The sequence below is a fragment of the Denticeps clupeoides genome, chromosome 6 (assembly GCF_900700375.1).
Source record: "Denticeps clupeoides chromosome 6, fDenClu1.1, whole genome shotgun sequence".
NCBI classification, from domain to species: domain Eukaryota; kingdom Metazoa; phylum Chordata; class Actinopteri; order Clupeiformes; family Denticipitidae; genus Denticeps; species Denticeps clupeoides.
Genome location: NC_041712.1, coordinates 5911946 through 6175682, shown reverse-complemented (window position 1 = coordinate 6175682; position 263737 = coordinate 5911946). Strand labels below are relative to the sequence as shown.

General features: G+C 43.0%; 15 protein-coding genes and 1 non-coding gene across 36 annotated transcripts; 9 read left to right on the top strand and 7 right to left on the bottom strand.

Annotated features, from left to right (window-relative positions):
- Positions 1 to 33281: 33281 nt before the first annotated feature.
- Positions 33282 to 39662, top strand: LOC114792907 (beta-2 adrenergic receptor-like). 2 transcript variants are annotated; one of them, XM_028984430.1, is made up of 3 exons: positions 33282 to 33590; positions 34872 to 35246; positions 35529 to 39662. In XM_028984430.1, the coding sequence occupies exon 3, from the start codon at positions 35532 to 35534 to the stop codon at positions 36756 to 36758; it is 1227 nt and encodes a 408-aa protein (XP_028840263.1). In that variant the 5' UTR covers positions 33282 to 33590; positions 34872 to 35246; positions 35529 to 35531; the 3' UTR covers positions 36759 to 39662. The 2 variants fall into 2 exon arrangements, with proteins under 2 accessions (XP_028840263.1, XP_028840262.1); XM_028984429.1 differs by having other exon boundaries at positions 33282 to 35246.
- Positions 39663 to 41089: 1427 nt separating this feature from the next.
- On the bottom strand, positions 41090 to 41176 carry trnay-gua (transfer RNA tyrosine (anticodon GUA)). The gene is given in 2 exon segments: positions 41090 to 41125; positions 41140 to 41176. It is a non-coding gene; the product is annotated as a tRNA-Tyr (tRNA).
- Positions 41177 to 46008: 4832 nt separating this feature from the next.
- Positions 46009 to 116868, top strand: ablim3 (actin binding LIM protein family, member 3). Of its 11 annotated transcripts, none has more exons than XM_028984418.1 (23): positions 46010 to 46392; positions 57032 to 57148; positions 74441 to 74624; positions 83445 to 83560; positions 85333 to 85459; positions 86385 to 86478; positions 90111 to 90198; positions 91457 to 91515; positions 91772 to 91843; positions 92824 to 92979; positions 94563 to 94592; positions 95359 to 95485; positions 97292 to 97390; positions 98804 to 98854; positions 106784 to 106921; positions 107141 to 107205; positions 107600 to 107753; positions 113449 to 113478; positions 114226 to 114284; positions 114474 to 114534; positions 114642 to 114649; positions 115172 to 115252; positions 115327 to 116868. In XM_028984418.1, the coding sequence occupies exons 1-23, from the start codon at positions 46380 to 46382 to the stop codon at positions 115438 to 115440; spliced, it is 2043 nt and encodes a 680-aa protein (XP_028840251.1). In that variant the 5' UTR covers positions 46010 to 46379; the 3' UTR covers positions 115441 to 116868. The 11 variants fall into 11 exon arrangements, with proteins under 11 accessions (XP_028840258.1, XP_028840257.1, XP_028840256.1 ...); XM_028984420.1 differs by having other exon boundaries at positions 57029 to 57148; positions 106802 to 106921; XM_028984417.1 differs by having other exon boundaries at positions 57029 to 57148.
- Positions 116869 to 118266: 1398 nt separating this feature from the next.
- Positions 118267 to 136892, top strand: afap1l1b (actin filament associated protein 1-like 1b). The gene is given in 20 exon segments (XM_028983359.1): positions 118267 to 118371; positions 126846 to 126971; positions 127289 to 127372; positions 127652 to 127740; positions 128509 to 128620; positions 128924 to 129022; positions 129444 to 129655; positions 130529 to 130708; positions 131106 to 131198; positions 131293 to 131389; positions 131757 to 131912; positions 131992 to 132203; positions 132289 to 132352; positions 132355 to 132433; positions 132697 to 132769; positions 133567 to 133672; positions 133759 to 133926; positions 134699 to 134874; positions 135078 to 135200; positions 136015 to 136892. Coding segments are annotated over 20 exon segments (2298 nt in total). The 5' UTR covers positions 118267 to 118349; the 3' UTR covers positions 136042 to 136892.
- A 97-nt stretch (positions 136893 to 136989) lies between these two features.
- grpel2 (GrpE-like 2, mitochondrial) lies at positions 136990 to 140094 on the top strand. The gene is made up of 4 exons (XM_028983360.1): positions 136990 to 137211; positions 137786 to 137945; positions 138652 to 138733; positions 138815 to 140094. Exons 1-4 carry the CDS (start codon positions 137141 to 137143, stop codon positions 139144 to 139146), a joined length of 645 nt encoding a protein of 214 aa, XP_028839193.1. The 5' UTR covers positions 136990 to 137140; the 3' UTR covers positions 139147 to 140094.
- Positions 140095 to 140328: 234 nt separating this feature from the next.
- Positions 140329 to 141601, top strand: nhp2 (NHP2 ribonucleoprotein homolog (yeast)). The gene is made up of 4 exons (XM_028984379.1): positions 140329 to 140575; positions 140671 to 140740; positions 140811 to 140916; positions 140991 to 141601. Exons 1-4 carry the CDS (start codon positions 140422 to 140424, stop codon positions 141114 to 141116), a joined length of 456 nt encoding a protein of 151 aa, XP_028840212.1. The 5' UTR covers positions 140329 to 140421; the 3' UTR covers positions 141117 to 141601.
- Positions 141602 to 155117: 13516 nt separating this feature from the next.
- Positions 155118 to 156913, bottom strand: LOC114792810 (forkhead box protein I1-ema-like). The gene is made up of 2 exons (XM_028984263.1): positions 156174 to 156913; positions 155118 to 156090 (listed from the first exon to the last, which is right to left on the bottom strand). Exons 1-2 carry the CDS (start codon positions 156769 to 156771, stop codon positions 155528 to 155530), a joined length of 1161 nt encoding a protein of 386 aa, XP_028840096.1. The 5' UTR covers positions 156772 to 156913; the 3' UTR covers positions 155118 to 155527.
- A 951-nt stretch (positions 156914 to 157864) lies between these two features.
- On the bottom strand, positions 157865 to 164445 carry lcp2a (lymphocyte cytosolic protein 2a). The gene is made up of 20 exons (XM_028983780.1): positions 163871 to 164445; positions 163460 to 163528; positions 163167 to 163213; positions 162527 to 162592; positions 162415 to 162443; positions 162287 to 162330; positions 161955 to 162153; positions 161770 to 161861; positions 161094 to 161172; positions 160909 to 160991; positions 160754 to 160773; positions 160194 to 160298; positions 160023 to 160038; positions 159893 to 159902; positions 159696 to 159798; positions 159405 to 159460; positions 159251 to 159318; positions 158815 to 158889; positions 158548 to 158703; positions 157865 to 158222 (listed from the first exon to the last, which is right to left on the bottom strand). The coding sequence occupies exons 1-20, from the start codon at positions 163946 to 163948 to the stop codon at positions 158094 to 158096; spliced, it is 1524 nt and encodes a 507-aa protein (XP_028839613.1). The 5' UTR covers positions 163949 to 164445; the 3' UTR covers positions 157865 to 158093.
- Positions 164446 to 167559: 3114 nt separating this feature from the next.
- On the bottom strand, positions 167560 to 169655 carry zmat2 (zinc finger, matrin-type 2). The gene is made up of 6 exons (XM_028984104.1): positions 169512 to 169655; positions 169156 to 169246; positions 168721 to 168844; positions 168521 to 168594; positions 168081 to 168226; positions 167560 to 167958 (listed from the first exon to the last, which is right to left on the bottom strand). The coding sequence occupies exons 1-6, from the start codon at positions 169527 to 169529 to the stop codon at positions 167815 to 167817; spliced, it is 597 nt and encodes a 198-aa protein (XP_028839937.1). The 5' UTR covers positions 169530 to 169655; the 3' UTR covers positions 167560 to 167814.
- An 870-nt stretch (positions 169656 to 170525) lies between these two features.
- On the top strand, positions 170526 to 172744 carry slbp2 (stem-loop binding protein 2). 2 transcript variants are annotated; one of them, XM_028984434.1, is made up of 8 exons: positions 170526 to 170614; positions 170742 to 170858; positions 170952 to 171029; positions 171263 to 171346; positions 171430 to 171576; positions 171695 to 171862; positions 171944 to 172103; positions 172196 to 172744. In XM_028984434.1, the coding sequence occupies exons 1-8, from the start codon at positions 170568 to 170570 to the stop codon at positions 172376 to 172378; spliced, it is 984 nt and encodes a 327-aa protein (XP_028840267.1). In that variant the 5' UTR covers positions 170526 to 170567; the 3' UTR covers positions 172379 to 172744. The 2 variants fall into 2 exon arrangements, with proteins under 2 accessions (XP_028840267.1, XP_028840265.1); XM_028984432.1 differs by having other exon boundaries at positions 170949 to 171029.
- A 1737-nt stretch (positions 172745 to 174481) lies between these two features.
- fam53c (family with sequence similarity 53 member C) lies at positions 174482 to 180532 on the top strand. Of its 3 annotated transcripts, XM_028983790.1 has the most exons (6): positions 174482 to 175091; positions 176564 to 176856; positions 176945 to 177002; positions 177521 to 177697; positions 178103 to 178365; positions 179512 to 180532. In XM_028983790.1, the coding sequence occupies exons 2-6, from the start codon at positions 176782 to 176784 to the stop codon at positions 179788 to 179790; spliced, it is 852 nt and encodes a 283-aa protein (XP_028839623.1). In that variant the 5' UTR covers positions 174482 to 175091; positions 176564 to 176781; the 3' UTR covers positions 179791 to 180532. The 3 variants fall into 3 exon arrangements, with proteins under 3 accessions (XP_028839623.1, XP_028839621.1, XP_028839622.1); XM_028983788.1 differs by having other exon boundaries at positions 174483 to 175091; positions 177521 to 178365; XM_028983789.1 differs by lacking the exon at positions 174482 to 175091 and adding an exon at positions 175360 to 175644 and having other exon boundaries at positions 177521 to 178365.
- A 2144-nt stretch (positions 180533 to 182676) lies between these two features.
- On the top strand, positions 182677 to 193947 carry LOC114792971 (C-terminal-binding protein 1-like). 3 transcript variants are annotated; one of them, XM_028984528.1, is made up of 10 exons: positions 182677 to 182815; positions 183240 to 183379; positions 187200 to 187354; positions 187524 to 187668; positions 187996 to 188202; positions 188666 to 188880; positions 188977 to 189107; positions 189273 to 189400; positions 189989 to 190109; positions 190192 to 193947. In XM_028984528.1, exons 2-10 carry the CDS (start codon positions 183331 to 183333, stop codon positions 190361 to 190363), a joined length of 1323 nt encoding a protein of 440 aa, XP_028840361.1. In that variant the 5' UTR covers positions 182677 to 182815; positions 183240 to 183330; the 3' UTR covers positions 190364 to 193947. The 3 variants fall into 3 exon arrangements, with proteins under 3 accessions (XP_028840361.1, XP_028840364.1, XP_028840363.1); XM_028984530.1 differs by lacking the exon at positions 182677 to 182815 and adding an exon at positions 184554 to 184709 and having other exon boundaries at positions 183275 to 183379; XM_028984531.1 differs by lacking the exon at positions 183240 to 183379 and having other exon boundaries at positions 182688 to 182815.
- A 12939-nt stretch (positions 193948 to 206886) lies between these two features.
- Positions 206887 to 209837, top strand: LOC114792464 (early growth response protein 1-like). The gene is made up of 2 exons (XM_028983609.1): positions 206887 to 207451; positions 207909 to 209837. The coding sequence occupies exons 1-2, from the start codon at positions 207247 to 207249 to the stop codon at positions 209123 to 209125; spliced, it is 1422 nt and encodes a 473-aa protein (XP_028839442.1). The 5' UTR covers positions 206887 to 207246; the 3' UTR covers positions 209126 to 209837.
- An 18994-nt stretch (positions 209838 to 228831) lies between these two features.
- Positions 228832 to 232262, bottom strand: timd4 (T cell immunoglobulin and mucin domain containing 4). Its single transcript, XM_028984555.1, has 7 exons — positions 232102 to 232262; positions 231564 to 231902; positions 231313 to 231378; positions 230146 to 230222; positions 229958 to 230069; positions 229828 to 229861; positions 228832 to 229714 (listed from the first exon to the last, which is right to left on the bottom strand). The coding sequence occupies exons 1-7, from the start codon at positions 232145 to 232147 to the stop codon at positions 229630 to 229632; spliced, it is 759 nt and encodes a 252-aa protein (XP_028840388.1). The 5' UTR covers positions 232148 to 232262; the 3' UTR covers positions 228832 to 229629.
- A 285-nt stretch (positions 232263 to 232547) lies between these two features.
- havcr1 (hepatitis A virus cellular receptor 1) lies at positions 232548 to 235993 on the bottom strand. 4 transcript variants are annotated; one of them, XM_028984553.1, is made up of 7 exons: positions 235782 to 235993; positions 235369 to 235704; positions 235185 to 235277; positions 235062 to 235108; positions 234896 to 234986; positions 234770 to 234826; positions 232548 to 233240 (listed from the first exon to the last, which is right to left on the bottom strand). In XM_028984553.1, the coding sequence occupies exons 1-7, from the start codon at positions 235840 to 235842 to the stop codon at positions 233164 to 233166; spliced, it is 762 nt and encodes a 253-aa protein (XP_028840386.1). In that variant the 5' UTR covers positions 235843 to 235993; the 3' UTR covers positions 232548 to 233163. The 4 variants fall into 4 exon arrangements, with proteins under 4 accessions (XP_028840386.1, XP_028840387.1, XP_028840382.1 ...); XM_028984554.1 differs by having other exon boundaries at positions 232548 to 233237; XM_028984549.1 differs by having other exon boundaries at positions 234770 to 234806.
- A 214-nt stretch (positions 235994 to 236207) lies between these two features.
- Positions 236208 to 245230, bottom strand: havcr2 (hepatitis A virus cellular receptor 2). 2 transcript variants are annotated; one of them, XM_028984548.1, is made up of 9 exons: positions 245111 to 245230; positions 240365 to 240986; positions 239947 to 240288; positions 239720 to 239788; positions 239548 to 239619; positions 239353 to 239436; positions 239076 to 239137; positions 238954 to 238993; positions 236208 to 237158 (listed from the first exon to the last, which is right to left on the bottom strand). In XM_028984548.1, the coding sequence occupies exons 2-9, from the start codon at positions 240408 to 240410 to the stop codon at positions 237085 to 237087; spliced, it is 789 nt and encodes a 262-aa protein (XP_028840381.1). In that variant the 5' UTR covers positions 240411 to 240986; positions 245111 to 245230; the 3' UTR covers positions 236208 to 237084. The 2 variants fall into 2 exon arrangements, with proteins under 2 accessions (XP_028840381.1, XP_028840380.1); XM_028984547.1 differs by having other exon boundaries at positions 236214 to 237158; positions 238909 to 238993.
- Positions 245231 to 263737: the final 18507 nt, after the last annotated feature.

Sequence of the window (263737 nt, the reverse complement as noted above, 5' to 3'; positions counted from 1 at the left end):
TTATAGTGTAATGCATCACAAATAACAGTAAATAATTTTTACACTGGTATTGATACTGGTATGTTAACTCAATTTAGCAGAGATTTAGGAGCCTATATGATTCAGCTATATCCATAAAAAAATATGTACATTAATAGTACATTAAAACATGTAATATATATATACACCCATGTTTGGAACTACATAAACCATATCTCGTCCCTGTGTACTTCTAGCCTTTTGTAAGGGGTCAGTTTCTCGCCCTGGGACAGCTGCTGGCTGGATATTTTTGGTTCGTGGACTGCTGTCTACCCTGCAGTGACACTGACGTACGTTCAAATCTAATAAGTGCAGCTGTGAATGGTCCACAACTATCGATGGCAACCTGTGTCAAAGGGCTCCTTTGGTAAAAACTCTTTATCCTTTAATATATAGCTGATGGTTTGTTTGTGTGTTGGAATGGCCAGAAGTGTAGGTGTAGATGTGCGTAGTTTGTTTCATTGAGACACGTATCCAGCAAACTTTCGGAATGCTTCGTCTTCTTATTTCATTCCCTCCACTGGGATGCGCTGCATTAATTATGTCTCTTCCTGCACTTCCCGCCCTTGTGCCCCTTAAGAGCTATTGGTTTCCTGTCGGCTGAGGATGAGTGTTGGTGCTCAAGATGATATTTATACCTTCAATTGTCCCACCGGTCTCATGCTGGCTGCCCGGCTGATGTGTTGCAGAGAGAGCTTGGGCCAGAGGGACATTCCAGGCATTTTAGAGCACAGACCCCTCAAATGCTTCCTGGTGTTTCATTCTCAGCTTTTTACACACATTTACAATCATTCATTGTGCTTTGTTCACAAATGCCAGTATTGATCAGTGTATGCATGTGATTATCGTTATTGACGATATATCCTTATTGACGAGTTTTAAATTCAATAATAGGCAAACATTTACTGTCCAACGATGAGAAATATTGATTTTTGTATTTATCTAGGTATTTGTCATAATATAAATCTTCAACTGCCAAGGTGTATTGATTGACAATATGTTGAAGCTACAGGTGGATTCTTAACTTTTCCAATTTTATAAAATAAAGATGTCAAATAAGTTTATTATACAGTACTGTGCAAATATTTTAGGTCCATATACAGAACAATGAAAAAGAAGACCACTGTTTATCTAAGCTGCAAGCGTGCTGCACTCGCCGCTGAGCTCAGTTCAAAAAAAGTAGGCATGAAGTTCGAACGCAAGCCATAGAGTGTTTGGTCTGAAAGTGGCTGATGTATCCTGTAACCTGACCAATAACCCCGAACGCATCGTACATACAACAATGGCGCATAACACATTTGTGGTTGTGCTGCAGTGGCTGCAGAACCTCATAAAACAACTACAAGAAATCCTCTCTAATGAAAAGACAAGGCTGAAGACGTGTTCCGGCAGTTTAACCCACCACGGAGGAGAACTAGAAACAAGACGCGGGAGTTACAGTCCCACTTGCAGGTGTAAGACAGCGTTCAGGATGTTCTCTGCGTCTCCGTGTGGACGACAATATTCCAGATAATGTTGGTTGGTAAATGGATGGTGAAACAGGACACAAACATTTCTGTCACGGGCCAACAGACCACCTCCAGCCCACCAGAGGGAGCTGGATCAGCAGGGGAGACAGCGACCCGGAAGCGGAAGTGAGAGCTTCCAGGTGACCCCGAGGAGATGCTGCCCGCTCTTTATTGAATTTATTTCCCAGAGACGCTAGCCTTCTTTACCTACGCCTGGCTGATTGCACCTCGTGACCATGACCTTTGCCTGACCTTGACCTTGAGTTTGCCTGCCGCTTTGGCTAAGACGATATTCCATGTTACCCCACCTTCCTTCCACCCAAGTCGTCTTCCCGTCCAGCCCACGCTCCCAAACCGTCCTCAGGTCAGCTGTCTTACTGTTCTCCTCTGCCCCGGTCCATCCCCTCATCTCCCCTCACTGGTTCGGTTGAGGACCCGGTGGACTTGGGAACAGACCTTGTGGAGTTGGCGGACAACTTCAGATAACACTCCTGTGTGGATGCAGGTTTAAAAAAAAAAAAAAAAAAAAAAACAATTTAGAGACGGGGCCTAAATTATCCTATTTTTCTCTGAGCAGCAATACAATATTGTTCTCCATCTGTAGTCCTTTGCTTGTAGGAGAAGATTAATTAGTTTACCGACCTAATTATCACCAGCTTGTCGTTAACAGTTTTTATTCAACTTATTGTTACTTTCAACTTTTAATATTTTTTATTTTCTTTTGCATCAGGAAGGGCAACTGGTGAATCAAATACTTTGAAAGAAAATCTTGCACGCTTTACAGAGATTAATTCATTTTGATGTGTATACAATGAGAAACACATTCTTCACTTTTTGCAGTTAAACCTCTACATGCTCAGCAGATTCATATGAACTTTTCCCCACTTCTCTTAGCTTCAGCAGTTTGTGAGAGAGCTTCTTGAACAGTAAGGAGACCTTCAAGTAGCATCAGGTCTGTTTGTGATTCTACAATCTCACTTGTCTGCTGATCAATCTTACAACTCAGTGGCATTTAGCAACAAAAGCAACAGAGACCGGAAGCCAACCGTGTGTTTCCCAGTCGGAAACCTGGCGCAGGTGGTAAAGCTGAGACAAAAGCGTCCAAAAACAACAAAAACATTCAGCTCCACCTGGACATCCACACTGAAGAAATCCACTTTCTGATCACCACCATCATCATCTCACCTGTCGTCATCGAGTTACCCTGGCTGGTCTTCTACGAGCCCCATCTTTCCTGGTCATCGGACGTCGTGCTGGAGTGAGGAGTGCATTGTCCATTGTCTCCTGCCATGATCCTCTTGGATATCCAAGACAGCATCAGAACAACCGTGTCCCATTCTGGAAACAGTCCCTGCCTGCTACCATGACCTAGCCACCCAAGAAGCTGGAAACAGTGGCATTGTGGCCCCTACCCACTAAAACAACTGCAACAATTTCTTGGGCTGCGAATTTCTATCGTTGCTTCATCCGTGGCCACAGTAAAGTTGCATCTTCACTAACTGCTATCACCAAACCATCTGCACGCCCCTTTCAAATGACTCTGGATGCCTTAAAGTCCCTGTGCTGTCGCTTTACCACCACACCTGTTCTCCAACACCTGTACATCCCTGCGACTTGCCGATCAGATGGCCTCCATTGGGGTCACTCCTCTGCTCTATGGCCATTCCGGACGGCAACAGAACATCTCATTCATTCGCCAGGCATTCTGGTGGCCGGGCATTTGAAAAGGGATGTGCAGGCCTATGTGGAAGCCTGTCATCAACATCTGTGGGGTGTTCGGCTTACGCTGGCTCATGTTCACAGACTAATGCGGTGGAAACTTTCCTGCCCCTTGTGTGTGAGGTGGACCCAGACACTCCAACAGTCCCATCTTACACACCATAGAGGGAAGCGGACTTATGCCCGAGTTGTCATCTTCTTCTTTTCTCTTAGCGGGGCCTTAATCTCTAGGTCTGTGTTTCTGTCACAACATGGAGGAAGGAGCAGGCACAGGAGCAGGACATAGGTGAAATAGTCGGGTGTTTAATAAAAAAAACTTTGCACAATGGCCAGTAAAAGGACTAAAAAAGCAGTGGAACCACAGTCAAAGCATGCAGAAGCATGACTGGTTTTCAACTTTCCCAAATTCATATTTAAAATACTAACATTGGCCTACAAAGCCAACCTGGGAGTAGCACCTGCCTACCTCACAGCCCTTATTATATCTCGCACTGCACCTCGCACTGTCGACCCTCCAGTACTGCTCGCCTTCTTCCTCCACCGCTGAAGGTATGAGGAAGACACTCATCTAGACTCTTTTCTGTCTTGGCCCCTAGGTGGTGGAATGAACTTCCCCTCGAGGTCAGAACAGCACAGTCGCTGAGTACTTTCAAATGGCATCTTAAGACCTTTCTCTTTTTAGAGAATACTTAGACTAACTTGTAACTTTCTTATAACAACAACCACATATATTTCTTATATAGCCCATAATCACATACAGTATGTCTCAATGGGCTTTGATAGTCCCTACAGTTGACACCCCCACACTTGACCCTTCTACACACAATGAAAAACTCTAGGAGAGAGAAAAAAAGAATGGAAGAAATTATGATTTGTGCAAGAAGAGAAAAAGTTCTAGAGTTGTAGTGGTGGAAAAGTCCAAAGTGCAGTACAGTGGATCTCTCATAACAAATTCACAATTAGTTAGACACAAATAAAAAATTGACTGCTGTTAAAGAGAGTGTTGCCCAGATAAGCGTCAGTTTTTCAGTGCTGAGTGTCAGTAGCCTATGGGGCATTGGTGGCCTAGCGGTTAAGGAAGGGGCCCTGTAATCAGAAGGTTGCTGGTTCGAATCCTGATCTGCCAAGGTGCCACTGAGGTGCCACTGAGCAAAGCACCGTCCCCACACACTGCTCCCCGGGCGCCTGTCATGGCTGCCCACTGCTCACTCAGGGTGACGGGTTAAATGCAGAGGACAAATTTCACTGTGTGCACCATATGCTGTGCTGCTGTGTATCACAAATGACTATCACTTCACTTTTTTTTTTTTTTAAACATTTATAGCATGCAGCCTGAAAGCCTATACAGTTCATCTGTAAAGTATTCATAGTCACATTTTGATATGTTACAGTCTTATTCCAAAATGTATTAAATGTTTTTTTCCTCAGAATTCGACACACAACACCCCATAATGACAACACGAAAAAAGTTTACTTGAAGTTTTGGCAAATGTATTAACAATATTTTTTGTATGTATATAAGTATGTATATAAGGGTCAGTGGTGGCCTAGCAGTTAAGGAAGCGGCCCCGTAATCATAAAGTTGCCGGTTCGAATCCCAATCCACCAAGGTGCCACTGAGGTGCCACTGAGCAAAGCATCGTCCCCACACACTGCTCCCCGGGCGCCTGTCATGGCTGCCCACTGACTTACTTAAGTATTCACAGCCTTTACTCAATACTCTGTTGATGCACCTTTGGCAGCAAATGCAAAATAGTTTTGAATATGATGCCACAAGCATGGCACACCTATCCTTGGGCAGTTTGGCCCATTCCTATTTGCACCACTTCTCAAGCTCCATCAGGTTGGATGGGAAGTATCGGTGCACAGCCATTTTAAGATCTCTCCAGAGACGTTCAATTGGATTTAAGTCTAGGCTCTGACTTGGCTGTGGGCTTTGGGTCATTGTCCTGCTGAAAGATGAACCGAGTTCAGGAGTGCTCAGTGGCTGTTTTTCATGCAGGATGTCTCTGTATTTTGCTGGAGTCCTCTTTCCCTCTATCCTGTCTAGTCTCCCAGTTCCTGCAGCTGAAAAACATCCCCCACAGCATGATGCTGCCTCCACCATGCTTTACTGTCGGGATGGTATTGGCCTGGTCTTGAGTGGTGCCTGGTTTCCTGCAAAGTGATGCATACCTAAGACCAGAAAAAATGTTTTTTGGATACTTGGATACTTCTCTTTTTTATTGTAATGCTTGAATTGGACCAATTGTGCTTAAAAATGTTTCATGTGGTGGTCTGTACACAGCTTGTACATTTTAATTGTCCTGTTCACCATCTAAAAAAACCCTGTTTCGTGACATTGTGCATATGCATCCTCGCCATGTAAAGCCATTGTGACATAAACCGCCTAAAGGTTTAATAAAAACTAGTGCTGTATTGGATTTATGACCTTTTTTTTTTTTACATAATATAATTGAAAATAACAGTAATGATTACTGCGCTGCATCAATGCAGAATCATCCAAATCTGCATCACCATGCATCGATTATACGATTCATTTCAACACCCCTATTATATATAAACATTTATCATTTTTATACAAATATCCATATTGTGGAAGATTGTACTCTCTGCTAAATATCAAATATTGCTGTTTTGGAAGTATGGTGATATCCTTGTTATTGTCATTATCAGATTACGATACACTACCATGCACAAGCAAGTGGTTATGCTTCCTTTCTAATGCTTGATGCAGAGAGAAGTTGGAAAAATTGCTGAAAAGGTAAAGTGTTCAGGCCTACCAAGAACATTCAATGCCTGACTTTGAATGTTCCTGGACCAACTCAAGGTTCCCTGGATGCAGGATTCCAGCTCAGGGCTCCCTGGAGCAACTCAGGCTCTTGGGACAGGGACCGGGACACAATTGTAGTTAATGGGGCTTTAACATGTGACTTTGTGGTCACATTTTAACATGTAACTTTGTGGTTGTGGTATTGTTTTCTTGAAATGTACTTGTAGTCAAATAAACTGCAGTCGTTGAGTATATTCGCATGAAGACATGTTACATTAATTACTGTTGGCTGTGTAGTACTGAATAGAGAGTCCCATGTCTTCTTATTATTTTGACTGCTTAAAGTAATTTATGTTTCCTTGTGTGTAAAACTAGAATTGCTCTCAAAATGTCCAATGGAAAAACAAAAAAGTGAAAGACGTCAAGCAGCACCTATAAAAAGTGGAATGTTGGCCCCATGTCAGTAGTCACAGAGTGAAAAAAATTGCCTGATTTTCTTTCTCTATGGCAACCCAAGTCAACAAAGTATGGACTTCTCCCAGATCTTCCATTTGCTCTCTTAACTGGAATGTAGCAACAAATTCAAAAACAGAGACAATGGGAGCCTGACGTATGATGCTGCTTTAATTTTTGGAAACACCCATCAAACAGTACTTGTGTTGAACTGGAATCTTGCTTTCTTTTTCTATTTTCTTGCTGAAATGTGATGTCTGGTGCACCCTTGTGTGTGTGAAAGTACACTGCAAGTCAAAGATGCACAGCTAAAAAAGAAAGAAAAATGAGCTCTTTTGCGAACTGAGGAAGACAATGCTGGTTCCAGTTGTGGAGAATATCATATAAACATTATACATCAGATGAAATAATGATAGTGATCAAGTTCACTCTGTTTTTTTTTAACACTGACATTATGAGGTAATAAAAATAAAAATGTTTCAGCATATCACAGCAGTCATCGATTCTTTAGGTGATGGCCTGAGGAGTGGAATCAGCAATTGCTGGCACTGCTTGAAGCCCACCTCAATGATCCGTAACTCAGCAACAGGTTGGTGCTGGGCTCTGAAACAGCTGGTGGTTTTTATTGGGATCGGAGAGAAATTTTTCAAACCCAGTTGCCAGCTGCTTTGTTTTCTGACCTAGTGTCGACGATTCCTTAGCCAGAGGAATAATGTCAAGTGTTGATATTAACAGTTTCACCTCACAGTGGAATCTCATTTGTACAGCATGTAAACTGTTTTAAGTACAGATTTATTGTACCCAGAGTCATGTCTATACGCCTGGGACACAACACATCAGATTTGTTGAACAGTTCATTCAGCGGAGACAGTAAGATAAAGGAAGACAATGTACCCCTTGAGAGAATAAAAGACAAAAAGACGTATCAAAGGGAAACCTGAATTCAGCACAAGGTGGCAGTGTGCTGCTACAGAAAATTGTTCTTAACACTGTGACTCAACGCAAGTGCATTACGTGGTCTGTTTTCTTTCTGTCTTTGAATTCATTAACATTTATTGTGATATGTAAAACCAGTGAAATGACTTGTAGTTTTATTAGCTTCATTAGTTCAACATTTTAATTCTGCCCCATCATTTCTGATTCAGTTCGGTCCAGGCAAATCAGTGAACTATTAGTAGACTATACATTCCTGGAAGTGTGGACTTTATTATTAACTGGAAACAGGCATAACCACAGAAATGTTTTTAGGAAAATAATGGCACCCGAAGCATTTACTAATTGCAAAGGTAATGCAACTTCTGCTTTGATGTGCATGCATTATTTAGTAAATTTGAAATCTTCTATAAATTAATCTTGTATGCTGTATGATATGCAGAAAACGTATAGGTCCTACAGCTGAATAAAACGTTTGTGCAATATGGGAAACAAACACGTATTTCTGCGGCTGACTAAATTAATGTTCATTGTGATCTTGTTCTAAAGCTGAGCTCAGAACTGAGGTTCCACAGACTCTGATTTCAACATATCGTGAAACAATGTGCCAATCCAGCATCATGGCTGTATAAGTACATTTACAGCATTTATCAGACGCCCTTATCCAGAGCGACTTACAATCAGTAGTTACAGTGACAGTCCCCCCCTGGAGCAACTTAGGGTTAAGTGTCTTGCTCAGGGACACAATGGTAGTATGTGGGATTTGAACCTGGGTCTTCTGGTTCATAGGCGAGTGTGTTAACCACATTTTAAACTGACATGTTTTGACCCATCCTGCTCACTAGTGGAATATAAATGTTTGAGTAATCATATTAAAGGCACCCTAGTAATTAAAACACAAGCCAGGGTGAAAAAGAACACTTTGCAGGTACCTGAATGTTGGTCTTGTCTCATGATGACCCAGAGTTAATCCACACTGTGCATCATCTGACTGGCAATCGTTTTACTCATTTCATTGCCAGAGCGGTTCGTGTTCATCATTCTTGCATCTAGGAGGACAGGACAGCCCATGCAAGTGTGCAACCCACATTTAATGGGCCGACCATTGATTTGTCATTACCTCTGCAAAATGTGTCTTGGGTCTGAGCTCAGCACACTTCATATTGATTTTATATCAATACTGCCACGCAGGAAATTGGAGCAATTTGTGACTTACCATATAAAAAAAAAAACTAAACAGAACAACTACCACAAAAGAAGGAGATGCAAAAAACAGTGTAGCCCAAAAGTACATTTCTGAGTCTTTATAATGTGTCCTATATTCATTAAGAACATGATGTTGTTGCCGCCGAGGCATCGCATGAATGGAGGGCTACTGTTATCCCTGCTCATATAGCTTATAAAATTTTAATGCTTATCTTCTCTATAGATGATAATATAGTGAAATATCACCAGGTTATTTTAATCTGTAACAGAAAGTTAATGCTTAACCCCAATTATATGACTAATTTAAATGTTAAAGTCGAGATCTCTTTCATCATTCACTGCTGGGAAGCTGCTAAAGAAGAATGTCTTACAGTATCGTTCCATTTGATCCTATAGCAGTTTTTTTGTGGAATTTCTAGATATGGCTGTTTGATATTAGGTATTAATTATGTTTGTCTTTAATGTATACATCACTCTTCAACAGAATAGTTTATGTGATTGTATAAATATACTGTATGTTTAATAGAGTAAAACCTTAGGAGCTCTTAATTTAAAGCAATTTTTGCAATTTATGCAAAATCCAAGTAGCCTGTAGACTTTAGATTATTAATGTCTCTTAAAGAACAATATGGTGCAAGTTGTATGGACACTTAAAAAGCCAGATAAAAATAAGTAAATAAATAATCTGCCACGGCTGAAGATTCTTCCTTGGCCTGGAGCTGCCCGAACAGAGCTGAGGGTAAATTTGCTCCGCGGTGGACTCCATGGGTCCCAGATTGAATCCATTTCTTCTTTGCCACGCCTCTATTTCCCATGTGGCAGGGAAGGCCATTTTACCCCGATCACTCTGTTCAATCTTGATGGCAGCGATATGCTGTTCTCCTCCCAGCCTGCCATGCATTCATACAATTTCTATTACTTTCTCCACAGGATGCTGAGAACTGATAAAGGTTTACAGCATTCTAATAAGCATGGTTCTGCAAAGTGTCTACAAACCTTTTCTATAAGTGACAGCTGTCCTTGTCAGAAAAAAAGACAAGGGATTGCAAAGTAAATGAGAGCCAAAATAACAAGACTGGTTCACATCTGTAGGCGCATGTCTACATCAGACAAAAATGAACTATTTGTTCAGCAATATTCTACAATTAAAACAGAAATATAATAAAGGAATATATATCTGAGATGTTATCATCAGAATGTTATCATCCACTTATTTGCAGATATAAACCAAATAAAAGAATGAAACCTATCAGATAGGGGGTGTGGGTGCATATATTGTGCTTCTTTGATTTTGTATAAAAAAGTTTTTAAATTAAATTAGCACTATAGCTCTATACTTATATCTGTTTTATTAGATTTTTCTCAGAATGAAGAATTTATTTTCTATGTGCATGTTGTATATTTAGAAGTGCCTGATTCTTTTTTCACAGCTTTATTTCACATTTCACAGTAATAAAAATGTTGGTAGAAACAATGAGACCTTTGTGGATAACAATATTATATTGTTGGATTTATTCTTCATTTTCACATATTTGTGTGAATGCTCAAATAATTGATTTATTAATATGATAGACTGCATGTATTTGTATGTTTCTTTTCTCTATTTCTTCTATGCTAGAAGGGGGTCCAATCTTGACTGCAATAAAATGTTATTAATATATTAGTATACATTGCATATTTACATTTCATACATGATGAGATAATTATGAAATGAAGAACATTGGGCATGATGGACACACGTCTCTGTTTTTTTTTGTTAAACTGGAGACTTTATTATAGTAACCCTGTCATTTGGTCTGCAGATGTTGCAGTGGCAGTCTTTTGGTTGACTAAGATTATACGTATTTGGGTGTCAGTCAGAGCCAATTGGGAGCAAATCTGACACATGGAGTGGAGGCCTATGTTGGGAAAGCAATTTTTAACCATCACAGCACCATTGTTAATACCCTGTCGTATTTTGACTAATGTGAAAAAGTTCAAATTGCCATTAGAAACAATAATGTGCAAAATTAATTTAAAAAAAGTATTTTCACTTGGTTTCGTGATATTGTTGTAATCTGTTCAGAACCCTCTAGCTACCATTGTACACTACTGGAATTCAATATTTTGTATGCTCAGAGTGTTCCAAAAGTGTATATTTAAACTAAAACATGAACTTACATGAAGGGTTAAAATTCACCGGAATGACCATTGTAATGAACAGTGATTCTCGATGTAAGCAATTGCGTCAAGTGGTGCAAGAGGGGATTTTTAAAAATTATCCAATCAATGCATTATCATTTCTTCAGATCGTTCAGTGTTTGCTGCAGAGAATTTCAATATCTGAGAATGATGTGATCATAATTAAAAGCTCTATCAGCTCTATCATTTTATGTGACAAAATAACTATAACTATACTATTAGCTGTCAGCTATAGTATATAGCTATATTGGTTAAAATATTATTATGAATAATACTATTATGAATAGCTGCTTTATTGAGATAATTCCTGTTCTTCTTATTAAAGAAAATGAGCACTTAGTATTCCACTTCAATCTCGAAACCCAGGAGAAAAGGTGAAATAAGGGTTAAGGTACATTTGATGAGTTATAAGGCGCATTCGATGAGCGTTCCATAAAACACGGCATCAACTGAATATTCACACTCAAGCTTAGGCTTGGTCTCAATAGCTCACATTTTAATGAATGTCATGCCACGCAGCTTATGAAAGCCCCCATGAGGACGAAGTCGTGCCCTCCCTCAAGTACATACAAAGGATCTTTTATATAATATGAAAAGGAAGAATAATGAATTCAGAATCTCAAAAACCAAAAAATTATCATTTAACAATTAAACATAAAAAAATTAAAGCGTTTCATAACAGATCATTCTGAAAAAACAATACAAGTGTCATGAAGTTGACGTCCTGCTGTCAATGCTCAGGTGCTTTCCATCTTGCCTGTTCTATTCAGGACCAAATCTGTATCATCTCTGCTTTTGAAGGACCCACAGTCTGCTAGACACTCTCATCGTGTGGGAGCTGAAACATCTGAGATGGAAGGACCTGTCAGACGAAAAAAGAATCCTTGACTTTGTGGAAGACCCTTGGTCTGTTCTTTGTTTAGGCCTTCTCTGGCACTCTCCACATTTTCTTTACTGTGTGAGTGTGGAAGTGTTATCACAGACTTAATGTCTATATATAGTTTGACATAATGTTTCACTCCGTCAGAGTTGCCAGGGACAGCCAGTACAGTTCTCAGCACTCGTACACAGTTACTCTGTAAATTTTATTTTAAGTGAACGTACAATAAAGGATTTGTTGTAAAACTGATCTTTTAAAAGCCACGTTCCTGGTTTCCACTGAGTTCCTTCAGGATACAGTCATGATGCAAAAGGTGATATGTAATTTTCATCCTTATCACCATGTGCAATGGAAAGGAGCTTTTAATACACACTCAGGAATTCACCTCTACCCCACTTGCATTGTACTCGTCTAGGTTGTTCATGACTCCCTGCAAAAAAAATCTGTAACTTCAAGTCAAAATATAATGCAAAAACTGCACATAATAATTGATTAATACTCAGAAAACCTTACAACATGATGTCAACATAAACAAACAAAGTGTCACCTTTTGATACCACCAAACCACAATCCTATCGTCAATCACTGTACAGTCTGACAAGGGTGTGATGAGACTGAACTCATGAGACTGGAGTTGCATCTAGGTCAAGTGATCTAGAGTGATCCAATTCATGTTTCATCCACTTAATTGCACCATCGCATTGATACAGATGGGAGTATGTGAACCCATCCTTTGCCCCTTGAAATCACTTATTATCGGTTTTATGGCTGTTCGGGATAAGATTATTGTCTGAGTGCCATGCCACACCAGGTTACTACCTTGTTCCCTGCAGGAACGCCACAAATGTCTGTAATCAGTCCAACAAAAGCAATGCTGATAAGGATGACCCCCATATAAAATGGTGAGCTCTGTTTATACAGAGCATGGAACTGCTGCTGGGTACTCAGACCTTTTTAAATGCTCTCCAAACTGACCACTTGGTTTAGGGCTATTTGGTTGTGTGTCAAAGTTTGTCTATTATCAAGTAGAAAAAAATGTAAAACAAGCATAAATTTACATTTATGGCACTTGTCAGAGTACCATACATTATCCAGAGTGACTTATGATCAGTAGCTACAGGGACAATTCTCCTGGAGACACTCTTGCTCTGGGACACAATGGTAGTAAGTGGGGGTTGGACCTGTGACATTGTGGTCTTCTGGTTCCTAGGAGTTACTGTCTGACCTGTTAACCACTGGTTAAAAGCACTTCTTCTGTCTTTCAACCCTGATCCTTTCCCTGCTTACATTATCTGTGTCCGTTACCCATGTCATCTCTGTGTGAGTGTGTCTATATTCCCGGCATTCCCATCTATCTCCCTTATCCCAAAATGCTACCCTTATAAGTTGTGAGTGAGCATGTCTATATTCCCCACTCCCAACACACCCTTGTCTCAAAGTACTTACCCTTTATGTTTGTCCTTTTTTTGGTACATGTTCATTGTAGCTCCTGGTTCATTTGAGTTTGACATCTGTAATAAAATCCCTTGATTTGCATCTGCGCTAGGATCTCTGTCTGACTCTATATTGTTACCCACTAGGCATATTTGCATTTAGGGTATTTGGCAGACACCCACAGCTACTGACATAAGTTTATATCAGTGAATGCACCGTCTTACTGGTTCAATAGGGCCCAGGCTATGAATACCATGAGTTACCAGTTTGCCTGGCATACATGCCTTTGGACATTGGGAGGACACCAGAGAGCCCAGACACACACATCGCTGGCCTGCATTATTGTGTCTGATTACTATATACTACATATGAAGTAGTTGATTAGCTGAGTGAAAAACATGACAAAATATTGGTATTCTGATGTCCCTAAATCCAATGAATCTGTAGGGGTGACCTGTTGTTAATTTCTAATTTGTGTACAAAATCTATGCAATAGCCGTTCTTATACACAGGGTTATGTCTATAGTTCATGCTATATTTAGAGTAATTGATAGCAGATAACTGTCTGTATTACTGTGTACTGGAAATTTTGTGGTTATCAGAACATTTGCTTCAATTGGATTTGTTTGAAAGCTTCATTGTGTTTATGAAGAAGTCAGTGAATGTTTCCACAAGAGCAGAACCTGGATTTTCTCAAATTCTGCAAACAAACCTGTGATGCTGTTCCAGGTCACTCTTCTCGTAACAAGGATTCCTGCTGCTCTGGGACTTGATGGGTTTTCTGCTATGAATGGAATCTCATGCTGTGATACAGGGAAGAGTATAAGAGATGTTTAAACCATAATTTAGGTCCATCCTAACTGTGGCCCACTTCGCTGGATTGTGGTTTGGGGGTCTGGTCAGTGTCGTGTGTGTTCACATGGCTGCATTGGCCCAATAAAGTATTTGTAATGCTCACGTACTGCCTTCCATCCATCATGATTCTTATTATTCAGGTTAATGCCATTGTGATATTTACACACTGTAATATGGATATGTTGGAATATTTATATGTATATGTTGGAATATTTGTAATTTGACAGAAATGCAGATAGAGTTTTGTTGGTTGTTGACTTGTCTGTGCTGCTTGGAAAGGACATTAACTTGGTAAATGCTTCTTTGGGTTGTTCGAAGGGCAAGCTTTATTTATTATTTGTTTTTTCTTTTTCAATTACCCGGCCATATACTTGCCTGTCACTTTGTATACACAGATTTTGTGGATTAGATTCATCTGGTCAGGAAGCCGCCTTCAAAAGCTCTCCAGTACTTTTTACTCTACAATTCCCTGAGTAAAGGTGGTGTGGCTGGATGAATAGGGCTGTGCTGTTTACCTGTATATTTTCCTCAGAATTCACTTAACTTAATGATGTCTTTCATGTGCCATTGCTTTTTCTTCTTTTTTTTTTGCAATAAATTGCAGAGCTGCACTGTGATATTCTTCATTAAAATGGGGGTGGCAGTCAGAGGACAAGCTTCTTTTTTACTCTTCTACAAGTTGTACATTTTGTAACAGCTATACCTCATGTGCAAATAATATATTCCAATTGCTCAAGCTGCATAATTGGAAAAAACCTAAACCCTACAGCTCTGAAAATAATGACAAGACATCATTATTTCTCAAATGATGGGGTTGTGTCAGTGTAAAATATAAAATATAAAATTCCAATTTCCATCATTTTAAATATAATTATAATGAAAAAACATAAATATTGCAGTAATGAAAAATAACAAGTTAATCAGGTCAATTACTGATGTTAATTCATAATAACACTTTAACTTAGAAAGGGTTCAATGGTGAAAACAAGATGGTTAAAAGGAGGGCTCAGTCCACAACAACCCTTTTCTTTTTTTGATTGATCTGATTTGATTGATCTGATCCTCTAATCAGAAGCTCATCATGTTAAAAAATGGTGATGGTTTTGAAATTCAAATAATAATGGACTATCATTGATAGATAGATAGATAGATAGATAGATAGATAGATAGATAGATAGATAGATAGATAGATAGATAGATAGATAGATAGATAGATAGATAGATAGATAGATAGATAGATAGATAGATAGATAGATAGCACAATGTTGTGCTTTGAAGAGATGAGGGTTAGAATTCTGACATACGAACTGGAGGCACACAGCAGTCTGCTTTTTCTATGTCCGGAACACAATACCTGACACACCTCACATCAAAGGGATGAGATGGAGTGGAGCGCAAACAATCTCTCAAACAGGGTTTAAAGGTGAACTTTTTAGTGCAATCACACAAAAACACCAATGAATTCTGTTGGGCAATTCAGTCTGTTCCTGGCGGCATTCTTGACTCATTTCCTGTGCAACTCACATCACAGGCATCACACAGTCAAAGGCTATCACATTAACAAGGATGGCCTCGTGTGTTCCAAAAGGCATCCTGCCCACACAGCAGGATACGGGCAAATATTTCACGTGGGCTTTGTTTATAAAGGGAAAAAAATTACAAATAAAATGTGGGTCTCTGAATGCATCCTTGCAAAAGAGCAGAGCTATTTAACAAACCATTGAATTAAAAATCACAAGTGATGTAATGGTTGGAATTGACCCATCTTACCACGGTGTAAGCAGTAGTTTTTCCACGGTTGTATTTGTGAGTAGGCAGATTAACAGCCAGGGGCTGTATTTGTTCTAATGAAAAGTTCTTAGAAAAAGAAAATAGTTTCTCAAGGATACATTTGTTAATATTTTTTTATTGTGTGCAATAAATAATAGTGAATTGTTTCTACTATAGGAGAGACATTACAACTGGTTACTTCTTATTCTTAACACTACTTTAATAAATATAATGTCAATGCTTTAATATGCTGTTTTACACTGCTACAAAACAATGGCAAAATATGTATCTTTAATTGATCAAACCATCGTGTTAATATAAGAGACAGGCTTCTGCTGGAATCATTGAAACATGTTGACAGTTACATTTACATTTACATTTACATTTACATTTACATGTACATTTAAGGCATTAGTCAGACACCCTTAGAGAGACTTACAACGTGCTTGAGGATTGCATTAGGATGCTGAGGACTGCATTAGCACTTGGGTGTGTTCATAGTGCTCATACAACATGTTTGTTCTCATCTAATACTAAATCAATCAGATTACTGTTAAAAGGTGTTAGTGTTAGTCTATTAGAAAAGGTCGTCTGTATAACAAACAGAACAGAGGCAACAGTGGACTCTTTAGTTTAGTCTATTCATGGGTGTGTGTTTTGGACTCCACCCGAATGCTTGCTTAATCCTTCCAAACCACAAAATTTGAAGAAGAGGTGTAGAGCTGTTTCTGACCTCACTGCACACAGTCCACCCACTTCCACAGAGAAAAAAAAAGCTGCAGGGAACACAAAAGTGCAACCAGAGTCCTCTGTGGTGTGGCTGACCTCCACCTGTAAAGCTGAGAACCCCAGTCTGACTGGCTGCCCCCTGGATCTGGAAGCTTAGGTGGCACAGTGTGTGTGAGGTTAAAAGTATTATACGGATTACACAAAGTATTACACCCTTCTGTCCATCCCTGAATTAAGACAAAATGGACAAATGTCATGTGCTGTTTCTTTTATGTAAAACACACACAGACACACACATACACACATTCAACTACAGTTTAACGGCAGCCACATTTGAAGGGTTCAGATAGACAGAAATGTTCGATATAGAGAGTAAAGGAAAATAATTTCCAATGTCCTATGTTAACATTTGCTAGTATGATAGATTGTTTTTATACATTTATCATCATTCAAAAGAGAAACTGGAAAATGGATTTAAAATGAATTTTAGATCCCCAAACTGCTCCCACTAACTGGGGTGATTGGTTGTTCTAGCTTGGTTAAATTAAGGTGTTTTTGCTGCCATTTTGGGACCCACTGTTATTTGAGCTCAGATGAAAATTTCCTGCCATCTAATACCAAAACCAGTTTATGGTATCAGAGTAGATTGGATTTTTAATACAGTCAAATGAAAAAGACCAAGAGGTCATGCAGAAGAAAAAAAAAGTGTTTTTTATATTTCTATTACTTATGCACAGATGAATTACTAATACTTTAAAGTAGTTGCTTGGTCAAAATATTTCTCAATAATTTAAACAATTTTTTAATCACATGTAATGTATGTAGGTTTCGGATTCCAGTATTCTTCACTATTAACAATCAGTCCTCAAGCACCCCCACTGCTGACCTGTGGCCCCACAGCTTCTTTCACAAAAAAGCATCTCAGGATAATTTTCTTGCTTTTAGTCCAGCCTGACGCACAATGTCCAGCTTAACTGAACATTTTCTTTCTTCAAGAGAGGTTATTAACCTCCTGAAAGTGGAGAAACTATCCACTTTGGGAGAGAAGCAGAAAATGTCTCCTCCTCAACAACATCCTCTTGAACTTTTAAAGTCTAATATTAGCCACAGCAGAAAGATTCCTGAGTTTATAACAAGGTATATATACATATATACATACATACATACATACATTTATGGAGTCTATATCTTCATTTCTTTTATTTGTTCCATGTTAAAAACATCTTTAGTCTTGTTTTTATTTACTGGCACAATGTAATAATTGTTAAATGACAGCAATTCACTCAGGTCACTCAAGTTCACTGACGGAACAGTGGATTCATTGATGGGACTATAATACGTGACAAAATCTATGACTGGAATTTCAAAACACTCAGTATCTTTACATGGGAGAAAAGTATTGTGTTTGTAAAGCATTAAATTAAGTTGAGCTAATGCATGCATATATTCAACTGGACCCAAACCGATCAAGGGACCCAAACTAAGAATAAGATGAAGTCTACAGCACTTAAATACTATAAAACCTTTGAAATGTATGCCTATGAACCAGAAGACCCAGGTTCAAACACCACTTACTATCATTGTGTCCCTGAGCAAGACATTTAACCCTGAGTGTCTCCAGGGGGACTGTCCCTGTAACTACTGATTGCAAGTTGCTCTGGATAAGGGCGTTTGATAAATGCTGGAGATTATTGTCATGGCTGGGTGCAGCTGGATTCACAGCCTGCACTGGTCAGCCTGTCAGCAGGGCTCTAATCATGGACATGTGCCGCAGATTAGACGTACATGGTTAGGGCCCTGTTAAATGGAACACAAAGGCAGCAGACAGACACTGTTGCATTAATGTGAACATTTGGAGCCTTACCTTTGTGTTTCTTTTGTTCCTGTCAACCAACACATGCCTACTGGTATGTTTTTGTTTCCTTCATGTTTGCTTTCTCCCTTTTTTGGCCATCATGCCATCTTTGGTTGTTGTAATATAAATCCCTTTGCTGATCGGTGTAGATCAACAGTATTTACTTTACCTGAAACTAGAACATGCTTTTAGTTACAGTTAAGTAATTATAGTGAAGTTCACATATAATCATTATGACCCTGTATCTGAAAATGACTGAAATGGTTAAAGAAGGTTTTAAATGGCCAAATACCTGATCTCAACCCTATTTAAAAAAAAGCTATGCTTCAAAGCTGTGCTTGTGCAAGGAATTCAATTATTTTAAATTAATTCCACCAACTTTGTCCAACATCCAACAATGTCCAACATTGTTGCAATATAAAGTCATTTGCTGATAGGTGTAGACCAACAGCATTTACTTTACCTGAAACTAGAACATGCTTTTAGTTACAGTTAAGTAATTATAGTGAAGTTCACATGCTGGTGTTGCCATTGTAGAGTGGGGGTGGGGCCAACCCCAGAAGGCTGGGTGAGGGGGAGGGCCACAGTATTGGCAGCCATGGGCACGGTGAGAACAGGGGGAGCTGGTGTGGGATGAACCTGGAGGTTTTGCAGCTGTGTGGCCAATGCTGTGATGGCTTTTTTATCTCCAGGGTGTGCTGCTGTTGGAGCTGGGTCAGCTTTTGTTGCTGTAGCATGTGCTGCTGTGACTGCAGAGAGGCGAGGAGCTGACTAAATATTGATAATATTGATACCAAGTTGGCATTAATATTGGATCGATATTAGCACAATGGTATCAATATATTTTATTCTTCTATTTCTGTACCTGGTCCCAACTGAAAGTAAACATGCTGGTAGAAATACTGCTCCTCACACATCAACATGACTCAGTGACATCACAGACAGGGTGGTCCCAGCCTGCCTGCCTCCCAGCAGCTCAATACCCCCCACCCCCAGAAAATCTCATGGTGACTCAGGACACATTTTAGTGGTATTTCACATCCCTAGTGACCACGCCCCCCACAGGCATGATGGAGATGCGGAAACTGTGACATAAAACAATACAAATGCAGGACAAAGCGCTGTGGGAGAAACTTACGTACAAAAGGTTCTAATCACCCACACCAAATGAGAAGCAGGTGGGGGGTGACTGGAACCCATGCATTTCATGTGCTGCACCCTACTGGCCCAGGACTGCCTAGGCATCACATTAGGGGAGGGGTATATGTATTTATTTGAGTCTGTATGTATAATTTTGAACCAAAGTGTAGTTTAGAAACTCAAAAAAAAAACTTCTAGAAACTTCATTCCTTCCACCACAAAAAATGTACAGTTCAAAGAATTAAAGCCATGACCTCTGACATTCATGCCCATGACAGCCATTTGCAGGATTTTTCAAACAATGTCTAAACTGTGGTGTTAATGTATGAATAATTGTATTTTCATGAATAACTGCAATGACTCAAATGCAGAAGACATGACTTATAAACATTTATGTAAACTTCTGACCGCATCTAAACGTTTTTCTGCAAATAAAATTTAAGGATAATGTTATTGTAGCATATCTCACAAAACAAAGTGAACAGTCCCAGCTTTTATTAGTTGATGGCGGCTTGCTGAGGTTTTGGTTTTCCTTTAAAACAGATGTTGGCATTGTATTGAGCACAGTCATGAGAACCATCTGCTATCATCACACAGCACTAGTTAAATCACTGAGAAGAAAGACACTTATCCTTGTCTCGTCATACTGCTCACTTGCAGTCCTGTTTAGCTCTACAACTGGTTTAATTATTCATAGTTTAATTATTTAAATGATAACTTGTTCACCTACTCTTCATATCTATTACTAAGAGTTTAAAGCCTCTGGTTTGATATTTTGGATACCTGTAGATAATTCTAGGAAGAGCTCTCTTGTTTATTGATTGTTTCCATGATCATGACATTCAGCCGTCCATTCTTTAATGCTTCTCTAGTTGAAGTTTAGAGTCATGGGGACAGGGCATTATCTGATTTGTTGTAACAATTAATAACAGTTGTTATTAATTTCATCTGGATTTTACACTTGCCCGACCCAAGTGGGTGTATATGCTATGATCATTTACAGTGTATATGCTATGATCAATTAAAGGCAGTGTCTAATTGGTCTGGATCACCAACAAAAGTGGCTAAAGAAGCCTGTAATGCATATAACAGCTTCTCTGCCAACAAAGCAAGAGAACGGATGAAGAGAGTTTGATGATTTAATTTCTGAATTAATCGATCAACCAGTGGTTAAGTGAATTTGGATGGTTCAGTTGCAGGCTATGTCGAAATGTCAATACTACTGTAAAGGTACATGGTCACCCAAGGGCCTAATAAAGACAGTGTGGAAAGGGCAAAGATTGGAAGGAGAGTCCTGCAGAAATCACTTGAGAGCTGATGACGGCAACTCTGAATAAATTTATGAATAAATAAACTTATGATTATGTCTTTTTTTTTGTGCAAGGGTTTAATTTGTCATGTTGCAAACTAAACAGTCAAAACTATCCATTAAATGTTGTTTTTACAGAATGGCAGAACAGCCCATCTGGATGTAGAACTTTCTTTACAAAGCCTTTAGGGAGTAATTTTTTCCACAGTGTCTCCTCAAAAAACGTGCTTATCAAGCTAACAGTATTTCCCCGAACACCTAAAAAAAGATTTTTACATAGACGTAATCAAACTCAGAACACATCAACCGTTTGAACATATGCTTGCTTTGGGCATATGATCGGACATATGATCTGATGCCGCTAGGAGTTATCCTCCTCCTGGCCTGCTCTGTTAATGGCCCAGACATGGAATAAATGTTACTTTGTCCTCATACATCAGCAAAAGATCACTGTTGTGAACAGCTACATAATCTACCATTAGCACATTTCACAAAACCAAAGTATATTCAACTGACGGATTTAGTTAGATAAATAGATTTAGTACTTTTCGTATTTATTCAGCTTTTAGCCCATGTTTCAGATGCTTTCTTGTGTTGTAGCTGGTTAATCTGGTGGACCAGCTAGTTAAATCAATACTAAAACCATTTACCAGCATTATACCTTTTTCATCATTTCATTACATTTAAAGGTCTTTAAACATGTCCACATGGAGGGGCAGTGGTGGCCTAGTGATTCAGGAAGCGGATTAGTAACCGGTTGCAGGTTCAGATCCCAAACTGATCAAGGTAGCGTCCCCTTTCATGGCTGCCCTCTGCTCACTTAGGGTGATCGGATAAGAGCAGAAGACAGATTTCATTGCGTGCACCATGTGCTGTGCTGTGTATCACCAAAAATCACTTTCATTCTACACATTATAAACCAATGCAAGCATGTAAATTTTGATTAAAAATCAAAACATGTTATGTATACATGAAATATATATGGCTAATACCTATTAAGGAAGCAAATGTTTTGGTTTGCATGTCAGATAAGAATGTCAGTGGGCATTTTAAGGGACCCTCAAATGTTAATACCATGTTTTGTCCTTATACAGGGGCCATGAAGATCCATTTAAAGGGTTAAATGTGGAACAGACCCCTGTGCCTCGGTGGTAATCGAAACAGGAGAGAAGCCATTATGAGTAGTTATTTCCTACAGTCAGAAAGGCCTTTTTTTTCTGCTGTGCTGAGCAGCAGCCAAGGAGAAGCCATGCCAAGAGAAACCATATGCTCTGAAAAGAGAGGCTGCCAGCCTGCAACTGGTTGTGTATTGTAATTAAATGATGGATCTTTTCATTCAGAAGCACCATGCAGTTCATTGGTTCCATTATTGCCCTTCAGCTTTTGTAAAGTGGAAGTTCTTGGGGTGCATTTAGTTTTTTGGCGGGGTGTTTTTAATACTATTTTACATGAATTATCTTTGGCCATAGTGTTTTATTTGCATGCTAATGCTGTTAAACTGTAGTGTGATGAGTTTATAAAGTATCCAGTGGTAGAAAGGTGTTCTTTTATGCTAAGAGCTCTTTAAGTGCTAGTATTTTGAAATGGCAATTACAGGTTATGCATGATTTACCTCTATCATTGACTGATGCATGAAACAGCACAGCACAGCAAGTTGAGGTTAATTTGTGAATTGCTTGTTCTTACTGATTACAGATTATATTTTGATGTTCACACTACATGAATGTGAGCCTTTATTAGACATGTTTGTCCTAGTTCTAGTGTGTGATGTTCTGTCCTTAATGTATCTTAATGTTTTCCTATTTAAAGGAACGAACACCAATGTGCATCTTAGTTTGAGTTTAATTCTGAGCACTGTGTCTCGGTACACATTGGTACATCACATTCCTGTAGTTGAAACAGCTACAAAGTCTGACTAAACACATTTGAATGAAACTGTGTTGCCTTTATCTAAGGTATGTGGTGAGTGTGTGCATCTGTCAGTGAGAGTGAGTGTGTGTGTCTGGTCTTGTCACCCATACCACTCGTCACACATTTACTCTAATGGCACCTCCCTGAATGATTAACAAGAAAGGAGGAGAGGTTTTCCGGAGCCGTGCTGGGCATGTCACTTGCCACTATATATAGCATCACTGAAATTCTATAAGTGTCAGCGATAGTGGGCACGGTACGGGATGTGGAACTCTCTGTTCCCAGCGGTCTGTTTATGCACAGGCCGCAGGAAATGAGCTCGGCTGAAGACATGACACAAAGTGGACCAGTGAAAGATCTCTCTGATCTCTTGCCGTTCATTTAGGATGGACCCCCCTCCCCAAACACACACACACCCACACACACCCGGGATTCCCTCATGCACTTGTTTTTAGACACGGCCTGGAGTTGTGAAAGGCCCTGGTGAGAGGATATGGACGTTACTCAAATAAAGCCTGAGCTCACTCTCACGCTGCGCGGTGTAACCCAGGAAACGCGGCTGGCTGACAGCTCATGAACTGCGACTCGGAATTTAGGGCTACTTCAGTAAATGCATGCTCTAATATGCATGCTTCCAGTTTACTGGAACTAATAGGCTCCTGTGTGGAATTTATTTTTTTCATATGCGGACGCACATTTTTGTGCATCGCCACTGATGGCGTTATCTCAACCCTCTTCAGGTCTTGCAGACCTTATAATAAAACCTTACTGTCTATTTTGTAACCTGCAGCATCTATTTTCTTCTCCCTGGGATCGTTTTACCTGGCAGCATTTGAAATTCGGACTAGTCAGGACCCAGTGGAGCTGCAGCCTGTAAAAGGTCACTGGAGGAACGCCAGAATATTTTATGTAACGGATTAAATGGAAGCAAGGCTTTCAGGCTCGCTCGCAGTTCGGAATAGCAGCTGCATCGCGGTTGCATCCTGTGAGAGAGACACTGCAACATCTCCTTGTGTCTCCAAAGGTCCTGTGTGGTCAACTGAACCTCTTCATGCGGTACCCTTCATGCTCCTGTAGGGGGAGGCAGTGTGAGAGGCTTTATTATAGCGATATGTTGAGTCTGAGCCATCTCTGCTGAGCCTTACAGGCTTGCATAATTCAGCCTCATGTGAGCTTAGGTCGAGCGGGTGACAACAAAAGCACGGCAGCTGTCCAAACAGTCATAGGGAACCTCCTGTCCAGTACAGTTGTCCTGACGTTCCTGATCCAGCTCTTTATCATTATTATCAAGCTCTTCGCTGGATCAGGACATGGGCCACCACGAACCTGACTGGAATTGAGAGCCACTCGTCTGGATTAGCATGAAATGACAAAGAACCATTTAATGCTCATCCCCAACAGAAGCAGAGAGGACCATTAAAGCTTGCTTTCCCTCATTTGTGAAAGTGAAAACAGACCTGCAGTCAAATAGATATGGAAGAGGTTGCCATGGCGACCGCTGTTGTCAGAAGGACGTGTGTTTTGTTTTGTTACTCAGATGGCTGTGGTCTAAAGGGCTTTAAAAATGCAGAAATGGCATAGTACATGTGTACTAGATAAAGGCCTTGGGTTGAATTGTACCTTTCAGGAAGCTATTTTGAGGGAAGATATTAGTCATGAGTATTATATTGCCATTTTGTAACCTGAGAAAATAACATCATCGTCATCACTAGGCATCGTAAAACCAAATCTACCCTGCAGAAAACAAGTCCTTCAGTAACAATGGCTCTCTAATCAGGAAATGAACAGCAAACCCCCACATGGTCTTATTAGGGACCAGTGGGTTGCGTTTTGGTTACTGGTTTTCATGGCCTTCTGATGGGAATTAGTAGCATATTACAATTTTATAGCTGGTTTTATTGATGGCTGGACAAGATAATCATGCCAAAATTTTCAATTAGTCTTTTTTATCGTTAGCATGACCCTATTGTCTTATCTTCATGGTGTTGATTACATTACACTCCCTCATTGTATTCTATGTCCAAAATTACATTTTGTAGAATATTCATAGATAAATACCACTTTACATGTATGATCCATAACAGCAATGTTGATCTATGAAGTGGCCAGGTTCCGAGGAGTTTCAGAAATTGTTCATGGCACAGACCTCTATGATGAGTTTATGGTAAAGTTGCAGCATGAGGTAAGAAGCAGTAGGTACAATTGTACATCAAGAAGTGGCAGAACATCAGAGCTGAATCAAAGACAAAAATCAAGACAGGATTATATACATGGATACACAGGTGAACACAAATAGCAGTGCTACAAGAAGCCAACTGGGCATAGCCAGGCACCCAAGTTTTAAGACTGGAGCACCAAGCAGACATTTTTTATCCAGAGGTTAAACATGAATTAGTCTGCAGAACAACATCTTCGTTATGTTTGGAACAAGTATTCGGCCAACGCAGGCTTACAATTTCCTGTTAGGAGACTCTAGGCCTCAGTAAAGGATTTGTGGATGATGGAGGGGGTCGGGGCCAGACGGAGATGGTGTAAGCAGGCTCGCCGTCCTCCCCATTTGGCCACCCTGGTGGAGACTCGCGTAGGACTGTGTCAAGGCAATAAGATTCTTTCCGAGGCGCGCATCTTGCTACGAGGGGACATTGTGTATTGACAGGGCACATGGGTCTGACATAACTGCTGAAGCTATTCTTAATCCTGCCGTGCTGCCCAGGCTGACAGGTGGCAAAAAGTCCAGAGCTGGCTGGGCAGTGAGTGTGAGCGAGGCGTAAAGAGAAATACACTGGTGTGTTGACAGGCTGAACATGCAAACCCACAACATATTTGTCTGTTGCCTTTAATCCTGCTTTCCTTTTGGCAGAAGCGTTTTGAAAGGAAACCACACCTTAAAGCGGGGAAACACCAACATATACAGCACGCTAATATATCAACCATTGTGTTACACAGCGCTTCCTCTCGGCCAATGTTACCAGTCAACATTCAATAACATATTAGTAATGTAACAAAATATTTAAACTTCTAAGTCATGTACTTAGTCATCAGCAGATGGTTGATGTGGAATGGTCCTTACAGAAAAAGAAAGAAGAAGAAAAAAGAAGAAGAAAAAGAAGCACAGCACATGGTGCAAACAACGAAATGTGTCCTCTGAATTTAACCATCAGCTTTAGTGGGCAGTGATCAGCCATGAATGGTGCCTGGGGAAGAGTGTGTGGGGACGGTACCTTGCCCAAGGGGACCTCAGAGCCACCTTGGCAGTTCAGGATTTGAACCCGCAACCTTTCAGTTACAAGTCCACTTCCTTAACCAGTAGGCCAACTGTGGTTCAAAACTTTGTGGTTCAAATTGTGAAACTCAAATAAGCATCAATTAAATTGGTGAAAAATGTATACGGTTCAAAATGTGACTATACTGACCACTCATGAAATTCATCACGCACATTTGTCCCAAGCAAAAAAGAATAGAATAAAATTATCAAATGCGTATATATCTGCCATAAAACACAGAAATGTTGTGATCCAGTATACTGTGGTATTTGAATGCGCAGGCGTTTGGAGACCCTAGGAGAGGAGCAGGAAGATCAATAAAAATCTCACAAGGGTCATGAGGTGAGGTGTGTCTTGTCATTCAGGCCATTCATTCTGCCCACTACTGTAATTAACGTTTTATACATAAAAATATCATTAAAAAACATTATTAGATTAGCTGAAATATCCCATTAGGCAGACAACTGTCTGATGTTTGCTAAACAGATTTTGTTCAAATATTAAATACACATGTTTGCATTCTGGAATAGTGTGATTCAGTATGAGGTGTGAAGCAAATAAAAAGTCTTTGTCTTAGATTTACAACAGGGTTAATTGAGCGTCAGAATTAATCTAAGAAACAGTGACAGATTTAGGACAGATTGCACAAGATCTTGATATCGATTTTCTATTGGTCAAGAGCCTAAGAGTCAGAAACCCCCAACTCAATTACTATCCAGATTTAAAATATGTACCCACCCATGTACGCATTTCTGGAATAAATATCGATCCTTTGGAAGGTCACTGAACTGTGTGACCATCATCATTCCTGAAGTGCAGATAAAAGTCACTAAATGAATCACACGTCTTTGATAATGAGGACAGGACATGGAGTCCAAATAAAAAAGTAATTGTGACACAGCAAGCCGACCTGTGCTATCGTGTGCCGACGGCCGGCAGGTCAGACAGCTCAGGAATGTCATTAAGAGGCTGCTGACAAACCAGATTATTTTCCATCTTTTCAGTTTTCTAATAGTTTTTGAGCATTCAAATGCTAATCCCTTTGGGTTCATTTAAAAACAGTTGACCCCAAGAGCAACTGAGGTGATTATTTAAAACATAAAAACAAGTGTGGACTTCTAAAGGGCGCATTGTGATGCAACAGAGTGCAGGAAAAAAACAGAGCTGTGTTAGGCTTATTTACTGAACAAAGGTTGCATTTTTTGGGCTTCACCACAGACAAGCAGGGTTTGTGCTGTTACCAATTTCCACCACACCCTAATTATTTTTATAAGTGCTTGAATTTAAAAATGAAATAGTGTACAAAAAGTGTAGTGTAAAAATGAAATAGTGTACAAATCATGCATATAGTTCTATTCATTTTTTTACATTTAACATTAAAATATTATCTGTGGTTTTCTTACAACCAATCAAGAATGGACAAGATAAATGGGAGTAAATGCATCTATATAAGGGCATGATGTTATCTATGGTGGGACTGTACTGTACAGAGGGACTGTAAATATTATGTACCACAGAGTCATGGCAGCACTTGTCATGTGAACATTTGATGTCTGCCTTTATCTTTAATAGCGCAAGTTATATCTATAATATTCAGTAATCTAAATGTCTGATCCAGTAAAGCATTCCCTTTTGATCATAACATGTACTTAACATACACAAGCATTATCGGACTGTCGTAGTACAGACCAGCAACACCTCTTAAATTTAAGTCTATATGGTGTGTACTATGTATGATCTGTCTAGTGTGATCTTTGCCTATTTTGAACTTTAAACTGCTGGAAACTGAGAATTTCCCTCTGGGATGAATAATGTATTTATATATCAATCTATGCTAATCCTGAACAATTGTAAATGTGAGCTTTACACTCCTAATGATGTTTCACACCATGTGACATTTTTGCCTATGGCAAACCATAAACTACGGTATAAGATACTTGCATGTACAGAACAACAGCCGTGTAACTGGCATATACATAAAATAAATGTTTAAAAATAGTTCATTTATGAAATAAGAAACACACAAACAGGAAAGGAATTAAGGGAAACATCTGGGAATCTACCTGGAAGGCTTCACATGCTAATATTCTGATAGGAATCGATACAGATTAAAAACATTAAAGCTGCACTAAACACACAGACAGATGTCAGCCTAGTCCAGTACTTGTCCAGATAATGTTGGAATTTATGCTGATAGGTTTTTTCCCCTAAAGAACAAACATGCTTGTGCTGTAGAAGACCTTGCTTTAAGTTCAGCAAACATTGCATGTGTAGACAATGATGCAATGTGCTTTTGACGGTTTGCATGCATGGCAGCGAATACTTGACTCAATGCTAAGTGGGATCCAGTGCTTGTTCCCTGTTGACATTAACTTCACGTACACTAAGTGCTCTAATCCTCCACACATAACAAATTACAACTTGAGTTGAATGACATCCTGTGTTCTTCTAAGGCTTTAGTAGGATATTAAATCAGATTTAACATGGCCTTTACCTGCTGTCTTGCGTTCTTGTTATGTTAAAAAAAATCTGAATTGCTACAGGGCAGTTTCTAAAACACAAAATTAAGGGCCCTAGTTTTTAAAGTGTAATAAAATACAGTGCAATACTGTGGTTTGTAGCAGTCGCCAAAACATTTCACTGCATATCATACCATGTATGACTATGTATGTGACAAATAAAATTTGAATTTGAAATATGTATTAAAGTAGCATGGGGATGTTGGCTAGTGCCAAAAGGCGTTCTGAGGATTTACATAATTAAATCGTTTTTGGAGGTGTGTAATTTTTTAGTTTAACCAGAACATGATTTTTATATCTTGTTTCTTTTTTTATTTCAAATAAGAACTGGGTTCCTCAGTATTTAACAAGCATTTTCTCCTGAAACACCAAGTGCCAAAATGTGCAATTTGGCAACAACGATCTCAAGCTATTGTGTCTTCTGTCGTCTTCTGCTTTCAAAGTTTCAGATTAGAAATATTATCTTTGTTTTAATCATTTTTACACATCACATCCACAAAACCAAAGTTAGATCAGTGCTTTTACTAAAGAATTAGGATTGGCGAACTGCTGACTCTAACAAATGCCTTAAAAAATCTTATTATCGTGAGGACGGTTTCTGGCTAATCGTGGACTGGCAGAACCCCTCTTTGATTATTGCACGCACAGTATTTGTCTATAGTGTCCGATTTAGGATGACTCTATTCAGGCTAAAGTGTTTAGCGTAGCCCATCTGCATTAAATTGACCCTGACCAGGCTGCCAGGCAAGCGGCCTCATTAGTGGCTCCCTCTCAGTTGATGTCATGGTTGATATCACTGATCATGATTAATTGTGCTTTCGAAATTTTGATCGTATTGCTGGGTAATAAAAAAGGCTAAATCACCATGTGCTGTGATCCGGGTGCCACGAATTCCACAGTGGTGTAAAGCAGATGCTCAATTCCGAGTGGTAACGACCAGTCTACGCTGACGTGGTGTCGTTCCCTTTGTCCCTGTAGGGGGACTTTTTTTCCCCCTCCACACTCCCTGACCTCAGCAGGGCAGAGGAAGACAGATGTAGAGGGTCTGACCGTGACCTCGCTTTAAACTCGTCGCACATCCTGCCACGGTGCTGAGGGAGGGAGCTCTGCCCAGATCAGGTCAGACATTCCACTGTAACTGTGGAAACCGGGCGGGATCGTTTACCATGCTGCCGGTGGCCTGGGAATCTGGTGGCTGAGAAAATCCCTTTATCTCAATCAGCAACAGCATCCTCACCAGGGTTATATTTCTTACACTGAAGTATTATAAACACTTGGCTTTAATTTTACAGGGCTGGATCCCAGTTTAACTTTTTATTTTATAATTCTGTTGACTGGAAAGACACTTCAGGCATTATACCAAAGTGAACTGGATAACGACACTTTGATAACAAAGTAGTTAATACAGAATATTACAGCGGTATTACATTCAGGTTTACCCTAGTTATTTTTTATAAGGAAGACAAATATTGAATGTTATTTTTACATAAAAAGGCAGATCGCAAGTACTGTGATCACATCAGTAGTAGCCAACTCCTGAGGTACAAATAACAACAATATTTGAACAATTGGAACAAAGAAGGGGTTTGGGAGGGCAAGGCAAAACTCCACTGGTTTGTATCTGTCCAAAAATACTGGATAGTTACAATTACCTTATTGTTACAGGCTATGCAGCTGTTAGAACAGACTGTTTGGGGAGAAGGAGCGATTAGGGGAAAGCAAGAAGAAGCATGGCGGTGGTAGCTAGCCCACATGCTGCCACATTGTAAAGCAATTACCTCCCATATGTGTGAAGTGTGTGCATCCACGTCATTGATATTATTGGAAATAAAGGAAACCAATAAGCCTGAATGTTCCGGAAAAGGGGGAGGATCTCCCTGGGTTCCTTCGCGCTGCCTATCACCGCCAGAGTGTCTTTGCTCGTGGCATGATCATTTCTTATTCATGCAACTCATTTATCCCATCAGTCCGAAAATGCTGCTCATGCCCCTGTGCATTAAGAATTCATTCGAGTCAAAAAGGCGGGAGGACGTGAGTGATTGGGAGGTCGGGTTTCTTTCGGCCCTCTGGCTTATTTCTTACCCGGGCCTTTCCTGTTGAATTTCCATTTTGTGAACAGGGGCTGTCCTGCTGGGAATTCGAGAGCTGACGCAATCAGATACAATTCCAGGGGCACAAGAAAGTGCAGGAATGTAGTGCGCTACTGGTATTTTTGGCCGATTATGTTACATATTCTGTGGTTTAAAACCCATCCATTGATGTTCCATGTACAGTGTAAATTGGAATCATGCTATCGATTTGGCTAGCGCATTGGAAAAATTGACCCGCATTTCCACTGGCCCAGTACTGGACTTCTAGCATTACGCTGGCATTTCTCAGGTGTATGTAGTTCAACCCCACTGATCACTGTGGCTTGTTGGACTGTTGTGATTTAATTGGTGTCTGTAATTTAATGGCAAATGGCAACATGCACAAATACAACCAGTGGAGGATTCTGAAATGAAAGTGAAAGTAATTAATTGTCACCACCACCGTGAAATGTGACCTCTGCTTTTAAGCCATCCCCCGGGGAGCAGTGTGTAGGATTTCAGGTACCTTCGGGATTTGAACCCTCAACCTTTCGATTACCAGTCCGCTTCGATTACCGGTTCACTGCCCCAGCTGAGGGCCTGTCCTTAAATTATTTTTTCTCATCTGCTGTTGCACACATTTTGGGATCTATGAAAAAACACTTCTAAAAAATTGCACTCCTGTTGTGAAGTATTTTCATGACCACATGCAGGAATGTTACGAGCCAGCTGGTCCAGCCACCCCATTTTCCTGTTTTGTGTGATTCTTTTTATTTTTTGGAATTTCAGCTGAAACAAGCTGAATTGTGGTGTTATTAACCCCTATATTTCCATAATGGCAATTTTATGGGATGTTTTCCATAGGAACAGTGTTTATGTGCATATGTAATGTGATGCAGGTAAAGATAAATTATTGTTACTATTATTCAGCCCAAACATCATACAAGTTTTTATTAGCATCTGGAGGTAAATGCACATGCATACAAATTCTCACAAACTCACACAAATGTGCTGTGAGTAATGCTGACAGACAGGCTCTTTATCTTCCACACTGCATTATAAATCATACCTCACCTCTGGCTACCTGAACAGTGCAGCGCGTTTCCAATCACGCCTCTCCCTGTCGAGGGCAGCAAAATATCCCAACATTCAAGAGAGTTATTTTTCACATCCACAGGTGTACATGCAATATGCAATGAAATGTAACCCTGGTCACCTAGCGCATGTGTGAATTTGCAAATAATGTGTTTGTCACTAATATTCATAATTTAATTTAAAATATTACTTACATCGTACATGAGTTGATGAATGAATGAATATATACAGTATACAGAGTTAGTGCACAGTGTTGCCATGCAATGTACCAGTCCAGTAAAAAGATCCATTCTTCACAATATGCATTGGAATGGCAGATAATGCTGTTGTGATACTGAATACTTAAAATTTTGCTGATTTCCACCCTACTCCTACACATTATACAATAGTCTGTAACTCTTCCTCTTATGTCTGCAGAGTTTCATAATGTCACTAAGTTTGCCATATTTGTTCCTATTATGATGGTCTAATCCAATAAATATAGCACATTTGAGTAATAAACAAGCCTTTTCTTTTAATTTAAGAATTCATTACCAAATGTACTTTACTACAACCTGCAAAATTAAGCAGATTAAGGTGCAAATATTGGCTTTCAAACTGTCACAGTCCTGCAATCACATGCAGTGTAGCATGCCATGAAGTTGGGGGACAGTACGGTCTTCCTAACAATGTCAATCCATTCATTCTCTAAAGCCGCTTATCCAAGCCAGGAAAATGTGAAGCCGGACTGTATGCCAGCAACAACAAACCCAAGAGAGTGTGTGTCGCGCACACACACACACACACACACACACACACACACACTTAGAAACTTAGCACTTAGTAGGCATGCATACTCTTGGACAGGAGGAAACAGGAATATAAAAAGAAAACTGACATGAACAAGGAAACTGAGCTGCCATTTACTTCTGCCTGACTGGTATTTTATTACTGATGGACATGTTTGACATAACTGATCATTATTACTATGTTAATCTATTTTCATTAAGCAGAATACTGTTACAATAAATAATGATTTGCTTTAGTAATGTGCACATATACTGTACATCACCGTGCATTTTGTATTATGCTATCATCAAAGCATCATAAGCATTTCATGTACAATTTCTGCATTATTTCTGTAGAAAGGGACAATATCTTCCATGGCATTAGCACCCATGATAACATGGCCTGAATCTTCAATGCTTGTTTAATAAAAGTGATAAATAAATGTGAACATAGTGTGTGGGATGAGTTCCATTTGGAAGAACAGGGAAAGTTTGGAACTTTGGATCCTTCATAAATGGGTGCACCAAATTGCCCTATTACATAAATTGGCAGTTTTTTATATAAATGTAAATGTTCTATAACTTGTACCTGCAACAAATAAAAGGTGCCTTCATTTTCATTTGTTAAATGCAGCAGATTTATCATCCTGATTGGTTTGGAGCGCCCTAGGCTTTTATCTATAATTGACTGAAGTGCAGTTCTGACTACTTTCATTACTTTGTCACTTTTCCTCGACAACTCGCTATCTGCGCTGTCCAAATAAGCCATGAATGAGGTTTGAGCAAATGTCGCACTGCGCGTGACAAAGTAGGCAGCGGTCCAGTGGCACTGTTGCCAGGAGGGGGTGGGGGGGCTTCAGCCAATACAGGGGACTTCCTCACTGGCGATGAAGTTCCCATTGTTAATGACAGACTCTGCCTGTAGATTGTTACCACACAACATATAAGTTGCATGGTTTTAATGCACAATGCTTATGTAAATGAGTCTATCCAGTTGTGTTCGGATTGGTCCGTCTCCATGCTCTGCGGCTCAGATCTGGCATGTCTGTGTAAACACCCCCCAACTCTCTCTGCCCAGGAAGTGTGCCGCTTCCCCAGGAAGGCGTGGAGACTCATCCATGTCTCATCGCCAGCGAGGACCATGGACCACTGCGAGGTGAGTGGCGGGGTGTCGTCTATCCTGTGCTGGAAAGTCGTCAGCGGGTAAGTGTGTCGTTTCCTCTACCCGCTACAGGCTGCCTGGTGCTTTGAAACTTTTCATTCCCGGCTCTGGATATTGTCTCAGCCGGGCTGATGCAGGGGACAGACTGTTTGTCTTGCTGAGTGTGATGTGTCTCGTGGGGGAGATTCACGGACTTGGGCCACATACCAATCGCCAAATGTCAACTTTCATGTTCTCAGCTCGGGGACACAGAAATTGACCTGCTTTCCTGCCGCACGTTTGTCAAATATATTATCACTCTGCGATAGGGGATAGGGGACTTCAGACGCCAAAAAAGCAGATATAACAATAAAAATGTGTCAGCAGTACACAATCAGTAAGGTGCGAGTCCACCCACTTGGCTAGAAAGGATTCAGATCAGACCATATACAGAGCGACAAATGCAGATGAGGTGCATGCAAGCTTTTTACCTTTGTGTTCCAGCATTACGCAACATTCGCAGAACTGTGACACGCCGTTCACACACTAGCTGGCGTTCTGAAACCGGGCTCGCACGTAATGACTGAAAGCATATGGCCAGGGTGCTTTAGTTAATGATTTAACCTCCGAAGATCTCCAGCCAGCAGCCTCAGATGTGGCGTCTGCAACCCCCCCCCAAAAAAAAACCTTCATTTTTAAAACCCAGCAGACGGCAGCTCTTAGATGGCTCTTAACGTCCCATTTTCTGATTGCAGCTGAATGAATGATGTCAGTCCTCCCTATGTGCTGGACTCTCTCCGTTTCCAAGGCCTCTCTCCGAGTACGCAGTGCAGTCATGTGCACTTTTGCAACCAGAGCCCGCATCTCTGATAAGAATAGAGCAATTGTTTTACCGCTAGAAACGCAGCAGACAACTTCCCCTCCCCGGTCTGCAAGCGCGCTGCCATCTGATTGCAGAGAGGAAAGAGGCAGAGCAGAATTAGGAAGTATTGCGTGTATTTCTGTGCTGTGTCCAGCCAATGCAGGTCCTGTGTGCACAGGCAACAGGTAAAGAGCACAGAAGTGTGACTGCCTATATTCAGCTCATATATCTGTTTGTAATTATTCGAATGTCAAGGCAGCAGCCGCCACCACAGCAGCCGTTTAAATATCTGTCACCTTTGCAGATGTCACTTTTGCAGTATGCAAAAAAAAATGATGTTCTACTGGCCATGATGCTGCCACTGCCGGCACCGTTCTTGGTTATTTCGTGCATATTTTTACTTGAGTCACTTTGACCTGCCTGACTTCTCCTTTTTTACTTTCATTGAAACATGTTGCTTAATTCTGTTGTCTGGTTTTAGAGAAAAGAGTGAAACGAGAAGCAAAGACCTCTGTCTGTTACTGCTATCCAGTGTTGCAGTGTGCAGCACTGCTGATTGGCTCCAGAGGGGTGTGATGTCATCACATGCAGCTATAAGGGTTCTGACTAATAGCCTAGGAGGCACATTCAATCCAAGACCTCGTCTGCTGAGCGTCCGTGACAGAAAGGAGCGAAAGAGGAAGAGAAAGCGAGAAGTGAAATGAACCATGAAATGAAGACTTGGTGAAAGCTTGTCCCCTATGTCAACGGAAGAAGATATTTTTTGGGCTTTCAAAAGAAACACTTTTCTCTTTTTATGGGAGGAAGAAAGTCCAGAAAATCGTCCGGGGGACTGTGAAGCACTCTCCCTTTGCAAGTAAGTCCATTAATATCATTGCTGCAGCTGCTGAAGTAAACTCTATAAATATTCAAGACTAAGAGTAAAAATAAAGTTATTATATTTTATTGGTGAAACATAAAAGGGACGCACAAATGAGATTTCCATTACTCACTCAATTCCATCCAGATATTAAACGCAGTTTATTTAAACGTTAAATTATGGAATCTATTTAATAACATGAGAGAAATGAGAAATGCATGAGACTTTTTGTACAGTAAACACATCTTAATTTTCCTGTTTACTTGCTGCATGATGTAGACCATGGAGAGTGTGAGTCCGGCACAGCTTCTAAACAGATCTGCGGAGATAAACTCATCATCCTCACTGCCGTCGCCCCCCGACCCGGAGTACAGCGAGGCTGAGAAGGTGCTGCTGGGCATCCTGATGGCACTGCTGGTGGTGGGCATTGTGTTTGGCAACGTGCTGGTCATCACCGCCATCGTACGCTTCCAGAGGCTCCAGACGGTCACGAACTACTTTATCACATCTCTGGCTTGTGCCGACCTGGTGATGGGGGTGATGGTGGTGCCCTTTGGCGCCTGCTACATCCTCCTCAACACCTGGCACTTTGGCAACTTCCTGTGCATATTCTGGACTGCGGTGGACGTGCTGTGTGTGACCGCGAGCATTGAGACGCTGTGCGTCATCGCGCTGGACCGGTACATGGCGATTACCTCCCCGCTGCGGTACCCTTCCCTCCTGACCAAGCGCAAGGCCTGCCTGGTGGTGCTGACCGTGTGGGCGGTGGCTGCCCTCATCTCCTTCCTGCCCATCCACATGGAATGGTGGGTCTCGGATGAGGAAGAGGCGCAGCAATGTCTCAAGGATGTCTACTGCTGTGAGTTCAACACCAACGCACCCTACGCCGTGGCCTCCTCCATCGTCTCCTTCTACATACCCCTGGTTATCATGGCATTCGTCTACGGCCGGGTCTTCCAGGAGGCCACCAATCAGCTGAAGAAGATCGACCGCAGCGAGGGTCGCTTCCACGCCCAGAGCCAGTTGCAGGTCCGGGTTGGCGGAGAGTCCAAGAACTCCAGGAGGCCGAAGTTCTGTCTGAAGGAACACAAGGCTCTGAAGACCCTGGGCATCATCATGGGCACCTTTACGCTCTGCTGGCTGCCATTCTTTGTCCTCAATGTGGTGGTGGCAATCTGGAAGGTGGACAACATTAAGATGACCTTTCGGATACTAAACTGGATAGGTTACGCCAACTCGGCGTTTAACCCCCTCATCTACTGTCGGAGCCCCGAGTTCAGGTGCGCCTTCAAAGAGATTCTTTGTCTCAGAGAGGCATCTTACCCAACGCACAGGAACACTAATGGATACAAGTATGACGGACACCGAGGGCAGGTGAGAATGAGGACCAAGGGCCATAGCAGGTCATCGCCAGAGTGCGTAACGGTAGAGTTGGGCGCTGACGCGTTGTCTGGCAGCACAACTAACACCAATGGGAACTGCAACAAAGCCATGATGTCTGTCATTTGAGCATTAGAGGTTTTCAAGGATATTGGTATTTTTTTCTCTAATTTAACCTTCAGAACTTGGTAAGTTGTCGAACTACTAGATTTTTTAATGTTGATTGTACTAAATGCAGGTATTGTGGGTTTTTTGTTGTTGTTGTAATGGTAATGTGACTATTGAAGGCATTAGCAAATGCCAGAGATTCTATTCTTTTTGAAGGCCAATAGTCAATATGAAGATAGGAAGTGTGCAATTGTTCTAGAACGTTATACCTACCTCATGACCATGCATTCACCATCCACTCGGCCTCTGTGAATTCATTTTTGGAGTTTGTGTGCCGATGAAGTTATTAAGACAGGAACCGGCATAAAGGGTTTCTATGTTTCTATCTGCACCTTTGTCTTACAAATGCCTTTAAAAGACACACACACACATTCCAAGTAGATTTGGACTCCTCGCAGCGATTCAGGTCCCTCGTCTGCAGAAAAGAAATCCAACACTGACGAGAGGCAGCAGGTGCAAGTTGCCGCCTGCACTAAAACCAGCTGCACATTCTCAGAGGAAAAAAAAGATGGCCCGCTAAGCACTGATCAGACCTCCCCAACCCTTCAATCCTTGCCCCCTTTAACGTGTCCAGTGGGTCGTCATTTTTAAGGTTACTATCACGTGCCCAGCTCCGATACAGGGTGCAGCATTCATTTACGTATGTTCTGGGTTAGAGATTTCAGACGGTGGAGAAACTTTTTTCTTTCCAAACTTGCACAGAGGTAATGAAAAAGGGATTTTTCACATTTTATTATAACACTTAATGCTTTAATAAGTGGATAATCTAGGTGTCATCATCTAAGTTAAAAATCCAGGCTGAGGCTAAAAAAAAATCAATTTGTGATTGTTTGCATGAAGATAGTGTGTTTACAAAGAGACATGAACAAAATGTTCTAGAATGAGGAAATGCTAAACCTGAAATTGTTGAGAGGTTGCGGACCCAGCTCTGCTTATGCAAACCATCAATGGCATGGCACAAAAATGAAGCCTCTGGACACAGTGTGCACAAGGCTGCTGAGCACTTTTAGGGAGAATAGTGGGTGTATAGACAGTAGAATGAATATGAATATGAATATGAATATTCTGAATGAATATTTTGCCTGTTGCTGGAATATGTTTACTGGTTACCCGTTGTAATTGAATAAGCTGTGCACATGTGCGAGTGTGTGTGAATGTGCTGAACATTGTTGAAAAAGATCACATGTAAAACAGACTGGTCTTTGTGCTGAAACTGTGAACTTTTTTTTGTCGTTGTCTTTAAATATATATTTTTGTATGCATTTGGTGAAAATGATTGATGTATGCTCCATTAAACATCAAAGCCTTCTTTTCGTTGGTGAAACACTGGTACCGCACAGAATAATTTATATAATGGCCAGTGTCTGTGAGCATGCCTTTTTTTGTGCAGCTTCAACTAAAGAAGACTGTGTGTGAACCTTCCCTGGCGGAATACTGAGGATATGTTGTGAATATTTTGTGTTAATGTCTGTTCTTCAACATACTGTAAGAAATACAGTGCTATATTTCACATGCTCTTGTTTCCCCCTTCATTCCAAATGAATGTCTGTGAAACCTAAATGTTGGACAGAAAAACAAAACTTCCTCTGTTATCTGATGTAAAAAATGTAAATGTGCCGAGAACATGAAACATGGTTGTAAGAGTGATCTCCGCTCCGGCTGTTGGAGGCATATGTGCCCACTGCCTCCTGCAGGCGATGATGCAAATTGCACTCAAATTGTACCATATGGAGCATCACCACTAAAACTGTCCACCATTAAGGTCTTAATATTGCATAAACATGCAACCAGGTTCATTGCCATGGACTAGGGTGCCTGTGAAGAAAGATGCCATGGAAACAGCTGTTGCTATGTTGGGGACTGCCCACATGGACTAGGAAAGGGGCACTTTTCGCTGGATGTGGCCTTGTGTGACAGGGTTTAAGCAGTGTGTATGACAGGCTTGCTTGTAAAGTGCATGGTTAATACACCACCGAGTACAAAGAACCAGAAGAACCTCTTCAGATGCTCTTTGTGATCTCTGCTGTATAGGTCTTACTCACATTCGTCATTCATCTGCGGCGTCATGGTGCAGAAATGGTGCTTCTACTCTGCCAATAAGATGAACACATGTGTTTTATTATGGGTGTTTAATTAAATTTCAGCCTGGCTGTCATGGTACGACTTTTTTCTCCCTTCTCTTTCTTTCTTGTTCATTGCGTTCTTGTGCACACTGAGAAGGGGGCTTCAGCTGAGTTGTTCTTTTTTTGTGCAAACCTGCATCACAGCTGCTACATTTTCACCTAAAAACCCCATGAGATTTTAAAAGCCCCTTTCGCACAGAGGGGGATCGTTGTTTTTCAAAAATATGTGATTGTACATTCAGTGTAGATGGTGTTTATTTGATGTTCCTGATAGCCAACATGGAATCATTTTAATTTTTTCTGGCCTTGTTTGTCCTGGAGAGAAGTCTGCAGAAATTTGAGCACAAACATTTCTCGAAATACGTTTTGACTTGTCTCACGTCATTATTTTAAATATCCAATAGGAGGATAAAGGGACTATTTTTCATGGGATTGTAAGATCAGACAGTAGTCATGGGACCATGATTTCCTGCATGCTATTTGCCCCGAATCAGCCAAACCGGCATGACCTGATCCTCTGGGGCTGCTAATAAAACAAGCCAACTTGAACCCAGCCCATCAAAGTGCACAAGCGACCTTCTCCCACAGGCTGCTCAGTGGGTTTCCAGCGCTGGAGGCAGCGCGGCCCGGTGCCATGGGATCGACACACACAAACAGCAGAGACATCGGAGCAACCGAGGGCCCATCAGCAGCAGATGCCGATCCTAGAATGGCAGCGATCGGAGCCCATTGGGTGCTCTTTTCTTTATTAATGGCAGACAATTGTGCCTTTAGCTGCCTTGCAGCATGCTTGCCATCTGTTTAAACTGCTCTTGAGAAGCTTTAGGTTACCAAACACAAATGGGTGCTCTGATCTCTGATCGTCAGCTCCATGTTTACATGGTAACGGCCTGGGGTTGGATGGTGCATCTCATTTTGATGAGACATTCAGAGATTTTTTCCCTTTCTTGACACTCCACAGGACAGTTGTTCTGCTGGAAATGGGAGACGCATGGTGTGGCGAAGGTGCCTGGAAAGAGGGGCGAGGCAGGAGGGATCGGGGGTTATCACCGAGACTTCATTAGTGTGTGGGGTGCAGTGTGTACGTTTCCACACCCATTTTCATTTACGTGTGAAATGAATCATTCATGGGCTCAGCAGACTGCGTAGGAATTTTTTGCTGCCCTTTATATTTAAACTGCATTTTCATTTACATATAAAGGGCTCATAATCCAGCTGTGAGCGGAGCTTTCTAAACCTCCGTGAATATAAATAAATATATATTTATATTTACAATGCACTGCACTGGTGCTGTGAAAGATTAACGGAGGTTGGATCTTGGAGTTCCTGCACCAGGCGATCCTACATCAGGCGAAAATAAGTTTCGTTTAAGAAGAATGTTCCTGGCTAAGATGGACACCCTAGTCGGTGTCCAGTGTCTTAAGAGTCTTAGGAGCAGGATTAAAGTCTGGAGATTTTCTGGCAGGGCCATCTAAGCAGCCTCCAGTGGGAGTGATTCAACCCATCCACTCCCGAGGGCGTGGGTCAGTTTTCAAGAGAAATGTGGATTTTCATGCCAACAAAAAATAGTAAGTTGCATATTTTTGACCTTGTGTCATTGTATAATTTGAAATGTATGTAATCTTACCCTGGCATATAAACTACAGACTGGCATGGAGAGAAGATGTAGAGGAATCATTTACTTTTGACAGGCAGTACACCCTGATGGTGGAAATGATGGCTGCCCCATTCTAAACATCAACGCAACTCATACGCCCATATAAACCATGGGTCCAGCTTGTCTACATTGATCTGCCTGATCCATTGTTAATAACATGTAGATGATAGTTTAATGTAGATGAGAGCCTGGGGATTTTTCCTGGGGGAGGAAGTTATCAGTCATACACATCAGTCACTATCTGTAGTTATTTGTGAAGTGAAGTGATTGTCACATGTGATACACAGCAGCACAGCTGCACAGTGAAATTTGTCCTCTGCATTTATCTCATCACCCTGAGTGAGCAGTGGGCAGCCATGACCAGCGCCCGGGGAGCAGTGTGTGGGGACGGTGCTTTGCTCAGTGGCACCTCAGTGGCACCTTGGCAGATCGGGATTAGAACCGTCAACCTTCTGATTACGGGGCCGCTTCCTTAACCGCTAGGCCAACACTGCCCCTACATAGAAAATAAGTCCTTCGAGCCGGAATTGAACCAGCGACCTAAGGATTACAGGCAGTACAACTACAGTCCTCCGCTCTACCAGCTGAGTTATCGAAGGAACTGTTTGTGTTTGTATATAAATGAAAAGTCAGAGTCACATGTAGTGAAGCATAACCCTGCAGTTTGCCTTGTCAGCCTGCATTTGCCCCAGTGCAAATGAAACACTAAACACTTTGTTTTTTTTTTTAGATTTTGCTAATGTCACATTTTCTATTTCACCAATCAGAGTGCTTGAATTAAAGTACTAATAGTCTGTTTTTGGTGATGGACATGGTCCTGAAAAGTAATCTTTGTTGACAGCCCCACCTCCCAGGAGTGTGATGTGCAGGAGACAGGGGTAGCTTTAAATCTTCCAGATGAGGCTGTGGGGTGAGAGATGTCTGTCTCTAAGGACTCCTTAGAAAAACATCAGAAATAAAAGTATGTACATATCTTCAAGATTACTTACTCAAAACATAACTACTCATAATGTGGGTGTTCATAGCCTAGTGGGTTAGACACTCACCTATGACCCAGAAAACCACAAAGGTTTGAACCCCAATTACTACCACTGTCTCCCTGAGCAAGACACTTTACCCTGAGTGTCTCCAGGGGACTGTCCCTGTCACTACTGATTTTGAGTCTCTCTACATAAATGTTATAAAATGTAAATGTAACTTGCAAGCAGCCCTGCTTGTTTCTGTACGTCCAGGAGACATCATTAGTGAATACTTCCCATACACTATGTCCATAGCACAGTAAAAACTGGACCATATGTGGCACTATTGTCTCTTTTTCGGCTGCTCCCATTAGGGGTCGCCACAGCGGAGAACCCGCTCTGTTTAACCATGTTTGGGACAGGCACCACGAAATGCATGGTCACATTTGTCCCCAGTGGCTGGGTTATATGTGCCACTAAAATATATTAAGCAAAAGCTTTTCAGAGAATTGTTTGACACATGCTGCCAGATGCCCAATAAGTCGACCATCTTTTCATGACTTCCCAGAGATGCCTGAAGTGTAAGGAGTGGTCCAGAGCGCGGAAGCTACGTTGCTGGTAAACAACCACTAATGATGAGTGTGTCTAGTAAACAGAATGCTGATTGATGGCCCGCCATCTCAGGGTTGTCAGAAAATCTATACTTCCCGCATTAGCCTCCACTGACCATGACTGCAGTCATAACCACACTCTGGAGGATGGTAGCCATTGGTTACTGTCGTGTCATCGCTGAAGCGTTCCTTGGGGGGGTTGTTGTAGGGGTGTCTTAATGAATGAATGTCTTTTTGTCATTGATAATTATGATGTTAAATCAATATGCTCAGTGTGCAGACTGGAAAAGCACAATACAGATGTTTGTCCTTTGTGATCATCTGAATATCAAAGCAGGGAACATTTTTGGTACATGATATTCCCAAGTCTAATGCATTCTGGGCTACTATATAAGGTGGCAGTGCAGTGAGAGACGAACATTTTGCTTATCACTGTAATGCCACAGAGCTGTCTGAAGAGCTGAGAAAATTGAAGAAAATAGATGCGCTTGAGGAAAGGTAGTGTTTCAGGTGCTGCCCATGGGAACACAATGTTTTTCACTCAGTGTCCCTCTAATTAAGTGCAAAGAACATTGCAAGAGTGTAGCGGTGGCTTTACTACCCTCGGTGGCATGCTGATTCCTGAATGGCTTACAAAATTGTATATGAAAATAAAAACAAAAAGCCACATGTGCTGCACAGAGACTACGTACATAATGTTTAGCATAAATATTCAATTTATGGCTACTCCTAAAGCATGATGATCATATCAAAATGGGATTTATGTGATTTTTTTGGGTAATAACATTAGCCATACATACATCTTTTAAAGAGATATATAAATCCAGATTTATGTAACATGTCATCTTGTCAACAGCTTGTTAATTAATTTTTAACAGACCAATTTTTGATCATTTGTAAAATGTATTCATGTATTTTATGTATGATAATGCATATGTACATACATTTAATTTATATCCACCTGAAAAGCCAATGTCATCATGTGCCTGTATAATATTCTCATTCTGTATCTAGAGGAATTACTTGTTTGACATGCATAGCTTTTTGGAATACTTAATAAACAGTAACAATGAATGATTTGTGTCCATTGATTTTTACATTTGCTCTTATTTACATTATACAAAGCATATTCTCTTCATTCATATTGTGTTATCAGATTGCTATAACATTGCTGACACCAAGTGGAAGCATTGTGAGTTTTTTCTTGTTTCAAATGTTATTTCAAATATATGTGCCTTAATTATTTAATCTAAATTAGCTGCTCAACAAATAGTGGGTATCCTAATATAAATATTTATAGTAATACAATATGAAAAATATTGAACCTACCCATTTTTTTTCTCATCTAGCAGTTGTTTGCATGCATTTGGGTGTTTATGAACGGTCATTGCTGCGATTTATCGGTGTTGCTGTAATTTTTCTGCTATTTCGCAGCCAATGCGAACAGAACCGCCCGTCGGTGAGGCTCTGCCTGTCAGCGGACACTAGAGGTCGCTGTCATACCAGGATACAAACGAGTTAACGTGGATTCCTGTGGATTGTTCCCGTTCATTTCCAATCCCACTTATTAACACTGACTTTTTCAACATTGATTTTCACAGTCTAGCTGAATTTCTTGGGTTTACTGATGCTTAATGCCCCATGGCAAAATAAAATGTGTTATTAAAATGCTTCTAGTTCTAAAATTGTAGATTTTACTATGGGCTTTATTTTGGCAAGCAAAGGTCACTGACCGTGGGCTTACACCTTCTTCCACATCCAAATTTAATAAATACTTAAATACTAATAAATCACTTAATCAATGATCAGCTCTTTTTGAAGCTGAGCTCTTTGGCATTTAACTTTTTATCAATAGAGACACACATTGGGAAAGGCCATTACCAGCGTAAGTCTCAACCTTATGGTACAGTTTTGAAGGATACAATGGCTGTTATGAAATATTAATGATATGTTAAACTATGCAAAATTCAAAACCCGTCATTTCTGATGGGTATACGCTCTCTTTATTATGTTGTCATGCTGCATATAACCTGGTCCAATGATTAATTTCTACATTGTGCAGTCGTGGATGAGATTGACTTTAATTTGACATACTTTACATTACGGTGTCTGTTCTTTATCGATAAACCAACAGTAAGAGTAATCTATTTTTTTTTAACATTTACTGTTGCCTTGCCTGAATGCTGCTGTTATGTCATAGTTTATGTTGCACCTATGGTCCAGGAGGACAATATTTCATCTCACAGTGTATATGGGTGAGATGACAATAAAGCTTTGCTTACTTACTTACTTTTTTACTTACTCTTAGATCTGCCACCATTCATTCAGTAAACTCCAATAACTGCAATCTTGTCTGATGCTTGTGTTGAACACACACACCATTGTGTTCACCAGATCCAGCTCTCCTTGTCATTTATAGTTTTCTACAGCCATGTCCAAACATCCAGAATCAATTAGAAATGTAGATTTTAATGGTATACTTTATTCTGCAGACTAAAGGTTCAAACATACATTCATACACAACACAAAGTATTTGGCAGCCACCAAATTGTTCAAGTTGTCAGAACTCCACTGGGGGGAACTGGTCAATGACCTGAAGAGAGCTGGGACCACACTCCAAAAGTTACTATTAGAAACACACCAAGTAGTCATGGATTCAAATCCTGCAGCGCTCGAAAGCGCCCGCTGCTTAAGCCACCACATGTCCAGGCCTGTCTACAGTATAAATACCAGCTACAGTGCATGCAAATCGGGTGAAAGCCTACATGAAACATTTGACCTCTGTCATTGCCAACCAAGGTTACATTACATAAGTATTGAGGTGAACTTTTGCAATTGACCAGATACTTATTTTCTACACCATTATACGAATAAACTCTTTAAAATTCTTTTGATTTCCAGGATTTTGTCGAAGTTAATAGTTACAGACCTCTCTGATCTTTGGACATCTTGGGATAGCTTGCACAATTGCTGGCCGCAAAATAGGTTTTTGCTCCACTGTACAACACTTACATACCTATACATACAACACAAACATCAAATGTCTATCTAGCATAATTAAAAACATACAATTGTTTGGTCCAACAAGTCCAAAATATTGAGGAATAATTAGTCACTTTTCATAGGGTCAATTAGGAACCAAATATTTGTTCCGTTATACAAATTAACCTGCACATGTTTAATGTCCTACCGCACACCATAATTTGTCAGTGATTTGTCAGCAGTTGCTGCAGACCTGCACTATAAGATGGCCGAATAATTGGACTAATGCATCCTATGATCCCCCCACCACACATCAAGTCTGATACCCTTGTAAATGAATGGACGTGCACGTCTATTTATACGTCTATTAATAGACCCATATATGAATCATAAACGATTAAATAGGACTGGAGAAAGTATTTCACCCTGGTAACCTTTGTTTTCATGGTACAAATGTTTGGAAAACGCAAGCAGTCAAAGAAGCAGAATCAATGACTTGTTTCAAAAAGGATTTATGAACCCACCTTTTCCGCAGGGTTTTTATATACATTTTAAATGTCCATTGTTTTCAGATGCTCTGCGGTGCATGTTTTAAATTAGATGTTTTGTTCGACGTTTCATTATGAGTGGTTGGTGGTAGTAGCCTAGTGGGTAACAAACTCGCCTATGAACCAGAAGACCCGGGTTCAAATCCCACTTACTACCACTGTGTCCCTGAGCAGGACACTTAACCCTAAGTGTCTCCAGGGGGGATTGTCCCTGTAACTACTGACTGTAAGTCGCTCTGGATAAGGGCGTCTGGTAAATGCCGTAAATGTTTCATCGTCCGCCGCTGCAGTACCCGACCTCTCCACAGGGGGGAGCCCACGGCCGCCGTCCCCGCGCGAATCCCGCGCTACGCCGCCCGCCCGCGCCGCCCGCGCGTCCCGTCGCGAGGAATCGGCGACATCCGACACGCCGGCGCAGCGGCAGGCACCGCCGGAGAGCGCAGACGGCGTCGGCCCGCCGCTCCGGAGGCGGGATGCTGTAGGCTGAGCGGACGGATTGCGCGTCGGAAGGGGAGCGCCGCGCGGGGAACCACCCATCCCTCCATCCCGCTCATCACCTTGTCAGGGAGGAGGACATCCTACAAGTCCGGACGGACCGCGGCAGTTCGGAGTTTCTGCGAACAATGCGGCCCTGAGACGGAGACGATGGCGAACCTGGCCGCGGCGTAGCGACCCCCGTCTCACCGGAGCCCGCATTTCACCATGAGCGCCGGCGGTAAGGACGCGCTTCGCCGCCACTTTCCCTCGCTTCGCGGGTGCGTGACAGGATTTAGCATTTAGCTCAGGTGAGCGCCGCTGCCGCGCACCTGTCGGTACGTCCTTTGCGGCTTTGAAACACTCGCGGCGGGTCTTTTAAAAGCCACGAAGCTCGACGGAGAAGTAACACCCGGCGTGGCCACCGGGATTACAGTAATTACAGTAGAATTACGACGATGAGCATGTTGAGGAGTGCTGTGATGACGAGGTGTCGTTATTAATAATGATTAATAAGGAGAATGTGTTTTTGTGAATATATATGATGTTACAGTGCCGTCCAACACGCTAAACTGTCCCTAGTTTGTTCATTTGCAGCCTAAAGCCCTGCGTGTTGACCTTTTTATTCCGTCAGTGTCCCTATGTCCCCTCTTGTCATCTTGGCAGGTTTATATTTTGAGCAAATGGTGAAACCTGCACCTCCAAATCACTTTCACACGAAGCAGTGTTGTGGCCGGACAGCATGGGACGATGTCCCATCGCTCTGCGAGCGCTTCGGATGCAGGAGCGTAAATTTACTTTTACATTTACAGCGTTTACCAGACGCCCTTATCCAGAGCGACTTACAATCAGTAGTTACAGGGACAGTCCCCCCCTGGAGACACTCAGGGTTAAGTGTCTTGCTCAGGGACACGATGGTAGTAAGTGGGATTTGAACCTGGGTCTTCTGGTTCACAGGCAAGCCTGTTACCCGCTAGGCTACTACCACCCACGTGCATTTATGCCGACTGTGCGATCGACGTCACCGATACCGGCACGCTCATCTTTTACAGCGGTTATAACGTACTGAACTGGGGGGACAGATGTCGCACTACGTGCCATTTTCAGGGTTTCAGTGCTTCGCAGGCCGCAGTTCGGCCACGGCACAATCGTATTTTGTGTTACGATGAGTGGTCAGCAGACGTTGGGGTCAAAACCTTTCAGAAAAGTGGCTGTCAGCGCTGACCAGCGCTGGCACGTGCCTGAGCGCTTCACGTCTGAATAGTCCCATTGTCGGACGCGGTATGGCCTGGAATTCTTTTGTGGACCGTCAAGTGGACAGGGGGACGGTGGCGGGTCCCGCATCACGGTGACGACTGATAAATCCTCCCGCGTGGAGGAGGAAAGTAAAGGAACATGGCAGCTGCTGGACCCCAGGTACGTCTTTTTTAAACGCCGCTGCGCCACCCACGCCAACGGGCCGCGGGCAGAAGTCCAGATCGTTCCGGCAAAACCGCTGGACCTTAAACACCGCATCTGGCCTGGCTGCGGACCACCAGGATACATCGCTGGGGACATTTTGCGTCCCACCGTTCCCAGGAGGACAGAAGCGGATTTCGATATTCCTGGTCCATCTCAGACACGTTCCTTTCAACTCCATCAAGCGCTTCCTCCCACCGGTGCTAGAAAAAGATGCGCCTGATGGACCTGATTCCAGGAGACCCTCGGCCGCGGGGTTAAAGGTCATGGCCCCCGCGGTCCAAATGCTGGCCCCGCTGTTAATAATGAGGATTTTGCAGAACACGAGTGGTTGTGCTGCTGAACGTCGCGGCACGGCAGGTAGCGCGCGAGACACGAGAAGGTCTGTCGCTGTGGGGCTCTGACCCGGGCGCCCGCATCATCGCGCCTGTCAACACCACTGAGATTATGGAGCGACGCCGAGGTGTGTCAACACGGAGGATTTGGTGTGATGTGGTCTCCATGGCGCATTCATCGCAAATCAAGTTTCAACTTAAAGCTGGTTGTCCCCGCATTTTTACTGCTAATAAAGTCATTATGCATATATCACATTTAGTCCATTATGTTATTCATGTATATAAGTGCACAAGGGACCGCAGGCAATAACAGCAAGTTTTATGCTCTCAGTGGATATTCATTAATAAAGGAGTCACAACAGTAGGGATATTACTGAGCAGGCTGAATATTATCATGCCTTTTGTGTGATGAAAATTAGACTGAAGGGGGTGAGACAAGTCCATCATTATGATATTATGGAGGGACGTCTTTGAAGTACCATTCTAGAACATCACATGAAGCAGAAGAGAACTTGTTACAGACGCAGTAGTGTATCAGGTACATTCGGCAGAGAACACTGTGTTGGGGTCCAATCAGGGACACGTACCTACCGTCCCCTGTCAAGAAGTGTTGTCACGGTGCAGCGCTAATTCTGCCATGCATTTTTCTATTAAAAAGAATTAATCTATTTGATCAATACTCAGTCGAATAGAGGTCGGTGTTAAGGTAAAATTTTGAAATAGGATGGGCTTGCGCTATCTGGTTAGGATTCTAAATTTTAAAAATAAAATATTAGGGGTTTTGTGCATTAAGAGAACAATGCGCGGGTTATTTTCTTTAGATTTATCTGAAGTCCCATGGTAGGTCTGTTTAGAAGCATTTTTTGATACACGGTTTTCTTTCTGCGGTTTGTATCCGATGTGCAATACACCTTTATGACAAGCTGTGTTGTGTTGTGGGGTGGAGCTATTAACTGTAAGCACCAATGAGAAAAAGCCGTCCCCACGAGTAAGGGTGTATTGGACCGTGCAGGGCGGACCAAACGAGTACCGTTGCACCCCTAATAAATATCTACAAAACCTTTAACTATTGTATTTTTAATCGGTGGCATACAGAACCAATACTTCCAATTTCTGTTTATTTCAGGGTCATCTCCATCCCGCCCCTTGTCTTTTTTTATCCCGCTGCCCGTTCCTCACCCACTTAAAAAAGGTGAAGTAAGCAGCCGCGATAGACGAATTGCCACTTCCTGCTCCAGCCACTCAGAAGCCCAGGGAACTGTGTGAAGCGATTTTACCCACAGCCGGTGTGAAGTGACATCCTCTTCCGAATGGAACGAGGACGAGATTTCGGGAGATTTTTCTCTGCCACCTCCTCCTGTAGGTTTATTCACAAGATTGGTGCGCCATGATAAACTGTAGACACTGGGCTGCAAAGTGGAAATATGAAAGGCGGGTTTCTCGCAAATCAATTTGGACTTTTGCCGTCTTTGATTCCGACCCTGAAAAGAAGAGATTTTATATCTACCAGAAATGGCAAAATTTGGTGGGAATTAATTTTGTGAGTTGAGTTTAACAGGGTGCATTTTGTCATTCTCGGATTGCTGCACTTTTTGGCATCCAATCACATGTTCTGTTCTGTGAGGCGGTGCTGGAGATAAGCAGCGTCAGCGTTTATTCCCGCGGTCGTAGCGGTCACAGCGGACCATCCAGGCATGGAGCACCTGCAGCATGCCTGGTCCAGCACTCTGCTGTCGTTCTCACATTACTGGTTCCTCTGGTCTTCAGAGGATGAGGGCCACATCATACTGTCAAGCTGGACCCGGAACTGGGTGTCTGCTGTGTAATGGAATGAATTAAATTCTACTCAAGTAAAAGTAAAAGTACACATCTAATCTACTTGATTAAAAGTAAAAAACTACTTAATTTAAAATGTACTTTGAGAAAAAGTTACTTAGTTAGTAAAAAAAAACTTTTAATTGATTAAACTAAATAATTACACTTTTAGGCAGTATAATGTACAAACCACCCCATAAAACATTTTAAAGGTCCCCTGACATTAGTGGTTCCCTAATACTGTGTCCAGTCCCCCAGGATGCGCAGGTTCTGTGTCTGTAGCTTTATAAGCTAATGAGGAGGTAGGAGATGGGACGAGGAGGAGAGTGTCCAATAGAAGTTGTGTCCAAATGACGTCATCAACACCATTCACCAACCACAATGTTAAGCGCAAACATTATGTCGCCGTTTCTACAGAGAAAATAAAATGAGCCCACTGGTTCTGTAGAAGCTCACGTGGCAGAAGTAAAAAAAAAAAAAAAAACATTTTTTACAAGCAACTGCAGTGCGCCCCACATTTTCAAGCTATGATGGTCGGTGGAGCTGCTTTGTTTGGGGAGGGGTGCAAAATTCTCTGGGCAGACAAAGAATGAGAACATGAGACGACATAAGGGGACAAATTCCCGATCCGACCGTCTGAGATGCCACACTCTGAATGGCGAAGCAGAATGACCAGAGCACTTTTAGACCTATCACCATTTCTAGCCACTGCAGGACCATAGACAGGCAAAATGAAATTTTCATGTCAGGGGACCTTTAGGCACAGTTGGCCACAAAAGTGCCACATTTTCAGTTGTATTACATTACAAGCATTACAATAAAAAAGAATTAATATTAAATAATAAATAAATAAATAAAGCCAAAATCAGTATCCAAAACTGTGAAATGTTCTTTAATTACTTATGAACAAACAGTGCTTTATATTCAATAGCAAGCATAAATCATATCATTTGTCTTCACTGATATAAGAAATTAAATTAAGTGCCATGCCCCACTGAATACTACAGCATTAGATTTGATGTGGAAGTGATCACAGATTTGATGTGGAAGTTTTTAAAGCCGTCAGGTGGTTAAAGGGGGCAGGAATAGGTTAGTCTTATTAATAATTTTATTATTAGTGTTGTTGTTGTTATTAATTGCTCAGATTTGTGGAAGATTTGACAATGACAGGATCTCCCACTCAACATGAAACACGCACCATGGGCTGCAGCAGCCAGAAACACAAATTCCACTTTATTTGTTGGATTTGGTTATGCCATCTGTGTTTTCCGGATCGCGGAAATCATAGGGCCCTAAATATCTGGACTGTCTTCAAATTAGTGTCTCTAGTAAATTTTTTTAGGGGTCCACAGGATATTGACCACCATGTGGAAAAGAGACTCATTATGTATGCGCAACTTGATCTCTTTTTTCATCCACTTTATGCAGTGACTCTATAAAGTCAACATATGGGATTTATGTGCTGAGCCTTCATTGTGTTTGTGCGATGTGACACAGTCGTAACTGTCCATGCGGCAATGTTGCTTTTATTAGGTCGGCTGTAAAGTGAAGATCTTGAGCTCAGGGCTCTTGGCTTTGCTTGTAACGTGTAAATATCAGTCTACAGTAATATTACCTGTGCAGGTCTCTTGCGTGCACATGCTGTTGCGTAAGTGCTGTTGTCATGCTGCATTGGTGGGAGACTTGGTGCACGTGACACTATGGCTGCCTCCAGGCTCTCTTGGAGGATGTCCAAGCCTGGGCACGGGCCCTTAGAGCACGACGCATGAATGAATGGGTTGGATGGCTGGATATGTTCATTCTCAGCATGCAGGACAGGGCTTTTTTTTTTTCAATTTTGCAACAAAATACATAATGTTAACCGTTAATAATGTATCACGGTCTCCCAGTCAGGCTTCCATTCACTCTTGATGTTCTGTGATGTGTTTTAATGCAACCAGTGCTTGCATTGTCCAGGCGCTCTCAAATCACTCTGCACTGGATATACAAGAACAAAAAGGAAGGTCCTGAGCAGTAATGTGGGAGGACAATGGCAGTGTCTGTATTTTGAATAACAAATGAGAAAAAAAAAAGTCACCTGAGATCTGACGCTGGCTTTGTATATCTCTGAAGAACTGAACCAGGAGAGAAAGCAGGGGTACCACAGTCAATCCAGAACATCGCGGTTACAGGCTGCAAAAGTTTTCCCATCAAATCCCTTTCAACCTCCCCATTGGTTGCCTGACGTGACGTACTGCGGCTCTTGCAAAAGGCAAACCCTACCTAGCAACACCATTTAGGGTGCCAATCGCCTCCAGAATAAAGACGGCGCCGTGGCGGGGTGGTTGCCAGTTCCGGAGGGTGCACCCTGCATCCTGGCTCCAGCTCTGCACCCAGATGGTAGAGAGAGCTCTGCTCCAGCCAAGGAGGACTGTGAGCCACCTGGGATGTGTGTGTCATAGAGATGTGTGTGGCATGCTGGTGTATGTATATGTGCATTTTTATTACTGCACATATATACAATACTGTGTATTAGATTGAATAGAGGCTTTGCTTGTGTGTGTGTGTGTGTGTGTGTGTGTGTGTGTGTGTGTTTAATGAGCATATTTGGAAGAGAACACAGATATAGTTATATTGAACCTGCTGAGAAATAGAATATGACCACCCCAGCATATTGCCATTTTACGATTCTCATAACATTTAATACCATTATATTTGATCAATTCTTTAGCAGGAGGTTTCTAAAATAGCCTAAAGGCATATATTGGCAGGAGGGACAGCCTTCGTAAAGTTCTTGTTACTGTAATAACTTAATATTTGCAGTCCAATCATCTTTTTTTCTTCTTTATCTGGCCTTCATTTTTGCCGCAGTAACCTCTTGTGTGAGCTTTGCATGATTTACACATATGTGGCGTTTTAGTTACGTCCCTGCTGACCTTGATGTGACGTTGAGATGCAGGACTTTGCACGACCTCTGTCATCTAATTCTCACCCCATCACTGGCCGGGCAAAAGAACGTCTATAAATCCTCCGGCACGCTGGAATCCCTACTGATTACACCATCAGAGTGGAAGTGACAGGGACGCTTGACCGCTGGCCTGTGACATGCTGATGCAAGCGTGTTACTGGTTGCACACTTGGACTTCTAATGCTGTTGGTTGGTTAGTGTTGCTCTATCATAATGATGTATATATCGCTGTGATTTATTGATTTGGCTCCCTGGTATGGAGTTTGCTATTATTGAATACAAGCAATATGATTGAGGATGAGGATGGAGAGGATGAACATCTTAAGATTAAGGATATGATGTATCTCAGACCACAAACAGGAAGAGGTTAGATGTATATTTAGATTTAGCATTTAAAATTCTATGCAAATATTTTATTAACTGGAAGTCTTTCGAATGTAGAAACATCATAGGGTATAAATGTAAAGAGAACACCCAGGACATAATGGATAATAATTTTTATAATTTAAAGTGGTTGGGGGCAGCAATGGCCTAGCAGGCCTGCCAAGGTGCCACTGAGTAAAGCATCGTCCCCACACACTGCTCCCTGGGCGCCTGTCATGGCTGCCCACTGCCCTCTACGGTGATGGGTTAAAATCATAATCACTTCACTTTTTCACTTGTTGAGAATGGATAAGTATTTGCAAAGTAACTTTAGTGACATCTGTAGTGCATCTGTACCAGCAGCACATCAGCGCTAAACAGATGCTGCTGATCAGGTTTTGTGTGTCAGGTTTTTTTGTAGAAAACTGTATCTCACGTGGCTGGTGAAACAATCTGCTAGAAACACAATTAAAACAACCTTGTTTTAGGGAAAAGGATCTTTACGAATAAAACACAGCCTTGTGAGGGGGTTGTGTGAAATGTATAGTGTAAATCCTTATGTTGTGAACACTACCTAGAGTAACAGTACTCAGTACACTGCAAATAACAGCATTGTGTGGTTTATGAGGTTTAAGGTATGATGCAGGCAGAATAGATCATATTAATTCGTTCTTCAATAAGAAAACACAGAAGTTAAATAGCTTAAAAGTATTTAAGGGATGCATTGCAAAAAAATTCAACAATATCCAGATTCTCCAGCACATGACTTCCCAGAAACCTCAATGCTTTAAAAATGGTCTTTATAGAAGGCGTTTAAGACGTTTTCCCAATGTGGCTCTTATGCCGGTGCATTACAATCAGGTGTATAAGTAACTCCTGTCAGGGAGTGATTTACACCCCTCATGTTCTCAGTCAATATGTGCCAACACTAATAAACGTCAGCTTTCCTGCCCGGCTCTGACCAATAAGCCCTCTGCAGGCGCAGTGAGTCCGAAGCCTTGCAAAGAGGAGAGAAGACAAGTATTCCTCTGTATTAACAGCCTTACAAGGCCGCTGTGATGTGAAGCCTGGCGGCTACATGTTAGCGATCAGGCTGAGACACAAGCTAATGATGTTAATCAGGACCCATGCTGCCTGACTGTCGTCACGATAATTTACTGTAAATAACCTGGGCTGTGAATAAATGTCAGTGGCATCGCAGTACTTCACTCTATTGTTCCTTTTATGTCTGTTTTGATGTGTCCTCTGCGCCAATGTCTCGGACTAATGAATGCATTTTATTTTCATGAGGTCTTACACCCAGGGCTCTGCATGTACGCACATGCACACACACACGCACACACACACACATAAACATTCACAGTGCTCCTGAAGTACTTGAGCCAAACCTGTCAGCTCCAATCTGCACACATCGTCTCGGATGTTCATCTCCATGCCGACATAAAGATGACAGTAAAATTAGCTGCAGATCCTTGAATAATTGCTCTTATTACGTTTGTGGCTGTAGAAATTTTTTATATATGCACACCAGACACAATATCTTGTCTTTAGGACAATTTAACCAAATATAAAATTACCAAAAACAAATAATGGAGTAACACCTGATAATGTAATAGAATGCCTTCATCAATGAGGGTTTCATAATCTCTATACTAAATGTTCACATTAACAGGAGGTTATTAAGGTAACATTATTTTTGCAGAACCCAGAAATGTAATAATTTATTGCAGTAACAAACCAATGTTCATACAACATTTTTTTATTGTATTATTGGTGCATAGTTTATTTAATTAATACATTATAGTGTTCAGTCTCTGTAGTCTGGTTCAGTGTGCAAATCTGAGGCTTCCTGTGCTTTAAGAGACTTAAGAGCGCTCCTTGCAGAGGCTCAGGACCCTGTAATCCGGCCATGACCTCCCCCTCCGTTCGTCCCGCTTGACCCACAGAGCATCTCGCAGAGCATGTGGACAGGGTGTCTTAATCTCTGTCCCTTCTCCTCGCTGCGGAGTTCCCCCGGCGCTGAGCTCAGAGCCTTCCAGTCCCATGTTCTGTATCACTGTGACTGTATCACTGGTATGTGGCCGTGAGGTCATCATCGTTGCCGCAGCGTCAACCACACTTCGGTTCTGTTGGCCTTTGTTATGTGGGAGATGACTCCAGGGGACCTTTTGACACCCGCCGTCTCTTTCTTGACGTGCAACCCCCTCGATTTCCAGCATGAGTCTGTATTTGCAGAAGAATTGGCCAGGAGTTCCTGAAGGGACGTTCTGTTTAATGCAGCCTCGCCGAGGCGCAGAGAGGGCTCTCCATACTGAAGTGAGCCGGAATCCCACTTGAGCTCTGCAAAGTGGTGAGCTTTTAAGGGTCGTTAGTGACAAGTGACGGTTTGTCTTGGTCTCCTGGGATGCTCAGGCACTCATTCGCTTACCTGAAAGGTGTTTTAACTTGGGACACCTCTTCCCAGGAGAAGCTTTGGCCGATTTACATAAAATACATTATTTTATGTTATTATGTCGAGATTCCAACCTTCTAGCTCCTAGCACTTCGAGGGGCTTTCTCTGTTTTTCCAAACCACAAATATAAGCAGAACCCACCACAGAGGTGGGGACACATTCAGGAGAGATGAACTCTGCAGGACACTGATGTTTAATGTTACATGAGAGAATCGATTCATGAAAATCGATCACAGAACTGATCAAATGTCACCTGCCAAAGCCTGGAAGAGAGACGTGATCTACTGAGACAACTGAGAATCTCAGAAAGAACGTGGCAGTTCCATCTTCTACAGTTATCTAACCGAAGGGGACTCTCGAGTCCAACATCAGAAGTTGTGTTTACTGTACCCCTAAAAAAAAAAAACAGGGTTTTGTTGTTTCCTAAATGGGAAATCTTCAAGCTCAATATAGCTCCACCTTGATCCCTTAATTAGCTTTGTTGTGTTGCATTTGCTTGGATAATCCTTCCCTCCGGCTGTTGCGTCTCACTCGCTCAAATTTTTATGCCTTGTGTTCAATCAGGGAGCGTTATGACATAATAGACGTGGCTCCCGTTCTCGTCCCGCCAGCTTTGTTTGTGGGGAACAATGGTGCACGTGGTGCAAATGTGGTAGCCTCCTGCTGAATTGGATGAGAACGGACCGTCAGGTCCTGTACAAACCATGAAATCATATGTACGTTCAGAGAAAAAAATACTAATAAACCCGCCCGTGCTCTTTGGCTGTGATGGTGTCTGTTTTTGAGCTTTGTCACACGCCTGCATCATATGTTCTGGTGTCGTAGCATGGCCGGGCGGATTAATGCCACAGATGTTATCCATGCACCCAATAGGATTATGGGAGTTATTGTAATCAGCAGCGTGTCAACAGCCCGTCAGCCGGGCGCATTCGATGCGGCCTGCGCCGCATGTCCATGCTGCCGGGCGCCTTTTTATTGCTCAGGGGCCCTCGGGGCTGTTGGGGGCCTGCAGGTGTTGCGTGCGCAGCGCCACCTGTTACCATGGGCTAATGAGTGCATTGTCATCGTCGATTACAGTCGTGTCACATGGTCATCTCCATTGCATTGTGTGCGTTTTTTTTTTATCCGCAGCTGTCCGGACTGTGTTAGTCGGAGTGCATGAATAGCACGATGTGTTGCCTTGAGACTCTGTGGTTGGACGGCTGTAGGGCAGCGGGACTATGACTGAATTTACTGCTCATGGTTTGTTGACTTAAAGTCCTAGACTGGTTCCTGATCCGGGGGTCTCTGCTGAAAATGTGAAATTAAGTGTCATTAATAAATCAATAATAAAATGCATTTCCAATAGTGATAAAAATGAAATGTGAAACTGACATAATAATATAAAGGGAAAAAGAGACATCATAATTTTTTAATGACTGAATTTACGGGCCCATGAGTGCATTTATTGGATGATTGAAATGTGAATATTGTGATTTAGGGGGTAACTGTCTTCTCTTCCTCCAGCAGGTCCATACCCGCATGGCTCTTCATCCATCCACTGCCACCGCTGCCGGGAGGCCTGTAAGGGCGAGGTGGTGCGTGTGCAGAACGTCCACTTCCACGTCAAGTGCTTCACCTGCCAACGTAGGCACCTCTTCAGTACTTCCTGTCTTTTTAAATCGCATACTCTGCACAAGAAGCCACATTTTATAATTTCCGGCCTGTCTGCAGTGGATGTGATGAAAGTCTGTGACCCACAAGTCAAAACAGAGACATGTCAACTGGATGAACTCCAGAGCCTGGAGGCAAGGCTCAGTCAAGCTCCCCCAGCAGATATTTTCCTTCCATCCGCGTAAATGAGGGAATTTTTCCATCCAAGGCAGAGCGTGCGCATTAATGCAGGGTTTATGTCTCTGGTACCTGGAAATGGCCTTGTGCATTTAGCACCTAGATGGTTTGGCGTATAATAGGCCGCCTGGCCACTTACCCTCTTTTGTCTGCGTCTAAACCGCCAGGGCTCACGTGGCCTTGTTTATTATGCAAGCTGTTGCTGTGGTAACAATGTTAAGGGGCAACCTGCCTTGGATGGTGGTTACACTCAGCCAGCAGCAGCCAATAGGAGTGCTGTCCTCCAGGCCTGAAGTGCGGTAATAGGTGGGCTCTTTCTCGCCGTCTCCATCACCCCCCCCCCTCTTATATTTCTCTCATTACATCTCTATCTCAACTCACACTGTTCCTTCTTCTCAGCCCCTTCTGCCCCCAGCAGCCTGTGCTTTTTTCTTCACTGCACAGAGAATGAAATTGGGGAGAAGGAACTGTGTTTTCTGCTCAGCGCCTTGTATTCCCACACACAGTTTTTTTTGAGTTGTTAATGAAGCCAAATTCTACGTATTGAGATTGATGGGCTTTGCTTATTTCTGTTTTCTCCCAGAGGAGCTCAGCAGAGCTTATTAGTATTATGAGACGACTAGGGGTTGAGCAGAACTCGTTGGGAAAGGCAGAGCTGTAGAGTTTACAGTGGAGCACTGAGCGAGTGAGAAGGTCAAGACACACTGCTGACCTGCCCTGCTTGTTCTGCTGGGCCTTTTGGAACAGATTATGCACACACACACAAATGTGCGCACACACACACACACACACAAACATTCACACTTGAGCATCTCAGCATACCAACACCCAGAGGATTGTTTTAAGGCGGTCCTGAGTAGGGCCTGTGATATGGCAAAAAAATTGATCACGGTATACTTTCCCATATCGGCCTATTAGATTTTTTCAATCTATTTTTGTTCACAATTTTTTTTTTATATTGCCAGACTCAAACCAAAGACACTAAAAGACACTTTATTAACATATAAAACCATGACTATCACTGCCCACCTCAGCTCCACACATTCTCTCTCTCTTTTTCTCTCTCTCTCGCGATGCATGCTCTTGCTTTCAGGCTCTAGTTTCCGGAATATTCCATTCAATTTGCAGACATCAGGGAGCTGCTATCAATATGCAGGAGACTTGGGGGTTTTGGCGGCTGTGTGTCTCCAGCTAAAAGTAAAATGCCCAAAGCTGATAACCGAGATCGAGCTAAATTTTATTGCAATCATTGATTGAGATCCTATAATCGACAAGGCCAAGAGACTAAGTACGAGTACAGAATGTGTCACGTCCCTGTCTAGGGGTCAGGAGACGCGACATCAAACGAGGGGAATATGTGCAGTGGGAAGACACAAACACCAAACCCAAGTGAAATATTGTGCTTTTATTTACAGTGAGCGGTGAATAACAAACCAAACCTAAAGTGCTAAAGACAACAACAACCACAACACAATTCACAGGAGGACAACACACCCTGAAAGGAGAGACAAAACAACTACACAACAAAGCCACAACTAACCACACTAATCACTAACACACAACAAAAGGCTTATCCAACTACAATCCAAAACTAATACAATCCAAAACTCCAACCAACTCTCGCTTCCTCCTCCTCCGGCTCCACAACAATGAGCCTTGAATGGTGGCTGGAAGGGTCCTTAAGTAGTTCTCTGTCCTGTGCGCTGATTGGCTGCCAGTTGACGAGGGAATTGGTGGGTGGAGCTATAAATCCAAATCTCCTCCCCCAGCAGACAGCCTAAAAGAGAACACGCACAAAACAGAGCACCCCAAGCCATTCTACGGCCTAAAGTACGTAACAAATGCTCATTGACTCTTCAATAGTACTAGTACTGATCAATCATGAGAACTGCTACCTTGGTCACAAAAATGCTGAGATTTATTTATTTTTATTCATTTATTTTTGTTTGGACTCTTTAATTGTGCCAATATCTGAACACAAAATAATGAAATCTCACTGGGTTCCAAAGTAAAGTATAAGACTGTCAAGCCATGGAGAGATGAGAATTGTAATTGTAAGGGGAGGTTTAATAAACAAGAAAGAAAAGGGCACGATGGCCAGAACACAAAATACAAACTGAAATGAAAACATGCAGCATAACAGCGAGAACCAAAACACTCCCACACTTCCACAATGACCCTGTATGCTGCCCAGAGTCTAACATATCCAGGGTTCTAATCAGCACACTGAATGGGCAGCATCTGCGTATGATTAGAACCCATGCATGTGTTTGATTTGATGCTAGGAGCACCTAGGCATCGCAAAACACAAAAAATTACTTTTCAGAAAGGATTTGGCAGTGCTTTCATCTGTCAAATACTCGAGCCACACTTCCATAGAGTTAAAGTGCCACACAGCTGACATTTTACCTTTGGACAATTTTAGAAAGTTTAGAATGAACTAAACTTAGCTCAGATATAACTTCCCCTGGTACTTGTACCATATGTACAAAAGCACATGGGCCTGGTATCAGGCCAAAACTTTGTTATTATGTTTTTGTGAGCACATACACTAAGCTAATTATTCTTTTGTAAAATATTTATTATACATTTGCCTACACTACCTAAACGTAGTGTCAGTACCTAGACTGACACTAGACCTTCTCTGAGGACTTCTCCAATAGAACAGCAATATGTCCCTATTTCTCTAAATATCAGTTTTTCCTATATGTTTGAGGACATTTGTCTCCCACTAAGATATAAATACAACACATGCACACCTACACACACACGTGTGTTGGTTTCCCTGTGGGATGCAGGTGCGGCAGTCTGAGTCAGGGCTGTGCTGAAGGTGCCTGGGCTGATTCAGATGTGCTTGTCCTGTTCTTCTCATGTCCTTGGGCAGCCCCTTCCAAAAATACCTGCGCTGTGCAGCGTGAGCTGTCCCCCGTCACAGCCCGGCCTCCATGGCTTTCTCCTCCTCTCACACACTGGCTGAGGACATGTTCTTCATCAGGTTGACGTCATGGCAGCATTTGAGTCAATGGATCTCTGACTTTCTTTCTTCCTGCTCACATACGGACGCTCACGATTCAACATAAATCATGCCAGTGGTGGCCTAGTGGTTAAGGAATCCCGGTCGCCAAGGTGCCACTGAGCAAAGCACCATCCACACACACTGCTGCCTGGGCTCCTGTCATGGCTGCCCACTGCACACCAAGGTTGCTGGTTAAATGCAGAGGACACATTTTATTGTGTCACCGTGTGCTGTGCTGCAGTGTTTCACAATGACAATCACTTCACTTCTTTTAAAAGAATATTGCTGGGGCTTGGTACGGTTGTTTCTGTCATGATCATGCCGCTGGGGCACAGCGAGGTGGGGCCTGCGTCTCTGCCAAGACACTGATAAAAGAATTCCTGTCGGAGGGCTCCAGCCAGCCACGCGTGAAATCGATTTGCCCCTCCTAAACAAAAACGCCATTGATGAGTCACGTGGCAGCCCCAAACATGTGAGGCTCCCCATTATAGAGGAAACACTGGAGAGCCCACTAGAGTAGAACGAGTCGCCCCCCCCGAAGCGTTGCCCCCGACAACTGAGCGGACGCTCGGTGACAGGTAAACCCACTAAATAGTTCATTTCTTCTGATCTGAATCTCTTTAGAAAAAAAAGAGCTTGTAAACTTTCAGTAAAAGATCAAAGTGATGCTAAATAATGGATTGCATCTTTTCATTGGTGGCAAGAGTAAGAAAGAGAAGATTCTCTGGATTGTTTTTTTTTTTTTAAAGATTTTAGACCTTTGAGATTTTTCAAAATTAAGACATAAATAAAAACAGACCCAATAAAATATTTAACTGGTTACCTCAAAATAATTTCTAGTATGTGTTTTGAATTTTTGGGTATGAGATCTGAATTAGTCGAACCGCCAACATTTTCTAGTTGCGTGTGGGAGGGGGGCTTTTTCAGGTACACACATTAGCTAAATCAGGAATAGCCTAATGAGGGGGTAAAATATGTTCATACATTTTTTTAATCAAATGAAACAAAATTTAAATTTGTCAGTAATCCACCGGTTGCTATGCACTGCACAAATTGCAGTGCAAATGGAAATGACTCACAAATAGTTCACCAAAATATTGCAATTGACCCTAGTGGCTTACTGTAGTACAAGTAATATGATTCTCTTAACATTGACAAAGGCTAAAAATAAAATAATAATGTATTACTTAAGATAAAATACATATAATATTGTATTTTAGACGGGCATCTGGCCCTCACAGTGTCTGGCATGTTGACTTGGCATGTTGGAAAAATTGAATTTAATCAGACTAAAGAGTGCATGTGTTAAAACAGCTCCAGAGATAAAGCATGGAGGCTCATTTGTGTCCCATATTGTCTGTCTCACATGAGTTCAAGTTCAAGTGAGCTTTATTGTCATTTCAGCTACATACGTGTTAGACAGTAGACAGTGAAACAAAACAACGTTTCTCCGGAACCTGGTGCTACATGTGACATTTAAGCAAACATGAGAAAAACATGGCAGGCCCTCCAACTGCCTTTTTAATGCATTATAATGATTTTAGTTCCGCTGGAGCGGAATCATTCTGTTATAAAATCCCTATTAAATATTTTATGAGTTGGACCATTTCATGATGTAAGCCTGGCAGTCTCTGCTGCCTCTTGTCACGGCATTTAGCGTTTCAGTGTTTGTTCCCCATAGCATAGAAGCCGGCACAAAGAACCACACAGAGCATGGAAAAACAAGCCCAGCATTTTCAAACTATTTATGTAACAGTCAAGCATAAATTATTGTTATAACTATGATAACAATATAGCAATATAGGCAGCGTTTCACTTCAGCATAAGATAGTTATAGTTTTGCCTATAGACTTCACACAAAAAAAATAATCTGCTGGTCTCTTCACTGGAGTCTGCCAGTGGTCTGTGCGCTTGATTCTGTGTCTCGGAGAAAACAAACGGAAGCAGTGGCAGACGGTGGCATCGTACGACCGATACTGAAATATGTGGTTATAGTGGTATATTGGTGCTACAGTGGCCCGGTACCCTAACTAGGACAGCCTAACTAATGTGAATTTAACACTGTCTGTGCTTAACAGGGGGACTGTGTGATAAAGTGGACTTAAAAGAAGTGTCTGGGACTTTAACAGAAGGCCCGAGAAAACAGATGTGTTTTCAGTTTAGATTTCAACACTGAGACTGTGTCTGAGTCCTGAACACTGACCAACAAGCCGTTCCACAACTGCGAAGCTCTATAGGAGAAGGATTTGCTCCCAGCTGTGACCTTTACTTTAGGTACCAGTAGTGACCCCGCATGGCGGGTCGTAAATAACTAGGTTCTCACTCAGGTACTGCGGGGCGAGACCATTTACAGCTTTATAGGTCAAAAGTAGGATTTTGTACTCAGTGCAGTGATTGTAAGACTGGGGTGATGTGGTCAAATTTCCTAGTTCTAGTTTGAACTCTGGCTGCAGCATTCTGAACTAGCTGAACTAGCACCTACTAGAGCATCCAGACAGTAATGCATTGCAGTAATCTAACCTTGATGTAATAAAAGCATGGACCCACTTTTCTGCATTGTGCATTGAGATGATGTTTCTTATTCTTGCAATATTTCAAAGGTGAAAGAATGCTATCCTAGTGATATTATCTACATGTGAATCAAATGAGATACCTGCATCAATGAGGACACCTAGATCCTTTACTTCAGTACTTGGTGAGATAGAAAGTCTATCCAGTGTTATAATGTAGTCAGACAGCTTACTCCACTTTGAAAGATCAACACAATGCATGCCTGTTACAAAAACAAAGCCGTCTTTGATGATTGGAACTTCAGCAAATGTCCTCCAGGCTTTGGGCGAGCCCACTACATTCTCTGTGATAAAACAATGGGACTAAGATATCTGCAGATTTGGAGCTGCTGTAAAGTCCCACAAATTCACACCTCTTCAAATGTGAGCGCTGTGAGTAAGAGAGTCTGCAGGGCAGACTCCTTCACTGTCTGTACCTGGGGCATTGGGTAAAATCACAATCATGGGGCTTGTTTGGTAAATCAGTCCACCCAGGATTTCACAAATTGTTGGGTTGATTTTTGCTTTTTAAATGACAGATTCTCAATAAATTTGTCAAAATTTGCAATATATTTTGTGTTTTTTTTTCCCTTGGTAAAGCCCATCGAAGGTCTAAAAAGGCTTAGTAAGATACTAAATGAAAATGAGTGAGAATCACACATGTGGACTCAATTTTCTCATGTTTCACACAAATAGTTATTTTAATGACTTTACTTTATGAATTTGGCGGCTTCCTCCATCAATAGGCATCCAGGATTTCCATGACATGATGATTGTTTAGGCTACTCGAAATCCCAGACCATTCTAGAAAACCAGACAGACACAAATGGAAAAGAGCCTAGATTAAATTTTTTTATCTATTTATCTTGTTAGAACTCCATGCTTAGAGTGCAGTGCTGCCCGTAAAAATAATGCCCGTATCAAGAAAACACTTACTGCTGTCCCAGTGGTAGTTTGTGATTACTGTTTGATTTAATGATTGATTGAGAGGTATTTAATAGCTATACATTTTTAAACAATGTACATGATTCTCCATTCCTGTCCACTTTTGTATTTCAGGAAGTTTACAACACATGATGCAGTTCTTCTCAGACTGATCAATGAAAGTCATGAAATGTGTGATGTAGTTTCTTCAGCTGCACAAAGGGTCTGCTTTTCTAATTAGAATTTAGATTAGTTCTGACCTGTCCGTTCTGAACGGACCTTCTGAATACACCCGCTAGGCCACCACCACAGTGAACCAACCGATGAGCCGACAACTAAGGCTGGGTCTCCTGTTTTATTTTGTTCACTTGTTAAACTGGGAAGAAAGGAGGGTGGTTAAGTTGTTATCGTCTTTCTGTCTGTGGGATTATCCTGTGAGAGTCCCACTGGCTCCTTCCTGCCATAATGCCTGTGGACCCTGGGGTAATGGCTCTGAACCAGCTTTTAATTGCTATGTGCCCGCGTTCTCTCTTTCTCTCTTTTTCCTTTTCCAGCTCCCGTCCTTTTTTCCTTTCGAGGACTGGGAATTGCTCTGCACTACACTACAGGCAGATTTGCTGCACATCTTTGAGACTTCTGATAGTGACATGACAAGGTCTCAAGGCAATTTTACACTATTGCATGGAGTTCTGTCAGAAAAGCAACATTTTATTTCAAGAGCAGTGAGTTTCATAGAGAACATGTTAAAAAAAAAAGCTCAATCAAAAAAAAATTGGTAAAGTGCGAAATATATATTTTTAAATAAGTTCTATTGAAGAGCTGTGGAAACTGTGTTGTACCGATGTTTTCAAGTGATAATGAATCAGATGCACGATTTAATCAAATGAACAGATATGTGTTAGATATGGCTATTGGTAGGTAGCGATTGGTAGCAACCTGAGGGTGTGAGTTCGAATCCAGGATTCAGCTTTGTGTGTGTGTGTGTGTGTGTGCACAAGGTTTACATTGGAGAAACTCTAGAAACTAACATTCAGATTTTAAAAAGCACATCTGTCTGAATCTGTCTCAACTGTGCTGATTTAGCAGTTTTATGATATATATATATATTGATATATAGACTATAGTGATATAATTGGTTTGTAGTTGAGTTCCTGCAGTTACATTTATGTTCTAACTATTCCTGAAAAATCCAGAATAAGTAATTGATAGTTTGCTGTCACTAGTTGAATAGTGCTATTAGTCATACAGTGTTCATAATTGTGGTTATGTGGTGTTACAATATAAACTATGAGACAGGGGTTTCACCTGCGTTGTGCTGTGGGACCTATGTTGCCACAGGTATTCTGAAGCAATCCCAGTCTAAATTGTTCCAGCATGTTTCTCTGTCGCCTTTGTTGTTTTCCATGTTTTCTTTTCGTTTCCCTGCTGTGTGTATCAGCAGTTTCCTCTGCATGTGCAGCTGGATGGATGTGGACTGTTTGTTTGTGTAGCACGCCTTTTTTCACTTCCCCCTATTTTGTTCTGCGGGAGAGTGTTGGCGTTGCTCTCTGAGCTTGTGTTTTTACACATCACAACAAGAGACTGCTGAAATATTTCCGATTTCTCTGTTTAATGTTGGTTCTGTATTTGTGCAGTGCATACAGTTGTGGTCTTTTGCCTGTTGGTGTAGTCACTGTGTCACACATTCTGTCGGTGAAAACATGGGTGTGGACTGTGACTGGAAAAATATTGTGCAGTGTGCCACTCCCACACAGGGTGATGTAGGAGTCATTCAGCAGATGGATCTGTCCTCAGGTTCTCTGAAAATGTTTCATAGACTAAACAGAGACCATTGGGCACACTGTCATTAACAGACCATTTGGGTCCCAGACCTGGAGGGCTCTTGACTCTCAGCATTGTCTGACAGGTGGGAGGTGACCACTCCTGCTCGTCTCTCACGAGTGTCCCTATGTCAGCCTGATGGCGACCTCAGCAGGTGAGGGTCATAGTAACCCTCAGAAGAACACACAGAAGAAGTCTGCCCCTGTTTTGAGGACTAGTTTAGACATCTTGTTAGTCTGATTATGACCTGAGGAGTCACGCCCGGCTTGGTGAGGTACAAAGGGTAAAACAGACAAAATGAGAAAATTAGTGTGTGGTGGGGGGTTGCGCCTGGTAGGGGTTTAAAAAGGACAAAGAAGGTTGATTCTCCTGTTGCCATGGCAACCTCATATTTTCTTAACGCCAAGGCAGACTCAGACTCGGAGTAAAGGCTGCCCTTCACATTTGAAGATCTGTCCCCAGGACGGGTCAGAATAATCCGGATGTTTACGGATCAGCATGGCCCACACAACTGAGGATTAGGGCAACGTTGTCCCGTCTGTTTTCACTTTTCGCAGCGTGAGAGCATGGACTGAATTAAACTGTTACGTGCCTGATGAGACAAAAACGGCGACTAATTTTCTCCACCCACTCACTGGACACTTTTATGTCACCCCACTAATGTGATAAGCCTCTAATCTCAAGATCTCATTCTACTTAATGGAACACTCCTGTTTTAACCGCAAATGACTTTCCAGCCCTCTCTCTTGCAGGAGGGAGGGTTTCCGGCAAATGGGATGCTAATTTCAGAAGCCATCAGGCTGCTTTTCTCTCACTTTTTATGGCACATCCAAGAGGTCAATGGATCAGTGTCGTAGTCGTAATTCTTGTGACAGGTTATGGAGGACTCATGTCTGGGTCTGCTAAGTATGGACCTTCCCGGGAAACACACTCTGTGCTGGGGTCAGCAAGGGAAAAAAAGTTTGACTGAATGCAAGGACCCTGCACATGTTTACTAATGTCACAAGTATATCTTCAGGATTTGCAGAAGTAAAGAGATGGAAACAAGAAGTGATTGCTTGCTTTGGAGATACAAAACACCTTTTTGTTGATGTCTTATTACATCTGAAGCTACGTTTTTTTAATGAGATGGTTCAGTCGTATATCAGAACCTCTAGCTCATGGTCCTCAACTCAAAGGATTGAAAGGTTTTGGAAATTGTCCTCATTACTGGAATGTGAACACAATGGGGTCCACAGCATTTGGTGATTACAGCATTAGTGATACATTTGAACATCAAGCCTCATGCCCATAGCTTGGCCAGACGTAACTCATCCATGTACAACATTCATATAATTCAACCTGAAAAACACCCCACACAATGTGTCCCACCTTCCCTACATTGTGCAAAATTATCTGGAGCTCTGAGCTTTGTCCATGGATATCAGTGGTGATGGCTGGAGGTGGTGGTAATTTCAGCTTGTGAGTTGGACACAGGTACAGTTCTGTACATTTGGTATGTGCAGTACGGTTTACTTGGAGGGCAGTGGTGGCCCTCCAAGTGGTTAAGGAAACGGCCCTGTAAACAGAAGGTTGGCATTCTGACCATCCGAAGAAGGATTGAATCCTGACCTGTCATGGCTACCCACTGCGACCCATGGTGATGGTTAAATACAGAGGACACATTTCATTGTGTGCTGTGCATCACAATCACTTCACTTTCTTTTATTTTGCAAAAGAGATACAGTTGTGGTTGCTTTTTTTTTTCCAAAAGCAGACGGCATCATTTCTGGGTCAAAGCCCAGAGATCAAACTGTGGAGCATGCACAAAGCTAATATTCCATTTCTAAATGTTGGAGTGGCTTGTCTACCGGTTGATATCAAGAGTTATATCAGAATCACATGGATTTAGTCAGACTAACATGTTAGTCCATGAGATGTGCAACCTGAAAACCAACATGCTCATATCTTGGTGTCACTTTTTGATAGACACCATGTACACTTCCTGCTTTAGTCTTTTAGGTTAATTGCAAATTTTCCAATGGGGTTCATGCAAGCTTTATAACCAATCTGATGCACCGTGGCTAATTGACACGGGTGACCCGCATGACCCAAGAAAGCGCGACCTTGTTCGGCCGGGATGCAGTTGAGTAAGATCAGAGGGAGCATGGAATTCTCCTTGCTATGCCCGACACATACACACACTTACACCCAACTAGCGAAAATAGGCCCAGGCCCACAGGGAGTCACCACATCTTGACAAAATTAGTCATGGTGCTCACGCACCCAGTGGCATTTGTATCATTTATGGGGAGAAAGGTCGAGCTGGCATTTCTCCCACGGTGACAAGAAGGGAATAATGCAGCAGGCAGTGTGAGTACTGCGACAGCAGCGCTGCGGTCTGAGCTGACGTAGCAGAACTCAACTGCGTGCAACCACTACCCAAAACAGCAAAGTTCTCAATTACAGCCAGTCCAGGATGGAGCTCAGATCTTTACTTGCGTTGTCCCGCATATAATCCCCCAAATTACAGGGTTCTTTTGACCCTTTTTATGGTATATGTCTACCATAAGTGTCATTTACTGCTAGTGGAGGCTGTTTGCAGACCTCTTCTGATTTGATAATACTATGATTTCTCAGATTGAATCAGAGCTGGAAAAATCCTAAAGTTTTTACTCATTATGCACTGAAATCTGAACTTTTTTTTTTTTTGATGTACTTTATACATCAAAAGTTGGACACACTGTGGCGGTTTTGGAGATGGCATGAACTGACTCTGGCAGGGCATTCCAGCTCTGTGACTCGGGAATTTGTGAAGCCGTGCGAATATTGTATCCCTGAACCATGCCGACGTGACAGGACACTGAGATGGAGCCATTTTGAAGAATCTAATTCAGCATATTATTATTATTTTATGTATGTTTCATGAATCTGTTTTTTGTATCTTTTTACCTTCACGGCTGATTTGTTCACTACTGTCTTGATAAGAAAATGTTCAGCATAAACCTTTGACTGTTGGAAAACATCCCTGTTGTCAAACTTAAGACGAGTGTGAAATGCCGCCATCACAGCAAAAGCTCCCTTCTTTGGAGAGACTCAAAATGCAAAAGACTGATTTTGCAGCACAATGGTGTGTATTCATGTCTGACAATTTGATGGCTGTTAGTGCTGCTATTCTTGACATATCTTAATTCATATTTTGTCAGTCAGAGTGTGATGCCGCGAGCGCTGCTGCAGCATCACCGTGTCCCCATGCGGGGCCACAGGTCAGTAGCGGCAGTTGAATCTGTAATGGATGTGGTGGGCCCGCTGGAGAGGAGTTGTGCTGGACACTGGGACATCTTGGTAATATGTGACTATGCTACCCGCTATCCAGAGGCTTTCCCATTGCGTCGTGTGAAGTCGAGGCAGGTGACACAATTGTTTGATACAGCAGCTTTCCAGAGAGGCAGTGTCTCTGGAAATGATTACTGATCATGGTACTAATTTTACTTCCCAGTTAATAAAGCAGGCGTATTCCCTACTGGGGGTTCGGGGCATTCAGACCACGCCTAACCACCCACAGACAGATGGCCTGGTGGAGCGATTTAACCAGATCTTGAAGGCTATGCTGCGGAGGTTTGTGAGCAACATCAGAGCTGATTTGGACCAATGGCTTCCCTACCTTCTGTTTGCTTATTAGGGGCACCCCAAGCCTCCTCAGGCTTCTCACTGTCTGAGCTGTTGTACGGACGTCAGGTGAGGGGACCCTTGGACATGTTAAAGGCATAGCTGGGTTTAGCTCACGAACATCAACAGCGGGCCCAATCAAGCCAGAAGGCCAAAAGGAGTGGGTGGACCGAGATGAGTCCGCAAGGGGTCTATTGTGGGCTCGGACTGTGGAGGATGAGGAAGAGCTGCAGGAGCATTATTTTCCCACAAAAGAAGAGGGGCTGACTGTCCAGTCCATGGAGCATCTCGCTGCACGAGTAATCCCTGAGGGGTTGTTTCGTGACGTCCCGGGGCGTATGACCTTGTTCCAACATTACATTCAGCTGACAGCCCCAGGACCTGTCCGACTGACTCCCTGTAGCAGCTAAATCGATTCCCTCTCTGTTAGAAAGGGGTGTGATTGTGCCATCTCATAGCCAGTGGTGTAGCTTGGTGGTGTTGTGTGGACTTCTCCAAACTGAACTGGTAACTGCAAAAAAAAATTGAGAATAATGAATCAGCAGGAACAATTAAGAATTTGGGTTAATTAATATCAGTAAACCAATATGTTTTCAATCAATAATATATATTGATTGTCATTCTGTTAAGTTATGCCCATCAGTGCACTGCTTTTTTTTTTGGTTACATCCTTTTACCATTCTCACTTTCTCTTTCTCACTTCATCCTTACCTGCCTCCCATCCGCTCATTCATGCTGTAGCTCACGTGGTGCAGTGTGTTAAGCATTCGGTCTGAGCACTTACACTCTGCTCATAATGAAGCTCTATTGATCAGCTTGTACTTGTTTCTGCTGAACTGTGGCATTTGGAAACGGCTCCTGCTGGACTGAAGCTCTGGCAAAGAGCAGAGCAACATCTATCCTAACCAATCATAAAATACCATGCCCTTTTTGTGCACATGGTATGTTTGCTCGACATGTGGTAGTAGCCTTGTGGGTAAAACTATGAAACAGAAGACCCAGGTTCAAATCCCACTTGTGTCCCTGAGCAAGATACTGAACCCTAAGTTGCTCCAGGGGGGGACTGTCCCTGTAACTACTGATTGTAACTCGCTCTGGATAAGGGCGTCTCATAAATGCTGTAAATGTAAATGTAAATTTAAGACATGATAAAATAATGAATACAAAAAAAATGTGTGTGTTAGTTTGACAATGTTATGGGCATTCCATAAGCCGATTAAGAGCATGGCAAGTCTTCTGCTGAAGAGAAGGGCCTGTAAGTAGAGTGAGAACTCGAAACACATTTAATGTGGAGCTGCTTAAGGCCACACACAGATTGTCATTTACCTTTACAGTAGTTTCGATCATGTTTGAAGGACAGGTCGTAAGATGAAAACTTTGACATCAAGTTATAGTCAGACTATAGTTTGAGTCAAGTTATAGTCATTTGTTATTAATGCTTTAAAAAATATTTTCTTATCGTAATTGTTGTGCCAGTTTATTATATTTTAAAGTACTTATGATGTATTATAGCAGTGATTATAAGTAGGACTGCAACAACGCATTGAATAAATCGCTATAAATCGATTACTAAAAGAATCGGCGACGAATTTCATAATCGATTCTTTGTGTCACGCGACGCGGAGAGATTTCATTAGAAAAGGTGGTAGTTGCCTAGCGGGTAACACATTCGCCTAAGAACCAGAAGGCCCAGGTTCAAATCCCACTTACTACCATTGTGTCCCTGAGCAAGACACTTAACCCTAAATTGCTCCGGGGGGGGACTGTCCCTGTAACTACTGATTGTAAGTCGCTCTGGATAAGGGCGTCTGATAAATGCTGTAAATGTAAATGTAAATGAAAAAAAACTTTAGCTGAGCGCAGAGCGCAGCGAACACACTTGGTCTCAGCACCGCATAGGCAGTGAAACAAAGTTGACTTGATTTGACTTATCTAGCATGTTCATTCACTCAGTGAAAAGTCCGGCCAGCGGTCAGCGAGTCTTTACTTCCCAGATAGCAATTCCGACCGGACGCAGTACTGGGCTTACGAGCTTTCCTCACATCCTCGCCGAGCACACTGTTAATTAAAAGCTAATTGCGCTGCCGCCATTAACGAGGGGAGGATACCACAGTGGAGCAGAAGCTGGGCTCATGCCCTAAATCAGAAATTCCTTTCTGTCTGTTGGCTGTTGATAAATGCATAAACACCCTAACATCCTGCCAAAAAGCAGCCCCGTCTCTGATCCCGCACCAGCGGGGCCGCGGAGCGCTTGGCCACACTGTATTTACGGGGGCCGATGCATTATTCATGTGGGCCGATAAAGAGAGTAATCTGCAGGGCGCGTGGAAGTCGTTTTCTCTTTCCGCCCGATACTCCAGGACATGACCAGACCAGCGCAATATCGTACCTAAACCATGTGATCCATTTTCTGCAGCCAGCTGGTGTCTGGTGGTTTAAAACAAGCGCAAATCAGCGCAGTCTTAATTAAAAGTGCTCTCCTGTGGCCGGGCCAACAGCAACCCCTCCATCAGCACATTCGTTAAGTGTATTAGACTTCTTCAGGGTCCCAGGCAGTAATGGCCAGTGCGTGAAACTCTAATGAAGGCTAGAAGGAATGAATGTGGGTGGATGAGGCTGGCGTGGATGGTGACAGCATGTCCAGGTGACGACACCCCCCCCCCCGCGGACAGAAAGTCTCCCTGCCACTTAAGCTTTTACCTCCTTCATAAAGTGCAATCAATGCGACACAATTAGCTCTGGGCGCGGGCCGATGATGTCACGTGATGCGGGCGGTGGCCTTGTTCCGAAGATTTGTTAGCAGTAAGGGTTAAGAAGAGTGACGGTTTGTGGATGAAGGTGAGAGGCATCGATGCAATCTGTCAGTTAGAAACACACACACACACACACACACACACACACACAGGGGGTCCTGAGAAATCAATAGACACACACACTCTTAACATCGATATATTATACAGTCTATTTGCACAGACATTAACAACAGTTCTGCTGTGTGTGTGTGTGTGCTTCGTTTTAAGTCTGCAACACACCCCTGCGTGTCCCGTAGAACCCGGTCTGATGTAACATGTTCCCTGCGGAGCGCCAGGCACTGGCATGTTGCTGAGTGACCGGGGGGAGCGTAGCATGCTGCAGCGTGATGATGAGTGAGGCTGCACAGGGGATCAGGTTTCACACCCACAGGGCGGCACTCTGGGTCATCGTAGGTGGAGCAACACACTCCTGCATAAAACGCACTGTGGTGGCCAGACACACACCTGCAACACACACAGATGGTTGGCACTCTGGTGTTTGTGCCATTTTACACTATCACCTCAGTCACTTGTAATACACTACACCACAACACCATGACACAGGTCCACTGTCCACCCCACCCCCTTCTCTAAACCGCTAAAGTCAATTTAGACATATGTCCCTTTTTCGTATGCTTGTCGTGAATCACATGACCGCTGACTTTTAAGCTGAGCTATAAAAACAGGCACTTAATGTGGAGCATCTTTTCACATCCAAGTCCTGCTTTTTATCACAAATGCTTATGTGATAATGTGCAGCTTCCCATTTGTATTGTGATGTAAGATATAATCATAATTCGGAATATGCTAATTATTGCCTTGGGTTGTTCAAAGAAAGCAATTTAGGAGATTACTGAATTTTACTGGAATGAGAGTGAGAGTTTAATGTAAGTGAAAGTGAAGTGGTTATCATTGTGATACACTGCAGCACAGCACACGGTGCACACAACGAAATGTGTCCTCTGCTTTTAACCCTTAGTGAGCAGTGCGCAGCCATGACAGGTGCCCAGGGAGCAGTATGTGGGGATTGTGCTTTGCTCAGTGGCCAAAGTACAGCTGTGCTTGAAAGTGATACAATTTCCAGATCCATACATAGTCTGCAATAAAGAGGAACTCAATAATCCATGTATTGCAATGTATAGGCTTGATTTGAGCATAATTTTTTTTAAACATCGCTGTTGTCTGTTGTCTTAAACATCAAGACACCAATACTAGATAACAGTTTATCTATATTGATCGATGTGTCAACAAAGAGAATACACAACATGAACAAGTCATTAAATCATGATAAACTTTAAGTAGATGTCATGGCTGTGTTTATACAATGATAGTAAGAGAATTTCTGCTCATACTGTCTGGCATGGGACACACTCCTGTGTGGCAGCACGGAAGCTGCTTGTTACTGTGGGCAACGGGATGAAAGCATCTTCCGTTTGCTTGGATTGTAATGACTGGACTGTGGAGCAGTGTGAAAAGGTCATGAGGACAGATTAGTACAGATACCAGATATTCTCCTGTGGTTTCCACCCACAGTCGAAGACCTGATGGGAGTCTCAAAGTTGTCATTTAGTTTTAATTCACATTTGCCATCCATTACTGAAATCACTATCCATGCCAGGTGACTGTTGGACCCAGCAAAGGTCTCAGAGCTTCACACTCAGGTGATTGAGAGCTCCAGTCCATTTGTATAATTTAAAACTCATTCACTGAATGCGATTTCTGACTTGATTTATGTTGCCACCGAATGACAGAAACCTTTAGGAACATTGTGCAGGGCAGGAGGTGGAGAAGTGGGCCTGATTATTTACTGCAGAGAACTCATTTACACCCAGTAAGGAGGGATCTCCATCATATAGGAGATGGTCTCTGCTGCCACTCAGACCTGGTGGTACATCTTATATGACATTACACTGTTGCACATAAACACTTCTAACTTCGGGATTTATAGAAATAAACAGACAGACACAAAGAGGACGGCTGGCTAGTTAGCTGTGTCATAGTTAACTATCCCCTTTTGAGTGTCATTTTATGATGTTTTGTTAAATGACAGATATCTCACACATCCTGCTTCCTCATTCTGGACAATTTAAACCACATCCTGTCAAGGCTTCAGAAGAACAAATGTAATGCAGCATACATATTCTCCCTCCCTGCTCCATTTACCACTCTTTTCTTTGCTTGTATAAGAGCAATCTCTGCTGTAGAACCACACCCACTACCAACTGCTTTAATTCAAGCATTCTGATTAGCTATCTAATAAATACGGCCAACTTTGATATTACCATTTTATGCAGATGTAGATGTTTCAGGTCTTTGTGTTTTTTCTTTGTTTGTACAGTCTGTGGTTGCGACCTGGCCCGTTCCGGGTTCTTCCAGAAGAATGGCGAGTACATCTGCACGGAGGACTACCAGCGCCTGTACGGCACAAAGTGCGACAGCTGTGGGGACTTCATCACTGGGGAGGTGGTCTCGGCGCTGGGGAGGACCTACCATCCCAAATGCTTTGTCTGCAGCATGTGCAGGTACTGTGCCGCCCCGCGAGAATACGCTAAGCCATTCACCCACCACCCACTACAGAACAGCCAGTTAACCCACTGGTCTCCGTCCGAAACAGAATTCAGTTCAGTCCGAGTGCATCACATGACTGTGAATGCTTAGCACATAATCCACCTACTTAGGTGGTAACACAGTCCCTCCCTACAGTATATTTGGGTTTTATTACAGTCCAAGGTGTCAGAGCATGACACCACAGAGACGTCTGGCTCTTCCCTGAGGAAACGGAAAGCTGCGCAGAAGGTTGATTGAGTTTACTTAGGGAGCTGAGAAGGGGGAAAATGTCTCATGTTTCTATCTGTCTAAAAGAACTAGGGCACCTTGTTCACTCTTTGGCAGCTCAGGGTTGTATTAAATATTAAAATGACAGTTTTACTTGTTATACCACAGTTACTCGGCACAGATGTGCAAGAATCTCCCTCCTGTGGTCTCTTAAGTGCAATGCACACAGACACACAAACAGTCTTATCTGCCTACCATTACTCCTGTTTCCACTGTTGGTACTTGGGCAACTTCCCATGTGGCTGGAACAGGAACGCTCCTCTTAGCTTTTTGTGTCTCTGTTGTGATACAGAAAGCAGTAGAGTCACAATGTAACCTAATAACCTGATTTTGCAATTGTTTTCGCTGCTAGAAAGTGTAATGCCACTTCCTGTGATGCCCAGGTGCCCAGGGCAACGAATCACAGGAAGAGTCTCAGTGCCGCCAGCATGTTCTTGTTGTTTTCACCAACCATATTGAATTTTCCCTTATCTGTGGTTTGTGATGCAGTCTGGTTGAACTTTGTTCTTTTCTGTCATACTCAGAAGTAACTAACCTGGTGTAAATAGTAGAGCCAAGTGCATCTAAACTGAATTTCATATAATATGCTATATTCATTATGCATAACATTAAATATTTTAGTTTTACATTGATAATTTTAGCTCATATCGAATGAAAATTAGTTATCCAGTATTTCCGTAATTGGATTTCTAATTTACAACCATCAGTGGGTTATTTTTTTACCTAAATTACCAAGACATTCAAGTTTTTTCAGAAACTAGTACTTAATTCACCGTCCCCACACACTGCTGCCCACTGCTCACCAACCCTCGCCAAGGGTGATGGTTAAAAGCAGAGGACACATTTCATTGTGTGCACCGTGTGTAGTGCTGCAGTGTTTCACAATGACCCTTCACCCTTAAAATGGCCCCCAGGATTCAGTGTTTGATGATGGCGGCTTCTGCTTGTTGGGTGGGAATTTGGGCAGCCGATGTCTCCCTGTTTGTTACTGTGAAAGCCAGTTCAGGGGCCCTGTATTCAGATGGGACGCACATGTGGAGGAGGTTTCAGGATGGAAAAAGTCCTGTGTGGCACAGGCAACTCTGAGAGCTCGCCAGACATTTTTGGGGCTGCATTCTTGAGGGCAGAAGAAGATCGAAAGACCTGATTGGCCACAAAAATATTTCCAGTAGTCCGTCTGTGCCCGCACAAGCCATTCTCAGACTCGGAGGAGGATGGTCCTCATATTCCACCAGACCGTAAAGCTGGAGCTCGGCCAGGCTCAAGGGGAGGGAGATGCCTCAGTCTCTCCATGATATTGAATTTTTTCCACTCCATAAAGAGCGACTACCACACTGAATCATGTGATATATGCCCTGAGAGGAGGCACTGCCTATATATCCAGAAAAGGGGCAGAAGAAGATCTGTGGAACTTTGGAACTTTTAGCTCTGATTTTGGGACAGAACAGTTGGGAAATAAATGCGATGTCAAGCAGCTTGCTTGCGCTGTACTGGACTTATCATTTATATCATTTTATACACAATTCTTAACCCAGACAAAACAGTCTGGACGAGGCTTGGAGCATGCTGCTTCTGAGACTGTGTTGTTCTCTGCCTACGGTAGTTAAAGGCAGCAGGAATGCAGAGGAACTTGAAGGGAAAAAGGGCTTCTGATTGTGGCAGTCGGGTTTCTCGGGGCGCTGCAGTTCATTTATTTATTTTTATTGTGCCTTTTCTGGCATGGAAAACAAGACACTCCATTCGGGCCCTTCCCTGGATTAGTTCAAGATGTGCCAGAGTTCGGATTGATGCGTGGAGCTGGCGTATGGTTGCGCATTTCTCTCTCAATTGAATCAGTCTAAAGCACACACTCTCTCATTCACACACACACACACACACACACACACACACACACACACACACACATTTTTAAGAACGCCACACACAGCCTCCACCTGTCTCTCAGATGTGAGAAAGGCCGTGGTTGAAAAGAGGGAGTTGCTTCAGAGGGAAGTCCCAGCTGAGCGGCTATTTAAAGTTTGCCAGGGAGAAAGTGTTTTTTCTATATTTGTCATCTGACTGAGATGAATGGGGGGGATCACAGGGGTTGGATCATGGTGCAGTGCAGTGGGACGGACCAAGGCGTCCACAGAGCTGCACATAAGCGTTTGTGTCTCTGCACTGCTGCTCTCTCAAACTGCACATAAGCACGACCATCCCTTAGGCAATTAGGGAGGGGGAGGTACCTATGCACCGCTACAATTCCCGACAGTTTTAATGATTGTGTGAAAGTTCAGGCGGAATTTCAGGAGGAAGACCTAGTCTGTGTGAACGTAAATGCTGTGTGACATAGTGAGCATGTTGATCATGTGGGTGACAATTTACACCATCTGCATTTACATTTACAGCATTTATCAGACGCCCTTATCCAGAGCGACTTACAGTCAGTAGTTACAGGGACAGTCCCCCCTGGAGCAACTTAGGGTTAAGTGTCTTGCTCAAGGACACAATAGTAGTTAGTGGGGTTTGAACCTGGGTCTTCTGGGTCATAGGCAGGTGTGTTACCCACTAGGCTTCTACCACACCAGTCTGCCTAACGTTGAGTAGTTCCAGACCCTTGAAGGCATGATGTGGTATGTGGTGTATTGCAGTGTGGCAGGCTGCACTGTCCTGTTGAAGAGGGCACTGCCATCTGGGTTTCCATGAAGGGAAGCAATGGCTGGAAACCCTGTCCTGTACACATGTGGTCTAGTTTAATGCTCAGGGTGTAAACAGGCGGAATCTGTGTGAATCTAACTGCTGCGCAACAATATGAGTAGCAGCATACATTAAAATGCACCTTTCATAATACAGTCATGTCTCATTCATGAGCCAAATAGCTGCTTACATCCAAGCGTTTACAGAACAATGCATGAAAATTAAAGCATACCTCTGGCTCATAAATGTGCAATGACTGTATTTGGAATGAATTTTAAAGGTGCACTTAATCTAAATGATCAAACTATGAAACTTTTGCTTATTTTTGCGGTGTGCATCAATTATTCTTTCCATGCACATGCTCTGTGTATTGCATGCAAATATGCGTTTGTGCATATTTGTAAGCATTTTTGTGTGTTTGCATGATGATTATGTGCACGATTGTGAGATTATCTGTTCTTATATGTGTGTGTGTGAATTGTGTGAACATGTGAGGGGTGACTGTGTACAGTATATCTATAGCTTTCTGCATGTCCTTGCATGTGTGTGTGTGTACTTGAGAGTGAGACCATGCCTGTGTGTATCTGTGCACATGCTCTTTTGTGTGTGAGTGTGTGTTGAACCAGAGGCTGCAGTCTGTGGGCCCAGACCAACCTGCTGCCTGAGTGCTAATACTCCCGGAAGGGATTGGCTCGCTGGCCTGGGGGGAATATCCCTGGCTCGTGTTTTAAATTGGCCTATAAGAGCCTTTCCTCTCTTTCTTCCGCTGCTTGTCTTACACAACAACCGCCATAAATACCCTGCACTTCTGTTTTAATGGGCTTTCCTCTTCTTGGTGGATTTGAAAGCCCAGTTGTTGTTTGTCAGTTTTAAACGGCAACACGACTTTCTGCCTGAAATATGGGAACGCAAGCTGTCCCGCACAAGCTGTCCCGCACAAAATGTCCCAATAATAATTTACAGTCATTTTTATGTCCTTTACAACTCATTCACAAATAACTTCTTTTGCAAATGACCATGAAATTCTGTCCTGTGACTGGAGCCAATTTTTCGGGGGAGGACTGTCACCACCGTCACTGTTGGAGACCAGGTGCAGTTCTTTAGGGCCTCGGAATGTGCAAGTGGGGCAGGTCAGCTTCAGCGGCAGCTGGTCCTGGCAGAAGGGACCAGCTGAGAGGTCAGCCCTGCGTGACCCCACAGGCTGCGACCCGGCCGGAGCGCCATGTCTCCTGACACAGACGGCATGCACACTGTACTGTGCTGCCTGTTCCGCTGCCTACGTCTAAAATCTGAGATTCAAAGAATTGACCAACAATATTCTTTAACAATATTTGGTGCCCTATTAAAAAGCGCGAATGAAATTCAGTTTTATTATTACCAAAAAGGACATGAAATAACAGACTAGACGAAACGCTGCCACATTCCTGACTTAAAGCTGGAATGTTGATAACAATGGAATAGAATGTTCAAGAGTGTCAAGCATTAGACAAAATGTCACAGATTTCTTTGCAAAATGCAGAGGCCAAGATAACCGCATGGGCGTTCAGTAGCTCTTCCCCTGCTGGGTTGCTGCAGCGATATAATATGAGCGCAGACTTCACAAGGCTGCCGGACATGAGTCACATCGTGCTGCTGCCCTGGGAATGAGCAACCATCAGCTCCCAAGCTCAGATATCACTGCACAAGCCACTGTGTTGTGTGTGAGACTGTGAGTGTGGGCATGTGTGTGTTTACTATACAAAACATACTACTTTCAGTGATGAGCTAAGAATTTTAAACTTTTCTTGAGTTATGAAAAGCAGAATATTCAGTTGCAGTGCAGGAATACATGAATTACAGGATGACAGGAGCTGCTCTGGGATGTGTGGCTTTGGGAAAAGGTATCATGTCATTTGTGTTTATACTGAATCGGCTGTGTGGGATTTAAAAAAAATAAAAAACGTCTCTATGGGCACCATATAAGGAGGCAAAACCATGTGCAAGAAATCACATTTAAATCAGTAAAGCTTATGGACAGTGGTGGCCTAGCGTGTGGCAGTGGTGGCCCAGCGGGAAAGGAAACAGACCCATAATCTGAACTGCACCATCCCCACACACTGCTCCCTGGTCGCCTTTCAAAAAGGTTAAATGCAGAGGACACCTTTCGTTGTGTGCACTGTGTGCTGTACTACAGTGTTTCACAGTGACAATCACTTCACTTTCACTTTTTGTTGTTTTAGTCAATTGAAGTCAGTGTAAGGCATTATCACAGATGAAAAATGTCGTATTAATAATTCAGACACATGTAAATTATTATTACAACAAATCAAAAAAGGATTTAAACTTTGGTTTAAAAATAATGAAAGCAGATAAGTAAGACTGAGCGGTATAAACAATATAAATGGTATATGATATAAATTTAACCAATGGGAGAGATGAATATACCGGCCTACTGCAGAAATATTTGCTCCTCGAGAAAATGACGAAGTTGCGCCACCTGCACCAAACCACACCCATTTTGTATAATCAATCACACAGAGGCGGTTTTGATATGGGTGACAAGGTTGCCCAGAGTGGCATCATGGTGGGGGCGGCGATCAGTTTTCTATTCCTTGTAGGAGGAGGAGGTGGCAGGAGATTTTTTTGAGTGGCATCTAATAACCAGCTCACAAAGTAAAACTATGCTGAAGTTAGCTCCTTATTCGAATGGTCAGTTCCACCTTAAATGCTGTGCTGCAGGCTGCAATACCCTCACTGCGCCTGTAGGGGGTGATGATGTTGAATGCTGCGTGCGTGTCATATTGTCCAGGTGGGTGATGGTCAGATGCAGGGTGGTGGCGATGGCATTGTCCGTGGAGCATTTCTGACAAATTGCAGTGGGTCCCGGGTGGAGGGCAGCAGGGTCTTCATATGTTTCATGACCGGCTTCTTGAAGCACTTCATCATGATGGGTGCAACGGGACATTGAGTACTCCAGATTGGGTAGTCACTGCGGCACGGCACTGAAGAATTCTTCGTCACAGGCACGACGGTGGTGGCCTTTTGTTAAGTTGGAACTCAGTGAGATGTTGAAGATGTTGGTAAAGACACCTGCCAGCTGGTCTGGAGCATCTCCATGGATATCTGGAGCATCTTCCAGGGGTGGTGTCTGGTTCAGCAGCCTTTCATGAGCTAAATCCGAGTGTTCCTCACAGCACCTGATCACTGAGATTTCCTCGCAGTCACGTTGTTGGTGACGGCCTGGATCCCCTGGGACATGTGCCGCGTATCACCGGCACATGTATCATTATGCTTTGCTGCTCTAATGGCTCTAGACAGTTTAGTCTGGCCCAAAATATTTTTCATTGTAAAATTGACCTGGTAACTTTGTGCACATAGATTTATGATAAATGTGGACCATGTAAAATGATGAATTATGATGAATATTTCCATGTAAAAAATAGTATTGCCGCCTGCTGAGCAGTATTTAAGGTGGAACAGACTATTCGAATAAGGAGCATCTTTGTGTCATCTAAATTCTATCACATATGTGGAACATAAGAGCGAGGTCCTCGGTGTGCACGTTTACTGCTGCTGCTGCTGGGCTGATGTCTCACACCTATCGAAAGTGGAGGGAGGCGTGGTGCTTCCAAATAAAGCTCATTTCATTCATGATATTGTCAATCCAAGTTCATTATGTCACAATGAATATATTCTGGGTTGTGCAAAATTGCAGAAAAACAAACAAACAAACCGAATTGCGCACTAAACTGTCTATTACTTAACATTGGGGCGATTCTCAGAGTGGACAATGGGTGCTGATACTGGAGTGCAAAATTAACACCAATGTAAGATGTACAAGAAAAGGTAAAGGCCTGTATATGTTTACCTGGTTAAATTCAGCATTGTTTTGACAGCAGATTTTACATTAAAATGTGTTCATATAGAATTCTTAATATGTTATGTTATGTGTTTGGGGGGATGGCAGCTTCGCCCAGGCCACCAAACCGGCTAGGACTGCCCCTGCACTCGCATCATACAAATACCTTGTATTTCACTGGACTTATGGAGGTGACAGACAGTCCACTTTCAGTGGACATTTATGGCATATCGCACAGCCCTAAATGTAAGCATTTCTGCAACCACACTCCAACTCAAATGGCAATTGCACTACATCCTGATAAACAGATGCAACTGATACAGCCAGACATGTTTGAACTCACCAGTATCAGTGGGTTATTCCCGAATTTAAGATTCAGTGAAATGTAGCAACTGATGAAAGTGAAGTGATTGTCATTGTCAAGCAGTGGGCAGCCAGTGGCAATTTCCTTCGGTATTCGAACCGGCAACCTTCAGATTACACATCTGCTTTTTTAGCCGCTAGGCCACCACCACCCTGGTCATCGCAGTGCTGGGTGTAGGTGGTGATCCTTAGTTCCCTGTCAGTGTGACTCCGGACTAAATTCATCCACCTTTTCACCATGTGGTCCTCTGGGACATTTGAATAAGGACAGTGCGTGGTCCTGTAATTCCTGGCATCCAGGGAAAATACACATGCAGGATAAACGCATAGCTAACGTATCTAATGTAAGAACAGGTATGATACAGTTTTTTCCATCGTACTTTCTAATATTTATTAGATGTTTTTACACATAAAGGAGAAGATTGTTCTTAGAGTTAGTGGACTATTCTTTCCATTCTCTGTTTTTTTATAAAAGCAGGTTCTGTTGGACTCATGCAGCCATTAATTAAGAAGCTTGAGCTTTTAGCCATATTCGGGTTTGGATTGAAAGAAGTGCAAATTCAGCCCTTAGATGTTTGGTTTAATGAATATGTGGGGGGGCTCCATCCTTTTACTGGGAAGTGTGTATGCGTGCACGCATGTGTGTGCCATCAGTAATTATTATTAATGTGATAAGAATAGAGCTATAGCCTTTGATGCTGTCCCCTGTTCTCAGTCTCTTGTGTGTTCTTGTGCTCTAAGCACAATCTGATTGCACTTTCCTGCCCAAATTAAGCCTTAGAGCTCAAATCACTTTTGGATGCAGTTCTCCACAATCAAACCCAAATGAACACAACAATAAATAAATAAATAAACAATCTTTTTAATCTTCTCATTGGCTTCAGAGGGTAATTAGTCTCTGAGCTCATACTGCATTAGTCACGGCTATAAAGAAATTATTATTAGCAGTGAGTCAGATTTAGTCACATTTACAGCTTAATGTCATTATATAAAACGATAGCATTTATGCAATATTCTACACTTCACTGTTCAGCGTGAATGAATAATGCAGCAGTCATGTGAATTGTTGTAATTTGTGACACCCATGGAGGTACGAGTGCTGAAAATCTTGGCTAATAGCGCTGTGCTAATTGCTTTTTACTGTACTGTAGCGTCATGGTCTAAAGTCAGGTTATGTAGAGGTTATGATAAGATGCTTCTTCAGCCCCCAGTTGGTAAACCACTAGCAAGCCAGCTGAACTACATGGGCAACAATAAAGTCCATTTACATTTAAGGGATTTATCCGACGTCCTTATCTAGAGTGACCTAAAATTAGTAGTTACATGGACAGTCCCCTTGGAGACACTCAGTGTTAAGTGTCTTTCTCAGGGACACAATGGTAGTAAGTGGGGTTTGAACCTGTGATTTTGAGTCTTACCCACTAGGCTACTAACACCATCTCCATAGAAATGTCATATATTTGCATATTAATAGGACGCGCACTTACACATCTTATATTCTATTGCTCTACATAAAATACAACTGTGAGAACCAATGGTGCGGGTCTGAGTGCATGGCATCGTTTTCGTTTTTGCATCTGCGATCACATTATGTGTGCCTGAGAGTGTTTTCATTGTTTTTCTTCCACAGGAAGCCGTTCCCAATCGGAGACAGGGTGACCTTCTGCGGGAAGAAGTGTGTCTGTCAGCAGTGCTCTCACACCCTCGTCAGCACCAACGAGCCGGTGAAGATCCACGGCCCCAGCCGTAAGTGTTACTAGTGTTCGATCATTTTTTTCCCTAAATAATGTGTTTGAATAAAACAATGCAACATATCCTTCCATTTCTTATGTACGTGTATGATTCCCATGCTTCTAATATGTTCCCAGATAAAAAATGAGATTACATGCAGTTAAACTGCCCAGTCCAGACTGAATTTATGCCTGTCCTGAGGGAGAACACTCGGCCACTTTGTGCTCTCTCCAGATGGTGATAAGAGGCGGTCTGCTGTCCTGACTGTGAGCTTCGAAACAGAAAATATCTGTGAGGCTGCTTGCTAAACAGGTCCCTGTTGGCTTGTTCATCAGCTCAGCCCATATCTAAGGAGATGGTGGTTGAGAAAACGAGCCCGGCAGGAGCAGGGCTGGAGCCGTTTACACCGATCTGATCTTCCGGCAGCCACTGTTTAATTAGAGGCTGCTGCTTCCCCTCTAGCTGTAAGCTTGGTTGTTTACGGGCCCAGTGGTGGAATTGCTGCTGTTAAACTTCACCGTGGCTTTTTGATTAACCTGTGAATCCAGATGCTGCTTCACAAAACCAGATGCCCAGGCATATAGAGTCAAGCTGAGAGTGCTAAAAGACTGTAGTTTTTTTTACTATAAGGTGCAATTTTTTGCACTTTAATAGGAATTAATAGTAGGTAACTTAAGTCTAGCAATAGATCAGATAGATCTATGTTGGTCAGATAATGTCTACAGAGCACTGAGAATCGGCTAAATGTAAAAAAAACACCAGAACATACCAAAAAGCTTGAATAGATTAGTTTGTGTAAGAAAAATTCTGCTATTCAATTTATTTTCAATATGTAACACACAGGGGGGAAATGTGGTTTGTTCTTTTCTTGTTAATTTGCCATTTATTTTTACGTGTTGGTCTGTTGTTGTTTGTGTGAGCAGTTATGGTTTGGGTCTTTTGGGGTGGTAGTAGCCTAGTGGGTAAGACACTCGCCTATGAACCAGAAGACCCGGGTTCGAATCCCACTTACTACCATTGTGTCCCTGAGCAAGACACTTAACCCTAAGTTGCTCCAGGGAGACTGTCCCTGTAACTACTGATTGTAAGTCGCTCTGGATAAGGGCGTCTGATAAATGCTGTAAATGTAAATGTAAATGTAAATGTCTTTTGGGCCAGAGGAATGATCCTTTGGGTGACCCCCTGGTTTTTGAGAGTGGTTGTTCACGGTTGTTCACGGTTGTTCCTGGCTACCACAGCTACAACAACATGTTGATTCACTGTTGATATTTTGATCCATTTCCTTAACTTTGTCCTCAATTCACAGAAGTCCACAGTACACCAGTTAGACCTTAAATGATACATCATCTCCATAGGCCACATTTACTTGCCATAGTTACAGGTTAAGTAGGGTGCCTGGAACCAGGATTGGAGCTTCTGACTGCCCTGCCACTCCAGTGTAGACAGTCTCCTAAACGTGAACAAATAGGAGTGTGACCTTTTCCACAGCCGACACCACACAGAGCCATGATTCACACTGCATCCATAAATCCCAGCACTGGCCCACTTCACCTCTGTCAGACGCAATTACATGTCAGCGGGTCATTCATCTCGAACCCCCAAACACAAACCTGTTTTTGCCAGGTATTTATTTTTTTCTCGCAATAGCTTGGGTTAGAGTTTGCTTCTTGATTATTGCTCTTAATTTGTCTGAATCGTTGTTGGAGTGACATTTGTGTTAACATTTGTTGAAGGCTTTAATAGACGTATTTTTTAACGTGTTATTCTTGTTTCCCATCACCCTGCAGAATGTGCTGGATGTAAGGAAGATATTAAGCAGGGCCAGTCTCTGCTGGCTCTGGAGAAACAGTGGCATGTCAGCTGCTTCAAGTGTCAAACCTGTGGGATAGTGCTGACCGGGGAGTATATAAGCAAGTAGGTTCCGGCCTAGCTATTTGATTTTCTCAATCATCCATGCATATTTTATAAAGTCTTTATTTGGCACTTTACCTTGTGGTGCCTTCACACTTCATAGCAGAGCTTATGTTGTTTTATGGTTCAAACTGTACTTCATGACATATGTACACTCACACACTCACACACACACACAGTACAGGGCCAAAGGTTTGGACACACCTTCTCATTCAATGTGTTTTCTTTATTTTCATGAATATTTACGTTAGTAGATTCTCACTGAAGGCATCAAAACTATAAATGAACATGTGGAGTTATGTACTTAACAAAAAAGGTGAAATAACTGAAAACATGTTTTATATTCTAGTTTCTTTGCTCTGATTACTGCTTTGCACACTCTTGGCATTCTCTCGATGAGCTTCAAGAGGTCGTCACCTGAAATGGGTTTCCAGCAGTCTTGAAGGAGTTCCCCTTTTTTGTCTTGAAGGAGTTCCACTTTTTGTTCATTCATAGTTTTGATGCCTTCAGTGAGAATCTACCAATGTAAATGGTTATAAAATGAAGAAAACACATTGAATGAGAAGGTGTGTCCAAACTACACACACACACAAAACACATATCACACAAGGTTTAGAAATATTGTGTAGCAATATATTCATGATCAGACTTAAAGAGACATGAAATATAGTGTGATAGTCGCCTGGTGGGTTACACACTCACCTATGAACCAGAAGACCACAAAGTCACAGGTTCAAACCCCACTTATTACCATTGTGTCTCTGAGAAAGACCCTTAATCCTGAGTGTCTCCAGGGAGACTGTCCCTGTAACTACTGGTTGTAAGTCGCTCTGGGTAAGGGCGTCTGCTAAATGTTGTAAATGTAAATGTGAATGAGTTAGACTGCACTCGATATAACCAAATCAAACTTTATTTATTTCCTTGTCAGGGATGGGGTTCCATACTGCGAGTCAGACTACCACACCCAGTTTGGCATCAGGTGCGAGACCTGTCAGAGGTACATCAGTGGAAGAGTGCTAGAGGTGAGTGTCTGGTCCTGCTGGGGTGAGCATTGCGTTAATCACCTTACAATCAATTAACAGGGTCCTCCTCAAGCCACGGATTTGTTTTCAGCATAAGTCTGGACTGCAGCCCTGCCAGGTAGTTGTTTCCTGATGAGTGTCTTTTTTCAGTATTTTGATTTTTCTTCTGTAGAAGTTTTTTAATGCGCTTCTGTCTCTTTGGCATGTGAGGATTTTTTGCCAACTTTTTGGACAATGGAGATCTTTTAATGTTGAGCTTTTTGTTTCGATTTTCATGTGGGCAGCTTATGTAAAATGTATTTTTAGATGGCCTCTCTACATTCTTACTGCCTACCCAGAGGCACGTTGTTGCGCTGTTGTCTAAATTTTATTGTATTTTTGTTTGTTCTGATTCAATGCACTTTTATTGCAAACATTATGCTCATTCTTTTTTTCCTTTTCTGATGAGATGATATTACATTTTGTGTGAGCACAGCATTATCTTCTGTCCAACAGCAAAAAATGTCTAAAAACCCATTACACTGCATATTAAACACCACAAAGGTTACACACTCTTCCTGGGGGCAGTTCAATCACCATGCATGTTTTCTGTCCATGCCATTAATGATCAGGTAAAAAAAAATCAATTGAGCAATGAGTATATTCTCAAAGTGTGGCTTCAGGGCTCTAAAAATAGTGCTCGTTCTTAATGTGCTGTCATCATTGCTAAACATGAGATGCCCACTGACCGCTCTGGCACCAGACAGTACAGTAGTTCAGCTTGCCTGGGGAGTAGCAAAGATGTGCATTTGTCTGTGAAAGGAGTGAAGCCTGTATAATGTAATTCCCTGCTTGACTGTGGGGTTTTTTGTATGCACAGGTGCATATACACTGATCAGCCTTAACACTATCACCAATAACATTGACATGATCTAGTTAGCAGTGGATGAAATATGTTAGGCAGCTGATGTGTTGGAAACAGAAAAAGGGGGCATCTGTGGGATGTGCTTTAATAACGAGTCTGGTCTATCGAGGCACCACCTCATACAGGCCTTACATTTATGCCATTTATCAGATGCCCTTATCCAGAGTGACTTATAACCAATAGTTACAGGGAAAGTCTCCCTGGAGACACTCAGGGTTAAGTGTCTTGCTCAGGGACACAATGGTAGTAAGTGGGGTTTGTATTCATAAGGAAGATTGTTCTGATTGTTATGATTCTGCATACTTGATATTCTGATATTTAATAGCTTCAGGTTCAATCTCAATCTGATAAGCAATGAGTCTTGTTGGCTTGAGGTGGAGCTAGGGGTCTGTCTGAGGCACAGTCTCAGATGGAAGATCATTGCAGAGCAGGTCATGACTCTCAGGCAGCACAGAGATGAATGATCCAGTACAAAGATGCCAGACACGGCGGTCCAAATCCAGAAACAAAGAACACAGAATGGTCCATAGCAAATCCAATAACCAGAGTGACAGTCAAGATCGTTACTGTGAGCAATAATCCAAAACCAGTCCTCAGAAGGGTTTGGGTTTGGCAAAGACGGTAGCACAGAGAAACAAGAACAAGTGCTTGATTTGGATTTAAAGATGTTGTCCAATGACAGTTGGTATATTAGCCAAATAATCTAAGTAACTAAATAAAAAGGTACATTTTTACAAGTGGCGTGAGTGTATTTGTCTCCAGGCCTTTAACATACTTGGTATCTTACACAAAACATTTTGAAATAAATGAAGGTAAGTGGATGGTTCCTTCATGTCACATTAGTCTGTGTATATACTGTGGGTACAGAAAGTATTCAGACCACCTTAAATTTTCACTCTTTGTTATATTGCAGCCATTTGCTAAAATCATTTAAGTAAATTTTTCCCCATTAATGTACACACAGCACCCCTTATTGACAGAAATACACAGAATTGTTGACATTTTTGCAGATTTATTAACAAAGAAAAACTGAAATATCACATGGTCCTAAGTATTCGGACCCTTTTGCTCAGTATTTAGTTGAAGCATGATTCTTTTTGGGAAAGCTGCAACAAGGTTTCCACACCTGGATTTGGGGATCCTCTGCCATTCCTTCTTGCAGATCCTCTTCAGTTCTGGCAGGTTGGATGGTAACAGTAGTTGGACAGCCATTTTTAGGTCTCTCTAGAGATGCTCAATTGGGTTTAAATTAGGGCTCTGGCTGGGCCATTCAAGACCAGTCACAGAGATTTTGTGAAGCCTCTTCATTATTTTAGCTGTGTGCTTAGGGTCATTGTTTTTTGGAAGGTATTCCTTCTGCCCAGTCTGAGGTCCAAAGCACTCTGGAGAAGGTTTTAGTCAAGGATATCCCTGTACTTGGCCGCATTCACCTTTCCCTCGATTGCAACCAGTCGTCCTGTCCTTGCAGCTGCAACACCCCAATCTTATTTCCCACCATATTGGAGTCCTTCAGGTGGTGTTTAGCAAACTTTGACTGAGGAGAGACTTCTGTCGGACAACACTGCCATAAAACTCTGACTGGTGGAGGGCTGCAGTAATAGTTGACTTTTTACAACTTTCTGCCATCTCCCAACTTCTTCTCTGGACCTCAACCACGGTGATCTTTGGGTACCTCTTTATCCCTCTTACCAAGGCTCTTCTCCCCCGATAGCAAGTCGGCCAGCACTAGGAAGGGTTCTCGTCATCCCAAAAGTCTTCCATTTAACAATTATGGAGGATGATTTCACACACCCTGTGCTCTTAGGAACCGTCAGTGCAGCAGAATTTTTTTTGTAACCTTGGCCAGATCTGTGCTTTTTGTTGTGTGCTGTGTTTCACAATGACAATCACTTCACTTTCACTTGTAATGAGTGCTTTGGTTATTTGGTCGGATCTGGATGTCGTAGAGGCTAGAATCAGTACTGTCTAAAGGAAGGTATTTTCCAGCGGGGATAACTCAAACACCCACAAAACTTAACGAAAAGGGCACATAAAGCTAACAGGCTAACAACAAAGGGGTCTGTCACACAAAGCAACAAGACACACAAATGAGATCCCCAATGGAGCTCTTTGCAGATCTCCTTGCAGATCTCCGTGGACCCTGGGGACCTCCCAAAAGATTAAGAGCCTAGAAGACCCTGGGGACCCCCGAACACCATCCGGAGTCTCTTTATATAGGTGGAGGTGACCAATAGGCAGATGGTAGGTGGAGCTGGTAGGCTCCCACGAAGTAAAGAGACAGCACACAAAAGCACAGCCAGCCACACAGAACACGTGGGAGCGTACGTCCAGGGACGTAACACTGAACAAGTCCTGTGTGTCTGGCCATTGGTAGGTCATGACTTTGTTTGACTTTGTAGTTGAGCCTACAGCGGGTAGCAAGTCACGCATTTGAAATTTGTAGGTAGCTTCACCAATATTTTAATTTCCCACCCGCACTTCTCTCTTTGGGGCAGAAAGTCTTTGCAAGCGCAGCTGGTGTTCGTGGGGAATCGATTGAACTGACAAAATTACAGGCTCATGGTGTAATTGCTCTGAAAGAGCGGAGTCGGAACCAATGGCCAATTACCACAGACAAAAACGCTGTTCCTTGGGAATCATATTTTTCCAGGGCCTCTCATGTGGCCCTCATGTTTTCTTCGCTTGTTCCGCTCTATTTAAATGTTTTCCCCTTTTCTCTCTTCCTTAGGCAGGTGGGAAGCACTACCACCCCACCTGCGCCCGCTGTGCTCGATGTCACATGATGTTTGCTGAGGGGGAGGAGATGTACCTTACAGGTGGGTGGGGCTTAATCCAATAAATCTGACAGGCCGTCTTCCTCTTGCATCTCTTCCCTAGAGACTTTGGGCAACCATTTCCTGTCCATCTGCGGACCCGTGTGAATGAATCGCTCCCGTTTATCATCCATTATTTATGTAGTGCTGCTCCCTAATGCGTAGGAGTTGAAGGAGCTCCTTGAGTCCTGAGTTCACATCCTGGCTTTGCACAGATGTGCCGAGGAGACGAGCATGCGTCTCTGCAATGCTGCAGTAATTACGGCAGAACTTTAAAGGGCCGTCTCTTTGAAACTTTGGTCTAGGATAAACAGTTCCCCTCTTGTCACTGCTGATCAAAGTGATATTGTACATAATTTAAAGGGGTGCGGTTGAATGCGAACCCCTCTGAGAGGCTGTGCCTCCATTACCCAGAGTTCATCGCTGACAGTGTTGGACGTGTAGATGTAAAAGCTGTGCTTGCTGCAGACTTCTAGTCCTACTTTGTCAGGCTCAGGAGGAGCACAGGAAACTGAATGAACGATTGATCATTTCTGCACAGAAACAGAAGTGATCCCAGCATGAATCACAGTTGATCCCAGCGCAGTGTTTAAACAGTCACGTTTGACGTCTGAATGGTTCTCAGCAAATCCCAAATTTACTGACACATTACCAAGCAATTTTGGAGAAATATGGAGGGCCCTGTTTATATCCCTGGAGAATATTGATTGTAAAAATATGCTGAAGCAGCTCCCGGTGATACGATTAATATTAGCCATACATTATACAGCAGTCACGAAAACAAAATTGATTTGAATGGAGTCCAAATGCCATACACTACACAGCTAGTGTGGTGTGACACACGGCAATCCAGTGATGCAGTGGCTGTGTGTGTTTGTGTTTGGAGTCTTTTTCTTGTAACTCATAAGCGCCAGTGAGTTTTACATGTGCATACCAAACCGATCCACCACACACAGTTGCCTTTAGCACTACAGCAGCGTTCTTCATGTTGTGTTTTGAGGCACAGTTAATGTACTGTGTACCGTCTGGTGTGTGTGAGATTTATAATCCCCAGATCCTCTCTGTGATGTCTAATTCTCTTAGGCTCTCTGGAGGCGTTGATGCTCCAGATCTTTCATTTGATCAGGTGTTGCCCAATAGATGAACAGCAATGAAGCCTTTAATATGTAGCAGTACATATTAAAGTTGTGTCTTCGCAAAAGTACCTCAAATCCACAGCAGGCTGGAATGTTGAATGACTGTCTTCATCTGGATTCCACAGGTTCAGAGGTATGGCATCCCATGTGCAAGCAGGCAGCCCGGATGGAGAAGAAACTTAGAGTAAGTGCTCTAGTACCTCTAGATCTATCACAATGTGTCAGATTTATACTCACATCCATGGCTCGGGGGTAAAATTACATTCTCATAGCAGTAAATAAATTGAGGAGTTACGGCAGGTTTACACACTTTATTAAGCTTTTAGTTCAAGACAGCAGCCACTCTCAAAATCTTCTCTTTTGATGCTTGCTGCTGTACATGCAGGTTCAGCAATCTTAATGTCTACCTTTTGTGTGTTTGTTTATGTTTTCTACCCCAGTTCAGACGCACCTCAGAGGCTTCCATCTCCCCTCCTGGCTCCAGCATTGGTTCCCCAAGTCGGGTCATCTGTGTAAGTATCTCGACTTCAGTCTGTCTGTCTATATTCTTTCTATCAGACCTGGCAGGAAAACATTCATTCTCATAATTACTGTTCTTCATATGTGACTTTGTGTTTTTGGTGTTTTTTTTTTTTTTTTTTACTATTTTTCTCTTTAGATTTTGTTTAGACACCTGTAGAGATTTGAAGAGACATTTACCCAGACAGGTTTGGTCCTTTGTGAGACCCTTATTGCCCCTGCATTAGGCAAGTCTTAACCAAACATCATTAAAGGGTTCAGGCAGGCGGTTAAAGCGGCTTGTTTTGTTCAGTGGTTGCTCTGTCATGGCTCTGTGTGATGTGGTTGGTACTGTATATCTGCATCCCACTCTGCCCCACCTTCCTGTCATGTGTACTTATGCACGGTGTACCTGTCGTGAATGTGGAGGGGGTGGTATTGTTCCTGACTGTCTCATGGTTAATTGTTGTTTCCATAACCTCATATGACTCACAATGAGGCTGAGCGGCCGCCACACACCAAAGAATCTCTACGTTTCAATATGTGTGTATCGGTGTATGTGTTTTTGTATATGTCCTTCCAGTTCATCCATTTGTGTGTATGATAACCAGAGTAATTGATGGAGTAATCAGTTACTATTACAGTTACTATTAGTTACTATTTTATATATATATATATACACACACACACACACACACACACACACACACACACACACATCTTTTTTTCAATGTTTTCAGTAAATATGAAGGCCTGTATCCACATCATTTCAGATATCGATATTCACTGTGCATCATTTAGTTTGACTGTGTGTCTGTTTTAGTCTTTGCGTGTTTCTAGGACTGTGCTTCATTGTGTATTGTCTGTCCTGTTCAGGACACCAGTTTGAAGTCTGTGTTGTGTGGTGATCTCAGCTCCGTCTGGAGCTTGTTCTCCATCTCTCACCGCCGCTCCTCTCCCTGCTCTTTTGTCTTGTTCTGTGTCTTCTCTCCAGGCCAAAGTGGAAAGCGAGATCCTAAATTACAAAGATCTGGCCGCTCTGCCTAAGATTAAAGCTATTTATGATGTGCAGCGGCCCGATCTGATTCCTTATGAGTCCTATCACAGATACTCCTCTGATGACAGGCTAGAGCGCTACAGCTATGGGGAGGTACTGAGACGCTAGAGTTAACCTTTAACCCTGTGCATGTGCACTGTGTGTGTGTGTGTTCACGTGTGCATGAGTTGAATGTTTTAGGGGGACTAAATTTTTGTTTTCTTTTCTCTATTATTTAAAAAAAACATTACATAATAATTAATTCAGGAATGTCATCCTTTTTTATTTTTCCTTAAATCATTTGAGTTTATATTCAAAGTAATTGACATGTATGTCACACAATTAGCATATAGTCAAATGAATTCCATTATTAAACCTACTATTTTATCATTTGCTTACTGTCAAATTATCTAAATATATTATTATTATTATGCAAATAGTGGTATGCAAGTTTAGGTAACACTGCTGTGTTGTTTTACCCATGTCCTGCTTTGTAAGAATCAAATATATTATTTTTCAGGCCACTAGAGAGAGCCCACCAGGACTGTTGATTTTAGGCATTTGTATTTGTAGCATCACCTATCCTTTCCAAACAATGATTGTGAAGATGTCATAGTACAGTAAGCCGATTTGATGTAAGATCCTACTTCCCAGTTTTAAAATTGTAATCTTTAAAGACATCTAAGTGCACACATCAGTTTGCTCAAATGCAAAAATAATGTACGATAAGACAGTACATTTACAGACACAAGCAGAAGAATATAACAGGAGAGTACACCAAGAAGGGCTCAAGGCCAGGACTGAATATCTACAGAAAATACGTAAAGCTAAATTGGTTGAAGAGGTGGCCTGGGCCAGACATCAGGTGTCTTCTCCACCCTCTCAGCCTAAAAGGAAAAAAAAACACACACAGGCACACACACACACACACATACAGTGGTGGATGAAGTACACAAACAATTTACTTGAGTAAAAGTTGAGTTACCCAGGTTAAAATTTTAGTCCAGTGAAGGCCCTCCATTTTTATGTTGCAACTCAAGAATATGACCATTAATCTGCTCATAAATCACAATAACAAAAACGTTTGCAAGCCACTGTAATGTCAAGAAAATTGCACTGTCAGACCAATCATAGTGAAGTCCCCAGTATGTTGTTTTTGGAAGTGTGTCTGTGTGAGAGAGAGAGAGCTCCTGCCTGTACCATATCCCAGCTCCTAGCTTGTGGTTTTCCTCCGGTTTTCCTCATCTCCTCTGTCGCCACTTTAGCCCCTGACATTTTTTTGCCCACCCACATGCTTACGTCCAGAATCCATGTGCTGCCCCTGAGCTGCACCATCTTATTATTCAGCTTGGCTCTCTCTGACACAGCAGAACGATGCACAACGTGTCATGTAGGCCAGGAGCAGACATGGATTCTGCAAATCTTTTTATTTTGGCAGTAAATGGGCAAATTGTGTAGTAAAGCCGTAAGCATTTTAATGGTTCACTCATGAATCATTAAAAGTTACTGTCATGAATGAAATAAAGCAGCTGCTGTAAATAGTGCAAACAGCAAACTGTAAGCACTGCACACATCCACGCCGGGTCTCCACTGCTATGCACTAAATAAGTACAGATTAACAAGGCATGGAATGAGGGACCTGGGGATTGATTTTCACTCTGCTCTGTTAATGTTGTTCTTCCTTTATCTCCCGGCAGTCTCTGGGAACACTCTCTCCTTATTCTCAGGTAATTCTCTTCTGCCCCTTTTGGGGAGTCACATGGGCCGCACGGGACGGATTGACAGACATATATCTTGTCATTAAAGCGTGACTGTTGAAGGGAGTGTTTGTTTTGCGAATAGCGTAAATTGCTCAAACAGATTAGATGTTTGCTTGTCTGATTTGTGTTTATTGACAGTTGGAAGGCTTTAGATTTGCCTGATGCCTCATTATGTTTGATTTAGCCTTTTAAGACCTGCAATATCTATGGCTACTAACAGTAAATGACATTATATTTGAGTAAAGTTTATTGTCATTGTTATAGGTCTCAGAGCAGAGTACAATGGAATACGTTTAGTCATAATATGTAATGTAATATCAATGCATTTTAAAGCCAGTATCTTTCTTACCATGACTTACACACATAATAATATATTTATTAGGAATGCCAATGTCTTTACCACATCAGGCAAATATGATGAATAATGCATAGTTTTAAAGACTGTCATTCAGAAATAACTGCTGTTTGTTTAGGCACATGATATTTCATATTTTATTTAAAACAATTGATGACATCATGTATCACATAGTCACATGTGTGATAAAGTTAGGAAATGTGATGGAAATAACACACTATCACAGTAACAAGATTTTATTGAAATATTGCACATTCAGAAGATGCAAATGTTTTGCTATACAATTGTGTTTCAACTGTAATGACGTGCCTGCGAAGGGACGTCTTGGCACCATAGAATCAGTTTCAGACACATTCTCTCCGTCCTGGCCTCTGGCAGGATATCTACGACAGCATGGACATTCGTCACCGGCGCTCCTCCAGCCCCGGCTACATCGACTCGCCCACCTACAGACAGGGCATGTCCCCCACCGTGCCTCGCTCTCCTCAGCTCTACTACCGCTCTGGTGAGTCATTTGCGCGGGTCGTGTAAATTTGGCCCTAGTAACCTTGCTACTAGTTGCAGGTGTAGTGAACTGCTTGTGTAGAAGAAATACAAAATCTGATGTTTTGTTAACATTTCACAAGGAATGTAGCAATTAATATTTGTAGGTAAAGTTGCTCAGTCTAGAAGTGTGTCCACCATCTGCCATGCTCTTCAGTTGCGTTCCAGCTCCAGTAGAAGCAACATTTTTTTAATTGTTCTAAAATTGGAAACATATGAGTGTGCTCTGTTTTTTGTTTAGAACATTGTGTTTAGTGCACAGTTGGCAGTTTTATGTCATGTAACAAGTTATCAAACCTTGATTCACATCATATTCTCCTAAACTCCTAACTTATAGCTTATAACTAATTATGAATTGTTCATTGTTAATTTGACAGTTGCTGCAGACCTCATATCTTTTTGTAAAGCAATGAGATTACAGTTATATGGATATATTTTGACGATGCACAAAAAAAATACTGTCATAATAATCATGATATTCACATTCTCTTTTAGGTAAACTCCTAAATCTGATTGTGAAACTTGTTTGCACACTAACACTCACTCATACTCACTGGCCTACCCTCTGCAGAATTCTTTTTAATCCCATCAGAAAAATATGAAATCTGATGAAGGGGCAAAAAAATGTGTATGCTGCAATTGTGTGTCGACATTAGAACCGTCTTCTCCAGACCAGCTAAACCACATCATGACTGGTGATATATTGCTGGTCGGACTGGCAGGAATTCACAGCAGAGGTTCGGCCACTTTTCCATTCCCTCACTCCACGTGCCATCTACCCCCCTCCCTGGTGAACAGCGTCTAATAGCAGGGTTGCAGTAACCCTTTTTAGACCCTGCGCTGTCTCACCAAGGATTACTCTGAGCATTGGATGCAACTCCTCAGCTTTCATTGACTTTCTACAGCTTGAATAAGGGAGATTTTATGTATGTGGAGTCATTTAAGTATGGCGTCAATTTGCTAAATCACTAACACATACACTTATGCATTTAGTATGCCTGCGTTGTGCCTGATTTTGTTAGTTTTGTGTATGATTAGTAAGTAAAGAATGGCATGTTGTCATGTAGGGGTGTGCGATATATCGTATACATATCGTGTGCAAGCTGAAAAGATCTATTAAAAAAGCACGAGTTTTTAAATACTTGCATTCACTGTCTCATATAACAGAATAAACTAGATGGCGAGGGTGTCGCTGTGCATAGTCAGCGCGCAGCACAGTCTAGTTGTGCAGCTTGCTAAATATGAGCCAGCAGACAGCACCAGCACCATCAGATGGATTTTTTGTCATGTTGTGTGATCTCATTCAATAATTAAATGTTGCTAAATGTCAAAGCGATGAAAAATAGACAGACTCATGCTGGTGACGTTTAAACCACAAGTAAAATGCTGTGACCTGCACAGAACTGGGCTTAACCCACTGCACCAAGGACTGAATGAATTTATAATCATGATGGTTACATCACAATGTTGGCATTATATTTAAATTCCATTTTAACATTCTCTTATTTACTATAAAATGAAGGCAAAATACAGGAAAGATTCATTGCAACATTATGAGTAGTTATTTGTAGTTATCGATATTGTTGAAATCCCAGGAAAATATCGAAATGTTTTGCCAATATCACGCACCCCTGCTGTCATGATGCGCTGAGCATTCACTGGTCTGTCTGGCTGATGTGCACTGCAAGGCCTGAGCTTCGGGCTGGGGATGGGGGTTGCCGGACGAGCCTGCGCTCATGCTCTTTCATTGGTCTTGGGCTGACTGCAGGCACTGAGAGTGGCAGGAGCTCTCCCTATTACAGTCAGCTTGACGCCAGGTCGAACACACCCACCACGTGCCCAGCACCAAAGCATTTTCACCTGCCAGGTAGGCCTTTTCTCTTCATCCGCCACTCACCACTCCACCTCCTCCCTTCCGCAAGGCCCTGTGGCAACTGCAGCAAAGCCTTTGGATGAGACCATGTCAGCCAAACTCTGCGTGATGTCACTGCATCATTTCCACTATTCCACAAGAGTCATTCTGTTTCGGTTCACCTGGTCTTAACTCCACCACAACCAAATTAGTACCAGTTCCAACGCAATTTGCGCTAACATATTTATGGTATAAACATTTGAAAGCAGGTTAAAAAACTCAATGGTCAACGTTACTCAACACTTGAGTTCACTGTGTAAGAATCTTCCAGAGAAGTTTCAGGATCTCTTTGACTGGTGATGTTGAGGCTGAGTGAATTGATGTGGAATAACAGGTGTCACATCTCATGACCCTCTCATTCAAAAAATTTTGTGTGACCAGTATTTAAACCTCGTGTTCAATCTGGAGTCAGATTGGCTGAATATTCGGACGTGTATCGTAAAGTCAATATATATACAGAGTCCATTGACAGTTCATTTGTTTCCATCAAGTGTGTCAGGATGTACTGAAGTGCGCCATGGGGAATGTGTGCACCCACTCATTTGCAGCTCAGTGTATGCTGTGTTTGAGATGATTACGCACCTCAGAGAACATAAGAAAAGCGCTTTGCTTTGTGAGTCAATACTCAATCTCGGCTCAAATTCAGAGTAGGAAGTTTTGTGTTCTCCGGGGAGCTCCTCAGTTCTCAGGAGATGGAGTGGATTGCCTGACTGTGCTCCGTCTGTCTGACTGTCTCTCTGTCTGTGCTCGGGGGGTAAGTGTCCGAGTGTGGGGCTCCCATGGCACATCAAGGGTGGATGGCTGGAGACACTTGTTCACTTTTGTTAATCTTTCTGCTCCATTTCTTTCCTGACAACACTACCTCTCTTCCTTCTTTTTTTCTTTTTACCAACCTATGTCTCTCTCTCTCTCTCTCTCTCTCTCTCTCTCTCTCTCGCTCTCTCTTGTTCTCTCTCTCTTGTATGTATGTGTGCACACACACACACACACAGAACAACTAACTAAACAATGTTATAGCCACAATTAAACAATATAATAGTCATATATATACAATATATAGCAAATATATAATTGTATTGTTTATTATACATAATATTACTTTAACCTAATCTGCAGCTCATATTGTTTAAAAAGGTCTGTGGTAATGAACAAACGAATAATGGATATGGAATGGGGTTTTTTTAAGTGCCCTGGATATTGAAACTGACAAGGACCCTTTATGTAATTTTTAAAAACCCCCAAAATGTGGAATTTTTATATCTGGTACCATGTAGCTGTAGAGCTGAGTGGGTGTGCCGTGCCTCCTTGTGACCTTCCTGCTGCCTTTCCTCCACATTTCACCGCCTGTGTTTCTCTGTCTGTCCTCAGCTACAGGAGAGCCCAACATCTACAGGAAACCTCCCATCTATAAGAGACATGGTATACGTGTGTGGCTACTCGTCAGTGGAGAGTTCCTGTCTGTTTCTGTGTGCAGATAGATGCAGATGCTGTGCTTCTCGCTGCTTGTTTTGTCTCCACAAAATCCCCAGTTGAATTTGTTTGAGTTACCAAATCAAGACAAAATGTTAGGAGCCAGAAACTCTGTGTCTTCTTGAAAATTTACCTCCAGGAGGACTAAATTCTTACATTTCCGTATTACGAAGCATGAAATTATTAATGTTGCATTACACGAATCTCCATGCAGTTCTTAACTGTAACAGCAGACAGTAGATCAAAATCATCCGTCTTATTCCTGAATTCAGCTGGTGTGTTGGAGACAGCCTGCATGACAAGATGTTTATGTATTTATATTTAAAACATTAATTTAATTTTTTTGCCAGTTTTTGTCAGTATCTGGGGAAATGTGTACATTAGGAAGATTGCCCTGGATACACTGCATCTACACTACAACCAGTAGTGTCACAAATAAAATGAAATGCTCCATTCTACAATGTATATCAAATGACACAGTTTATACAGAGAAAATACTCTTTATGATCCAAAATTGTATAGCATTTGCATTGTCTTGTTAAGAAAGGTCCACACAACATTTTGCTTCCAAATTCCAAATCTAGGTTTTCTTTAGACATATCTAATATTAGATTATCTCACTATAGTTAACAAGTAATAGTTACCCATCTACCCATTAAAGGTCCCCTATTTTTTTATTTTATTTTATATTGGTCTTAGTTTCTCTGTCTAAAGTCTCTTTCTGATATTCAACCTTGGTGCTATAGAAGTGAGCAGGCATTTGCGGAAATTATGTCAACATCATTCAACCACCAACTACAATGTTTGGTGCAGACCTTTTTCCACTTGTTCTTCAGAGTCTCGCATGATGGAACTGTAAAAATACATTTGCTGTCATTTTTACACCCAATCACAGAGCAACTGCAATACTTCGCATGTTTGGAAGCCATGACAGTTGGTGGAGATAATGTTTTTGTCACATGATTCCATCATGTGACCGGGAGTAACACGGAAACGAGGTAACGTGACTCCTATATATTAGGCTGGAGAGCAGCTGCCAATTGCTCAGTCATTGAATGACGCACGCCATTCGACTCGGCTCCGAAAACCCGCTCCCAGTAAGACCGTACCTGTCCTCTCTGTTCTCCCGATACCCGAACTCCTTCCTGTCACCCTGTCCTGCCCTGTCTTGTGTCTTAATACGCGAACGACAACATCAGTGTGGTGTTGCGGCTCGCGCCGTCCCCGTTCGCAGATTAACGCGGAGGAACTTACCTGCCTCCCTGCGTCCCACCGCACTGAGGTCTCTCGTTTCCTCCTACACGTCTCTCTCGTTCTGGTCCCGGTTCGCGTGACAGAATGACTGAGCCCGAATTACGCGCTTCACAACTCGCTGCTTTGTGCGATCGGATAGCGCGGCAGGAGAATCTTTTTGGAAGTCTGTCGCAGGAGGTTCGCTTACTGCGGCAGCGCGTTCAGGAAGTGACCGCCGCGCACCGAGACCATGAAGCGGCGAGCGTGGCGCAGAGCCCTCGCCCCCCCGCGGTTCCCGAACCCAGTTTGCCGCTCCCGGAGCGCTGGAACGGGACCGAGGGGAGCGGCGAGGTGCTCCTCACCACTCTCTCGTTGATTTTCGAGCTACAGCCTAGCCGCTACCCCAGTGCCCGGTCCCGAATTGCCTTACTCCTAACCCGGCTCGGTGGTACCGCCGCAGAGTGGGCGGCTGCGCGAATTAGTTCCCCAAGTTCTGCGTCCCTCTCGTATGCCGAATTCGTGGAGGAATTAAAACTCACCTTCTGTCATCCGGACGGTGTGGAAGACGTCGCGTCACAGCTTTACCATCTGCGCCAGGGTTCCTCATCAGTCAGCCAGTTTACCGCCAGATTCCGGACCCTGGCTGCAAAGACTCCGCTGGGCGACCACGCCCTCCGGATGATGTACTATGAGGGACTGGCCCCACGAATTCGTGGTGAGATGGTCAGCCGGGAGATGCCAGCAACGTATGAGGCCCTCATACAACTCGCTATGCGGATTGATCGCCACCTGCTGGCACTCCCGAAAACTGCGGCCCCCACTCCGACCCTGCATCAGACCCCTCGACCTCCGATATCACCACCTCAGCCCACCGTCACTCCTCCAGAACATAGGGGGGAACCCATGCAGCTGGGACGGACAACCCTCACGCCTGAAGAGAAGCAACGGCGTTTTCGGGAGGGTTTGTGTGCATACTGCGCTTCCCCCTCACACATCCGCCTGACCTGCCCTAGTCGTCCGGGGAGACGGGACACCCAGCAGATCAGCACGGCGCGGCCATCTAGGCCCCTTCCTCCACATTTGGACGCCACCTGACGCAGCCCCGCTGATCGGAGGAGCCGCGACTCGCCGGGAGGACGCCGCCAGTTTCCTTGTCCCTGGCCTTCCATGGCTTCATTCAGCAGGGTCCCGACCCCTGCCACTCAGTCCCGTGTCTGGCGGCGTTGAAGGTGAGGAGCGGCCATTCAGCGGGGCGAGCCGGAGACTGACAGGGAGCGGCGGACGCATGCGGACGAGGTGCCGGTACCACACTGGCCCGAAGCCGTCTGCGCTGGACACCCGCCGCTCGTCCATCTGAAATACTGGACCATTCATTCATTCAGTCATTTATCACTCCTCCCTGTTCATCTTCTTTTCTCTCCTGGAATCGATTCCGTTCGATTCCTCCTGTCCACTCGAACCATTCAGACCGTGCGTGGACTATCGGGGACTCAATAAAATCACCATCAAAAATCGAACACCGTTACCCCTCACCAACACCGCCCTGGACGCCCTCTCGGGAGCCAAATACTTCACGAAGCTGGATCTCCGGTCTGCCTACAACCTGATTCGTATCCGGGAGGGCGACGAGTGGAAAACTGCCTTCATCACCCCCACTGGTCATTTTGAATCCCTCGTAATTCCATTCGGTCTATGCAACGCACCCGCCGTCTTCCAGCAGTTCATAAATGATACTCTCCAGGACATGCTGGGACGGTGGGTGTATGCCTACCTGGACGACGTACTTATTTACTCCCCCACTCTCGAATCCCATATTCAACACGTGAGGGCAGTACTAAAGAGATTGCTCGCCCACCGACTGTACTGTAAGCTGGAAAAATGCGCCTTCCACCAGCGCTCCACCACGTTCCTGGGTTTTACCATCTCGTCCCAGGGTGTGGCCATGGAGCCCAAGAAGCTAGAAGCAGTGGCGTCGTGGCCCCTACCCACGACGCTGAAGCAACTGCAACGGTTTCTTGGGTTTGCAAATTTCTATCGTCGCTTCATCCGTGGCTACAGTACGGTCGCAGCACCCCTCACTGCTCTCACCAAACCGTCACCAGGTCCGTTTCGCCTAACCCCGGAGGCCATTCAAGCATTTAAATCTTTGTGTCGGCATTTCACCACTGCCCCCATTCTTCAACACCCAGACCCTACCCTTCCGTTTGTGGTAGAAGTGGACGCGTCAGAGGTGGGTGCTGGCGCCGTCCTCTCTCAACGCGGTCCGGACCGGAAATTGCACCCGTGTTGCTTCTTCTCGCGGAAGTTCACCCCTGCACAGCGGCGATACGGGGTGGGGGACCGTGAGCTGCTGGCAGTCAGGTGGGCCCTCGAGGAGTGGCGGCACTGGCTGCAAGGCAGTGACACCCCCTTTCTGGTCTGGACCGATCACCAAAACCTCATCTCAATCAAGGCTACCAAACAACTGAATCCCCGCCAGGCGAGGTGGGCATTATTTTTCGAGCAATTCAACTTCCAACTCTCCTACCGTCCCGGGTCCAAAAATCAAAAGGCCGATGCTCTTTCCCGTCAACACGCCCCAGACTCACCATCCTCTGACCCCGAACCCGTTCTTCCTCCTCATCGCATCCTAGGCCCTCTCCGGTGGTCCCTCGAGACGAAGGTCCGGGCAGCCCAGGCATCCGATCCTGGCCCAGACAACACCCCACCCGGGTGCCTGTACGTCCCAAATACCTGCCGACCCGATGTACTGCATTGGGGCCATTCTTCCGTCCTCTCAGGCCATCCAGGACGCCAACGGACCCTCTCCTTCATTCGCCGAGCATTCTGGTGGCCTTCAGTACGACGGGACGTACAGGCCTACGTGGATGCCTGTGATGTCTGTGCCCGGGCCAAGACTCCCAACACTCCGGCTGCTGGGCCCCTGCGTCCCCTTCCCATTCCTCATCGCCCCTGGACCCACCTCGCCTTGGACTTCATCACCGGCCTCCCTGAAGCTAGTGGTATGACCACCATCCTGACCATAGTGGATCGTTTCTCCAAAGCGGTCCACTTGGTCGCCCTGCCCGGCCTACCGTCCTCTGCCACAACCGCTGACCTCGTGCTTCAACACGTGGTCCGCCTCCATGGGTTCCCCCAAGACATCGTCTCTGATCGGGGACCCCAATTCGTCTCAGCTGTGTGGAAGGCGTTCTGTCGCCTTATTGGATCGACCTGCAGCCTCTCCTCTGGCTACCATCCCCAGACCAACGGTCAGGTGGAGAGGGCCAACCAACAGCTGGGACGATACCTGCGGTGCTTTGCATCAGAACATCAACGCACCTGGCCCGGGTTTCTCCTGTGGGCAGAGCTGGCCCACAACCTGCAAGTCTCCTCCGCCACCGGCCATAGTCCCTTTGAGATCTGCCATGGATATCAGCCCCCCATCTTCACGCACCAGGTGCCTGCAGGCGGGGTCCCCTCGGCCCGTCAGATGATCCGCGGTTGCCGAAAGGCCTGGAAATCTGCGCGGTCGGCCCTCCTCATCGCCTCCCGAAGGATGTCCACCCAGCACGATCGCCGGCACCCTCGTCGACTGCACTTCCGAGTGGGACAGCGGGTGTGGCTGTCCACCAAAGACCTACGTCTCAGGACTGAGTCACACAAACTGTCCCCTCGATACATCGGACCATTCCGGATCCTCAGTCGGATCAACCCTCTCACATACCGTCTCCAACTCCCTCCTGCCATCCGTGTTCATCCAGTCTTCCATGTCAGCAAACTCAAACCCTTTTTCCGATCCTCGCTTCATCCTCCTGCTCCGGATCCGCCACCACCACGCATTGTCGACGGGGGACCCGCCTACACTGTGGAGCGCATTATTGCCTCTCGCCGCAGAGGTCGGGGGGGTCCAGTACCTGGTGCATTGGACCGGCTATGGACCAGAAGAACGGTCTTGGATCCCGAGTCGTTTCATCCTGGACCCGTCTCTGGTGGCTGAGTACCGGCAGCGTACCGCCGCCACTCCGGGGCCGTCGGGGGTCGGCCCTGGAGGGGGGGGTACTGTCACATGATTCCATCATGTGACCGGGAGTAACACGGAAACGAGGTAACGTGACTCCTATATATTAGGCTGGAGAGCAGCTGCCAATTGCTCAGTCATTGAATGACGCACGCCATTCGACTCGGCTCCGAAAACCCGCTCCCAGTAAGACCGTACCTGTCCTCTCTGTTCTCCCGATACCCGAACTCCTTCCTGTCACCCTGTCCTGCCCTGTCTTGTGTCTTAATACGCGAACGACAACATCAGTGTGGTGTTGCGGCTCGCGCCGTCCCCGTTCGCAGATTAACGCGGAGGAACTTACCTGCCTCCCTGCGTCCCACCGCACTGAGGTCTCTCGTTTCCTCCTACACGTCTCTCTCGTTCTGGTCCCGGTTCGCGTGACAGTTTTAGGGGAGAGGACAAAGCATGAGGTTGGACAAAGCATGAGAAAGGGGAGATAACCTTTCCCCATATGAGTGACATAAGGGGACAAATTCAAGATCCAACCATCTAAACCGCCGCTCTCTGAACGAATAACCAAAGCACTCTTTACACCTATCACCATTTCTAGCCACTGCAGGACCATAGACAGGCTAGGGGATCTTGTATTAATGTTACCTTATCTCACAATGTGAATTTTTCATAATAGGGGTCTGTTAACACATGGCCAGGTATTTAGTATTTGTGCATGCAGTGTATGGCACATTTATTTAACTATATTCAATTACAACAAAGCATGAATCTCTTTAAGTCCTGTTTGCTCTCACAGCAACAGTTATTTAGTGATGTACACTCAGTGACAATTAATCATGTACGCACCTCTTATAGCACACACACCAGCAGAAATGCATGTAGTGTGTGTGGGTGTGATGAAGTGGCAGCTGAGTGTACTGAATTTACACAGGATTTGCAGTAGTGTGTGTGTGTGCGTGTGTGTGTGTGTGTGTTTGTGTGTGCGCATGTGCTGTTAGAGAGTGCAGTGTTTGTGTGGTGTTACGCTGGGCTTTACTGTGATGTGTGCATTACACACCTCTGGCCTACTGGGATAAACAGACGCATATTGACCTACATTATGTGAGGCTAAAAAGGCTTGAAACACAGGATTTTATTTCTACAGTATAGAGATGGAGGGGAAGCTAAAATATTTCAGTTATTTATTTTCTATTGTTTATTAAATATCAACCGTTTAAGGCTGATATTGCCAAACAGGGTCTTTGTGAAACACGCTGTCCATAAATGTAATGCAATAAGCCACTAAAGGGCATGGGTAATGGACAGGGAATTTAACCTCAGTCACCATAATAAAAACCACTGTAAGTCATGATTATTGCTTTTATGAATTAGTGTCACATGATTCACTACAATAATAAACAATGTAGTAGTGTATTTATTAATACACTACGAATAAAAACAACTGCTTATTAAAGTGGTAAATCACATAACTGAAGCTATAGATTTTTATCTATGGTTAATCGAGATATCATTTGTATATTATTTTAGTGACATTTTCAAATAAAAAAAATGTACTTTCCAGTTCATTCTGTTAACCTTTTTTGTAATAAACTCTGGAATTTTGGTCGGCACAAGAAGGTGGTGTAAAATGTATAAACTTAAAAAGTTATTTGTTCAAAGTTTTCTTCACAAATCTAGTGTTTTTTCCCAGATATGACACTGCAAATGCCCTTACATTTCAAGTTAGGGTTTATTTACCCTAATGGAAACGTCAGCATCTATTCAGATTTCACTGCAAACCACAGCTACAGTATATGTAACGTAAAGTAAACTGAGGCCAGCAGAATAAGTGGTTTAGACATGGGCAGGTTTTCACTTGACACCCTGCACCCAGAGGCCTGTAATGCCATCAGCTTTGCTGCAGTGAGACTCTTATTGGTCTTGTGAATGAAACAGTTAATTCACTTTCTGCCTCCTCTTGCACATAATGGAATCAGAATGGAAATCAACATTTAAGCTGAGTCTCAAATAATATGCATATGAGATAATGGATTTGCTTCTCCTTAACGTCGCCTCCTGGTTGCCCCCTGTTATTGTTCTCCTTTCCAACAACAGTCTTTCTGTTCTTCTGTTTTATTTTTTCACGGTCTGCTTTGGTTTCCCTTCCTCCCTCCTCCTGCTGTACTGTCCTTCGTGGCATGTCTGTAAGTACCTCTTTCCCAGTCCTCTTTACGCACAAATCTGCGCGTCCGACACCACTTTCTGATCACACTCGCTTCCTTATTTTACGTTTACAGTGTGGGTTTTGAACATGGTTTCCATTGTCATCTGGAGAATTCATTGTTTAGCCTGTTTGCATAGTTGCATAAAAATAACATACTTTTAACAGAATAGTTAGGCTTCTTTTGACAATTTCTCCCACATTCACAATTGTTTTCCCTTTGATTGTCACATCCTTTCCTCCCTGTCTCACCATGCCTCAGTTTCACTGCTCTGCTGGACCACCTCATTAACCTGAGTGATTCTCAGTCACTACTCTCAGCACTCTTGTCCTTATTAAGTCCCCCAAACCCAAACAAGTCCACCTCCTAGCCTGGCCTAATGCCCACCCTCAGGACACCCACATCCGACGAGAGCTTCAGAGTCTTTACTGGTTTCTGCTTTTCAACCAGGCGACGATGAACACGAAGCCACGAAAAGTAAAACCAGCGAGGACATCCTCCATTCCTCTCAACTCTCCTCATCCTACTCACCCGACCACTACCAGCATCCTGAAGCAGATTACTACCACTACACCGGCTCCCCCAGAGGTGCAGCCAACAACACGCTCTTATTAAATCTCGATGACGCCAGCGGATGGATGCGGTGTGTGTGGTGTGTTTGGATGGGTGACTGATGGATATTTTCATGGCATGAAATGAAAATGAGGTCCCTGTGCATTTCGGCCTGTTTGTAGTGAGTATTTTGTTTGTCGTTTTTGCTGGGGCATTCTTCAAAATACATGTTTTTTTTCTGCTTCCATCTATCAGCCCCTCGGGCTCGGAGGTTCTCTTCTGGTGGGGAGGAAGATGGATGGAACCAGAGTCTCAACAGGGTAAGATATTTCACCATCGTAGACTCTTAATTTAAACTATAGGACATAGTTTATCTGCATGTTTTATTGATTGACTATTCATTATGTTGAGTTTGAGACAAAAACATAATACACACAGAAGTATATCACATACACATGTGACCTATATACATTGTGTTGTGCCTCTTCTTGAGAGACGGCTAGTTGAATATTGGTGTCAAGCCTAAAAAAGAACACTGATCATTGATGTACGTGGTCTATGGTGTCCAAAACTATGTTTCAGTATATTTCATATAGTGTGCATAAACCACAGCAGCAGATGGGCTACATCCTGTAACGTAACCTTTAAACTGGACCCATGAGGCATATTCTTTACTTCTTGTGAGTTGCTGTACGTGTATCTGTTTCCCTCCAGATCCAAGGTGGGATTGGCCGGATGATCCTGAAGGAGGAGATGAAAGCCAGGTCTGGCTCCTACGACAACGACCCCTGGGCGAGCGCCCGCAACTCCCGCAGTGGCAGCAAGGAGGCCATTCACAACATGGGATACAGCAACACCGTCAATGGCTGTAAGGCTTTATTATAGTGGAAAATCACTGTGTTTTCAGCACTCTAAATATTTGGCATCCTCTATGTTGCTGATGTGGTGAGATTAGGTGAGGCCAGGCATGTCCAGATGCAGAGGCAACTGTGTGTGTGACTGACTATCAAGCCAAACTGAGGGTGGAGGCTTCAGACAGCCATGACTCAGACACCAGTTAACCTCCTACACACCAGCAGATGGTTCTAACATAACTTCTTCACCGTGTTTCTACAACAGAAGATTACAGCGTTTTTCAGACGCCCTTATACAGAGCGACTCTCAGTCAGTAGTCACAGGGTCAGTCACCGCAGAGACACTCAGGGTTAAGTGTATTGCTTAGGTAGTAAATAGGGTTTGAACCTTCGACTTTGTGGTCTTCTGCTTCAGAGCTGAGGGTCTTACCTACTAGGCTACTACCACCGTTGCACTAGGTGTCACAATTCCTCACACAATTCCAGAAATAGTGTAGCACATACTAATGCTAGTAGAATGATATGATTCTCAATGCCTAATGCAGTACCGCAAAAAAGAAAATCCCCTGTAAATGTAAGAACATTATTAAAAACATTTGCCATTTCCTGTGCTCATGGCAATTGTATATATGTTTAGTGTGCTCAGGAAACGTGTACAAAATGCATACAGAACATTTGCAGAGACTAATGTACCTGCTCACATACTCATACACATACATATAAATAAGCCATAATGCCTTTTGTGATTCAGTTATCATTACAACGAAAAAGGATCTACAACCTAGCCTGAAGTAACAGAAAAAATGGTGAGAAAATGAGAAAACGACAAAGCGTGCTTTTTAAAACCAAGTCTAAGCAGTCAAAATCCATTTTATCAGTCACCAAACATAGATGTGTACCAATGCTGTAATCACCAAAATGGACTTGGCGGTGCAGTGTAGTTCTTGTTTTCCATGTGTTTTGTAGAAGTGCAGGTGAAGTAGCAGTGGACGGACGCCCTGACCAGGTTTGCTTTAATTTACACAGACTGAGGAAGCGCTCCCTCCCACCGACTCGCCATATTGTTTGCGAGAGTCAATCTCAGCGGTCGTGAGGAGGGATCCTCCTTCTGTTGGCAGCGATGGAGTGCTGCTGAGCTGCTTCTGGGACTGATTCCCTGCTCCCTGCTTCTGTCACGGCGGGAGAGAAACACCACGTTATAGGGCTGACGGAAAGAGACGGTGATAATGAAGCTGTCTGGCACCGCCGGCCTCCGCCCTGCTGTGGGTGGGTCACAGGGCCGCAGTACCCCTGTTCCAGGTTGGATGACGGTTACGGGGCGGGGCAAGGGTAATCCCAAAAGTCAAATCACTGTAGAAAGGAATGTGTAGACCGTAATACATGGAGACATGCTGCCACCCAGATCAGTGATGTCACATGATGTTTTGTCGTAGCCGGACTTTTCGGTGGACTCTGGTTCCATGATCCGGGCCGGAGTTTGATGTTCATTGTGCATGTTCCTTATGCCCTGATTGTGTTCACTTGTTGTCATGTGTGTAAAGATATCCAAATTGTGAAAGTGATGTGATTGTCATTATGATTCACAGCACGGGGTGACACAACAAAATGTGTGCTCTGAATGTAACCATCACCCTTAGTAAGCAGTGGGCAGCCATGAACCCTTTGGTTCGGAGACCGTTTCCTTACCCGCTAGGCCACCACAGCCTCTAGTCCTTGTCTGTTCATTGCGTGTAGATATAGTTATATTGTTTACTTCGATGCGTTTACGCACTCCCATTGCAGGACTTGCAATGGAGAGGTGACCCCGCTTCGTCTCATGGATAGGGAGCCACACCCGGCTTACGGGCCACCCATGCATGACCAAGTGCCCCTCTCACTCTGCCGGCTTGGTTTTGGGTCACGCTCCCCTGGTACATCTGCTGGGTGGAGTTTACGCTGTGTTTCTCTTTACTTCCCTGAAGGATCCCTGACATGTTCTGATGGGGATTTGGTGGACGCCTTATGTGTTGCCTTCTGGTTTCATTTAGAGAGGGTTTTGTAATAGGGGCTATGTTTATAGCAATTATTGTATTTAGACTGGGTTGGGTTGTCTACATAACTTTTTTTGATAAATTGGGGACCCTCAGACTCTGACCCCTTTAGGGAAACACCCCAGTGTCCAGTGAAGTATTGATTATATCCTGCTGAGTAATGAGTATATATGCTGTACAATTTGTGTCATGGTTTCAGAGGAGCTTTTTTTGTTTGAAATGGACCAATATGTATTTATGTATACTTTATATATACACTACTCACAATAACTTAGGGATATTGTTATTTACATGAGTGCTTTTCCTATTTGCTCTGAATTGTAATGAAATTAGTAAAAATTCCCTTTGATATTACTTACAATGTATGAGAAGAAACACCATTTTCATTAGTTTAATATTTATCACCCCAAATATTTGGACAATAACAGGGATAGCCCCAAATAACAAAAATTGACAATATCAGTAGCAGGTGTCTCATGCTCCTCACTCGCCTCATGATGTTGTTCTGAGGCAATGCGTTCCACTCTTCCACTAGTGCTACACGCTGTTCTGCCAGGTCACGTGGGGGTGGGGTACGACCATTCAGTCTCTGCTTCAACTGGTCCCAGACGTGCTCTATGGGGTCTATGGGGTCTCTATAGGGTCAGGGGACATTGATGGCCGCATCATATGAGGCACTCCCAACTTCCTGAAGTCAAGCTGTGACAATTCACCCATGATGTGATCTGGGCAGTGGTGGCCTAGTGGTTAAGGAAGCGGCCCCGTAATCAGAAGGTTACTGGTTCGAATCCCGATCTGTCAAGGTACCACTGAGGTGCCACTGAGCAAAGCACCCTCCCCACACACTGCTCCCCGGGCGCCTGTCATGGCTGCCCACTGCTCACTCAGGGTGATGGGTTAAATGCAGAGGACAAATTTCTGTGCTGCTGTGTATCACGTGTGACAATCACTTCACTTTCACTTTCATGTGCTGGAGCATTATCATCCATGAACAGAAAGTTGGGGTGTGCTGGCGGATTCGGGGGATGATGATGGGTTCTATGACGCCTATTATGAGGTCACTGACCCGAAGGCACCATGGCCAGGTGACGCTGCTTGTCTATGAAGTGACGTTGTGTGTTCATTGCTGTTTGAATGCTGAACTTAGAACTTACTGACAATACCAGCTTTTTATACCTACAGAACATTGAAATTGATGCCACATTGAGAAAGGTTGTTTATTGTTATTGGCCCCAATATAAGGCAAACCTGTACACAATGAGACATTACATGGTCCAAAATCACAAAATGAGGTGGTAACACATCTGGGGTGATAGACACACCTCATTTTGCCTCCCTGTCCCAAAAACGTCTGAAGTGAACAAACATCGTATGTATGACATCCACTAAGTCACTCACAATACCCCTAGCTTATTATGAGTAGTGTGTGTGTGTGTGTAATGTGTTTAAGACGTGTTTGTGTCACACACACACACACACACACACACACTTCTTAAACACATTTGACACTTTTTTGTAAGCTTGCAAATGAATGGATTTTGAATTCAGAATATTTTTAATTTATTTGGTGAAGAAACGGCCACCACATATGTTAATATGCAGGGATCCGTGCCTTTTAACTATCATTTTTTTGTTTTCAGGAGGAAGGTTGTTTTAATTTTCCTGCTGTACCTGATCTCTACACTACCATTTGGTAAAGGTCAGGCAGGAGGGTATTTATTTAATAAGAATATTTGTCAGAAGTGCTTATGAACACATGTCTGTGAATGTGAGTACATGTGTGTTTATGTTCATGGGTGATTAAAACAGTTGCAGTAATCATTGTGATCAAAACTCCACCTTGAATATTCTAGGAATTCCAGCAAAACCTGCAATTATAAACCAGGAGACACAGGGAAGGGTGCTTTTTTTACAAGAGACCAGCCATGTTGCAAGCTTAACAAGCTTAGGGGTACAGTTAGATAAGGCTCAGATAAGTCTTGTTACACATCTTCCACATTTATGCCCCATGGTCCACACACAGCTGTGTGTGTGTGCGCGCATGTGAGACCCCATCTCTCCCCCTCCTCCACTCGACCTTCCCTGATCTCACTCCCTCGGCCCCTCCCAGCTTTTGTCCCTTTTCCTGTTTTATTCAGGACTTATAAAAGCTGCAAGGCTTTATGGATTCCACCGTTCTCTCTGTGGTATCTGAAATGTCACAAATATTGCTTTTTAGACTCCTCTTGACTGCACCATGACTGCATCGGTATATATGCTGCCTGTTATCAGACCACTCAACAAAAACAAAGACCCAGATCCAACACATTTTCTAACATGATGAGTGGATTGAGAGCCAGCTGACTAGGGTGGAGTCCTTCAGTGGAAAACCCCCTAAATACACGTCTCATTCTAAACCACTTTCATTCATCTCTGCTCACTGTCCAAACCCTTAACAGAGATGAACCATCACAATGAAACCAAATTCAGTTTGATGATTAACTGATGCACTAATGAACAGCCAGATTTGATGCTGATATGTCGCTGGTCCCTCCATCTCGAAATCAGTGTTGAAGCTTCTGATGTGGAGATTTTTTGGCTGCTGCCATTAGGAAGGTAGGCCTGTCAGAGGCATTGGCAGATCCACACAAAAGGAAATAGGGCTCTTTGAGCCAGAGCTGGGACTTTAAATTGACGACATGAGTGCAGGAGAGAACAGGAGAAGGGCAGATAATAGATAATAGAGGAGGGAAAGGATCCAGTGTTTCCTGTTCCTGGACTCAGACAGGCAATTAAAAAATATATACTTATACTATTATCATCCACATATTTTGTATAACACTTATACAAGAGGTTTCAGAAGTGTTTAGAAGAAGTTAATGTGTTATATTTTTTAGTTAACATGATTTAGCTGATGATAACTTTAATTAAATTTTAATTTTAATTAAATGTGATCATGTTACATTTTACACAATCCCGTCAATTGGGAATAAATGGAAATGTTGCTGTGGCATTTTCCCCCAGGGATGTAAAAAAAAATCAGATCTGCTTTGGTCTGCTGTCATAATTTAGGAGCCCTCCTCAAATTTTGTTCCCTGTGAAGCATAAAAGTGCATCGATGGCCATGCAGACTGCATGATTTTATCAGTAGCGGGAACATCTGAGCAGGTACATGCTGTACCTGTTATTCCATCCGGAAGAACTGGGTGGAATTTGGCACAGGCTAGTGACATCCTGATGTGCTGATATCTCTCAGAAATACTAAAAGCTGCTAAAGCTGACAGGTTTCAGTCTGTGAAGTGGTGATGTGTGTTGTGAACAAGATTTTGATGTAATGGCAACATCTAACTGAATGGCCGTAATTTTCCCCGTAATTGAACACCTTCATACTGAGAGGGTATTTGCCACGGCTGGGATGCCATCTGTCTGTAGTGGGTGCCATTTGGTGGCTTCGTCTCAGGCAGAAGGCTAAGTAAATTGTTTAGCTGAAACCTCTGGAGCACAGCTGTTCCATGACCGAGGCGCTTCATCATAATCACCACCCCAGCCGGAGAGGGGCCGAGGTGCGTGCCTCTTTTAAGCAAAAATGTTGCGCTGGGGCAGTAAAAGAAGATGAAAGGAGGCTGAATTTCTATGTTGTTGATGCTCACCCTTTCTTCTCTGCCCTCAATTCTCACTCCTGTTTTTTCCCATCTTTCAGCTCCTAGGTCACACTACAGTGCAGATAGTGGTGAGTGACTCAGTATTAATGTCCTCTGGTTCGTTCTCAGAGATGGACTGCTGTATGTCAGTGTGCATTTGGGGTGTTTCCCTAAAGGGCTCAGAGCCTGAGGGTCCCCGATTTATCCATTTCCTCACTCATTGCCCCCATTCAGCTGTAATTATTTCTCACATATGAGCACTAATTACCTTTCATACATTATCAGTCAGTGCATTGTGCATGTCTGCCAGCAACCCTGCCTGTGGTTGTCCGTACTGAATCAGACTTCAACAAAGCGTTGCTTGTGTGCATTGGGAGTAGTGAATGGCTGTGGCTTGCATGTCAGCTGCATGGTGGCTTCTGGTCCAGTGTGCGAGACCAGTATTATACAGCTTACTGCTGTACTACTATGCTGGTGAACAATGCCCTCTGCTGGTGACAGTGCAATGCATTCCCTGTTATTTCTTAAAATACTACTGTTTTTATTGTTCCTTTAATCACTGCAGTTGTTTTCAGCTCTATATAGATTATAGCAAAAGGGTTTTCTAATGATCAGTGACCCTTTTAAGGTGACAGACTTTGGAATGTGATTAATTTTTACTGATACTGTGCTTCTTTAAATTTATGCAGATATGTTTTTAGCTTTTACAGCACTAACAATGTCTGGACAGGATTAATTTAATGGACCAACAATTGTTTTTTTTTTGTAATAAAATACAAGCACATTACTAAATGACTAAATTTTTGCATGGATGTGTTTTTTTTGTCTTCCTGCAGACTCCTTCATCTCCAAGTCAGCCTCGTTGCCAGGGTACGGCAGGAACGGCCTGAATCAGGTGAGACCAGTGATCCTGGTCTGTGTGTCATAGTTTGAGCCAAGATATAATGTGATTAGTAATGGCATGTAAAATCCACACTAACAGCCTCTATGCAATCATGATGACATATCAGGCCATCTTCAAGCCACTCTTCCAACATGACCTGTTTTTGCCAGAATTTTGGGATCTCGTGTTTATCTTTTTCAGCCTCAGAGTGCAGACTATTTCCAGTACGACAGCAGCAATGTTGTGAACTGGGGCTACAGAGGTAGGCAACCTCTGTATTGTATATTTTATATACAATAAAATAGAAAAAGTACAAAATGATTTTTTTTCTTGCTAACATAATTGCTTGTGTGTGTTTGTGTTTTTCAGAGTACAAGGTAAAAGCTTACTTGGCAAGCAGCATAGCAACCAAACCTCACAGCTGGCACCCCAAAGAGCCGCCTGTTCCAGTTTCAGCACACAATTTTAAGATTGATCTGTGAAGCGAAGTACACTCTAGGAAACGGCTGTGCCTGTGTGCACAGACCTGCTGTGTGTCACAGGAAGTGTCACCCCCTGGGACTTCTCCTCATGTCAGGGGACACTTCCTACTGCTGGACCTGCAGGAAGCGACACGCTTACAGCCCTTAGAGATAAGAGATGCTCAGAGCTTATGTCTGGTGGAGTTGAGCCACCTGGAAATGAAACTCTGGGAGGATTTGGGCTACTTCAAAGTACATAAATAATTGACCTTAGGGACAGTGTTGTGGTTGTCACCCTGACCTGCAGTTGACTCAGTGGCCTACAGTGAATTCCAGGGAAGGAAATGAATATGTGACGTAGGGAAAGGATGATTTGAAGGATCAGTTAGGCTCTGTTTTTGTGTCTGTTCTTTGAACTTAGTCTCCTCCTGTTCCTAGATATACCCATATGAGTCCCTCGTAGTGTCCATCAGGGGGCGCAGCCAGCTTCCCAGTGACGTTGACCGAACCAGACTTGAGGTGAGCCAGCAGTTTAAGTTTTGCTAGGGTCATTAAAATACTCAGCCATCTCATGACATTCTCTCTCTCCACAGCGGCATCTTTCCCCTGAGGAGTTCTACCAGGTCTTTGGGATGACGGTGGCGGAGTTTGACCGACTGGCACTGTGGAAACGCAATGAGCTGAAAAAGCAAGTGAGACTGTTTTGATGATTCCGGATGCTAGCAGCTACAGACAAGTCCCTGGCTGCGCCAAACACCCAGCCTCACCCAGTCTGGCTCCACCAAACAAGCGTTGGCAAGACCAGATTCTGAACTGGTCCATCACAACACCACCAGTTGGGTAGGGATAGGTTACAGTCAATGAAACAGTCCACAAACGTCTTCAGTATTACTGTTTATTGTCACCCCACAACTGCTGTTTCAAAGAGATATTAGTTAGATGTCTGGAAAGTGATTGGACTTTGCCTTATTATTCCTGAGTTAGTAAAGAGAACACCAGCAACTGTGGAACTCGAATGTTTGAATCATCAAACCATTTTGGGTAGAATGTTGACGGAAGTGAACATGTTTTGCCTGTGGAAAATAACATTAGCTGACTGTCATGGAAAACATCCCTTTATTTCTCACAAGAATGTTTGAACTTCATGATTCGGTGGTTTTGGTTGGTATCTGGGGATGTAGTGAATATAGAACACATGGATTTTGTTGCTTCTAAACCAAAGTTTATTACTAATTTGTCACATTTTCTAGGTTGTGTTTGCTCAAACCATACATTTTACATACAGAACAGGGACATAAAAAAACACTTGGCTCTAAAGAATGTATTTTAAACAGAAATATATAAATTCAGAACTACCTGGTGAGAGAACATACATTTAGCTTCAAATTATATATTTTATTTTAATTCAGAAACGGACTAGGGCAGTGGCTTCAGAGCAGGACTAGGGCAGTGGCTTGCATAGCAATCAGGAAGGTTCAAACCTGCGAGTGTATAAGTATGTAGATGTAATGACATGAGCCTTTTAGAGTTCTATGAAGAAATGAAATGACCAGCACAGGTTACACACCCAAGTTACATTTACACAACCACTACAATATAAAAGGTGGTGCAGACGGAGACAGCATAAGGGAAGAAAGTGATTGTTAGTGGTGAAATGGTAGTGGTGATTTTTGTATACTTCTTTCTTGTATTATTCAGTGAGAGTTGAACATAAAAGGGTTGGATAGGTAGACTAGCCTTTGAATGGAATGAACTGTATAATAGATATGGGACCGAATGGGAGACGGTATCAGTGAAGCGGATAGTGTAAAATGTAGTATCAGAGTCAGATCAAAAATGTATTTAATTCAGAAAACGTTCAGAGAAGAAGAGAGCATAGATTCAGGGAAAAACTGTGTTAAGAATCAAGCCAAGATACAGCCTAATCAATATGGTGTGTTTGTAAAGAATAATGTTAGTAAAAATAATGATAATTCTAATCACAGTTTAACTCACAGTGTGTCGATCACCATTTTACATCACAAGTGTGGAGACTGTAAGAAAAAAATAAATGATCACTAATTTGCCAAGCATACATTTCAGGTAAAGCCCTGTAGGCTTTAATTAATAAACTCAATGGCAGTTTCTGTGCAATAGTAACTCTGTACACATACATGTTTTTCACTCAGCTTTTCTGTTTAAATATTCCATATGACCCGAGTACACACAAAATGATGTACGAGTTAAAAAGTACAAATTGTCATGTAGAAAAACTTAACACGTTTGCATTGTTTGTTTTCTTACTAGTGTCAATCACAAGAGGCCACTAACAGACTCATATATGGCTGAAATGGCTGCAAAGATTGACACCTATTATACGTAAGAACATTTAAGGAATGATGGAGTGAATAATAGAAAAAAAATAGACGTTGCAGAATTTTTACAGTTTTGGTTTCTTTTTGTATCTGCTTATAGTTAATTTATGTCAGTATGACATGAGAAGACATTGTGTACATATTTTATGTAAATAAAATTGTTTTCATGTCATTTCAAGTGTTTTTTGAGTTTCTTTCCTTTTTTGGGCCAAATGTATTTTGACATACTTTTCATTTAAAGTTCGTCATTATTAGACTATGAGACATTTGACATTATAAAATCACTTCAATTAGGGGTGGGGAACCTGATTCAGCCAAAAATATTGCATCAGAGGAAGGTTATCCTATAATTCTGACCCTCTGTGGAGAAGGTCCCCCATGCCTGCATTAGCGGGTGGCAATGTTGCCCTCAGACCTACTGGGTGTTGAGAAGACAAGCAACTCTCGTTCTCGATCAGCAATCTTTCCTGCTCATGTAGATTCCTTCTCTACAATATCAGAAAAATCTGCCCATATCTGTCTACACAGGTCACCCAGATACTGGTTCAGTCCCTAGTAATCTCATGACTGGACTACTGCAACTCCCTTCTAGCTGGTCTACCTTTATGTGCCATCCGACCTCTACAACTAATACAAAATGCAGCAGCGCGACTGATCTTCAACCTTCCCAAATTCTCCCACACCACTCCTCTGCTACGTTCCCTCCACTGGTTCCCAGTAGCTGCACGCATCAGATTCAAAATACTGATGCTGGCCTACAAAGCCAAACATGGAGTAGCACCATCCTACCTCACAGCCCTTATTACACCTCGCACTGCACCTCGTATACTCCTACATCTCTAGAGGTAAAAGGAAGACACTCATCTAGACTCTTCTCTGTAACTTGTAACCTTCTTATCTTCTGATTTATGTATAGAATCTACAACAGAGTGAATAATAAGATTGTATTGTATGAACCAGAATTGATCACTTCATTGATGGTAACATGGAAGCACGTTGTAAGTCGCTCTGGATAATGGCGTCTGCCAAATGGCGTAAATGTAAATGAGAAATGCTGCCAAATTGGGTATAAAATGACGTCAGGCGCGTTCTCGGTTTTGCGCGGGAGCTGGCCACGCCTCTGAAATTCCTCGCACTAGGACCCGGGGGCGGCCGGCGGCTCAGCCTGTCGCGCTCGGTCCCTTACGCCGCGCCAGGGCTGCGTCCTGTACTGCAGCTCCTGCCGATCAATTAAACAGGACTCTCCCGAAACTTTTCCTGCGATGGACGCCTTTGAAGCCAGCTGTAAGTTCCACTGCGTTGTTGTCGCGGTTGCTTGTTAGAAGTAATGACAGCTGGCGACAGTGTAGGACAGCGTACGTGAAACGTGTCGGGGTGGACGGCACAGTCCGGGCCAGTGACGGTGTGACGGGGTGACGCAACTGATGCTCAACAAGTCGCCAGCTGTGGCGAGGCTGAAACGTGTCGCGCTGATTCCACTCCACAAACAGGTAACGTTTGTAGAACGTTTCCTGGATGCTGTGTAAAGGTAATGCCATTTTTAAACGGTTTGGGAACGTTCTCTTAAGAAGACAGCCTTTAAGGAACGTTCCCTGGATGTTCTATTAAGGTTACATTAAGGTTAACCTTTAACGAAAATAACGTAAACGTTCCCTCAAGGTACTCTTATCGTTTGGATTTTTTCGTGGTTTTGCATAGAAATGACATGCAGTGTTCATACATGGCTCTATTCTGTGGCTTATCTAAATAAGTAATGTGCCGGAGTCTACATTAGGCGTGGGGATTGCATGAAATGATAAAATATCTATATGCTCTCTATTCTGCGACACGACCTCCCAGTTTGTAAAAACAGGCATGTAATATCACTGCATTTTTAGAAACATCCGAGACAAATGTCCTGTGTAGGTGTTACTACATGACTACAGTCTTGGAGAAACTGTTGTCCCAAAAAAAACAACTCCATCCGTTCTGATAATATAAAAGAAAGCGTCAGAATACACTGATGTCCTGCCCCTTGTCTTAAAAACTTGGGTAATTTAGCTTTGGCAGACAGCTGCGGTGTGTGTGTGTGTGTGTGTGTATACAGTGGTAAAAAGTGCTGGGTGCGATATCCTTACATGTACTGATCCCACACACTCACACCTAAAGTATGAATGGGCTCCGAAGCACGTCCAGACGCCAGAAAGGTGCCCCGGTCTGACTTGTGAATCCGTATGAGGCTGTAACGCGGAGAGGCATGTAACAGCATGATATAAGGAATCTTTTCACACGCCCTGCGGATATAAAAAAAAAACTTGTGCAAACACAGTTGCCATGACTATACATACTTCACTTTTTCTTTTTTTTTACAGGAAACAAATGATGTAGCTGTAGCCACATTGTGTGATTTTTTTTTTTTTATCTTTACGACATTCTAAAAGAAAGTACCAACGGCTGTACGTACAACGTACAGCAGGAACACCATCAATCCTTTGTTGTTTATTGGGGATCTTCACTCTATTTTTACTTTCACTGTCTTCAACTCCTCAAACCTATTTACTCTCCACCCTGCTTCTCCCCTCCCTCTGCGCTGACGGCGAAGGTCGGGAGAATGGCGTGGTGTCTATTTAGGACTTATTATGAGTGAAAACTTCCTTTTCCACGGCGGGGAACACGTCAGGAAAAAACAGCGTAGGCTGCCGCCTTTAGTTTGTGATCCTTGTGGACACTTCTTGGAGTTCTTGGTTTCTTTCTCTCTCTCTCTCTCGCCTGCCATGAGGCGCACACAGCTTCACGCTCAGCAGCCGCAGTGCAGCGCTCCAGCCTGTCAGCGGCGTGCTTTGTTCCCGCCATCCCTACCGCGTAAGCGGTGGATAACACCGTCACACCTCCTCCTTGCATGCTCTCCCCATCTTGGTGCAGGTTCTCCAGTTTCCTCCAGCCATGGAATCTTAATTTGGGATAATTTCATCAGTCTGGATAGGCCTGGTGTAAAATCTTTTTTTTCATCAGGAGCTTCAGTGAATCACTGCAAGCGTGGCATATGGCTTATGTGCTCAGACTGAGGAGTGGACGACCAGAGTTCGAATCCCGGTGTAGTCAATCTTAAATTTTGGGGCAGTGGTGGCCTAGCGGTTAAGGAAGCGGACCCGTAATCAGAAGGTTGCCGGTTCGAATCGCGAGTCACTGAGGTGCCACAGAGCAAAGCACCGTCCCCACACACTGCTCTCCTGGCGCCTGTCATGGCTGCCCACTGCTCACCAAGGGTGATGGTTACAAGCACTTCACTTTTAATGCATCTCAATGCAATGCAAATTCAGTTCATCACATCATTATCGACAGTGTAATCACCCGTGTAGGCCATTGACCAGTATGATGGTTTGACAGGAATAACAATGTAACTACGGAATATCTACTGAAATGAAGCATACTTGTGGCCATCTGATCCTGACAGCTGGGCTTGACTTTGTTTTAAGCACGTAACCTGGCAATTTTAAAGAACTTCTAGAACCAACAACTGGTAAGAAAATAAAATCGGGTGATTAAAATGGACAGGAATGATGTGCTCTGTGAGATGCATATTCAGTGCGAGAGATCAGATGGCCGACCCTGTTGGTCCCTGGGCGGCGGCGGGTGGGATGGTGAATATATGTGAAGCATGCGAAGCCCCTCTCCGTGTGCCGATGGAGAGACGCTGGCCGAGAGAGGTTTGGATTAAGGCCTCTCCCCAGCTCCTGGTGCACATGGCGGCACACTTCTATAAATACATGCGGCCAGACGGACAAAGGCGCTACTCAGATACAGGCAGTGGCCGATGGGACTGTCTCACACACTGGAATTCCTTCTCTGAGGGAGAGGCTGAAGAACAGCGCTTGTGCTCACGACCCTGTGGTCAGACCAGGCGGGGGCTCTGTCCCTGCGAGGGTCGCCCCCTTTCCGACACAGAAGCGGAAATCAAAGCCGGAGGTCACGGGCGCGCAGCCACACAGCAGGGCACTCGTCTTGTTCACAAGGGGGTCAAGTGGTCTCCCCCCGTGAACCTTTGAAGATTCAGCCCAAGTTCTGACCCGAGCCCTGACCTGAGGCTGCTCCGTCCAGGTATGCAGACTGCCAACCTGTACACAGTGTACATAGCAAGCCTGCATTTTCATATCAGTGCATCCTGGCACGGCTTCTGATCAATTATGCCTGGAGATTGTAAGTAATTTATTCACGTTCAATTAAGACAGCAAAGCAGGCTAATGCATAATATGGTATAGTAACATCAGTAATACTACGCCGGGTGTGTTTAGGGCAGGTAACTGGAATCATGGATCATGGATCATGGATCGGAAAAGAAGATTTTGAGAGTTGGCCGGTTCTGCCCCTCAGGTGGTTAAGGAACATTCTGGCCCAGGTATTTCAGATGCACAAATGGAGCTCCCATGACCGGGATCTCATGACTGTGCAGCCGAGGCAAACAGACCATCCTCACAGATACAGATACGCACTCTTCCCGCGGGCTGGTGAAACGGGACAGTGTGTGGAGAGCTCCCGGTTTCTATCACCGACGGGGACCGATAAGTGCTTCTGACCACAGGCCGACATTGTTTGGGACTTCCTGTTTACGCGAGGCGTGTGGTAGCAAAGACCATGGTTCCTGAATAAATGGGGGAAGGTGGCACCATGCCTGGGGGCGAGGAACCGTGTTAGGTAAGGGGCTGCCATTTTTCTGGATAAAAGGCACTTGACCACAAAGAAGCCGTTTGAGTGAAACAGTCCCTCAACCCGGGAATCCCCCCCTCAGTGCAGCTGCTTGTGTATTCTGTGGCATGTCAGTTGTCTGGCGCAACATGCTGTCATCCACTAAAAATTGTCTTCGTTAAACATCATACCACGGCCCCTCCTCTTGGGGTAACAAGGCCTCTGTGTGACCCTGAAATGGCACAGGAAAAGAGCCTCTTCTGTAGGCGACCCAGACTGGGTGAGCTGGGCAGTTTGTCACGTCCACTCGTGGTGTCCACAGGCACAGCAGAAATAGCCTCACTGCTGTCATGACACCGGGGAATACATGACAAAAAAAGACATATCAACTTGGGGAAAAGAAGCAAGGAACGGGGGAAGGAAAGGGTCACTCACACAGGGAACGAAGGAAGAACTACCGAACACGCACACCATACACATTCTCACACACACAGTGGCGGAGAGAAGGACTGCTCTAGAGGAAGGACAGCCCAACAAGTGCGACCCGGAACACCGGCACAGGCAGTCCGCTTAAACAATGCGAAACAAGTGTGCAGGGTGGTAGTAGCCTAGTGGGTAACACACTCGCCTATGAACCAGAAGACCCAGGTTCAAATCCCACTTACTACCATTGTGTCCCTGAGCAAGACACTTAACCCTAAGTTGCTCCAGGGATGACTGTCCCTGTAACTACTGATTGTAAGTCGCTCTGGATAAGGGCGTCTTATAAATGCTGTAAATGTAAATGTAAGTGTGGGAAATGAGGAGAGGACGTGGCCTGCACTCAGCACACTGGGACCGGTCATAGCGACCAGGTGGCACCAGACGCGGGGAAGGAGGGGGGGGTCTTCATTTATGGGATGTTTCCAATGGGGTGCCCCTGACTCAATGGGGTGTCAGGTCATAGAAGGGCTACAGAAGCACACATTGGTTACGATAGAAAGGTGTCGATTGGAGCCCAGCTTACTGTGTATGGGACCGCAGAGCCGCAAGCTTCATCAGAACTGGACCTTCTAATCCTCCGGATATTAGGTCCTGCACTGAAGCGCATGTTTATTTCAGACACACCACTTACCTGAAGATATTTGCGGACTACCTGTGCCACTTCATACTGGCTTCATAGGGCGGGGACACGCACCCTGTCACATATGTTCAGGAGTGGTTTCTGGAACATTTGGGGTCATTTTGAAAAAGAAAAAAAGAATATCATGCAATCAGTTTATACGACATTAGTGGTGGCCTAGCGGGTAAGGAAGTGGACCCGTAATCAGAAGGCCGAACCGCCAAGGTGCCACTGAGCAAAGCACCATCCCCGCACACTGCTCCTGTCATGGCCGCCCACTGCTCACCAAGGGTGACGGTTAAAAGCAGCACAATGACAATCATTTCACTCACTTTATTGCAGGTGGTGCAGTGGGTAGCATCAGGCACAAGGCCATGTGAGGGTGGAGATTGCGTCGGTACAGGTTGCATAAAGGTTTTCTAACAATCACCTACGCGTTTAAAGTGATCAAGTTCCTCTCTGCATGCATTCCGTTCGCTAAACAGCGATGCTGGGCGATGCGTGAGTATCTGACGTCCAGTGTGGAGAGGAATAGGAAGCAGAAGGATAGGCCTGATAGAAAATGCTGTTGTCAGCCCGGACAGGAAACCACAGCTGCAGGACACATCCTCCTACCCACAATGCCACTGGCACGGGCCGCGCAGCTGCGCTTCACCACACCATCTAGGTTGTGCGTGCGTGCTGGGGACCGGCTGATTGTTTGCGTGTGCATTTGGGGTTTTATTTTTTTGAGATTGCATTGTCCCCCTTTCTTCTGCAGCGATGTCACCTCCTATTTTTGGCCCGTGTCTGTACAATAGGACATTGTTTAGGCGCGCTTCAGGCTGACTGAATGGGGCTTTTGAATGAAAGCTCGGAATGTCACGGAAAGACCTTTTTTTTTGGGGGGGGGGGCTTCTGTTTCCTGAAGTACGTTCTCCGGTTCTGAGCACGGTTACTGGCTGTGGTGCGGAATATAAACCTGATTATCCTCGCGAATTACGGCCGAGTCGCCGCCGCTCGCTTGCGTGCGTCCGTTTATCTCACTCTCGTTTATTTGTTCGCGTTAGCGTGGAGGTTTAGGGTGTCGGCTCTACACAGCGATCCCTAAGTGCTGTCGACAGGCGGCACGACCTGGCTGCCATGTACTGGCAGGAGAGTGTCAGAGGTCAGAGGTCAGCGTGTTTAATCACGCACGTCTGACCCACCTGTAAATCTGTGCCGGGTGGAATGTGAAGAGGCACAGTTTCTTCTCCCCTTGTAAACACGCTTTTGAAACTTGACCCACTTTCCAGAGCGGGGTCCAGGGGGCTGGGGAGTGGACGTGGGACGGGGGACGTGGGACGGGGGGTGTGTGGGAAACGGGAGCAGCCTAGAAAAAGAGTCGGAAACGCAGCCGGACACTCCCTCCGCGGAGGCAGTGAGTTCAGGCGCAGACAATGGCCCTCTGGAGACGGTCCGCAGGCGCTGCAACAACGGCACACATCCTCCTGCTCCACTCGTCCACAGCTCCGTCCACCATGTCCACACACGCGTGAAGCCAATCGCCGGGAGGAGACTCGGTTCACCGCAGCTTCCTAACCGCTGCGTCTTGGTGTTCATTTGGCTCTCCAGCGTATAGTCGGGCCCCTCCCACACACATCGGCGAGGCCGAGCCCACCAGGTTCCCACAAGCCGCAAGAGAGCGGACAGGACACGGCACGGCTTCTCCCGGAAAATGGTGATCTGCTCCTCGCCATCAGCTGCTGACGTCACCGTGACTTGCCTTCTGGTCGGGACCGAGGTGGACGCTGTAGTTGTTATAATTATGATTTTTGTGATTGGCACCAGTGGAGGCTGGCTTTGTGTCATGCTTTAGTCACACCTTTTGAGTGAAGTACACGTATTTTTTATGCAATTTAGCGAGAGGGGAAACATTTTTGTTAATAAGTCTGCTCTTTAACGTACGTATGGAAAACGTCCAGGAATTATTCTTGGCCATCTGCTGACTCAGCAGACGGTATGTAAATTTCACCTCGTTTCGCCCAGGACCACCCCTGGAGATGGGGTCTGTTTGTTTTCGGATAGGTGGAGGTCTGGTGGCGAGGAGAAGTAAGGCATGCCAACCTGCCGGCTTTCTGATCCGGTCCCAACAGATAAAGTCAACAACGGCGAGGCAAAAGAAACAGGCCCATGCTGCAGTAATTACTTCTGACCAGGAATAACAGCGGACGGATCACCTGACCGGACCTGTTTTCCCATCCCTACCGCAGACTCTGGGAGGGTTAGGGTGTGGTGTGCGAAGTGTTCACATGTGTTCCTCTTTGAAGCGCCCCCTTGCAGGGCGGGCTTAGTGCAGGCGTCCAGTCTTCCCTGGCCTGTGGGAACGTTCCTCTCTAGATAAGATAAGAGGAACCCCGGGTTTCTCCTGCCAAGTGGAATTTAGAGAGATACCGCTGAGCCAGTGTTGTTTGAGCATTTCTACTGAAATAGTTGACCGAATGTGTACGCTGATAGTGGACTTTACTGGAGATACTCCCAGCATGTCACTGGCCTGAATTTTGATTTTTTAACCCACCTTGTTTCATTTGCAGCCACTTCCTAATCTCTGGAGGTCCCCTGCTGTCGCTTTCTCTCGCTGTGTGTGTGTGTAATATCCACGTGGTGTCTGAAATCATGGGGCAAATCATTTGAAGAACGTATGCAACATAGGCTCCTTCAGACGCCGCCCAAAATGTCTCTTTTTCTTTTCCTGGGGTAATGAGGATCTATTCGACCTATCCCATAATCTGTTGCATGGATTTTCTCTGAACTTGCCTGTTTGCTGCAAAGTAGAATGTTTTTATATTGGATGTCCCTCTAGGCAAAAATTAAAGAAAAGCATTTTTGGTAATGTTCTCTGGGAGAATTTTCAAGGGATTCATGATGTAAAATGTATTGCCGGGTATGCTGTAATTATTAGTAGGATAAACCATCTCATTTAACAAAGCGTGATGGGTGAAGTCTTCAAAAAATGCGGTTCACAAAGCCTGGACATTCATAAACCTCCATCCTCCAAAGGATGTCCAGAACAGGACACTCACGACAGGTCCATGATGATCCCTCTTGACAAATCAAACGTTACTGATGCAGCACCTACATGAACAATACCTGCATAAAAATGGTAATAAAAATGCTTCAGTAATGAATCATTTAACATGAAAACAAATTACAAATTATCCTGTGTCAATGTCACAGGATAATTGTCCACCCTGTACTTTTAAAGGAGACATCTAGATCTACACTGTATGTTTAAAACAGACAATACGTAAAATCTGACTGTGGCAAATATGTCAAATTACACCAAATGTTTCATTTTGTTTCGCTGGCTTATAAGTATAACTTGTGTATATCCAAAAATGGTATTTTATTCCCAGTGGAGACTCGTTTCTTCCTGTTTTGTGTAGCCTTAATGTTTTAAATAACAGAGTGTTCATTGTTCGCTTTGCAGAGGGTTTTTGTGGAGGATTTCATTTGGGAGCACCATATGAAATCAATTCAGGTCATGCCCCTATCACAGCCTGTTTATTGCATCAGGCCATCAGGACCTCCCATTAGATATTTTGGCTGAGCTTCCTCCACATGGTTGGCCAAGATGTCCAGATGTCCTATGTTAACTGCAACAGCTGATGATGAGAGATGATTTCTTTTTTACACCAGTGAAGATCACTGTAATGATCTCAACACAGTTCCAGCACAACGGAAGGTCAGCTTGATTTTTTCGCACACATTGGAAGCCGACAGCTGTTCTGTGGTTGAAGGGTGGTAGAAGCTTTGTGGGTTGGACAATTACCTATGAACCAGAAGAGCACAAAGTCACAGTTTCAAATCCCACTTACTACCATTGTCTCCCTGAGCAAGACACTTAACCCTAAGTGTCTTCAGAGGGACTGTCCCTGTAACTACTGGTTGTAAGTCGCTCTGGATAAGGGCGTAAGTGTGATTTTTGCAGTATTGGCCGTGTTTGTCTTGCTGACCTCCGACCCGTTCCCTGTAGCAATGGAGCATCTGGTGACCGAGCTGAATGTCCTGCTGAAGCTGCTGGATCATGAGACTGTGAGCTCAGCCACTTCTGAGAAGATGACAGTGGTCAGGAACCTGCTGAGGCAGCTTCAGCCTTCAGGTGAGCAGAGCATTCAGTGGCTTCTAACAAGCCTCAAACATGACTACTATCTGAGCCGTCCTCCTACTGGACTTCTCCGGAGTAATGGTGTCTGTTAAACTATAATCCAGCCAGTCTAGCCATGTCAAGCTGGGTATTAACCCCAAAGCTAACTTATGGGTAGAGTAAACATAGAATAAACACACAGCCTTCTTTGAAGTTTCTTTTGCGGTTTGACGTAATCTGATGATGAACGGTGCTCGGGTATCATTTACGCTCAGTGTTAGTGCAAACATCTAACGATAAATGTACTCATTTCATCTGATTGTCTCCCATAGTGAATGGAACTGACTTCATTTACATGAACACGTCTATCTATGGGAATGGCACCAGTTTTGTTGAATCATTGTTCGAAGAATTTGGTAAGTCTAGAATTAAATATGTAATGACAATGGCATTAAAAAAAATTCAGAACCGCTGTGCAGAAATTTAGATTTTTAGATTTCTTTTATTACAACATGGTTGTGTAACTGGGGAGTTTTCAAAGTTTTAAAACCACATATCAGTTTTTTAGATTTTATTTTAGTTGTTATTTAATCTGAAAGAGATGTTTGACCAGTAAATGTAATCAGGAGCTGAAGAGGCATTTGAAGTGTAATGTGAGCACAGTCACGCATAGGCGGCCTCTTTAATCTCCACAGACTGTGACCTGCAGGAACTGAGGGACTCTGAAGAGTTGAAGGATCAGTTGGTGGACGACGACACATTCAATGACCCCCCCTCCAAATCAGTAAGAGTGGGCCACATCTCGGAGCATGTCATTGGAATGAACATCTGTTTTTAACATGTCACCCCACCACACACACACACACACACACACACACAGAATAAGGAGCTTTAGATATATATAGCGGTCATGTACCATACATCCCACACAGCAGAGATAACACAAATCCAAAAAGCTCTAAGCGTTCCGCATCTGAACTAGAATGTGTATTTTACATGTGTTAACTGACCAATCACAGCCCTTGCAACAGACGTAGCCAGACGCCCTTATCCAGAGTGTGCTTCCATGTTACCATCAATGAAGTGATCAACTCATAACGAGCTGTTATAGGAACACAGATATAGGAACTAGCAACCTGGGGAACGCCCCGGACAGCTAATCTAGTCCATATTTGCTGCGGTTGGATTTGCACCATCAGTAGTAACTGTGAAGGGTTTAACATCCTTTTTGTAACGCATTCAGCCAATCAGCACACACTTGCATACATTTATCACTCTGAAGTAGGACATTAAGTATTTCACCAAAACAGGCGTTCACAGAACAACAATCGTTCGTTTTTCTCTGGCTCGATCACACCAAAAAGGAGGAACGTCCTTCTGCTTCATTGCTTCTGCCACTATAGCTAAACCATTAATTTAGTGTCTAATTCATTTTTGTGTATTCCATTCAAATTGTTCAATGATTTCCTAGAGAAATGGTTCATATTGTATATTCATATTGTACACTGTATATTGGAATTTTATTGTATTTCATCTTTTTTCTTTATTGAAGAGTCCAACAGACACACCCCCTCCTCTCCCAACCACACCTCCACCTGAGGATTATTATGAAGAGGCCGTACCCCTGGACCCTGGAAAGTCTCCTCAGTACATCACCACTCGACGTGAGCAGCTTTTACTTTCTCATTCATTCGTTGGGCACATACTTTCATCCAAAGTGTCTTAAAAGCCCAGAGTTTGGGTTTTACATTGCAGAACAAGCAAAAAAATATATTATGCTTCATAACTACATATTATACAAATTGTACTGCTGTAATGGCAATCCAGTACACCTAGACTCCAAAGACCTGTGGCCCTTCCAAATATGTCATGTTTTTCATTGATTTCTTGGACAAGATAAGTCGCATCGCTATAAATTTTTTGCATCGTCGGTTCATTCACCCTATTTGTTCTCTGCTGTTCCTCAGGCAGCACCAGCCCTCCAAAGTCCATTGAAGATGCCTACTATGAAGATGCTGACAACAACTACCCAACCACCCAAATGAATGCCCCACGCAAGAACTCCGGTAAAAATAATCAATTAAAGCTAGAGTAGTAAAGCAACAGCAGCATACAGTACTGGTGGCCTGGCGGGTAAGGAAGCTGGTTTGATCAAGGTTCCCCTTGATCAAAACACCGTGCCCACACACTGCTCCCCAACCGCCCCTCGTGGCTGCCCACTGCCCACTAAGGGTGATGCTTAAATGCAGAGGTCACATTTCGTTGTGACACCGTGAGCTGTGCAAAAATGACACTGCCATTAAGCGCACAATTGCAAACATTTCAGAAAAATTTACTAAAGCAAGAATTATGGGAGGATTTTAGGATTCATTTGTGTGTAAAACTAAGGTTTACAGATTCATTGCAAGCATTAATGTTTAATCATACATTGACCACACAAATTAAAACCATTCTCATCCAGTCGATATGTCATTTCATTTTTGTTAGATAATGACTCTGATGCACTGAGCAGCTCGTACGAGTCATACGATGAAGAGGATGAGGAGACGAAGGTCCAGGAGCAGGTACAGCAGTGGCCGTCGCCGGAGAGCTCACTGGGGCCGGTGAAGGACTGCCGTATTGCTGACTTTCTACTGAGAAAGAAGCGCTTCGGTCAGTGGGCCAAGCAGCTTACCGTCATCTCTGAAAACAGGCTACAGGTGAGGGACGCGGCACTCTGCTGTCACAAGACCAAAAGATTTCTATGATGGTCGTCTATGATGTGATGTTACAGTTATTAGAAAATGGATACACACAAGACTCCATAATGTCAAAGTGAGAATTTTGCTGTAAATGTTTGCAAATTTATAAAAAGTAAAAAACTAAAATGAAACATGTACATAAGTATTCACAGCCTTTGCCGTGGCACACGAAAGTGAGCTCAGGTGCTTCCTGTTTCCCCTGATCATCCTTCGGGAAGTTTCTACAACTTGTTTGTAGTCCATCTACGGAAAATTCAGTTGACTGGATATGATTTGGATATGTAAGTGTCATGTCTGGACAAAACCAGGCACTGCTCATCATCTGGTCAATCCCTACAGTGAAGCATCATACTGTGGGGAAGTTTTTTTCTGAAGCCGGAACTAGTCTGGGTTGAAGGAAAGAGGAATGCGGGAATGTTCCTGAGCACGCTGGGGCGAAGGTTCATCTTCCAACAGGACAACGACCCTACACACACACTGCTTGAATTTCTGGCGTCTGGAAATTTCTGTGCACCAATGTTCCCCATCCAACCTGATGGATCTTGAGAGGTTATGGAAAGAAGAATGGGGGAAAATAGGTGCACCAAGCTTGTAGCATCATACTGAAAATTTCTGTAATTTCTGCCTATGGTGCCTCACAAAGCACTGAGCAAAGGTTGTGAATACCCATGTATATGTACACAAAGTCACAGGTTCAAAGCCCTCTGTGTCCCTGAGTAAGACATGTAACCCTGAGTGTCTCCAGGGGGTCTGTCCCTGTAACTGTTGATTGGATAAGGGCATCTGCTATTCATTTCATTTACTTTCATTCTCATTGTAATTCGTCCACAGTGTTACAAAAACCCCAAAGACCACATGCCACAGTTTGACCTGCCACTGAACCTGTGTCAAGTCATTTACGTCCCCAAAGATGGACGCCGCAAAAAGCACGAGCTTCGCTTTTCCCTGCCTGGGGCTGAGGCCCTAGTGCTGGCCGTTCAGAACAAAGAGCAGGCTGAGCGCTGGCTCAAGGTACAAGATGTCTCCTCAAACATGATGTCTGCATCACATGTTCAACCAGTCAAAAGGTTTCATCAAACATACTGTATTTTCCAAAATAGCCCTGTCATAGTGTCCATGGTGTAGGCGTGTCCAGACTTGATAGCGTATGTAATTTATGGGCTGACTTTTACAGAATTAGCGCATGGGGCACCATGTTTTCCTCATTATTAAAGATGAAAGCCCGGGAACATGAAATTGCTTCTCCTCTCCAGGCTACAACTAAACAGCAAGCCAGTCCTTTCTTCTTCATTACTTCTGGGAACCCTGGAGACGTACTTGACATGATGTTAGGGAGCATGCCACTTGTGTTCAATCTTATTTGGACCAGTCTCAGTGATCTTAAGATAAACCCTGATCCTCATCACAGGTCATCCAGGACATGAGTAGTAAAGCAATCAGCAGTGAGACACTGGAGGGCTCGTCCTCTCCCATGATCCAAAAGAAAATAGAATTGGACAAGGTAAGGTGAATCCATCCTGTCCAGCACACAACGGGCCCCAAACAAACAACACAAAAGAAAGCCCCAATGACGCTGGTCTCCTTTTGCCTTGCAGATGTTTTCAGCAGACAAACACACATCTGATTCTGACAGTGTGGCCAATGGTGACAGCACATTATCTTCCAGCCATGGCCGGGAAAGCTCAGAGCAAGGTACTCATCCTGCGAGAGCCCAAGGTTCCTGCCAAAAAAAGGCGTGGGAGGAGGCCCAGCTTTCTACTGTAAAAGCAGTAAATGATACCCTGGTTGTTTACATCCAGTGATGTCATTTTTTCAGACAAAGGCAGGATGCAGCCAGGAAGGATGTATCTGTTTAGGGCCATGCTTCCTTTGACTTTTACATTCCTTCAGGTGTAGAATGCAAACACTGTGACTGGTGTGATCCCACAAATTCATTTCTGGGTATTATGTAGGTTTCCAAATTGCTTGGCTTGTTCCCTAATAGCATCATATGTTAAATACGTTCTACGCTATGTTGCACTACATTAAATGACATTATGCTGTACTACATTATGTGAAGGGAAGGGGAAGAAGGGGCCTTTTTCTGATCTGACTGGCTCCATGAGTCGGGCTGCTGGACGGAAGATCAACCGCATCATCAGCTTCTCCAAGAAGAAGCCCCCTCTGCCTGGAGAACCCCCGCAGTCCTCACTCACTGATGGCAACCCCCGATGCGGTGAGGACGCTCTCAGGCCAGTGAGGCTGTAAGCCCTGGCTGTAACTGATGTCATGAAGAAAATGCTGCCTGTTCTCAGGCTACCTCAACGTGCTGGTGAACCAGAGCTGGCGTGAGCGTTGGTGCTGTGTGAGGGGCGGGACTCTGTACCTTCACAAGGACAGAGGGGACACACGAACCCACGTGAACGCCCTGACCCTCCAGGGTGCGGAGATTGTTCCAGGACTGGGAGCCAAACATCCGTTTGCTTTCCGGATCATGCGAGGCGGCAGCGAAGTAGCCGCTTTAGAGGTAGGTGGGCAGACCAGGGGAAGTTCATGGTACAAGTTCTTCAGATCGTCGGGTAAATCTGTGTGCGTTTGCCCGGGTGACTCAGGCCAGCTGTTCAGAGGAGCTGGGCCGATGGCTGGGCGTGTTGATGGCTGAGACGGGCAGCACCTTCACCCCGATGCCCTGCACTACGACTACGTGGACGTGGAGACCATCGGCAACATCCGGGACGCCGCCCGTCACTCCTTCCTGTGAGTCATGGAGATGACAGCAGAAATGATTCAGTATGACTGTCAAAACAAACCCATCAAAAACCCACCTTGAGTCCACACATTTGCTGTCTCAGACTACAGCTCGCGCTCAATATGAGTTGATGTGGTCAGGACAGCGCAAGTTGTCCTAGTTCTCTCACCGCTAACGTCACGAGTAAAATACACCTGACCAAATTACGTTCCAGCCAATGTTCCTGACCCCCAGTATCCCATCGTAGTCACGTGTCTCCCTCTCTCCTCAGATGGGCCACTTCCTCCAGCAGTGCCTCCATTGAATCCCGGACCTATGATGAAGTTCCCTATGAAAGTGTGCTGGTATGTGCAGACTGTCCACGGCAGCTTCTAGGGATGCACCGATTGCGAAATCTTGATGCCAATGTTTTTTTTGTCTTAGTTCAACCTGCAAATGTCTTGAGCTTAGGTTTAGAATAATGGCCATGCCATCTGCAGGCGTGGACAGGGACTTTCCTCCATACACTTTTATATTCTGTCTGCAAAAAAAGAGAGCGAGGGTGGCGGCTCTACGCTGACAATCTGATCCTTCATCCGCACGTGCAACAATACGCAGCCAGACCACACAAACCTCTTATTCCACAGAAGTGAAACACGGATAGAAATCAGAAAGCAGAAATAGCAAATATACTGCAAAAAGCATTGCAAAGGCAAATTTTCAATGGTTCCCCCCAAAAAAATGTAAAAAAAAGATTACAATTGCATTTTGGAGATAAATTCACTTGAATTAGACAACATTGGACTGCAAGTGATTATTACTTAATAGTATTGTATTTCAAGTAAGGAGGACAAATCTTGATGCACAGGTAATATATTCAGGCCAAGAGCTGTGTAACTCTGCAGAGGAAGTCATTAGTACAACTTCAAGTGCTAAGCTTCTGGGAAACAAAAGCTTTCTTTCACAATAATCGAGGGAATGATGCTGATGGATCTCATATGTGGAAATCCTCTCCTCCCTTCATCACCCTTTCACCTCCTCCCCCTACACACACACACACCCCTTCTTTTACTGTTTTTTTCCTGCTGCCCCCTGCCCCGGTCTTCCTCTCTTCCCTTCCCCCGCCTTTACGCTCCACGTGCTGCTCGTCTTTGTCCACCAGCAGCAGGAGGCCCTGCCCAGGTCAGAAGTCCAGTTAAAACGCCGCTCGTCCTTCTCCTCCGGGGAGACCCCGAACGCAGAGGTCACAGTCAAGCGGCACGGCTCCGGTGGGTCGCAGTTAGTCTCTCTTCTGAACACGTCATACATTACCGTACATCTTCACTAAGAATCTTTCATTTTTGCTTTTTTTAAGCTGTGAATCAGTACGGTAAATACGGGAAGACGCGAGCTGAGGAGGACGCGAAGCGCTACCTGCAGGAGAAGGAGGTGCTGGAGAAGGAGAAAAATGTGATTCGGGAAACTCTGGTGTCGCTGCGCAAAGAGAAGAAGGAGGTGAAGCAGGCGCTGAAGGACGCCTCAGGTGAAAATGCTGAGAGTCCCTGCACTCAGACACACGCTCACCCCACGTCATGTGAACATGTGTTGAGGGCGCCACCTAATGGTCATATTGTGCACCACGTTTCTCTTCTCACCTTTGTGCATAGTAGTAGATTCAATTCAAGATTCATGATCGGTTTATTGTCAGTACAACAGTATACCGTGTATTGAAATAATGTTTCAAACAGACCCCCCAATAGGGCAATCATAAAAGAAAAATATATATGTATATACACACTAAACTTAACTATACTAACTAAAACTTAAATATAATCTCTATAAGAGTAAAGAAAAACTTTTCTGTACAATGAACAGGACATAACTGGACAACATCATGTAGGATGCTTGTAAGTGGATATGTTTAAAATGAAAAAGTGAATTGAAATTGAAGCCCAAATTTTGGGGTGGCTTTGACTTGTAATTCAAATCTGCCTTGAGGTGATGAATTCAGTTACTAAAGTGCGTTTGTACATTTACGGCATTTATCAGATGCCCTTATCCTGAGTGACTTCAGTAGTTACAGGGACAGTTGCCCCCCCCCCCCCCCCCCCCGAGACACTCAGGGTAGTAAACGGTATTTGAACCTGGGTCTTCTGGTTCATAGGCGAGTGTTTTACCCACTATGCTACTACACCTCTGGTGTGTGTGTGTGTGTGTGTGTGTGTGTGTGTGTGTGTGTGTGTGTGTGTGTGTGTGTGTGTGTGTGTGTGTGTGTGTGTGTGTGTGTGTGTGTGTGTGTGTGTGTGTGTGTACAGGTAAGGTGCAGAAGGGGCTTGAGCAGCGTCTGGCCCAGCTGGAAGAGAGCTGCAGGCTCAAGGAGGGTGAGCGAGTGGACCTGGAACTCCGGCTGACGGGAGTAAAGGAGAACCTGAAGAAATCCTTATCTGGAGGTGTACTGGGGGTTTCCACAGAGAAAAAGGCCAGCAGTAAGGTACATTTTGTGGGGAAAAAAAGTGAATCCGATTACAGAACCAAGAAACATATTCTCTGTGCTGGATCTGAGTTTATTCATCTGTGTTAAGTAGAGTTGAGCAAATGTACGACCTCACCGCATGCCAGGTCCTTCAGGAGTGTTTTACTGCTACAGGAATTCGGTAGACGTTGTACCTTGATGCTCTGCTCTGTGTTGCCCAGAACAACAAAGTTGAAAACCTATACAGCGAGGCATCTGCACCAGTGAACAGTGCGGCTGAGATGCGGAAGAGACCGCCCTCAATGTACGCCTCCGGGCGAGGAAACGTCATGCAGAAAGCCAAGGTACGGCACGCTACGCGTTTGCAGGATGCGTACGTATATTTCCCTTTCGTTTAAATGTCACGGACAGGCTCAAAAATTACCACCTTGACATGCCAAACATGGTTTGCTGTGAATTAAAATAATGACATGGAATTTTTTATTGATGTTTTTATATCGGACTATTGGTCCCCTAATACTGTACCTGAAGTCTCTTCTTCTGAAATTCAGCTTTGGTGCAGAATTGCAGCCACTTTGATCCAGTCCCACAATGAGTCTTCCCAGGACGCACTGTGGGGCATTCGCGGAAATTACGTCATCAACACCATTCACCAACCACCATGTTTAGCACAGACAAGAAGTTGTCACTGTGTTTTCCCGAAAAAAAATTCCATTATGAGGACATAAAAGGAAAAATTCCAGATCCAACCGTCTGATCTGCCGCTCTCTGAACGGCGATGCAGAATGACCAAAGCACTCTTTACACCCATCTAGCCTGCAGGACCATAGACAGGCTGGGGGAAGTCGTATTAATGTTAAATCTCACAAAGTGAAATTTTCATGTCAGGGGACCTTTGACAAAATAAATTTTTGTCGTATTTAGTTAAATGGTGAGACCCATATTTTGCATGGTTAATTGAGCGTGAATAAAACCAAAACCTATTGTGCATGGTGCCAAAAACTCCTGGCACCATAACCAGCACAGATAAAGGCTTCTGGTTTCATTAGTTAATTCTACCTGAGGAGCAACGAGCTTCTCTACTGGCTACAGCACTGCACTGACGAACTGTAAACTATGAGTACATTATGTACATTTGTGTGTGTGGTTCATTTGCAGGAATGGGAGTCCAAGAAAGGGAGTTAAGCGACAGCGATCTTCTGCTCTAGAGACGGTGCGGTGATCGTGATAGGTCATGTGATCGTGTACGTGTAAAAGAGAGAGAGAGCGGGCGAGTGTGGATGCCAGTGGACATTTTTACCCTGTGCCCTGGTCCTGTCTGATGAAGAGGAGCGCAGGACATGCACTGTGAGCGCACGTCCAGGTCCGAGGTTGTGTGGCTTCAAAGTGACTTTTTGCTTCTAATCGACCCAAGAACCAAAACCACTACAAGGAGGAGAAAGAAAGAGGGAAACACTGGGAATAGGAAGATTGTGCAGAATAAGATAAAGGGACAGAAAGTTTTGAATGTAAAGGATATGTTGGAGCGATATTAATCTGCTATTATGTAAAGTGTGATTGAAATGATAACTTACCATTTGGTAGAGAACGTCAGTAAACACATTGTATAAATGCAGTGCTGTGCAAAGCAATATTAACAAATATCAAAGGTTTAAAGCACATGTCTGTTGTTTTAACTTTGGGAAAAGGGCCAAAAAAAAGGTATAAATATTAGGAAGCCATTTTTTCTCTGTCACCCCAAAACCACCACCTCCCCCATCCCACCTCCAAAGTGCTAAATTCCTCAAGTTCCGGAAAGTTCTAGTCTTCATTCTCTTGCATATTACATTAAGCGTTGCTATTCACAATTGCATCGTTGACTGTGCACAGCACTAAACCTCATACCACCCTGTTCTCAGTAAGAAAGAGAAGAACTAACCCCAGACCCCCACTGTGCTCGCCGTCACTTCTTTCTGACTGTGCAATCTTTTGTTTACTATCTTATTTATTTTTGCACTGTGAATAAATGTATATAAATATATTGTAAATTATTGTGAGCAGCATCCGTGTCATTTTCTTTACGTTTACATTCGTGCAGTAAAATGTGATGATTACGTGCAGATATAACGTGTTTGACGTGTATAACAGTGAAGCGTGTAAATGGTCGGCGTGGCGTGGCGTGGACCACCCAGCGCGGACCCCCCACCTCGGACGCGGAAAGACGACAGCCGCGCGTTTTCCGCCTGAAATGCCGACCATCTTGCCGCCGCCGCCGCCGCCGGTGTTTTAGCGCAGCAAGACCGCGATGGCTGCGCGCTGCGCTCGTCTGGTGCGCAGGAGCCTCGCCGCGGTGCGGGGAGCCCGGCCGGGATGCAGGTAATCGCGGCTTCCGCCCCGCTCTCTGCTCGTTTGCTGGAGCGGCGGCGCGGCGCGGCAGCTAGCAGCGCGGGCTAACGCGTTAGCATGCTAGCACGAGCTAACGCGTTAGCATGCTAGCGCGGCTACGTGCCGGCTCGCGTCAGCGCCGCGCCAGTTTATCACCAGCGCGCCACGGCGTCCGGCTCACGTTGTAATATCACACAAACGATGAATTTGTTGTGCCGGTTCCGCTCCGCGCGGCTTTTCTCCGCGACGCGGCCGCTGGCGGCTCTTCGTGCCGCTGGTCACGTACGTCGTCACGCGGCCCTACAAACACCCACCGGTTCTGGTCTTTAAATGGACTTTATTTTACTTCACGCATTAACATGTTAATGAAAGATCGGATCCGAACATCCCGAGTACAGTTCGAGCGTTAATTGTGATAAATTGATGAGTTTATATTAATTCCAGGTAATTTATTGAATCGGATCGGTCTGCCGTGCAGGGAAGCAGGTAGATTCCGGCTAGAATGGCGGGTTTGTTCGTGGGAGATGGACCGTCTCGAGGTTCCCGTGTCCGCTTTTGCCTGCAGGCCGCCGGCGAGCCTGTTCAGCACCGCCGCAGAGCAGCGCAGCGCCGGGGACGATTTCCACGGCGACGACCCGGCCGACGACCCCAGTCACAGCATCACCAGCGTCAGGATCCTGGAGCTGAGGGCCAGCAAGCTGGAGGAGCAGCTTCGGGACCTGACGGTGAGGACATATCGCGATATTCTATCAATTCGTGGATGTCGAATGTCCTGAATTACTAAAGTAACGTGATCCACACACATCGTACACAGCATCTTCTATACCAGCTCTGTGTAGAATATTGTAAAATGTGCAGTATCACAGTACATCGGGATATAATCATATGTGTCTAGATAGTTGAAGTTCAGCTTTATTTTCATTTCATCGATTAGACAGTCACATACTGACAACGTGCGACGATACTTCTCTTATCGTGAGATAATACACACCCAAGTTAATGAGAACTAATTATTAATGTTGTGCCAGTTCAACCTCCACATACAAATGAGTACAGATACAGAAATTATTTTTTTTTTCGTTCGTTCCAACCCCGTTTGTTCTGTTTAAGCAAAGCTCTTAGCATCTAGTTATACTAGATTAGACGTGTAGTGAAGTGGTTGTCATTGTGAAACACAGCAGCGCAGCACACGGTGACACAAAGAAATGTGTCCTCTGCTTTTAACCGTCACCCTTGGTGAGCAGTGACCATGACAGGCACCCGGGGAGCAGCGTGTGGGGACGGTGCTTTGCTCGGTGGCACCTCGTGATTACGGGCCCGTTTCCCTGACCTGCTAGGCTACGACTGGCCCATGTTATTTTGCATGTTTCCCGTAGTTTATACTACGTCGCAATGTCCATGTCAAACATGTATCCTGTGTTTTATTTTCAGGAGAGATATAAGCGAGCCCTGGCGGATTCCGACAACGTGCGGAGAAGGACGCAGAAGTTTGTTGAGGATGCTAAGCTCTTTGGTTAGTCTCTTGTTACACGAGTTTTCCATGTCCGGTTGTGTGGTCTTAACGTAACCCATCATGATGCACCCGACTCCGCAGGAATCCAGAGCTTCTGCCGAGACCTGGTGGAAGTGGCCGACCTCGTGGAAGAGACCACGGGGCTTTCAGAGGAGCAGGAAGGGCCGAGCCTGTCCCAGGGCCTGGCGCGCATACAGGCGAGACTTCAGGAGGTCTTCACCAAGCACGGACTGGAGAAAATGAAACCCGTGGGAGATTCGTACGACCCCTACGACCACGAGATCGTGTGCCACATGCCAGCGGAAGGTGTGGAGCCTGGCACTATCGCCGTGGTCAAGCAGGATGGTTACAAACTGCATGGCCGAACTATTCGGCACGCGCATGTTGGCATTGCTGTGAAGATGCAAGAGTAGTCACCTGGACAGGACTTTGGCAAGACCGCAAGTGTCCACTTCTTATTTTAATATCAGCCTTTTACTTTCTTTACTTTCTAATAATCCTTGTTCTTAGTTTGATTTTGATGTGACTTTGTTATTCTTTTTTTATTATTATTATTTAAGAAAAACAGAATTATAATCAGTAGGATTAGCATGAATGTGCACATGGACATTGTTGACCTTGTTAGCTTCCTAGTACTGGCTCAAGAAGAAGAGGTAAAAAAAAAAAAAAAAGTACATCTCAGTGTATATAGTAACTATTTTTTTACAACTGGAATATTATTTACTGCGGCCCGACGCGTGACAGCGGCTCGTCGGCCAGAGGTCGTGAGTGGCGAGCTGTGGCGATACCTCACTACACCCGCTTTTGTTTTCTAGCCACTCGCTGAAAGTGTCCTGTATTTACGCTTGGTTTGCAGATGTAAGGTTACAGTATTAATATATTTGTGTTTAGTTGTTTGTGAATGTTCTGTCATTTCCCCTGCAGAATGCTTCTGATCACCCAAAGAGCAATATTTTTCTTACCTTTGCAGCTATGCAGAACCCCCCCCCCCAAACACACAGAGACATTATAAGTTTATTATAAGCTTAAATCGCACCTTGGGAAATCTGTGAAGGATTTTGTAGTTTTTCCTTCTTTGATTTTATATTTATGTGAATGTTGTGCTCTAATGTTTCCTAATTAAATTAAATAGTGTAAAGGGATCTAGAAGAGATGCTGGAATATTATGGGAGACTTCTAACTGGGAAATATTTATTGGCAGACTTTTATACATTTTCTGTGTAGCGGCACTTAAGATATTGTTCTGAAAAAAAACCTGGTGGTGATTTAACACATGATTAAAAGCAACATGTATCGGTATAAAGTTGGTAACTTACATCAGTTTTGACTCTTGTCTCAATAAAATGTTTAATGCAAAAACATGTTATGTTTTTTTTCTTTGTGAATCATATTTCTACCAACTTCATTAAAACCTATGAAGTTAAATGAAAATGCTGTTTGGACAAATAATTACTATTTAACTAAACAAATACTTTTTTTATTTGACTTTGTCACATCAGTTTTTCTTGGTTCCGCTACCAGCGCGCTTCCGCAATTTTACTCCAAGGCACTAGGGGGCGCCACGCCTCCGTCCAAGCAGGAAGTCGGTCGTCCATTCCCCGCGGTGTCTACACACGTGGTGTTCTGCTTACGGTCAGGAGGCTCCTGTGCGCGGCTTCCTTTTTTTCGGGTCAAGTAAATCGTGAAAGATGACCAAAGTGAAGAAGGAGAAGCGGGCCGCCGAGGAAGAGCCGGTGGGGACGGAGAAGTCGCACCAGGAGGTGGCCGCCAACATCAACGCCATCGCGCAGCCGCTGGCCACACGAAAGCTTAGCAAAAAGCTCTACAAGTGTGTTAAAAAAGGTCATTTTACTTGCATTTTTCCGCGCTGGCATTTTGAGAAAACACATTATTGTCTAATCCCTGCGTCTAATCCCCGTGTTTCTCGCCGCCTGCAGCGTCCAAAGTGAAGCACATCCGCCGGGGCGTGAAAGAAGTCCAGAAGTTTATTAACAAAGGAGAGAAGGGGTACGTACAGCGTGTTCGTTCGAAGTTTAAATGTCCTGAAACGTTTCCGACTTTCACTTCTGTTTCACAGGATCGTGGTTCTAGCTGGCGACACGTTGCCCATTGAAGTCTACTGCCATTTACCTGTGGTGTGTGAGGACAAGAACTTGCCCTACGCCTACGTTCCTTCGAAAGTGGTATGGCCTCCGCCGGTTGTGATGTCGGTTCGCGATGGCGAGGCCTGGTCTGAGGTTCTCTCACCTTTCTGCAGGACCTGGGCTCTTCGGCGGGCTCGAAGCGGCCCACGTGTGTCATCATGATCAAACCCCACGAAGACTACCAGGAGGCCTACGACGAGTGCTTGGAAGAGGTGTCTGCCCTACCAAAACCCTACTGAGGTCCAGGATGGACCTGCTGAGTGACATGATCAGACGAGGCAGCAGGAACGATGCGTTCTGGAAGACATCCTACAAATCATGTCAGATTTATGTTAATACAGCCTGTGTTTTTTCTAATAGTCACTTTATAGGTGGCTCTTGCTCTGAAGGTTCATTCCAGCTCCCTGTCGTGTGTGGTTTGTACCAGACATCCTCCAGTCTCATCAGTCTCTGGCCTCAGGTTCAGGGTGGTCCGTGCAAGGTGTTGCGATGCAGAGTGTCCTGCTGCACAATTTTAAAGATGTTAAAATGCTCTGTGAGAGGGACGTTGTACTTACCAGGAAGAGTGCAAACGTTTAGTTTGCTGAAAGCTGCAGTGAGAGAAATAAGTTGTATTTTTACGTTGGTTTGAACTCTGCTTTTTCAGAAACATACCAGAATTACGGTTGCAGCCTCCATATTTTTTTTTGCATTTATGTATTCATTAAAGTCTGTGTTTTTTTTTTTTTAAGTGGTTGGTGTTTGTTTTTTCGTCCTCATGGTCTCTTTAATGGCACTCTTTCAAAAGACACGTGTGAGAAAGTGCTCACCCCAGGTAAGGGTGTCCATGTCAGCGCGTCTCTGTTGGTAAACTTATCTGACAATAATTGAGTTTACAGGCTGTTGGGCATTTGTGGCCTGGCAGGTATGTAATCGGAAGGTTGCCAGTTCGAATACCGCCAAGGTCCCACTGAGCAAAGCACCGTCCCCACACACTGCTCCTCGGGCGCCTGTCATGACCGCCCACTGCTCAAGAAGGGTGGTGGTTAAAAGCAGCAGTGCGCTGCTGTGTTTCACAATGACAATCGCTTTCACTCTTCTGCCAATTTAAATTTATTAGAACCAACCACCGGTTAGTTCCGTCTTTACATCTTTTTAAGGTTGCGGTAGCGTATTCGAAACATGGTTTAGTGATGCTTCTGTCATTAACTTGAATGCAAGTGGGTCACTCACTACCAGATACTTCCAAGAATCAGTATCTTTATTGTCATTGTAAGTACACGCCTAAGCTGGAAAGGTATCTTACTGTATGTAAAAAATTTTTTAATGAAGGCATATATTAACATAATACAAAATATCATATAGAATATATAAATTGAAAGGGTGAGGTATAAACTTTATTGCACATGATAAGGAATGTTACTCTGGAATATTTGCCTTCAGGCTCTTATTTTTGCTGCTTTTGTATTTGTATACCCAAATCACCATTTAACAGATTTGATGAGCGTTCTCACACTCAGAAGTGTCATCAAATAAGATGGTGATATCACAGTCCTCAGCTGCTGCACACTGCGGTTTTCAGATTTTCTTACAGTACTTTCCTCTTTCCCTTGCCTGCTGTTTAGGTTTCTGTCAGGAAACTTGTTTTCAACCGTGACCAGGTTTACCCTGTGGTAAAGTCCTCAAAGGTCCCTGAGCAAGACCCTTAACACAGAGTGTCCCTAGGGGGACTGTCCCTGTAACTACTGGTCGGTCAAATTGACCTCATTTTATCTCAACTCTCCCCACTCCAGAGCGTTGCTGTATCAGCCTTCACCACAAGGTGGTAGTATTGTTTAATAAAATGCACATACGAAGGATCGCCATGGGGTGGCGCTGCTGTCCACATGTTTCACAGTCACCGACAGCAGGTCTCCAGCTTATTTGCGCAACATTATTCTCAATTAACAACAACAGAAATAAATACATTTGTGATCTTTTTTTATTTAAGAATACAACAGTCTAGATCTATTTTACATCAAAATTTTCCTCATTTTTCCTCTTTTTCTATAGTTGTGTACAAATATACTGCCTAGAAATGCTGCACAATTACTCGATTTCTACTCTAACTGAATACTTGTGCTTCATCCTGAGGCAAAAACTGTAAATACAATAAATTCAACATTTATCACCTTTTACAATCACCATTAATATTTTTCAATTGTCAAGTACTGCATTTTTTCTTCATACCTTGGAATATTGTTGACCAAATCCCTAGGATTGTCACCAGAAAATAGAATAAAGGAACAAATAGTGTTTATTGGAACTTCTGTTTTGAAAACGAGAGTGTCAGTACCATCCATCCATCCATCCATCCATCTGCCAGATCCATTCTGCATGTGCGAGTGTCAGAATAGTGTTCTTCTCTGCTCTGTTTCACACAGGGATTCTTTTCTTGTGATGAGCTTTTCAACTGCGTTTCTATGTACAGAGTAAGGTTACACGTTGGTAAGCAACTCGCTCTCTGTGTCTGCTGTAAACTACAACATTAGAGCCAGTGATGGATTTTGAGAATAAAGTCATAACAAGATTAACATCATAATATGACAATTTTAAAGTAATAATATTACTGTATTAAAGTCAAAACATTACGAAAATAAAGTCATAAATCGTAGGAGGTTGTATGCAATCATGCATGCGATTGCTGTACTGGTGACTGTTCTGGATCAACTTACATCGTACACAGTCCCTTCAGGGTCCTCAGACTAATGATGACATGGGCTGATGGGCTGATGTTTTCCAGTGGAAAAGTATAACTGGACTAACTCCTCAGTGTTTTCCATTACGAACACAATTCACATCAGAGCTTGACATTTTTAGGCAACAGTATTTCTTAATTCTCTGAATATTCATTTAGTGGCCATCATAAGCCATGAGAAGGCCACCTCCTGATGTTTTTATCTACCATACTTGCACTAGACTTACTGCTGCCATCTGGTGGCGCTCAGACTGAGACCATGTGGTGTCTACAATGCTAAAAAAACTGACTCTTAACTATGTTGGTCAAAAGTATAATTTATTTTTTAATTCATACTATTTATACAATTAACACTCTAAACACATGCAGTGATTTACATTTACAGCATTTACCAGACGCCCTTATCCAGAGCGACTTACAATCAGTAGTTACAGGGACAGTCCCCCCCTGGAGCAACTGAAGGTTAAGTGTCTTGCTCAGGGACACAATGGTAGTAAGTGGGGTTTGAACCTGGATCTTCTGGTTTGTAGGCGAGCGTGTTACCCACTTATTTGTTAATTGTTAATTGACTTATTTGCTAATTGTAAATTATACTGTAAAGGGCTGAGTAGAAGCCATTCGGATTTTCCATTAAAAAGTGTTTAGTTAAGTATGTTATAACTTTACATGATGAGTCTGAAGTGCATCAAATTAGTGTTTGGTTTTAATTTTTGCCCACATTTGCAGCTTTTGTACGTGGTTGGTGAGCAGGTTGTGGACAGAATGTATTTATTTCCAAGTCGGGACCATGCATAGTTCATAACTAAACCACACACCAGCTTATCTTCACATCATTTCGGTTTCAGGCAAGTGGAGCCAGCAAGGACTTCAGACGTCAGCCGCTCAGACCCGGTGCCTTGCACTTTGACTCTGATTGGATTCTAGCCCATTCGACCACCCAGTGAAAAGCATGCGCTGGTGCATGTGCAGGGTGGGAGAAGCAGAGGAAGTTAGCAGCGCTTGTGTGTTTGGGGAGGAAACACCGTGTGTGTTAGCTGTTGAAACTGATAAACACCCCATTCTCGGGCTCTCCTCTCATCCCTGCACCAGAGGCCCAGATTCCATCCGCATGTTTTCTCAGTGTTGACATTTAAAATATTTCATGTGAAATGGCCGCCAACACTCTTTCTCTCTGACTGTTTGTTGTGTTTTAGCTCTTATTTTCCCCAAATCATGTATAAAAGCAGCAGCATGAGATCCGAAGCTGCCAATCCTTCAGCCAGCTCGGCGTGTGCGGTCGGATGTGACCTGGCGCTCACATTTCCGAGATGCTTCCTCCGAATCTGTGCAGACGACCAGTTGGATTTATCACTTTTCACTCTTTCATTTGCACTCTCCCTTCTGCGGTTTCTGCCCACAGGCACGGGCCGGTGTGATGGCGTGATCTGGAGCTCGGTCCTGAGTGGGTGTGGAGCTTTTTTTTTGGATTGCGGCATGATTTTACGCGGCGTTTTCCTTTTTAACACGAGGACAGCAGAACCCGCGATGTCTGGTTTTTATGCTGGACCTACAGTAGGGACTCGTGTTGAAGGAAGTGAGAACAGAGGACGTCTGGGAATGGCTGCGGACGATGACATGCGAGCCTCCTTGTACCCGAGCGCCCGGCGCCCCGCGTCCCTGTTTACATATTAAACTGGACGCAGTGGATGGGGTGATGGAGGGCGGCACGAGTCATCTGCGTCCAGGGGACACAGGGGGACGATGTGGGCCGCGCGCTGGCATAGTTTACTAAATAAGGTGACTGGCTCTCTTCTGTTGTAGGTAAAACACTCGTCTGTTGTGTGCATGGTTTTATATGTGGGCCTTTTGGACATTTCGTGTTTGGTGAAGCATGCGTCCTCTATTTGGACTTTCCGATTTGGACTTTGTCTTACGCAAAAGCCAGTGGCTGTGGCCGGAAAAAGAACTGAGGTGAAGCTGTTTGAATAAATCATGGCTCTTGACCTTGTCCCTCCCCCACCCTTCACCTCACGTCTGATCCCCAGGTGCAGATGGCACAACGGTGGGCCGTTCCCTGCTGCTGCTGCTGGTGGTGGGTGGGTGGGTGGGGCCGTAATCGCCCCCCTGACAAGCATCAGTACGAGTATTAGGGCCGCAGCTCAAGTGAAACGGTGCCGATTAGGATGTTGTCAAGCAAAACAAGGCGGCGAGCTTGGGGCACAGGGTTCGTTTCTCTTCCCCAACGCACGCAGCTCTTCCTCAACCGGCCCTCGCTTGGCCGCGACTCTTCCGGGGTCGGCGCAGTCCACCTGGCACGCTGCTCTAGGCGTTGTAGGTCACACACGAGTTTAGCTTTTTATCGTCGTCCACGAGGGTGTTTACTGTGTCAACAGCGCACCTGCTGCCTGCCCTCCTCTCCCTGACTTCAGCACGCGCCGCCAATTTTCCTCCTGCCCCAACAGATCCTCACCGCCAATCGTCCCAATCCACACGGTTGTGACGTGCATTTGCCTTCTTATGCCCTTACACCAGAGGTGCTTCCTTTATCGGGGCCATTTCTTCTACTCCGGTGTTGTTTCAGGTGGAATATTCGGGCAGCTGATGTTTGCTCCCCCTCCCCGAGGTCTCGTTCTCCCGTGTTTTCAATGTACACACGTACATAAATATCAACTGCCAGGCCTCCCTACTCCAAATTTCCACTCATTTTTTTCATTCCACCTACCCAGCCACGCCCCACCCACACTGCATCAGTTGTTCCCCTTTATCCATCCTTCTCATATGTGCACAGTTTGCACACCTCTTCCATACTTTCATTCCCCTGTTCTCTACGGCCTCTCCCTCTCCCTCTCTCTCTCTCTCTCTCTCTCTCTCCCTCTCTCTCTCTCTGTTAGACAGGTGTCGGCCATAAAGCAGGTGTAGCAGTAGATTTATTGATTTAATCACATTCTGTTGGAGAATAATATCCAGCCTGGGGCACAAGGCGTCCCCCTGCTCCCGCCAGCCTGTTAATGGGCAGGAACGGAACCTGCAGCCGCCACAGAGGGAGCAGTGCCGGGAAGGAGCGTTTAATGATAAACTCCGTTTGGCAGACTGCTTTGTGCGTTAATATCAGTTTTCTATCTGATCACTATGCCTGTGGTTTCATGGGATTAGCGTTATGTCCAGCCACAACATTAAAACCCACAGGGTCAATCCGCCCCAAAACAATGAAACGCTTTCATACAAGAAGTTAAGTTATAAAAAACTGGGATTCAGACAACATCAAGTTCACTTACATGAAATCAGAATCAGAATAAACAAAATAAAATAAAATATTTGCTGATGTTTGAAAAACTACAAAGCAAATGGTAGTTTAGAATAGGTTATTGCACTTTATTACAGACGTAATATTTAAAAAATGAGAATAAGTATTGATAAAATTCAAATATTGCACATGAAAACTATTGCAGATAATTAAGTGGTTTAGCGCCCATTTTAGAACTACATGTGATGTTTTGCACCAGGAAGGAACATCGCACAATATTGCACATGGTAGACTGTTGCACATCATAGCAAATAATGCACATAGTGGTATGGTATTGAGATTTTTTTTATTCTTCTACTTTAGAAATATGCAACAACTCATTATGTTCCAAACTGCACATTATTGCGACGTGTGAAGGACGTGAGGGACTACAATCCGGCAGTGAATGCAAGAACTGAAGAAAGGCCCATTTCTAAATGCGTCAAAGGAAGACTGGGTGAAAGTGAGGAGGAATGCTGCCTATGACTCCAAGAACATGGAGGTGGAAACATGATGCTTTGGGGAGTTTTTCTGCCAAGGGGACAGGAACACTGCACCGCATCAAAGCGAGGATGGATGGGCCAATGTATCTTCAAGTCTTAGATGAGAACCATCCCCTCAACCAGCGGCATTGAAAATTACTTGGAGAGGAAAAAGAGGAGTGGGAAAATATCTCACCTGAGATACGTACATACCTTGTGGCCAACTACAAGAAACCTTGTGATTACCAACAAAAGATTTGTCACCAAGTACTAAAGCACGTTTTGCAAAAGCGGGGTTAATGTAACTTTTCCCCTGACTTTCGCCAAAATGGAGTTCCAATCAACACCTTTTTTTGTGAAAATGTTACACACCTAAACTGTTACACGATGAAATGCGTATGGTCTGCACTGCAACAGGTAGGTACGTGGAAGCTCCACATTTCCTTCGTCCAACACATCTTCAAGAAGGCAATCATGATGTTCCACGCTGAACCAGTCAAAGCATTTTAATCCATTCAGACAGTGACAGCTGAACAGGCCTCATTTTCTCAACCTGTTTCTGTTGAATATGGGAGATTATATATAAATGAAAGCAGCTCTAACCACAAAATACAAATGCTATGAGAATCACGGTCTGGAATGTTATGGGGCAGTTCTCTCTTGTAGTGTGAGTAGGGTGAGAGTGGATGATTTTAAGAAATTTAAATTACAGCTCCAATCCCGAAAATTATTCCCAATGGAGCATGATATTGAGTCTCTCTCTCTCTCTCTCTCTCTCTGTGTGTGTGTGTGTGTGTGTGTGTGCATGTTCGCGCGCTTCAGGTTACAGGGTTTTAAGTGCCAGCAAGCCAGCCTTAGGGCAACCTGTTCCCCGTCTCACTTCTCTTTCTTTATTTCTTTTTTTGTCCCCCCCTTTCTCTGCGGACCTGTGGAAGCTTGTTCCACCTCTCACTCTGACATCCCATAGTTCATAAACCCCTGCACTTTACACCTGAATGCACAGAAAAATTTCCCCTCCGCAGATCGGCTCAGATCTGTTTTTGTAACGGGTGCAATAGGAGACTGCTACTGATAATGCCTGATAAAATACCGGTGACAAGACAGCATCCAGATTAACCTCCCCGTCCCCACAGCCATCTGCACATGAAAGGTGACTTGCTGCAGACCGTCAAGAAGTACAAAGTGTCTGTATTTTATATCCACATCAGTGGCAGCAATTACAGGACAAAAGCAAAATTCAACGTGCTGGTTAACTGTGAACCTGCGTCGTTGACTGCACCCCCTGATGGGTTCACCCGCACCCAGGGCTGTTTTTATTTAAGATGAATATTATTAATTATACATTTTGTGGTTTAGCCCAAATGCAGTTTTTTTCTTTATTTTTTCACTATATTTCCTATGATGTTTTTTTTTATTTGATTTCCTGTCTCCTTAAATATTTCTGGGGTGCTTCAATTCTTTTCACATTTACCTTTTTCAAAATTTGATGCCATGTTATCAGCACATTTTTAAAAATAGATTTTAATCTCGCCTGCTATCTTCATTTGGGGAATAAGGGCATTATCACTTTTGTATTTTGATGTTATCACCAACATTATGAATGACAACAGACAAGACAAGGACAGAGAGTAATGATTTGGAATTCCCTTCATAATGACATTAGAATTCCCCCACCCGTCCCCTACCCGTCCCCTACCCGTCCCCCACAAGTCCCCTCAGACCTTTACAGTATTTTTTTACCTTCATTACACATGCATCACTTTATCAATTACTTTTCATCCTTCCTTTTTAAGTGTTATATCATGCAATAATCACAATAAGTAGTAATATTTGATAATGATCTTGCTGTTGTGGTTGGAAGATGGATTAATATCTGCTGACATGCTGGTGGGACTCTGGAGATAATTTATGACAGTTAATGATGAAACCGATGATGACCGTTTACCGCTATGATGAACTTTACTGCTAAATGTCAGGTCAACAGTGCGATCTTGTTTAGGCTGGATTAGTGCTGTGTAATCCTGCAGTCTCGTTCAGCAAAGTGATGAATGCTGAATATTGTCTATAAAGTGTGACAGTGGTTTACAACGTGTGGGAAAAGGATGTGGGATTATGACTAAGTCGATTTGTCTGTTTTTGTGTTTGGGTGGGAAGTCATCTTGGTCTCTTGAATATCGGAAAGATCTGTAAACCAGTGCCATTCTCTGTCGTCAGCGACTTAAATCTTACCGTACATCGCAAACGTAATCCTTGGCCCAGAAGATGGAAATCCTCTGCATATGCATGTGTGTGAGTTGGTTTGTTTCACTATTGTCTGTCAGACTCCCATCGAAGCAAATGAATCCAGTGTGACTGGTAGAGGTTGCATAGGGGTAGGCTGCCAGTTAATAGGGGTCTAATGAGCCACCGCGACAAAAGGCAGGCTTAGACAGGAACATTAAGATCCATTCAAGGCACAGACCCATGACTACATGTACAAATTTTCTCCCTTTGTGTGTGTTTTCCACACCTGTTGTAAATCTACTTTTTGTATCTGTTCAGTATGTAGCTTATATTCGATAAAAGTAGCGATGATGTGTGCAACATAACATAAAATTGACATTCCGCATGATGGTCACTGCTGCGTTGAGGACTAACTGGGCCAAGAGTTAGTCCTCATTTCATGTAAGCCGATTAAAAATATTATATCTGATCAACTGTGTGTCGTTTTTCAACAAAGGCTGATTTCAATTCAGACTGGTGCTTTGGCCAGAGACTGTGGCTATGGGTGGCTGATGCACAGCACAGCAATGGTGCTTTCATGGTTTCATTCCTGTATAATCAAGTATATTACAGATTACAGATGCTGAATCTCCACACAAGACAGATTACTGCATGATGCCCTATGGCCTGACCTTGCAGAGCCTGACGCCTTGGTGACGTCTTTCGGGAGAAGTCACATGTCACATGACTTCACGGTCTTCAACTGAAACTCAGTACTACTTAAACATTTCTTGGGACGGCATGTGTCATTCTGGCCTCACTGGAGCATTTTGCAGTGTCTACATGTGATATGCTTCAAGTTTTACTTCAGTATTTGGTACATTTAATATTTATATACCTTATGGTCATGCAGACATATCATATTTAATGCCTTGAATCATGTTGGGTATTTTTGATCAAATACTAATGCCCTAATGCTGCTTAATATTGACGTATGCTTAATATTAATGTATGCATTCCATGTTTGTTTGTTATTTTGGGTCAAACTCAACATGTGGTTCATCTTTAACCATCTCAGTATTGATTTTTTATTTTTTTTTACATTTACATTTACATTTACAGCATTTATCAGACGTCCTTATCCAGAGCGACTTACAATCAGTAGTTACAGGGACAGTCCCCCTGGAGCAACTTAGGGTTAAGTGTCTTGCTCAGGGACACAATGGTAGTAAGTGGGATTCGAACCCGGGTCTTCTGGTTCATAGGCGAGTGTGTTACCGGGTCCATGAGAAAATCCTCAGTCGGCACATTCAGATGCCTGCCAAATGTTTTCAACATTAACACCGAGGCACATGAAAAAATGCCAGGCCCTGCTCCAAAAACAACACTATCAAGCTCAACTAATTCCTTTCATAAGTAAAATTTGGAGGAGTACAGACGAGGCTTTCAAATCCAAGATCACGGCACTAACTGTCAGTCATGATGAAATAACTGAAATAAAATTGCAAATTTGTCGACTGCTTCAAATCAATATATCAACAGCTTTATAAATTATAAATAAATAAATTCTGAAGAGTGGTGAAATATCCACTCTCACCAAAGTACATTCAACCAAATATTACAGTAGGTGAATGTTTTACAAATTATTTAAATTAATGCAAACTTCACACCACAGCTGGTGCCAACATGCAGCTGAAAAAATGATCTGAAAATGGCAATGAAAACAATAGAGAAAAAGAATGAAATCTCAAACAAAAGTCATTTATATGAGCCAGTGTTGCATGAGATAGGTAGGCAACATTTTGGATTTTTCTTCCCTGCCCAGTGGGAAACATGGAGTAAAAAAATGAAAGTGAGAGCCTAATGAAAACATTCCAAAAGGTGTGTTACTTTTCTTCAAATGAACATCTTTCTGCCATATCACACTGCCTGTGCAATAACGCTGCCTTTAATGCCTTTGACTGGCTTTTGGGGAAGAGGGTTAGGACATATATAGCCACCTCATCGCCATTATTAACTTTTCCCACCAATTTCAGCTTTTACTTTAAGTGCTTTGTCTCCACCCTTCTTTCACTGGTTGAGTGAAAGAAATTTTGGATCTGGATGAAACCCCCCTGTTGCTGCGTGTCACCACACCTAATTTAGCAGCCGTCACTGTCACAATCGCTGCCAGTTAAAACACATACAGTAGTGCAGAGTAGTCAAACGCTGGCCCTAATGCCTGAAGAAGGGCCGCGTAATCGTTGCTACAACCTGATCATGTGATAACGATGACATGTGTCACTCACTCAACACCATGCCTCCGTGCGGAAGCCACTTTCATCTTTATTGCCGCAACAGATCGCAGCTCGTTCTCCTCATGTTGGAATTCTTGTAGTTCTGACGGGCCGTTTCTTGTTCTGTCAGTGTGCCTGGTGTTTACTGACACATGCCGCCCGAATAGGGCAGCTCTATTTGTAAACACAGGCCCACGATGGGAGAAGGAGATATGGACACTTCAATTCAGGACGCCCTCCAGCTCGGTGGAGGGAGTGCAGGTGTGGAGGAAAAACTGTTGTATTCCAGCAGATGTTCATAGGGGGGTTCTGGTGAAAATTTACCTGCAGGGCATTGTGGATCCCAATGCATCCGCTAATAAAAAAGTCGTGTCCAGGTTTATTGCAGCAATCACACTAAAGCCATGAGTCTTTTTGTAAGGACCATTAGCGCTGAATAATTGCCTGATCACTAACAGGAACCACGTCAAATGGGTTTCTAAACTTGCCCTACGCTTATCAACGAGGCCACAAGGAAATTTCACACCTTTCATTTGACCTATAACCTGTACAACTGAATTGAAAAAAAAAATGATTGTATTTTAACAGGCGTGTATACGCTTTTTATTTCCACTGTATCTGTGTGTTTGTTTACAATAATTTTGTCGTACCACATACTGCCTCGGGTCGAAATGTGTTAAGTAAGTATTGCCTTACGCATAATATGCCTGCTCGCGGGTAAAATCCCATCACTAGTGAGATAGTGATATTATACAGAGGTTAGTGGTGCACCAAAAGACAAATTACTGTTGGAATTAACTCAGATGTGTGGCCCAGATAATGAATATTAATTAAACATACACACACACACACACACACACACACACAGTTTCAAAACTGCTGTTATAAACAGTTAAATTTCGATGAATGGGCCATTGGCTTACATATACAGTGACCTTCACAAGTGACCTTGTAAATATGTGTAAAATGGGTTAGAATGCATCCATTTTTTGGTGAGGATGCTCCATCTCACTCTGAATAAAAAATGTGTACAATGTATATGTATGGTATTGTATAATAATATAGTTATCCATTCTATTTTTACAGTTTTTTTTCCAAGTTCGAAATGAGTGAAAGTGCACGTTCATCCAATGAGGCGATTATGTTCCGTTTGTATCCAGAGAGTGAATGCCATGTTTGTGAGTGCACCGCCTCGCTAACAAGCACAACGAGCGACGATCGAGCTGTTTGATAATTGAGCCGGGTCTTCGACCCAGGCAGCTGTTATACAGGAGACCCGCAGACATTACAGACACATTCCTGTCCATCAGATAAAGCTAATTATGAAGTCTTTAATTTGCGCTCATTTGCCTGTTGGATTTACTCTGGCTGAGACAAAGAGACGGTGCGAATAAATGAGTCCTGGTTGGTATCTGGTAAAAATACAACGTAAACGTTAACTCTGCTACCATGTGAATGGGCCTTAAACAGACGCATGCATCAAGCTGGCAGATTTTTTAACGACCCTCAGTGGTTAGCAGACTGGACACCAAAACTCCTATCAGTTCCTAACATGGACCTGAAAAGTCTTCAGGGCAGAGTTGGTGCAGCACATGACTACAAACACCAGGCACACTTTGACTGTTGTCACATACAACAGTTTGTCAAGTTGGCTCTTCTATATTAAGAGGGAGTCGGGGTGGGGATGTTTTGTCAATAAATATCGTCCTTGAAGACGTGTGTCTTAAAGTTGTTGGAGATGGGGTGGAGGATACTTCGCGGCACATGCCCTGCGTATCAGTGCTGGTCATCAGGTGAAGAACCTGGCGCAGGTTCCTTTCAAGAGGCTTCAGCTGACAGCCTTCAAGGCTTTACTGCAACTCACTTTTACTATTTCACTTGTATTCACAATTCGGCTTATTCAAGTTCATTCGAGTTAATAACAGTTTAGGGTTCACTAAAAGTCTGCCTTTAGATTATAAAATACATTTCCCAAAATATTCCCTTGCCAATTAAAACTTTTTTGTAGTACCTTTTTGTTTTAAACTCAGTGCGAGTAGATGAGCTTCCAACTCACAGAAAGGAATGAATTTCATAGGAAAGGTCACACAGGATGTCCTATAATGTACAATACATCTTCATCAATAATTGATAATTGAACTGTATACATAGTAAGTACATGGCACAGGAGCTCTTGCTGGGGGTGAGGGGAGCTTTGAGGGGATCTTGACAAGCCTCCACCCTTATAGATTTGGGGAATATTTTGGGGAAAGCTAAAAATCTCAAATCTAATCTGATCTGGAAAAATAACTGCCATTTTCTCACATATCTCTGGAGTGACACTACATCTTCTTCTTTGTCTTGTCCAGTGCCAAGTCAGAGGGAAAGACGGGGTTCACCATTTCCCACGCTGACCTCAGCATTTCAGAATTGTTTGAGAGACTCGTTTTACTGCTCTTTGTTCCTATGGTTTTTTTTTAAAGAAATCAGTGTCAGAACCTCTTCATCAGCTTGAGTCACCTTCATACACATACCATGACATAAGAGTTTATCCTATTTTTAAGGTGGGCATAACATTTTTAACTAAATGTAAAACATCTGTTCATTCGTGTTTATGTTCTATATTAAGTTCATGTTTCACACAACAGTTTGTAAACTACTCAAATGTCTTGTGTATAAAGCTGTAAATTTTAACACATTTTAATTTTAACGCATCAGCCCACCCAGTGATGTTGCCTAATGCTGATATAATTCCATTGGCTAAAACAGTCAACTTACCCACTTTATTGCAACACACTTTTGGGGGGAATTTGTGTATTTTTAATGCAGGGCGTGGTGAGTGTGGGTTCCCTGTCCTGAGTATTAAAAGACCTTGAGAAACGAGTTCTGTTTCATGCTGTTTTAATAACCCCCGCCACCCCAGAGTACTGCCAGACTGTGTTTAACGGATCCCTTCATTCCAGCCGTCCTTGCTTTAGTGTGGCTCATTGACTGTAATGATAGAAGATAGATTCGTCCTCACCGCACAGCAAATCTGTCTCATCCAGCCATAAATCAGATTGGAACATGGGTGTCATAATGCATTTGCATTTGATTGGTATCTGCATTTAAGCACTTTATCCCAAATTATTTCATATTACAAGGATAAAAAGCCAGCATTTGGAAAAGCAAATTCAGCCAAGTTTGACTTTTATGCATTTTATTGTTCAATAATTGTACAATTTCCCAACCTCAAAAAAATGACATAAATATATAACAGTAGCAAAATATAAAATAACCAAATAAAGAGAACGTGTTAATATATTACATTGTAATTCATGGGATACATTTCAGTACATATTATTTATATCAGATTTTTTTTTTATAAATTATCTTTTTTTTCAGGCTCACAGTAGAACACAGTAGTACTTATTACAGTGGTCTTATTTAAGTCTCCAACACTTCAAACAAAACAGTAAACCAACAGTCCTTTGGCGGGAATTTGATTGTGTCAGCAAACCGAGGCTGAGAGCAGAGAACCGGAGCGTTCACACACGGGCGGATCGGAAAAGGGCCGACGTTTCAGTCGCTGAGTCAGGTGGTTTTCTGAGATCCTGCATCCATCTGCACCTGAGCTGCCCATTCCCGTGCTGGATGGAAAACACCTAAGGGCCTTATCTGGGGCAATCTCTGGTGGCACGTCTCTTCCTTCTGGTAGCGCGTCAGTTTGCCTGCTGTCTGTTTTGGCGCTGGCTCACACCTCGGTGCCGTCCTGCGGGTACACCAGCCCGGCCGCGTCCACGCTGGGGTACAGGTGGCTGCTGAACTGGCTGAGGATGGAGTCGTTGTAGCCCCCTGTGTAATGGGTGGGAGACGGGGACAGGACGGGCGGTGGGGGCAGCTGCGCCTCCCACTGAGGCACGGTGGCGTTCGGAGAGAACGACCCAAAGCCCTCAGCTGGGGAGGCCCGCTGTGAGCCGTGCAGAGACAGAGCCATGGGGAGGGGCCGGAGCAGAGCGTCCCCCCTGTTCAAGCCACTGTCGCTCGGCGAGACCTCGGCCATCTGGGACAAGAAGCTGCTGAGACATGGGGAGGAACCAGAGGGGTCTGGAGACGATTGCCGCTCTGAGGGGCTGTGAGCATCAGGGTGGTGGCTGGGGTTTTTGGGACTGGACTCCACTGAGTTGGAGGTGGCGTGACCCCCGTTCTCCACGTCACTGGCCAGGGAGTCTGACTTTCTCTTTCTTTTGCGCCGGAAGTTGCCATTATCAAACATTTTTTCACAGTTGGGATCCAAGGTCCAGTAGTTACCCTTGCCTGGAGATGACAAAAGGAACCAGTTGTGTTGAGTGTACAAGAAAGAACCTTCAAAACACGGAAGTACAAAAATACATACATACCTGGATCATCATCATCTCGTGGAACCTTCTTGAAGCAGTCGTTGAGAGAGAGGTTGTGGCGTATGGAATTCTGCCAGCCTGCCTTGCTCTTGTTGTAGAAGGGGAAGTTGTCAGCTACGTACTGGTAGATCTGGCTCAGGGTGAGGCGTCGGTTTGGGGCTCCATGTATGGCCATGGCAATAAGGGCCGAGTAGGAGTAGGGAGGCCTAACCAGCTTCATTAGGTCCTCCTGAGTAGGTAAGGAGAACCAACTCAGGTCCCCTCCAGGACCCCCTGGGCCACCAGCACCTAGGTATGACCTTGGCATCCCATAGTGTTGAGGCCCAAAGGGATCACCTACTGTCCTTGGAGGTCCTCCCAGATAAGGCACATTGTTCATGCCCGCACTGTTGAACCAGAGGTACGGGTTGGAACCCGGACTGGCGTAGTCCCCCAGCTCGTAAGCGGAGGGGATGGTCTGCTGAGGGCTCGGCAGGGACGGAGGGCTGTAGAAACTGTCGCTGTAGAGGCTGAACTCTTGTGGCTCCTGAGGTCCCAGGCTCTGGAACTGAGGTCCACCTTGCGGGGGTGAGGCACTCTGCGGCACGAATGATGTCATTCTGACCGCTCGCTCTCTCGCGCTCCTCTGTTCCCTCCGGTGTGTCCAGCACGGGCGGATTCGGCAGGAGGTGCGTCACAAACTGCCACCTGTTGTACCTGGACAATTTATACAAGCCCGGCGACGCCTCTGTCCCCCTGATTGGCTGTCCCACTGCAGCATCACACCTCATTTGTTTCCTCCAAAGAAGCATTGTGTGGTGGAATCTCATTTGCTGTGGTGAGAATTTTTTTTTTTTAATACGCTGCCACAAAAACCTTGCAGGTATATGACAGATCTGTCATTCAGTCAGGAATGACATCAGTCAAACTGGCACACACACACACACACACACACACACACACACACACACACACACACACACACACACACACATATATATATATATATATATATTTATTTATTTTTTTTTTTTTTAATTTTTTTTTTTTTTTTACTTTACTTATGTATGAAATAAAGTTTTTTATTGTAAAATGTAAAAGGCATGCTAAAGAATTGAGTTTATATACTAGATTATATTCGATTGTTTTTATGTTGTGTTGAGGCGTTTTGTTCCAGGCGTTTAGGTGCAGAACTTCCCCTCTCGGCGTGCTGTGGGGGTTTGGTGGTGGATCTTCCACGATTTACATCAGAATGAGATGCCCCGGAGCTCCAACACGCGCCGAACCCCAACTGTAAAAGGCCGCCGCGGCGTTCTTACTGTTCCACTCCGTTCCCCGTAACTCTTCATTTACTTCATCCAAGGTGCGTTTTTTTTAGGATCTCTCGACATTTATAAAGATTCCCACGGATCCGCAACCACGTCCTTTGTGTAAACAGTCGAAGTGGGAGAATAATTCTCATCATTTGCATAAGTCCGGACCTGCAGCGATCCTGCACCTTTCTCACGGGCGCCATTATTCGCGTCACTGCAGGTTATTTATTTGCACGTTTCCCAGAATGAATGTATGAATGTAACATGTAAAACTAGATCAGGAGAAACAACTTTTTTATAAAACAGACAGAATATGTAACCAGAGAAGTTTTGGCCATTTCTAAAGTTCCCATAATGAACAAAAGAAATACTGTTATTGACCAGTCCAGCATCACAAGGGGGGTTTAAAATATTTTTTTTATTGTGAATTGATTCTGTATCATGGTCATGTCAGCAAAAAAGTTACAGAGTTTGTTTGAGAGTTGCAGTTTGAAACTGAAGCATCTTTTTCTTCTGTTATGAGACTATTGCTCGTGCAAGTGGACAAAAAAACAAACCCAAAAGTAAAAAATGCGGAGGTCTGAGGGCTCCCCGTCCACAGCGCAGTGTGGACAGGCCGCGCGCGGGATCACCACCCGGCAGGGTGAGTCAGTGCACACTGCTTCTGCTGCCCTCCTGCCCCACGGTTCTTCGCATCAATCAGGAGAAGCGGCATCTCCCTGTGGTGCTCGATGATCCCACCGACCTGCTGGAACTCCTGCCGCACAGAATTCCCACAACGTCACGGGTTGGGAAGTGACTCCGTTTGTCAGACAACAGCTAGTTCATGAAGCAGGAAAGGACTTGTACTCAGAAAACAAAGCGCAAAATAACTACATCCACACACAAAACTGGATTATAGGGAAATATTCTTGCATAAAGGAGGAAATTAAGCACAATGCCAAAAAAGTCCTGAAGTGCAGCCCATGTCCAAATATGCAAGAGTGTGAGAAATGTCTCTGCGGCCTCAGTTTTCTGAGTTCGAGCCCCGTTTTCCTACGTCTGAACCGTGCCACATGGGCGTGCGAGTATATTAAAGGTACCACTGAGACTTTAAGGCCGGTGCCGAGCTGGAAGACTCCTTGTTCGTCGTTGTATCGGATTTGGATGTTGTAGACCTTCTGCTGGTAGAGGACCATGAGCGTGTAGGGCTGGGCGACGGAGCCCTTGGAGCTGTCTCGCACCAGAAACGCCCCGTCCTGAAACGGATCGCATCCGACCTGTTTACATCTTTTCTTTTTACACCCCCCCCCCCTCCCGAACTATCAGGTGACGCTGGAAATTTTGACTGTTGGCAGTAAAAAACTCACCATGTTCACCCTCCTCAGACTCCCCTCCGCCTGACCCCGCGTCACCTGACCCACATACCATGCGGGATCCATTCCCTGTGCAGGCATTAAGACACAGACACGCGGTTTTCCTTCCGTGGTGATCTGGTTCTTTCACTCACCACAGAAATACCATCATTCTTCAGAACCGAAGAAAATAACGCGGGCAAGCAGGGAAACAATGTGACAGATTATTTACTGCCAATCAATTATACACATTAAGTTGATGTAATATTAATTTAATATACAAAAGAAAAATGTACTGAGATGATAGTTGTTAGTGTGTAAATACTGCAGGGCAAAAAGACAGAAATGTGCTGTGTGGTGGCGCCTCCTGCTGGACAATACAGGCTGCCACCCTCCACCCTTCTTTCCCTCCATTTCTCTAGATACTGCAACAGTAAAGCGTCTGGCTCACCTGTGCCGAGTCCACCGCTCTCGGCTGCTGCCTGGACGGACTCCTTGTACTGGCTCTTGAATTCATGGCTTTAATCGGGGACAGAGAGTGATTTAGAGCCACGGACTGGTCCGGCAACTAAACGCCACACCGGTAAAGGTGACACCACACTTACCCTCCTGTAGACGGGATGAGAGCAATCTGGTTCCAGGACCGACATCCGGATGCGTCCTGCCGACAAATCACAGTCCACATTTTACCGACAACTCTTCACAGCCGAGTGGCTTTTAATGTCCGGCCTCTTTACAGAAAAGTGAAGCGATTGTCACTGTGAGACACCGCAGCACAGCACACTGCATTTAACCATCACCCTTGGTGAGCAGTGGGCGGCCATGACAGCGGATCGGGATTCGAACCGGCAACCTTCTGATTACGGGACCGGTAGGCCATGATGGATGTTACCCACCCATCATGACGTAAGGAGGATCCATGCCGTGTCGGCCGAGGAGACGGGTTCCTTGATGCCAGAGGAAATGTGTTGATCCCCAGCATGTTGCCACGCCCCATTCCTACCAAAATGAAAGACACCTTGGTTGGCCACAGCGTGCGATGGTTTATTCTGAATGAATAAACAAAGGCAACTTGACAGGAAAAAAAACGTACCTCTGTCAGACTGTAAAATAAAGTAAAAAAAAAAAGAAACAATGGCAAAATATTTTGTTAGTTGTGCATTTGCGTTGTTTTTAAAACTATTTTTCATTTTTTGGCACCAAGGTCTGAAGATGTGCCATACCTCCTCAGCTCCATGTCTGCAGAGAAAATCACAAAATAAACTCCTTTCTCATACGGACCATACAATTCAGGTTGCAGAGCAATAAGAAGAGAAGGGTCATTCATAATAAGTTCATATATATGCAAAAACTATTTTGAAGCAGCATGTTTGAACCATTAATAAAAAAATGACCTTTTGTTTGGCTGAGACTGGCCCACTGAGGAGGAACTTCTTGTCACCACTGGCACTGGCAGAGGAGGTTTGGGGAATCTTGGTGGCTCCTCTGCAGCTGGGGGTCTGAATAACAGCATTTGTTACCGGGTAACTGGTATTAATGGAAATCTACTTGTTATCACTTGCCAGTTTCCGTCAATTAATTGCTAATCTCGATTCCAATTTATTCCGTGGAACCTTGCCTTGCCAAGATATTACTTATACATCGCACAGGAACAGCCCGCCATTGTACGTCATGGTACTTGCATCATGATACAGCTCGTTAAATTCCATTCCACCTCCTTCCACCATTCACGGTGACACAGGAGCAGTGAGATCAGAGATTTTGTTTTATTGTTACAACAGCCAAAATAAAGTTGTATAACCGATGGTGATGCTACACCATGGCGCTGTGTCGCTGATCTACGCTGAACTCCACCTGGCAGGTCACCGGGGTCACTCCTCGCTTCTATATGCTATTCCGTACTTATTTAAATGTAAAGAAAATAAAGGGGCAGAGATAGAAGAGAAATATTTACCTTCTCGATGGTGTAAGAGACTGTGAAGAAGGAGAAGGAGAATAACATGAATCCTACATGTAGTAATTGTTCTTGCTATGGCTACACCGAGAAACAAATGTTGCATAACACATAAACATAGCGGCCTGAGATGGAAGGGACAGATATGCACTCACGCGGTCATTCGGAGCGCTGCTTGGTTTTTTAGTGCGGTCAACGCGAGGAGCGACAGGTGCTGAAGCCAGAGCCCCGCCTTGTACTTGTTTTAGGGAAGGGGGGGGGTGTGAATGATTAACGAAAGGTACACGCTACATCACAGAAACAGAGAGTCAAGTGAACAAACATGCCAGAGGAGACATACATGGAGGAGCATGCTTTGTTGTGGGCCTGCTTGGTCTCTGGGGGGACTGGTCCCTCCTGGGGCCGGGGTGTGACAGAAGCTGTAGAGAATGAATGGATAACATTACAATGTTAATGATGGACTATGGTCAACATCATTTGCCAACAAATATATATCAGTGTGTGTACTACAGGTACGTATGTGTACACACACACACACATATATATATATATACACACACACACATATACAGTACAGGCCAAACGTTTGGACAAACCTTCGCATTCAATGTGTTTTCTTTATTTTCTTGACCATTTACATTGGTAGATTCTCATTGAAGGCATCAAAACTATGAATAAACATGTGGAGTTATGTACTTAACAAAAAGTTGAGACCTGGCCACCACAGTCACCGGACCTGAACCCAATCGAGATGGTTTGGGGTGAGCTGGACCGCAGAGTGAGGGCTCTCTTATGGAGCTCTAGTCAATCGGGCTGGATTCATGACTGCTGTGATCGCCCAATGGCAATGGCACAGATAGATAAAGCATAGAGATGCGACTTTGCGTCTCATAATTTTCTATTGTACTGAAATATGAACTGAAACCTATTTTTGGTGCTATTTAGAAACACATTAAAAGGAAAACGAGACAAAGTAGATACGAGGATAGACAAGTGTTCAGGGTTATAATGCTTACACTGTGGTGAACCGGGGCTGGCTGTGGTGGACCTACGCCTGGGCGCTCTGGTGGCACAGGAGGCTGGTTTTTACCTCGGGAATGGTTGTTGTCTAAGCAATGCAAACACATGCATGAAAATCTTAATCCATGTCAAAACTCGGCAAATCAAATGAAACATAAGAATTCAGGGTTCTGATTTGTACCAATATAGTCGCCTTCACCCATACAGGAAGGTTTGGCAGGAAGGATCTGGGTCCCACTGGGCTCTGACGGTGGCAGCTCATAGCTGTCATCAGAATGAACTTCACCTTCTGCGTCTTCAGTTGGAGACTCATAGTCACTTTCTGCATTATCTTCATCATCATCGTCCAAGTTTGGGTTCTCATAGTCATCGCTGTCATCCTACATATGAGAATAATTATATGTCGTTATGTAGTAGTAACATACAGATATGGAATGCAATCTTGGTCCCAGGTCCATCAATAAAGATAAACAACATGTTTAACAACACATGATCAAAATTAATTTAACTTACAAACTCTTCAGGATCCCATCCCACTGGATCATCTTGTGCTATTTCTACAAAATAATAAGAGAAGGGTAGTGGGCTGTCAATTCGGTAATTCATAATAAGTTCATACATACATGAAGTATTACCCATACCTCTCTCTGTATACTTTGGTGCTTTTGTTCTATATAAAAAAAAAATGAGATGTGATCAATATGATCCAACATGTTCTTCAAAAATTATAGAACAAAAGCAGAGTATTCTTACCTCGTTTGAAAGAATCCCCTCTTCTCCTCTTTCTTGTTGATCTCACAGCAAATTCGAGATATCAGACTGCACACGAAACATGAAACCACAGGGCTAAATACTCACAGTAACCACAGATCAAGGAGTTAGTTGTGGAAAAAATGCCATAGCACTACACGATTAAAAGAAAAACCATCGAAACTGAGCCCTTTGAGTGAGTGAGAAGCTGAGTGACTTTTCAGCATTTTAATTTTAAAGCAGTGAAAATTCATAAAAATGTAGGACAGTGTGCTGTTATTATTATTATTATTATAGTGGGGTTGTTAGTTGGACAGTTTCTCACAGTAAAAAGAGCATCAAACTGCACAACAGTTGTGGGCTGAGACAACGGTGTTCCATTTCACGCCCCTTTTTAGGCAGGATGTGGTGACAGTCGAACTCTGTGTTTATTCTGCTTTGTGCTCATCTTGCTAAAATTAGCCAGTTCTGAATATTAACTCAATTACAACTGCGCCACAAGGGCTCTTCCCAACTCTCTCCCTGTAACGCCCATGATCTCCGTAGTTCCTGCCTTCAGATACAAGTTAGTGTTCCATTTATCTCTGCAGAACACTTTTCCTCCAGAGACGAGTAGAGTACCAGTGTGTGTGCAAATACTCACGGTGCTTGGAGTTTAGGGAATTTTTGCAGGTCATTGTCTGACATATTCTGCAGGGGAGAAAGAAAATGAAAGAAAATCAGGCCTCTTTGCAAGCTTTCATGGCCGATCTTAATTAACAGGATCTAATATGCCTTGACTAGAAGCACGCACAAGAAGAAGAAGCTCTTACAATTCCACAACAGGAGCCTGCACCACAAACTGCCATATGTGTGTCATGTCACATGACCTACTGTAACAACAGCTTCAGAAAATAGAAAAGCTGTTGTGTCGTGTTCCGAAGGCACCGTACGCACCAGGAATCTCGGTCCGCTGATGTTGTTGATGATGACAACTTTGTCGCAGCCTGCTAGATCCCGCTGAGACTGCAGACAAATGACAAATAATGTTGCAACAGAAACGGTCATTTCCCACTGGCCCCCAACATTACAGTGTATATTTTATACATATGAGCTGTGAAAGAGAGATCCTGAATAGAGTTGAGACTTGTGCCAAAATTTGACACCTCAAACAGGAAATTGGGAGGCGTCTATACTATCCTTCCATGTGTTTCCCCTACAATTCAGAATGGTATCTTTAAAAAAAAATTCTAAGTTAGGTTCAGTATTGAGGCTATGCAAGGACAAGGCACTACATCACAGTCACATATGCAATCAGACATGTTTTCCATCCAGTCAGCTACATGTACACTGGGTACAGGCCCTCACCCGTTTCAAATAGTCTGCCAGTCGAGGGGGATTCCAGTTCATGACCTCTGACCTGGTCGGAATGTAGTCGAAACTCATGGTTTCTGAATGTCCCTCAGTTTCAGTCAACGAAGAAAATCCACAAAAGGAAATCCAAAGTGTTAAGAAGCTTGTCCTCCGGCAGGTTAGATCCTCGCGGACATTCCTGTCCTTAGAAGCTTGTCAAAAGTGGTTCCCTTGGCCGCGCTGCTCCACTCGCTTCACACCAGTGAGCCGGGCTTCAAGTAAGTCAAAAGAAAAGTCACAAGGCACTTTTATACTCACCATGTAGGAGGGTTACAGATCAAAATGCAGAGTAAACGGGAGACATTGCGCCATGTTTGCCCGAAAATGTCAAACGAGGCGGCCCAAAGATACTATTCGCCCGTTTCCTCTTCAGGCCCCTGCGGTGATGTGCCGAGTCCAAAGAGCCTCTGAAATCCAGACGGTTGTCCAGAGACGTTTTGGTGAACCAGAAGATAATTGCACAGGACCGCGGTGCTAAGTGAAATTCTGAGGAAAGAAAGAATGAAACTGACTTCCTCTTGTGCTTCCTGTTGATGACAGTGGTGGCTAATAGGGGAAGTACAACCCCTTTAAAAGAAAAATCTAAGTCAAGATGTTTCTTCTTTATTCTTTATTCTTCAAGACCTCACTCTTACTTAGGTCCTAATGAGGCCGAATGTTTACGTACAAACATGCAATTCTCTTTAAAAAAAAAAAAAACACTTTGTCATGCTAAATATAAAGGGGTTCACTGGCGCTACAAAGGTTTGGAACTATCAAAAAAAAAAAAAAAAGAATCACCAGAACTGTGGGGAAGTAGTGCTTCTCGCCTGATGTGCAACGTTGGCTTTACCACATACCATGAAGTCGAACTTGTGGTCAGTGCGAGATGGGCCTGAGAATGCCTGCAGATCGATCTGGGCCGCCAATGGCTGTTTGAACGCTTGAGGTCACTTGTATGACCGGAAAATGATTCAAAGAAGCGCAGAGAAATGGTCTAGGAACAGTTATTCATTTAACCGCTCACGTGGTTGATTTAAGAAGTCATATCTGCACTGGCTGTATGGTTTTTCACATTACACCACAATTTGTTTCTGACCTGGGCATTTGGACTGGCTGAAAGGAATGCTGGGAATGACAGATGCTATGACATTACATTTACAGCATTTATCAGACGCCCTTATCCAGAGCGATTTACAATCAGTAGTTACAGGGACAGTCCCCCCCTGGAGCAACTCAGACTTGAAAGTGCCATTTTGAGTCCAGTTTTAACTTCTTACATTGCTCACTTCATAATACATCGTGGTAATAAATAAACACTGTGCTGCATTGGCTGTGATGCTGAAGCATGACTTTTTGTGTATATTATTATTGGAGTGTACATATGATATTTTGATAAACTGGAAACCATTGAAAAGTCAATGTAATACGTCAACTCATTCAGATGAACACGAAAATCATTGTGACAGACCTGGATGGAAAAAAATCTGTTCTGTTTTGTAATCGTTCTTTTGGGTTGTTTGGGGTGGGGGTGGGTGAAATGTATGGGTTTATTTTTGACATCGTCCACATCAGTCGGCAAGAAAATGGGTGAATGCGGGGTGAACACCTACAGTGGTAAACAGTGAACCTAGATTATACGGAAAAATCGAAGATAGCCCTCGCATGAATCTAGCTTTTACACAATATATAAAACATGATCTGTTCATAAGAAGTCTTAAGAAGCTGTGAAGCAATGGAATGAAGGTCGTCCCTGGGGGACAAGTGTCACAAAAGATTTTTTTTTTTTTTTTTACCAGAACCCTGCATGCCTGCATGCTTATGCAAAATGCAATTGTCGGCTCAGGCACAGCTCGGTTGTTTCCACTTCCTGAAGAAAAGTTGTGGGGGTAGTGTAGGAGTGGGGATCGACGATGCATGCAGCGGAACCATTTTTCAAGTGAATGGCGAGGTGTGAAAGAGGTGCTAGAGATTAGGACATCTCCTCATACAAGCAGCTTTCAGAATTGTGATGAAATATGTATTTTATTGAGCAATGCCTCACCAATTATTACATAATAAATGCAGTTACATGGGAGCTCGCAATTCAAAAAAGAAATCTTAAAAAATAAAATTGATTAAAGGTATGTCTTATAAGAACCATTATTCTTCCATTAGACTTTGAAAAAACATATTTCTTATTATAAATGTTCTTTCTTCCCAAGCAATGATTGATTTAGCAAATACAAAAGTCTATTGCAGAACTCCAGAACATCGATTCCTCCAGACTGCAAAAATCACGTGATTTATGCAAAATAATTTTTTGAAGAGAGATCCTTCCTTTAGTAAAATGTGACTCGATTATTTAGATTAGTAAAAAAAAAAAAAAAAAAAAAAAAAGCAGCAATGCTATCCTGATTAATTTGAGGCAGTCAGAAGTCAGGCTGCACTTTATAGGCCTGACATCAGACCATGCCTGATGTCTACAGGGAGGCCATTTAACAGTATGGTGTCACCAAAGCCAAAGAAATCAGTAATGGACGTCAGGAAATCAAGGACATCAAGCAGTTACATCTGCATACGCAGGGAAGCTGAGAGCTTTAGGTTCCTTGAAGTCCAACATATTGCCTGAACTCACCTGGGTCACACACATCTGCCATCAGGTGGCAGGCATCACTTCCTCAGCCCCCGCTCAGGAACAGCGATCTCCTGACCTACCCAGCGGCACAGAAGAGAACAGTGAGGGTGCAGCATCCCTCCCTCGAGCACGCTGCCACTGGCTGACTCCAAAAGAAGGACCCCACCCCCCGTAGACATCATCTGCTGTAACATTCAACTGAGGTGCAATAAACTTTCAAAATAGAGATGGCGCATAAACCTGTCAAACGGTCAGACTGTGCAGATTTGTATTTTAGATGGATGCATATTTGATCTTTTTTGCAATTTATGTTGCTGTCATACAGAGCATCTAAACCAGTTTCCATTCACATGTTACTTTTACTCAGCTGGAGCATGAAGCAGGCGTTTAGTCTACACACAAAAAATGAGTTTAGAATAAAAAAAGTTGCAGTGTACTAATAACTGCAAGTTGGGGGGGGCATACAAATGCAGTCCTTTTCCAGATTCAGATTGCTCAGAAGAGACAGTCAGAGAAGCAGCAATGTCATGTGACAATGTCCACATTGTAGCGGTTTCTGCCACCTGAGTAAGGAAATGTACCCCCACACACACACACTGCCCTCAGGTGGTCACAGGAGCACACACACTTACCAAAAGATAATTTACAGCTTCCCAAAAAAAAAATCAAACCTGTAATGTGAACAAACAAATTTAGTTTGCCATCAATGTTTTCCCTTCAGTTTTTTGGGGAAAAAGCTTACACATACATAAATCATGATATCTTAATTGTGTTGTAATTGCCACAACGTGACCAGCTGTTCACAGCACCCATGGTAGAAAAAAGCCCTTTACACCCCCGAGTGCTTGTTTTCAGCAGGAAAGGCCTCTGGGAAATTAGGGTGTAGAAGGGCAATTATAGCTGGCACAGACTCATTTCATGGAAGGTTTAGCATTTCTGACAGCAGGTAATGTTACACATTAACACCTGTGCATGTAAGGTGGATTCTGAATTGATACAACTTGATATAATGAGTTTTACTAAATAACTAATATGAACACTAAAAAGCTTATCATAATTCAGTCTTTAATATAAAATAGCAATTAAATTACAAAATAAAGCACGCACAATGGCTTAATGTACTATTGAGATAAAAAAGAAAAGAAAAAAGGCCCATGTACAAATCCGTTGAACCAGAATGTGACTAGACATCAATTATGTATTCAGGTGAGTCCAGGTTCTAAGTGAGGAAAAGGGATTTCTGCATCTGCTGCCCTTAAATCCTCAATTTGGGGGCAGACAAATTGCAGAAGGGGCTTTCATATCAGTGGCCCTTCTTGGAAGAACCAAACCCTGAGAATCCCATGACTGCAGCCATTTCATCATCCTCCTCAAAATTAAGATCCTCCTCAGCCTTTCGCTTCTTCTCCTTTTGCTTTTCCTTCTTGTAAGCCTTGGCCTTCTCCTCCTGCATCAGAAATGAGTGAACATTTATTCAACATACTCAATATATGAATTGAACTATATCTATACTATAAAAAAAACTATATCTGTACTATAAAAAAAACAAAGACCAACTAATGTAAAAACCTCTTCTCGAAGCTCTTTCATTCGTTCCTCAAAATCATACTCCTTCTGTTTCTCCTCCAGTTTCTTCTTATTGACCTCAAACCGTTTCTTCACCTGGTCCAAAGAAGAACGTTCTACTCGCATCGACATTCCCAGGTTTCTCTGATCTGGAGAACAAAGTTACATTGAAATGTAGATTTTCAGAGTACCAGAAGTGTCTGTGTGTCTACCTGACCCAATTTTTTCGTAAAAAATTGAGCAAATAATGAAATTCGCAATGATAAATCATTTCTGCCTGACAGGATTATGCGTGACTGAAAGCTAAAATGGACTGTGTTCTGATCTCACTTCATCCCGAAACAAAAAACGAATACACATACCATACTACACCAACATACTATGCAACGCAAGTATAAAAGCTCCATATCTAAAACCATGTAGTACTTTATGTGAACACTTACGTTTTTTGCCATTGATATGATCCAAGAAGTTAATAGAGTCTTTCACAACACAGTCACACACGTTGCAGTAGTATCTTAACATGAAAATGGGTGAGAATGAGAAAGAAAGATATATGGTTCAGCACAAATAACAATAATAAAAAAAAAAAAACATTAATCAACAACAGAATTCAGAAAATTAATTTATATATGTACGGTACCCGCCCATCTCCGCTTGGGGTGTTGTTTTTGTGATGACAATGGTTTTTCCCAGTTTCGACTCCAGATCCACCTTGTAGTCCCGATGTCGCAGCATCTCGCGCTTAACTGGAGGTGGAGGCTTGCCTAATAAATGCAGAAAAACGCCTGTATTTAACAACAGTAACAATGGGACTAGGGCTGTTAGAAAATATCGACACAGTAGTGTATTGTGATATTTTATCGATAAGGAAACATCAAATATTGATATTTTTGTATACAAATGAAAGTGTGTTTTGTTCAGTGAGGCCCGCTGGATGCATAGAATTACTGGGTGAAATTGCAAAACAGCATCTTGTATGTCAGATCTCAAAGTATTTCCCACAAACACAAAAAAAGTTGAACTGTGACGCGTCATTTCTTTAAACGTTTGTGTTTCATCTGCTCTGAACACTCACCATCTTTCTTCTCCCTCTCCTCCGTAAGCCTCTTCTGAGCAAGCTGCTCGTACTCATCTTTATCCCACTTGCGTCTGAAGTCATTTTTACTCTGGAGGAGAGAAACCAAGCGTCAGCACATGTGAACTGGCCATAAAATATATTAAACAGCACAGTTAAATGGTGCCAAGGAACTAGAAGCCAGATCGGCTAACATGCTACATGTTAGCTAAATAACAACTTCAGAGCATTTCTCAAGCGTGTGACTACAACTCTGCTTTATAGTAATAAACAAAACATTACAGAGCATCGCTACAAAATTTCTAAATGCATGCAGTCTGTAGAAAATAATAAACCCTTTTCTGGCCCACACTTACCCCGCTACCCGACGCCATTGCTGCAAACGCCGCCGCGGTGTCGTGGCTTCGCTTCGCCGTGCGTCCTCTGGTTTGCGACACCGCCGTGTTCCGTTACGTCACAGAGTCGGATCAGGGTCGCCGAGGCCGCTTGTTTTAGCGCGACTTCCGCGGGGTGTAGCATTTGGACAGATTATGTATAAAGTTGCCCTCTGAAGGAGGTGTAGCTGAAACGCAGACAGAACTACGCGCGAAATGCGCCTAATTTATATAACAGCCATACCGCCAAACATTATATTTATTATCGGTCAATCTACCAGTATATAATGTGGTGGACTAGTGGTTAAGGAAGCGGCCCCGTAATCAGAAGGTTGCTGGTTCGAATCCCGATCTGCCAAGGTACCACTGAGGTGCCACTGAGCAAAGCACCGTCCCCACACACTGCTCCCCGGGCGCTTGTCATGGCTGCCCACTGCTCACTCAGGGTGATGGGTTAAATGCAGAGGACAAATTTCACTGTGTGCTGTGTATCACGTGTGACAATCACTTCACTTTCACTATAGTCGCTTTCTTCATGTGTCACTTTCTTTGGTCAAACAAGAAATAGCAACATTTAGTAATGCGCAAATTTACGTAATTTTGTGCAGACTTGCTTATTATCTACGCGACCAGAGTTTACACACAATGATAATAATTACGTGGTTTGCCTTCTGATGGGGCCGTTCGAGCTCCGCAAATAGCTCGAAAAGATCCGCAAAGATCTACCGTGTATGAGAAAAGGAAATTCCATCTAATACAATATAGCCGCGTGGCTAAACACTTGATGCATCTTGCGACAAAACGCCTCCACTTTCAAAGTACTGACGTTTAAAGTACTGTTTATGAATGATGGACAAAAATCAAAACGTGTAAGGAAACACCGCCCTCTAGCGATATAACCCCGCCTTCTAGCGATATAACCCCGCCCTCCATTGATGTAACCCCGCCCTCCCTGTCAGCTGTTGCTAATTTAAACCTGATAAGAGGAGGAAGAAAGAAACATGGCGGTCGTTTCGCGTAGCTGCTCTAGAGCTCAGTATGTCAACACGGGTGGAATGTGCCCTTCAGAGTCTCCTGGACCCGAGGTCTGTATGTTTGCGGGTTATAAGAGTTTTGTTATACCTCAACCTGGAGGTGTGTTCTGTGTGGGGGTCCTGGGTTACCAAATGGTTGTAATACATCTGACCATACATATTTTTTTGTGTATATCAGAGGCTGCACAATGCCTATGTGGTCTAATGTCCTGGAACCAAGAACACCTCTTGCTCCATGTAGTCCAGAACCTTGGCTGCTCCCTGGCTGTAGTTCGGTCTATGAACAACTAGTCAGGTAAAATAGAAGGAATTCTCCATCTTGTGTGTCGTGGAGTTTGTTTGTTTGAATTAATTTTATTTTTTTTGTCCTTTTTGCTCAAATCAGTAGTTCTGGAGCAAGTCCATGTTCATCCTTTCTCAGCGGAGAGCAAGATGTTCCTGCAGCTGCCTTGCAAAAGCCCCGCAGGTCTCGTATGCATCTTCTGAGCATGCAGACTTCCGGTTTTGGTGATTTGTTCTTATTTCATTTATTTTGGGATCTGTAAGCTGCCAGTTAGATAAAAGTAACAGTATTGCATACTATTTAAATCCACTCCCATCTACTTCTTGAATCAATTTTAGTTTTGTTCAGTTCACCCTTTTTTTTTTTTAATGAACTTGTTTACCTCCTGTATTAAATGTTGTCGTCTTTATATTTAGGCCCTCCATTCTTGAGCGATGCATCTTGAAGATCTCTACTGCCAATGTTGCGGTTGGAACAGAAGACATTGATTGTATCAACAGGTCAAGACCATGTATAGTTATTTATTTAATTTTTAAATGGAGTCCATGCATACCCCATTGATGCTTATCCTCTATCTTTAAAGATCTCCCTCTGGGCTACGTTGGTCGCCTCGTAACCTTGACTCATTACGCTTTGAAACCAGCGAATCTGTTCTGAAACGTCGTCAGAAACAGATTCAGTATGGCAAGAACACCCAGGGGTATCAGAATTATCTGCAGCAGGTGCCCAGGTAAGAATAAAATGAATGGTGTGCATTTGATCCATTTCTATCTGAAAGTGGTGTTTTTATGATCTTCTGATCTGGGGGAGTTCTAATCAATCACTTGCTCACCTGCCATATTTGCTAGGCGTCTACGAATCCCTGGATTGCATCCAGTTACTCCGAATAAATATCGCAAATATAGTAGAAGGTCTTGGGATATGCAAGTACGACTCTGGCGACGGGCTTTGCATGCTTGGGATCCACCGAATGCGTCCCAGACTGATGCAGAGGGACAAGACCCTGTTGACCAACTGTAAGCAAGTCTCTGGTCATCCTGAACGTTTTGTACTGTAGTACTCTTAAAAACGAACTGTGGTCTACTTCCTGCACACAGGCAGGGCATGCTTGAGCAAATGAATACGAAGTTGCATGAAGAAGGGGAGGAAGGCAGAAAGGGTGAAGAGTTGGAAATGACTTTGGATTTTAGAGCACCATTGACCTCTCAGTCTGCGGAAATGGCAACCAGCATTTGGAACACAGCTTGTGCTCAACAAGTAAGTTTTTTGCTTTTATTATAATTTATTGTACATTGTTGGGCTTGTTTGCTAATGTCATCTGACTCACTCCTTCTAAATTTGTCTTCCAGAAGGATTACTCGTTTGGCTCAAAGGTAGACCCTCTTCAGCCCGGCTTGGGCTACTCCTTTAATAGTGAGCTAACAGCAGAGGAGAACGTACTTGGATGGCTACGGTTCCTTCTAGAGGCAAAAGATCTCTCCCAGCAGCAGGTGCCTTTTCAAAGTGAACCTCTAATGTGGAGACCATACTGATCATGCTTCATCTGGAAATGTCAAAGGCTTGTGAAGCTGGCGTTGACTTGGCTGAAACCTGGACCACTCACTTCCTATTTAAGTAGTCTAGCACATTATGCACAGGTTTTATGTTGGTATGAAACTTTGTTCAAGCAATATCTAACAAATACACAGAGCTCTCCAGAGAGGGTACCTTCAGTTGGAAAGAAGGTAAGCTTGCACTGCTCCCCTTTTCACTATATTAACTTCGGTTTGTTACACTTTTTCTCTTCCCCCCCGTTTGTGTTTTATTGCAACTGGTCCTGCACTTACTTGGCCCATTTGGAGAAGACTGGAAATATGGTTATCCAAACTGTTTTGTGCCCTTTTAAACACTGTCTACATTCTGTCCCTGTTCTCACTGTTTTTGTAAAAACAGAATTTTGATCGACTGTGATACTGTCAGTGTTTTTTTGTTTTCATTTGTCACTGTAAAATGTGTGATTCTAATCTAATAAAGATAATATGAAACGCTACTAGAACATGGATTGATGCAAATGTAGATTAGTGGGGGTATTGCAGCTAGGTCCTTAAATGGCCGCATTCTGAACACCACCTAGTCACCGAATCGTGTGGGATGCGAACGTTCTACACCTGTTTTGTAGCTGCCAGTATTTTATATGTAAAAAAATATATGTATTACTGAGGTTTAAAATGTATTTATTTTAACAATCCAGTGTTTGTCACTCAGCAATGTTAAATCATTCAATAGACTGAACTTCGCAAGAGAAACACATCTTTTAAAGGAACTTCCTGAACCATTTGTTCATTTCTCAGTTCAGTTGAGCGTCATCCAGAGGGAGGAATGAATGAATCACTCGAACTACGCTCTCCTGAATAATTTTGCTCTGAGGGGGAATTTTTTTTTTTTTTTTTTATTTTAACAGCTTTAGTTTCCAGATAAACAAACCTAAAATGTTAGACTGGCAGTAATGAGACTAGAGTGAGACTCCCCAGTTGTAGCAGGCACTAGGCAGCAGAGACTGAGGGAGAACTGCTCTGTTCCCTATAGAGGTAACCAGCCACATTCAAATGAACCAAGGATCTGGGTGTATGAGAGGGAGTTGCAACCTGAAAAAGGTCTGACCAATTTGGCCTCAAACGCTAACAGAATCATTTTGAATTCAACTTGACTCAGCCGGGAGCCAGTGGAGTTGTTGCAGAATGGTAATTATTTGATAGAGTTCTAGTGAAGTGTTTGTCTTTGTGAAACAGCACACGGTGCACAACGAAATGTGTCCTCTGCTTGTAACCATCACCCTTGGTGAGCAGTGGGCAGCCATGAAAGGCGCCAGGGGAGCAGCCTCCTGATTACGGGTCAGTTTCCTTACCTGCTAGACCAACTACTGCCTGTATGATACAGATTACCGCAGGTCCGAAACCTGTGGAGTTTTGTAAGGTAAACCATAAATTAGGGAGTTACAATAAACCAAAGCAGAAGTGACTAGACTGAAGCAGCATGGAGGGTGAAGGAAGGATGGAGGAGATTGATATTACGAAGATGACAGTTTGCAGGCCGGGTAATGTTATTATAATGAGATTGAAAAGAAAGGATACTGTTGAGAATCACACACAGACTCTTAGCCTGCTCAGATGGGGAGACAGAACGGTTATCAATATCAATAAATAATTGATCAGTACCAAAAAATTGCAGGTTTCATTTAATGAAATGTGAGTTACAAAATGCAGATGAGTACAGATAATATGGTAGAGAATCCAGGGGCTGATTAATGTTCTTATACAATGAGAATGGAGACTTTGTATTCGTTTGTATTATAGTATTTGTGTTTGGTGTGATTTATTCAGTTTTTGTAATGGACCAGTTAAACATACCACAGGACAGGACATTTAATCCTCATGATTTATGAACTAGTTTAGTTTTTGCAGAGGTGTTTGTCAAAGGAACGCAGCCACAACACTCCTCAGTTCAGGAAGTCGGGTTCACATGCACTGAATGATTCGGCGATTCCGTGAATAAATCTTTTGAACGAATCTTTTAGCGAGCTGATTCTGAAGAGTCAGTACATCTAAAAGAACCGCCGTAGCTCCGCAAGCACTACAGTTCCCACAATTCCGGTTATTATTGTGCTTTTTTTCAACAGCGGTTCAGTCCAACCTGGAACTCGGACTCGACGCCGTCATTTAACGTTAAACGCAAGACGTTGAACAGACAGACACATGATTTTAACTCGTATGCTGCAAAACGATAATATTTGTATGCGTTTCGGCATCGTGCGCTGGATTTTTGGAGGGTTTTCTTTATTTTCTCTTCGTGTTTTGCGCATCATGGGCGCTCCCATCTCGTGAGCCATAAATGTTATTTATGAATTCAATTCGCTCACGGGCGTGCGACTACACCCCCCTTCCCCGTGGATTTTAATGGGGGACTGTGTAAATCCAAGGGAAGCAATGCAGCGTTTTAGAAAGCGAAGAAAATGCTGAATCCGCGGGGGGGAAAGTCGTTTTCCGGTGAATGTAATATATTCATGTTTGCAGGAAGAAGCGCGCTCGCCTTTATTGCACACATTAAGCTATATTAGGTCAGGGTAACCGAACGCCAAAAACAGCCACACAAGGGTGGCTGGCTGGCCCGTCGCAAGCTGCACCTATAAATTGGTTTATCCCTACCTAGCAAGCAGTACTTAAGCCCAATTCGAGGCCCGGGTCTTTCGGAGCTCTCCCGTGGACAAGGGTAAGTGAAATATCTTTTTTTTTTTTTTTTTTGCACGCTAAAAGGCTGATCATTAGTGGGTCTTTAATTCATTTGAATGGCGTGCATTGCTCGCTCGTCTGAAGCAGCTCGACCGAATCAGGCTGCTCGAGCACCCGTATGAATTAATTGCTTATCGGGCACAGATGTAACTTGGCCTGAGCCCCTGGGTAGAAAATAATAATAAAAAAAAAATACATTTGTGGAAAAATCATTGTCATTTGACGCGAGCGAGGCTGGTGGTCCTAATAAAACGCGTTTTGTTTAACGTGGACCGTTATAATAAACGCGTGTCCGCCGACTCGCGTTCAAGTCGGTTCGTAAGCTGGTTTACAGCCATCTGGCCAAATCTGGACGCTCGCCGAAAATGTTGCTGTTTTTGCGCTAATAAAGTTAGCAGTAGCATGCTAGTCGGCTAGCCGTGTTCTGGCGGCGCGGCTGGTGCGCCGCGGCCGACCTGGCCGCCCTCGCAGCGGCCGCCGTGTGTGGAGATATCCAGGCCGCGAGTCGGATGATGATGATGATGATGATGTCGGTGAGTTCGCCGCTGTTTGCGCGGACGCGACGCCTCGTTGCCGCTGGCTAACGCTAGCCGAGCTGCCCTCGATTACGCCCCCACCTTCGCCACAACAGGGGTGGTGGAGCCCGGCGTTCATTTCGACCTCCGGCATTTCTTACCGGCGCCCGTGCTTTTATATACCCACAACCGGGGATCTGGAGACCGGCTGGGCACGGGGGTTTAATGGAGGGGAGGGCGACCATGCCGACGACACGCTGGAGCTCGGTGGCGGCTTCCATTTACAACGACGTTTCATTCCTGAACGTGAGATTTATCTTTTCTTTAGTGTCGAGTCACCGACTAAAGTCGCCTAGTTCTTGGGGAGATTAGCACGAGGCACATCTGCAGCAGCGGGCCCCTGCAGTTCTCCCCATGCACGTTGTTTTTGTAGCCATGGTTCTTGCATATCGGTGAGACTAGAGCTTATAATAATAATAATAATAATAATAATATTAATAATATTAGTGGTGGTGGTGGTCTGTTGCTTTTTCTGAACGTTTGGGAACTGGACTGTGTTTTCAACTTTTACTCACACGAGCAAGAGCGTATACACTTGAGAGATGTTGCTGAGATGTCCTATATATTTTTTTTACAGTGTCATTTCTTATTATGTAGTTTATTAATCCCAATTTGTGGATTTTGTTCCAGGGATAATTATTCATAAAATGGTGTGGTCATCATAATGTGATATTTTGCTTCCTGTATGAATGTTTGTTTTTGCAACATCAGAATAATACCAAACCAATCGTTCACTTTTTTTTTTTTTAATTGCAATTGCTTGAAAATAAAACATTCCTAAACTAGATAATCATACTTTTCTCTGATTTGTTATATTGATTTTATTTATTTTAAACTGTTGCTTCGCACGTTTTTGTCTCCTGTTGGACATCTTCAGGTGAGATGACCATGACCATGATTCCACAGTGAGTCTGTGTGAGGGCATCTTGCCCTGTGGAGGTGTGGGGCAGTTGGAGAGATTTGCACTGACTGCATTCCCACGGACCAGCACAGCTGAGGGCAACAAACGCCGCGCTCCTCGCCCTCCCCTCTCCCTCCCTCCATCCCTCTCTGTCCCCCCTCCCCATCTTCTCCCCACGTTCTCCACACCATGCCATGGTCACGTTAATTGCTGAGCCTCTGCGTAAAAAGAGTCTGGACATCAACACCTCCCAATGGGCTGGCAGTCTGGTAAGGGATGGCATTGTCCTGTTCATCTTTAAATTGCATTGGAGAGCTAAGATTTCACTAATCACGTGTCTCAATTGACTTTCCTCAGTCCATACTGAAGTCCTGCAGCCCAGAATCCTGCTGGCCGACAGATGGATTGATGCCTGGTTAGTGTCTGGGATGTACAACTTAAACCTTTTGGTCTACAGCTTTAGTGGTTCGTTTGAAAAGCTTTTGAAGGCCTCAAATTTCCACATGCGTATGCTCACCAAAGAAAACCATGGAAATGACAGTAATTCACTTTTGACCAGTGCGAGTAAGGAAGCGGACTCATCACCTTAGAGTTGTGGGTCCATATCCTGAACCGCCAAGGTGCCACTGAGCAAAGCACCGTCCCCACACACTGCTCCCCAGGCGCCTGTCATGGCTGCCCACTGCTCAACAAGGGTGACGGTTCAAAGCAGAGGACACATTTCGTTGTGTCACCGTGTCACTTTTACTTCATTGTGTTTAACAGTCAGTTAATAAACACTGATGGCCATATATGGTCATAAATTAGCACAAAGGTCAATTTCTCAATAAGGATCCTTTTTATTCCAATTTTAATGTCCAAATGAAAAGTGATGTCCTGCTACTTTTCTGACAGTACCTAGTGTTTCATTATTACTTTTTCCTCCCTTTTCAGAGAGCAGTTATTGGCAACTCTGCCCTCCCTCCAAGCCCAGCGCGCAGGGTGTGCTGAGTTCAAGCTTTCCCCCCGGGCCCGTCCCCCTGGTTCCTTCCTCTGCCCACCTCCCAGAGGGGGACAGCCTGCACCGGCCCCTGGTCCCTAGCACTTCAGTGACGGACCTGTCTTTTCCAGGTGCGCCCCCTCCCCCCCCGCCACCCCCAAAGCGCCACTGTCGCTCGCTGTCCGTGCCAGAGGACCTTTCGCGCTGCCGGTACACATGGCGGCCCAGTGCCTCGAAGGTCTGGACACCTGTGAACCGCCGATGCCACAGTGGAGGGGGAGCGGGGGGGCCGTGCCCACTCCGAGCTCCCAGCTCCTCTTTGAACTCCTCGCTGCACTCCTCTTCTAGCCCCACCTTCTTCAGCCTTGCGCTCTCCCCCGACTCCCCGCTGCCGTGGAACTTCCCGTGGGACCCCAGTGACTCGGCCGGAGGCGGTGCCTGCTGCTGCTTCTTTCCATCGCCGTCTTCTTGTTCCTCCTCTCCCTCTCCGCTGCACCCTCCGCCTCCACCTCAGCGTCGCTTTTCCTTGTCCCCAGTTCTCATTCGCGAGGCGGCTGCACAGTTCCTGCCCCCGCCGCCGGTCCCACCTCAGCCGACGGCCCCCCCCTCAGCGGTGCCCGCCTCGCCGTCCTCCGCCTGCAGCACCCCGTCGTCGCTCCGCCGTGCCATCCCGCCGCAGCTTCCACGCTGTCACTCCCAGCCCTGCGACCTGCTCCTCCTCAAGCCCGGCCTGAAGCGCAGGCGAGACCCCGACAGACCCTGTGCTCGGCCAGTGCTGGATTTTGCCAAGATGACGCAGGTAAGATGCACACAGATGCACGAAAAGCACACATCGCTTTTTTGGATAAGTCAGGTGTCCTTATCCAAAGCGTCTTACAACCAGTAGTTACAAGGACGGTCCCCTGGAGACGGTCTTGCTCAGCAAGTGGGGTTTGATCCTGCGACTTTGTGGTTGTTTAAAAGCGAGTGTTACTACCGTAAATGGTACTACCATGTACTACTTGACCTCTAGATTTGGAGTCGCATGTGTATATTTAAAATAATGCTAACAGTGAGGATGAATACCTTATTCCAAACTGCAATCATTTGGTAAGCTTTCCTGCACATTCCAAGGGTCCCAAGTCCCTTGTACTTGCCGGAAAAACATGATGGAAAAAGAGAATTCTGTTGGTTGAAACAATATCATATCATGAAATATGACATTAGTGAGGATTGTATGATGTGGATGCCCTTGTACTCCATTGTGCTTAGCTCACTAGTGTTGTGTAGATACTATTAAAAGCTCTGATTCATTTTTTTGATATCTTTTTACCTGTCTTGGGGTGAATATTTGTTTTTTTTTCCACCATATATATATATATATATATATATATATATATATCACACACACCCCAAGTGCCTGGTTGCAAGTATAACAGATTTTGGTTTTGTTTAATATCATATTTATCGGTATTTGGCACAATCTTTGCTTGATTAGTTCACCTGGCCACTCCAAGTCACCATATTTCATGGCCACTCTGTTCATACCAGCAGACCTGTCGCTTCCAGTCTCTAGATGTGCATGCACCTAGAGAGTCTTTGACATGATCTAAATTCTGATGCCATCGCAGCAGCTCCAAAACTTTTGTGTTATTGTGGGCTGTATGGTGTGCAGTGGGAGGTAATAAGCCGTTACCATAAAGTTAATTTATTATTCTTTTGTTCTGAAACATAAAAGAAGCCTAGCCAACAAAGCTTCCAATAAGATTTCACAGGGGTGAGTCTTAAGTTTTAGAAGATCAAAAATGGCCTGAGGTCTTCTGAAGTAATATCTTTTCATGCCTGTGAACAAAGCTATGGATTCTGTTGAGCGACACATCCTTTTTATTATCAAGATAATCATGAGTTCTATCCAAAATGTTTTAACATAAACCCATTTTGCTTTGGATCTGTTTTCTTCCACCAGACGCGGAGTACTGACCCCCTCAGTGCTATGGAGCGTGGAAGGCTTGCGTGTGGAGGGGACGTCTGCATGGGCCTTGAGCCTTTTTTGGGAGACTTCAGAGGGTCATGTTCCCCAGCCGAGGGGCTGGGAAGGACGAGCATTGGCCCACTTAGTGAGAGTGATGAGGAGGAGGAAGAGGAGGAGGGGGAGGAAGGTGACCCTGAGCGTGACGGAGGTCAACAAAGTGTTTTTGAAAGGGATTGCACAGAACTTGACTTGACTTTAATTGAGGAGAATTAAAATCTTTGGAAAATAAGCTTCTCCTTCCACTCCCTCCATTGCCAGCAATCAACTCATTCTCCAAAACCCTCTGCGACCTCACAGGAGCAGGGTTCTCAGGAACACAAATGCTCAGCCACACGACGAGCATGATGTATATTCTCAAATGACGGTGACCCCTCAACTACAGCTAATGACAGCAGCAGATAATGCAGGTAGGCATGGATGCGGAACCTCCATCATAGTACATTCCAAAACCAGTCGCCGAGATGTTCTTATGGTTGTGAATACGGGATCCTGGACGTTCTGTTCCCTTAGTGTGTGTTGGATGTCTTTAATCCACCCTTAAACTCAAACCAAGTGAGCCCATTTTTTTTTTTTTTTTTTTTTTTTCAAAACTATGGTTATTTTTAATTAATCCATACCCCCTCCTTTTTAAGGGCATTATGCCATTTTTTTTTTTTTAAAAAACAAAACTTTTTTAATTCTGTTTCTTTCTGATTACATTTGATTTAATCATAAGCCTTAACATGCCAGATATTTCTCTCCCTCTCCTCTTTCCTCCTTCCTTTTCAATACTAATAGGAATTGTGTAGCTGCTGTCCTTTATAATTTCTGTTCTGATCTTTTTCTTAATATTTCTACTCTATACGACTCATTTCTCTTCTCTTAAGGCATAAAAAGATGTGTAGACATTGGTAATGAATGCACTGTGTTTGGGGGGAAAAAAAAAAAGAGGAAAAAAAAAAAAAAAACCTGAAAGCAACCACTGTATTCTGAGGGCACATTGTACTATTGTATTATACAGCAATCCTTTGTTTTAAAACAAGTTATGTGTAAAGATGGTAGTTTGGAGATTGGGACAGGCGATCGCTGTCTTTTAGAGATGTTTCTTTTTGTATTGTAAGTGTTTTAAGATGGCAGGCTCAGTTTGTGTAAATAAAGTTTATTGAAATTATTTTATAAGGAAACAACAATGAAGATCGTTTTCGTCATTTCGTCGTTTTTTTTTTTTTTTTTTCTTCTAATTGTTCTGCTATTGCAGTTTAAATGTTTTATCATACCTCATGTTTACTAGCATATACAGATGTATATGTTTCTTTTTTTGTTCAATATATTAAAAAAAGCTATGATAATTCTGTACTGACCCCCCCGTATGTACAATAATGTACAATAATTCTGTCCAGATAGGTATAGCTTTAAAGTAAATGCTGCCATTTTGATGGAACTGAGTAGTATCTTTTTTTTTATTTTATATATAAAGCTCTAAACACTGAGTGTCTGATTTACGGACCAGTGCCTTTATTTTGCAATTTCATATAACCAACCTTCAGTGGTGTTTTTGTAAGTCTGTATGCTTTGTCACACTATACGTCTCGTCCGAGTCGTCAGTGTGTTCTGAATCAGAAATTTCGGTGCCTTCAGTGGAGCACAACTGTCTGGTGAAACAACTAGTCAAAATTTATATTTGCATACATTGGTGCCATATTGGTAGATGGGTAATTTAATTTATTAATTGGCCATGTTCACCCACAATATTATATACTGGTGGATTTATAATGTATTCAAGACTGTAAGTCTTGAGGCTGGTTGCTGTGTTGCAGATCATGGTCTTCAATCATATTCTACTTTTCATTTGTCTAGAAACAAAATGTTCCCAAACAAACAAGACTGAAGCAGGGTCGCACCACCCCCGTGCTTAATAGTGGGAGAGGAGGTATTTTCTTTGAACTTGGCACCCTCGTTTTCTAAAAGTGAAGTGATTGTCACTTGTAATGCACAGCACACGGTGCACACAGTGAAATTTGTCTGCTGCATTTAACCCATCACCCTGAGTGAACAGTGGGCAGCCATGACAGGTGCCTGGGGATGGTGCTTTGCTCAGTGGCAAAATGTTGTTCTTCAAACATACTATTGCACATTTGAACTTGGATCGATTGACGACCTAATTTGTGAACCACACAGGAAAGGTTTTCTTTTGCTCCCCGTCATCATGAAGGTCATGTATTTATACAGCGCAACAGTGCATCACCACTCCATTCAATTCTGCCTTTCGAGCAATCCAGGACCAAAGTTCTTTCAGAGGCTTGTCTTTCCATAATCACACCGTAAACTTGGGAGACAGTTACCCGAAAACTCTTTTCATAGGCCACTTCCTAGTAGCCGTCTCCTGTCTCGGTTTTTCCAGAGGAGCTGAATAAATACAGCCATCACCCGTCATTGGCTTGTGAATAAGCTGATTTAAGAAACCTCAATATATTTACCTGAGAAAGTGAACGTAGAACCAAAAGGGAGGTTCAGGAATGTGCTGGACTTTTGAATTGTGTTCCATGACATTTTCACAAAATAAGACACGGTTCACAAAACGTGCACTAAATGCATTTAATTACATGAAGAGAAATTTAAGCAATGTACACTGCTGTTCAAAAGTTTAGGGTCATTTAGAAATGTCCTCGTTCTTCATATTAAAAAGACATGAAACGGGAGAAAACTCAATTCCGGACACTATTCACGTTGGAAAAGACTCTGGAAGCAGGAAATGTCTGTTAATGATGGAATATCTGCGTACACTTCATCAGCAGCCATTATTCTCGTGTTCCAGTGGATTTCTGACATTTTGAAGGCGTCGCACCGGCCGATTTCGCACCAGTCCAGCGTCTAGTCCGACTACATCGTTCCTTGACGAATCTCCGCTCGGCCCGCCGTCATCCATCTTGTTCCCGCGTTTCCGGTGCGGCCGGAGGAGGACGCCGGAGCGCCGGGGAGCGGACATGCGGCGGACGGAGGGGTGCAGTACCGCCAGAGACACGTGTCGGCGCCACCCTCGCCGCCCGGTGCCTGAATCCCCCACCCGGCCCGACAAAAACACGCGCACGCGGCCTGTGGGAGCCCCTCTTTGTTCGCAGTCGTCATCTGCGCGCCTGACCCCTGCGTGACCCCGCCGCAACAATTTCCTCGCGCCGTCGGTGTCATGGCGATCGGGACGCGGGGAAGATATTGAGCCGGCAGCGTCGCCCTTTACTAGCTGCCCGGAGACCTCCGACCGGTAATAACTCGTCGAGCGACGTTCCCACGGTGCTCCGCGTGCGCGCGTCGAAACTTTTCCCGGCGCCACTCGCGCTCCGTAGTCGCGTGTTGTCGTCGCGCTCGCCCCACCGTGGGAAGGAGTTCGCGGGCCGAGCGGCGCTCTCCGGGTCTTCCCGGCCGCGGCTGCTCACTTGGCGGGGGAGTAACGGGAGAGGGACGTGGGTACGAGGTTAAAGTGGGGGTCCGAACGCACACCCCGGTTTTTGCGACAGACGGACAGTATCGTGACTGGATCTGCTGCTGCTGCCCCGGCCTGGCCAGGCTTGATAAAAGTTCTTTTAAAATTTTACCTTCTACAGTTTAAACACTGGAGCGGCACAAAGACCGAAGGATCGCTGTATTTTGGCGTTTAATGCACCTCTGTCTTGATTTATTGTTTGCAGGTCCCGTGGTTGTACAGTGAAGCTGAAGAGTAAGCAGCAGCGGCTCGGGGATTTGGGGCTCTGGGGCTCTTTTAATGCAGCGCTGACCGTCATGGATAAACCCAAAGTCAAACGACCACGGCTTGATCGCTTTTTTGATGGTCAGTTATTCAAAATACTAGGGATGTTGGAGAATATCGATCCAGCAGTACATCGTGATATTTTACGTGGTGATATTATATCGATACAGACATATCAGATATCAATATTTTTGTCCAAGAAAAAAAATCAGTTCTGAGCTATGTTGGCTGAATTATGAAATTTGGTCCGCACAGACTTTTCACAGCATCTTTTATATCAGCTCTATGTATAATATCGCAATATGTACAGTATTACAATATATCATGAAATAATTGTCCCGTGTATCATGATACATATTGTATTGTGAGATACTAGCGAATACACTGCCCTACAAAATACTATATGGATTCTGGATCCAGTTAAATCTGTTCTTCAATAACATCTTTCAGAACAATTGTCATGGCCGATACTGTTTTGTCACACTGAGAGGAATATAAATATAGTAAAGTAATAGCGTTATAAATACCTGTAACTCTCCATTCTGTTGGTGAGAATCTACTTCCCATTTAGCGCTCAAACATTTCTGGTTTGTACCGCTCCATAATGTTCGCATCTTCTTTTCTGTGATTTTGGTACTATAGAATTTGAAACTATTTTGTTTGCATGACCTAGAGGGACAATTATTTAACCTTTTTAATCCTTACAGTGCTGTTATACGGTAGTAAGTGTGGCTATGGTTAGAGCGCCTCCATCTTTAAGAATCTCTTGAAGACTGGTGTGTTAAGAGAGTGACACTCACACAGTCTTTCACTGCTCTTAACTTTTAACAATATACACAATATTCACACTTAGTTTTGAGTGGCATATGCAGCATAAATGTCACACGTTGTCCTAAACTTAAATGTTACTCTTTGTGTGGAAATTGCTTTGGATATGTGTCTGCCAAATTAATGTAATGCAACTCTCCACTTTTAAACCATGTAAGCCACATTATTCATCATTTAATGTATCACGCGACTTCAGCAATGATAGTGTATAATGCTCCTGAATGATAAGATTTGTCAAGTTTAGTTTCTAACACTGCCAGACTGTTCTTTGCAAGGCCACTGAAAATGTGCGTTTCCTTTGGGAATCCTAGATGGGCCTATTGCGCTACACGCTTGTCTCTTTAAAAAAAAACAACGGGATTTTTTTTTTTTCGACCCTTCCAAGCGTTCTGTCCAATCAAATTTGTGTATGCAAATGACCCTCCAGGCGATTGGGTAAACCGGAGCAGAGGCCGCCCGTGATTGGCGCAGTCGGACGGGAGGGGGAGGGCCTCTTCGGGCTGGGATTATGCCAAACTAGAGCGCACTGACAGCAACTGTAGGAGGAAAAGGGAGAAAGGAAGACAGGACTGCAGCATGCAAGGTTCGGCCGCCGAGCGCGTTCCCCTCCTCTCACGCCGAGCGGGTTCGTCCCGGGCCCGCGTACGGCCGATAAAATGGCGTTTTCTCCGCGCGCACGCGTCCCGCTTGATCGCTAGCCGCCGAGGAGGTGTCCTTGAAGCCCCTCGCATTGTGTGCGCATGTTCTAGCTCGTGTAGTGGGGGGCAGGGTGGGGTACTGCAGCATTATCGGCCGCGCTGCCCCTCCCCGCGTGTTCGCGTCCACCCCGAGTGGCAGGAGTGGGAGAATGAATAAGATGTGTGCGGCCAGCATTGTATGCGCGGTCGCAGCCTTGTCTGGAGTAGGCCGCGTTCGCGCACCGTTCCGACTCGGCGCCCGTCCCCATCCAGATGGCGCGGCCACCCGAACACCCCCCGGCCGCGGCCGCCTGCTTTTTGTCTCGGTTTTTGTCCCCGTTCCGCCGCTATTGTGGCTCCTTTGTGTGCGCGGGTAGAAGAAACGAAGCTCGGACCCGGTCGTCGTCGGAGGCGTCGGCGTTCATTCAGCGCTCCCGGCCTGGACAGAAACGCGCTGGCCGCGTTCCTTCCGCGGTCAGCTGGTCAATAACGCATCGCTTGTGTGTACGTGAAAAATCGGATGTGGCGCCTGTGAAAGGGTCGTTTATTTCTTGACATCCTAGTCATCCAGATTCCCGTTTTAATAATTGTAAATCCATTAAAACCATATGATCATAAATGTACATGAAATGTATAAACTTGTACATTTCCTACTTGTGGTGCTAAGAAAGGATCGTCTTATATGAAATCTGATAGTTACAGAACTCAATATCTAACTTACGGTCCTCACAATATGTTTCTTATAGCGCTGTGCTCATAATACTTAATGATATAATGTCCTATTTTAAAATAAGTTCAAATTTATCGCCAAGGGCCATTATTTTTTACCACGTGTATGCTTTTTCCCAGCATATATAATTCATATGTATGTTCAAATAAAGATTTTCATACCAGTATACTATATTATAATAACAATACCAGTGGGTTTGCCTTTGCACTGTCTTTGTTTGGAGCCAGGCCTGTATGTGTTGAAGTTGTAGAAAGGGCAAAGGTCATTGCCTCCAGACAGAGGAAAATGTAGGTCATAATTTCACAAAACACAACGCAGCCTTCTGTAACCCCACCCCCTTATTCCAGCGTTCAGGGATGTTGTGCCCACTGATGAGAGGTCAGAAGCCAGCAAATACTTTGTGTGTGTGTGTTAGAGGTGTTATAAAATATTGATACAGCAATATATTGTAATATTTTACATGGTGATATTGTATCAATACATGCATATCAAATATTGATATTTTTGTAAACCAATTTAGTTCAAAATTCAGGTCCTATTTATGATGTTTTGGCTGAATTATTAGTGTAATGTGATCCACACAGATTGTTCACAGCATCTTGTATATCAGCTCTGTTTTTACATTTTCAGTGAACAATATTAAGTGAATATTGTAATAAGCACAGTATCACAATATATTGATATAATAAGTATTATATCATGAGATCCTTGCCAACACTCACCCTATATATATATACATATATATGAATGCATGAATATGTGAGACAGAAGGTCCATGAAACACACGTTTCATTCCTGAACTACAGTCAAATGGCATATGCTAAACTGAAGGCCGTTTGGAAAAGAAAGCAATGTGGTTGATTAGTTCATTGCGTATGTTATTAGCTGCAGACTGCGTTAAATGGTGTTGTGCTGCGTTTACACATCTGTGTTCAATTTTTCTCTTAACGCAGATTCCAGTTCATAGAACATGCAATAATTATATGTCCAACAAGTGCAGATGAAACCATTCAATGTGCCACATTTTGGTATAATAAAACAATGCAATTGTGAGATTGAGATGATCTGTAAGGTGAATTCTTGGGTAGTAGCGACGCGTTTTGTTTCTTAGAACCTATTCGCTGGATAACTAGTGGCTGGATAACCACTGTGTCGTTACTTCTCTTTGTATCTCTCTATTCATCTCTTTTTCACCTAGAAACTGTAGTCCCAGTCTTAGGCCAATTTAATCCCAACCCCCCAAACCCTGACATAAGCGACTGCCGCTGATCTATCGGAAAAGTGTTGGCCAGTTTTCCGGGACCCGGAAGTGGTTCATAGGTCTTTGCATTCTGCGAGCCAATCTTTAGATTATTCACCAGCTCTTAACTGGCCCACAAACTGGCCTTTGGTCTAAAATGTTTAGTAATTCTAGAATAATTTATTCCCACTGAGTCAGATGCTGTTCCATTGGCAGTTTCTGCTCATATTAATAAGTGGGTATGTTACATATTTACTGCAAAAAATTATTAGAATCTTTGTGTCTGCAATTATGCGGAAATATGGTGTAGAATGTTTAGCATATTGTGGTCATAAATTGCTGATATATCAGTCCACATCACTCAACAGTAACAGTGTTAAAAAAGTAGATGTATTTATGTATTTATTTATTTGAAACTATTGATAGGCATTCGCCCCCCTATCCTGAATGGGCCGATGCACCCTCGCCCTCTAGTGGCACTTCTAGATGGGCGTGACTGCACTGTGGAAATGCCTGTGCTCAAGGATGTGGCCACGGTGGCGTTCTGTGATGCTCAGTCAACCCAGGAGATACATGAGAAGGTACGGGCTTATTTATTCATTCATTTATCTTGTCCCCACATTCCTGTATTTCACATGTTCCGGGTAACTACATTGGCCATCTTCGACTGTGCATTAATAAAGCAGAAATCTCCGGGTGATGGAACTGGTCGTAGAAGAAATGTTTCATCTTTAAATGTTAAATCACCAGGTTCTGAACGAGGCTGTAGGCGCACTCATGTACCACACCATCACGCTGTCTCGTGACGACCTGGAAAAATTTAAGGGCCTTCGTATCATTGTGAGAATTGGCAGCGGCTTCGATAACATTGACATCAAGGCTGCAGCTGAGCTTGGTAAGTGTTTCCCTTTATTTAGAGCAGGTCTAAGCATGCTACCAAAAACACTTATGATATATTAATTATGGAAGTAATTTGTTGAAACAAAACCATTAAAGGTGACTTTTGTTTTATGTTATTGCTATTATTCGTGGCATTTATTGAGCTAGGTTAGAATATTGCAGAAAATGACTCAATGCATCACTATATTTCCTTTGCAGGACAATGCTAATCTTTCTAAAGAAGAACATTTTAATCAGTATGTTGAATTTGTTTAGAAATAATTGTCCTTTTCGGTCTCTCTTCCCTTCATTTGTTTGTTCCATGTTGTCTGATCTGTCACAGGCATCGCAGTCTGTAATGTCCCATCCTCATCGGTGGAAGAGACCGCCGATACAGCACTGTGCTTCATTCTGAACCTGTACCGGCGAGTAACCTGGATGCACCAGGCGCTGAGAGAGGGGACGCGGGCTTCCAGCGTGGAACAAATTAGGGAGGTGGCTGGAGGGGCTGCGCGTATCCGAGGGGAAACTCTGGGCATCATTGGTCTTGGTAGGTCTGTTGTTAGCCAGTCAGCATTATCAATCAGTCCATTGTAATAAGTCCTTGTTTTTAATATTAAAGTAGATGTGAAACTGACAGCTCAATATTTCTATGTCCATTTATTTATTCTTTTAAGACTGTAAAAGCTGAAAAATTCAGTGTTCATCATGCAGCGAAAAGGCTTATTTATTCTTCTTCTTCTTCTTTATAATAACATTTTCTCTGGCTTACTCCGAAGCATCTTTCATGTTTTTCAACCCACTCTTCCATTAATTGTCATTTCTAGCACAAACCACAGCATGCTTAATGACAGTGATAGTCACCGAATAAGTCAAATGCCGCGTGGTAACACGTCTGATGTTGGGGATGCAGTAACCCCACTTTATACAGTGCTCTTAAGACCCCTTCTTTCTTGTGAAGTTGGATCCCCCGTCCTTCTCTCATGCCCTTTTTAATATCTCCATGAATGCAGGGCGGGTGGGCCAGGCGGTGGCCTTGCGAGCAAAGGCTTTCGGCTTCAATGTGATTTTCTACGACCCCTATCTCCCTGATGGCGTGGAGCGCTCCCTTGGTCTGCAGCGAATGACGACCTTACAGGACCTCCTGATTCACTCAGACTGCGTGTCCTTGCACTGTAGCTTGAATGAACACAACCACCATCTTATTAACGACTTTACCATCAAGCAGGTAGCTTTCTGTCCCAGTTATCATTACTGTACGTGAACTTGTCCTTTTGAAAATCCTGGTGTTATCCCCTGTTTCATCTTTTTATTGTCTTCTTAGATGAGGCAGGGTGCATTTCTGGTGAACACAGCGAGGGGTGGTCTAGTGGATGAGAAGGCCCTGGCACAGGCTCTGAAAGAGGGAAGGATACGAGGAGCCGCTCTGGACGTCCACGAGACAGAGCCGTTTAGGTGAGGACCAGGCTCAGGAAGATAAAAACGAAAAAGGTCTTTCCTCTGACCTAGCTTATCATTGTTTCTATTTGTATGCATTGAGTTGCTCCATTTCCAAAAAGCATCCTCTGCATATGTGCACGTTTATATGTGTGTTTTAACAAAAGCCCCCTTTCCAAGCAGCTTCTCTCAAGGCCCCCTGAAAGATGCACCCAACCTGATCTGTACACCTCACACATCCTGGTACAGTGAACAGGCATCCATCGAGGCCCGTGAAGAGGCAGCTAGAGAAGTACGCCGAGCCATAACAGGTGCTGTTCAACATTTTGCTCAAACGCCACCACAGTGCTGCATAAAAATACAAGAACCGTGTTTTATTGTCCATAACAGTTTTGCCCCAACAATAGCAATGTAATAATAAAATAAACAAAGAAAATATAGACTCTACTAACTGATTCTATTTTGAGTCACACCTTAACCTTTTTAACACTTTAATCTAAAAAGTTTGTCCAATTTAACACATTTGATTGTTGAAATAATCCATGTCCACTGAGGCTCTAAATTCAAACTTTTTTCACTTGTTTGCTAACAAATAAAACAGGGAAATATTTTGCAATGATATAACCCAATTCTCATTTAAGTATTTTAAGTAGTCACAGCAAACTGATCAGTGTGTGGCTCACTTTTGGATTGATGTGACCAGGTTTACCATCAACCAATCATTATCTTGTCATTTTAGTTTTTAGAAAGCCCCATTCTTACTTAACGCCTCCAGATGCTTTTGTAAATCAAATTCTCTTTGTGGTAGAGTCTAAGACAATGTTGTGCTTTTTCTTGATGTAACTGTAAATTGTCTTGGAAGAATCAACACACACTGGAACGCTTTATTTTTTCCACAGGACGTATTCCTGACAGTTTGAAGAATTGTGTCAATAAGGAATATCTCATGGCTGCACCTCAGTGGCCTGGCATGGACCCCAGCTCTGTACACTCTGAGCTCAATGGCGCTGCTGCATACAGGTAAGATGAGGAATGCATATGTTTTTTTTGTTTTTTTTTCTCTGACTATAAAACACAATGCCTTCATTTTCTTTTAACCCAGGTTCCCCTCAAATCTTGTCGGGGTGACCGCGGGAGCCACCGTGGAAGGGATTGTCGCTGGGGCCCTGCCCATGGCCCACGGCATCGCTCCAGTCTCCCGTCCACCCCACACCCCATCGCCAGGCCAGCCGTCGAAGGCAGAGACAGACAGAGACATGCCAGCAGATCAGTAGTGCCCTCCTCAGCCTCCCCTCTCACTACATTCCTTTGTCACCCTGGGAGACCGCCTTGATGCTCACATAGCTGATTAAGAAGTGTGCGTAGGTCCAGTCACACTGGACATGGGTCTTGTGTCACCAAACAGAACTCAGTAGGAAGGACCTGTCTTGTTATGCTCCCTGTTTTCTCTTTTACCTTAAGCAATAACTGGATGTCTCAAGGATTCAGGATTGTTCATTCCCCCCCTTTTTAGATTACCCTTTGTGATGAACCTCTCGTGCATTTTTTGTAAACTCGTCACTCGTTGTGAAGAGCAGGCTATCTGTGTTCTTTACATGTGTCTTTGAGATTGACTTTTCGGTCCATGCCAAGGCAGATTTGGCAGTTACAGGTTATAGGAGAAAAGGACACCTTCCTCTTGCCAACTGATGTTTTTTCATCATAAAGCACACTTCTGACATTGTGGTGAAAGGAAAATATTTTAATCCGTTGCAATTGGGATAGCACCAAGAGAACCACCCTGTTAACAAGATTTTATACAGTTTTGGTAGTGAGATGCTGTTTCCTGATTGTGTTTAAAAACAGATTTTTTTTTATCCTGTTACTTCTGATAGCCTTTTATTGTCATCATAATTAAATGTGTGGGTTCCTTGCACATATATCTATGGTGCATTAATTCCAAAGGCTACTGGTAAATACTTTTTGTGTGTGTGTGTTTATCTCGCCTGTCATTTGGAGTGAGTCGATGAGCATTTACACCCTTCACAATAGAAGTCTGTGTTACTGCTTCACACTTTAAATATAGGTCGTGTAGTTTGGGAATGAGATTAAACTGATCTCATCCAAAAGCCTTACTTTTTATGTCATTATTTAACACCATAACCTAACTGCTCAGATAACATGGTTATTTATGCTTATAATATTGTAGTAAGCAGTCAAAATATCACTTTATATTTGGATTTCAATCTGCATTACGTAAGTGTCACCACCAAGACATTTTTTTCAAACTGGCTTAAAGCACAGCACTACTGGGCTTGTTCACCAGTGTAAGGTCAAAGGTGTCCCCTAGATTTGCATAAATAAAAAGATTTAACAAGACCGCAATACAGTGTTCAACTATGTTTGCAAATGTGATGTTTTGACGAAGTGTCATGGTTGAAAGCGGTCAATCAGGCTAGCAGTGGCCTAGCGAGTAAAGAAGCAGACCCATAATCAGAAGGTTACGAATACCGAGCCGCCAGTGCACTACTGAGCAAAGTACAGCAACGTTCTTTAATATACTTTTTTTTTATCTATTTATGTAAATCCTGAGTGTGCTTTTGGCTTCAAATTAGCAAACAAGCCACATGCTTAGTGCATAAGTACTAGTTGGAAACCTATGCCCATAGTGTGATCCAAAACACTAATGCAGTGGTTTTCAAACCATAACTTCTCTTATTCTAGCACAAGAGCCAGCCAAACGAATCAGTTTCCATGCAAACCCTCTGTCTAGTCAGTCGCAATCTTTGGCCAATTCATGGCGAGTGAAGCAGAGTGAGAAAACAATGATTGTTTGCTGCCCTGCTCCTCAAACGCCACATATGAACAAAACCTAAAGCGTGTTTCAGCAAAAACTGTTCTCTGAAACCCACTCTTTCCTATGACATGCTTTTCTGAAGAGCAGTTTTGTACGGGGCACCGCCTCACCAACGTTTCACACACCACAGTCAAAGGCAGGAGAGGTTGGGGTTAGTTCAGCATGACTTTGCCCATTTTGAGAATCACTGCACTAATGACTTGGTTCTCAAACTGTGGTACTTGTACTCTAATAGTCTTGGAGACTGCTGCTCTGTGTTTAAACTCTGCAGATATTATTTTTATGTCATTAACTATTAAAATTGTAGTACTGGGAGAGGCAAATGTGAAAGTTTGAGGATCACTACATATCACATGCTTCTCTACCATGGGCATAACATGAAAGAAACAGATCTCAACAAGGAATGGTGTGCTGAATGTGTGCAGGATCTCGGCACAAGCTGAAGACACGTGGGGGCAGTGGTGACCTAGCGGGTAAGGAAGCTGACCCGTAATTAGAAGGTTGCTGGTTCGAATCCCAATTAGTCAAGGTGCCACTGAGCAAAGCACAGTCCCATGGGCGCCCATCATTGCTGCACACTGCTCACCAAGGGTGATGGTTAAAAGCAGAGGACACATTTTGTTGTGTGCTGTGCTGCAATGTTTCACAATGACAACTACTTCACTTAATAGTTGTGCTTACTTGTGATCCAATTATGCACAGGCCATCTGCTGTCTTTAAATTACTGGATTTAGGGCCTTAAATCATAATGAAATTACATAGTGGGGTGTGTTATGATTTTGCTTTTATTCAATTGGGTATATTCATGTTCAGTGAGTCCTGGTTTAAGTCAATGAAGTATTTTAAACTCTGAACATGAAGCCCAACTATCTCTGGAATAAGGAATAATCCATTAAATTCTTTCAAAATGTTTCCAGAAAACATAAACCATGTTTCAATAGCCTACCATCATAAAAATATCACACATAAATATCTCTTGCACGTAAAGCCACACAAAGTGCTCAGTGATTCCTAATATAAATAAACTTCATTATTACATAATTATGGTTTGGTTGATGGCCAAGTTTCAGTAGTACTTGTACTTATGACATGGTTTGTTGCAACAGCAATAAAGGGTTTCATCAATCAATCGATCAATTATACAAGCATACACTTTAATAACGCAGCAGCTGTCTGCCATTTTCACCCTGTCCTCTGGCATTCAAATACATGCTTTCAAGTGTGTAAGTTAATGGTATGTGTGTGTGTGCTCGCCCTGCCTGAACTCATCCACGGCTACTGCAAACTGTAAACACACCATACACTCACACACTCATGGTCAGTTTGAGTCACCAAACCACCTAGTATACATGTATTAGGAAGGTGGGAGGAAACCGGAGAACCCAAAAGAAACGGGCGCTGACACGGGGAGAGCATGCAAACTTTGCGCACACACAAGATCCGAGCTGGAATTTGTTCTCACAACCTTGGAGGTGTGAGGCTACGCCGCTAACCACCATGCCACTGTGCAGCCCAGCTGTGATCCTGATTAGAAATGTGTATTTTGTATAGTTTATAGTCTTTTGTATGGTGTATAGTGTATATTTTTGATACTGTTTTTGCACGTTATTTGTGTATTTCTTGGTGCCGGTCCCAAGCACGGGCAGATTGTGTGGATAGCTAGAACCAGTTTATCTGCTGTGGCGACCCTTAACTGGAGCAGCCAAATGAGGAAGATGAAGATTTTTATATTATATTGTTTTATGTTCTGTGTTGCAAGAGACATCAATGCTTAGAACTAAATTCCTTGTGTGTGTTGACATACTTGGCCTATAAACACGATTCTCATTGTGAACCAGACGTCTTCTCATCTTATACAAGGCAGACACACACACATTCTGACTGAAGAATTTGTCTTTTTTTCCTTAATGACAGTGCCATGAAAAAGTTTTATATATTTTGTCATGTTAGAACCACAAACTGTTTTATTTGAATTTGATTGTGAAGTTGAATTGTTTTACAAATTAAAATCTGAAAAGTGTAGCCTGCTTTTGTATTCAGCTCGCCTTTTGTTGCACCTTTTGTTACAGTTGCTGGTCTTTTTTTTGGTACCAGCTTTGCACATCTCTACCAGCTTTGGACACTTGGAGACTGCAAGTGTTGTCCATTCTCCTTTGCAAAATAAGATAAGATCAGATGATACTTTCTTATTTTGCAAAGGAGAATGGACAACACTTGCAGTCTCCAAGTGTCCAAATCTGGTAGAGATGTGCAAAGCTGGTACTCCAAAAATAGTTCCAGCTTAGTCAGATTGGATAGAGAATGTCTGTGAACATACAGCCATGTGAGAAAATTAGGACGCCCCATGAAAGCCTGTATATTTTAAAATATATTTGCACATGTGGATATTTAATATCAATTGTAATGATATTGAGGGATCCAAATAATATAACTAAACAATTAAAAATTAAGAAAAGCCTTTTTAAAACTTTCTGTGAAATGTAATGCAATTTCTGGTGAGGAATAAATGAGGACACCCCCACATATTATCCACTTAAAATCCCACTCAGCTGTATCACGTCAAGTGCATATGATCAGTACATTGTTACCCAGCGTTGTAAAGGAGCCCTGCCCTGGTTAAACCTCAGATTAAATTGGTGTGCTTTTGACTGTTGAAGTGTTGAAGTGAGAGCACCATGGTGAAATCTAAAGAGCTGTCTGATGCCCTCAGAAAGTAGACTGTGGTCGCAGAAGGGTCAAGTGTGGGGGGTGTCAACTGTAGGGCCTGTCAAAGCCCATTGAGACATTTTGTATGCGATTTTGGTCTATATAAGAAATAAATGTTGTTGTTGTTGCTTATGAGTCTGGTAAGGAATTTAAAAAGATGTCAAAAGAATTTGACATCAGCCATTCCACCATCCAAAAAATTGTTTACTAGTGGAGGACATTCAAAACAACTGCCACCATGCCCAGGTCTGGGTGTCCAAGCAAATTGACCCCCAGAGCAGACTGTAAGATGCTCAAAAATCATAAAAGGTCATCACAGGAACTACAGCAGGTTCTGGCTACTGTCAATGTGAAAGTGCATGACTCTACTATCAGAAAGAGACTACACAAGTTTGACTTTCATGGGAGGTGCAAGGAGGAAACCTTTGCTCCCTAAGAGAAACATTAAGGCCAGACTGAAGTTTGCCAGAGCAAACGTAGACAAAGAAAATGACTACTGGAATAATGTTCTTTGGACAGATGAGTCTAAAATTGAATTATTTGGACACCAGAACAGAAGACATGTCTTATAAGAAAAGAACTTCATACCAATTGTGAAGCATGGAGGTGGAAGTACGTTGGTTTAGGGATGCTTTGCTGCAGCAGGACCTGGTCAGCTCACCATCATAGAATCCATCATGAATTCTAGTGTGTATCAGAGGGTGCTTGAAGAACATGTGAAAAGATTCAAGCGGAACTGAATACTGCAACATGACAATGACCCAAAGCATACCAGCAATCCACCAAGGACTGGCTAAAAACTAGAAGTGGAGAGTCCTGGAATGGCCAAGTCAAAGCCCTGATCATAATCCCATTGAGATGCTGTGGGGTGACTTGAAACGTGCTGTACGTGCAAGATAGCCCTCAAACATCTCACAGCTGAAAGAATTCTGTGTTGAGGAGTGGGGCAAATTTCTTTGATGAGATTTTTGGATGAGATCGATGTCTGAGACTGGTAAAAGGCTACCAAAGGCGTCTCACCGAAGCTATATCAGCCAAAGGGGGCAACACTATTTATTAGGGGGTAGGGTGTCCTAACGTTTTCCTCTATTAAAATACATATTTTGTTGTTCATGAATGAAGATCTGACAGGAGCAACTTCTTCAACATATTTGCTGTTTCCTCTGCATGGCTTTAGCAAAAAGGCCTTTTATGTTTTTTTTTCAAAAATGCCTTTCTTCTTAATACTCTTATATAAAATCCAGATTTATGGAGTGCATGATTAATAATTTTCTTGTGGACAGATTCTCCCACATGATCTGTGCAGCTCCTCCAGAGTTAGCATGGCCTCTTGGCTGATTCTCTGATTAATGATCTCCTTTCCTGGCCTGTTGTCCATGAGGACAATCTTATCTTGTCATGATCCGGACATTTAATGTTTGCCTTTTCTTGTGTTCCTGAGTTCCTGATTGTGTTCAGCTGTTGTCATGTGTATAAATGTGTCCTTGCTGTGTCCTGTCCTCATTTGGTGAAATGTTTTTTGTCCGTTTCACATGTAGTTATGTTTTTGTCTGTTTGAGATCCCCCGAGCCTGGCTTATTTATTATTAAACCCCTGTGTTTGTGAGTTGTGCATTTGTGTCCTTTTCCCTGCCTCATATTCCTGACATATCTGCAAATAGCAGGGATGGCACATACAGGTTAACAAAAAATATACTCTCTATACTCTCTTTACTGAAGTCCGATAACAATTCAACACTCTCCATCAGTGGAATCTCCATCATTCCCCACATGGGCACTGAAATCTCCCAGTATGACTACAGAGTAAGCAGGTGACATCCTCCCAAGTTCCTTGCCCACCTTCTCCAAGAAGGCTGAATATTTTGTGCTGCTGTTTGGTGGACAAACAACAGTCCGAGATTTCCTGTGGGCAAGCCTCTGGTAAAAACTCCTACCACCTGCAGCCTGAGGACTTGTGACTTATCCCCACACCGACCTTTGGATCACACCAGACAAGGAGTGAGACCACCTCATATTGAGATGTTTGGATCCAGGACCTCTTGCTGTGTGTGGAGATGAGACCAGCTAAGTCCAGCCAGTATACTGTTTGGTGTTTGCATCTTGCATCAGGTTCAGCTCCTGCCTTGTGTGTTGCACAACCCTGCCATTCACCTGAGAACTCAACTCGTAGGCCTGGCTTCAGAAATGGATCCTGGATCCTGGTGGGTAAACTCGGATTTTAAATGTATTCCCATTGGAGAAATCTGGATTAATGTTTCGGTCGAGCTCTCACGTCAGTCAATTTTGACATGGAGCCAACAAAGTGTTGAGGATCATAGCACCCTCTACCCCTCACCAAGGTAAGGGATACAAGGCTGAGGATTACAGATCAACACATGCTCGGATCTTACTTTATCATTACACCTTACCCTTACCATTACACACTCTTACCTTCATTGTGTAATGATGGTGTGCGGGGATGTGAGGAATGGCATCATCAGCAATCCCGCTGGGCCAGTAATGAATAGGAGACACCAGTGGGTAAATATGGAGAAGATGATTATATTTATAACAAGACCATCATAGGCCCTCAACATTAATGATTTGAACAATATCATTGAAATGAACAATAATGTATTTAAGGTATGAGCACTAATTAATCTTTCGTTCTTAAATAAAGATTTAAAATATATTTCAGACAAATCTAACACTTACACACGGACATGCGTACACATTGCACAAAACAATACAAAATATATCTTTATACATTATAATTTTTTCTTCGTCTAGCACAATCTCCGAGCATGCTCTTTGCTGAAAAGTTAGGCCTTATCAGGGCTCTTAGTTTTGTAAACTCAAAATTCTATAGAAATCGAACGAGAATTGCTGGTGTCTTCCTCTTGTAAGTCGCTTTGGATAAAAGCGTCTGCAAAATAAAGTAAAGTAAATATAAATTAGTGCTATATAGTCTATTCACCACAACACTGTCAGTAAATGACATTGACTGTCTTGTAACAAATGGATCTGGAGGTCTAATCCATCATATTCATACCCACAGAGGATCTGCTATTACAATAATTACTGAAAATTTTAACACTGGTCTAGACAGGGAGAAAAAAAGCTTGTTAGATTCTAGGCACCACGATATCTCTGCTTTAATATGACATCTTATTTTCTGGAAAATCAGATACTGTATGTTGATCCTTACATCACACCGCTTCTCTTGAGACTCTGGGGCTGACGTGACCTCTATGGACTGTTCGACTAGAAGACAGCAGGGGGCAGTAGAGGTCAAGTAGTGCTCAGCTGGATTTTCTGAAAACAAGGGCTGTTTTTAGCTGTCTTTCTCATAACATTATACATCTGACTGAGTCAAAGAAAACACTACGATACTAATATAAATATGTATTTATGTTTCTAAGATGTCAGTGTCAGCTTCACTGGTACCCTGTCTTGACATCTGCCTTCCTATGCCAGTGAATTTATAAAGCACTACATTTGGAGATCAGAAATTAAATATAACATTAGTAATATAGTAAGTATGGACCATTGTTTTTTGGTAATCAGCCCTGTACAACCTGGGTGTGGCGACAGATGTTTGCAATGCACACTCTCACCACTAGATGTACATAGTGCAGCTGTAAAAAGACATAACACTTCCCACTAGATCTTAATATCACAGAAGGTCGTGCACTTATTCAAAAGTTAAAGACTTTTCAGAAGATGAGATGTCAGTCATTGTAAACATTGTCCAAGGAGCATGGATAGTCTTCACACAGGGCAGAACATCTCTGTGCTATCTTAACACAGCATCTGAACATCAAGCTGTTAGAAATCAAGGAAAGGACTAATGATTCCTACTTTAAACATGATGCAATTTCCCTTTAAATCAGGTGTCTTTCGAAAAGGTCTCTTCAATCCACAGTCTTCTACAGCAGTACAGGAGGTATGCTTGGTCTGATAGAGCTCAGTTCTCATAGCCTAAAAAATAACTTGGATGACTAAGGCCAGTCTAATAATCGAGTTGTTGTTTAACTATTTTATCTAAAGAAATTACAGTGCAGATGCAAAGCACCATAAGTTCAGTTGTTAAAATGATTCTGTGTAGAAGGTATTTTGTCCCTCTGATTCTGGTTTGAAGAGGTGTGGAAACATAGAGGACCAGGATTGAAAGGGTATTTAAAAATGTCAAATTCAACAGAAAGATTATTTGAATAGAATGTTGTTCCTTTCATAAGCTATGTTCAGACTTTTTTTTTAGAGTGATGTCACATTTAATGACCTTGTGTAACAGGTATGCTATATCACTGGTTTTACTACTAGCTTCCACTATATCTCCCCTCTGCTTGCAGTAAAAGCTCAGAAAGAAGTTTATATAAACAGTTTCATAAAATATGATCACTAATAGAAAATAAATGGATTTTAGTCCTGTGTTTTCTTCCTAAACCCATCTAGGGCAGACTGTCCTTGCAATCTTGTAATGTACACTGTACATACAAGACATAGAATGCCAACCCCATAACATTTTACCCAGAAGCCTATTAATATAGTATTATTACATTATAATGGTGTTATAATTTAATTGATAATACTTCTTTATATATTCAATATATTCAATATATTTTGGGCCTTGCAAAATGCAGGGCCAGTTCAAAACAATACTAATAAAAATGAAAACAGGTAATCCAGGCACAGCCCTTAAACACACAGAATTTCATTTTTCATCTCGGGGGGCTGAATGAACTGACTGTGCAAACAGAGCAGGTGTGACCAAAATGAAAGGCTTTCTTCTTTCTAGAGCAGATCTACTCTTTGGGATTCATTATTCCAATGATTAAGTAGATGCAGTATGCTGACAAAGCTTGTTTGGTATCTGAGGCAGAGATTTCACATGCATATGCAAAGCACATCTAATCATAATTACTGATTCAAGTGGAATGTACTCACAAATTCTAGATACTTGCTGTACTGCTGTTGGTGGCACCAACATGCTGTACTGCTGTCACATGGCACCAACAAAAAGGGACTGGCTGAAAAACTAGAAACATTTTCAAACAGGTTGAATATATATTTGAATGTTAATTCAAAAGTAATGAGTCCTCCTCCTTAAGTGAAGAATGCACTATATAGAGGTTGGTGAGCTAAAATAGACCCTAGGTAATAAAGCTTTGACAAAATGTATACTGGTTTATTGTGACAAGGCTGGACTGCTGGAGGGCCAGTCCTGGCGGACCGGTGTCCTACTGCTGTACCTTCAAACCACATGAAACTCAGAATTGATTAATGGGCTGAAATAAGGAAATGTTTTGTGTTGTGACTATGACCATTTATACCAGAATTTCTCAAATCTCTCTCTAGAAACAGTTTGCGATTTTTATGGTAAAATGATTGACATGATTGTATGTCAATCAGGAGGCTGGAGGGCCAAGTGCATGAAGAATTTGTCAAAAACGAGTGACAAACTGTCCAATTAGAAAACAAAATATAGTATTCGATTTACATGAAAAAGTACACAGGTCAAATAAGAAGAAAATAAAGGATGCACCTACTACATATTTATCATAATCATAATTACTTAGTATTTGTTGTATCAGGAGAGTGAAGTATGTTTGATTAATCTGTTTTTTCAGAGTTCCCCCTTTTTACTTTCATGGCTGCTTTGTTCACTATTGTCAACATCAAAACTGCTTCATGAGGTGCTCGTTAATTTGAGTGAATGATAAGAAATTGTTCAGCATAGAAACCGTCCCTGTTGTCCAACATAAGGTGGCGGAGAGAAGACAAGAGTGTGAAATGCTGCCATCACAGCAATTTTCAACTTAAATGTTCAACTTTTTGCTGTATATATTTTTTGTTTGTTATGTAACTTCACTAATGTGTCTTTAGTTTTGTCCTTTAATGTTAAAAAAGCAAGACCCATAAATGAGTAGGTGTGTCCAAAGCTTTGACTGGTGGTATATATACACTGATACAGGAAATACAATAAGGATGATCAGGGAATAAGAAATGAAGGCCCATATTCAATAGTGAAAGTGAAGTGTCATTGTAACACACAGCAAACACAGCACAAAGTGCAGCACAACAAAATTCAACCCATCACCCTTAGTGAGCAGTGGGCAGCCATGAAAGGTGCCAGGGGAGCAGTGTGTGGGGACCTTGATCAAGGGGACTTCAGTGGCACCACGACAGTTCAGGATTTGAACCTGCTTCCTTACCCACTAGGTCCCCACTAACCCAATAGTCTGTGTGATGTTGATTTTGTAATATATTTATATTGATGTCTATTTTAATAGATTGCCAGTCTACATTTATTTGATGCTAAATGAATTATACTAAATTAGTAATGGACAGCAAGATCAGAGAACTGTTAATCACAGAAGCTTTCACAGCCATTAACACATATCAAAGGTCAGATGTGGTGCTATCACAATAATGCACTCAAAGTTGCGCGGACCATGTACTGATAGAGATGATGAACATATTCTGCTGGAAAACAACACTTGACATTTCCATCATATTGACTCATTTGTTTTGTCAGGCTTGTTCATTCATTTCAGATTCATTCTCTGTTAATCGAACTGGGATGGTACCTCTGTTGGCATAGAAAACATTGTTGAGGAGAATGCTTGCTTAAGAAGTGTTACATTATTCTGATGACTGACCCCCCCCACAAATCCATGCGTGGGCATTCTTTGTCAAAGTGAGAGAGTTGCAAATTAGACCTCAAGGTTCATTTGGGTGGGCTGGAGGGGAAAGTTATAGTCACATCACTCTCCTCAGGACTGGTTTCACCGTGGGCCCTTTATGTTCCAAAGCAAGTAGGAAAAAGAAGTTCTTACTGTACAAACAGTATCTGAGGGGGCTTAGGGGGACGGACTGAATGACACGGAAACAGTTTTGAGCAGGTACAGACAGTAATCAGGTCGTCACGTATGTATGTATGAGTTCAAACTTTACAAGAAATTTACAAGAACATGCAAGAAATTATGCATATAGTATAACATACCTAATTAGGCAGGAAGAAGTGTATTTTACATTTTGTTTTTTGAAGGCCGATATTGAAAGGAATGGTGGGTCCTACATGGTGCATGAGAAAATCTATTGAAAGACTTAAGAAAAGACGTTTTGAATAATCTTTCAGTTTACACTGCTTTTGGTGCACTGCTGTGATGTAATCAGTCTTCGAATTTGCCTTTAAACAGAGCTTATGCAAGATTTATTTTCTTTGCTCAGTTGCAGTGTAACACACCATTACAGCACTACAAACCAAAAGCAATGTGAACAATGTGGCCAGTACTCAAAAACGCACTGTTCACCATCAGTGGCAAACAAGCCAGTTACTGAGGAGCAAAATAGGCTTCTGATTCTGGTGATAAGTGGTTACTATGACCATAACCAGCTAGTTATACATAAACCATGGGTTATTGTGCCAAAACAGTCTTTCCAGGAGCCGAGATGGAATATAATGGACAACATCCCCCGGTCATTTGTGATTTTTTAAAAGGTTTTAAAAAGTGAAAAGTTATCAAATTCCATCAACGTTTGGCTTATCGATACCTGACCTTATAAAAGGTTCATTTATGATAAATTCTTCCTCTCCACTTGCTTTTTCAGCCACGCTGTGGCCAGAGGCTTGTCACTTGGCTTTTTTCCCCCTCCCATGTTGATACACACAGGAAGTATCAGAGTAGAGCAGCCTGTCACAGTTTCCACATTCTTCAGAAAACTGTAGGGGTCTAACTTTATCTACCCACACCACCAATAACAGGATGGTGTGCAAAAACAAATCCGTTCACCCCCCCCAAAAAAATTCTTTATTTATCTCTTTAGTTATTAATAGAGCTACATCTTTCATTCACTTTTTGTTTTAATGTTTGAGCACAATAGACAAATAATTTTTGGCAAGTTTATTCATGGAAAGATTGTTGAAGTATATCCTTGGAGTGTATTAGGACCTGTGCACTTCATGTAAAGGTGCTCACATTCCTTTTGACAGCCACAGTATGCTTAGATCACTGAATCTATACAAACCTGACTGATGGACAGGCCTGGAAGGAATCATATTTTCAAGAAACTGTCAAACATCTTAATCCAGCACCTAAAAAAAAAACAAAAAAAACAAGACAGACCAGCCCAATAAGTTCAACTGTCTGCGTGCCAAAGACTGCAGCACTAATACAATCACACAATCACCACGCCCAGTCATACGACACAAGTTTCCATCTTTCCTTTCTCTGCAAAATCTTTCAGAGTTTCTTTTGTTTGGGATCTCAGGAGACTGGAAAAGCCTATAAATAGAAACCACGACTGCACAGATCAACCTCGCTTCAAAAAAATGAAAAAGTTGTGATTGTAACCAGAAACGAATAATAATGGGCCAATAATAGGAATAGTTGTGTTCCTCCCTGACCACCGGCCCAGAGAGGCAGGCCTGTGAAATGCGGCCAATCTCAATTATAGTTACATTTAAGAGTCCCCGCTGAATATGATGCATCCGGTGGTCCTGCTGAAACAACAACAGTCCTGTGCTATTCAAGCTTCAGGCTTTCTCACAGGTTTCAAGGTCTTTTCACAAGTGGAAGCAGGAATGTTTCTTCCATACTGATTGAAAAAATGCTAATAACAATTTTAATAATACAATAATCATTTCATAACCACTGATTTATAAGAGAGCCATGGCAACAAGCATTTAAAAAATATACAGCACCAATACACATTTAGATTATTATAGATCATTGCTTTATTGTTACCTAACAATCAAAAACGTTGTACATTTACTGTTTAGCATTAACAACTATTCCTAACTTTAAATTATTATAATGTCATGTTTTTGTTGTGAAACATGACATTCTGATAATAAATAACTCTAATATTTTCATGCTCAGCATGCTAATATAAATGTGGGGTGTGACATGGAGAAGCGTTCATGCCAAGCAGGCCCGTTACCTAAGCTACGCTGCTTAGGGATGTTATATTTAACGAGAGAGAGAGAGAGAGAGAGAGAGAGAGAGAGTAGCGCTTAGTTCATGCTATATTTGAGCATTTGCCTGTGACATCATGGAGCACAGGAAACATCTCAACTTCCTGCTTGGTTAGCACATGCACAATGGCTGCTTTAGAAAAAGTGTGTTAGGATGCACAGCAATTCAAATGAAGTACACCCGTCCTTGCTTATATTTCCGCTTCAGCGTATTTCTTCACCATATGCATTTTGGTGCTTAAATTACTGTCTGCCCCTAAAATAATTTCATGCCTGTAAGCACAGAAGAATACAGTATTACCATGGCAAATTAAATTGACTGAGTAACTGAAATGTAATGTAAATTAATGTAAAGGGTCAGTAAATATTTGGCAGACTTTTGAAACCTCTTCAGTTATTATTGTGCTGTGTCACAATGCTTTCATATACACTATGACAACCTTTGACCCTTATGGCCTTACAAAGTTGACTCCAACCGGATCCCATATTCCGAAGTTGTTAGATGTCCATGTATCCATAAAACATATATATGCCAATGATAACACAATAATTCAAATGCTTGTGAACAAATAATGCAGGTGGGTGTAACCATATATGTGAAAGGTCACGATAAAGGTCACATACAGTTTATCTGAACTGAAATATGGTGCACCCGCCCATTTCAAGTGCCAGCAGAGAGCATTGGTGGTTTAACCTCGGCAAAAACCACACTACTGTACAGTAGATAATGTACAGCGGGAATTAAAAAGGGGATAAAGTGACACTTCATTCGGAGCACTTTACTCAAAAAAAGGTTTACTCTGATGGAATTTATTTCAAATGAAGAGACGTTACTCAGCACAAGAGATTACTCAGCACATTGATCATTTTAAAGTGCTTAAAGGTTACATTATTCAGAAATGAATTTAAGTGATCAAACAAATGTTTTGCTCAGACATAACATGATCACTGGCAGGGAACCCATGAACCACCTAAAGTGCACAAGCAACTGAACCACTGGCCTATGGAAGTGGTGGCCTGGTCTGATGAATCATATTTTCTTTGGCATGATGTAGACAGCCGGGTGCGTGCGTGTTGCTTACCGGAAAGTGAAAGCAAGTGCACAGCACACGGTGACACAACGAAATGTGTCCTCTGCTTTTAACCATCACCCTTGGTGGGCAGTGGGCAGCCATGACAGGCGCCCTGGGAGCAGTGTGTGGGGACGGTGCTCAGTGGCACCTTGGCGGTTCGGGATTCAAACTGGCAACCTTCGGATTATGGGTCTGTTTCCTTACCCGCTAGGCCCCCGCGGCCCAGAATGCACTATGGGAAGGAGAAAAGTCAGCTTTGGCCAACATTCTGCTGAGTCAGGCATTGTTCCTGATGCTAATTTGAAGTTGACCAGCAGTAACATGAACGGCAGCATGATTTCGGGTAAGTGTCATTTCTCAGACAAGTCTGGTTACATTTTAATGTGCCAAATACCAGTTTACGATCTAATAAAGTATTATTTGATTTAACAACATCCAAACATATTTCTTGTGATTCTTACACACATTTCTTGCAATGTTAAGCTTGATTTGAGGCATATTTTGATTAGTTTGTGGTCTGCATACAACCATGTTACAACATATGAGTCAGGTTCTCTACAAGATGGGAAAGTAAAGCAGCAGTGAGCCCGGTGGAAAAACGTGGGTGGGAATCTCAGAACTCGCTGTCGAGCATAACAGCTCCATCAAGGCATGTTGATGTGTGTGGGAAGTTCTGCTGGCCTGGGATTCAGACTTAATTAGACATGGCCTGCTGAGCAAGAAACTTCAAATCTGTGTGTGTGTTGCAGACATTAGTGTTGTGGAAGGACTTGTTGCCGCACTGCGTGGGCATGAGGATGAGGAGGGGGCTCCATGGTGATGTTGCTGTGCCTGCGATCGGTGTTTGAAGGATTTGCAGAATAGAAAAATACTAGAACTTTGCAGAGTGACAAATGAACATTTTTCCACAAATCAGTGGAAGAGATAAATAGCTCTGCGTTCGTGGGACCGCGAATCGAACCGGCTGATCTGGGATCGGTAGACCTACTCGTATCTACCCGACACAATCCACACACCAATTCTCGGGCCGACGGTCACTCCTTCATCGCTCCTGTCTTAATAAGAAAGCTGCCGCAAATAAATAAGCAACAGCTAGAAATTGGCGCGACGCAACGGAGCTGCCCTGTCAGGCGGCCATGCGCGCACATGCGCAAACGGGACAGCACTGCGACACGGACGCGCATGCGCATGCGCGACCGACTCCTCCCTGCTTCAAAACCACAGCTTTTACCCCAGTATATACATTCTTCTTCTTCTTCTTTTATTCTGACCACAGCGACTGCTGTTGGCCTGTTGCGCAGCGCTTTGGAAACCCCGAAGACTGGTTTAGTGTTCAGCTGTACACTGAAGGCACGTCCACGGACACAAGTCACTGTCCTGACAGCGGAGTGGCGCACGTTTTACAGCGTGTAGGATGAACACGCTTTGTGTTTCCCGCTTGATAAGTTGAGCTACTTTTAAAAGTGCCCATCGCTGCTTTATTACTGCAGCACAGTGAGCACGATTTAAATATGAGGGCAAAGTTTCCGTGAGCCGATCTTTGCACCTGTTTTTTCACGGCTGACTTGAATGCAGTGAAGCGACTTAATAAAATTAGTTTTTAAAAAAATCAACAACAACACTACAACTACTAATAATAGCGACAGTCGTTTCCACAATATATTGTGCATTTATATTTTTTAATAAAAATTCTTATGCTTAAACTTCCTCGTGCACACCCTGGTGCATTTAACTGATGCCTAGAAAAACGTGATCAATTCGATTTCGATTTGCTTTTAATTTCGCGACTCAAGCTGCTGCTTGAAAACAAGTCGGACTGAGACATGGCCCGGTCTGCTTCATTCACTGCCAGGCTCACATCAGCACTCCTTCAGGAAACTCCTAATAAGGGCAAAGGAAGTGGAAGCGGGCCATATGTAGACATGACCTTATATGGCGCATCAGTGCCGGGTTTCCGGCGACGCCGCGTTCGTCGTACTGTGGAAATGACACGAGTGACATTCTGGCGCTTTGTTTGGAGAAGAATGAGCGAGGAAAACGTGAAAGGCTGTAGTTTTCTTTTTTTTGCAGCTTTTCTTTTTATTTCCATTTGCCCCTCTTTTTCCTGCCCCGTTCGGCTTCCACTGCATTATCTAAATATGGGCTTCCTCCTGTCCATGTATGGACATCTACGTCACAGAAGAGGCTTTATAAAGGAGTGGGGATCCTCAGAGCAGAGGAAGCGCTAATCCGAGCTACAGACAGAGCAGCCTGAAGCAGCCTGAGCTTCACTCCCAGTACCAGAATCTGAATAAACACCGTAAACGTGAAACACACGTGAACATAAGGACTTTTTGAGATACATATAATACAGAAAAAAAAGCAAGAAGGAGTTTGATTCTTTTGGGGGAATGAAGTACCTGGAATTCCTGCTTCTTGACAAGACTGGACCTATCTGAAGAGATCAAAATTTCTGGAGACCCTGCAGCGACCTGCATCACTCTGATCATCATCATCTTCATCGGCCGAACCTCAGCTCTGGCAAGCTGGTGTTCACCAGTAGGAAGTTCTCTAGACCTTCAGCAGATCTCCAGCTCCAGGCGTGATGGCTGCAGCGAAGGCCGAGTTGCTTCTGTCAGCCTTGCAGATCTCTGACCCACTTGGGTTCCCCCTGTCACCAATGGACAGCTATTCGAAGCTGGAGGAAATGATGCTCCTGCATTCTGCGGGCGTCCCGTTCCTGCCTGCAGCGGAGGGAGCAGGATACGGCCCTGGAGAGCCTGCTGATCAGTACGACCCCTTGGCAGCAGGTAAGACCTTCATTTGTTTCTCTATGTTGGTTTCATTGTTGGGTGTGGACCTGCTTGCATTCAAGTTTACTTGAACAAAACAAAGCATATAGTATTCTGCCCATAGTACCAATCAATATCAGCAATGATCATGTTTTAAAAATATATTGTAAATAATAAAAAGTAGCAATAGCAAGCATTCCTACTAGCAGGTAGTAGTAATAGCAATTACTGTTTTTATACATAATTTTTTTATATATAGAAACACAATGAATAGCAGGTAATTGTTTGAAAGACTCATTAATGAAATGGAGGTGGAAGCTGGATCATATTTGGAAGAAAAGCTTCTCCCGTGTCAGCAATTCCAGACTCTTCCTGGCCTCGGCCCCAGAATTTTAATGTTTCTAAGTGTTGCTGCTGGCATTTAATATTGAAAGAAGAGTTGTTCAACGTTTTGTTTTGGTTTGTTTGGTTTCAGATACCTTGCCTGATGGTGTCCTGGGCTGCGACAAGCCTGACCACAACATTTCACGACCACCTTCCCTCTCCTACACGGGCAGATTCACCTTCGAGCCTGCAACCCCATCGGGCAACAGTCTTTGGGTTGAGCCCCTGTTAAACTTGGTCAGTGGGCTGATGGGCGCATCGGTGCAGCCCCCCTCAACAACCCAGTCTATCGCCGCATCCCTGCCAGCCTCTTCTTCCCAGACCAGCCTGAGCTGCTCCATGCAGAACAGCGATGCCAACCCCATCTACTCGGCTGCGCCCACATACACCAGCGCCAACCCAGACCTCTTCCCCGAGACCAGCCAGTCCTTCCCCAGTTCAACCGGAGGCTCTGGGCAGTTTGTGAGCACCCCCTACCCCTCACTTCCCATGATCCCAGACTACCTGTTCCCACAGCAGCAGGGAGAGGTTAGCCTGCTCCCCCAGGACCAGAAGCCCATCCTGGCCCAGTCGGTCCAGCAGCAGCTTTCCCTCACGCCCCTCTCCACCATCAAGGCATTTGCCAGCCAGACTGGATCCCAGGACCTGAAGGGAGCCTACCAGTCCCAGATGGTCAAGCCCAGCCGCATGCGCAAGTACCCAAACCGCTCCTGCAAGACGCCTCCGCACGAGCGTCCTTACGCCTGCCCAGTGGAGGCCTGCGACCGCCGCTTCTCGCGCTCGGACGAGCTGACGCGCCACATCCGCATCCACACCGGCCAGAAGCCATTCCAGTGCCGCATCTGCATGAGGAACTTCAGCCGAAGCGACCACCTGACCACGCACATCCGCACCCACACTGGAGAAAAGCCCTTCGCCTGCGACATCTGCGGACGCAAGTTCGCCCGCAGTGACGAGCGCAAGCGCCACACAAAGATCCATTTGCGGCAGAAAGACCGGAAGATGGAGAAGGGCGCAGCCATGGTGTCCGCCCCCTCCCCCGTCTCCAGCTACTCCCCTCCGTCCGCATCCTACCCCTCCCAGACCTCGTCCTTCCCGTCGCCAGTGCCCTCGTGCTACTCGTCGCCGGTGCACAGCTCCTACCCGTCCCCATCGGCTGCCACCCCGTTCCAGCACATCTCCAGCGCATTTCAGCCACAGGTCTCCGCCGGCTTCCCCTCGCCGCCACACCTGTACAGCTCTCCGGTGGGCACCCCGCCCTCGGAGCTCCAGTCCTCTCTTTCACCCAAGAGCGTCAAGATCTGCTAAGAAACGTCCGCAGTTCGCTCTGCACAGCAGAGAGGGACTTTACAGCGCGAATGCACTTACTTTCCAATGCTGACTTGAGTCTGGGAGCCACGGCCAAGTCCGGCCTTCTGCCACCTGCTCCATGTATAGTGTACATGTGCCATGTTTACCCCTTCTAGGCAAAACTTAGTGTTGTTATTTTTTTGTTTTTTTTTTGTGAATTACATGGAATGATTTGATCTGACGTTTTTCAGATTTGTTTCCTTTGTATGTTGTGAAATGATTGTGATGAGTTATTTGGAGAATAACGCACACAAGTGTTCAAGCATGTTTAAACGTGATGCCATTTCTATATATTGCCTGTTGGTACTATTTTCCACAGTCCTCAAGATTTCTGTGACAGGGAGAAACTGATTTTGATTCACATGAATTCTGTGCCTTCCATGAATCTTTCATGACTGTGTGGATATGCTGAAGGGAAGTAGAATATGCAGTGTCGAAGGGACAAGTTTAGGTCACAGCTTCATTTCTACAGAATGTAAGCAAAAACTCATCAATAGCCTATATTTTTTTAAGCAAAATACAAGCAGATTCATATCCAGGACTCAAAATGCCATAGTTACCTACTGAGTAGGCATGGGGATTTTTTGTATGTTATTTTACATGCAGCTCATTATTTTGTTGTTATTATTTTTTTGTAAACGTGTTTGTATAAAAAGTGACTATTTTTGGGCTTCAGAATATAATGCGCTTATTTGCCAAGGATTTTTGGTGTACATTATATTCTTCCAGAAAATAAATAAAACAAAAAATATACTAATAGGGGTGTCTTAATGTGCTATGTGCGTATCCTCTCATCAAAAAACAATTTAGACATTTTTGTAATATTTAAGATTCAACTTCAACTACTTATATTTGTCAGGATCACAGGGAGGAAGGGGGGATGCAAACGCCCGACAACCACGGTCATTAATATAAATTTTCAGGGAATGTGGGCTCAGACACGAGACCTGAACACATGTAACATGGACAAAATGACAAATGACAACACAAGGACAAGACACAGCAAGTATACGTTTATACAAATTCCAACAGATGAAAACAACCGAGGAGATAAAAAAATGAGACAAAGCGAACGGGGACCCGGGAATATTACCATATTGCTTTTACCTGAGCCCCTCCCAGGACATGCAGCACGCAGTGCAATTCAAATTCCTACAGTTTCATTACTTTTTCAAAATATTTAAATTTCGTCATTTTGTGTCATCACACCCTGGTGCCTATTAAAATGAATGCTGCAAAAACAGACAGACCACACATTTAGCTGGTGATGATGACCCGTTACCAGCAAACTTTATCCGAACATTCCTCAATTCATGAACTCATCCCTATAACACACAGTCAGTTTAATCAATTTACGTTTCGGGATTTACGGTGAGGTGAAATTTGACAGTAGGGTTACATGTTACCCCCAATGTAAAAACCGCCTTGAAGGGGACGCTTGAACTATACATATATGAACCAGTGAATTCCTTACGTCAGCAGCAGCCTCTCTCTCTGTGGAGGGCATTTATCAATGTATGAAAGAGAGCCATCAAAGATGCCTGTCAAATGTCCTTGACGGAATATTAAGCCTCTTTAGTAAGTAGAACAAAAGACTCCTCAGTCTTGTCTCTGGAAGCTCGAGACGTCGTCTACTGTATAGAAACGTTTCGTTTGGAACAACCGTGTTTAAATTCAGCTCAGTATGAATCCGAGGCCAGTAAGGCCACACTTAAAAGATGTCCTCCAGATGTCCTGACCGACTGAACAAAAATTGAAGAGAGCTAAAGCACATTTTCTGGCCACAAATGAGGACGCGTGCTGCAGCAAGCATGCCTCGACTCCCTTTATAAACGCCTTCTATTGACCCGTCAGTAACGCCCGTATTTAGCAGCAGGGATTTTTTAATCTGCATGTAATCTGCATCCGTGCTCTCTGTCCTTTAGAATAATGAAAAGTCTTTTCAGATGGGTCTGCAACCCCCTTCCATCCTTACACCGCGGCTCCCCGTGGCTTTGGAAAATAAATAATAATTTATGTGTATTTAGTTTTTTATCCGTTGTTTTTTTTCTGCTACTAATAAAATGTAGCGTTCACCCCCAGCCCATCTACACGGGTGCAATCTTTGTGAACCCCCGGCCCCCGACCCCTGCAACTATTTTCTTTGCATAAATGAAAATTCACAAGCAACACATTTAGCCAAGTTTTTATACATTGAATCGAAGTAAAAACAAATATATGCATTGTTATCATCATTTTTTCCGAATTTCATCGCTCCCATTTCGTTGCTGTCCTTTGTGAAAAACAGAGCCAAATCGCCCTTTGACCGTTAATGATCCTGACCCTTGGCCTAGCCCTTCATTTTGGCTTCACAGCATTCAAACAGCATTTTTAAATTCCTAATGGAACGAGGTAAAATTTTACAGTAGTCTCACAACAGTGAATATGAAGTAGCCTAGTGGGTAACACACTCGCCCTATGAACCAGAAGACCCAGGTTCAAATCCCACTTACTACCATTGTGTCCCTGAGCAAGACACTTAACCCTGAGTTGCTCCAGGGGGGGACTGTCCCTGTAACTACTGATTGTAAGTCGCTCTGGATAAGAGCGTCTGATAAATGCTGTGAATGTAAATGTAAATGAAGGCCCGGGATCTTCTGAGGATCCTGTGCAGCAACCCGGGCAAGGCCGCTTTCAGGCCCCATCGTTTCGTGGCGAGCGCAGGAGGAATGTGGGAATAAGGAGTAAGCCAGTGGCTGAAGTTCAGCTGTCTCCGGGATGGATGGAGGGAAATTTAGCATGGCAGGGCGAGAACACCGGTCCTGCACTTATTGAAGCTGTTTACACTTCTGCCATCTATCAAACTTATTTACAGCCCTCTCAGCCTACCACCGCCTCGCTGCCAGCAGATACCGGGCTCAATTTTTCAGATTGATGCTCTGCAAGCTTCATGGAGGTGAGGATGTGCCCCCCCCCCCCCCCCCCCCCCCCCCCCCCGGCCCGCTTTCCGCTATGTGTCAACTGTGTTTCCATGTCAACGGGTCTGTGAAGTGCTCCTGTGTGAGCTTTTCTGTTGTTGTTGTTGAGATGCTCACAATGGTGCTCTCAGTGTGAACATATTTGGAATTAAAACACACAACTCTCTGATCTGAGAGCCTGGATGAGGGCACGGGGGAACAGTGGAGCACATTAGCGGCGTGCATCATGAATACCAAGCCTGCCGCCTGCCAGCATAAAGCTCTTCTTCTTGCATCGTACGAGAGAGGTGTGTTTATACGCCCCATACCTCTACACTCACTCATGCTTTACCTCATAGCAGTGCGATATATTGCTGAGTAATGCAAAAGTTGTGTATTTCATAGGAATAGTATGTGAAGTAACATTTGAATATTTATTACCTATTGTACATTTGTAAAATAAGACAGATTTAAAGAGCAGTGGATAAAAAAATGGAACAATGCCTTTTATATAGTGTGATTGTTAAACTGGTTATTCTATTCTATTTGCATTCTATTTTTGCATCATAGCATCATTGTTACATCTCCAATCCATCTTCCAACATGTCATAGTTTTTAATATGGATTACAGTAATTTTTAGTGTAATTATTAATTGACTGCAAATAGTAAGTTAATCATTTGATAGCCCTACTTTTCATACACTGCTTGTCCAAAAATTGGACACTGCAAGTAAGATCTGACCACTGGATAATTATTGCTTGGATGATTATGTAAAAAAAAGTTATTTAACCAGAACTGATGCACTGAGACTCCAGTTTGCTATTTGACTTTAATCCTGGTTCCAGACTGATGGTGCACCAGGGTAAGAAGAGAGACACATGAAGTGATGTGGCCATCATGCCCTGTTCCTACTTCACAAGCCTGTGTGGGCAGGTTGAAGTACTTTATTAATTTTATGTCCCCAAAGTATGGGGTCAGCTGACAAATATATACCGAATGACCAGGTTATTCCATTAATGAATTTCTTGTTCCCTGATGGCACAGGCATATTCCAAAATGACAATGCCAGGATTCATTGGGCTTAAATTGTGAAAGAGTGGTTTAGGAAGTATGAAGCATCATTTTCCCACATGGATGGTTCAGAGGTCATTGAGAATCTTTGGGGTGTGCTGGTGAATTTCTGAAGTGCTCTGACTGTCCCATCATCTCCACATGATTTTAGCAAAAAATTTATTCAAATCTGGATGGCAATAAATGAAACAGGCTAAATGCAGTCCAACAAAATATATTTTTTTTACATATCATAAGGAGTTTTCCCAATCCGAACAATCTTACCAATAGTTTAAAAATAAATAATCAGGATTATATATTACATATAATATAAGTATAATATTACAACCACACACACACACACACACACACACACACACACTGTCTCACGCTGAGCCAGCAGCTGTAAGATTTAATCCCACCACTGGACTGTTGGCTGCTCCCCTTTAGCTCAGTGCCAGAGACCCGATGCTCCTGTCTTCCTCTGTCTCTCGCCTGTCTCGCTTTGTTTCTCCTGCCGTCATTTTATCTATCTGTGTTTGTTTTAGTTTGCTGTATTCCCACACTTTTTCATTCACGTATGCAGCCCTACACACACACACACACACACAGTCACACATCTGCAGTTTGACCGTTACAAATTTAGAATCAAGACCAGCTGTGCTCAGCCCTATTCTGTAAGTAGAATCCCCCCTGCAGACACCCATGGGATCTAAATAATGACTCAGTTTCCTCTATCTAACCATTTCTGTTACTGCAAAAAGATATTTATGACTTACACAACCTGGAAAATGTGTGTTGTTCAAGTCTTAATAACATGTTAATAATCTGAACGATGAATAAATGAGTAATGCCCGAGTTCATTCTTCTACTGTACATGTGTAACGTGAGCCTGCATTCCTCTCTGTGTTTAAGTAACATGAGCTCAAAGGTAATCTCTCCACAAATGGCCTGGCTGGGCTGCCCTGCCGGGTGTGTGTCACACACTCATTCCTCACACAGCTTCTGCATGTGTGCTCTTGTTTCCCCAGTGTTTGTATTTGTGTAATTTTGGCTGCACATATGGCATGAATCGAGTAAAAAGCCCCTCTCCTTCAGAGAGCGCGTCCTCTCCCTCCCTCGTCCCGCTGGCTGCAGTCTGGCCATGCCCTCTCCGCAGCGGCCTGCCTCCAGGGGAGACGTGGGAATGGGGAGGGGCCGCTTTGTAGCCTTGTCCCCTGCCAGACCGCCAGAACACACTCTGAGTCCCTCCCTGGTCACCTGATGCGCCTCTGGGCCCCAATCAGATGGGAGAGTCTCGGCAGAGGGAGTAACCGGCGTTGCCCATACATGGCCCTTCCTGTTCCTGCCCCGGACATCCTGGCGACTATGTATGGTCTTTCCTGGTCTCCTCCGCTGAAACTCTTGGCAAATGAGTTTTTTCGCCCTTCCCTGTGTGTGTGTGTGTTGTGTGTATTCTTTCTTTGCTCTTTTGCTCGGTGTTGAGTGGTGCACTCTAGACCAGTGACAGCTGTTGAGCAGCTTTGATTGACAGGATTTTTGCATTTGTAATCTCACACTAGTAGCTGTAGCTCGCCGTTAAAAAAGTGGCAGAACAAGATGAACAGGTAAAATGTTGTGTGTGTGTGTGTGTGTGTGTGTGTGTGTGTGTGTGTGTGTGTGTGCATGGGGGGGTCAACTTTACATTTTACAGTCTAGAGGTAACTGTCAGAAACACACAGTTATTCTTGGACAGATAAGAACATGCATACCTCTCACAGGTCCGAACACGCCCTTATGAGCTGACAGGTCACGTCACTGCACTGTGTGCGCACACACACACACACACACACACACACACACACACACACACACACACACACACACACACACACACACGTGTGTATACACATACAGAGTGTATGTGTACACAAAGAGTGTGAGAGTGTGTAAAAGGTATGACTATTTTGCAATAGTTCTCAACTGCCCTCATGGTACAATTACCATATTGCAAATACTGTAAAAAAAAAAAAAGTAGTTTCTGTGGGTTTTGTTTCTATACCACTCACATAACACACATTTAAAGTACATTTTAATAGAAATGCAGTACTGTGCAAATTAAAATAAAATTAAAATAATTGGACTCCGGTAGCTGGAACTGTCTGATAATGATGGAATATCTGCATAAAAAAGTGAAGTGATTGTGATACACAGCAGCACAGCACACGGTGAAATGTGTCCTCTGCATTTAACCCATCACCCTTAGTGAGCATTGGGCAGCCATGACAGGTGCCTGGGGAGCATTGTGTGGGGGCGGTGCTTTGCTCAGTAGCACCTCAGTGGCACCTTGGCGAATCCGGATTTGAACCGGCAACCTTCTGATTACGGGGCCCCTTCCTTAACCGCTAGGATATAAAGCTATATGACCCTGCATTTTTGAAGGGTAGTGTAATTATTTCATTTGGTATTGATAGAACTTGTGGTTGAAGTATTTTTAAGTTTTTAACTTTTTTTTAACAGTGTGCAGCATCAGACCTTTTAGAATTCATGACAAGGTCCCAAACATCACTAGCATCCAACCATGAGCAAGCCTCCGCCACATCTCCAAATCGCAGTGTGTAGACACGCACATGCTGAAAATATTGCTACATTTTTTTCTGTCCTTGAATAATTTGCCGTGCGTCAGCCTTTTCTCCATGCTGCCTTAAGAATGGCTTTTTCAAAGCAAAATATGAAGACGCGAGAGGGTGACTGTTGCACACTACTGCACGTGGAGCCGTGGGTTCTTCTGCAGAGCTGCTCCTCTCCTCCAGGACTCATCGCAGTGGGGGTGGGATACGGCCTGGCAGTAAATGGGGAGTGATAATTGGCCTGTGAGTCACTGCTCAGCACGTAGCTTTCACTTGTTTTTTCATGTAACCGTAATGAAGCCACTACTTCTCGCTCTGCTTCGTGGACGGACACCAGAGAGGGACGGGTTTATATTTGGACCTTTGACGCTTTACGTACATCTTTCTTTTCCTTTATCCCGCTTGGCTCCTTTCTCATTGCTCTGGTGTGAGTCAGAGTTTTAGTGGTGGTGAAAAGTGTCCACACAATAGACGGCAGCGTTCATTGAGCTCAGAAGCCTGCCGTGTTAATAGTGCATCTGTCGGGCCCACGCGCAAACAAGCCGCATGCAGGCTGTGAAAAAGCAATTATGTGATATGTGCTAATCGCAGCCTTTTGTCCTGCTCTCTCCCATCCCTTCACAGGGAGTTGACTGCACCCGCTTGACTAATTAATCAACTCGATGCAGAACTGAGCTCAGCAGCGGCGGGACAGTTGCTTCTGGCTCGAATATAAACCCTGCATGTGCAGCACAGACCGCATGTGGCGCCCGGCATGTACCGAGGTTCTGCACGTCGGAGCCTGACATGCTGCATGTAAGCACCCCTGCCCCTACAGTGTGGCCTGAGCAGATGCTGAACTCTAACCTTTAACGTTATGGATGCAAATTCAGGGACTCCCAACCCTTTCTGTATACTTTTATCAGGACTTTTGGACCAAGACTTTGGTCAAGTGAAGTTGTGATAAATGACATAAATGCATATTCAGTATAGTGACCCTGCTTATTTCATACTGAAAATGATTTGCATCTTAAGATGGTTTTCATTCTAGTCATGGCAGTAATATTTTCCACTCCTAAATGTACCTGGTGAAAATGGTCTTTACTGTTCTTTAACACTGCATTCCTCTCTGTAGGTCAGGGTTTACCTGATTTCCCTGAAGACCACAATTCACATCCTTTATAGTCAGTTATACTCAGTAGAGGAGACGACTGACACCTACAGTACATCTGAGGTGCTCCCCAGCTCAACCTCACACACACACACACACACACACACAATACATTTTTACTGCCTGGAATGTTTTAAGAACATTATGGAAAGACTATATTTGTTTTCTTAATTTCCCCTGATAAGAACATGTTTATTCTGTCATCTGATTAAAATTAATACATTTAGGATGAGAGGAGAAAGATTCTTGGACAATAAACATAATTAGGAGACACTGAACACAGAGCGCATGTGCTTATCTGGCACGCTGTGTGTATGTTAGACAGTGTTTATGTGCTTGTCTGTGCGAGACGTTCCTTTCCAGTGTTCTCTGGTTGATTTACTGGCCTCTTTGGCTTGTTTTCCTGTCTTTGGTGGGTCTCAGACATTTCCTCAAGTGGCACCCAACATAAAACCAGGCCCAGCCTGTTTGTTATTGCTGTGGAGAGGAGGGAACCAAGCCCAGACAGAACACTCCCTCATTACTCTCTGGTTGACTGCGAGTGTGTGTGTGTGTGTGTGTGTGTGTACTCACGTCCCTGTATCTGTCTCACTCTCGTGTCTGTATATAGCTTGTGTCTGTGGTATGTACCTAACGCTTGTAGTTCTTACTGTTGCTGTGAATTTTTGATGTACAGTTTCCATGTAAAATAAATGTAATTTAAGTCAAATTCATTCCACATTAAGGAAAATGTCAGGAATTTATTTCCCCTCATTTCTCTTCATGATTTCTTTTAATACTCTTGCTTGCCTGAAATGGAGATGTATTAATTGATTATTTTTTATTATTAATGTCATTAAGGTATAAAAATGGTCATGCAGAATGTATGTAGCTTATATTCAAGCCCCTATAATGTGAATGCAGTATAAAATGCATCAATATCTTTTTTTTTTTACTTTATTTTGAAATAAATAATCTACACTTTTTATTGCTGAAATTTTATTATGACATATTACTATTGCAACTGAAATATTGTTAATCTTCTTATTGTATTGGAAGTCTTTATGAGTCTCTTAGTAGATATAACTAGCAGGTAAGGAAACAGTTGAGGGTATGAATCCTCTCATGGCTGCCCACTGCTCACCAAGGGTGATGGTTAAAAGTAGAGGACACATTTTGTTGTGTGTGCTGCATTTTGATTGTTCAAAATGACAATCACTTCACTTTCAAACATAACAATATTGAATAATATCAACATAATATCAACCGCTTGCAGATATTACATTGTCTCTGCATCAAGCGCTCTGCTATTTTATGTCTGGAGTCGGTGAGTCTGTGGCCTGCTGCCTGTGGTTGCCAGCTCTGGCAGCTCGGCGCCCTGGCATGGGGCTGGCACCCTGCTCAGTCTGCCCCAGTATCAGCATTGTGAGAACCGCATCTCAGGTTTGCACTTCGAGCTGCTGAGCTGTGGAACCTGGCTGGTATATCTGACGGCTCAGCACAGACTGGATTCTATAATTCTGCTCACTGTTTTATACCCTTCAAGGGCCCAAGGGTTCACTGTGAAATAATGCGTGTGTGCATATAATGCTTCAATGAGAAATGGTCCAGTGTGAGGATCTGAGCAACTCTGATTTCTGATTTTATATGGATGTTAGTTTGACATGTACCAGTTTTTGACAGTTTGTTGAATACCACCAACACAATTTCACGGTATGTTTGTGGTAATTTTGCCACACTGCAGAAAGAACATGACAAGAAAGACTTTAATGCATTCATTTGGTCCCCACATTTCTCAGATCTCAATTAAATCCAGCATCTGTGGGATGTGCTGGAAGCCCTAAAGGATGCTAACATGTAGCTTACAGATACCACAGGACACCTCCAATCTTGTGGAGTCCATGGCTTGACAGGGCACTGCTGTTTAGGTGGCTTGATGAGGCTGGTGGTTTTAATGTTGCGGCTGATGAGTGTACCTACATACATTCAGTCATTGAAGGCAATAATATTGTTTTGTCTCCTAATGCGGCCAAGGCTGCCCCTATCACTCATTCTTCTGTGTCTTACAAACAATTAGAAACACTTTCCATTGTAAAAATATGCCATGCCATTGTGTGAGTGTCTCATTTTCACCATGACCACTGACTCAACAAACAGCTGACCTCACAAACTCTTCAAGTGAGGTTTTGAGTACATTTAGAGTATTTCATTTCATAAACAGAGAGCAGTAAATGTTCAGTGTTTGTGATATTTCATGTTAACTAGGATAAAAGCTAAATTATCATTTCAAGTCACTGGACAGCATTAGTTGACCCATCCAAACTAATCTGGAGCTACCCGGATGGTCATCTTTAAAACTACTAATTTCAGTCATTAATGAATTAGTAATAAATTCTGTAGTCAGCACAGAGTCAGTGCAGCAATCTGAGAAGTGGCCTCCCTCTCGTGTTGGTGCTTTCAGAACTCAAGCCGCAACAGAAAGGGTTTATGGCTGGCCAATGAAACACAAACATCATAAAACACACTTAATCAAAAAAAGGTAATAAAACTGTAACAAATCGCAAACAGTGTATTAAAAGCATAATTGGCGTGACATAATTTAATTGCAGTTTCAGGCAGGAATGGGTGTTTGCTGCGGCCACGGATCACAAGCCATGTACAGTGCCGCTTGTGGGGTTTTGATCCGGGGATCGGTCGGGACTTTCCAGGCCTGGCTGAAGTCCCTCTTTTTCTATTGGGGGGTCACGCTTAGCAATCTGAGTCACGCTTCTGGGGCATTCCCCCCGGGGCCAGGCTTGGAGCGAGACCGGGGGGATTTTTGTTTTTATTGAGGGGGGAAAAAGGCTGCTGCCTCACACAAGGGATCAGACGGAGGCAACTGTGTAGTCTAGTGTTACCCTAGTTACGCCAAACCTGGAACTGTGAGGATTATGTGTCATCACCATGACTGCGGCTACCCTTTCCAGGCCGCAAGCTTATGCAACGCCATGGATTACAGCTCTAGAGCCAAACATGACTCCCACCAACCCCCACCTTTACACATCAACACACTGAGCCGGTTCAGAGCCAGTGCCCTGAACTAAATTAAGAATGTAAATAACATTTTTTATTATTACATAAATACATTATTGGTTCATATGTCTGTCTCAGCACACAGTGGACAGAAGGAAGTAGTTTATTGATTAAACAGTTAGTCTGGTCTACAATGGTGCCATTAAAAAAAGATCCATTGAGCTAATAACTAATCCAGTCTGAGAAAAAGCAAATCCATTTTACCTATATATATATATGCACCTATATATATATTTGTAAAGTGAAAGGTCTATGACACTATTTTGACAATCTGACATCATAAAACCCACAGAAAAAACAATTGAGGCCATATTCAAGACCAGCAAGTAGTGGAAAGAGGTTGTCCTGACTCAGAGGTGTGGTTTGGGTGTAACATGTAATAAAAAACTCATAATGACACAACACCTCACGTTTGAAAGGCAGAAGAACAAGATCAATAGTGGCTTTCTGTTATAATCAAATCTGTACCTGGTTGGTTGAAAACCTTGGACATGGACCTGCTTGTGTGAAAAGTGTGATCTTCAGGGTTCCATCTAATTATAATGGTACAAACTATGTCAGTGAATTAAGGAATAAAAAAATACTGGCATTAGACCAGTCAAGTGTCTTTTAACTCCTATTAATTTTTAAAATTATGAATAATAACAAAAAGAAAATGTCCTTCTGCTCCACTAGCTGAAGATCCACAGCCCTGCTCGACAGAGCAGAATTCATTCCCTTGGTGAAGGAACATGCCTCGTACCTGCACCCACATCCAAAGTACTCTCCATCTTGCCACGGCTCATTTAAAATACCACTCCTAGGACCAGCACGAAAACATGTCTGAATACCCGCTGTTTCTTTATGGGAAGTAAGAACAATACCAATAGAGTAAACAAATTAGGAGTACACACTTTACAAGGCAGCATTTGGAATATACTTTTTGTTTAAAATAAGAGAATACTTTCAGAGTCTTCTGATATGTTAAAATAGAAACCTTATTTGTGAAAGATATACCAGTTTAATTTATTAATTTATTAGTTTGTCTTTGTTAAAAATCATTGGTTCTCAATTGGTTCATACATGGACACCATGAAACTCAGAAATGAAATTAAAAATATGTCAGACTATATCGGATATCAGCCAATAAGCTGTTCAAATACAGTTTTCATTACAGATTACATCAATGTCAATGTATTTGGTATACATCCCCACTCCTGCCGAACCCTGAATATGGCAGAAACTACAGTTATAATGCGGGCAGTCATTTTACACGTACATGTTTCATCTGTGTATTGTAGAAGTTGTTTTCAAGTTCAAGTTCAGGTTCAGGAGCTGTGAGAGGCTGTGACGTTTCTGGGAATTTCTATTCTGTCTCTACTATTAGAGAGCAGCCAGACACCCAGGACTAAGTGAGTAATTTGGGTTAACCAGACCCATTTGTGTGCTGCTATTTATAGGGTTCCTAAAAATAGGAAGACCCCTGGCAAGATGCCATCACAGCGGGCCAACCACAGTCATGGCCGGGTACAGTATCACACGCTTAGCTTTGATCTTCATCTGGCCTGAGTTAAAAAGTGATAATCAGGAGCTTTGTGCTGGTTCCTGTGTTCCGGCCCCAGTATCTGGACGGCTGAGTTCACCCTTTAAAGGCATATCACCAGGATTTGTTGTTCGCTGTTGACGGATAAAGCTGGGTGGGGAGGCTTGCCTCCCACTTGCATTTTGTTCCAGATGTTGAAGAAGAAAACCCTGGACAACTGAGTCTGGCTAACACACAGCACACACAAGGCCAAAGGTTATATTTGTGTTTGTCATCTACGTGCCTGCATGGCTGGCTGATAAAGTGTGCGAACTTTGTGAACTTTGTTGAATTGTAGACCACATTGATTAATCAATGGATGCGTTCCATTTGCTGTAATCTACGGTTGGCTTTTATGGTTTTGTTGCTGCAGGGAAGTGATATTGTCCTGGAAGTGCCCAGATGCTGAGCACACCAGAAGCAGGCAGTGAAGGGCGAGGGACCGGCAGGAGAGGGCCAAGAAAATTTTGGATGATACGCATCTTCAGGATTCATGTGGCGTATTTTACAGCTACATTCGTTACTACAAGAACGTTGTTTTACCCAGACTAGATAAGGTCTAGTAGTGGCAATTCCACTCTTGCTCCATGTTTGTCGGCATCATGTTAGATTTATGTTTTTAGCGTCCAGCAGCGTATTCAGCACAGGTCAATATTTGTGTAAGAGCGGAGTCTGCCGAGTCTGGCTCAGGCCACGTCCTGCAGAGGTTCGAGTGGGTTTAGATGAGGTCGAGCTATAGCCTCCCAGTCACCCTCTGCTCTGTCTGCAACGCACCCCAGTGTGAACAGCCCTGAGCGGGCAGAGATGTAACACCTCGGCTGGCCCTCATGACGCACTCTTCATGGGCTTCATGTCCATTTTTTATTTTCACACAGTGTAACACATGTTAGAATGTACAGTTTATTCTGTTCTAATTTTAACGTTAGCAATGACAAGATCTGTCATTGCTACACATTAAGATACATATTTTTATATATATATGTTTCTTACCAATTTATTTCAGACAGAACTATTCACAAGCATTTATTGGCAAGATTTCCTGTATTCCTGGAGACCTAAGAAACATTCTTTGCAGTATACTTTTGAACAAACAATACTAACAATACATTGACCAATATAATAACAATATATATAGTACAGGCCAAAAATTTGGACACACCTTCTTTTTCAATGTGTTTTCTGTATTTTCATGACCATTTACATTGGTAGATTTTCAATGAAGGCATCAAAACTATGAATGAACACATGTGGAGTTATGTACTTAACAAAAAGTGGAGACCTGACCTCCACAGTCACCGGACCTGAACCCAGTCGAGATGGTTTGGGGTGAGCTGGACCACAGAGTGAAGGCAAAGGGGCCAACAAGTGCTAAACACCTCTGGGAACTCCTTCAAGACTGTTGGAGAACCATTTCAGGTGACGACCTCTTGAAGCCCATCGAGAGAATGCCAAGAGTGTTCAAAGCAGTAATCAGAGCAAAGAAACTAGAATATAAAACATGTTTTCAGTTTTTTCACCTTTTTTTTGTACATAACTCTACATGTTCATTCATAGTTTTGATGCCTTCAGTGAGGATCTACCAACGTAAATGGTCATGGAAATAGGATCTGTCACACTCTTGTGTTCAAGAACAATTTAATTAACCCTAGGGTGCTGCAACCCTGTCACACAGAAAGACGGGGAGAGCATTCCAACCTGGATTCAGGCAGGAGGCCACAACTCTAAACACTGCAGCAATGAGCCAACCTGGAAGGAGTTTTTTTATCAATTCAAGTGCCATCTACAGTCATGTGCAATGTACAGCAAAATATTATGCATATTTTGTAACATTCTGCATTTTGGCATGGTTCAGGGATGGACACATTCTAAAATGGGGGGGGGGGGGGTTATTATATAAAACAGAGCATCAGAGCAGGACATACAGATTAAGGACCCGACAAGGAAGCGATACAAGAGGCAACATTTAAACACACAATCAGGTTAACAGTGAACAAAAACACGACGAAGCTCCAGCCTGAGTCGCTGAGCCAGAATGCCTCCTCTGGAGTCAGTTCATGACACACATATTTATATAGCACATTTATACACACATTTATATATACTGACCAAAGTGCTGTACAATAATTAAAATAATAATGAAAAAAATAAAGTAAGACTTCAGCAGAGAGAAATATAGACAAACATAGCAAGACGGATATTAAATGGTCAGTAAGGCGATGGATTACAGTTTTGAACCTTACATCTGGCAGGAGTGGAGGAATCCCTTATATCAGGTGGCAGCTGATCCCACAAGTGTGGGGCAGCAACCACAAAGGCCCTATCACCTTTTTGTCTTGAATGGGAGTGGAGTGGGTGCAGGAGCCCCGCACCTCATGATCTAATAGACCTGGGGGCTGTGTGGGGGTGTATGAGGGCGGGGCCAGAGCACTTAAAGCTTTAAAAAACATGAACATGAACTGGATCCTATAATGGACTGTCAATCATGTAAGGAGCCTTAAATCTGGGTGATATGCCCCCATGTTTGGGTTGCCCCTGTGTTTTGGATTATTTGGAAGAGTGAAAGTTTGTATTCAGGGAGACCAGAGCAGAGGGAGTTAAAGTAATTCAGCCATAAGTTTATCAGAGCATGAATTACTTTTTCCAGATTGTGATGTGGCAGAAAGACAGAAGCTTGGGAATTATTCCGTAGAAGCTGCTCCTGTCAACATCACACCCAGAGCATTTAAACATGTAAGGTAAAAGTTTGGCAGGTGGATGGAGAAATTGGTGGATTTTGAGAAGTCAGACAGAAATTCTTTAGTTTTGGCATAGTTTAGTTTATCTTTATTTTACCAGATATTAACCTCCATGAAACAACAGAGGTGGGCCTGATGGAGGTGGGGGTGATAAAAGTGAGAATCATCTGCATAGAAGTAAAAGGACAACATTCTGTGTCCCGATGAGGACATGAGACGATGATAAATTTGTACAATACTACACAGTCATGGCAATCAGGAACACAACAATGACAATAGAAAACACCAGACCGAACCATGGAATTGTGGACATCACATTAGGGGAAAATGATGTTTCGTTCTGTTTAACTATGTTCCTTAATTCATTAATGGACACTGGTGACAGCGACAGGGACAGACGTGTCAACCCCAGCCTAACATGTTCAATTCAAGCAATAGAAAATGTTTTTCATCGGAAAGATTTCTCACTGATGTCGGTGGATGTGTAAGCATCTTGGGAGACTGACAGCCCTTAAAAGCTCAAATCCCGAATTATTATGTCCAATCAAGCATCTAATGACACATTTGAATATCATTTAGAAAATGTACGTGGTATATTGATTAAATTTAGCTGCAATAAATGCTGAATGGCAGCATCAGTCATTCAAACAACCCCCATAAAGCATTTTGTACCCGAACTAGAGAAAAACACAGGAAAAGTTGGTATTTAAACACATCTACTCTGAGTGGTCTCCATGTTGTTAAAAGAACCTCTTGTACTTTCTCTAATTTAAATAATAGACAACAGCAAACATTCCATGATGTTCAGTTTCCTTTGTTTTTCAGCTCTTCTGGGCCCATCTTGCACCACCGTGATGAGTTGGTTTGCTGAGGACGAGCGCTGAGGAGACACTCAGACTGAACCTGACTTCGGCAGCTGCTGGCAGCGAGAGTCCAAAGCTGCTCTTCTCAGCTTAGTGGGAAAGTCTCGCCTTGTTTGTTTGATAGTGAGTGTGATGGGGCATTGGGATACTTTGGAACCATTTCCTGATATTCAGGTTCTATAGCACACAGAATATGAATCAAATGATAAGACAGGGTACCTGGCGAGGCCAAGAGGCAGAAGTTCAGCACAAACCATCTCGTCATCGGTACGGACCCATCAGCTCGCTCCTGCGTGTTGCAGACATTGCACAGGGTTCTTAGGCCTCTGCCACTGAATCACATGTGGAGGCCTTTATTGTACTTCCTGTGAGTTCAGCACAGCTGCTCCTGGGCACCATCAATCACGTTTCCTGTAGTTCTGAGGGACCCACGGCCCGTATGGAGCACAGACACCCTGGGACGCCTGGCATATATTTCCCTGACCTGACTTCAGATGAACCACATCACAACTTGCTAATGGAATTCATTTATGGAGGCTAAAACAACTTAAAAATGCCCAGTTCTCCTGCTGCTGTTTCCAAGGAGACAAATATTACTGCTGTCAAAATTCACACAACACTCTCTACAATTCATTTCTGAATATTTAACGTGTTAAAATGAATGGACACAGTTAAGGCAGTTGAGCTTACTTCCTGTGAGGGTCTGACCTATGGCACCGAAGCTAAATCCGGGGTCTGTTACCAGTAACAGCCATGGAAAGGTAACATTATTCATTGATGCACAATGAATAAATAATAAACATTTGGTTAGTTTTGTGATTTGGATTAATGGGAAATGTCTGTGGGGAGTTTTAAATTATTCCTAGGCACTGGGGAAGGGACGGATCTAAGAATTTACCAAATGGGGAAGGGGGATTATTGATAGTGATGTAAAATGATTTCTGAATTAAGGTGAGACAATGCAAATTAATATACATTCTTTAAATTATTTGGTTAATGTGTTATATGATTATTGTGAACTGTTTGAATGTTTGTGTGAAGATTTACTGTCTGTTAGATAAATGGATTTGTCCAGGTTTTCAGTTGAGTGAGTTGGTTGGAGATTTGAGAGGTGGTTTGCCTTACTCTTTATTTAATGTATTTATTGAAGTTTTTTTATCGATCTGAAGATCATTTAATAAACAGAGTTGGCCTCCAAACAACACGCTATTTTCCCTGCCACCATCACCCCTCAGCTGTCACCTTCACAGACAGACCGATGACGTTTCAGATGATAGAACTCCAACACAGGGGCTGTGCACTTGCAGAGTGTCCAGAGAGTGGAGATCAGGCCGAACCAGAGGAAAATGCTGTGAACCAGACACAGATGGTTCACAGCATTATTAAGTGCATGGTCTGAAATAAGCCCTTTACATTTTTATTGAAGAATCTGTAGGATGTCACTTCCTGTTGAATTAACTAATCGACTGAAAATGTGTGGTTAATTAACATATTAATAAATCGCCCGTATAAGTGTAAATGTGTGTACTTTCCCTACATGCCTTACATAGCTGACAGAACAGCAATTTACTTTAAAAAGTACCAAACTATAGTTAACGTTTGGTCCAATATTGATTTACCTAAATGTTTTATAGCAGAATTCTCACATTTTTATATATATAAAAAAAAGCTCTGTTGTCCTGCTTTTCTTCACTAAACTTCGGCCTGATATTGCATATCTGAGAAACCAACTTACAGCTCTTGTAGATCTCTAAACAAATAATCAGTGTTTCTGAAATCAAAAAGAAAATTGTTGTTACTTTCACATTTTAATTCTTATAAATGTGTATGTTTTGCACTTTTATATAGTCCATTTTGACCATGTTCAGAGGATTAAAAACTTTTAGATACTTTCACAACAGCCTAAGTCTTTTGCACAGCACTATACATCTGCAGCCAATGCCTTTTCCCTGCATACATGTGTTGCTTTAAACTTCTTCAAGTGGCTCTTTGTGAATTTCATTGCTTCCGACTGCAACACATGTGTGGAGTATGAAAGTTTGTTCTGAATATCTGGCCAGTCGCTTTGCTTTATTACAGATTCAGTTACACGATTTTATGGTCACTTTAATGTTTCCTTCTCAATTGCTCATTATTCCGTCGCTCTGTCCTGCAGTGGATCCCACCCAGAGGCTCCAGCTGCCCACCAGGATGCACATGTGGCTCCTGCTGACTTTTATTCATCTGATTTACAGGTTCAGTCCCCTGAAAAGCAGGGTAAAGTGTGCTGAAAAGGGGCACGGAAGAAGTTGCAGGACATGTTTGAGCTTAGCAACAGTCATGGTCGTGGCAGGGCCTGGAGAAACCAGCCTTAGCTTTGTGTGCTACAGCTGACGATCCTCTTCACAAGGCCCCAGGGGTGAGCGTGGATTTATCCCACGCCACTTGGTTGCCGCTGCTGCCTGGCTTGGGTTGTCTGATTTCCTGTCAGTGCACATGGCCGTGCTTTAGACTGTTTGGCTCTGAGATGTTTGACTTCTCATTTCAGCCCTTCCTGTCCTCGTTGACAGAACATGTTTTAAATCCTGAGGTTTTTGTGGTCAGTTACAATCTCCTCTGATTTTTTTGGGCTGGAAAAAAGCACCACCCATGTATGAAGGCCCCATTTATTTTATTATTATCAGACACTATGAGCGATGTTTATATTGGGCAGACTGGGGTAATGAAATAAATGAAATTATAATTAGACTGTTTTTATTCAAAATGCATATTTGGGTTTGGTCCATACAGTTTCTGTACAGACCATGGCTTTAAAAAACACAGGCCCAGTCGCCATCATGTGGACAAAATTATAAGTGCATGTGATCACAGCATTTTAAAACAGAAACGAATTTACCAATAATAATACATTTTTATATTAATTATATAATTATTATTAATTAGGAGTCAGATTTTAGCTTTAAAATTGCTTTGATTTTTGACAAGTGCCAGTTCATATCTAACAAAATTGCTCCCAGGAAGAGCAACAAGGTCACAGAGACACAAGTGTCTTTGAAGCATGTGGAGAGTGAAGGTTAGTCTTTGATCTGAAAACCTTGGGTCATGGGCCTCGGCCTGACTGAGCATCTGTGAGATGTGTGGGGAAAATAAGTCTGATTCTGTCAGCAGCAGTATCTTACTCCAATTTACCTCAATAAATCCCCTCACTCCATGTACTCTGCCCCCAGTCCCTCTAGCATTCCTTCACCTGGTCATTTATTCGTGTAGTGCACTGGCATCTAGTGGCAAAAATAAGTACTGCAGCTGAAAATTAAACCGACAATATTTATTTGTCTACAGCACCTAATTAAATTAAAAGGCACTGATGCTTTTTGGCATGATCCTGTCATGTTGCCCTGTCTCTGAAGTTGAATGTCATGTATTTTGTATGTTACTTTGATATAAACCCCTGTTTATGTGTGAGTCGTATGAATGTGCCCTGCAATGCCACAATTCTGACATACAGTACAGGCCAAAAGTTTGAAGTTTGGACACACCATCTCATTCAATATGTTTTCTTTATTTATATTGGTAGATTCTCACTGAAGGCATTAAAACTATGAATGAACACATCACATAGGCCACCACTGCTTTTGCTTTTTCTCTGGTCTCCCCGGACATGGAATTTCTCAGTGTGATGCTCTATACGTGGAATAAAGGATTAACACAAAAATGAAACTGAAACATGAATACAGTACAACAAAAACAAAAATGTATTAATTTAATTGTATTACAGTTCTCAAACATTCTAGTATCAGTGCCCTGTCTTATAAAACACATTTTAAAGCTGCAAATTTATTGAAAATTAGTTTTTCGTCTTAATGTGAAATCAAGTACACAAAAGACATAAAAAGGACACACAGTGTCACGTATGCAAAATGCTCCTCTTACTCAGCAACTATTGGGTGAGGCTGACCATTCTTTTCCTTATCAATTTATATTTTACTGTGATCTATGCGGACTTCATTAAAATCTTTGCTGGACAAATTTGTCGTATTGTTTTTAGGCCATTGGCCTATAGCTCCCTATCTGTTTGTTCCATCACTTTCAGTCCCACATTTACGGTTGATGGGCAAAGGTGGTCGCACCCACACATAAAGATGCTTACAAACATTATAAAAAAGGTCACCTTTCTTCATTACAGAGGGTTATGCTTCTCTCATCCACAAGTCTCTAAGGTGCTTCTGCTTTTCCCCACCATATTGCATGAGCACAGTAAGTAGTGCGAGCTGAAGAGCTACGAGCACTTGTTTAGTGCAGCGTGTACGTACAGAAACGCACAGTTACAGTGTCCACAGCAAAACGCAAAAACTGCCAGCAGGCATGAAGGCTCCTTTTCGAACTCTAATTCCACTTCTTATAAAATCCATTTAAAATGCACAACGTATACACTGCAAGACATTTAAAATATATTTCCTTGTACATTGAAAAAAAATTGAAGTAGAATGAAGTGAACGTGGCAGAGGTAAAAATGGACTTGACAGGATCCTACTCGAGTGTGTAGATGTTTTCCTCCACCGGCCTCCTGGTCCTGATCTCATAGATTATATGACGTGGCTCTTTCGGTGAGAAGCTGGGTGAAATGAAAAGGAATATTGTGCGCACAACGTTGCAAACGTCGATTTGCAGACATTTAGCATTTCTCTGTGTAGGCAAGTGTATGATGAGCAGATGATGTGTGCTTACCACCCGCTCTCCAGAGCCTTTCTGTGAAGACCCCCTAAAAGGACGGATAGAAAAACGTCATGCTGATTGCACAATGTTGTCAAATCTGAAGGCCACCTCACAGGAGAAGCGGTGGAGGAGACGCGCTTACGTTTTACCGCCAGCAGGGACAGCGCTCCCACGAGGAGCAGCAGCAGGCTGAGGGAGAGCGACAGCACAGGGATGTTCACCTGGAGCGTGATGCTGGGCAGCGGGTCCTCAAACTGAACACGACACAAGCACACGCCTTTCAACAACAACACTGCACTGAACGCCCACACCGTCACCGTCTCAACTCACCACGGTTTCCGTTTGAACCAGGCTGACATTCGGCCGTGAAATGTCAAAAAGTGGTGGCAAAGAAGGCCGCCACAGGTCTGCAGAGAGAGGCAGTTTAGTAAGAAAACCACAGGCAGAGAAATCATTGACAGGAAACCCTCACACTAATAAGAAGATGATGCAGCGCTGAGAATGATGCGGTCAAGCTGATACATCTGTGAAAATGAGCATTTTGTAGCTGTTTTGTAGCAATGTTTCAGCCTGGTGTTGTATACAGAGTCCAGACATCTCACTGACCAGACTGGAAGAAGCTGCCAGAAGCTGCCAGTATTTAGGTATTGAAGACCAGGTCAGTAGCCCTCATACGACCTTACTGGTGATGCTCAGCTCACCAAATAAACAGGCGTGGTCGTTTTATTCAGAAAAAAAGTTTTCTGTTCCTCAGGGTCATGGCTGAGGGAGCCCATCACAGGACACTTGGAAAAGGGCGTGGACTAAAACAGGGCTGAGCACCACACAAATGCATGCATGCACACACACACACACACACACACAGAATATTCACTCACACACACACACACACACACAAGTAGGTCCAAGTAGAGATTCGAACTCAAATTTGGTAAAAATATTTAGACAGAGAGTGAAGTAGAATGAATAAACAAAGTTGATTTAATAAATACTTTTGCATAAAGAAAAGTATTTTTATATGTTTAAAATTGTGTGACAGTCCTCCTTCTCATCTGGCTAAATGGATTGGGGCGATGCACTTTTTGTATAATTCATTTTGCATAGTACCTTTCTTTATTTAGGTGCATGTTATTTATACTATTTTAATTAAACTGAATTGAACGGTGAAGATGGAGAGTCATGGTTGTTTAATAAGCCAATCTGTTCACTGCTCGAAGCATTTTTCGAGTGTATGCAGAAGGTGATTGGACAGACAATCCTTGTAAATCTTTTTAAACTCTGCCAGTCCCATCATTATAGGCAGTCATGAGCACAAAATGCACCCATCGTCCTGCTATGGTCACCTGAACCCCAGACCCAGATCTGTATTCAGTGGTTATGAGTAGTGAGTGAAGTATCTGCTCAATTTAAGCACTTAATGTGAACTCATTTGTCAAACCACACGTACTCAACATTTTTATTTGTTCTTCCTTTGTTCTGCTCAGAAAGACAACTCACCTGATGAAGTCTGAGGTGCTTCTGTGATGTGTGGAGTTGTCGTCGACTGTGTTGTTGTCGTGAGAGCTGGGCATAAAAACAGCAATTTCATCCATAAATCATGGGCGTATTAAAGATTCAACTTTCTTTTCGCAGCCCAGTACAGCAGGACTCTTCCAATCTGGACCTCAAATCCAAATGCAGGCTGGAAATTCAGAATCGAAGAGCCCTGCAGTACAGTCTCGTTTTAAAGCGACACCGGGACTACTTGCCTTTCAGAACCTTTAGCGTGTAGGAAACCTTTTTGTCATTAAAAAGGCCATCGATGTCCACCCTGCAGCAGTATGTTCCGCTGTCTGTCCGCTGTATTTTCTGGATGCCCAGGTCCATTTGCCCTGAGAGAATGTCCCCAATCAGCCTGTACCTGTCCGAGAGTCTGGAGGTGACCCCGTGATCGTCCGTCTGCACCAGGATGTCGTTGCACCAGAAGGTGCCGCAGTCTCTGCCCCAGCACACGTGGCTGAGGCCATGCAGCTTGACGGAATACTGGCAGGACAGAACCACGGAGCTGCCCTCTGTTACCTGGAACGCCAGGGCGGAGGGCTGAGACACTGCCGGGGAGAAGACCAACCCATTACAAGTACATTACCTGCAAAGGCGCAGGTTCAAATCCCAGTTGCGCCTAACCATGAGTTGCCCAGGGAGGACAAACCGTCAGCCAGCAGTAAGAATATGAGTCAACTTGCATGAGATTTTTACATATTCCAGTCAAGGTGGACATCATGCGACCCTACAACTATGTTCTCCTACCTGACAGCATCAACAGAAGGTTCCACCTGAGCAGAGCGAAAGCCATTCTGCCTGAGCAGTGAGTTTTGTCTGATGGCGTCAGTCACTCCTCATGCTGGGCACGTCAGTGAATGGACATCAGTGTTCTCAGGGCTTGTGACAGCCCCAGAGCTAGTGACATCTCCAGCCTGGACGGGGGGCACTGACCCTGCTGCTGACCCCGCCCAGCTGCAGGGAGGGTGGAGCAGAGAAAAGCTCCTTTGTTGTTTGTTTTTTTATTTTTTTTTCGTAACTATATGTCAGCCATGTTCGTCCGTACACAGACGGCATTGATCTGGCCAGGGACACCAATGGGTCATGAATGCATGTATGTAATGCCGTCAGAAAACAGCGAGAAAGAATCTGAGTTGCTTCATTTTGCCTTGTCTTCAGTTGATTCAGTGTTGATTCACTCGGTCACACTTGTGTCCACAAAGAATTTCATTGTTTATTTACATATAACATATCACATGTATTGAAGGTGTTCACAGTTTAACACACTTAAAATACAGAAAGTGCAAGATAATTCAGGGTGGGTGGTAGTTGCCTAGTGGGTAACACACTCCCCTATGAACCAGAAGACCCAGGTTCAAATCCCGCTTACTACCATAACCCTAAGTTGCTCCAGGGGGGACTGTAACTACTGATTGTAAGTCGCTCTGGGTAAGGGCGTAAATGCTGTAAATGTAATTGTAAATGTAAATGTAATTCATTTCCTGTTACTGCTAGAGAATGCCATGATTACTGATTACTGTGCGGCATTGGAATTAGTAAAATCATTTGCATCAGTGGAATGTAATTACAAGGAGTGTGAAGGATGAACGGTTTTACTGCAAACATTTCACTGCTTTTGTTCACATTCAGCATAAATGCTTATTCTCCTGGTCTAGCTTTTAATTTGCAGTACTCATTAAAATAATTAGTAATCATTACAGTACTTGTTAAATAAATGACAATAGAAGCAGCCTCATGGACACATTTCATAGTCATTTGCATTTTCACATGGGTCGATATGATAGACGTTCTCCACCGTCGAGTTCCAGGTTACCATCCCTTCACCAAGATCCATGCTGCCATTGGTGTTATTATAGATGACTGAGATGGAGCTGTTCTGCTCTCTGCTGGATATAAGCAAAGTTGAGAGGACACTGCGCACAGCGTAAAGAATCGTGTCCACCGATTCTTTTTGCAGTTTGCATTGACTAATTATTTACAAATGATGGATGATAGTAATGCTTCAAAGCAAAAGCAATCTACTATGCATGACAGACAACAATTTTCTGTAAAAAAAGATCAGCCATATGCATACACTGTGCTATAGTGCCTACCATTCAAATGTCTTGAACTATATAGACTGTGAAGACTACCACTGACTACAATTTTGAAGAATCTTGCTAACATAACTAATTATGTTTCATGAATCATTCATAAAATATTCTTCACTTGTCCTCTCTTAACCTGCCTTGTATGCTATTGGCATCATCAAGACCAGCTTCATCAGATGCTTAAAAAGGTACTCAGTGTAGGAGGAGTCTATTCACCTTCTGGTCTGTTTCAGCTTCGATGGGGCCTTAAGTCCCATCGAAGAAAAGCATCCATGTAAAATAGTGTTATCATCAACTAAGTTTGTGATGGAAATGAGATGAGACGTAATGTAAATGCTGATCATGTAACTATAACTATAATGAAATATACAATTTAATATTGTTGACAAACAAAAACGACACTAAATGTGATTTACATAATAATAACTATATTAAAATTTTGACGAAAAAGAGATGTTACTTCCACTCTTTTTAATCGTGTTATTATTTTTTCTGTTTCCTGTGTCTCCCATCCACTTCATCAATACGCATTCGAGGCATTATTAATATTTCAGAATACTGAAGTGGAACAGAAAACAGAACGTGTGGTCGAAAAACATGGGGAGAAATGTGGCCACTGGAATGCATGTAGTGTATTCTTGAGTCTATAATGTAACAATAATATAATGATTAGATAACCTTGTTTTAATTATGAAATTGGTTTGACTAAATGGTTTGTTTATTTTTTTGTCGTTTCTACTGTTCATTGACTAAAATGAGACTAAAATGCTCAGAACTTTAGTCGACTGAAACTAGAATAGTAAAATGAGTATGGACTAATAAAAACTAAAATAACAGCTTGATGCAAAGACAAGACTAAAACTAAACTTAAAACTGGCCACCAAAACTATAATGCGAAAGGATCATGTATTTATCATCACAGCGCTGCACAGGGCTTTTCGAAAACACTGACCTCACAGTCTTGCTTTGTTGTTTTTCACACTTGGTCTAAATTAAAATATTTTCTACTACACGTGTGTTATTTCATAGTTTTGAGTTCATTCATTTTGCTGTACAATGTAAACAAAATGTTGCACGCGTCATACAGTGTCACGACTGTCTTTTTTTCAATTGACTGTCAATTTTTTTTACATTCTGTCTTTCGCAGTTGAAGCGTACTTACAAAGAAAATTAAATAGACAGACAGACAGACAGACAGACAGACAGACAGACAGACAGACAGACAGATAGATAGATAGATAGATAGATAGATAGATAGATAGATAGATAGATAGATAGATAGATAGATAGATAGATAGATAGATAGATAGATACTAATAACTTACGTTTGAAGTCCTCTGCTTGTTTTCTTTCGTCTTTGTCCTGATAAATAATAGAAATAACTAAATGAATATATAACTACACAAACGCTCACTGTACAAAATGTGTGCAAGCAAAGTTGCTTTACTCACTTATCAAAAATGCGGCCATCACTAACAAAACCAGAGTCAGAAGAAGTCCACACACAAGGACGACTGAAAAGTTTTGAGTTGGCTGCCCTGCCTGTGAATGATGTTCATGAGTTAATGTCATGTTTGTCATTTTGCCCTGCCGTAGTGTGAATGAATCCATACTTACAACTGGACTGTACTGAGCTGCTGTTGTGTGGGCATCGCTCTGTATTCCTACAAAACATAAAATGCAATGTCATTGCCATTAAAACATTTATCAAATTTTGTGCACTGTAAACTTGTCTTTTACCCTGTGTGGGATCTTTGGTGACTGTGGGGTCCTCAGTAACTGTAGTTTCTCTGAATGTCACATCAGTTTCTTTGGAAGGAGTAGTTTCATGTGCTGAAGATGTAATGATTTTTTTTAGAATTGTGGTAACAAAAACCTATACTGTGTTCAGAGAGCAAATGAAGAAGCTGTGCAAGATTGTCACCTTTTGTAATGTCCAGGTCGACTGTGTTTTTTTCATCATTGAAAAGTCCACTGATATGTATCCTACAGTGGTATTTTCCAGAGTCTGACATTGTCGCATTGAAGATAGTCAGAGAGACGTTACCGTTCTCCACACGACCTAATAACTGGTATTTCTTGGCTGATTGAAATATTATTTTATTTCCTTTGGCCTCTATGATGGTATCACTGCATTTACTCCAAGGTACTTCACCTTTTCCCCAACAAATGGATAAGGCACCATGATAAGAATAATCGTAATGGCACGGAAGAGTGACTGTCCCTCCCTCATAGCCTTTAACTTTGTCACACTCTCCAACTGCAGATGAGAAAGCAAGAAAGTCATGTCACAACATACAACTTTCTTATTCATCCATTACAGCAGATTTTACTGACCTGTGAGGAGGCTGAGAAGAAGCCAGGCTTGCAGAGCGCAGCGGCATCGTGGAGGGAACATATCGCTCAGACACCCACTTCACTAGAGCGCGGTCATCGCCGCGCACGCAGGTCTGAGCTGCGCTTGAACCGAAATGAACCGACCAGCGCACATGACTTCCTCTGCGATACCAGCACGTTGCGAACGGGCCCCACACTGCCCTGTCACTTCCTATTATTAGGTCTTTCACTTCCAGAATTCTTATCAGCTTGTTCTGATTGACATTTATTCATGTCTTCATTTTATAATATATAATTGACAAAAAGCACATGCATGCTTGCTGTGACAGACTTTCTGACTCTAACAAGCTGTTCTGGAAATCATGAAGATAACACTGCAATAAATATTGAAGTATAAACAGTTGTGCTAAGATAAGCACATGAGAGTAGAGGCCAAAAAGTCTTTCTTAACAGTAAACAGTAAAATGGTGAAATGGTTTCTGAAGATATTTCTACACAAGCTTCAGGGGGCTCTTTTCTGCATTGTGATTCACTGCAGTGTCAGCAAATACCATGTGAGGCAACCTCTTTCAGTTCCACCCTGCCGAGGTCTAAACACTTTCAGGAAGATGGATTTAAAGTAAATGTATTTATTGCAATTGGAATTAGTGGTGCTCATAATAATGGAAGTCACATAATCGTGAGCATGCAGTTATATAAGAAAGCATTGCAAATCAGTTGTTCATCTGGCTTAAATGTATGATGCAGAAACTGACATGTTCTGCTAATTATAGGTTGAATGTTTAGTGGTGACCAAAAATCAGAATAAATCAGAATGACCGCTTGGCCAATTCTGACCACCAGCATGTAAACAGCTCCAGGACATTTAGCTAATTACATGTAATTAAAGTTAATGTCAGGGCCATAATTGGTTTCTCCAAACTTTTTTTGGACAGATTCTGTGATTGTGTGCTTTTTTTATTCTGAGAACCACTGGCGTGCACAGTCACTGACTCATCACCACATTCAAGCTTTTTCTGAAACTGCCAGATACGTCATGGGTCTCCTTCCAAGTGCCTTGTTGGGTTTTTTTACACACATGCTGTCAAGGGTTGTCAAACCAACTTCAACTGAGGGTTTTTGTGCTGGGATGAGTAATCAAAGTGCAGCCTTGATGGTTTCATTTAAACTCACAGTTTCAGACCTGTAAAAGGTGTCTAAGCTAAACTTAAGTAATCATAGTGCGAAGCTATTGCACAAGTGCATACACAAGACTAATAAGGTCATCATTTTCCCAGAAACACTAAAGATGACATCATGCCATTTAAACATTCAGTGGCGTCTCCATGGCTGTACTCTGGAATCTGCTTCTGCCTTCTCTGATGAAACGCTTCACACCTTAAAAACACAGTTAAAACAACACCATGTAAGAACCTGACCTTAAAATATTCAATTCAGAGGTTTCCAGCTCACTTGTCCTACTCTGCAGCCACAGGGACTGTGTAACTTTGGAGGACTGGGATTCATGACCGGTATGGACCAACGGAGTCGTGTCAAACAAAAGATTTTGAAGTGTTCTGTTTCAACAATTTCCATATGTTTACACTACCGGGCTCACGTTAAAGGTCCCCTATCATGAAAATTATTTAACATTAATACAAGTTCCCCTAGCCTGTCGATGGTCCTACAGTGGCAAGAAATGGTGATAGGTGTAAAGAGTGCTTTGGCCATTCTGCTTCGCCGTTCAGAAAGCAGCATCCGGTGGTTGGATCTGGAATTTGTCCCCTTATGTGGTCAAGGTTACCCCCCTTTTCTCATGCTTTTTTCCAGCCAGAGAATTTCCCACCCCTCCCCTAAAAAAGTAGCTTTACCAACCATCATGGCTGCCAAATGTGCGAAGCATTGCAGTTGCTCAGTGTTTGGATGTAAAAATGAGCACAGAGGCTTCATTTGATTTTTTCTGAAAAAACATTGACACGACTTCCTGTCTGAATGCCCCCTCAACTTCTATAGGCCGCTCTCCTCCTCATCCCACCTAGCTCCTCCTCATTACCATTTAAAGCTACAGACACAGAAACTGTGCGTCCTGGGAAATCTCATTGTGGGACTGGTTCAAAGTGGCTGTTATTCTGCACCAAGGCTGGAGAAGGAGACTTCAGATACAGTATAAGGGGATCAACAAGAACGATATAAAAGCACTTTTGAGTCATAAGGGGCAGTGGGGGCAGTGCTTGGCCTAGTGGGTAAGGAAAAGGACACCCTATGGGAAGGTTGCCATTTCAGATCCCAAACCGCTAAGGTGACACTGAGGTCCCTTGATCAAGGTACCGTCCCCACGCGCCTTTCATGGCTGCCTACTGCTCTCTAAGGGTGATGGTTAAAAGCAGAAGACACATTTTGTTGTGTAACTGTGTGCTTCACCTTCACTTTTATAACTAATTTATGCTGGATAAAGTTTTGAATATAAAACAAATATTTAATTGTTTAAAATAACTTATCATTGTTGAAAAGCCCTGCCCAGGCATTGACTCTGGTAGCTAAAAAATGGCTGATGGAATATCTGCAAACATGTGTCCACTATCAGCTACAGTTAGTCTTGGATGCTGAATAAACTAAAAGCAAGTCTGTCACGTTAAAAACAAATTACCGCAGTAATTGCACTCACCTCAGTGTAGCTAGAAACAGCTAATTTGATTAAAAATGCAATACAATACATCAATATTTCTAACTAGTTAGTGACTATTTCAACAATGAAATTTTGAAATGACAATACAAATTCGAGTTTATAAGTTGCTGTCGGAACTTGCTGATTTTGTGGATTTCACTGTGGAACAAACAAAGGGGGCAAACACTAGGGGCTAAATACCCAGATGCCACATGGCAGTGAAGCGCACAATAAGCACAAATGTGTGTGACTCAATCTTTCTCACTTCCACCCATTAAAGCAAACCCTGTCTGGGGGCTAAATAAAGTCAGGTCACACAGCCAGCTACCAGACATGTTGCCACACTTTCCACACAAGCTATTTATTGTCTGTAATGAAGTATGCATGTGCAGTGCAATTTAACCAGAGAGAGCTTCCAGCCTCCCAGTTATACTGGGAAATTAGGTGCATGACAATACTGAAAGATAAAAAAAAAACACTTACTGAAGATGCCAGTAAGGATTAAAGCCGGGATAAAAAGGACTGCACCTGCCCTCAATGTGTTTGCAATGAAGAACTCTAATGGCATCTGGAAAACACAACAGTAGCACTTATCTAAAATGCAGCATGAGTGGAAACACAAATTGTAAGTGATGGGTGTGTTTAGGGACCTGAGTGAGCTCCAGTTCTAGACCTTCTCTTAAGCCCCCTCGAACACCAAGAATCCTGAATTCTGAATAAGAGACACATCTCTTTGAAATTTTCATTAATAGAGCATTTTGACTGTTAAATTGAAATTAATCATGCATAAATAAATAAATAGAATGGTATGGTTGGTTTAAAAAAACAATGTTCTATAAATTCAGAAAGTTACACTATTTAAGTTGAATACATTGACATATTTGCATTTCATGGAAAAACTTTTATCATAAGGATTGATTAATAGACCTTGTGTACTACTGGAGGTTGTGACATTTGAGGGCTCCGACTTGCTTGTCATCTCAAATGTTGGATTAGCACTTGGATTAATACCTTGGCAAATAAAGAATACACACACACACACACATATATATACATATATTCATAGCTTATTAATATGTTACTTACTACTAAATAAAGCCATTTATAAAAAAATCCACTCACCTTTAGTAGTCTGAGCTCTAGTGCTGGTCTGCATCTGTGTTTGTGTTGTCGTTGCATGAGTTGTGATGGGGTCTGACAATAACATGTGACCATTGTTTTGTATTAAACACAAACTGTTGTGGCTGACATATATTAATATAATACATAGAATACTAGAATGAGGGGACGATACCTTGTGTTGTCATTTCCTTTCGGGGAGCAGATGCTGGCACATCTGTCAGGTATTTTATTGGACTTGGTTCTTCACAAACAAAAATAACATTTCGTCACAGGTGACCATGCACATCTGAACACATGCATGCACAGAGGCATGTGAGTACTTTAGTGGAGTAAAAAAGCGTCAGCATGCATGCTGTAATACATTTAATACGTAGTATATAATAATGAACTAACGCTCACCCTTTATAACAATCAGATGAACCGTTTCAACCTGGTCATTGAAGAGTCCAGGTATCTCTACTCGACATTTGTAAAAGCCGGCGTCCCTCTCCTGGACATTGTTAATGGTGAGGGACACATTGCCTGAGTGCAGCCTGCTGAGGAGCCAGTATCTCCTGGACAACTTGAAATTCACCACGGTCCCGTCAGCGGACACGATGGTGTTCTCACAGCCAAGCAATGTCACCTCCTCCCTTCCCCAGCAGAACGGTAAGACACCATGCGTCCCGACATCGTAAAAGCAGGGGAGCGTGACTGGTCTCCCGGCAACTCCGACTATGGTCTGCACAGAGCAGCCTGTCACTGAACAAAAGAACAGAATATGTGCCGTGCAGACGCTCTCAGTTCATCATTCTGTACTGCAGTTTGTTATACTTACAGGACACCAGCAGTGCAGATATGAACGTGTGTAGCGTGGTCTTCATATTCAGTACCAGAGAGGGACAGAAAGGAAGGGGATTTTGTGGAATGTGCTCATCACTCTGTGCAACGCTTCCCCTTTTCTGCTTCAGTGGTACGAAAATGGGAAGCTCTTCCTGGACATCCTGGCCTTCGTTTCAGTTCATCAAAATGCAAACCAAATCTCTGTACACTTGTTGTGTGTCTTGTGCATACATTGCATGTACATTGTGGCATAAGCAATTTCCTTTGAGATTAATAAAGTTGTCTGATTATGATTCTGAAAAAGCACCAATTCAGGATGCAATCTGTCTGGGGTGCTGGGAGGGGAGAAAAGAAGACAGGAATGCAAACAGTAGTGTAGTTTCCTGTGCTAAAAATACAAATTAAAAATAGGCTGCACTGTGAAAATGTCTTTAGTTTATGAAATCAGATGAATTTGGCCTTCCTTCAACTTGGGAGCCCAACGGAACAGCGTCCACACTGCATCGGCCGTGCCAAACGAAGACCCTGTGGGCGTACTGGTGGACTCGGCTATGAATAGATGATTTGCAGTGTTTGTTTTTCTCATCTCAGAACGTTTCTGTGACCAGGTCTGCATCCTGAGAAACACGAAAACAGAAGGGTCTCAAATGAGCCATCAGACTACTGGACGGTGGGACGCGTCCCCAGCGGAGACTTGGAGGTTGACAGGCTGCAGCAGGCACGGGTCCTGGCTCACGGCTGACGGTGCTCTAAAGGGAGAACCCTCCGCCATGGGAGGGCACTGTGTTCATTCACATCGACCAGGCGGACTCCTGTCCTATCCGCAAGGATCGAATAAGACTGGAGGCCAGTATCAGATATACAGACATTTCTGACCTCAGTACATGCAGCAGAGCAGTCGCTGCAATAAGTAAGACCAATTCTTTTGGGAATACCTTGCATTTTACGTTAACTATAATGAAAACCGGAAAATATGTCTCCATGGTTTTTACAGCCCTGTCTCAGCAAAAGATCTAATCAACACCAGCAATAATTGTTCAGTTTCTAATTATTTTTAGCTTCACTTGGGTGAAATATGACTGGCTTCTGCTTCATCTGGCTTCATCTGTTGAAAAAAACAATCATGCACTGAGGGAATTCTGTGAATGAAGATGTTAAAGAAAACTGAGCAATCTCATTCTAATTTGCATCAGTGTGAAGGAGAGTCAACCTTTTCTTCTCCTTCTTTGTTCATCGTTGTTTACTGCCATTCACAATTCACCATTATGTTTTCCAGTTGGTATTGTTTTATTCGTCCGGCTGCATTAGCTCTGTCACAACTCATTCAGGTGAACTGCTATTCATTAGGCCGGGATTAGCTGGAGTAATTGGGGTGGAAAGGAACAACTGGTTGAAACAGCTGGTAACCACAACAAAGCCACGGAGATGTCACCGCAGCTGCTGCTGTACATTGTAGAGCAGGCGCATTGACGTCATGCAGTCCAAAGTCATTACTGCCTGGCACTTTCGCTGCTTTAAACTCTACCAACTCGGTTTTGGGAAACCACCAGCACCATCATTGAGGGCAATTGCATTCATGACAATGGGACGGTCTAGGACAAAATAAATGTTCATCTACGCATTCATCTACTCACTCTGTGCAGCTTTGGTCTACCAACTACCTCACTTGTCACTTTGTCACTTTTAAACTTACCTCTGTTGCACTACATGGTTTTGCACTCTCCACCATGTGCCCTTATTTGTATATTGTGTTTTTAAAATTGTATATTGTGTTTTTAAAATTGTATTTATACCTTTGTGTTTAATGTTACTGTTTGTATTTAATGTTACTTGTAAGCACCATGGGTCTGAGAGTAACGTAATTTCAATTCTCTGTATGTCCTGTACATGTGGCAGAATTGACAATAAAGCTGACTTTGACTTGACTTCTTGAAACACTAATATAAGACAAAGAATAATTAAAATGTCCACATTAACCTGCCCATAATCCATTATTTACTGGCACATTTCACCAATGAGCAGCTTTGACAGTGAAAGTCTTCATCAAAAACACCTTTTCACCTTTTTTCTGATGCTGTAGCAAGAACATTTCCAGCAACTCCTGATTAGGCGCTGTGATATTTGCACAACTGTTGATAGCGCTGAAAAGAAATAGCTCTGAGTTGAATTGGAAACGCCACGTTGGAGCCGGTTTTAAACACAGATCACACGCAGCAGCCCACCTTGTGCCAACAAAAGTGCCAACAGATCTGACCTGATGAAACATTTACGCCACAAGATCTCTGAAGGTGTCCTGAGGGCTCAATTAACCCCCCAGTCACTTAAGCTCTGCTGATCGAGCTACATGATGAAGAGTCTACTGAAGGTGTATTAGGTGCAGAGAAACCCATTCCCTGTGACAACAGGATCATAGACTAATGAAAATGTTACTGTTATTCAGGGGAATCTACATGACAGACTGGCTGCATTGTCTGTAAAAACATTTCACACAGCCGTTGGCTCTAGATGGAGCGCTCCATCATCTTCCTTGCTGCAGGAAATGGGTTTTTATTAAAGGCAGGGACATCAGCGATACAGTATGCAGCACGGCCTTGATGTTTATAGCCGGTGCAACAGTCATGGGACATGAATTTCGAGCAGGAGCTCATATACAGCTGGGATAAGCCGGTTGAAATGTGAAGCTTCCTGTGTGCATGCTTGCAATTTTTTCCATCTTTTCAAATGACGGATGAAAACAAAGTAAGGGGTCTGCAATTGAGGGGCTTCGTCCAAGATGTGTATCTGTTTTCAGTCCCTTCTTTTTTTAACGTGAAAGCTGTCTGGCAACACCTTGTGATGTTATGGCTTGAATTACAGCCTGTTCGATAGGAACAGTGCGAGGCACGTTATTAACGGGATCTTTTGATGAAGGTTTGCTGTCAGAACGAATATTGCTACATTTTGGACTGGGGAAACTCCAACCAGACTCTAGTGTTTAATACCTGCAAAACAATTTTGAAAATAATTGGTCTCAGATGGGCCTGCTCCTAGACGTCTTCTGAAATTTGTCACAACTACAGGCCACACTTCATCAGAGACTATACATTTTCAGATTTTTTTTTTCATTAATAGCAGCAATGACTCTAAATTGCTTCTCTCCCAGAATGTGCCTTTGGACATCCTTAATGCCGATATTAAATCTTGAAAGGTACAGTGCTCTTTCAGAATGGCATCAAATGGCATACAGTGGAATTTTTTTTTAAATAAGCCCTTAAGAGAATAAGTGCAACAGCAGTGTCATCCCTTCCTTATCTGTAAGGTTTCATGTCTGTAGTTGTAGGTGCATTAAAATAAGAAAATAAATAATGGAGTTCTGTAAGTGCTAAGTGCAGATAAACCACAACTTTTCCAACAAGGTTCGCCTTTGGTAAAGGGTCTATTAGAAAAAGGCTCACCCTCCAGAGGCAGACCCACCGCCTTCAACCAGGAGAGTGGCTCTGGGTGGTCATCAAAGCTTGGTGGGCAAGCAGATTTATACTTACAAAATGGCCTGGGAGATTATATGTAAATATTCACTGAGACGTAAGAGAACACATTTCAAGCACCAGCCCACCACAGGGCGCACTCACACCAACACCTAACTTGGATTCAGTTCACCTAGTGTGCAGGCCTATGGACATTTTTAAAGCTGGAGGACCTGCTGGAAACTCCAAACACAATGGCACCAGTTTTGTCATTGACATTGTGGTGCTGGCAGGGTGTCAGTCCTTCCTTGCTGACTTGCATTTATTAATAAAGACTCATTTCTACACAATGTCATCTGTGCTCAGTTATGTACAGCAGGATATGATATAACTAACACACATCGTACTCAGATCACAGAATTGCCTGTGTGCAATGTTGTGGTTCAGACTGTAACTCCAAACCTGGGACCCGAGGTGGGTACAGTAGCCAAAAGTATGAGAAGCGATAACGCTCCAAAATAATAATTCTCAAGTACAAGTAAAAAGTAGCATCACGGTTGTTGGATGTGCCGAGGGAAAGAGGAAGAATCTAGTGATAAAACAGAGTAACTAAGTACAGAGTAACTGTTTGATTGAACTCATTTAGTTTTTTAGAAACAATGTATTCAGAAAAAAATATATATGTGACAATTCTGGTATTTCCTAATAATAAGAATAGAAAATATATTAAAGGACAATTTGTAGTAACTATTGAACTAAATCTGATCTTATATATGCTAATTACATATTTTAGCATTGATATATTAAATAATAAAGCTAATATACTATTATAAAAATAATTACACAAATTTCTTCCACCTCAGAAATGAGCCCTAAAAGGGTCTATATGAAAGTCTGTATTCTTTCTGTAACCTTTGGTTTTAGCACTGGAGACAGTCGCATGTGGCATTTTTCATTCCTTGTCTGTGCTGTATGACGAGTTTGTGCCACACTATGCTGCCCCGGCTTGTGTGGTCATGTGACTGCATGGCTACGTCTGAATGGTGAAACTGCGTCATACGATTATTGTTGCTACGTCTGAATGGTGAAATGTGTCAGATCTCTTGGCAGCATCCGTCTGGCAAAAACAAAGCATATAAATGGTCTAAAAAAGTGACGAGTCATGTGTTGCCCAATGTAGTAAAGTAAGAGCTTCTTATTCACAAATGTACTCAAGCGGAACTAAAAAGTATTGCATTGTAAACCTAGTCCTAAAGTACAAAAGTTACTCAAGTAGTAGTAAAGTTGTTGCTACCCACCTCTGCCCGGGACACGCCACATCTTTACAGAACACGGTGTGAACTGTTCTTAGCTCTTAACAGTGAATCTCAGACATAAAACTCTGCTGAACATTTACAAGTCTGCACAGTAGCTTTTTAATATAGAGCCACATTTTTTAAACCCTGACCAAGAAAGAGCAGAAAGATAACTGTAATCTTCCGTCCTCTGAGTGAGAGCTGATGCACACCTCTGTATCATTCAGACATCTGGGAAAATAGTTAGCATTCCTCAATTATCCGGCCACAGATGATCTATTCACCCTTTATCATTTATGACCATTCCACCTCTTCTACCTCTGGGGCTTCACATAAGCAAAAGTTCCTTCACCTGAACTTTCAAGGCCTTGAAAGTGCAGGAATGCTCTCCGCATCTAATTAGCAGGGTTGTGGCTTAATGCTACCTGTGAATGACCACAGCCTGAGGCTGACCGCTCATTATCCTCCACTTGTACTTATTCTCACAGCAGATCTCTTTGTAATTAGCTCAATGTCCTGCTGTCCTGGCACCAATTACCGTGCCTATGTAAGCGTCCCATTATTCTTAGTTGTGTTTGCTCATTTGTGATGCATGCACAGTGGGTACGGAAAGTATTCCGTGGTGGCCTAGTAGTTAAGGAAGCGGCCCCATAATCAGAAGGTTGCCAGAAGGTTCGAATACCGATCTGCCAGGGTGCCACTGAGGTGTCACTGAGCAAAGCACAGTCCCCACACACTGCCCCCTGTGCACCGTGTGCTGTGCTGCAGTGTATCACATGTGACAATCACTTCACTAATAAAAAAATTCAGCCTCCCTTAAATTTTTCACTCTTTCTTATATTGCAGCCATTTGCTAAATTCATATAAGTCCATTTTGTTTTCCTCATTAATTTACACACAGCACCCTATATTGACAGAAAAACACAGAAATGTTGATGTTTTTGCAGATTTATTAACAAAGAAAAACTGAAATATCACAAAGTCTTCAGACCCTTTGCTGTGACGCTCATAAATTAAACTCAAGTTCTGTCCATTTCTTCTGATGGTTCTACACCTTCATTTGAGTCCCGCTGTGTTTGATTATACCGGTTGGACATGATTAGGAAAGCCACACTCCTGTCTATATAAGACTGCCAGACTGTCGGAATTGTGGCAAGGCTCAGATCTGGCCAAGGTAATGTAAAAATTCTGCTGCACTTAAGAGCACAGTGGCCTCCATAATCCATAACTGGAACACGTTTGGGTCGACCAGAACCCTTCCTAGAGCTGGCGCCTGTCCAAACTGAGCTATCGGGGAGAAGAGTCAATGTGAGTGTCCGCGAGCTGAGGGGGGAAGGAAGCACAGAGGTGGGACATACTGGGAAACAATGATTTATTTAACAGAAAACAAAATGGTGCGAGGGGTGAAAAAGGGGAAATAAAGAGAAGAACAAAAACAAACCCGCAGGCGTGTGGCGATTGCCAGAACTGAAACAACATTACACACAACAATTGCAGGGTCCACAAAAATGTCATAGCACCTTAAAACAGCACCCTCCAAATTGATCCCAGGTGCCTCTACAGTGCACCTAATCCTGACAGAGCCCCACCCTGCACGGGCTACATCCTCGGAGCCCCAGCAGTATCATCACTGGACCCTCTGGCTGGCTCTCAGATGTCGTCCCGCATGGCCTTGGTCCCTCCATGACTCCCTCATTGTTATCGCACCTCCGGAAGTCATGTGGGTCATCACGGACCTTGCAACAATCGGGAACGATGGGCAGAGATATCCCGGCTGCGCCCACCCACCAACTCACGTCATCCTCGCTCTTGCCATCATCCATGTCTCCCTCGTCATTATCGCACTCCCAGAAGTCATGTGGGTCGTCCACCCTGCTTAACCCCTTGAGCCAGGGCGCGATTATCACCCATGGGCAGTACTCCGGCCATTCCTGCTGGAGTCGGCCCATATCCCCACCGGAGGAACGCTTCCACCGTGGGGTTTCATGGATAACCCAAGGGTCGGCGTCATCTCACGGCGCTCCTCGCCACGGCCCGTCATCCGTATCGCCGGGAAGCAACCGCTCAACCAGTTTGTGGGGGTTGTGTCTCGGTCCTGACGCGTCCTGCAGCGGAACTACCTGACCCCACGGGCGATCATCCAGCACTCCCCGCTGCGACTCACTCCGACTGGCTGAGTTCTTCCTGATTTTTTGCTGAAACACTGAAACAACATTACACACAACAATTGCAGGGTCCGCAAAAATGTCGCAGCCTCCATATAACAGCGCCCTACAGTTTGGTCCCAGGTGCGTCTCCAGGTGCACCTAATCCTGACAGTGAGAGAGGTAAAGAAGAACCCAAAGATCACTGTGGCTGAGCTCCAAAGATGTCAACCATCATTGCAGCCCTCCACCAGTAGTGTGTACATTAATGGAAAGGGGGCTGAATACTTTCCTTACCCACGGTATCTATGCTCTAACCATATTGACTTTTGATGAGTTTATTTTTAACCGCCATGCCTGATCTTCTCTATGTTTAGTTTTTAATAAGCATGACTGTGTTCTTTATTGTGCCTTTCTCAAGCATGACACTCAAATGCTGAGTTCTTGAGTTGTTGTCTTGTAATTGGAATCTGGGCGGCTCTATGTACAAGTTAGAAGGCACCCAAGATACATTGAGGACACTTCAACATCCAATCACACAGACCACACTTGGGGTTGTCTGGGCTGTAAATGTCCTTAATGTTCTTTTAGCAAAACTTACAACAACAAATCACATACAGTATGTCTCAATGGGCTTTGACAGGCCCTACAGTTGACACGTTACAGTACAGTTGTACACTATACAGTTGACACTGATCACAGCGGGCGTGGCGGGTCGTAAATAACTAAAAGTTCACTCAGGTACTGCAGGGCGAGACCATTTAGACCATTTATGTGATCAATTTTCCTAGTTCTAGTCTGAACTCTGGCTTCAGCATTCTGAACTAGCTGGAGTTTACTCATGCAACTACTAGAGCATCTAGACAGTAATGCATTGCAGTAATCTAACCTTGATCTAATAAAGGCATGGACCAACTTTTTGAGTTGATATTGAGATGATGTTTCTTATTTTTTCAATATTTCTAAGGTGAAAGAATGGTATCCTAGTGATATTATCTACATGCGAATCAAATGAGATACCTGCGATATCGCAGGTATGAGATATCGATTGAGGACACCTAGATCCTTTACTTCAGTACTTGGTGAGATAGAAAGGCTATCCAGTGTTATAATGTAGTCAGACACCTTATGTCTGGCTGTTTGAGACCCAAGTACAAGAGCTTCTGTCTTATCAGGGTTTAGCAGAAGAAAGTTGGTGAGCATCCACTGTCTAATGTCCTTCAGACAATTCTCTATTCTGTTTAGCTGCTGACTCTCATCTGGCATTGCTGATAAAATACAACTGTGTGTCGTCAGCATATAAATGAAAGCTAATAACGTGTTTGCAAATGACGTCACCTAAAGGTAACTTGTATAAGGAAAATAGCAACGGACCTAGGACAGAACCTTGTGGAACACCAAACTCTACTTTACTATGTTAAGATGAATCACCATTGATGTCCACACACTGGTACCGATTGGTCAGATATGATCTGAAGCATACAAGGGCTATTGCCTTAATCCCAACAACATTCTCTAACGTGTCAAGGAGAATAGCGTGATCAATAGTGTCAAATGATGCACTCAGGTCAAGCAGGATAAATAAACCCATTTACACTAACCCAGTTTACACTCACTTCCATGGACCATAATTATTTTCTTCAGTAGAGAGGATTGTGGAGAGAATTCATGTACAGTCATAATTACTAATTCTGAATGTGATGATATATTACCAAAAGCCATCAACTGTACAATATATTACCACACTCTTTGGAACAAATCTTTTTTAACAATGACGAGAGTGACAATATTATAGAACTTCAGATGACAACACAGACTGAATAACATTGCCTTGTTATCAATATTCAATTTTTCTAATCAAATCAATGGGACACTTTAACTTGTCATTGACTTTTGACCGTGCCTGAAATTGATTTATGCAAGGAATTAACGTCTGTTTTATCAGCCAAAATTAATTTAGACAGGACAGACAGGACAGTATGTGATTTTAATGCTAGTTTTGAAGGCCTTTTCAAGGTTATGTTTGACCAGTGACCTACATAGAATTTGTGAATAATTCTTTTTTTCAGAGACACAGGCTTTGGGTCTACAATCCTTGTTGTTCCTGGTGTACCTGGAATAATTTGGGGAGTTACTGATTGTTTTTGTGGAAAGCATCAATGACATATGCTTCAGGAGAACATCAACTAACCAGGTCTAAGATTAAGATGAAATTCAAAGAAATAAAATGATTCACAATACAGGGTGTTATAATTGGTATCAGACGTACTCCTTTAAACCTGTGAAAAGCTGCAGAGTTTCACAGTTTGGTAAATGTCCAGATTCAGACAGGTGACAGGACCGTAGTTCAGAGTTTTTTGAAAATACTGAATGACCACATTACCCCGATTTTACATTCACTGCAAAGGCTGCCCATCAAATTTATGATGGACTACAAAATCCTATTATTAACCTACAAAGCACCCCTCATGTTTGAAGGGTGTGGGCTTCCGGCTGGTACCCAATGTGCAGAAGGTTACAATTTGGAGCAGATCATTAAAACTAAACTGAAATCAGAACTGTTCACTCTGTCCCTCTGTTAATGCTGCTAATGCTACTGAAGATAAATTCCCGGACACAGTGTCAATTATAAAGTCCAGTTTAAAACATGGTTACTTATTCAAACACAGACAGTGTTCAGTTCACCTCATTTTGGCTGTCCTAGTTAGGGTACCAGGCAATTATTACACTGGTGTACCACCAGGACCATGGATATCGGTTCCAGTCGTTTTCATGTGACCTATTCCTTGTGTCCAGGTAGGGTCTAAGTTAGAGGTGTGTCCCATTGAGACATACTTTTCATGATTTTGGGCTATACAAAAATAAACTGTTGTTGTTGAATAGAGGCTAACAAAAACTGTACAGAACACCATAAAGACGAGTGTAAATATCTCAGTCTATTATTCTCAAATTTGTGTGTAGGTTTGCACAAAACATAAATACCACCCATTTAATGTTGAGTAGGTCCCCCTATTGCCAACAAAACAGCACTAACACATCGAACTTCACTTGTCCTAAGCATCTCACTGCCTCTGCCTCTTTCCTTTCTTCCCTCATCGCATCCTGGCCTTGTTCAGGTAAGAAACACACACACCAGGCCATGATATATCAGTCCAGGGCACTCCATGGCCTAGTTCTGAATCTTGTGTATCCATTGTAGGAGTGATTGTTTGTAGACCCTGGTCAGCATTGAAGACACAACAAACTGTGATGCACTGTGCGTCCTGAGTCCTTTTTTTATCAGAACCAGACCGTCTGTTTTCTTTCTTTTAAACAATTTTGGTAGGTCCTTTAGTAGACTCTTGTCTTGACAATTTTATAACTGATCTGTGCAGTGAATATCAGGTATCAATAAATATAGTTTTAATCTTCTGTGACGAAACCGGCTAATTTTATTACGTGTTTTTGTAACAATTCTCTGTGAGAATACAGATCATGGTAAACTGCAAGACACTGAGCTACAAAAGGTTTTAATGGGGAACAACCACTGTGAATCAGAAAGCAAAACTCCAATAAGATCATAACTGCGTCATTCATTCAGGTACTGCTGCAAGGCAGCCCACCGGTCCCACTGTGAAAAGGTTATTATCTCACCCCAAGGCTGTCTGCCATGAAATGGGTTAGTCTGAAAGAGTTTTTATGATGAATTATTTCTTTATTAGGCACACATCATTTAGCAAAGGATGACCAAAAAGTCTCATAATCGAGAAAAACAAGGCTTTGTCCCATAACGCTGTTAATGCCTGTGTGTCCAACACAAAATATATAGATTTTTGAAATACTACTAATTAGTAAGAATAACATGGATGATGTATCTATAAAAAAGTGCAATAAATCATCAAATCTATAGATCCTGGGGACTCTTTATATGATTTACTGATTGATGTAACTGGATGCTGCACTATAAAATGCTTGGCTCAGGATATTTATGGGTGTGTTTATGACACATGCTGATGATGAGGTTTCCTTTTCATTGTGCGTGTGTAGGAGAGAGAGAGAATTCATATATAGACACAGATTCTTTAAAAGGTTAGCATGACCTAAAGAACCTACAAGAGCCTACAATGACATGCAAAAGATTGGCAGTCTTGCTTAAGCCATTTGTCATTTTGAGCAGAAGATGGTCATCAAAGGCCATAAAGTTGAATATAATACTATTCTGTAAAACCTGGCTTTGAGTGTTTCAGTTGTTTGTTGGAGGAAAGCTGACCATTTGGTCTTGCATTGTGCAAAAGTCACCTTCCTTGAGGTATTCGAGTGTTGATTTGAATGTGTGTTTTAGACCATTATAGAGTTGACTGAGCCATGCTCTTCAAAATATTCACAGATTCTATGATTGTGTTTGCTTGTGTTTGACTTTCAAAAGAAAGTCCCACTTTCTTTTGAACCTTGGGAGCATAAAGTTCAATTTAGACTTCTTGGGTCCACAGGACATCTTCCCAAAACCTCTAGGCCTTTTATATGTTCATTCATCTCTACTCCAGCATATATTAACCTGACTTTTTTTTTGCATTTAAATGAAATTTCTTATCCACCTTTCTTGCAATCCAACAATGTCAATTTCTAAATAACATAAACACTTTGTGTAGACTTCTGTGATGTTGAACTGGGTTGGGTTGGTGCCCCACCCTGGGTGAGTCCCTGCCCTGCTCCCAGTGTCCTGTTCAAGCAGCCGTGACCCTGCTTGGGAATATTCAGTTAAGGATAGTAAGTGAGTGAGTGAGTGAGTGAGTGAGCTAGGACGTTGCTTAGAGGACAGCTCATGGTTGTTGTGTTCAAGGCTGAGGAGACTGAACATTTATATACAGCAAGAAAAATTACATCACCTGGCCTGTCCCAATGCTAACTGTGACAGTGCCACAGTGCAACAAGTTTACATCAAGGAATTGTGGTTAAAAAACCCTATACATTGGGGATGCATAAAAGCATGAAAAGAAATGTCACCTTTTAATGTCAGCCTTTTGGTGATCAGGTCAACTTTCGCTAATACACACTTTTTAAGCAAGGGTGCCCATTCCGCACCATGCCACTGTACCTCATTTTTATTTAGTTTCTTAGATACACACAATATGTGTTAAAGATTTTCTCTGACTAGAAGCCTCAAAAAGAATAATATGTCCATAGGTCTGCTTGTGTTGATATATTCTCAATAAAAACTGCACACCCTCAGCACACACATCTTGAGCTAATTTATTGATTATGTGTCATCATAATGCAGTCTCCGCTGGAGGCCGACATGTGACTCATCTCCGCTCGTGAGCACAGATGACATTCCATCCCCTCGCTCTGGGATTTATCGCTCTCTCGGTGTCTGAGATGCTCCAGTGTGGGAAATGACTCTCAGTCTGGGGAATATTTAGTGCGGCTGCTTTCAGTGCCGTGCCAATCTGCGCAGGTGTAATCTCCTAACGTTGAGCGCCAAGCGTCCGCCTCCGTAATCTGAAGTAAGACACCAATCAGGCCTGGTGTCTAGCGGAAAAGCACAATTTCTTTACACACATGGATTTCTCATCAGGGTGATTTTCCTTGGGAGCGCTTATTTATGGCTGTAGTCGACCTTTCAGTGTGGCTGTCAAAGTCTTTGACTTTCCCATCAGCGGCAGCTTTCCAATGGTGTCTGCAACATACCCGCTGCTGTTCATTCCTCCTTTCAAATTTGGACAAATTAGGAGTGAAACAACCGCTGCTTTCCTACCCGAGTCTGCAGACATTTGCCACCAAAAAAGTTTGGCTTCAAGTTCATCCTTCCATTGAAAACAGATTTATCAGAACATTTAAACTCTCCCCTCTTTGCCTTTTAGCAAGGGTTAGACTCTACCTCAGATGAGGTGTTTGTCTATAGATAGAATCTATTTTCCCAAAATCTTATTTGTGCTGTTTTTGTAGAAGAAACTCTTATTTTATAGTGGAATTACTTCCAATTACAAACCCCTCTCACACACAAACAAACATGATCCAGTAGGTAAACAGTACATTAAGTAAAATATTGAATATTGGTGGCTCAGCATTTTTTCTTACTTAAAATTCCATCTACTGGTCCAGCTTTGACAATGTTCATCTTGATTAAGGTGCATTCCTTTATCCATCAGCGGTGAAACCCTAATCAGATCTAAATTAAAAAGATCTATATCTTGGCGTCCAGTTGCACCACTCTGCCTATGTAACACCACACTTGAGGCGATAACTTAATTCAAGCTTGAATTCATATTAATTTATTTTGCTTCTTTGCTGACTCTGTGTGTTTAGAATTTTATTATATCTTATTTTTCTTATAGCAGTGTGAGGACGTCTGCTCAAACAGGCCTCTCTCCTCACTCCGCTTTGAGCCTTTTATGGGCTTGTCTGAGACAGATCCTCGGCCCCGTGTTTTTTACGCTGTGCACTGTGGCAGCTTTAACCATTGCCCATCTGGCTTGGCATTTTAACGCTCTATTTTTAAGTGTGCATCGAAAAACAGCCAAAGGCCGTTTTTTTTCCCTCTGGTTTCCATTTTGTTTATTTTGTATTGTTTGCCAAGAAATGCAGGACTGCGCAACCCTTTCAGGCAGGTGTGAAAAAAAACATTTAAAAAATCATAATTTTTTTGTTGTTATATTTAGGGATCTACTAAGTGAGCTACTAAGTGAGTGAGGACACACAATCAACTACCCTTTGCCTTCAAACCACCTTAATAGTTAGATAATATTCATGAGTATGATCAATCAACTATATTGATTAAACAGGTACTAATGAGCATATGTTTCACATGTAATTAAAGGGCAAAACCTTTGTTAATTGATTATTTGTGTCATTTGTTTAGTTGAAATTAAACCTGCAATGTGTGGTATACTATAATTACATGTGGTTTTTCATTCTTTGCCTGTGCCAAAATGCTTAAATCTCTAGTGAAGTAGCTGGGATGGGCATATAAGAGCTGTAAGGGAAGCCGTGTGTCACTGCACTCATCAGTGTGGAACTGCAGAGATTGGAGGATTTACACCAGTGATAAAAGTGAATTAGGCTCTGCGGGCAGCGCAGGGCACTTTGACCAGGGGCCAAGTTGGCAGCGTCAAATGCTGATTCAGTTTTCACCTCTGGGAATCTCTGGTGACACTGCAGAAAGTGGAATTTATCTGCAAAAACTGCCAAATTTGATAAATGTGATTGACAATTCAGGGTTTTAATGGGCCTGCAGCTACACTGCAGTCTTTAGCAAAAAAGTTCATAAATTAACCAATGCCTCGCATCCTTTTTGAGCAGGGGAAATGTGATAAGAGTTGCTATTCTGGCTCAAGACGAGCCTCTTCATTAAAATTCATGTTGGAGTGGTTAAGAGACCTGTATGGTGCAGATCCTTGAATGGGTTTCATGAAACAATGTAGCTTTATTCTCAGCCGCAGAACAGCTCTACCAATGGAATATATTGGTATATATATGAAATATGTATATGGTGCATGCTTTTAAAGCAGATCTTAATGTGATAATAAAAATAGCAGGATTGTGAATTTCAATCATGCCCATATTTTGCATGTTAAAAGAAGGTTTTTTTCTCTCTCACTTAAATCAATGACTCACAATGGTCTATGGCATATGTCTGAAACTATTAAAATATGAAGTTCTCATGGCATGTAGTCATTCATCTTTTGATAAAATCAGATGTTTCCATGTACAATCATAATCCATCTTGACTGAAAGTGTATCTTTCAAGACCTCCAAACATCTGTGGATTAAAATATGTTCCATACGGTGGCAGCTCCTACCGTTTGTCAAGGCAGAAATCAGAATCTTTCTGTGCTATGTTGACTGTAATGGCTTCCCCTCATAGTTAATGGTTCGGGAAAGTTTATTTGCAGACATGAGATGTTTGCAAGTTCATAAAACATATAAACAGAATGATTAAGTGTCCCAGCTTTCCATATGGACTACAATGTACTCCCCAAGGACAGAACAAATGTTCAGCTCATTTCCTGGGAATGAGTGTATAGAAGAGAAAATGATATATCCCTGGGTGTCCTGCATCTCAGAAAAGTTTACTGATGCATTTGTGATGTGAATACAAGCTTGCATTTGAACTTTACGTTATAAATTAAGTTAATTTAGTCTACAAACGACATTATAGAAATTGAACCTATGGGCTACATTGTAACACTGTACAGACTAACTTAAACTGGCTATTTTGAAGTAAAATGATACAAAATCAAAATTTACCTCAGCTACCAAACCATATATGATTTGCCTAGATTTTCAGTGTTTTTGTTAAAAAATATTACGCTTGTCTTAGCGTTCTAAAAAACCTCTTTTAGCATTCTAGAAATTAATCGTGCCCACACATTCAGGCACTTTCATTCAAATGTGCCGTTGTCTACGGTCCTTCCTTTCAGCGTCCTACTTCATATTCATGTTTCACCGTTCATTCATGGTCATCGCTGCAGACTACAGCCCAGTAGAATCCTAATTAATCCATTCTGTCTAAACAATAGTGCTGATGCATATTCAGTGCTGTCACGGTACATATTTCTTCATGCACACTCATTGTGAAAACTAATTCATAGTCTCCCACCACAATGAGCTCTTTCAGCATGGATAGAACATGATCTAAATGCTTATGAACCACACACCATAGACCACTGAAATACCGTAAAAATTACATTCAGTCTACCTTTTCATTAATGTTACAGATTATTATAAGCAGAATAAGAATGTATATTATACTGTATGTATATTATAGGAGTATAATGTGTTTGAATGCACTGGACAAAAACAAGTCCAGTATTCCAGTGTGTTGCATAAATGCAGGCAGCCGTGTTGTGCAATGTCTAGTGCTGAGCCAGAGGACAATAAAAGCCAGTCCAGTCTGTTTACCCTGCCCATGGGCCAGTATCGATTTGAAAAGGACTGCTTGACAGTGCTGCAGAGGACTGGCAGGCAGGAAGGCTGACATGGATAAGTGTCCAGATGCATCAGCGAGAGTTCCCTCTATCCGTCACTGCATTAACCCCTAATTGGCCATCCCTGTTTATAGTGTTTATTCCCTGTTTATTTCTTTGACAGAACCCTCTGTCGGTCCCCAGTCCCTGTCCCCAGGGTGATACGTGCCTGACCGCTATTCGGGGAGAGTTACCATCCAGGTTCATGTTGATGTTGATCTCTTTACCCCCTAAAATTAATCAGGAACACACTAACACACTTACCTGGACAAGTTGGCTAGTGAAGTCGCTGGGCCTCAATGTTCTTCTCGCTCTTTTAATTAATGAGGCTTTATTGATCATGGCAAGACATGCAGCTGCAAAATTTAGCTCGCACCAAGTGAAAAAAGCAAGGCTGTGCTAAATTTTGGGGTTAAGGGTTTGTTTGACGTCAAGCTTCCATCAATTCACCTCCACAAATGAAAGGCAAGCCATGAATGAGCTTTGTTCCCTCTTTATTATGTGTGAGGCATTAGGGTGCCGTAGGTGGGTTGGAGTTTTGCTCTTTTTGTATTCAAAACACTTCAGTATTCGAAATATAATGTGAAGGAGAAAGAGAAAAAAATTGAAATTTCCAACTACAGTAGATGTTTGCTGTGGCGTGCTCGTGCTGTAGAAGCACAAAACAGCATGAAGTGTTGGGTACTGCTCTAAAGACATATTCACTATGCTTTATTCTACACTCTGAAGTATATAGAATCCGGTTTGTGGTTAGTATAAAAACAGTCAGTCATCATCATCATTGTTGCCTGTTTGGTGTTCCAATTAAGGACACGTTGATTAAGAACACATCATTGCAACATTTTTATAATGACAAGAAAAAAACAAGCATATTAATGAGTTCAACACAGTAAAAAAATGAGCTAGACTTTTAATTTTACATTTTCATTTGAGCAACGTTGCCGTTTGGCTCCTGAACAGACCAACAGAAACCAACACAAAAGCCTCAAGCTTCCCCCTGGACTCATTGCCTAGCGACGGTAAGGAACAGATGTAGTGCTCCCACTCTGATGACAAAAGTGTTTCACAAGTGTCCTGTGGTAACGCTCAGCAGAATGCAGCGTGAAACTGAGCAGCAGGACCAGTCAGAAAACTGGTCACATTCAGATCCAATAAAACAGACCAATGCCCAGATTTTGTGCCAGCATTGGAAATACCAAAGATGCACAGTAATAAGTTAGGAACGAAAGGCTCTGACTGTAATTATTTTGCATATTCATGCCAAATCACATGGAAATATTATGGAAATTTCCCATACAGTTTATATGAATAATAATGAATAAATGTGATATATTCTTACATTTTCCAGACAAAAATATTTTGAATGACCACAATATAGTTTAAACAGAGAAGTCACAAATGAAAATTTAAATGCAATACATTTATCACACACTCAACCCCATTGAATTAGAATAAGGGACCATTGATTACTATGCTGCAAAAAGGTAATCTTCCATTTTTAAGTTAACTTAAACAAATCACATGGATTCGACTTAATATTTTAACGTTTAAATCAAATTGCATCTGTCACGTTCACACTACACTCCCCCTTCTTGTGTGTTGTTAGCCACAGGCGCCCTGGTAAGAAAAAGCCTGTAGTGTGCATTTGGCGTTACCTCTCTCACACTGCATGAGTACTTCATTACGTCCCCTCCCCAGGTCTCTTCGGCACGAATTGGGATCAGCACCAGTGGAAGGAGCATCAGGTGTAAAGGCCCACGTGATCTGGAGTATACAGAGCTGATCTCCGACACAAAACCTGAGGTGTTACTGTGTTGTGCTTTAACTGTTGAGTGTGTCTTTTATGTGTCATACAGGATTGTGACCAGCCACAGGAGAATCCTGGGCCATTTGTGTTCAACGGTGAACTGGGACATTTGTGCCGAATGCCGACTTGTGAAGCCGAACTGGCAGGCAGCTGTGCTGCCAGCACTGCAGAACTCCCGGTGCAGCGCCGGTGGGGAATTATTTCTACTCCTTTTCCCTTGTTGTGTAACATCTACAATAAACTGTTCATTTTTTCTTCACTCTCGGTGTCCATCGTTTCTCCACCCACACTGCGGGTGTGACAGCATCACAGTTAATGATTTGATCATGTCAGAATAATCTGTTTAATTTGGATTCAATGCCAAATTACATTTGATCAACTTAATAAAATTATTTGTTACTTATAAAAACCAAGCTGAACTAACTTAATATGTATAGTTTGAAATGATACAAAGGAATTAGGACAGCCTAAATCAAATGAATCATGTGGAACCAATGTCCATTATTCAATTAAGTAAACCCCATGACATTTTTTTCAGTGTATGTTCCACGGGTGGAATCTTATTTAAACATCATGCCCTGGTTTTCAGGACAGGACCATCATATACCAACTATAGAGTGGTGTTGGGAATGTACTGGAGTCCAACTGGAGTCCACGTGTGAAAAAAAAGAGTTGATTGGATGTGATTTGGAAAGGCACACATCTGTCTGTCTGTTGTCATGGGGCACAAATCTGGTGAAGGTTCCAGACACATTTCTGCTTGTTTGAAGGCCTGCAGTGGTATCCATCATTCCTAAGTGGATGAAGTTTCTTAAAGACCTAAACTGAGCGATCAGGGGACAGAGATGGGGACTTGATTATGAGACTTGGACCTTAAAGTGTTTCCAGATGGATATAGTCAAATATAATAATAATAATAATAATAATAATAATAATAATAATAATAATAATAGTGGTTAAAGAAAAAATAATAATTATAGCAAGGAATGCAATAAAAATATTCTATAACATGACCCCCTCCCAGGTTTAAAATAGCATAGCATAGCATAGCATCGCATAGCATAGATAACATAAAATAACAGCAGCTTTTTTCCCAACATGTAGTAATTTTATTTAAATGACAATATAATTAGCTTTATCATCCAAGCAAGCAAATTAATTTACATGTTCATAGCCATCTGAAGTGCATGTTCTGATCAATTTTGATACTGTGTATAATAATAGATGATATAGTATATTACATGCTTTTCATACACCAATACAGTGTTATCTGAAGAACGTTAATTTCAGTCATTTTTAGACTTGACTTGGCCTCGAGCACAAAGACTTGAGATTTTACTTGGACTTGGAAAAAATGGCTTGTGAACATTTCTGTCAGATGAGAAGGGAGGAAGGTGACCAAGAACCCAATGGTCACTATGTCAGAGCTCCAGAGGTCCTCTGTGGACAATCATCTTTGCAGGCTTGTATGGTAGGTTGGCCGGATAGAAGCCACTCCTTAGTAAAAGGTACAAAAGGCATATGGTTTGCCAAAATGCACCTGAAGGACTCTCAGACTACGAGAAACAAAATTCTCTCCTCTGATGAGAGAAATATTGAACTCCTTGGCGTGAAAGCCAGGTGTCACTTTGGAGGAAACCAGGCACCGCTCATCACCAGGCCAATACCATCCCTACAGTGAAGCATTGTGGTGGCAGCATCATGTGGAGCCAGCATCAACCACACTGCATCAACCACTGGGTGCAGACATGACATGTTTCCACCCATTTGCACGCACTCCAGGGGTGGTAGTAGCCTAGTTTCTTGAGTGAAAAAGTAGGTGTGTACCTGACCTTGGTGAGCCTGTGTTTGCATGTTGTTAATATATAACCTTCAGACTTCAAACTAAGTTATTCTGTATAGTAAATCTGGGCCTATTAAAAAGGCCTTTATGGTCGTCATTTAAAATTCCATGATTTACCCAAGCCTTGCCACACAATATTTCTGTGATCATGTAACTGTTTACTATGAAGCACAATGAACAAAGTGATATTATCAAAAAATATACGGTGCCCATTTGTAAGCTTCTGAAAAACCATGGAGACAAAGAGCTATTTATTCGAGCTCCCCGTTTGTGCAGTGTCTGACTTTTAAATACAATTACATTTTGAACTTATTCGCTGAAATCAGATTTGTTTGTTTCTTTTCTGTCTTGTGTTCAGATGCCATGTGAATCACTTCAAATAACATGGAATATGTGCATTCCATCCAAAACATAAAAATGTAGTAAAAATGTATGGAAAAAATTATGAGGAATGTCGATCCCAAATTCTGTGTAATGGGAGTGTAGGTTTTTGTCATTTTGTTATTAAATTAGTATCATATGATCTTGGAAAATGCTGTGCCCCCTGAAGGATTTTTGCTTTTTAAGGGCCAATTAAATGACCTTTATCAGTGTTTTGCTCAGTAGATCCAGTGCCAAACATTCCACTGTTGTGTTTCAGAAATTTTTGATTAGGATCCTTGCCAACTTTGAACTTCGGCATCAATGTGAGCTCTCTGAGTAAAATGGAATCAGCAAGGTCTCAGCCGCGGTGAGGTCAAAGTTGAGCTCATGTACCATTTTAAGGAATAAATGGAACTGAAAAGTCCCATCCCTCGGTATCCCACAACTCCTTGCATTCCCACGGGTGCTGTAGCACAGAGCGCCACACTAAGACTAAATTATTCATCTTTAGATAATGGATTGAAGCTGCCAGTCCAATAAGTTTCCAATAATTCTTAACAAAGACATCCATATATTATAGAATAGAATAAAAAATATAAACAATAACGTAAAAAAAGATATGTTTTAATATCACAGGTTCACACCACACTGCCATTGTGTCACTAGTCAATCAGTAGCAGCTAAATTCCACCAACACAACTGCAAGTGTGTATTGGAAAAGGGTTGAAGGCTGTAGTCCATCTGCTGCTCTTTAGATTCCTAACATCATGACAGTAGTTCTTCAGTCTATATCTCTAATAACCTTGAATATTTATTCTTTAGATACTAAACCTATTCACTATACCGTTCAAAAGTCTATTAATTAAAAATGTTCTCATTTAATATAAAACAGTGGTGGCCTAGTGGATGAGGACATGGACTCATAACCAACAGAACACTTAGGCTCCCTTGAGCAAGGTACCGTCCCCACACACTGCTCCCCCAGGCACCTTTCATGGCTGCCCATTAAGAGTGATGCGTTAAATGCAGTGGACACATTTTGTTAAGTGCACCGTGTGCTGACACTTTCACAACAGTTCTGTCCATTAAAATAGCATACATCAAACATTTAATATTCCTGTCTGTCATGGTGTAATTGCTGCAAATAAAGGTTTCTTTGATGAAAGTAACATTTTAAAGATTTGATTATTATTCATTTCTCATTTTGTAAGAAATTCAATACTAATAATATATAGTATTATCTTTTTTTTTTTTTTTAAATGACCCTAAACTTGGAAGTATAAAACTGTATAATATGTCATGTTAATATAATTTTTGGATCCTAATGATTTAATATTTTGGTTTCAGGACATTCACCTGTTGAAATAATGAGAGCATAATTAAATATCTCTGCTGAGAATTACAACACACAGCTATTGGTCTCTGGCTTATTCTCAAACTGAAAAGTTGATCTGGTGGGAGGATGTTTATGCGCTGAGGCTCAGCCGTCTGGCCAGATCCTGTGAGAAGGAACAGGCTTGGACAGTCACTGCAGCACAAATCAGCCTCGTCTCCTTGATCGAAGTATCATTAGTCCAGAAGGTGCCATTTCATCATCTGACATGGCTATTATCCATCAGCTTGGCCACCCCCACCTAAAAAGTCAGGTTTTCAAAGATCACAGTCGGCCTGCGGCTGAAGCAGCAGCAATTGCAATGATCCTAACTCATTACCATTACTGCCTCTTTGCAGACCTCAGCATGGAAAATATTGCCTCATTTTGAGCTTCGCTGGGACTGAAAAGATCGGCAACATAGTAGCACATCTTCAGTGTTCCAGTGTGTCACATACTGTTGTTAGCAAGGATGCCTTAACATTTTCAGAAGTTAAATGCAAAAAAAATTGTCAGTGAATTGTTATCGTTAATTGTTAGAGCATAACAATTCCACCAGGTTATTATGGCATTTAAACATTGTTTCAGTGGACAAGTGAAAAGACTGTTTGGTGGAAAACAAACCATTCAGTTATCCCCAGATTCCTTCTCTCAGCACCATGTGGTCCTCATTTCCCTTTTTTTAAGTCTTAGGCTGGAAAAGACATGTATATTTTCCAGTAAAACTCTCTTTCACAAACAGGAAAATGTCATGCAGAGGAAAACTACACTATACAGAGCTCTGTTAGGAACACTGTTTGTATATTTTATTCCACTTTCATTATCTTCAGGTGAAAACGGTGCAGTGTGCGGCTCCAGTTCGATTCGGCCCCAGGTATGAATGGAATAATTGGTTTCTTCTGCTGATTAAGTAGATGAAGGGAGCACTGTGTCTTGAAATATTGACACTGGTGAGCTGTGGTCTAGTGCCATGCCTGCTGGCCAAATTCAGTTTCTCACTGTATAGTTGTGTGATTACACCACAATTTACACCTTTATGGGCTATTCCGTAGTAATTAGTCCTGAATCTCTGATGTGTTGGAGTTAGGGTGCACCAATGGGACACTTTGAACTTTTGTCCGGCTTCATGCACATTGGTCATTTCACAGAGTAAGTGATCGTAAAACTGCACTGGTGTTCAGTGTAGCGGGGTGGTGTGTTTACTAGACTTTCTTTCCGTTGCTTCTGTTGCCCTCTGGCTCCTTTCCCCATTCACACAGGCCAGCAGAGCGGGGGTCTCTGCCTCTTTTCCTCGTTGGACGGAAGTCAGACTACAGATTCCAGCTGAGCTTTTCAGAAAACAGAAAGGGTAAGTATGCATTCCCAAGCTCCCTTGATTTTAGTAATTAAGTAGTCATCACCAATTTTTCTGTCGTATTTACAAAATCATGTTATATTTTCCTTAAAACTCATAAAGCTCTCAGAAAAAGCAAGATTTTTGCAGCATTGTGGTTAATGCTCTGGCTAATCTTTTTCTTAGCATAAGCACCATCCTTGTACCCACAAATAATTCAAGCTTCCTCTGACAATTTGTGTTTAAGAACATACTGTATATCTGGCTGCAGTCCACACAGATGAATTATGATGACTTTTATATCCCATTAGAGGAGGCTCTTAAAAACGCTTATAATAGCACAAAAAAAACCCATGAATATTTTTAGGACTGTCTTTTCACATTAAAAAGAACAATGACAAGTCCCCCCTTAATTACTTGATGATTTGCCATTAGGTTTTATCTATCCATATTAATAAATCATTAAATTAAACAATTTTTACTTACATTCATCTGCTTGATTAATTGATTTGGTTTGTTTTATTCACACAACAACATTTACTGTCAGCCATTCTGATGTCCAGTTGTCCACCATAATCTCTATTCACCACAGATTCAATAGTATATACCAGACAAAGTCACATTACTATTTGCCCACACAGTATTCTGAATTAAACAGTATTCTGAATAAATTTTTTTTCATAAATAAGTGCACTCAGTTGCTTAATTTTAAAACTCCATTGTAGCACTAGTGTAAGTGTCAAGAAACCATCTGCAGTTTTATGGCTGCTGTTAGCAGAAGCAATTTTGCAATGAAGATCAAAAATTAACAAAACATTCTGAG

Excerpts from the sequence above, each read along its gene's own strand:
- LOC114792907 (XM_028984430.1), top strand. The coding sequence starts at position 35,532 with ATGGAGAGTGTGAGTCCGGCACAGCTTCTAAACAGATCTGCGGAGATA.
- ablim3 (XM_028984417.1), top strand. Across the intron at positions 85,460-86,384 it reads ACCGGGGAGTATATAAGCAA|GGATGGGGTTCCATACTGCG; the intron begins GTAGGTTCCGGC and ends TTTCCTTGTCAG. Across the intron at positions 114,285-114,473 it reads GCAGGAACGGCCTGAATCAG|CCTCAGAGTGCAGACTATTT; the intron begins GTGAGACCAGTG and ends TATCTTTTTCAG.
- grpel2 (XM_028983360.1), top strand. The coding sequence starts at position 137,141 with ATGGCTGCGCGCTGCGCTCGTCTGGTGCGCAGGAGCCTCGCCGCGGTG. Across the intron at positions 137,946-138,651 it reads AGCAGCTTCGGGACCTGACG|GAGAGATATAAGCGAGCCCT; the intron begins GTGAGGACATAT and ends TTTTATTTTCAG. Across the intron at positions 138,734-138,814 it reads TGAGGATGCTAAGCTCTTTG|GAATCCAGAGCTTCTGCCGA; the intron begins GTTAGTCTCTTG and ends CCGACTCCGCAG.
- nhp2 (XM_028984379.1), top strand. The coding sequence starts at position 140,422 with ATGACCAAAGTGAAGAAGGAGAAGCGGGCCGCCGAGGAAGAGCCGGTG. Across the intron at positions 140,741-140,810 it reads ATTAACAAAGGAGAGAAGGG|GATCGTGGTTCTAGCTGGCG; the intron begins GTACGTACAGCG and ends TCTGTTTCACAG. Across the intron at positions 140,917-140,990 it reads CCTACGTTCCTTCGAAAGTG|GACCTGGGCTCTTCGGCGGG; the intron begins GTATGGCCTCCG and ends ACCTTTCTGCAG.
- LOC114792810 (XM_028984263.1), bottom strand. The coding sequence starts at position 156,771 with ATGACATCATTCGTGCCGCAGAGTGCCTCACCCCCGCAAGGTGGACCT. Across the intron at positions 156,091-156,173 it reads ACGAGATGATGATGATCCAG|GCAAGGGTAACTACTGGACC; the intron begins GTATGTATGTAT and ends TGTCATCTCCAG.
- lcp2a (XM_028983780.1), bottom strand. The coding sequence starts at position 163,948 with ATGAGTTTCGACTACATTCCGACCAGGTCAGAGGTCATGAACTGGAAT. Across the intron at positions 162,444-162,526 it reads AGGGGATTCTTTCAAACGAG|AACAAAAGCACCAAAGTATA; the intron begins GTAAGAATACTC and ends TTTTTTATATAG. Across the intron at positions 161,173-161,769 it reads CAGCCCCGGTTCACCACAGT|CTTCTGTCACACCCCGGCCC; the intron begins GTAAGCATTATA and ends CATTCTCTACAG.
- zmat2 (XM_028984104.1), bottom strand. Across the intron at positions 168,845-169,155 it reads GGAGAGGGAGAAGAAAGATG|GCAAGCCTCCACCTCCAGTT; the intron begins GTGAGTGTTCAG and ends TGCATTTATTAG. Across the intron at positions 168,595-168,720 it reads CCCCAAGCGGAGATGGGCGG|ATACTACTGCAACGTGTGTG; the intron begins GTACCGTACATA and ends TTTCATGTTAAG.
- slbp2 (XM_028984432.1), top strand. The coding sequence starts at position 170,568 with ATGTCAACACGGGTGGAATGTGCCCTTCAGAGTCTCCTGGACCCGAG. Across the intron at positions 171,030-171,262 it reads GCCTTGCAAAAGCCCCGCAG|GCCCTCCATTCTTGAGCGAT; the intron begins GTCTCGTATGCA and ends CTTTATATTTAG. Across the intron at positions 171,347-171,429 it reads GACATTGATTGTATCAACAG|ATCTCCCTCTGGGCTACGTT; the intron begins GTCAAGACCATG and ends CTATCTTTAAAG.
- fam53c (XM_028983788.1), top strand. The coding sequence starts at position 176,782 with ATGGTCACGTTAATTGCTGAGCCTCTGCGTAAAAAGAGTCTGGACATC. Across the intron at positions 177,003-177,520 it reads GACAGATGGATTGATGCCTG|AGAGCAGTTATTGGCAACTC; the intron begins GTTAGTGTCTGG and ends CTCCCTTTTCAG. Across the intron at positions 178,366-179,511 it reads ATTTTGCCAAGATGACGCAG|ACGCGGAGTACTGACCCCCT; the intron begins GTAAGATGCACA and ends TTCTTCCACCAG.
- LOC114792971 (XM_028984528.1), top strand. The coding sequence starts at position 183,331 with ATGGATAAACCCAAAGTCAAACGACCACGGCTTGATCGCTTTTTTGAT. Across the intron at positions 189,108-189,272 it reads CACGAGACAGAGCCGTTTAG|CTTCTCTCAAGGCCCCCTGA; the intron begins GTGAGGACCAGG and ends CTTTCCAAGCAG. Across the intron at positions 190,110-190,191 it reads AATGGCGCTGCTGCATACAG|GTTCCCCTCAAATCTTGTCG; the intron begins GTAAGATGAGGA and ends CTTTTAACCCAG.
- LOC114792464 (XM_028983609.1), top strand. The coding sequence starts at position 207,247 with ATGGCTGCAGCGAAGGCCGAGTTGCTTCTGTCAGCCTTGCAGATCTCT. Across the intron at positions 207,452-207,908 it reads GTACGACCCCTTGGCAGCAG|ATACCTTGCCTGATGGTGTC; the intron begins GTAAGACCTTCA and ends GTTTGGTTTCAG.
- timd4 (XM_028984555.1), bottom strand. The coding sequence starts at position 232,147 with ATGGCTTTCGCTCTGCTCAGGTGGAACCTTCTGTTGATGCTGTCAG. Across the intron at positions 229,862-229,957 it reads GTCCCTGCTGGCGGTAAAAC|GGGGTCTTCACAGAAAGGCT; the intron begins GTAAGCGCGTCT and ends CCGTCCTTTTAG. Across the intron at positions 229,715-229,827 it reads AAGGCTCTGGAGAGCGGGTG|CTTCTCACCGAAAGAGCCAC; the intron begins GTAAGCACACAT and ends CATTTCACCCAG.
- havcr1 (XM_028984549.1), bottom strand. The coding sequence starts at position 235,842 with ATGTTCCCTCCACGATGCCGCTGCGCTCTGCAAGCCTGGCTTCTTCTC. Across the intron at positions 235,705-235,781 it reads TCTTCTCAGCCTCCTCACAG|TTGGAGAGTGTGACAAAGTT; the intron begins GTCAGTAAAATC and ends TCTCATCTGCAG. Across the intron at positions 233,241-234,769 it reads ACAAGCAGAGGACTTCAAAC|CAGAGAGCAGAACAGCTCCA; the intron begins GTAAGTTATTAG and ends GCTTATATCCAG.
- havcr2 (XM_028984547.1), bottom strand. The coding sequence starts at position 240,410 with ATGAAGACCACGCTACACACGTTCATATCTGCACTGCTGGTGTCCT. Across the intron at positions 239,789-239,946 it reads TCATCTGATTGTTATAAAGG|AACCAAGTCCAATAAAATAC; the intron begins GTGAGCGTTAGT and ends TTGTTTGTGAAG. Across the intron at positions 237,159-238,908 it reads AATCCTTACTGGCATCTTCA|GTGTGAAGCGTTTCATCAGA; the intron begins GTAAGTGTTTTT and ends TGTGTTTTTAAG.